This window comes from Pseudopodoces humilis, chromosome 2 (genome assembly GCF_049639895.1).
Source record: "Pseudopodoces humilis isolate 2021_Gansu_Grassland_sample_001 chromosome 2, ASM4963989v1, whole genome shotgun sequence".
Lineage (NCBI taxonomy): Eukaryota > Metazoa > Chordata > Aves > Passeriformes > Paridae > Pseudopodoces > Pseudopodoces humilis.
In genome coordinates this window covers 65,338,845-65,604,012 of record NC_142201.1, presented here as the reverse complement: position 1 = coordinate 65,604,012, position 265,168 = coordinate 65,338,845, and the positions used below count along the sequence as shown (strand labels likewise).

The 265,168-nt window shown below is 38.5% G+C and overlaps 1 protein-coding gene across 3 annotated transcripts; it reads right to left on the bottom strand.

Annotated features, from left to right (window-relative positions):
* Positions 1 to 30,961: 30,961 nt before the first annotated feature.
* DCLK1 (doublecortin like kinase 1) lies at positions 30,962 to 260,974 on the bottom strand. Of its 3 annotated transcripts, XM_005516310.3 has the most exons (18): positions 260,677 to 260,974; positions 257,317 to 257,705; positions 247,657 to 248,003; positions 143,716 to 143,815; positions 103,945 to 104,061; positions 92,292 to 92,386; positions 74,940 to 75,024; positions 73,459 to 73,567; positions 68,578 to 68,635; positions 67,664 to 67,783; positions 62,379 to 62,525; positions 57,264 to 57,397; positions 56,397 to 56,474; positions 55,665 to 55,761; positions 53,792 to 53,872; positions 46,764 to 46,877; positions 41,038 to 41,111; positions 30,962 to 32,377 (listed from the first exon to the last, which is right to left on the bottom strand). In XM_005516310.3, exons 2-18 carry the CDS (start codon positions 257,690 to 257,692, stop codon positions 32,320 to 32,322), a joined length of 2,190 nt encoding a protein of 729 aa, XP_005516367.1. In that variant the 5' UTR covers positions 257,693 to 257,705; positions 260,677 to 260,974; the 3' UTR covers positions 30,962 to 32,319. The 3 variants fall into 3 exon arrangements, with proteins under 3 accessions (XP_005516367.1, XP_087907068.1, XP_005516369.1); XM_088050942.1 differs by lacking the exon at positions 41,038 to 41,111; XM_005516312.3 differs by lacking the exons at positions 30,962 to 32,377; positions 41,038 to 41,111; positions 46,764 to 46,877; ... (7 more) ...; positions 73,459 to 73,567; positions 74,940 to 75,024 and adding an exon at positions 81,755 to 86,599.
* Between the last annotated feature and the right edge of the window lie 4,194 nt (positions 260,975 to 265,168).

Genomic DNA, 265,168 nt, shown 5'->3' with positions numbered 1-265,168 from the left:
CAACACAGTTTAATGACATCAGTTAACACATGAGGTACAATGGGCTTGCCCTACACTTTTCTTTCCTATTCAGCTATGTTGGAGGTAACTGCCAGATAATCTCACTGGAATTTCTTTCTAATGAACTAAAATCTTCAGTTGTGAAAAAAATTATAATAACAACAATCACAAGATTAATGCAGAGAGGGGTTGATCTGGCAAAAGAGAAATTTTCTGCTCACTGTAGCATAGCTCATAGACTAAGCTGAGACAGAGTCAGAATTGAAACATCAAACGCTTGAGATAAAGCTCTTGCACATCTGCATGTGAAGATGCAAAGCTAAAATAAAAAGATGCAAAGATCAAAAGCAAAGCAGAAATTCGTAGTGGAAAAAAGATTTTAAACAGGTCAGTCTACTCCCAGTGAAGTCAATGGCTAAGTATGAGACTATGACGGCAAGTGAAGATGCAACATGAATTTAAGTAGGAAAAATGATTCCATTCTGGGTGAAGAGCACAGGTTTTAATACCTGAAAAGGTGATAAAGCCATCTTACCTTGAATCCCTTTCTGTGAATAAGAACTGCAAAGCTGTGTCCTGCCCTTTACCCAGCTTTATAACAGGCAAGTGTTGGATGTCAAGACCTCTGACAGTGACTGTCATATCAACTAGTCATTTGCTGAATTTTCTCCTGGCAATCACATTGCAGATAACTCTCTATTTTGCCATCTAAACACTGGCTACTATGCTGAATTTCTCACTTCATTAATCTTAGCTTTCTCAGAAAAAAAGGTTTTTTAACTATCTTACAGACCAGATCTGCCTTTACTTTAGAATTCACTGTTTTGGGCAAAACTGGACTCTGAAATTCAATAATCAGTGAATGAGCTGGTGATGTTAGTTTAGAAGGTTTCCCTGTTACATCAGTCCAGCACCTGGGCAGAGAGTTCAGAGGGTTGGGTGGCAAGACACAGGCTGAGCATGAAAATCAAAGAGCCTAGGTTCAGGCCTAACTCCACTGAAAGCCACAAAAAAAAATGCATATGGCTCATTTATTTTGCTTTCCATATTAATAAAGCTGCAACTCATTATGTAAACCATATGCCGTCTCCTCAGTTGGATGCATTATGAAATCTTCTGAAGAGGGAAGCTTGATTTTTTTCTATTAAAAATGGGAACTATTTTCTTTTGCTAAAATCCCTTTTTCCCTCCTTTGCCAATTTGCATTTAGTCACAGTCTCCTCAAATCCACTCCTTACAACTGAGTCAAAAATGTGACTGAGGATTTCCAAAAGAGCAAGGGCAGAGGGAGGGGAGAATTGGCAGGAACAAGAAATTATTTTCTCCAGAATTTCATGATCATTTTTTAAGTGTTTCTTTTGATTTCTCTTCCTTACACCCATGTAAAGTCCCTGTGCAAGCAAGAACAGATGTTGCAACAAGCAGAGTTCACCCTTTGACCCCAAGATCTCATTGCTTCTTTTCTCTGGTGCATGTTTAAATTTAGAGTGAAAACCCTACAAAAATACACGGGGGTGGGGTGAGCTGTGAGGCAGGGGAAGGATCTAATTTTGGAAAGTCTTCCCTAGCAAACCCTCTCCAACTTCCACTTGTCTCACTTTATTTGTGAATGTCTCAGTCCCAGAAGCTGAAGACAGTTGAAATGCACTCAGATACCACACTGAGTGGCATTGCATCATGGTACCCAAGTGCATAAATTAGCTCTCCTTCTTCAAAATTATTTTCAGAAGATGTAACCAATTGTAAGTCCTACTGTGCATAACACATTCCAGCAGATGACATCCCCTTGTCCACATTAGCCCCATGTACAAACCCCTCTGTAGAGAGCTGTGTCTTGGAGATCTCCAGCTCTTTCCTCCACAAACACAAAAAGTTTTTACTCGCCAGCAATGGCAAAAATAAATGGAGACAAGCCCATATTTCAATACTCCCATTCTTGCCCTATTTTTTCATACTGTTCTTGTCATTCTTTTTGCACAGACTCTGCTCAAGACCCCCTGCTGCCTCCTGAGCATCCTTTATTTCTGCCCACTGTGGGACATGGCCACTGATTTGCTCCCAGCCAGCCTCTCCCAGCTCCCTGTCCTCAGCAGGGCCAGCTGGCCGGACGCAGGGCGGGCAGGGCAGGCACAAAGCCAGCTGCCAGATCAGTGACAAACAGCTGGCAAGGGCTGAGGAACTTGCTGGGAGCTGCTCCAGGCTGTGCTGTGCAGGGTTGCTGGCAGGGGCTGCAGCTGCCTCTGTGCTCTTGATTTGAAAACCAGGCCCTGCTCCAAGGAAAGCAGTGCTCCTGAGCAGCCTGCCTTTCCCACCACTGCTTGCTCACACCGCCAGGACACCCCAAGTGCTCCTACAGGAGCAGGATAGAGGCTTCCCGAATGCTGTGTCACCAACACACTGAAGAAAACTGGCCAGAAATCTCAGATGAGCTGCCTAAGAGCTCCGAGGACATCTCTGCAGCTGGTGCAGGGGCCTGTCAATATCTCCACTCTCATAGCTCCTTTCTTAACGCTGGCTTTTCTCTCTGTCTGCATTGCTTGTAGTCAAAACCATGGAGCCCTGTCCAGCTCAGAGAAAGAAGTGCTGCCATCCTCCCACAGGTCTCCTATCCCCATGCCCCATTTTGTGCTGCAGAGTAGTGCTGCCAGTGACATGAATGTTGAGTCCTAGCCCCACCAGAATTGGCTAATCCTCCCTAGAAAAACCCACTACAAGACCTGAAAGAAAATAAACAAGAGTCCCAATTATTGGCATTACATCTCAGCACAAAATTTTGAGTTTATCTGCCCTGGTTTTATTTGTTCAGAGGATGTTTCTCTGGGGAGATTACTTCTTAGCTAAATGCTCTGTCAAAATTTCTCTCAGCAGCCATAGTTTGTCACTCTGTTCCTTTCCTCTTTATGTTTCTTTCCTTATGTCTAAAGTGCTGTTCTTTCTCATATAGTCTTTGTAGATGTAAGATGGGTATCCATCTTAACCTTTCAAATACCTTATTTTCCAGCAACTAATATATGAGTTTCAGCTTTTTACATCTGTACAAAATAGTTTTCTGAGGCATTTAAACTCCTTAGAATACGAATTCTGTTTTTCTGTACATCCTTTGTAATAAAGGAAAAAATAGTCAACATCTAAAAGATGCAGAAAGGTACCCTGGAAACAGATATTCTATAAAATGATAGAGCACTTTTCAAGAACGGAGAAAAGACCAGAGATTCGAGCTGGCAGTTCTCCATTGTGTGACCACTTACTGTCACAGAATCCAGCAAGAGACAGCTTCTGCCATTTCCTTTCAATTTCTCTGTATAAATCTGCTCTCACATAAAGCTTGACCACAGGATAGTATATATTCACATTAAACTGATTTTTTTTTTTATTTTTTTTAGAAGAGACAGTTTTAACTTCCACATAAGAAATGTCCCTTCTGGAAATATCCCCACTCACTTCAGAAGGAGCTGCCTTTCACATCCCTAACAGATCCCTGTGTCATGTTAACTTCATGATGATAACCAGGCAAAAGAAAGTCCAGCCTAACATCTCCATTTGAACTTAATTAAAATGTCCAGATAAGGTAACCAGACACACTGAGATTAACCTAAAAATCTACAGGTTTCTGATACTATAGATCAAGTTAAAATTTTACAGTTTCTGAGAAATATTGACCACTTGCCACAGAACTTGTTCCCAAATTTACTTCACTAACCTTGAAATAGTTTACAGTTAACCAGTCTTCATTGCCATACAGGGAGCTAAGAGGCAGTTCATGACCTGTTGAGCTGCTGCTCCCCTAAAAGGTAGAGAGCAAGCACAGAAAGCATGAGCAGCCAGGCTTCTGCAGGGAAATAAAAATCCCGACTGAAAAGATTTCTCCTAGCAATATTTAAGGCCTCCCTCTTCCTGTAGATACAGCATATGTCTGGAGAGTAGTTGTGCATCTTTATAAGGAGATCACAATCACCCTTCTCAAACACTTTTAAGATCACAGAAGGACTTTGACCTGAGATAAGTGCAGAATTCAGTCCTGGTGAGATGTGGTTAGCACATCCTGGGTAATGCATCCAGACAAAACTTCCCAGTGTGGCAAACTGTGAAAAGATCACCCCAAGTTATGGGGCAGACGGCATCTGCAGCCGCTGAAAGAGTCTGCCCACTGGGGCAAACGGGGTGAAGAAGCAACTGCTCCTCTGTGACCACCCAAACCACCCCTTGAATATGCCTCTGAATTCCTTTGGATTCCTGAAACGTGGACTGTACATTAAACCACCTGATGGGAATCTGAGATAAGATGAAGGTGGTACTATTGTCCAAGTGTTCTCTCAGGCATAAGAAGAAGGAAATAAACTGGGCTGATAATAGATTAGAAGAATTCACAAGGAAAGCCAGCTCAGCTAAAAGCCAGCTGAGCTGAAATTAGCCCCATCTAGGCAAAAGTTAATTCCAGTGGGGGGAGATTGCTCACAATCCACCAACTCAAGAAACCTACCATCTCAAAAGAAGAGAAAGATTGAGCATGCAGACTAATTAGCACTGCAAACAAGGGGATAATTTAATCAACAGAATGAGAGAACTGTGTAGCCAATGAGCATTAATTCCTTTGTTTGCTAAAATATATAAATAGTGAAAAGCTTGAGCAGCCTTGGGATCCTCACCACTGAGAAGACCAGGCTGAAGAAGGACCAGTGGGACCCCACGGGATCCATGGGTGGTGAATATCTTCTGTCTAATCTCTCCTTCCCTCTCTCTCCCCCATTCATTCTCCCCCTATTTCATTCTCTCTCGCTCACATTTACTGTCAAAATCTATAGTGCTGACTTTGGCATATGGTCTCATTTGTACCTTAATTCAGGCAGAAGCATCTCTCAGTAAATCAGATCGTAAGAACTGTAAGCAAGTTGGACTAGTTAAAGTACTGAGCATCCTGCTGGTTGACTCAGCAAGCTGTCTCTACTGGACAGTCCCACTGGAGCAAGAGAAGTATGGCTCTATTTCCTCCTTTCCCAAACCTCACAGCTGTTGGGTCAAAGGATGCTTTAAATCCACAGAAAAAAAAAAACTGCAAGCAAAACTGCATAACAAAATCCAATCAGGTGCATTTTATTAATCTCTTGCAGAAGATGCTGACATCACAAAAATGCAGCTTTATAGGGGTTTTTCATTTTAAAATTATGCTAAAATAGAACAAAATAGATAAATCAGTCAGACCAACAACTGTAGAACTTCAAGAAGGACAGCAGGAAAACTTCTATGTATGGATATGACCCAAAATGATTTAGAAAGTCTCATTAAAAGGAACAGGATGCAGCATTTCAAATATTTCACCATCTCTAGCTTTGTGATAAAGGTTTCAGGAACTCACAAAATTAAGCTGTTCACATCGTTGGTTGCACATCATCTCTGAAACCACAAGGAAGTACCTATCATCACATTATTTTTTTCCTCTCAGTTTTGTGGTATGCTATTGGACTGCACACAGGAATGGAGACCAGAAACTCCCAATTCAGGATTTTCTGTAGGAGCATACACAGGTTACAAGCATTTCTGAGCAAACAGAGATCCCTACACCTAAAAGCCACAGGCAGCATCCTGCTGTGCTAGGTGGCAAACAAACAAGGACAGCTCTGAAAAGCTCACAAACTGAGGAACGTAAGAAACAGACCTTGCAAGCAGACAGCAGAGGGATTCTATCAAAGATTCAGACTGCTATTCCCAACAGGATACCAAATGGTCTCAAAGGAGTAACCAGTGAGAAACTTCTCAGTAAACCAACTGGTGAAGTGCTCTAGGAAAAAAATGGGAATGGGATGACAAGTGAAATAGAAAGGACTTGTGCCATTTTTGTCAGCTTGCATCAAAAGCAGTGAAGATTGTGGGACCGTTTAGAGGATGCCTAATAGAGTTCTAATGGAACCCAAAAAATCACCCTTTCTAACTTACATAAACTTGAATCAATATTTGCCCATACTGGCATTTTTACATTGTCATTTTCTGCCCTATCATCCATTATATTCTATCTAATTTCACTTTTTCATCCATTTTTTTGACCTCTATACTCTCTATAAACTGACTTAGGCAAGAAAGCTTTTCTGACAGGTTTCTCTTACTCTGAAATTTGCTTGCACCTGTAAAGCCAGGGGTTCTTTATATTTTCCCCCATTTGCTGGACTTTCATATTTGCATATATTAAATCCAAAAATGAAGATTATAGAAGTGTCTGCTGAGTTTGCATTTCTCTTTCTGAGCACATTCTCCATCTGTTGTGCCTCTTGCCTATGACATGTAAATTAGGAGCCCACCTCAGAAGAATGCAGACCTCATGGATTCTACTTTTTTCAATTTCAATTTCCCCCCCATTCTGTTATTGTCCCAGTAGCCACACCCCTTTCTCCTCTCAATTTATGCTCTTAAAATGGAAAAGAAACTCCCACAAATCATTAAAAGTCATGCACAGCAAAAGTACAGTTACACGAGGAGCAGTCCTTTTAGTGTCAGAGCTGAACATTTCGAGAAAACATCCACATTGACATAAGAGAGAAACACAATGTTTATCAACATGTTGCCACTGTTGTGATTCAGTGAAATTTTTTTCTGGGACTTTTCTCTCTTATGGCTTTCCTGCTTAAAGAGAACTTCTATGTGAACAGCTGCCAGAATCACCCATTGCCTTTCCAATTCTCATTTGCTGCATAGCACCACGTATTTCTCACCTAATGAGTTCCTCAAAAGAAGTTGCTAGAAGTTTCCTCTTCACAGATGGATTTTTCAGCCTTTCCTGACATTTTGCTTTTTTCTTACATGGAGCCTGTTATGAATTCACCAGCTACTGCTCTGTAAGGAGATATGTTATTTATATTTGATCTACTCCTCAACCATTACTTATTTGATTTTTACCTTCCCTTTGTTTCTCAGCCCACATATATGTATGCAAATATGTCTAGAGTATTTTCCATTTCTGTACAACTTTTAGTTCCCACAATTGCATGTCTTCTACAGATTCATTCAACTCCCTATTCACTACCGACATCTTGACACTAGAAAACAACCGTTCACTGAAAATTTTTTCCCATGACTTAATTTGGGAATCGGTTTTTCCCCATTTCCTTTGTCTGCCCTTAGGTTTAAGATCTGAAGGTTTCCCTCTGAAACAGCCACACTAGTCTAAGCTAACTGAATCAGCCTCCCTTACATCCTGCACCCTTGTGAACCTCCCAGTCCAGAAACCATAAGGAACCCGGTCCAAGCAGTAGATTCTGGAACAGAGCCTCCTCTGATGAGGCAAAAAAAATCAAATTAACTGTATCTAATGACTTTGAAGCCCCCAGTAGCAATCACAGTACGTGGAAAGACCTCATCATTATCTCTTCTATTTCACAGTTTATTTCTTTGAGACTCCTCAGATTAATACCATCTGCTCCTGGTAATTCACTGCATTTGTCTTTCTCAAGTTGCTTCATAACTTCCTCCTGAGAGACTGCAGTCTCTCTTAAGGCCAATGTCTCATTTCCCATAGGAAATGCCCTCTGAATAGCACCTTCCACGGAAAACACAGATGCAGGAAATTTGTTTGACTCCACTCTTAGTTCAGCCTCCTCTCCAGCTGAGTCCTTATGGCCTATCATGCACAGTCACTTGTGCAATTTTCTAAATATTTTCCTAATTTTAACCACTTTTCTTTATGTCCCCAAACAATTGTCTCCCTGAAAGAATTTCTCTTGATTAAGAGCTGAGTAAGCTGAGCCTTCTACATTCCTCACCTCAATTAACTCCTGCAATTACATGACGAGTCTTTTCCACAATCTCCAGAATGAATTATCAAATAATCAGTTTCTTATGCTCTCAGTAAACTACTCCAACCTGCTGTTCTGCAAAGGCCAATGAGGTGGAGCACTAATTATGCAGTGCTAGAGCTGCCAGTTTAGTAAGTATCTTACAAGAAATTACTCTGGCTAAAACAACAGTTTGGGTTTGAATGTTTTGTATGGGTGCTGCTTGTTCAAACAGAACCAATAGCATGAAATCTCGCTGATTCAAGAAATTATGGAGAGGCATGCAAATTTTGCTGTCAAGCCAACAAAGTAAACAAACTAAGACACGATGGGATTAAAAGACAGGATAAAAGTCTGAGATCAAAGAATCCTCATCAGAAACTCTTATGCACCAACAGTCACTTCTCATACAAAATGAGTTGTAACTATACTGAAATCAGACAGGTAGAAAAAGCAATCCCCAGAACAACCAGAGTTGTTGGTTTCCAAGGGGTTTACAGCATCAAATACAATTCCTTATAATACTGTTATAAACAATTTGGAAAATAGTAAATGCTACAGAGAACAGGTGTAGAGGACTTCCTGCAAGGATTTCCAATTAATAGGCAGCTGTATTCTGCACTTCTGCTTTACAGCACAGCAGATCCAACAGCAGCGAAACCTGTTCTCTAATTGTAGTGTGCCAAGTGGCTTAATCAGTTTGCAGTCTTTCCTTTTTAGGTAAATTAAAACATGATTAAGTAAACAATGTACAAAAGGTAAGAGAGTATCACATTAACAAAACAATTCAGGCCTAGGTAATGCCTAACTATCATCAAAATCTTATGTGTGGAAACAGTGTGGAAAGAATCAATCACAGAGTACTTTTTTAGGTTTGAAAAAAAGTAACTGCAAAGATAATATGTAAGGAATACACTCTTAAAGACACCACCTAATAGCTATAAGAGGCCTTTTGTACAGTTTCAGATATGATATACAGTACTTTCTACTACAGTAATTATAGAATTTAAACTCTTGATAGTTCTTGCAGAATCCCAGAAAATTCTCTAACAATGTAGTCAGTTGTGTGACTATCATCTTACCAAATATTCCTCGACTCACTGAGTTCCCACTAGTTTGCTCAAGTCAGGTGGGGCTCAGAAAGATTATAAGGAAGTTAAACTGCAGATTGTGTCAATGGTATGGCCATAAAAGCCACAAAAGACAGAAGAAATTTTCTGAGAACCAGTCATATTATGACTTACTGGTGACTTTTATTTTTGCCTACCATCATTTGAAAATTGGATCATGCTTTGAAGCATACATACATGTCTTCAAACTTTTACCAAAATTATTCTTTGCAGAATTTCATATTTTACCTGGAAAGCTTTTTACTCTTTTTTAAAAGATTTTAAAATTCTATTTTTGCAGGTTTTCCAGACATTTATCATCTTGCAGAATAGCTGCTGATTGTACAAATATAGGAAATAGTTTTCCATGTCTGTTGGGGTGTGCTGTCTTTCAAGTTCTTTGAAAACACTCTTATGTCTGTATTCTAATAATGGCTATAAAAATAGCGCAGGTTCACCTGTGTTTATCTGTAATTCTTAGCACATTTTTATCATTATTTTTTTCTCTTTCTTCTGCCTTAAGAGAGCAAGTCAGGGTGCAGATTAACCATTTGAATTTTCTAAATGCTTGACATGAATACATCCCTTCCTCATGAGATAACCTGAACAAAACACATTAGGAAATACTATTTCTGTTGTTAAATAACTACTGGTATATGTAGATGACTTTATCATAAACCCTGAACCCTCATCAGTGCTTGTGTAAAATATTGCTGAAACTGGGTTTTTTTAACTGGTTTTGTACATTGGTTAGAAGTCATAATTATTTTTCCATAATAGTTCCCAGGTGTCTTCGCTGAGTTAATTTAGGATACAGCAAGGTGTATGGCTAATTAAAACTTCATTTAGAACCAGGTACTCCTGAGAGCTGTGCATAAATGACTTTATGACATTTTTAAACATACAGAAAAATGATCTGTGGGATAGGCTCCATGTCTCTACTGCCTTATAGGCAATTACATTTTTAAAAAATAAATCCTCCTCTATCTTAGACTTTTGATTGTATAGAATGAGTAACAGAAAATAGAAATTTTTTTTCATGTTAAAAAAATAGTAAATGAAGAAGCTGTGACCCTCAATCTAACATTAATTGTTTTAAGTGTTGAGGCAAATTTTATAAGAGAAGGCCAGGGAAGAGATTATGCAATGGGGTTATCAAAAATCAGACTGGCCTTGGATACAGTTTCTTGGTTCTTGTTTATAGACTCAGCTTACAAACCCTGCAGGTAATAAAATATGTCTCTGGAAGAGAAAAGGAGTATAAAGTTATAAATAGAAATTCACTGTCAAATATTTCTTCAGCATCAGTGGAGACAAGGCACAGACGGAGAGGAGATTAAATCTACAGGAGACCTGGGGTATATTAATTAAGTGTCTGATATTGCAGAACACGTCTGGGGTGAACATAACCAATCTTGTCTTGGTGAATTGATTTTCTGATAGAGTCTTGAAGGCTAGTGGCCAGTATCCTCAATAAAAACCTTTACATCTACATTACTTAGTGAAATCAGGAAATAAGAATCACATTCTGGGCATTTATTAGATTTAGTTAAAATGCTAAATTCTTGCATGGCAAACAGCCACTTTCTCTAGAGTTACTGAACTTACTCCCTATCAGATCTAAAAGCAACTGTGAAAAACCTTTACATAAGCCTGCTGGGACTCCATCAAAGCCAAGTGTTTGAGCAAGAGAGAATTTTTCATCTGATCTCCAAGTTTCCTAAAACATCACTGTCTTCACTGATAGAAGCTAGAGGAGGCAAAACTTTTTTATAACTTATCAACATGGAAAACAGAGATGTGCTGGGCCCTGCAATACTGTGGTTTTCTCATGCCTTTAAAAAAATTCAAACATTGATAGAACTAAGCACAAGCTGTATTAAAATAATCTGAATAAGCTTGTCAAGTCAAGTAGTGAAAATAAAGAAAATTGAGGCAGCCTTCACTCAATCCCTCTTACTTTTCTCTTACTCTACAGTACCACCCTAACACAATAAATCATGCAGTCTGTGTTATAATGAAAGGACAGTCTTCTGAAAATTTGGGAACAATTTGGGAACAAACTCAAGTTTGCATGTACACGTGCACACATTGATCATTTCTCCTTTTGCAAATTATTTCCCAGTGCTTACCTAAAAACTATCCACTTACCTACCTAGTTGTTTTTTTTTCCTAGAAGCCTAGTGATTTCCTTCTCCTTTGCATGCAGGTAGGAACAAATATAATTTTTGACTTGGAGTGAAGTTTTCTTCTCACGCTTCCAGTATCTCTTTGTCTCTAAGCATATATATTAAATTAATGAGTAATGTAAAAATAACAGGTTTTATTGCCCCTAAAGAACACTGCATCAGCAAAGTGAGATAAAAAAAAAAAAAAACCAACTAGTAAGAGATTCGAGTTCAGATCTACTAAATATAAAACCTTTTCTTGACAAATATAACAGGGGGATGGGGCAGGAAAAGGCAAGTAAAAATTGTATGTGAGAAAAAGAAATAATGAGAAAATTGGTACGTTTTAAGGTGAAAACTCATCTCCTTCTGCCAAGACTTCTACTTACATACAGGATAGAATTTTCATTTTACTATTACCTCTGACTTTTTAAGAACTCAGTGATGAGGGTTTTTATTGTCTCGTGTAGCATCTACTGTGACAATGTCCTGCTTTGCTGTTGGTGCTCCTGTGCACGGCTTTATGGCAATAGCAAAACCTTCCCATATCAGATTTATTCCTGAGAATTTTTTAGCCAACATATATCATACTATATGATATATGGATATCATGGATATATGAATATATGAATTCTCCCCCTCAGCTCAATTTTACCTTCAAGTAGGTTCCACAGTCTTACTGGAGTATATATGTGTATCATCAGCAGAACAAACCATAAACTATATAATTTTTTATATAGTTTAATACATGCTGGGTAGAACTGTACATAGTGGTATATATCCACAGAAAGCCTCCTCTGAGAAGAAATTCCATTAGAACAAAGACAGCTGGCTTTCATAAAAATTCAGCTTTAAGCCAGAGTCCTAGCAAAACAATGTATAGTTGAGAGGAAGCCGCCAGAAAACTGGAGAAGCTGGAGCATGTGTCTCAGCACTGTTTATCCTCTGTGTCCATGTCCTTAAGTAGCCCAAGCGGTGGCTGGAAAAGATAAGGAGGTGACTGCTCAGTTGTTCCAAATATGAATTAATTTAAAATGTCATGGCACTTTAAAGGTATTAATCACACAAATTGTTCTCTTTTCCAATCCCCAAGCCTGGCTAGTTACAGCTCAGTGTAGGCCAGCTCCTGGCTAGTTGCTCAGTGTAGGCCAGATCATCTGTAGCCAGGATGAATTTCTAAAGCCTGTTTTCAAGATTTAACCAAAGAGTTTTTCCAATCTATTTGATTAAGAATATGTACATGATATGTACATGTATAAAATATACATTCTACAATACATGTGTGTACATGGGCATGTAGATGTGTGTATGAACGTACACACATAGTGTATAAATATATTACTTGCAAAGGAGCAGCAAGGGCAATGAATAGAAGAATTATACTTATTTACTTTTTAATTAATATGGACTTGAAATGTTGAGGGAATTTTTGAAACAGCACTGAAGTCAGCAGTATTTTATAGCTGTTAGTGAAAAACCTTATTGTGTTTTCCTTTCTCCATGGGTTGTGCCCCTTGTAGTGTTTTGTTTTCACATTTTAGAACTGAACAAACCAGAAAGTAAATTAAACTCAGCTAAAATCATTGTGGTTAATCTAGGTGTGAAGCATGACATGAAAAACAGAATTTTTCCCAGTTTCCACATGAGAAAATAATCAGCCATGGCTGAGTCACAAGAGCCAGCCCATGTCTACCAGAAACTGATGAAACTTTATTTTCTTTATGAAACTTGTCTAGGATTTTGGGGATCCTTTAGTTAGTTAGTTAGTTAGTCAGCTAGTTAGACAGTTAGTTAGTAAGTTTGTAAGGAATGAAGATTTTTAAAAAAATCCCTAAAATACTTACCTACATTTTTCTAAATCTCTTAGAATCTGGGAAGGACTATAAATCACAGACTTCTTTGTATTTGGAGATACAAGAGGAACCTGATCTGAAAAATTTCTTTAACAAAGAGACAAAGAGAAAAAAAGAAAATGAAAGAGAAAAAAAATAGACAAAGGAAGTTCTCATGAAGCAAATGTCTTTGGAAACCTCAATCTTATACTACAGTAGATGTATCTCAGTTATGAGGAGGTGCACACATGAAAATCTTAGAACTACATTTCGGTAACTGAAACAAGCAGCTTCATAACTCAGCTTTAACATTCAGATCAGCATGTGAGACAATCCTTCTCACCAAAACAATACATCAACTGAAATAAAAGGTCACTTGCTAATCTTATAGTTTTATGTGCAGAGGTCTCCTCTTTAAATTTAGATAATTTATAGCTTCTGTCCTCAATATGCAGTAAATATCATCAAAAATAAACATGAAAAAGATGACTATAAATTATGGTTTCTTTACTTTTCTGTAAATGATTTACAGTTATACTCTAAAAGTGCTGTTAACTTGTGTGACAACAGTACTTGGGATTTTTCCCTCTGTCAAGAAATCCTTTATATTTCTGTAGGGATACTGAGCTGGGTGGGAAGTCTGGGAAAATAGAAATTGCCACTGCATCAGGTCAGCACCCTGAAGCTTCATCTGGCACAAGAGGAACCAGTTCCAGAAGGTGAGACTCCTTGTTTTCCAGCGTGGAATGTGTTTTGCATACTGCAAGTGTCAGACAGAGAGAGACTTCCAAGACGACAGGGGGAGGTTTCCAAGAGACCAGTAGTCACTGGGCAGAGGTAGAGGTAGCAGCAATAGAGAAAGTCCCTGGGATGGCTGAAAATGAGGCATGAGGAAAGGATCCCAGGGCAAAAGGAAGAGTTACATACACATCATGGTTATTTCTGTTTGTCTGACTCTATCACTAGGAGTTTTATTACTTGGGAAGACAGTTAATTACCATGGCCCAGATGTGAACAAAACCTGTCTCTTCAGCATTCATGAACTTTTCAATCTCTCAGAAGCATTCACTAATAAAATGTCTTGCAAAGCATCTTTGGCTAACTGATCACTGGCCACTTGCCATTGTCATCAATTTGTGAGGCAAATAAAGCACTTTGAGATACTCACCCATCTGGCTTCTTCTGCAAAATGCCTGTACATGCATTAGTGGCGTGCATATTTTTGTATACAAAAATATGAAGGATGTGTTCCTCCCCCCCACACCTAAAATAACCTTTACATATGTTCATTAATTACTGCTTCTTGATGCCTTAGATCTTTACAATAGCAGTTTAGTATAAAATGCAGGATAAAGTATAAAATGAGGATAAAGGAAAGACAAAGAGATATAAGGCAGTGCCTTTAAGTTGTTACCTTCAATTATCCCTAAAATTTGTTATATGGCCGTATACAAGCAAGAGTTTTATCCTGGGAAGCTAAACAGTAAGCATCTGAAAAAGAATTTTCCATCTAGCAACTAAATAAACAGCCATCTCCACAAAAAGGCACTTTACCTAGAATGAGAGTCAAAAACTTCACTGTCCAAAGAGCTGTAGGTTTTGGGCCTCTGGAAATCCTAACCATAACCATAACCATGGAATTTTGGGCTTGAGGCTGAGGTACCCAGAAACATGGGAGGCTGAGGTTAGAAAGGTCAGGAGAGAGCAGTACTGGAACAGTGCATCGCTCAACTCAGCATCCCTTACCAGTCACAGGACACAAGCCTTGCAAAATGGGCCACCTATGGAGCTGGGAAGCTCAGCCACAGCTGCCATGAGGGTTAGGGTTCAGAGAGCCACAAAACCTATAACACCAAGAACCCTGGGGATGGGAAAGGCATGCCAAGAGGTGCACAGTTATGCACTAGCACTGTTAACCCCTTTGTAATCTGGGACACCCATGCTGCTGGGGACCTCAACCCTGAGCTAGCATTAGGGTTAGGGTTAGAGCTCACAAAGCTACAGAAGCTGCAGCTCCAAGAACATTTGGGCTGGAAAAGGCATGACATAGGGTGCATCACCGCTGCACCAACATCATTGCCACCACACTTTACCAAACTGGAAAACCAGAGTGGCTGGAGACCTCATCCTCAGCTGCCATTAGGGTTAGGCTTCAGGAAGCCACAAAGACTATTGCTCCAGGGACACTGGGGCTGGAAAAGGCACACCCAGAGGGGCATGGCACTGCACCTATAGCATTCATCCTAACCATTTTTACAATTTGGCTCAGCCTTGTGCCGAGTTTCCAGCTGCCATCAGTGTTAGCATTAGGTTTCAGAGGTCCACAAAGGGTAGAGCTCTGGGGACACAAGGGATGCCAACAGTGTGCCTTGGGGAGCACCAACACTGCTGTTGCAATGTTGCACTTCTGGATGCAGTAAGAAAGACACAGGAGAGACAGACAGTCTGTCTAGGGTGGGGGCTGACCCTGCCATAGGCCAAGGAGAGGGACGTCTGCACTTCCTTCAGCTCAGGCTAAGCAAAAACACAAACATGCATTTATTCATAATATTCAAAGCAGACAACACAGCCACAAATGTTTATGAAAGATGTAGGCGTAAAAAATAAAAGCAAAAATATGCTTGATCTGCTTATACTAAGGTAACATGAGAAAGTTTCCTCATTCCATTATTCAGTGGATTTGCTGTTTACTTCCTGAGGAGATGACAGTTTCTGCCTTCACCCATGCTTCCTTTTTGAACTGATAGCACAGCTTTTGTAGCCTTTAGGGTCCTTTGAAACCTCCAAAAGGATAAAGACCAGCTTCATCTTTCACTCCTGAATACTTTTATTTTTCTGTCTGAACTAGGAGACAGGCTGCTCACCCTTATGTGCAGAATAAGCCATAGAATCATAGAATGGTTTGTATTGGAAGGACCTAGAAGATTATCTAGTTTCAAACACCCTGGGAAGGGAACCTTACACTAGACCAGGTTGTTCAGGGCCCTATCCAACCTGACCCTGACACTGCCAGGGATGGAGCATCCACCATTTATCTGGGCAACCTGTTCCAATGTCTTGCCATTCTCACAGTAAATAATTTCTTTCTAGTATCTAATCTAAACCTTCCCACTCTAAAGTCATTGCCCCTTGTCCTGTCACTACATGACCTTGTCAAATGTCCCTCCTTGTCTTACTCCAGAAGGCTGATATAAAGCTGCTTCCCAACTGTAGCAGTGTGTTATGGCAACCGCCATCTACTACGCTTATTAGTAATTTCTGGGTTCAGTTCTACTCCGTTAGTAGCTATAGTACTAATTTTAATACAATTAATAATATTAAAATATTACTTGAATAGCTATTGCTAATATAAAAATTCAATTAAATTTATCTATGAATAAAGATACTCTTTCCTAAAGAGTGCTCCACTAGGAGTCACCTGCAGCTCATAATTGGTGAGCACAGGACTATGGCTAAATGAGGTCTAAATCCTGTGTCCTCTCCCTTTGGCAGCTTTGTGCTGGGACTCGGTGAGGAATGCATCTTTTATTGAACCCTGTGTTCTCCACCATTTTGTTCTCAGGAACCTGAGAACAGGTTGTTATGTGTGGTTGTAGCACACTGGCTGCAGATAATTCCTTACTAATACTTGTCTAGAGGAGACAGCAATCAATCAGTGAGACAGCAAAAACACATTTTGGGTGGCTGGTACTGAACCTCTGCAGAGAATGATGTGGCACATACTCACAGACCTGCTCGTGGATCTGCAAAAGGAAGATGAGAATGGCAAAATTAATCTCCATATTCTCTGCTTTGTAGGTCCTCATGGATATAGAAGAAACAAAAAATTGGTTTCATTGGTTGTCTGCTGCTTTTACTCAGAAAACTTTAACTATTATTATTATTAACTATTATTAATTAACTATTATTATTATTATTAACTATATATTATTATTTTTCCCTTTGTAACAAAGGCATATTTTGTTGACACACTCATTTAGTTGCAAGACTGAAGCCAGTGCTCTGACCTGTTGCACACCAGGAGATTACAAAACAGGGATTGGTGGTCCTTTTCTGTTAAAGAACATTAGTGAAGGACAGCGACCATTTGCCCAAATTGGGTTAAGATCCAAAATAACTTTTGTTTAATGGTTCAGATTAGGTTTGTAGACCACCTCCCACCTTACAAAAGGTAGGAAAAAAGGTGCACAAAGGTACAAGGCATACTAAGTAATGCAGCTCTGAACAGGGTCAAATGCTCCCATGTCTGTGTTATGTATCCATTGGATCATGCTTCCAAAATGGAGTGTTTCCTGGCAGCCAGAAGAATTCTTGTCTAATTAACCCATCAGCTGATCAAAAGGGTTATCAAAAACAAAAGAGAGAGTGAGAGGGAAAAGATGCATTAAGCAAACAAATAAACAAGAAAATATTTAAACTAAAAGTCATGGAATTAGCATTTGACTAATGGCAAGCTGAAGTGCTGACTACCTATTGGCAGGAAGGATTTCAAAGACTTGGATATTGTCAGTCTATCATCCTGGAGATAAAAAACTAGAGTCATTAATATTCAAGAATTTGCTTTTAAAGCTCTGGATCATTCACATCCCCCTACACAGTTTTTCCATATAAATCAACTGAAACCAGTGGAAAAGGATTGAATTACATAGCAGGTTATATAGATGATGAAGTGGGAAAAAGAATGGTGAGGATAACAAGAGTTTCTTAAACTTTTAGTTCTTGTACATGGATGGACAAGAAACATACTGCTTAAATTAGCAGAACAAACAAAGCAAAGAATGGATAGAAACCTCAAGTAGGAATGATTCAGCCTGTAAACCTGAGGGCTCAGCAGGAAAAATGGACAACAGAGAGAGAAACCAACCAACAAATTTAAGAAGGAAGAGCTTTAAACTTGATTACAGGGGTTAAAAATGTGACTCAAAAAGTTTTTTGGGCTAAAGATGGGCTGCCAAGAGAAAAAGATATAATTATCAAAGAATTTAACACAGTAAGGAAGGAGCATTGACAGGCTTGTAATATTTCTGTATGTGATGAATTCACCCTGATAAAGTCAGTGGCCCAGACCAGAAAGAGCTGTGATTCTTTACAGTCAAATTTCTCTTTAAAAAAACGGAATGGAATTCCTTTTACTCACTTCCAGTAAATTAAAGCACATCAAACAATCTTTTTTATACCTAAATGCTGCAATGTGTTTGCCCTCAGAGTGTTTGTGCCAGGCCCAGGTTTGCAAGGTCACCGCAGGTTACGGCATTGTCATCTGACACATGCACATCATTAATGGTCAGCACAATGAAACACTGCGTCTGTAAACAGCAGAAGAGCTTCCAGGTCCAGGTGCCAAAGAGCAATGCGAGCTACTGCTGCCACATGGCATGGAGACAAGCAGCAGGGTCAGCATTTCACAGTGTGTTGCCTGGCTTCCTTCCTCCGATTGACGAGCATTAGCCAAGGAGCTGCTCATATAGGCTTGCAAGGCAGTATCACTTGTATAGTCAGCCAGTGAAGAATTTTTATAAAAATTAAATTAATCTAAATGTGTCAGTACTCAGGGGTTCAGTTTTCTGGGTTTCCCCTCCCTGATCTTTTTCTTTTCTTTGTTAGGGCTGCATGGTAGCTCCTAAGGAAAGCTAGATGGAAAAGCAGTGTTTCTTTTGAAAAGAAAATTAAAATTATGAAACAAGGGAATGCTTTTGTCATAAAAATACTCACAGAACATATTGAAATATATGAGGAAATATTGAAGAAGTCTTTCAACAAGAGCTGCGTTCATGGTCAAAAAAATTCAGAACCGCATATTCTGTGCTGGAGAGATCAAAAATTACACAATTCAACCTAAGACGGGAAGTCTAGCAGCAGCAATTTTCACCTCTAATTTCAGTGCATCAAGATAGAAGAAAGGAAAGCATAAGGGCACTTCTTTCTTGCCGAAAAAGAGGAAGGATAATAGCAGTGCTTCACACTCAGGGGTGAAGAAGAAGTAGGAGAAAGATGAGGAAAATATGAGGGAGTTGTTGCTTTCTCTCAGTGCTTTATTCAGTTATGTTGTAGAATAGTGAGGTCAAGTCCTCCAGCTGCAAGTGGGAAAAGGCTCCTGAAGGTCCATTGTATACTGCCATTGTACTGCCTGCTGCACCATCCAGCCAACTCTCCACTCATCCCTTCAGCCACCACAGCCCTGAAAGGAAAGCCCTTGCAGAAAGGCAGCCAGGTACAACCACCAAGCTGCCCTTTTGGGCAGGAGCACTGCAGGCTCCCACCCACCTCTATTTGGAACAAGGGCCAACAGATAATTTAGGCTTCTCTCAGCTACTGAGTTGCTGATTTTCACCAGATTTCTATGTCCCTAACTATTTTTGAGAATTCTGCCTCTTCTCTCCAGATTGGTTGAAATCAGCCAACAGACTCAGAACTTGCGAAGGGAGGAGTGGGCGAGGATGACAGTAGGACATGAAGGGAGAAAAAGAGGTAAGAGTTAAACTAACAGTATTCTGACACTCAAAGTAGTGATTTATTTTCCACAGATACAGGCAGGTAGCGGTACATTGACAGCTCTGGGGCACAGGAGCCTCACTGGAGCGTAATTTAAGACACATGAAAGACAGCACACATGAGACTGAATCAAAGTCCTATGGGAGATTTTTCTTCCACATTTGGACTACAAGTAAGTAGCAAAGAGTTTAATACTTGATTTCTAGCTATCCTGTTCAATTTTACGACAAGCCTAAATCTCCATTACCTTCATACTCACTGGAGGGGTAAGCACACAGCCCTGGTGACCCAGGGAAACAGCTGCATGAGAGAACTTGCTGCCTTTTGTGGGTTCACATTGAAATGTATGGCCATTTTAGTGCAAATTCACATGGTTCTGTATCAGTTCACTCCCGCTTACCTTTTTCCTGCAATAGTTTCTAGAGAAATATTTTGAATTTGTCTGGTGTCTAGGAATTTCAGTGCTACATGGTTATTTGTGGTTTGGCTTTCTAAATATATCATTTATATTATTTATATCTATATATTTTTAATATTTTTAAAATATTTTTTATTTTTATTTTTATTTTTACATCCATCTCCATCTCACTCAAGCTCCAATGACCGACTGAGTTCCTCTCTCAGGATTTTATCACTGGCCTCAGGGTGGAACAAGCCACTTTTTGTCAGTCTGTGCTCACAGCCTGGTCACTAAACCTTTCCAAAGGCCTTGGAAAATTTCCACCTATAGCAACTATGATACCTTCTACCTTGAGGCCAAGGAGGAACCTACAAGTCCTCCTTCCAAGTATAGCTGCTACAAGGAGTACAGGTGGACACTTTAATGGCAACTAGTGCATATTTCACACAAATTAGACTACTGAACACATTAATACCCTCAGTCAGTGAGTTAGCTACTTAACAGAGCCTTTTGGGTTAAATGGGAAAGACTGCCGGGAATGAAGACCAAATTCTCCTGACAGAGGAAAAGGGAAGAATATGATACTTTCTCATTTGCTACAGACAAATTAAAAGAAAATACTGTAATTAATTACCAAAGGTGTTTTCTTAGTGACAATAAAAACATCATTCACAGTTCTTCTCAAAAAATGAATGCAGAAAATCACCAAAGTTTTATGTCACACAGAAGTGAGGGAAGGATTGTGTTTTTGTCACTGATGCATAGAAAATTATGGAATTTATGGAAAAAGAAAAAAAAAATAATCTGGGTTTTCTCCTCATTCTGTCAGTGGAAGGGATCACTACTGCAGGAATGTAATGGGACACCTCTAGTGCCACTTCAACCCATCACTTCAGTAAAGACTCCAATTGCTGTGCCACAGCAGTGGGACTGTGGTCTGTAGCACACTTTGTCTATGTTGAGGCTCTCAGCGCAGGGGGACAGCTTGCTGAGCTGCTGTGCTCTGCTTCCAGCTCTGTGGCTGCAAGGTCAGCAGGCAGAGAGGGCCTGTGGGGCTCCGCAGCCCTCAGTATTTACCTGTGCATTAAGAAAAGAGTTTGAAAGAATTTTTAGCAAAAGGGATCTAGGCCAAAATATCTCTCTCAATTGCAGTTTAGTTTAGCATTGCCTGCTCAAAAATGAGATACTTCATATTCTCAAGGAAAAACTAGAAATGACTAATTCATTATTTAATCAGGATTATGCAGTAAATTAAGAGGTAATTCTGAAGAAATAATGAAAACTCTCTAGTGGCATATTAATTATGACTTTCATCTATTATGAAAGGAGGATTATGGATGTGAGCAAGAATAAAAAGAGATGTATTTTCAGGGTCAGTGAATTTATCTTTTCAGGCATCTAACAGAAAAGAATGAATTGATTTCCCTCAATGCAAGTAACCTGAGAAGTCTTAGACCAGATATGTTGTTTTTTTAGTATATGGCAAAATTAAACTTGCTATATTTCAAACTTCACTATCTGCTCAAATATATGTAAATTCATGCTTTTGATCAAAAACATGCAACCTCTGATAACAGACAACAGTCCCAGTGCCAGAAGTTTAACTTTGTAACTCTAATGTCACTTAATAATGTCTTACTGGGGATTTTATTTCTCCTAGACCTGACATTAAAGGGTCACAATCTGGGCAGTGTCCTGAAACATTATGGTATGCATACACAGTAATTGCACGTACAATAGCAATACCAAGCTCCATGTTACATGAAGGGAAATAAAGAATGAATTACTGATTTCCATTCAGATGATTTCAATGCCATCTGTCTGCAGTTCAGAATGAGCAGCTGGACATAATCGAGAGCCCATCTTCCTTATCTACCTGTTGCCCAGAAAGGAGAACCATGATAAGACCTGGATAGCTCTTTGATGTTATGCTACTAACCTCCTCCCCTCCTTGCCCTGATTTCCAAAGTCCCATTTCCCTGAACATAACTGAAACAAGTAACGGGAGGCAAGCTGGAGTTTTGAACATGTTTCCTGTTCAGAAAAATGAAAGCACAAGCCCAACCCCAAATCCAACTGCCTTCCAGGGAAGACTTGGTTATGACTATGTACTGCTGATTTGCAAGCTGCCCACAGGGTTTCCATTTGCTTCCTGATGTCTGCTGCCCCATTTGCTGCCTGGCAGCTGCTCACAGCCAGTACACAGGCAACAAACCAGCACCAATAGCAGCACTCCTTAGTCCCTCTGCAGAAACATGTCTTTTAAGATCATCTTGGATTCAAGTATCTTTCAAAAACAGGATTTCACTGGCCTTCATTTAGCAAATGGTAAATGATATTTCAGGCAGAAGCTGCTGCTGACTGTGCAGGGCAGAGGAGCCTCATGACTGCTGTTGTTTTCTGGCAGAGACCAGCAGTGCAAATGCTGGTACACAGCAGGCCAGAGTTTAGATTTCTACCTACACCATAAGTGGAAAACATAGCCCAGCCAGTGCAGCTTTGGGGCAGAGCAAGAAGCTACAATCAGTGCAGCATTAAAGCTTAGGGTTTTCAGCAACTGCATTTTCCCATCTTGAAGGTTAGGTGGCAACAAATAAAAAAGCTGTAGGTCATCTACCACATGAGGACAAGTGACTGCAGGATAGAGTCTCTGCATGTTTTCCACTGTCCTGTAGAAAGCGTTGCAAAAACCTAAAGAAACCTAAATTTAAACCTAAAAACCTGTAATTTGAAGATAACACATAATGCCTCCTCTCCACATATTCCCCTTTTCACTGAGTGTATGCAATACTTAAACATGCTGTGCTCCAGCTTCTTCCAAGTCTTTCTTCTTTTGTAATTGTAACATTTCTTCACAGCACCCCACTCTTTCAGTTTATTCAAAACAAAAATTATTTAAAGTCCAAATACAAAGAACAGTGTAGAACTTAATCCCAAAAGACACAACACACACTTTTCAGCCCTTACCCCTTACTGTCATTCACTATTTAAGCCACCACTGCTCTCGAAAGCAGTCCCATCTTCCCACTGCAGCAGTCAGTTTCTTTATACCCCATTTCCTTGCATGGTGGTGCATGGAAACAATCAACAGAACCAGGTAATTAATGCAGGGCAAAGCTTTTTTATTCCCCTGGAGCAGTTTCCCTGCTCTGTTTTACACACAGATGTACAATATTTGGACCACACAAGAGAAGTAGGAGAGGAGAAAGAAACAAGTGGCCTGGAGAGGCTGGAGGTGTGTGGAAGGGAGCAGAGGAGAAAAGGGTTGACAGTGAAGGTTCACAAAAGATTATGGTGTTCACAAATCATTAGCCTTCATTTTGGGATGCCAAAATCTTGTGTTGACAGTAAGATGGAGGACAAACTCCTTGGGATGACAAAATCCAAAAGGGAAAGTACCACATATCTATAACCCTGTTGCCAATTAATAATCCCTGTGGAAAAAAATAAAATATTCTAGGCGGACAAACATCCAACAGACTCTCTAGTTCTGCAGCTATGTCCTGCATCAAGAATCATTCCATAAACTAGTGGTTAAATTGCAACTATTACCTTGTAAATGAAAGCAGGGTTAAATATATGCTTTTATCAACATAGATAAAATAGCACTTTTCCTGCCTTTCATCAAAAATAATCAGAGAGCCCTGGTGGGATCTCATATTACTTGTAATTTTTATACTCTAGCACACTTGCTGATAATGAAAGAAATACAAAATTAAAATTAAATCAGAGCAAATGAAAGAGTACACTATGCAATGCATTATCCTCTGATCCTTTATTGTATTTCTTAATTCACCTTCCAATTCCTAAAATCCGGCCATTTACAATGAAACTTCCAATCATTAGTGGGATTTAACAGGCTTCCACCGTAAAATAACATTCACATTTCTCATGAGAGTTGGTATGTATAGTGTTGAAGGGCACTAGATATAAAGCCTGTCTGTCCATAGCTGGACTGTACTTGATTTCTGCGCCTCTATCCAAACTCATCCCCTGTGCTGGGACACTAACACATGAAGTGAGAATTTTCTAAATAGTTACATACTTTTTTTATAATCATGTTCATCAAGGCTCACTGTGGTACAGAGGTTTATGTGGGAAAGCTAGGATGTGGCTAATTCTTAAAACTTGTGCACAGATTCTCAGGAATGCAGTTGGATCTAACACCTTGGTGCTTGCTTGTGATGACTGAGTCGAAATATATTGTAATGATTCTCTGCTCCAGAAACATGAAATCAGAAGCTGAGGGCAGAGCTGAAGTATTAAGTGTTTTTTCCATTTCTATTCTTTTATCACCTAATTAGAGCAAATATTTTGCATAAGAGTATGCAGCAACTTAAAAATTTAGCTCATAAATTAAGGTGATAATATCAGATGTAATTTCTGTTCACCTACATTTTAAAAATTTGTCTTTCCTCCTTATTTTTGCAGGAATGTGTAACATATAGAAGTTATTTAATTAGTACCTTGAAAATTACAGATTCCTTTATGCCAATCAAACATAGCAATTTCTGAGGTTTCAAAAACTATTAAATTTTTTCTAAATTTAAATAACTTCGAAACTTGTTTGAAGGCCACCACTTCCTTAGATGGCTTTTTAGCAGGCATGAGTGAAGTGCTATTTAATTTCACACTCCAGTAATCCTTTAACAATTTCCTTTCAGGCAGAATATAAAATCTTATTATTAATTCCTTAATAAAACAAAAAATAAGTTATAGTGGATATGTCTTTAACCTTGGACCAATGCAAGCAATTGTTTTTTTCCCCTCAGATAAGACACCAAAGATCAGCACACAGGGCAAGTGATAAACTGGCCTTTGAGATATACTCAAGAGTCCTCCTCCTCCTCCCTCTTTTTTTCACACCGACTCTCTGGAAATGCCTCTTCGGAACTGCTTGTTTTAGTATCATGCAGCCAATTTGATTCCTCCCACCCCTTAATTGCAATGACAAAAGTTGCCAAGATCTAACCTTACACACCTTAAATTCTATCTCCCTTTTATCATGAAGCAATGTCACAAAGATTACACCTTGTTAAGATTAATGATAAACACCAAATTATCAGAAGTTCATATCTCAAGGGCTTATTTGCATTTTCCTACATGCTTAAATTTTCTGAAGAAAAAAAAAATATCTATCACTTAGTTTTGCAAGATACAGCACCAGGAATTCCCTTGGACATTTTACACTTTACAAATAATCCTGTAATTCAACTTACCAATACCTCTCTTTCCAATTCTCAAACTCTCACCATATGATGGAACCCAGCTTCAATAGCTGTGGGCATTCTGTTTGAAAAGAAAACAAATTTATGGATGTTCTTATTCATATAAGACCTTGCTGGTCTTACTGGCAGGTTTGAAACATTTGCAGGCATCTAATGGAGATGGTCAAATAAAGCCATTACCTCTGAAGGGCAATGGTGGTAGTAGTGGAATAGTAATAGTAATAGCAGCAGTAACAGTTGTGGTAGTAATGTCAGCTCTTCCTGAGAGTAACTCTCAACAAGTAAACTAAGCTCCTTTTTCACCACTGCTTTTTTTTTTCAAGACACCTAAAATTATATGTGTATGAATAACTCATCACTAGCATGAAAATCTCTTAGACACATAGAAATAAAGCTGTCTTCTGGCTTTTTGAGTCCAGAGTCTTCCTATATCAGAAACATATATGGGGACGTATCAGAAACACCTCAAGAAGAAAGTTTTTCATGAACAGATCAAGTAGCACCTAACAATCATTTGGAGTTTCTCGGTTCCAATGGTTCTACTGGAAAAATTCTCAAAAATCTGACTGATCAGTTGGTCGGGATCCATCTTCCAAATGTCAGTCTACCCTTGTCATGGCTAATCACTACCTATGTGTTTCTCTGACTCTATCATTTGGTGCAGTTAGTTTCTCAACCTGATATTTACACATGGCTTGACAAAATGTGCAGCACTGTAGGCAGCTGTAGGCAGGTGCCAAGAAAACGGGTGCCAAGCTCTACCCAGTGTCCCCTCCCCACCCACTTAGGTAGGAAGAATACTTCTGGACATGACTGAGCACTGTGGTTTATCACCCAAGTTGATAAAGATTATCACCCAAGAGATCAAAGATTAGGAAGACATCTCCATTACAGGTGGATCAATCCATGAATTCTATATTTCATGGACACTTTGCCCCTTCCTCTGGCCCCTGTTGCAGAAAACTTCAGGCAACATGAAGCCTCAGTATAGCAACTCAATTCTTATTGAAGCCATTTGGCATGGACTATCCAACTATATATGCACATAAATATAAAATGCATAGACATCACTTTTTAAAAGCTGTCATTTCCCAAAAGGACCCAGTGAGGTAGAATTGCTAGTAAAAACAATTAATTTGCAGCCATTTTTGAAACACCTAATTTCCCCACTAGCCTGTGTGCAACACTACTTCAAACAGCTACACACGGTCTCATTTAGTGAATATACGAGGGAAAGGTCTGCATTATGTTTGCTAAAAGGGCTAGGATTTCAATTCCATCTGCCGCTGGGTGTGTTTGATTTGTGTATTAATTATGCCTGTTTGTAGCTGTAAATTTGCTCCAGATTAGTAGGTGATTGGTTCCACGCATGGATTCACTGCACTGCATGGCTCCCTTGCACTTTTATAGTTTTCAAATGGTTCCATACTTATGCTTTTTAAATTGCTTTTGATACCTATCTTACTCAGTGTGAGCTTTCAGCTCTGTCTTATTCAGACAATTTTTTTTTCCCCTTAAGAGAAAACATGTCCTTTTCATCCTTCTCTTCCTGGACCCCTTTCGCTGGTGCATTGCCAGCTTTGTCCATGGTGCTACTATAAAACACAAGACAAAACTGCTTCTTTTCCCTGTCATACAGGGAAATTCAGCACATTCACATTTAGCATTTTCTACATTAAATGACTTAAACTAATGGGTTTAGGAATTACATGAGCACTCAGCAGGGCGTATACATACCCGTTACTGTGCAAACTTTAAATGCTTGTCACGTCAAAATAAAACTCTCCCACATGTGGAACATTTTTGCTCTTGATCATTGAGTTTTCTTCCCAGTTTTCAAAATGCCCAAAAGTCCTTAGCTGTCGCCTTTGTAGTTAAGACCTGTGAGATATGCTTGAAAACATGACACATCTGAAATGAGCTGCATAAAAACTGCCTTTGTGTCCACAAATGTTTGTGTACACTTAGAAAATAAATGTTGAAGAGGTAAAGCTGATTTCTCTCATATTTTAGGAAAAGAACTGCTCTGAGCTGAAAAATCATATGCCAAGTTTCTGCCTGAAGCAAATTTTTACAATCAAACTAAAAACCTTTGAGACTAAGAGTTTATAATGGAAATACTAACACAGCCTTAACCATGGCAGCACTAGCAGGCACTGCAATAATATGAGGAAAGCTCTCCCTGCCCACAATCTAAACTAAATAAAAAAGATGCCATTTTCCAACATATACCCCAGGCTAGCAAATAACAATGATTTAATGTACTTGCCCTGTGGTAATATAGTACCACTGCAAACCTCTGAGCCAATTTTTTCTTTTCTTTTCTTTATTTTTTCTTTTCAAACATATATGCCCCATAGGGAAAGGATTGCAATTTAGCTCTTATTTGTGGATATATCGCTTTCATTTCAACAATTCTTGAAAGCCTTCCTGCTGTCACATGCTACTGTATGCAAGCACCCAACTGAATAAAGACCCACCAGGCTTTTTCAGGAGTTTATTCATAGGTTTGGCTTTGCTTATTGTAGTATGCACCACATTTAAATTAGATGAGGGCTACTGTAAAGCAATAACATTGTCAATGACTGGAATCTCACTTTCCCCTCTAACAGTCTGAAGCAAATTAATGTATTGGTTGTTCATTAACAAGTAAACAGTTTCTGCTACAATGTCAAGGAAAAAAGAATGTGTTCATTAATATGAACAATCTTCATCTACAAAGATGATTTACACAATGCATGTAATGAGATAGCTTTCCCCTAACTAGTACACTACCAAACTGAAAAGCTGATTCTTAGGACTTTCTTGAAATTACAATATTGTTTGTTTACCAATAAGAAAGACAGTCTCAGTCACCTATGCCACCATTGTAAGCTCTAGAATAAGTACTTAAAAAAAGAGAGATTTCTGGAATCACTTGTGGAATTAATAAAATTGGTAACTACAGACTTACACTGCATCAATGATACATATTATTCCTGTGATAACTTGAGCTAAAAATAAGATTAATTTGGTTATAGAAATTCCTTAAACAACAACACTTAAATTATCTCAAACTTGAATTTTTTCAAGAATTTTCTGAAAAAATCAGCAAACACTGGCTAAAAAAGCAAAGCAGTTTGGATACACCAATGTAATCAGCATGCCTAGTGCTTTTCTGTTAACCCTCTGAGTAGAACCATAGTATTCTGGATTTTTTGTACATTAATGCTATGAAAATTTTAACTTACAGAAAAACTAATTTATATGTCATGACTTAATAAATCATGTTTTAAATAGATTTGGGCTCCTCATCTCATGAGTGATTAATCCATCCTAGAATTTTAATTATCTGTTAGAGAAGCCAGTCTGTAGCACCTGTATGGGAAGCTTAGATTATTGCCCTATATTAGATGCTTAACTCTTAGACAGATACATCTAGATGAGACAATTCCCAGCTCACTACTTTATAGCTAATCCTGTGCTATCCAGTACTACATTTTCACATCAAAGTTTGCTTACTGCATGTAAGCTCACTAGAATATCGCACTTAGGTTAGAGTCCACATTATCCCTGCTTATATTTAATTGAGAGGAATTAAGCTGGAAGTGACCCTTTTCTACTTTCCTGCTAAGACAAAGATCAGGCTGTCAGACATCTCCAGAGACCAAACATTAATGACCTGAGTCACCCTTCGGAAGTGCTTGTCTCCATCTCCTCGGTGATAGATGGTGCCTACCACAACTGCCATCCATCTCTGCTAACTAAAGCAATTGTTGTTCACATTTAGCAGCAATACCAGCCAATGATTCAAAAGGGAAATGAAGAAAAAAGTCAGAAGAACTGGTCTGTATTACAGTAAAATGACCACGGTGTGCTATGTGCTCTCCCAGATCATCACATTAGAAATAGTCTATTATGTTTGATTTCTTTTTTTTCTGTTAGTGTTTCAATATTTATAGGGCCACAGATTCTGTCTTCACTTACCCCCAAGAACTCAGAGGTTACGTTAAAAAAAATTGGCAGTCACTGCCAAACAAGCCTAAACCATTGTAACTTCCATGAAACCATAAATATATATACATATATATGGATATATTAAAATATATATCTATGGATATATGGATATATTTTAAATCATCACCACAAACTCTTTTGAAACAGTTCAAATATTCAGATACCTTCCCTTGAAACCTAAAATAGGATATCAGCAATTTGAAACCCAGTCTCTCACAAACCTAAAAATAACTTAAAGAAATATTTTTATAGTTATGTTCATAAAACATGAACCAAAGATCAGAAACAAGATGCTGGGGATGAGTAGGATTTTCAGGATCTAGGATTATTTTTACATACATTTTAAGTAATACAAGATGGTCTAAGATGAAGGAGCCAGACATCTTATTTTAATGATAACCCTGTATTCCAAAGTAAAGAAAAGGTGATAGGAAAATCCCAGATGGGTTTTTGAATAATATTTCTCATGCATAAGGGTGAAACATATTTTTTCCTCCTGACTCCCTCTCTAATTAAGAAGAATGAACATTGGCCTTTGCTTTAAGACTGCCAAATTTTCACAAGAGTCAAGGAGCATGTGGTATCAATGGACACTTTTTTTATTACCACATGTATGTCTTGCATTTACATGGCTGAGCTGCATCTCTTCTAAAAGGAAGATAAAATGTGATAAAATGTGGGAAGGTCAGTGCTGGTCAAACTTGTGCCAGATTCTGACCTACTGTAAATTAGGGTAGGTAAGTGGCAAGGAAGGCTTTATCTTGACTGAGGTTTTGATCCTATGGAAAAATAATCCTTGTCCCATCCAAAAGTTACAGATGTACAACCATTAAGATGGCAGTGGTTGCTCGCTATCTACTGAGCATCTTCTCTCCACAACAAGTTGAGGGTTGGATGGTTATAGTCAAGGATCTGACACACAGATACAACCCTTTCCCAAAGCCTAAAATCCGAGAACTTTTACATGGCAGTTCCTTTGTCCCTTCACCTCCTGTCCCAATGGAGTTCTCTTGTTTGCTTCAGTTGCTTTAAAACATCGTTACTCAGGTTCCAGACAGAGTAACTGAGGCCATAAACAGGCCTTCTGCTCACAGACATACATACAGAGATCAGTCTCCCAATGGCTTTGATGACTTTCTAGTAAACTCATAATCTGAAGTTGGTGTCTGATGTAAGCTTCCACCAGCAGTTCCTTCTACAGTCAATGGAGTGAGACCAATAGGTTAATCAAAACATGAGTCCTGGCTAAAATGTGTGCCCATGTCAGGTAAGATGAATCAAACCTGGAATGCTCATCTCTCTGTATTACCCAGGAAGCCTGGAGAACCAATTTCTACTAAATACCTCACTTCTAGATTATCAATATTGGATGAATTAAAAAAAAAAATCTGTAAGAAATACTTATACCACTTGTGTGAAGATCCACAAGATTAAATTCCTGTGTTTAGTCTTCAGAGCTTTCAATATATAAATTTTCATGTCTGAGGCAATGAAAGATGTACTTTGTAGGATGAAGAAACAGAATTCCAATGTTTCTTGAACTATAGTTCAACTGATACTTCCACCTAGAAGTGCAAAAGAGCTTTACACTAGCCCCCACCAGCTGAAGGTATACATTGGCTGCCACAACTGCTCATACGGACAGTTCAATGAACAAACACCACTCAGAACGGGAACGATTCTGTGGGCAACTTGCCCTGTTCCTGAAAAATTTATTTACACTTCCCAGAAAGCTGAGACAATCTGCATGTCATTTTGGGTAGTATATTGATACTTCTGGCTGTGTAATAGGAAAGGAAAGGGAAGGAAGAAAGAAAGAGATAAAGGGCAAGGTTGGAGGAAGATAAAGAGTGAGAGAAAGAGAGAGAGAAAGAGAGAAAGAGGAAACCACATGTGACTTTTAAAAAACACTGTGAGAAAACTAGCTTTGAAGGAGAAAATTCCATTTTTATATGATCAATAAAAGAAACTATAAATTTCACAATGTTTTTTATTTTAGAACATGATTTTGAAAGTTTCTTCTTTCATTCAAGTGAAATTCTGAGCTTTTTTTTTTTTTTTAATCATCACATCTGAAGCAAAAGTCTACAGACTATATTATTTCTGTGGAAGCCAACTTTATGATAATGGTCAAATAAAAAGCTATAAAGTTGCCTTGAGGTTTTAACAAACCAGTAATATATATATACTCTGTGTAAATGCCCATTTTATTAAATATTACAAATAAAACTGGTGAATCATTTTTAGTTTCTCCATTCTAAAGACAAAACTTTTGCTAATTCAATTTAGGCTTTACATACATATTAAATGACTTGTATTTTCCCCCATTTAGAAGTAGTCTAGCTATTTAAAGGGTAATGCTCGTTAGTGTTAATCTTTTTAAATGGCTCTGCTGGAATAACCAGGTCATGCCAAGAGGATGCCTGTACATTCCTGAATGTGATGCAAAGGAACCAGGAATTTCTCAACTAGATCATTACATACTATTACATGACAGAAAGTGTCCTCAAGCAATTTCCCAAAACACGACATTATCATTAGCAGCAAACTATATGGAAGCAACCTTTTGTAGCCATCATCATGTTATCTTCTGTAAACCATGAGAATGCCCTAAATGAATTTCCCGTTTAACCCTGCATCATATCCTCCAATACCAGTCACTCTGTGTGGAAGTACGATGCAGGTTTGGAATGAGCTGCTGCAGAAGATACCATTAGTTTAATTTTATTTTCAGTTTTAAGCCTGTATTTATAATTCCTAAGCAGTAGTACATTTGATATATTTTTGGCCAGAAATAGGCAAGGAACTTCAGGATACTATAAAAGATATGTGCGTATAAAAGCAAAAAAGCCAGAATAAGACCCTAATATGGGTTGTCAAGATTCAAGGTGATCATTTACTCAGAGGGTTAACATGTGCTAAAATTACATACTGCAGTTCCTAGCTCCACTGATGAAAACATTCACTGCTTCTATCTTTAAATAAAAAAGCAAAATAGCCTTAACCCTTTGAGGATCTTATTAGCAGCAAGTCGCAATCTAAACAGAGAACAAGTATTTCAATCAATTAGGAAATTATTCTTACAAAGATTCTGTGAGCACCCTTTTGTGTTCCACCATCCCAGCGTTTACTGCTGGATAGATCAGCTGTATTCACTCCACACAGGCCTGAAGTAGTTTCAGGGTCTCAAAGGGTTAAAGCCAAGACTTTTGAGAAAAAGTGTTTTATTAAAAGGGTGAGTTAGGTGAGCGAACAGTCTCGGATGAACTTGGTGAATAGTCTTCCGATTCGGAGTTGAGTTCGGGTGGAGCCTGCTGAGCCTTATAACGTCCCCTCACATCCTGGTTGCGTCTTCGTCGGAAAACCTGCCTCTCCTTATCAAGAGCGGTGGTCTGGCAGGGGCATAAAATGAGAATAAATGAAATTAGGCTGTGTGTGAAATGCAAAGATAATGAAAACCATGAGGTTTTATGTGGCCTGCGAATACCAGGGATAATAAATGTACAGACCAAATTAAGCCTGCTCTGTCTCAGTCAGGTCTGAAAGGTTGAGCCCACAACATAGCTAAATGCTTTAAAAAGTGCATTTCCCAAACCTTAAGAGGTAGCGTGACATCATCAAGCAGATACAGTGCCATATATATGGATGCCATATGTTCTACTTCTGGATGTTATTAATTTCATCCTTTAACAGGATCAAATTTCAAGCCAAATACCAAGTGACCTTCCCCCCACCCTTCTCAAAGTATAAATCTGTTTCTACAGGCAAGGCAGAGATGTACACTTGTCTTTGATTTGACCTAATGAAGGCTGATACACACTCACCCATGTTCAAGTCAGTGCAATCAGCTAACAAAGATGGATTGTGATGAAGTTGTCAGACAAGAGAGAAAAACAAACACCGAAGGGAGCTAGCCCAGCTCCTTGAAACATCATGCCGCTCAATGGATGTTCTTAGGGAGAACGCTGAAGAGCTCTGACGGAAAGACCTGTTTAGCCTGACCACACTGTCTCTTCCTGTTAACCAAGGTCTAGTGAATTCAATATTCTGCTAATTGTATCCACGTCTAGATAAGGTGTGCAGGAATGTGAAAATGCAATATTTACCTGATGGGCATTATTTTTTGATCATTCTGCTATTTATTGAGAATGCGATTCTTATTAAGATGGCTGTAACTTCTAGCCACCTTCTTTCTTCTGCTTTTCTGGCATATTTATGAGGTGAAACTTCAACCCAAGTAAGGGTAGCCCTAGTTTGACTTTCAGTTTCAAGCACAGGCCTGGGTTTTGCTGTCTCCTTGATTATGGGATCTTAGACTGCAGTCCCTGAAATCATTGTAAAATTATAAATTCACAGGATGGCCTTGATTCAGCAAGAGCACTTTGACACATGGTTAGCTGCTTCTGAAGCAGGGCTGTCCCCTTAAATCCTATGCCACGACTGTTTTGAAAAAAGCAAAACAGGAAAAGGCAGGTGACTAGTAAGATGACATACAAAATGCAACCAAGTATCTAATCATGGCACTGGAAGCAAAGATAACTTTGAGAACTGAATAGGTTTCACTCAAAAGGCTTGTAAAATTTGTCCCTATAATGAAAAGGTCTATTTAAAGGAATGCAGCCAAAAGGTTATTCTGCTTCAAAGGCTTTACTGTGTTCTCTTAAGATATGCATGACTGATTTCTCTAGAAAATTTACCACTTACAGTGTGAGCCTCATAGGAGAGCAGAAATGTATTTATAGCCAACATAGTTTTGAGACTAAAATGAAAACTAAATCCATCATACTGGTGCAGAATAGCATTATAGCAATCCATGCTTTCAAATAATGCAACCAGCATTCAATAATGATGTAACAGAGACAGAAAGATGGACAGGAGTACAGAACTACTATAGCAAATGGATTTAGTTTGGCTATATTGCTGAACTATTATTTTTGTGTCCAGAAATATTTTTCTGTCTCCTATATAGTGCTACTTTAAAAGGGTAAAATGTTCCACTTTGATAAGTTCATCCCTATATTTTAAATGATAATTGCTACAAAATCCAACACTTTTCATCTGCCAATTTTTTTTTTTTTTTTTTTTTTTTTGTTTACTGCTATCTTTTGGTTAAGAGAGCTAATTAGTATTTTCTATGCCTTCTATCTTTCTTAGCCTTGAACCAATTCAGTTTTTGATTATTTTTAATGTGAAACAGAAGAATACCAAGATCTTTTACACACAGTGAATATACCGCTTACAGTATGTAATTTTGTGTGAAAATTGAAAAGAATGGCATATATTACCCCTCTATAAAATACAGATTTCCATTTAAAGGATATTTTTTTATGCTTACAGGAAATAAGCATTTATTTAAAGTTTAAACCACATCACATCATCCTGTCGTAATAGATACTCTCCCCTGAGAAACTTAAACATTTCTTGTTGAATAAATAAAAATCCTTGTATTAAATTCAGAATTTATTTTTAAAACCTACTACATGAGAATGGCAAATGTATATGTAAAATCTGAAGGTATTTAAATTTAGATAACTTACACATAAGGGAAAGTATAAGAAAATAGTTTTTTTAGGATATTGCTTTTTATAAACAACAAAGATAACTAGGTACCAGGACATCTTTTAAAAGATGTCTTTAAAAATAAACGAAAGATATTATCTTTCTATGATCGTTGGAAAAGCTTTAGAGACTCGTCTTTAAATCTGCTTAAATATACATAAAGTCACTTCCTCCCTCAATAATAAAAGATATTAAGCTAAAACTCCCTGACTGTCTCACCTAATCTAGCACCCTATGGTGCTCTAGTTCGTCAGGCCAAAACCATATATTGTTTTGTTTTTCTTTCCTAACCCTTCAGAAACTTCCTGAGATATTTTGTGACTGTTTTTCTTTACATTTTTATCCAGTGTTTGGCCTGGATTGATCTAATTGTTCTTAGTAAAGACATACTTTCAGAGTCCGGGGCATTATTGCGGTTTCTCTCCTGGGCTGAGAGACATCCAGCACATTTCTCACCCAAAAAGCTTATTGAATAAAAAGTTACAAAGTCACAGAGAGTCAAAGAGGTCAGTATTTATCTAGTGAAAGCGAAAATACACAGGTCATATTCTAATGTTTAGTGTTTACCACGTCAGAACTACGAAATGGGGCACTTCTGGCAACAGAGTGTTCAGTCCTTGCAGAACTTCCAAGAACAGGGTTATTTTCTCCAATTTTCCGATGACATTTGACACTTCCAGTGTGTAATACACTGCTGATGGTATTGTGGCTCTGCATTCTGCAAAAATGCTATTTTTCACTTAATGATGTCGTGGTTACTTTTTACTTGAAAAGAATTTCAAAATATGATAGTTCCATCCTTTGGAATGCAGAGAAGATGGTAAGATAGATACAAATGAGTATTGACTGCATGTGTTTTGTAAGTGTCATTTTCACCTCCTGTATTTTCTTGTGGACATGGACATACTCCAAAAATCAGCTTTTTCATTATTATTGATGTTTTTGTAACAAAGGCCTCTTATACACATTGCCTTGGTTTAACAGATGCACTCTTTCACCTGCTGTTCATCTGGGTGGTTCACCGGTGCATGAACCAGTCCATTATGGATTTCCAGGACATTTCTACTTCAAGCTACCCTTTCAATGAATAATAGGAGGATCTGAAGTGCACTTATGCTTCACAGGGCTGCAAATCCCATATTTTCATTATCACATTTTGACATTTTATTTTTCCCGGCTCTAGGTTAGAGACTGAAAACTTTGAGCACTATATGAGAGTAATGGCAACTAAAATGCAGGCACCATTCTTATTTAAGACATGCAGCTGCCCTCCTGCAATCCGTATGAGAAAATGTAGAGCTTCTTATCCAGCAGAAGATAAGTGGATTGCCTCTAATAATTTGGTGGTGATAGGTCTGAAGTACTTCATTAAGCACTAATGTATTTTGCATCAATATTTAGTAATCCTGACATCCAGTACCAAATGGTTACCAAGCCATTTTTGGAAATGCATTTAATTTGTATTACCAGAGCATTATTTTAAAATATAATTTTTTCTGTCATTGACATATTTCTCCAGGATTTTTTCTTAAAGAGTGTCTTCATTCTGATTTCTACCACTTGAAATTACAGGAATCCTGAGACATGCAATTTTATTTTTTATCTTGGAAAACACTTCACTATGTATTTATGAACAGATTTTCAAAAACTACAACTGCTTTGATATATGTGGTGGATTTGCAATGGGAAAAGCCTTATTTTAGCTGTGGGCTGATATTTTCTGTCAGGCCAGTAATTACTGGATTAAAGAAACTGAATTTTATGAAAGTTAGCAGTGACTGTTATTCTTTTCACTTGTCTTAATTTACTGCTGGCCACCAAGTATAGATATATATTAGTTTCATTAATAAGAGAACATTAATGTGCATTTTGCCTCTTAGTCCATACATTATTCATACCAGCTAGGAGACTAAACTGGGGATGCAGCTGTTCACGCATTAATCTAAGAAACCCTTCCCTTCCCTCGCTTTTATTCTGCAGGAGCATACTTGCAATTTGTTAGCAATTTTTGTGAAGCTTTGTTTAGCGTGTGGAATTAGATGAATATATGTATTGAAACACTGGTATTTTTCTCCAAGTACATCCTTTTATATCCACAGTTTTATACACACAGTCAAATGCTCTCACTCAGATAAGTTTATCTTATTTCTTTAAACTTCTGGCTAGTGACCTTTATACATGAAAAGATTTCCTTGCTCTAAAAATGACCATTAAACATTGCTTGTGGTACAAGCCAGGCAGCCCTTCAGTCTCATATTTTATTTAATTTATTTTCCATGGGTTTCTCAGGTTATATATATATATATATATATATATTTATATATACACAATATATATTCATATATATATATATATATAAGTGTGATTGATTAATGAATCAAGACACTTTTTTGAGAGTACTTCATACTTAGCAATGCACCTCAGTCCAGGAGCAAGACACTCATGGTATTTTTAGACCCTCAGGCACAAGGTATAACTAAGTCAAGTTACACGGTGATTTGGAGACGTGCAAATGACCACATCGAGTCATTTTTCGAGTGGATTTGAACCCAGACCTCCAAATACAAAAGCACAATGCTTTAGCACACCATGTAACTTCTGGCATGAAATTTAGCTAAAATGAAAGTAAAAAAGAAAGAAAACCAAATCAATGCTTTGTACTGTATTAGTAAGTGAACACAAAGACAAGTATTCTATATACATAACTGTTGAATTCATATTGCTGTATTTAAGTTTGTGTTTACTCTTTGACATCCCCCTTTTTAGAGACACGATTCCTCAGCTGGTTTCAATTACATGTGGAAGAGAGTTAGTGCCAAGTTGTTTGCATGAGTAAATTTTATTTATAGTTTGTAAATCAGTTGTGGTTTTTTTACTCAAAGACTGGGAGAAGAGATTGTAAATTATTTTAGGTATTTGCCTGTTATTTACCAGTATTCAGTTTACAGAAGGTTTTATGTTATTCAAAATGGCAATTTACAGATAGCAAGACTGAATCCCAGCTTCCTTGTCCCATCATCAAGATGTCTGGTTGTAACTTTTGACTTGAAAGTGTGTTGTATCCACTTGGGACAGGTGTAAGTAACTCAACAGATACAAAATAACGTGAACTAGGAACCAAACACAGAGGATGGAATTATGGGTTTTCAAATGAGCTATTTAGATATATTTTTAACTGTGATAGTGAGAACTGTATTTTAAAAATCTAGTATTTATGAATTTAATATTGACCAGATTGATAATTTTGTTAAGCATCTAGTATAACTCATCTCCTTTCTATTGTCATTATATAGATAGATCATTAATGACTTTTCCATACACTTCCTGGATAATATTTTACCCATTTTGCTTTTCTAGGTGTCTTGGACATATAGAAAATAACATATCCTAATATTCTATACTAATATAATACATATACTAATACACAGACTGATATTTTCTACTAATACTCTGTTGGATGCAACCACTCTGTGCTCCTTTGATACTCTGAATCAGCCCAATCTTCAGGGTTTTAACTGGAACCTACAAGACTTGTCCCCTACTGATGCTGCTTTGGCCTTTACCGCACCTCTGACTGCATGGCTGATATTCCAACAATATTTGGTGGATTGGCTTTAAAGCATGTATTAGTCTGGGGTGCAAATGATTTTACTGATTTCGTCCCTATGTTTTCCCTGATCCTCATATTCAAGGAACTGTGAAAGATTTTCCAGACATTATAGCTCATGCCAGCTACAACAACTCCTGCTGTATCTAAAAAAACATGTCACTTCTGCATGTATTATCTCACTGGAAGGGAATAAAAGAGGATGCAGAATACATTCAGAAAAAACAGGATTTTGAAGGACTTTGAAAACAGAAGTCTTTTAGGCAGAGAAAGGACAAGGTTTTCTGGCTGTTGAAGGAGGAAATTGTGCAATTTTAAAAGTATTTTAGAAGACTTCTAGAAACTACAGATAGAAACAAAAATAGGGACGCAGAAGAACCGAGTAGTTTAACACTAACAAAGGGAGCATTACATTTTCCTTGAGACATGGTTTCATTTTTCGCTGTACTTGTGAATTCAGAATAATTTTCATGTGCCTGTGATAAATTATTTGTTTTATAGACATGAATTGATGAACCTTTTCATATGTTTTGCATCTGCACTACTAAAAACTAAACACTTTCTACATCAAAATGGTTTTATTTAGACTAAAACTTTGGTCACCACAGCAGCTGCATGTTTCTGGGAGATGAGAGAGGCCCAAACACAGGGCAGTGCTCGGGCCACTGTACCCCCTTGCAGAGGATTTCCTAATTAAGCATCCACGCCTAGAAGCCCTGATCTCCCAATTTGCCTTTCCACACTAGGTGCACAGTTTAGAAAGCCTTAATTATAAACACTGTTGTTACTGCCCCCAGCTGGAAAACAGAGCAGTTTATGTGTGAATAAGAGAGATTATCGCCCATCTGCTCCAGCCCATTATTCAGGGTTGTGTCATTTTGTATGCTGATGGCAGCCATTACTAGTGCTTTAGTCAAATGACCTTTTTTTTTTTTATATAGCTTTATTTATTTACCAAGTTGCAGACTTAGAGCCTTCCCCCGACCTCTTCAAAATGCATATGGTTCGTTTCAAAACATGGGCAATGCAGTTAAACTGAGTCAAGGCCAATCTGAGATGTCCACTTGTCTCACAGGCTCCTGCTTCTGGTGATCTGCTCCCCCAGAAGCAGGGTTTTTAAAAGAGCCAAATATTGTGTATAGCAAATGGAAGGACTTTCTTTGCTTGCTATTTTTTTAAAATGTAAAATAAAAAATGTAAATCAGAAAAAGTGTGTAAACTGACCGTGGACAGCAATTAAACTCAAGGAAGATAAATAAAGCTCATGTGATCTTCCCCACCATTTTACAGAACAGGCATTAAATTTGCAACTCTTCGTTAAAGTTCTGCTTGACAGAAAATGCTGTCTTTCCTACTTCGGCAGAAAATTCCTCTAATACTATCAAACCCACAGTCATCTAAAGCTGGGCGCTCAGGTCCCATTCCCCCTTCTCCAAAACCAAGGAGCACGAAGGAGGATGCCAAGTGAAAGGACAGATCAGCAGGTTTTGCTCTGCCCTTGCAGGTCACAGTGGATTTGCAGCCACCACCACAAGTGCGATAGGGTGGAACTAGATGAATTAATTACAGGTACTGCTGCACACTCCAGCACCTGGAGTGAAAGTCTTTCTCAATTTTTGCTAGCCAGCGTTCTGCTCATGAATTGGATTGACTTTTCTACTTTTTGCCTGAAAAATAGGCTTAGTTTTGGGTTTGAGTTTGTTTTGTTTTTCTTTCCCCAGAACATCCATGTCAGAAACTACTTAGCCCTCAGTGTGCGCTCAGGGAACCGTTAGGTTTTATGGAAAGCGTGCTGTAGCCCGATCCATGCACTTGGTGAAATGATCCAGGGTGGGAGTGTTACTTTACTGGAAACACTCACAGTGACCATCTCTGCTGTTTTGCTAAGGTGGTTACTTTGCTGAGGTTTTACAAACCCCTCACAGACAAGTTTTTAAAGGCAGTGTTAGAAAACACAGATTTCACAGTAAGCTTACAAAAATTTCTCCAGCTATCAAAATGTAGGTCTTGTGAGTAATAAGGAAAAGGACAGCAAGTAACCACTTGATAGAAATTCCAGAGCCCTGGCTTTATTGAGGAGGCGTGTGGGCCTCTTGTGGGCTATCAGACCTGGAACCCTCCTTGCCCCCACTCCAGAATAAGCCCCTCCCTCCCAGAGCCCCATTTTATCATACAGGTTAAGGCAGCTAACGCAACCCTGGCACAGTTACACAATGAAGAAAAATATATCCAAGAGACTCATGCAATATTTAAAAAAAAAAAAAAAACAAATCAAAATAAATAGGTATCAGAAGGGTTTTAAAAAGAAAAGAGAAGGAATGCATTGTTAGAAACACAAGCTTACCAGCACATACAATGCATTGTATTTCAGTGAACTTGGGAGAGTTTCTATGCCCGCATTATGCAAATGCATTGTTCAATCTAAGGTAAGGATTGTGTTTAGTGGGTTTAAAATGACAGTATATAGCTCCACATCTTGCATGGAAAAAGAGGAAAATATATGCTGAGAGCCTGTTGCTGCTCCGTGTGTTTTGAAACAGGAGCACAGGGGAAGCAGATGCCTTAACAAGCAGAAGGGAGGGGGAGGGTGCGTACTTCAGCATATCTGTAGATTTTCTATATACACTGTCCTTTTAACTATAGGGGAGATTGATACTGAGCATGTGCGATGAAGAGAAAGCTGGCAATGTGGGTGTGAGGGATGGGTGAAGAAAGGGAATGAGGGGGTGTGGCATCTCAATCAAGATTAAAACGAAACTGATAAAGCAGCATATGGACCGGATAACAAATCAAAAAGCATGTTTATCCACTGAAGGAACTGGTTAATGGAGACTGCCAGCACGTTGCCATGGAAACACTGACTGTTGGCGCTGCACCATCTCATACCTTATCCAATACATTCCTGGTTGTTGGTAGTAGTCCAAAGACCCTGATCTCTTGATGGTAAACCCGTGGTCCAGCTGAGCAGAGAGAAATGGGGCAACTCAGTGGATCGACATTAGGCTAGAGAATTCAGACTCCAGAGCAAGCTGTTCCTTATTTAGTGCATATTTACTGTTTTCACTTTCACTCTTATCTAACATCCTAAAGCTACGTACCGCAGAAGAAAAAGGAAAAAAAAAAAAAAGGTAAAGAAATAAAAGAAAAAGATACTAATTCTAGATTTGGTCTTGCCAAATTAGAAGCCAATTTATTTGAACTAAAATGGAGTTTGCGAATAGGTTAGTTAATGCATAATGCATTCATTTAAAAGTCTGAAATATCTCGTTACCACCAAAGACAGCAGTGCCCTTTTAAGTTGCACATACCAGTAATAGAATGTTATCTTTTGCAATTAAACTGAGAAGTTTAATAATAATAATTAAAAATAAATTAAATGCAGTGCAACCATCACAAGGAGCAGGCTAGACAGACTACACAAGGCTTAAATTAGACTGCTTCATAATCATGGAATGTGTAAAGATGAAAAGAATCAGGTTTTGATACCCCATCAATCATGGTAATTCATTTCTAAAAATGCGTTAACCTTGGAGAGTAGGACTACTCAGAGCCATGAATAACATTGTTTATCATTTCAGCTTACACCTCATGCTCAAAAAGATAACAGTACAAAACTATTTGGTTTAAAATTGCACCAATTAAAGTCAAAATGGAAATGAACTTAACATTGTGTCCAGGAAATTGTGCTGATATTACTTAAGGAATACAGATCTTTCAAGTTTGGTTTATCATTAGCAAAATCATGTGCATAGGAACAAAGAAAATATGTTCTCTTCCCTAGCCGTTCTGTGCTGTACTAACAGACGGTGGAAACATAATTTAGCCAAATTACATAAAATGTTGGGGGAAAAAAGTCTTGATGGAGATACTCTGGCTGCTCTAAAACTATTGCAATGATTTTCAGATTTTTGCTCTGTGAAGGGAAAAGGCCATTTTGTCCTTCAGTAAGAGTGCGGCATCTATTTCCAATACTGATAGTTTCTAATTCTAAATTCAGAAAAGCAGTTCAATGCATTTCCAGGTACTAACCACTTCAAGGGGAGTTAGAAACTAACTGCAAATTTAACTTTTTCTTGATGACTCCCCTGAAAGTGTAGAATTTAATAATTTATTCTATTTTGTTTAAAGAATGCCTCTTTCATCTTATTTAGAATTATTTAAAGGATGTTTCCTGTTTAAAACCATGGGAACCTTGTACCTAGAGTTAAATTTGTGTTGGCTTAACTACGCTGGTCTGCTATTGCCATCTACTGGCTTCCTTGTATGCTGCACATAAAACACACAAAAGGGATGTTTTCCTAAAAAGCAGATCAAAAATATTCCCCTAAAATCGAATAGCCAAAAAATAATGCAGAGAAAATGGGGAGAATCGCTCCCTAACAAGACCTGAAACTATTTTGGTGGTGTGGAAATCCTGCCATGAGAAACCCAACTGTGGACAAGGACCCCAGGACAACACAGACAACAGATGTGAAGGGATAGCTGAGACACAGGTTCAGCTTTAAGACTTTAAGCAAAACTTACAGGCCAGGCTTGGCTTCTCCTCCACACCACCCAAGAAATCCATGGCTAAAAATTGCACTTGGTGTTGGTGATTTTATTTTAAAACCAGCAGAATGCAGGACAATGACCCACACGCTGCCTGCCCATTGCCAGGGTCCTCAGCCCAGGACCCTGTAAGCAGAAGAGAGCTGCACCAACTTTCTAAGCAGCTTTTCTCCTTTTCTGTTCTACTTGTTGTTTACTCTGCATCTCCAGCTGGAGTTTATTCCCATTGCCAAGACAGAGACCTCATACAACCTTAACAGCAGATTAGCATTAGTCTTTTTCTCTGTCTTAACAATGGCAAAAGTGCAAGCACCAAAGTGATGACATACAGGCTAAGATTTAACACTTCAGACAAGGACATATATTAAACGATGCTCGGTTCATACAAGGAATTACAGCACACCTTTGGATTGCAGAAGCATTCTCAAAAAGAGATTTGTGTTCATAACTGCAATAGCCACTGTTACTGAAGCCCAGAGGGTAAAGCCACAAGGGTGCTTTTTTTTTTTTTTTTTTTTTGTGGCCAAACCAAAATAAAAGGAATTGACATCCTTGAAGAACTGAAGAATGAAATCTACCCCTAAATTTTAAAAATTCTATTTAATACAAGTCTGGTTTTATGTTTTTACTGCAGTACCTTTTATAAACACCATCACAGAACTAAAAAATACTGCTCCTATTGAAAAGCTGTATGAGAAACATGATCCAGCAAATATTTTGGCACATGTTTAACAGCAATGTGGCCGTTCTGACACAGACGGAGGGGCACTAGCCCAAACCATCTCCCACAGAGACCGGTAGTCAACGCCTGTGACAAGAGTTTAAGAACAGGGCAAGTAAAGTGATATTTGTCCTATGCACTCTCTCATCAGCAAGCAGTGTTTTTTAGGAACTTGCTAATTCTCTTGCTGTTTTAAAAGCTAGCTCTCCAATTAAAATTTTGCTGGCAAAGCTATGTTGGTTCAGGGGAATTTTTTCCCAGCTGACATAGTTACTCTGGCAGAACTTCTAATGATGTATTATTGCATCAACAGAAAAGTCTCTTTGCTTGTATAGTTAATTTTGTTTGAGAAATCGTTCTACTACATCAGCAAAAGAACTGTTTTGCTAAGCATGCACATGTTCATTAGGGTAGTTTGTCCAAACTGACAAATCTTTTCAAATGTGGACAAACTTGAAGTCTGGACACATGCACGAGAAGTAGGATGTCTCTGCCTTGGACAGACGGAGACAACTTTTACAGAGATTACCACACCAATAAAGCAGACATAAATCTGAACCAAAGGAATCAATGCAATTTGGACATTGCTGAAGGAAGCAGTAGCCACAGAAGTTGTATGCAAAACACACATGGCTTCAAACTTCCTTTCAGTCAAGCTGACCAGAGACACATCTTTAGGAACTTAATTTTCATATTATAGTTTTAATTGGTGCATATGGTAAATACTCCTTGAGATCTTTGAGGTGTGTTACTTTTCACCACCAGAGAAAAAAAGGCATATAATATCATATCATACCAATGTGAGGACAAACTAAGAACTAAATACCACATATTAGCAAGCTCTGTACATAAACAGAGTTAAAATACTCAAAATAATGATAATATTTATCTTTCATACTATTAAGTAAGCTATAGAAATATAAGCACATATTAACACATTTTCACAAACACAGACACAGATGTGTTATATAATATATAGAAGGCAACTCTATATATTATATACACAAGCACTCTCTCAAAAAGTATGTAAACATACAGGCAGGCACAAATCCCCAGTATTTTAATAGCAAGTATAGTTAGTGCATGTCTTTAGTGCCAAATAGTATGTTACAGCATCTATATATATTTTGATTATTCTAAATCTAGAGAAGTCTTTGTTAATAGGATTTAATTTTATCTTATTAGAGATTTCACAGTTAAAGGGAGATTCCCAGACATAGAACCCTGGTGACATGCATGTCAAATGTATATTAAATAGACTTCCAAATGCAGAAACAACATTTAAAGATGTTGTTTTGCTTTTGGCTTTCTTTTACATATTAAACTATTTTTGTAGAAAACGAAACTAATTTTTTCATAAAACGGAAATTATCTAGCATTCTGAAACATTACTAAAACACTAAAGAGGTCTATACTTCCCCATTTCTTCCCATAATCAAACCGCTTTCTGAATTATGTAAAAGTATTCTAAACATTTCTACTTTATAGGCCAAGTTGCAGGATCAATTGTGTCAGGATATGAAGTTTGCCGACAGAGATGATCACTAAAAACAATCTGTTAAATTTCCAAACACTAAAAAATAAAGAGAAGCAATTAAGAATATAATTAATCATACACATTTTTTCCTGATGTTTTGCAGTGGACAGATTCACTACGGTGCCTTTTTGATTACTCAGGTGTTAAATTGCTGCAAACCCTTGGCAAAGCAACTGGGGAAAATAAAAAAAAGAGGAGGGCAGGGATATTAAAAACGTAAAGGAGGCAAGGGATGGATGAGGACAGAGGCATCATTTCTTGCTTTTAAGCTTTGAAGTCATTAGCATGGAGGATTTGAGCAGTAATTCCCATGGACAAGCGTGCTGGCAGTCCATTCAGTAGGAACACAATTTCAGCTAGTCTATTAAGAACATACCTGCAGTTCAGATGAGCAATGGGTATGTGATGTTTTAGTTGTGGGAGAGTTGCTGCAGTATTATTGCTTAAAAATGAAAATAAATAAATGCTGACTATGTTAGCTGATGACTGAGAAAATCTAGGAAAAGCATGAGGAACAACTTGCTTCCATGTTGAGGACATTCAGGGTAGGAAAGAGTAAAGAAAAAAATATGAGAGAGGCACAGCTTGAAATTTTAAGTACTTATACCAAGTAACTTTGAGACAGTATCCATTTTGCTGCACAAGCACTTCACACCTGTGAGCCAGACTGCATGTGCTGAGCTGAATTTATTTCATGCTGATTTAACTCAACACTGGAGGGGCTGAGCTGAGAAACATGAAAGTGGAAACAGTACAAGAAAGTGTACATGTGCAGTCACACCACCTGCAATTTATGGAAGCTGGGAATGAACACTGAGTAATCTGATATGGGAATGGTTACGTTTAACATGTCACATTTTTAGTGACTCTTTGGAGTGTTCACATTACTATGAGTAATAAAGGAAAGCTTACAAACACAAGCAGATGTATTAAAAATGTGAAGGATGTGCATGTTACTATTCAATGGCATTAGTATGAATAATCTCTTCATATGCTGACTATATCCTGTGTCCATCTATATGTCATACACATGTTCATCTGTGAGGAAAAAATACAATAGTATGTGATGTATGCTCCACTGAGGATGCCATTGAAACCACAGTAAAGCTTGGTCAAAATTTTGGCCAAGCTTTGCTTCAGACACTCCAACACATTCAAACCTAGAATGGCTCCACTGGAATTGCAACATGACAGAAGGCAGCAAGAAGTTCCATTTAGTCTTTACCCCAGTAAATACTTCTGCTGACAGGGAAGCAGGTTGTGTGTGGCACTAAAATAAAATGCTGCTGCCCAGCTAAATCTGGAGTGGCTAGACTCATGTTAACCATGAAGGCAGCAGTGAGGCAGCATTGCTTTCTTTCGTGTCTTCAAAGAGGAGAGGCTCAGGCTGCCATACATATTTGCAGTTAAATTTTTAAGCAATTTCCACTCTAAAGTGGTGCTGTCCTGCTACAGTCACTGTGTGGCCTAAATCCATACGATGAGTCTGCTGCCAAGTAAAATGTCATGATCCCACCGTTCAAATTGTAGAATTCACTTTGGAGTTAGGTCCACTGATCTTCTGGTGAAATGTGGAACTGTGTGCTGTGTGTACAGTTATATCTCCTAGGGCTGTTAAATAACAATGTGACTCACAAGGAGAATCAAAGGAGAAGCTGTGCAGGATACCAGTCTAACTATGCTTATATTAATTCAGTGCTACAATTATCTAAAGATTAACCCTCTCTGATTTCCTTTGGTGTCCTAAACACATAACTGTCTGGTGGGCACATAAATCTGTTTCATCTGTGTATTTCAGATGCTTACTGCTATGACAGAAACTCCAGCTGCTGTGCTGTTCGGCTTAGGGCCTGTGTTGAAATGCTTCTTTATCTTCCCAGCTACTGAGAGCTGATGTTCATTCTCTGGAAGGCCATCATCCTGCAGATAAATAAAGCAAAGTGAAACTTCAGAGAAGAAAGATGAAAAAAGGATTTGTGAGGTGATTTTGATTGGTCACATCAATATAGAAAAGTTTGCAAAATCCTTGTATTAAAATATGGGTCAATCATTGTCTCCATCAATAGATTTAAGGTACTTACAAGATGAACATAATATGGCACCAAGCAGTATCTCTCTTCTTCTTTACCCAATATTTTCTGCTCAAACTTTAAGCAATGCTCATTAATAATTGTTAAACGTTTCATTTTTCTTTCTACCATATCTTAATTACCACTACCCGGTTATTTTTCTGCCCATTAATATTTCAAAGCCTGAGGATTTCAGATGTGCTTAAGATTCTGTTTACTCATCACATAAATTTAATGATAATGACCTCAAAAGTAAAAAGTATCCAAGATATTACAAAAACAAGAGGCTGGGCTGGGACATTTTTCCTTTCAGCTGAGACATCCCACTTTGCAGAGCAAACCTGGATCCCTGCACCAAAGCAAGCTAGCATCCTCCATGCTGAGGAGAAACCGCAGCAGAACAAATGGAGCTTGTGGTTTTGCGCAAGTCCACAGGCTGAATTCAAGCCCAAAAAAGAGGAGGCTTTTTTAGAAATTGTAGAAAAGAGCTTTATGCCTGAAAAATGTGCAAAAAGCCACTTCTCAGAGAGACTTCCCCACTAGCAGAATAGGCAGGATTTCAGGCAACAAATATGCAGAATAGGTGGAATAGGAAACGAAATGTAGAAGAGGCAAAAATATACAGGGTATCAGGTCACTGGCCCCATGCCATAGTGATCACTAACTGGTGCTGCATGGTGTGTAAATAAATAAACAGCTGAGATAATTCTTAAACTCCACTTAGACAAAATCCTAGCAGAATAAAGTCAAATGAGACAAGATCAGAATAGTGAGAGATGACAGCCACTTTCTTATTTCAATTTTTCACACATTACGAGTGCCCTTAAAGAGTTTCAGAGCTGCTGCAGTAAATCACGAGTTCAGTGAGCATATGGGAATTTTAGGGAGGTTGGTAGGGTTTGTTATTTATTTAGCTTGGGGAGTTTGTGTTTAGAGATCCCTTACTCACCCCTTAACAAAATGTCTCAGCTGGCAAAATATGGTCAAGTGCACACAGCTGCAAAACACAAAACAAAACAATACAACCCAGTAGTTGATTATTGTCTAGCACTGGGGAGTCCTGGCACAGTGGTACATGACCCCTAAAAATGACCTGCTTCCCCTTGACCTTGCCTTTCCCAGCAGAAAGCTAGTCTGTAAAGTGAACTCCTCTTCACAGGAGGAGGGAAGAAAAATAAAATCATTCTCTTGGCTTTCTTGACATAAAAGTCTGCCAAGCATTCATGTCATCTTGTCAAAAGACTAAATTACAAAGAAGACAATAGTTACCAAGACTGTGGTCACATTTTGTTGGTGAAGCACCACACCCACAGTTCCAGTGGCAACACACCACAGATGCATAGTTTGGACTCCAGCTTTTAGATGAAATACTTTCCAGCTCAATTCAAGATGCAGCATAGGGATATATCAGAATTCCTCTATTGTTACTAAGTTTTTATTACTACTCTTGGTTCCACCTGATGTTTAGTAGTTCTCTTTTATTCAAACATGTTTTATAAATGAATCAATATATATTAAGCTGGCTCCTGGAATTCAGTGAACAATAAAATAGATAGCTATTGAGGGTGAGAGATGACAGCTGTTTAACTAAATACAAAACAAGCTGCTCTGCAGTTTCAAAAGGCAAGAAGTGAATAAAAACATCTATCAAATATCAAATTGATCAGAATCAGCAAGTTAAGTTACAGAACTGGAGAACAGTATAAACACTGCTGACAAGAATTTCATTGGGTTGCTGAAATTGGATGGATGTCAAACCCTGAAGAGGTTAACTGTTCCTTTCCCCTATTTTAAGTCTTTGCTTTTGCAAGTGGGTTAGGATCATAGAATTTCATCTCAATGTTAGCATTAATCACAAGATTTTTTTAAAAGGTGACCAGTGATTTTTGCTGCTCCATCTGGGAATTTTAAAGAGTTATGAGCTTCAGAAGATCTTGACTGCTAATAGTCTGAAAGAGGAGCTCTCCTGTGCACACCTCAGAAGCCGAGCAGCCAAAACAGTTTGAAAACTCTGTCCCAGGATTTGAGTTTTCACATGGACAATATAAACAGCTTGGAATGTTAACAAATTTTTGGTTTTTGTTTTGGGGTGTTTTGGTCTTGTTTTTTGTTGTTTTGGTTTGTTTTGGGGTTTTTTTTAATCATCTAAAAAATACTTTCCATGGTCTATTTGCAAGAATTCAAGATAAAAAACAATAAAAAAGAGGCACAAGGTCTTGGAGTAATTCCAGTAATTGATAAAAACTGGTTTCATATTTGCATTGTTCTCTGTGGCAGGAGACATTGCCACTCAAAGTAAAAGGAAGTGTTGTAAAGAAGTTCAGGATTCCCAGACTCCTACTGCCCTGAAGCACTTAGATCCATTTCACAAGATGGTCACAAGAGCTTTACTTTCCAGGTCTAAAAGCCTCAGATGAATAGATCATTATACAAGTAACAGCAGGAAATTAGAGTAAATAGACGTGCTGGAAAAGCTTTTGGATACTGTTTCCTTTAAGGATTCTAAGGAAAATTTTTGGTGCAGTGTCCTAGGGTGTAACCAAAAGTAGTGCAGCTGCAAAATAAGGAATGTCGTTTTTAATTCATTTTCTTACAGATGTTTAGCTTTTTGATACTTATTGCTTGGTTATTCATTTCTTTTGCACACAAATTTCCAAGGCAGACATAGTGAGGGAAAAATATAAAAGCTCCAGGTTCTCTAATTCTTTTTAGATGCCATCTTCCTCCTCCAGCAACAGCACACTTTTTATATTGATTATTTTACCAGAGAAGGATTTACAGAATGTGAGCCTTTCAGCATTCACTGTTCTGTGATGTATTAGGAAACACTTACTACTTATACAAAAAAGAATGATTTTGTTCTGTAACTTGTTTCAGGTCATCAATAATATTAAAGTTTAAAATGCCAGGCCTCTTTTATAATTCTTTGACTTTTCAGAAATCTTTTAACAGGTATAGACTTGGGGTCCTTGCTGTAGGGGAAGTATAAACTGATGGATTTGTTTCCAGGTCTAAGTGTATTGCATAGGAGAGATGACTCCAAATAAACAAAATTGAGGGGGGCAAAGAAGTGCTGCTGAACTGCATTTAGAATTCAAGATCTCCATCTGTGGCAGCGGCATGTAGCCAACATCTTTTCAGGTTTTGTTTTTTTGAATTGAAAACAGCTGGGATGTTGTTCACATTGAAACTGCTTTACTGGTCTGACTCTGACCACAACAAGTTTTGCAGTTTTCAAGAGGATTCCAGATATTTTTATAGCAAAAATTTAAACTGAAATGAGGGCTTGATCCTACTGAAACTGTCAAAGCACATTCCAGGAACCTCAGCGATTTACCAAGTAATCACATAGTAAGCAGCTATAAAGTAGAATGGTTATTTACAACCTACAAAATGGTTTTATACAGTGTAAGCAGTTACAACACTTCTATCAAAGGTTTGATCAAAGAGAGAAAATGTTTCTTAAAATTGTCAAAGAAAACACATGCCTGCTTTTCAAGCCAGCTATTCTATCTAGTGTTTTAGCTTCAGATTTAACACTCTGTGAATAGGTTCAAAACTGAAATAAGGGAAGTGTTGTGGTGAGCTCTATCCCAGCTGAAACTTGTAGAGAAAGTAAACTCCAGCATTTGACACCATGGAAAAGTATTTAACCAGGTTACCTGTGATAATGGAGTGTAGGTGAAAATTCCATGTGCCATTTCTTCCCAGAAAGACAGTATTCACATAATTGTTCAGGTAATTACAACACATAGAATACAGAGCCTTTTGTGAACAGGGATGAGTGCATTAATTCCCTGTCCTGAAGCTGGGAAAATGAGGTCCAGGGAGGCTGTAGGACAGACTTGAAGCTGATCCAGTGGATGATGGCAGAGGGATGTGTAGCTGGATCTGACACTGTACATTCTGCCTCTGTGCATCAATGAGCTGCTCCTCCTAGCTTCTCTACTGCTACTGCCCAGACACACTTCAGGGAAGTGCCCCTTCTCATGGAACCATTTAAGCACCTGTTTCAACTCAGCCATGTTCTTATTTATTCCAATGTGAGCTAGGATTGGCTAGTAGTGCCATCTAGTTAATTTGATACTCCGTATTAAGTGCTTCCATGTGCGATGCTTTGAAATGGGAGCAATGTTTGGAATGTGTGAAAGCACTTTCCTGAACTGGTCCTGATGCCTTAAGTTTTAGCCTTCATATTTTTCAGATTCTGTGCTGCCTAGGTGTGTAGCTCTGAGCCCCATATTAAGTGCTAGTGAGCTCTCTTCACAGGATAGGTAGAAAAAACAATCCTTTTCCAGTTTGATACCAAGGACAATTGTTACAAGCTTCAGGCCCAAAAAAGCATAAACGGAGAGAACAACAAGGAGGATGGAACTTCATAACCTGAAGCTATAATTGGACAATTAGCCCAAATATGCAAATAGACCAAAACTTACAAAACTGCGAAACCTCATCACCAGTCATCCATTTTTTTTGTGACCATTTTGGGTCCATCTTGCTTGTAGCCCTGGCCAGGCTCTTGTACTGCCCAAAGTATATCCTTTAAGGCCTTTTAATAAATACCTACTTTATTCCTTTAACTCTGTCTAGCCTTTATTCTAGGTCAGCCTTCTCAAGGCATCAGTCCCAGTGCTAGCCTTTTCCTCCCAGAAAAAATATATGGAGGACATAAGAGAATTCAAAAGCAGTTTTGATCTGCATTATGAACTATCCTTAGTGTAATGACGAAGATAAAATACTGATTTGTTTCAGTTGTTAAAATCAGCAGAAAAAAAGGAGTAACAGAATTGTCATAGCATATTTGTTTCTCTTACTTATAGATAGAACTGCTACAGGTTTTGATTGCAAAGAATTATTACCAGCATAAAACTACAAGTGCAGCAGAGCTAGACCAAAGATGAATTGATCACCACATGTTGTTTCTAACAGTGCATCACAGTCACTCTTTGAGAAGTATAACTAGAAGTATACTTGATAGAAGCAAGTAGATCTTGAACTTTCCCTGGTATACCCTCTAGTTCATGCCAACCAAGTACTTAAGAATTTTGTGAGTCAAGAGTTCTATCCAGACCACTATATTTAAAAAGCACCAATGGGATCATCCTCCAAAAATGTATTAAATTCTCATTTGCGTTCATTTATACCAGTTCTCTAGACACCTTCTGGCAAAGGGTTCTGCAAGTTAACTTATTGCACAGAAATTCAGGAATTTGCCAAGGCATTTGAGTAACCAGAGCTCAGGTTTTCTAGCAGAGCTCTGGAGTGTTAAAAGTCTTTAGCCCTCAGCCCTTCTCCCCTGCTATTCTCACCAGCAGGTACTGCTGAGGGCAGGGAAGCAGATACTCATGTCACTTGCACACCACCACCACCAGGTTACTGCCGAAGAGCTGCACCTCTCTTTTTTTATAGATCACACTAAAATAGCTTTCTAAAGCACATCATGGTGTAACAATTAAAAAAAAGAAAAGAAAAAGTATCTGGGGAAAGCATTAAGATTTCAAATATATTTTCAGAAAAAATGTAAGATTAGTGACCACTTCCTTAAGTGGTGTAAGCAAGAGACATTTCAGTAATCTCAGCCGCAGTATGCAGGCTGACACTGCGGTACACTTGGCCTCCCTGTGGCCTCTCATCAGTCACTTGCATCTCTTCCTCTTCAGCGCTCCAGAAATCTCCACACGTCTTCCTCCCACGGAGACTGAGAGACCCCTTGATCACCATAAGGCATTATAAACTGTGACAGAACACTATGTCCAAGGACAGCCCCTGGCACCATGGAAAATTAATATTTCAGCTGCTTGAATGTCATCTTCAAAATGAAAAGATTTTCATCAGATGTTGTCCTGGATCCTTGCACTCATCATACACCACAGAAGGGCTCTGCATGTTAATAGCATTCACAATTAAAAAAAAAAAAAAAAAAGTAGTTCGGGTAATAAGGGAGCCCTCCAAGTTTAAAGCATGTACTTGGTAAATACTTAGCTGATCACTACTAGTCTGACTATATGGAGGACACTTTCATTAAAAAAAAAATTAATATCTGAGGTGACTGAACATTTGAATTTTTAGAACAGTTTTTTAGTGAGAAAGGGATTTTGGATACAGCAGCTTAGGGACTGAAGATTATTCCAGGGAGGACTGCACACTCAAACTTGCAACAAACAAAATGAAGCATTATTTCTTCTTCCTTTATTTTTTTCACTGTTCATCCCAATTGTGTTTCTTTTCTCATTTGTTCCTTCTGATTGGAATATAGATTGTCCCATATTTTTATTTTTTGTCATCCAAATATTTTAAAACATGTTAAGTAATCTGGAATAATTTACAAATCTTAAATAGCATCAGAAGCTAAATATGATTCTAAATGTTTCTCTGTTCCATCCTGGATCAAGTAGGCTTAACAGTAGGGACTATATTTCAGTGACTCTTAATCATGACTCTGAGATTTTTGAGTCTACCTGATCTCAGGAGAACAAAATGCATCACTGAACCTGCAAGCTGAGTGTTAGAGATATACATTTATCTAATAGGGTTTATATGTGTTGAAAGTCCATTTCAGAGAAAATGTAGCTGAGCACACAAAAAATAATGAAAACTCCAAGGTACACAATACACTGAATCAACCTGTAACCCAGCTTATTTCCACTTAAATCTCTGGCATCTTTAGAATGTGCTGGCTCCCAAAAGGGCATAGCAAGGGCTTGAGAGAAAAAAGCCCAAAGGTGCCAAATTGCCAGAAGCATCTACAAATCTGAAAATACTTACATTAACCCATGGATGCTCAAGAACTTGCAAGGCTGAGAATCGTAGATCTACATCTACTTGAAGCATCATTGTGATAAGCTCCTGATAAATCAAATACAAGGTCAAATTTGAAGAACATTTTTAAAGAACAAATCAATATTTCATTCACTTAAGAACCCTTTAACTGATTTTGTAAGAGTTCTCAAAGAGAGAGTGAACTACCAACTGCAGAAATATACTAAGATTATTCAAAAAATAGAGAAACTATGAACTGAGAAACTCTCAGCTGAACTTTTAAGTCAATATCCGACAGTACCTTGAAAAGCTAGAAGACAGTTCTGAGTTACAGTTCTGAAGCCACTGTTTAAGAGAAAAGCACTTAATACATAATGTGAAAAACAGACAGTCCCATGAAATTAGGTTAGCTTCCCATTAAGAAAAAAGCCAATTCCTCTGTAGGAAAAGCCAGCAAATATGGTTTTACTTTAAACTCTTGTGTAAATGACATAGAAGATATTTTTAAAAACCTTCAACACTTAAAACCATTATTTTTCATCCTCTAATCTTCTCTGCAATTACCTAGATTATTTTATTCACAGTGTGGAGTTCATGGAAACAGAATGGCAATAAGACAGCAAATAAAGGTACATCACCAAAGACCAAAGCTAGTAATATTTAGTTACAAGAATAACTTAAATGGATAGGCTAAGGCTTCAAACCAGACATGGTAGGTAGAACTATTTGGCAGAAGTTTCACAGGAAAACCCACTGGCAAAGGACTTGCAGTGTTCCCACTAACGATGCTATGAAAAAATGCCTTCTACAACACAATAATTTGGTTTAGAGGACTTCCAGCTCTGTGACTGCATCTCATTCATTAACCTCATTAGTTAGCAGGCTGAAATGCTAGTCCTGACCACCCACCACATACCTGTAGAAGCAGGATGCAAATCTCCAAAGAATGGAGATTCAGACCTACTCTCATTACCTGAATCCACCTCAAAATTTCACTTTTTTTTTCCTTGTGATTAATCAAACACTGTCTCACTGAAGGAAACAGGAAGACAGTTTTTCATAGATTTGTCTTACAGACTAGAGAAACAAACTGATTGGAAGTAAGCACTTATCTATCTACAGAATGACCATATGATTATTTTTTTTTTACCTACACATATGTATTATGTCTCTGTCCACACATATTTATACATATGACTATAGTGAATGGCAGATCCCTAGAAAATCTTTGAGTTAAACTGTTGCTCTAGCGCATTGGTGAGAGTTTAAAAACCTGATATGCTCTGCAAGTATAATGAACTCTGTCAAGGTCTGTATCTGTAAATAATTATATCTGCCTTAGCACACCAAAGACTGCATGTCAAGAGCTGTGACCAGAACAGGTCTGTGTTTCATACCACTCTGCAACAATAAGGCAACAGGAAGCCCAGTTCTTTGACAGAAATAAACAACAGACATTACTTCTAAAATGATTAATAAGGGAAATCAGCCTCCCCATAATCTCATTAGATAATATTCAAAGGCTCCAGGTTGGCACCTGGTCCCCCTCATAAGTACATATAAGGCACAGTCCAAGGGAGCTTTTGAGCTAAGAAGTGAATTTAATTTTTTCTTGATCAGTAAGGGCTGCTGGTGTCTGTTGTGTAAGAAAACATATAGAGATATGATGTCTATTTCAGAATGGGGTCCATTTCAGAACCACCTCTAGTCTATGAGATGGAAACCAAACAAAACATAATTGGTGACCCAGAGGAATTTATAGGTGTAGCAGGAGATGTATGAGACATGTCAAATACAGCACTGTGAAAGGACAATATACATTAGGCGCTCCCACTGGAAGTAATATTGTAGAAGAAAATACCATCAACTGTAAACTCACCTTTGCAGAGTCAGAAACGTTGTCCCAATATGGAGATGGAAAATCCATCTGTCCCATCAAAATCTGATCAAAAAGCACTTCTTGGTCATCTCCACTTCTGTAGAGTAAAACCCAAAGAAAACCAACAACAAAACCCAAAGAGAAATTATTTTCAGATGTGGTTTCAGTAGACTTCTTAAAATGCTTTTAATTGCTCATGCCTTACATCCTTTTAGAAGCTGTTGATTGCTCCAAACATGCAGCCATGGGTGTTAATGGTGAGATCATAAAACACAGTGCATTTGGTACCCTCTTTCTTTCTGCTTGTCTTTAGGATTGCCCACAACTTTGCAATTGCTTTGAGGGGATAAAATATCTGGCATGTCCTTATTAACTCGCTTACATTTTAATTACCTTTTACCAACCACAAAATATGTTGCATTTTGTCCATAAAAGAAGATGGTAATTTCACAGTGTATTTAAAACTTCAGGCAAAGGCACGCAGAACCTGTAATGAAGGCTTTTGTTTTGCAATGCAATGAAGTTCAAACTATAGCAAACACGAGACAGAGATTTTACTATAAAATCACAGACATTTATGGGGCTGGTGTAGAACACTATGCAGAGGACAGAAAAAAACCCATCAAACCCTATGAGCAGAGAATTCTAGCAGTGGGAATCTCTGTGCTTAACATGAAAGGAGCACAGGGAGCAATTCACATAACAAGGATGGTTGAATAGGTCAGTCCATACCCACGGAATGGAGGAAAACCACAGAGCAGGATGTAAGTAATCACACCCGCTGCCCAGATGTCCACCTTCAAGCCATATCTAGAAGTGTGAGAGACATGGTTAGAGACATCTGATTCTTACAGACTACAGTGCAAGAACAGAGGAAACATGTTCAGAATCATTAATAATTTCTTATAGTTTCCCATCTGAGCTTTGTCTACCTACCAATCCTCATTCTGCTATCAAATATTTTTTACATTTGCATCTTAAAATCACTAGATCAGAATGTGTCAGTGCATAGAAGACATTGGGCTGTATTCTTTAGTTAGTTAACTAATTCAAGTTGAGTTAACTTGAGTTAGTGATGCCTGTCAACATGAAGTCTGAAAAGGTGACAGGCTGCTCAAGCCAGCAGGCATTTACCCTGTGGAACAAATCAGAAGAGGACAGTGTGTGATAATGAAATAGAATTAAGTGAATGGTAGTAAGCAGTCTCTAGAGAACAGAATTATTTCCACTGTATCTGCAAATGGCTAGTGAGTAACTCAGTGTTAAACTGAAAAGTTTGAGGCCAACAACTGGCAGAGGTTGACAAATATAACTCCAGTATAACTCCAATATAACTCCAATACAACTCCAATACAACTCCAATATAACAACTCCAATATAACTCCAATATAATTCAAAGCTGGCCTGCTCTGAAGCGCTTTGGGTAAGACAGTCTCCAGAGGTTCCTCCCATGTGAATTGTTCTATGAGCCATGATTCTGCATCATAGCCAACCAAAGGCAGCATAAAAATCTTAATTGGAAGAACTCCAGTCTGACACAATGGCAAGAATGTGCTCCACTGAGTGCACGTCACTGTATCCCCACTACAAATGACTTACCCAGTTTCAGCGATGATTTCTGGAGCTACATATGTTGGGGTCCCACAAACAGTATATAGAGGTCCATCCACAATTGTTGCTAGGCCAAAGTCTCCCAGCTTCAGGGACTTGCTTCCATCTTGGTGCTCATAAACCTAAATCAGGAGGAAAATTGAAGGCTTTACCACAAAACCATCAAGGCAACTACTATAATCACATGCTAACTGCCTGAAATGTTCCTTCTTATTTACAGGTTTCTTTCTACTCCTTACTTTAACATATTTCTCTGCATGCTTTGAAAATTCACAGACAATTTGGACAACTTCCCTCAAATAGAGTCAGGATGTCTAAGAAAGACTTATCTTGCTACCTGTCCAACAAAACATACCACTTGCTAGGTGCTAAATCCCAGAAGCAAATGCGTGGCCTTCCTTCCAACAGTGGCCTTCCTACGTCAACTCCCTACTGAATTCTCAGTGTAGGGGGGTTGAGTTTATTCATTTTACTTAAAGAGCTTAAAGGTTTGCAGAGGAACTTCAACTGCTTAGATAACACAAAAGTGACGGTACTGATAGCAGTTCCAGGCTCTTCTCTGTGTGCTGAAGCCACAAGGCACAAACGTGGCTGGAGCATTTCACCTAGACATACTGTCCTCTCCTTGGATGACTCTTACACAGCAATAAATGGACACTCAGTACCACTGGCATGATAGTGCCTCGATCAACAGGACATAAGCAGTTAGGGCTGCAAATAGGTATACATGAAAATCCTGTCTTAAAACCTGATCTTCACAGCAGCAATGTGACCTTTTACAGGGTTTTATGGGTGTAGAGGGAGATTAAGATGTAGTCACATGAAAAAAACAAAAAGCTAGAAACATCAGTGAAAAGTACATCATTTTAAAAGCTGGCTCATAGAATAAGAATGGCCCCAAACTTGCCAAGACTGAAAACTAATGTCCTAGGGTGACTTTATGATGCTGTAATTTACCTCCCAGCACCTGCTTGTGCCAGATATTGAGTTCTGCGCCTTTGAGATTAGATCAAATAAAAACGTTTAAAATAAAAAATACAAAAATGTATCTAAATTAAACACTAGACTGTAGTGTATGTATCTAAATTAGACATTATCTAAATTAGACATGTATCTAAATTAACAGTCTAGTGACTGTTAGTCTATCTTTAATCAAGGTGCTGGTTTGAGTTCTTGATTCCCATTTTGGAATGTTTTCTACAACAGCACCTTAAGAAATGGAAACAGTCTACAGGAAGCCTTCTTATAATATATATGCATCTCTTTGTTATTTTGCAAGCCAAATCAAAGCTCTATGGAGTCTGAATCACCACTAGTGATATTGTGTAAACAATTTTCAGCAAAACTGTGCAAAAATAGCAGGTATCATAATTCCTAGTTAAAACCTAAATAATCCTTTATATACATATCTTGACCAGCCACTCCTACATCCAAAATCACATTTATCTACAGCTATTTTAAGAAGAAAATCCTAGATTTTTTTTTCTCATATAAATACAATTAATTCTACATGGTAACCTTGGAGAAAAATAAATTCTTGAAGTCTTTCACCACAGTTTCCTACAGATAGTTATAGCTATATGTAGATATGCTATAGCTCCTAACTATTAGTTATATTATACAGCCCCCATCCTCCAGTTTGTTGTTTGTTAATGTTAGTCATGTCTAGAGAGAAAACCCCTCTCTGTCCTGAAACCTTTCTTACCAGGTGATACAGCCACAAGCAGACATTCAGAATACACAGAATTCTCCTCTCCTTATGTTACTTTCAATAATTCAACTGGATCTTTAAGAGGACCAGTAATTTATAATGGATTCACATTTCTCTTCTACTAAGCCAGAAAAAAAAGTTATGTTTATAGAAAAGCACTGAGAAAAAAAAAGCAATTATGGTTTTATTCAAAACACAGATTGTTAAATACATCTGGTTCCTGAAACTAAAGAAAGTGCTCTCTGAAGTGGTAGTAATAAATCTAATTTCAACAACAGTTTTAATTAAAGTCTAGAGACTAAGGCTTTAAATATTCACTTGCTGAAATATGTAAAGTGTGCACTCAGACATCAAGAGCTGAATCTGGCCTAATTTGTATTTCATATTCTGTTTCATGCAGTTATCTTTTAAATAGCCTTCTCTGAGCTGTGCTAACCTTGCAAACATTCCTAACTTCCTTCCTTCAATAGACCACACCTTGTGTGACTCATTCATACTGAAAATTAATTACAGAAGAGATTTGTTTGGCAACATTTAGCAATGCAGAAGGTTTGGTACAGTGTATTTTCTAGTGTTCTGCCTCATCTGTTTTGAGGAATTACTTTGCTTGGAAAACTACTTCAGTTGACTTGTAAAAATGAAGAAAGTAACTTTTCCTCACCCTGTTATAACTCCATATAAAAAAGAGCCCATTGTGAAGCTGTGGTATGTTACTTGCTAGTCAAGGAATGGGAAAGATAATTTAACGCTCATGTTGTTCAAAATAAATGCTATATATGTTCCTGCATTTAAATACTGAAAGGCAATTAAAGAAATGGGGATTAGTGCAAATTGCCCACTACGTAGTGCTTTCACTGTTTTAACTAAGCTATAAAACTGTGTAATTGTACTACACTAATTGAATGCAGCCACACATAATTGTACGCCACCATATGTATCCTATTAGTATAAAGACTGTCAGTATTTTCTAAGCTGCTCTTGTGATCAGTGCAGATGGCAACAGTCAGAGAAGTTGTTCTCTAGGGTTTATTATATGGCTATAAAGACATCCCATGACTTGACAAAATAAACGTTCTAAATAGCAAAAATTATGAAAAATGTTCCAATGAAAACATGGAAGACTCCCTAGAGAATAAAAGTAACCAAACAAAAGTGCTAAAATATCACAGGTATTCAGCACACCCTAAACTCTTAAACAGTTGACCATTAGGTGGACTTTACATACCTTGAGGATAATATGGAATATTTAAGCAGTTAAAAAATAATGGGTGCTGCACAAAGGTTCACACACACAAAGATTTATTAACAGGTTCTAGCTTGAATCCTGAAAATTACTTTTGGGAAGAAGGAAAAATTATAAGAGACAAAAGAGGAGGTGAAAGGAAGGGCTCTACCAGGGGCCAGTAAGAGATGAAATAAAGCAGCTCAAGGTGAACATTCTCTTTTCATCTCCCTTCTCCAGAGCAGCATGTTCCCCTTCACTCCCCATGTTTTCCTGTAGCAACTCTACAGCCTTGCTCATCCTCCCTGTTGTCTTTTTCCTGCTAATGAGGTTGTTTAGCCTCAGAACATGCTCCTCTAAACCTAGTGACAATCCATGAGTAGGAAAAGGGTGGAGGAGAAAGGACTGATTCTCACACTAGTGGCCAGGAGAGCCAGCTATAACACAAAAAGGGTTTGCACGTGCAACACCATGACAGTAGTGGAGGGAAACCCACAGTGCAAGAATAAGGGAAAAATACCACCATGACCACTTAAGTGAACAGTGAAAGAGCTGCAAGGAAAAGGGCAGGCTACAAAAAACAAGTAGAAGGTGTTTAGCAAAAGAAATGCCGAGACACATGTGGCATTTTTCAAGCGCTTTGTAAATAAAGTGTAAAGAATTTGTAAAGAATTAATGCAATTTGTGAATCATATGCTGGCTTTTGAGAATTAGGATGCTGCAAGAGGTTAAATGCTGCATCCTTACGGCGCAGTCTCAAAATCAATGCACAACTGTGGAAAAGTCACTCAGAACTAATTCAGCTACAATGTGAACAATCTGATCATTCCCAGCAGTGGGTAATTACCAGAAATGCTGAGCAGGAAAATTTAATCCCTGCCCTGCTGCCCACCTCTTTTCTCTCAGAATTTTAACTCTGACAAAAATAGAGTTTAGGCATTTACAGATAAGCCAAGACAACAGCAGAGCAAGGCTTGTCCCAGACCAAGACCCTCCTGCACACTCCAGGAGCGGCATTAATGAATCCTGGCATGGGATTGCTACAGCATCTGCATGCAGCCACTTATCAACATCAGCACCAGAAATTAAAATGGAGCAAAAGGGCCAAGAAGGTGTATCTGTCATTAGTGTCTAGTGAAACTTCCACCCAGTGTGTTTTCAACAGTTGCTGGAAAATGAGGGCAGGTTACCTCCTCACCCAGAACCTGCCACTAGAGGAACTTCAACAGTAAAAATTCCCCTGCCTGGAAGTTTAGTAATATCTGCAGGACTCAACTTTCCCATAAAATCTCTTCATAAAAAGCTTCAAGCAGGACTAAATGCATTAAGTCATGACTGAGAGCACACAGCTGAGAGAACTGATATTCTATGATTCTATGGACATTGTTTAACAGTTGCAGAATATATGGATGATTGGGACATCTTGATATTGAAACATGTCAGCAAATTTGTGAAAACTCAGAACAGTGAAATAATCAGGACAAGCTAATTTCTCAGGAGAAATAAAACTATGTGGAGGGTGCAGCTGCTGCATTCAAGTGTGCAGAATCCTCAGAAGAAATACTAATTGCCAGGGTATGTTTTTCACTGTCTTCAGTGGTTAAGGCTCATACAGATTTAGTAAGAAAAACAAAGATTTAGATGGTCTGTTTGTGAAATTAATAATAGTAAATAAATTATATAATAAAAATTTCAATAGGATTATTTAGGAGATGCAGTAGGGGGAGGACAATGAAGTCTATGGCTCTGCTCTGATGTGTGACATGATTACGACACAGCATTTATACATAACCTACTGGTAAAACTAAAGGTTTGCTCATTATTTAGGCAGTGACAGAAGTACAGAGTAATCTGCTGAGGACAGAACACTTATTTTTATGAGACGCTTGAAATTATCCTGCAGTTTGCTAGAAGTTTACTTCTAATGATCCCAGGAGTAACTCAGCTGCTGTGTCCCATGGAACAGTCGAGACATACCACCTTACATTACCATACTTCCTGTGACAGCTGTTATTCCTGGGAGAGGTTTACAATGCAAAGGTTAAAATTAAAAGATCAGTGACTTTAAAGACTGAAATAAACTTGGCAGGCATGTGGAAGGAGGAAGTGCAGACCTTTTCTCACACACTCCCAAGTTATCAGCAATACTGAAAGATGAATCTCCACTTACCAGTAGATTCTCCGGCTTGATATCCCTGTGGACAATGTTCAGGCTGTGAAGATATTTGATGGCACTGGCCAGATTGTAAAGCATCCCACTGGCATCCCGCTCTGTGTATTTGTTGGTGGAAGTAATAGCATCAAAAAGATCTCCTCCCTGGAGTAAAATTACCATGGGATATGAGCAACACTGCTTGTAAAATGACTGGAAAATTTAGGGAAGATCAAGGAACATTTTTAGAGAAGGAGGAGGAGGAGGGGAAAGGAGCAGCACAGTTTCCTTGCAGCTATAAATTATGGGTACTGTAATGACATCCCCCATAATGGCAGGTAAGCAGATCAATAACTCAGAATCATTTTTTTATGGTTGAGTTGGTCAGCTAAGAGGCTGGGGCTTCTCCTGCAAACCATTCCCACCTGCTGCTGTTTTTATAACATGCCCAGCACTTGCCAAACTGTGTGTCCAGAGCCTGCTACAAACTTCTGGCAAGATTACACACTTGCCTGTCACAATGCCATTTACCAACCCTTGCAACTCTTTATAATAATCACAAAGCTATTGACATCAAACTTTTTCCCAGTGCCTACCTGGACACCAGAAAGATGAAGGAACTCTGAGCAAAACTCAGAACTCAAAGTTACTTGTCCTCACTGCTATCATATTTTAAAAGTCTGTTTCCATCTCATAAAACATGGATTTTAAGAACCACTTTCTCTACACAAGATGTGAAGTTTTTGGTAGTGTGATGCCTCTTGCAGTTAATACAGAAGAACTTTACAGCATGTATGCCAGGCAATCATACTGGGAGACACAGGTGGCTGCTTGTGCCATTTCCAGCTCATCATGCTGCCTAATTCAGCTAAAAGCTGCTCTCGGTGAAAGAAAAACAAGAAAACAAGAGAAAGAAGGAAAGAAGAAAAGAAGGAAAAATAAGTGGAAGTCCTCAAAGTTGAAATGATCTTCACCAGCATCTGAGGCAGCCACAACTGTATTCCCAGACATGAACTGGCAAGTGGGGAGAAGGAACATGGAAGTGCTTGGACAAAGATGGAAAAGTAATTTTAAAGATGAGATTAAGAAGGGAACTTGACAGATTGGAGGAAAAAATAGTGATCTTTTGAGAGATTCTACTCAGAGTTATTGAGCCTTTGGCCAAAATCAAAGCAGCATCTCAAAGAAAACACAATCCAACAAGAAAAAAAAGAAAGAAAAAGAAAAGAAAAAGACATCAAAGAATAACTGGGATAACTGCAAAAACAATGCAAAAATTCAATGCAAAAAAAATTCTCTGCTGCAGTCAGTCAGAAAAAATCACAGAGGACTGTATCTAAAAGAAAAAGCAGGTATTTTCTGAAGGCAACAGAGGAGCCCAGCTTTGCCAGCTCTCACCGTTTTATCAGCAGCCTCAGGATAGTTTCTGGATTTTTTTAAGGCGCAACTCCAGCGTAAACACTTTTTCCACTTTCCAGAGAAAGGACGAGGGGGGAAATGAAAAAAAATACAAATTTCCAGGAATCATGGCTACAGAGAAAAGGGTAGGAAAAGAGAACCACCAAAGACTCAAACCTGATAACTTTACTTGTCATAAAAAGCCAAACAAACTATTAAAATTTTTGCATTGTTGAGGTGCAGCTGAAGTATGCCAGGGAAGGTTTATTCCCATTGTAGATGCAAAATCCCAGCCAGCTCTTTGGAAATTGCTTACAGGCAACCATTGTCAAATCTGGACCACATCAAACTTCTTGCCCTGGCTGGTGACTGTTCAAGACACATCAAGATACATAGTGTCAAGGAAAAGGAAGAACAAAAGGCCAAGCTAAACCAGATAGAGGATTAGAGAGAAAGAGGCCAAATATTTGGCAAAAGTACAATACCATGTACTTCATGGCATTATCTGATCCCTAAGTATTAGATATCAGCATGTGGCAAAGTATGTGAGATAAATAATCTATCTTCCCTAAGCTCCTTCCTGTGAAACCCCTGTACCAGCTGCTTTTTAACATGAGGCAGTGGATTAGACAGATCTTTGGACTTATCTAATACGCTCCAGATGCTCAGAAGAAGTGTCAATAACGTCAGCAAAGCATCTGCCTCCAAACAAAGAAAATAGTCCGAGCTGAGATATGAGGAGCAAGAATGAAAGAAGATGAGCCTTAAAAACAGAAGGAAAAATTTTGGCTTGAAGTCAAAAGAGCAAATGTTCACACACAGGAGAAACATAAACTCAGAAAAAGATAGAGGCAGCAGAGAAATTTAACAGACAATCAAGCCAATGTGAAGCAGAATAATTTTCTCCATTTAAGCACCTACTGTAGTTGGTAAAGTTTCTTACCAGGTATCCTGCTAAGAAAAAAGAGCATGTATTTAGTCTGTGGGATTCTCTGTGGTTAAAAGAGAGGTGATATCCTGGAAAGAGTTAACAGAGCTGACAGCTATATCAGGCAGAATTGTTTTCAGACTTTCCTCTCCCCAAAGAGCACTTTAACCTGCAAGGTTCTGCTAAGCCGATTCACACAGCAGGTCACTATCATTTATTCAGGCACCAGGGGTGAGTTCAGGATGACATTTCAGTCTTAAATCCCCTGTTCTGGAGTGAAACAGGACCAGCAACATCTGAATGCAGTTTTTATCATCTGTGCACATGAGGAAGTGTACTTGGAACTACAGTAACCAATTATTTATTTATTACCTTGTTATGTAAATGATATGATCTCTCTTTTTCTTCTGCAAAAGTGAAATCATATCCTGGAGCAGTGAAGGAAACTCAGCAATAAATCTTGCTTCTTAAATTGGCCAAACCCCTGTTATGTTTGAATAACAATTTTGTTTCGCTGTGTAAAAAGGCAATGTGCCAGAAACCAGGTCTTTTCTTCCTTTTACAAGCACCACTTGCAATGTGTTTATATTTGTATTTATGAAGTGCTTTTTCTTACACTTTACAAAGCAATGAATGGCCTATCTGCCATGAGGTGAGGGTGGGATTTGCAGCAGTCACTTATGTCAAACATGTTGCTGCCAATTAATGCAGGGTGGTATTAACTGAAACCGGGCTCTGCGCTATCAAGCCTTTTCTCTTTGCCTCTTTTTCCTGTCTGTGAGTTTGATTTAAAGTCAGGTCTTCAAAAGTCAGTCAATAACAGATGGTTAATCAATTCTTACAGTGCATGTTATGAAATGGTATCAGTCAGCAATTGCTGAATTAACAATTAATGTCTTTCCAGAAATCCTTCCCTAGTACTCAGAGAGTGCAACAAGGCTTTTCTTCCTGCTATATATTAAGGAATAAATGTTTGCTTCAGAGAAACAAAGTTGACTTTCCCAAATCAGGATATTTCTTCTACATTTCTTCTATTATTCTACATAAAGACTATTAAAACAGTGTTCTCTAGGATATGAGAAGTACAGTTTCCTACAGAGCCCTCCCATAATATAGCTAAAATAGTATGTGCATAATAATATCATAAAGAGTAAAGAAAAAAGAGCACAAGAAAGCAGATTTCTCCAGAAAGTGAATACAATGTGTGATTGGTGGTTTTTTATATACATCTTTTAGGCTAGTTATTTTCTGAGAGCTTTCACTCCCCTCCCTTCTCATTTAGCTGAGTGGGACTTCAATTAAAAATCCATTGGACACTACAGTTTACACATTTTTCAATCATGAATAGCACAGCAGGTTTCGCCCATAAAACCAGCTCTGTGCTTACATCTTGGCAGGTTAGACAAGGCACAGCTTTTAGTTCTTAGCACACCTCATGGGGCCAAGATGAAGGATTTGTCAATGCAGGCTATAGCTGTGGCTACATGTGATTACAGAGCTGTGCAAGGGGATTGAGGTACCTTTGAACAAGATCTCGCAGACACTGAGGAAAACTGACAGTTGCAAGGATCCCATAGTGGGCTCACTTAGAATAGAATGGAGCAGTAATTATGATTAAAATAGTGTTAGATGGCTAATGGTATCTGATCTCAAGCTGTGCTATTTCACATTGCATGCCTAAGAGTGAGAGAGGGCTGTAATTGTCAAGGGAATGGGGAAATTATTCTGGGACTGGTAACACAAAAGGATTCATGGCATGAAAGAGTGCCAGTATTTTTCTTTTGTCTTAGGATTTAACTTTTTAATCAGAGAAAATATGCCAGCTTCTTGCTACCATCATCTCCCAGTGTGCTTCCCCAGAGCTTGGATTTGGTGGACGATGGGGTTAGGGGAACCATAAGCTCCACAGCACTACTTAAGCCAAGTAGGAGGGATAAAAACCACGTAAAACCACGAGGAAAATGTTGACATCTCCTAAGATGTGGGGCATGGCCTGAGCTTCTCATCCATAAGAAGACTTTCCCAGACTGCCACGAGGACTGGGAAAATCTGTGGGCATCTGCCTGTGAGCCACACAGAGCCTTCCAGCTTTGGGCTGGGAACACGGTTTGTGCCACTGGTGCTGTCACAGAGCATGGGGGATAATGGAACAAACCAAAAAACCTTCTCATACTACTTGCTCTTGTGTTCCAGACCAGAGACTGAAAGGGAAATTGAGAAACACTTGGACCTGGGATTGCCCTATTTAACATCTCAGCGAGGTACCTACATTAAAAGCACCCTCTGACCTCCACCTAAAACCAGAGAAAAGCAGATTAACAAACCTGTTTGCCAAAAAGCACTTTCTCTCAGTCACTGTGAAGAAATAAATAGCGTCCAAAATATAAATTACTGCATTGGCAAATTTACTTCTTAGAATAGAACCATGCTTTAAATAGCAGACTTTTCTCTTTCACTTCCCCCTTCCTTCTGCTTAAATTTAGCTTGCTATCAAGGAGGCAAGTTTGACACTGTGTTACTGTAAATCAATAGAGAAAGAACACATCTAATATTGTTTAGATTTAACATAAATTAATACAAACTAATGAAACCCTTTCACCTTTTTGTATTTTGAAAGCTGGTATTTATGGCTATTTGGATTGGGTATATTTCCAATTCACCTCAAGGCAAATTATAACTTTTTAACGAGTCTTCTTTTGAGGAAGCAAACAAAACTGGTGGTTTACAATGTACTGTCAACAGAACACCTCCAAGTGTGGTTTACAGGAAGTTAGATAAATATGTAAAATATTTGAAAGCTAATAAAGAAAAAATCTGACAGTGGGTTAAACATCTTTCAATAGGATGCTAGACCACTTTCAGAGACCCCTTCCATTCCACACTATTCTGTGATCCCATGTTTTTTAGTAAGCCTAAATAGGAATGGAATTTTTCAATATGGTTGATACAATAAGCAGCTTGACTGCAAAACACTCACCTTTACAAGTTCCATGACAAGGTACAACTCAGTTGGCATGTCCATCTCCTCGATCAGAAGTACAATATTGGGATGCTTGACTCGTCTTAAAATAGATACCTCATTCTGGATCATGTGTTCCTGACACACAAAAAATCTTCAATGAATATGGGTTAGTGGGAAAAAAAGCCACAGTGGAAAAAGCAGAGAGAATTAGGAGCTGCATGGATAATCTGGGGTTTTTGAAAAAAATAACAGATGTTGCTTCCAGCAATAAAGGAACATATCTAGAAACATCAATGTGGTAACTGAAAGAAGAGACAGTGGAACACAGAAAAAGAAGCGGACGAAAAGATGTGTTTCTGATGCAGAGAAAAATGAAAGTTTTTTTAAATTTTCTCTGATGCAGAATCTTTAGATTTAACACATGATAGCATCCTGTCACAGAAGCTTTTTTTACCTGTTTTAAAAGCAAACAGTCACTTGGTGTAAAATTGACATAAATTTAATTAACCTATGCCTTACACACAGAGACCATGGTTATAATTATTTCTATAATTTTATATATAAGATATTATATAATTATTTATATAATAAATAATTATATATATATAATTTATATAATTATATTACTTTCTGCTTTCTATAACACCTGAAATTATGAAAATTAGAGAACATAATTACATGGGTAAAGAGAAAGGAGTCACGCACAACCAGCTAACCAACTGGAGAATCATCACACAGTACATGGCAGACTTTTCTCCTGAATCTCCAAGAGCCTCCAAAGGGTAGGCAAAGATTCCAACCAAAAAGATTCTAACACTTGTCAAGAAGGACACAAATACCAACAGCTTCTCAAAATGACCTCTCACAAAACATTTCTCAGAAAAAAAAAATGTTTCGGTCTCTTTTTTTTTTTTTTTTTTTGTACTTACTTTTCCTCTACATTTACTTTTCTTGATTATTTTCAGAGCATATTCTCTACCAGTTGATCTGAGGAAAGAGAAAAAAAAATTGTATGTTCAAGCACATTGAATATTTTTCTCAGTTGAGATTATATTTGTTATGAGTACAGTAAGTGTAGCAAAGAGTTCTAGTAAAATATTTGCTTTTTTCCAAGAAACAAAACTTAGATTTGACTAGTATTGTGAATCTGAGCCAAAGTTATTAAATACACATGCCTGAGAAAATGACATAAAATTTTTTTGTTTTAAAATTAAAGCATTTCAGTGTTTTCAAAACAAAAATAATTGCTTGACTTTTTCTTTTATTTTGTAATGAGAATTGTTATTACTTTTCCACTTGTATGTAAAAATACCATACAGTCTTCACAGGTTCAAATATTTTCAAAACAAAGGAATTTTGTTTTCTGTTCTAAAAAAATACAACCCATGGAAAATACTTACTTTTTACTTAAAATGAAAAGTCATTTGTTTGCGTATCTGCAGTCACAGCTGCTATGATAAAAAGGTCAGGCCTTGAAATAATTTTTTATGTATTCAGTAATTATAGGATATTTAGCAGAGTTAAATATGTTGGCTTTTAGGCAGAATGTGGAAGGTTCTGGAGACATTCAGAGAAATTAGTTCAGGATGAGAACACATTTCCTTTTAACTACTGTGTTGTTTTGAATCCTTATATTTCTCACTACTTCATATATGTAGTTGTCTATTATCTAGAATGCTAACATAGAAAAATTAGCATGTAGACAAGCTAACAGTATCAACTTCCATTTCTTAATTAAGTTACAAAACCAAAAGATAGCTGTGAGGATGAAAACAAGAAGCTCTGCTTACAAGCCCCAGTTTCACTACGAGATTAAATGGAAAACGGATAATTTAAGAAAAAGGTCTTACTGAAATATTTACATTTTGTAATACAAACCTAAACGTGTGACAAATCTCTATTACATTGACTTTAGGCATGTTTGGTTAAAAATTAAGAAAAAAAAAAATCTTTCAAGAATACAGGGTCATTTTTCCATTCTTCATTTCACAAAACACAGTAGTTAAACTGACCCATTAAACTGATAGAGAGTATGTTCAACAGAGACATTAATGTGTCTAAAAGTGTGCTCGGCCTGTCAAACAGGACATGTAAAGTGCGTAATACACTGAAAGCACTGTACCTGGAAAACAACTGGGAATTTTCATTGCCATATTAAAACATGGAGAACTCCTCTGGCAATGATGTACCACTAATTTTTAATTTAAGGAAAAATGGGTAATTCAGTAAAAAGCAAAAATACCACCAAAGTATTCATTCTGTTTATATTCCCAGGCAAAGAGCTCAAACTGTCTCTATTATGACATTAATTAAAAGAAATCACACAGGATAAAAAGGTTTATGAATTGGGGGGAAATTACAGCATATCTGTTCAAGATTTATGCAAATAGAAATTAAAATCTTCTCCTATCTGTACTCCCCCACACAGAGGTTTAATGCTACAGCACCCCAAAATGGGCTGCACTCCATGTGGGGTGACAGACCAAGCTCAGTGAGGGGACAGGAAGAGATTTGGACACTATTTTTGGGACTAGAAGGAGGAAGTTGAAAAAGAAATAGTAGAAATTAAGATATCTGGGGTTCAAACTCAGACAAAAATATAGCCTCTTTCAATAGCAGTCTCTCTCAAGCTGCTTGGTTGCCCTAGGAATGCTTCCTTTCTGTCATGAGAAAGGAAATTGATGGTTTTTGTTGGCCATGGGAGACTCCATGTACTCCAAGACACTGGGAAATCTGAGCTGGTGAGGAAATGTCAGAATTTGGAAGTATCTGAAAGTTAAAAATGAGCACATATAAAAACACCGCAGGACAAATTGTGCATACGATGGAGCATACATGTAACAAGCAGATGACAACTCTGACTGTTCTTTGTTTTGGTAAAAAGAAAATTAAAGCTAAGATAATGTAAATCCTTTCCCCTGAAAAGCTGCAGAACTGCGGGCTGTCAGCAACTCTGCAACTTACACACCACCAAAAAATGCATGGCCAGAAAGTCACCGTGAATCTCACCTCTCACCTATTGCTCACTCCAAACAATAAAAAGGCACCACAAAAAGAAGGCAACATCTTATGGCTGGACAAGAGTCTGGACCCACTGCACTACCACAGAGTTAGAGCTCTAGCTCATAGCAGAGCTTGGTGCCATGTTCCCTGCCTCTTTTAAACTTTTGCAAACTTCACAGAGATTTAGACTGCACTGGAGACAAAAATCTATTTTTGTTGTATTTGTGCATGCATGTATTAAATGCATTAAAGAGTGCGTGCCTGTGCATTCACGTCTGCTCAAAACAGGATTTAGTAAGTCCTCATGAAAATTTTGGAGATGTATTTTCTATTCAGACTGTTCATTGTCAGAGGAAAACACCTGTGAATGTATTGAAGTGCTCACAGACCTCTATTAACCAGTGCTCACAGACTGATCTCACAGCTGTGGAGAAGGAGTATCCATGTGACCATTGAATTTGTGTAGCAAGACCCATTCCTACTTGCTTAACACCTTATGGTGTTATTCCTTTGAAGTCTAATGCACACAGGAATTGTACTTCACAAGAAAATGGAAAAGTTCTCTGTCCCAAGTATCACCCCATTAATTCTGGCTCTACAAATGATGGACATATCAGACTTTGAAGCGAGGTGGTTAAAGAGGCTTTAAAGACTGAAAATAGTATTTTTGAAAGAGTTTCACACGTACTGGTTTAATTTACCCTCAAAGTCTTTAATTCCTCCTTCCACACTTCTGATGGCAAGAGTATACTGCTTTAGAAGCAGAAACTAACAGAAATAATTCCATTTTAATTTTCAAGATCTCCCAAAGTTGTAACTCTCTGATAGAAATGGGATCTGTGGAATGGTATAGTTCAGAGACCACAAGCCTATGTATCAGGGAATACCTGGGTAATCATGCTATTTGAGTACATTAGACACACCATGTTACTGGATACTTCTGGAAGTGGTGGGACAGACAAGAGGACAGGAAACAGTTTCATTCAAGCTCTCATGGGTATTGTAATCAGCATTATTTTTAGGTGTGATGGGACCTGTATTTAATTTTGTTCATGTATTTTCTCTCAGTTTGGGAAAGAATTGTGACATGCACACTAGCACATTTATACTGTCAGCACGAATTGCATTTTCAGCTGAGTTTATTAAAACCACAACTTTTCTTTATTTTAGCTTCTAATCTGAATTCTAATTAGAATATAGAATTCTAATTAAATCTGATTTTCCCACTGACTATTCACTTTATCTTAAGCTGCCTTTTTATCTTTTCTTAGTTATGTGTTTTCAGCCATTTCTTTCATCAGTCATGTCCTTCCATACAGTTTTACAGTGCTTTCTTTCTTTCATACTGTTTTGCTTTGCTTCCTTTAGGTTTCCATACAGTTTAGTGTTCAGATGCTGAGGCTTGATCTGAACAGCAATCGCCCTCTGGATGACCAGCTCCACCAAGAACTCGCTCTGGCAGAACACTAAAGGCCTCACCAGAGCTTTGGCCAAGTGCCACAAACACTGTCAGCTGATACAAAATCCACTCTTACCCTTTTCCCCAACAGCTGTCTTCATGATCTCCAAGTCGTACTTTCGGATGCAGAGGTGGACCTGTACTTTTCCAAGGAGACTAGTTTAAAACCAGCCAAGCTAATTTATCATTGTCTGTCAGGAGATTTAATCTCACTCTCCAGGGTTTATATCATATTCTTACAGGCTAAAGAGCAGTTTTTTCTGAGCCCAAAGGTGAGGTTATAGTCTTCTGCACGAGTCTCCTCTCCAGGATATGGTAATAGGGGATAGAAACCTTAACTGATGAAATTTCATTCTCAAGCCTTGACATCTCTATTGGTCTCTCTTTTGGACATCTCCAGCTCTGGCAGCTTTTTGCTTTGCCTGCACTGCTACGATCTAACATGAGCAATCCCACGGTCGTTTCACATACAGGTGAAATACATCCTGTCTTTTATATCCCAGTCTCCTCTTTTTAACAATACCACCAAAAGACAAACACTTGTTCTGGTTAGAGCATTTCTGCTTGCTTCCCTATTTTTTACACTCCTAAGGCTGGGTAGATCCAGTTCAAGCCTGAACAGATTTAGAAACAGACACATGAACTAGTCAACCTGGACATTTGCAGCAACACTGACATTTGAGGTGACTTGTGACTTCTCTAATCTGGAGTAAATGTCTAAAATCAATGACTGTTTTTATCTCTTAACAGTAAAGGTCACTGAAGAAGTTAGATTTTGGTGTCTGCACTGAGGCTCATAAAGTTGGAAGGCGCAAATCTAACGGCACAAATCAGGTAAGGAGGAGTTAGACGTGCATTAAATTAAAAATAAATATGGAGGAGACTACACCTCAGTGTCAGATGTAGATATGGCAGAAGAGATGGATCCAAAATTACCTCTTTGTGCTGACCATTGACACTACACCCCAAACACAGAACTTCCTGACATGCTTAGAGAGTGCTCCTACATGTGAAATGTTCCACCAGTCTAATGTGAAAGGAGAATTGCAAGAACATACTGCAAGGAAATATGTTATTCCAGTGCAACAAGAAAGATTTAACACAAAGAACTGGTAAAATCATGTGGAGTGCAGTAGAAAAAAACATATAAACCCCACAAAGACTTAAATTCATAGATTGCCCCTTGAACTCACTCTTTTTTTGTAATTTGGGAGGACGTTAGTTTTTCCATCTGGCATTGAGACACTACCTTATTACATTTCTGTATTCTACAAATAAAGATATGATCTGGAAAAAGCATGACATTAATGATTATTTTGTACAGTAATAAGAATATTATCCTCCTCACCTTTCTATACACTCCTTCACAATAGCAAAATTTCCGTCTCCTATAGTCCTTCCAACTTTATATCGCTCTGCTATCGATGCTGGAACCTGGAAACCTTCCTCCAACACTTCTGAAAGAATCATTAGTACATTTTTATTGTTAGTGAAGGAAACACAGATGTTGCACATAACATGCATTTTAAGTCCACGGTTTAGGAGCCTGGAAACCATTCCGTCAGTCTCTCACTTACTGTACAGTGAAACCATGCTGCTGACATTGTATATACTCAACAGGTTTCATGCAGATACAATAATGAAAAATAAGACTTCTGGGGGCTCAAACATACCACCATTTGAGTGTTATATAGTTGCCATTGCAATATGCCCCCAAGACAAAACCAAAATTGTATTTTTTTAATTACAAAAAGGCCTCTGTGATCTGCACAAGCGCAGACTAGCCTCCAAAAAGGGCTGGAACTCCTTGACACAGCATGATTAAATATATGTACCAAAGAAGTCCAACACTCAAGCACTTATTTTATTACATCCTGTAAACTGAGACATCCATAAAACTCCTCATGTGCTAAGTGCTAGTTCACCCCATCCCCCAATATTGAATATTTAGTTTTTAAACAAATGTTCTCAATAATACTACCTCACGTGCAACCTGGGTACCAGATGTTTAGGTAAAATTGCATTACACAGTGTCTAAGCGTACGAGAAGCTTGTAGTTTAATGTGTTTTAGTGCTCATTCCTGTACTATTATTTTTAAATGCATTTGAAATAGCGTTACAAATACCTAACATGCCTCTAAAAGCTGACTGTCAACTATAGCTGATACAAACTACTATATAAATATTGCAGTGTAAAAACAAAAAAAGCCTCTCAGAAACACGATTTGTGTTTACACTCTTTGAGACAGTGCATTTAACTGTGTATTTCTCTGTCCTTTGTTCCAGTGTAGTATTAAAAGTGAATGCTAGGAATGCTAGGACACAAGGAGGCTGGGGTTAGTCTGAGCTCACAGACAGCATGAAGAGTTATTCTCCAACAGGAGCACAGATACACACACACGTACGTGGTGGATGTGCATGTGGGCCCGTGGTTTTCGAGCAGACCCTGTCCCTTAGCCAACGTGCTCAAAGCCTTAGTGTGGAGTATGACTGTCCTGACTATTTCTGAGTAAAGACCCAGGACTGCAGTGTGTTCCTTAGTACTGTGGCAGATGAGACAAAAATACTGAAACAAGCCAGTCAGCACTGTGCTTGCAGAAATAAAACCTCAAGTATTCCACAGTAAAAATACCTCTGAAGAGTGATGTCCAGATCTACTCTGATCCAGAGTGAACCTAACTGGTTTGCTAAGGCTGAGGAACTTCCTCACGGAAAATTATCCAGCCTGCAACGCTCCCACCTTCTCTGGCAGGAAGAATGACTCATTTCCTACACAGCTGCTGTTATCACTACACTGACTGCTTTGAAATGTCAGCCTCCAAATGTTACCTTCTGCAGGGCCATCATTTTCATCCATAGAGCTGCAAACTTTGGTGGATGCTAATGAGGTAGAGGAGCCACTGTGTTGGGAGCTCTGGAAATGGAGACACAAATGAAAACAGATGATTTTTAAGAAGCACGAGTACCCACAGCACGTTCCTGCTGGACACATGTCCTGGAGAGGCTTCAGTGTTCCCTGTGTAAAGTATCTATTTACTTCGGTGGATGGAAACGCGGATGCTTGGGAAGAGTCCAAATTCTTCCAATGAAATTACACTTTTGGCAACCTCACGTTACTGGAGAGATCCTTGATCCATCAAGTGCAGCAATGTCCATGCAAGAATACTTTGATGTATGCTCCAGCAGTTCCTCCCTACTCCACACACATTTTGGCAGGGAAAACGAAAGAGCCGTATGCCCTCTGCAGGACAGAGTCCCTATTAACCCAGCAGACACTAGGGGAACCTAAGTCTGTAGCTGGCTGTCTTATGGGCAGAATTCCTCAATTTTGCAAACCTCCCCCTGTTGAATTCCTCCCTAGTTTTGTTCTAAAAGGGAGGAATCATTATGGTAATGTATGGACAAATAAAATGCCAGGGTGAATAATGGTTGGTTTCATAAGGGCATTTGACTGGGGGTTGCTCACTTGAGGCAGTGACTCTGTTCTTGTATTCTGTTTCAAGTACTTGTCCTGCACTTATCTGAGCTTGTCTGTACAGCTGGGGGGGAGGGACATGTCTCTGTGGTCTCCCAAAGGAAATTTGTAGCCAACCACCTTGGATGCTAGAAATACAGGAGGCGGGATCTCACCAGGAAAGCCTTCATAAACACTTATCAACGCCTATCAGTTACCTACAGACTTTAGGCACAGACTTTAGGAAAACTGCTTCATCATGCATCTAGGTGGATGAAGCTACACAGACATTTGAGATGGACTGGATTTCACCCAAAACTTCTATCCTGTGGTGCGTAACAATTACACAGACTCATCTTCAGGGTTCTCCTATCTTCAGAGGAAGCCAGAAGAAGCTACAAAATTAACGGTGGCCCTTCAAACTTAAAGCCGAACTGAACATTTCCTCAGGTCCTGCTATTACAACTTAAGTGAAAAATATTCAGAGGATTTGCAAAACAAAAGGTTTCTTGGGTTCACATCATTCACAGGCTGAAAGTGCATGTCTCACTTTCATGGATACATGAAAGTATTTAATTATCTTCTTCAGTCTATATATAACATAGACTGCAGGCTATACTTTATGTAACTAACACTATCACTTCCTTATCAGTGTTTGCAAGGTTTTTAGATGCCCACATGGTGCCAACTCACTTTACAAATTAAATACAACTACTTTGGAATTCTTTCTTTCACCTGACACTGCAGAGCACAGCTGATGACTGGAGCAAGAGGAACTAAAGTTGCAGCAGTTTGGATATTTGCTGAGTACCAAGCCATAGAAAAGACAGTCAGCAGACTTAAAATCTGGCCAGTATGCTGAGTTCATTTGAACAGAATAACTTTTAATTTCTCCCACAACAGACGAAGGTCAGGTGACTTAGACAAAGTCTGAATTTGGCCTATTTTTCACTAAATAATCCTGATAGCTTGCACATCCCATCTATCATGAGATTATTTTCTCTTGCTTCCTTTAATCAACCCCAGCTCCCTATTTTCATCCAGGCAAGTATTTCTTCTGAGCTTTGACCAGAATTGAAGAATGCATTAATCAGTTTTTGGACTGTTTTTCTTGCCTCTTGACAATAGAAGTCAGCACTGAGTGATTTTATGCAGTTTGCTAATATATTGCTGCCCTTGTTTCATGGTCAGGAAGTGTTTATTTATGTGCTATTCCTGTGCTAAACTCTGCGTGACATCCCAGTAAAAACTTACCTCTGGTGCATTTTTGAACAAATGAGCAGATGTGGATCAAGGTAACGGGGAAATGCTAGGAGTTCTCATGCCTGGAGAAGTCAGTCTCAAAGCCTATTTTTATACACATATAATGAGAGAATTGTTTCCTTTACAGTCCTGCTTGTAAACTAAGCAGAAAAACATGTTCTCTCTACTCATTCAGCTGTGTTTGTTTGTTTTCCTAGAACAGACATCCAATTTCTTACTTATTTTCCCACTCCATAGCATTTTCTGAAAGGAATTACAATTTAAATATGTTTAACATTTGTACTTCTATGATCAGGAATGAATCATTACAACATTTAAGGAGTAAATCACAAAGAGGTTAGTGCTAAATTTTGAACAGATTATTAAACAGCTACTTTTTTTTCATTCTTTGCACTTTAAATAGTGAGATTACACTCTTAAGTAGATGTTAGGTCAAGGCTGCTGACTGCACAGCACTGCAGCTTCTTTTAGCAGCCTGATGGTTTCTTTACAGTCTTGCAGTCATTGCTCTCATTTGTGAAAATGGGAGATGTGAAAATCGAGACTCAGTGGCCACATCTTTTCAGAATGGGTGCCTAGAGACACTCAAATTTCTATTTGAGGACTTAATTTTTCAAGGACCTTAAAACAAGGCTTAGCTGAAAAATGCAATTGCACAGTCCTTCCAAAATGAGGTATCTTCAAAGGGCCATTCAAAAAAAGCGTTTTAGCAAGTGCTTCAATTTAGATACAAATAATCTTAATGGTCTACACATGACTGAAATTAAATTGACTCCTAAATATGTTTTAGGCAAAACCTTTAAACATGTATTTAACCTAGGTTTAGTCTAATAGATTAAAAAAAAAAAGTGGCCCATAGAAAACTTAAAAAGAAAAAATTAACCTCATACTGATGCTTTAAGTGTCTCTACTTCTTTTCTTATTGGCACTATTAAAGATGGGAAGGTTCAAATGATATTTCTTAACAGAAGAACTGAAATAATACAAATTAGCAACATATACCATACCACTGGTGTGCAAACAAAGCACACAGCCCATTTGGTGACATCAGCCTGTGAAGCACTGGCACGGAGGCAGAGGCAGAACTTGCCAGTGACAAAGAAGCAGTAGCTAGGAAGATGTGCTAAAAATACACACCAAGACTTTTAAAACTTTAAATAATTATTGAAATATATATAAAAACATACTCTTCATTACCTTTGCTGAACCCCTCCTATTGAAACAACAGATTGAAAATAAATCAGGAACTGGACATTTGCTGTCTGCTGCCAGCCCCCCTTTCACAATTAAAGAGATGTTACTGGATAAACATGACACAAATATTTTCATCTTTATTCAGTCCTCTCAAACAACAGGCAGGCATTGATTCATTTTTCTTTACTTCAGCTAGAAAGAGATTTTATTTATTTAGACTTTAATTAGCTCGCTGTTCTCACGAGCTGAGAGCCCTGCGGGTCCAGCAATCCTTGTGGGTCTCAGCGTTCCTTCCAGTTGGCTTGCCAATCGTGAGGCAGTCTGTCGTGCACGCTGTTGCTCTCACAGATGTGGATCCCATCAGGGATCTTGCAGATGGGGAGGGGGAAAACAAACCCAAAGCAAGAGTATAATCTCTTCAACACACAGACTTTAATGCAATTAGCTGTTTTAATTTTAAGAGATGCTGAGATGCTTGGAATGTCATCGCTTTCACACAGATTTAAAGGGGTCCAGTTGCACAGGTTGCCAGCACATGGCCAGTTTTATGGCACACTTTCATAAAAGCAATGGCATAAAAACATCAGGTCTTTGGTGTAAGGATTTCAGATCCTATTCAGGTTTATGTAACAGATGGCCAGCACACCACACACCTCACTGATGTGAATGGAAACATTAGTGCTATAGAGTTTCAGCCATGTCTCACCTGGAGATTTATTTAGCAACTCTTTGGTAAATAGTTTGTATCTCAGTGGAAACTGTGCTAAATCCATGGAAAAAAAAAAAAAAAAAAAAAAAAAGGCAGCAAAATAAAAATTACTGTAATGTCTCTCTCCTGATACCCACCTTTGTCCTAAATTAATCTTAAAATCCCACTCCAACTAAACAGCAGGAATTATTCTTGTGGATTATAAGTATCAGCAATTATGAAAAGAGACTTAAGTATGACTAGGAAGTTTGTGAGTTCAATTCAGATTCCTGAATCTTAAATCCCAAACACTGCATTCAATTTTCTAAACTTCTCAAAACCTTTCTTAGCACATGTGGAGTCTACAATGTCTCTCAACAATAGATTCCTTTGTATTTTTCCAGTATGAAGGAAGCATCTGGATGAAATGTGAGTAAAAGGACACAGGTGTAACACTAAATTTGGATCTCATGCAGAATTCTACTCTTTTAGGAACTGGCTTAATGAAGTGAGGATTAAAAATAGTAAACAAAATGTAAGTTCAGGAAGGAGGTACAGGAGAAGGGAATTATTAATGTCTTTAAATTATGCCTCCTCAGATGTCCCTATTCCAAAGAACTCTACAGAATTAAAAAAAAACCAACCAAACAAACAAAAAGATAAGCATGCCAGTAATATGTGTAAGATGAAGTTCAACTCAGTAAGGAAAAATAGCTTTAAAACCAAAACTAAGCATTTAAGCCCCCACGCTCACCTCTTTTGGAGCCCATACTAGTGTTCGGCCTGGTCATAAAACAACCTTTGCAAGGTAGCTGTCAGACTTCCCAACAGGCTCAGTTCCTTTGCCTAAAGATGATCATGAATAATGGTAAAATAAAGACAACCATCTAGTTCAGGTATTAGCTTTGAAAGACTTGGAAGGAGATCAAAAAATTCCCCTAATATGTAACAGTGTTGAGCAAGAAATAAGTGGGTCAATGAATAGCAAAATGGTACATCACCAGAGAACAAAAGCAGAGGACAGCTGATTTAAAACAATGAAGTAATACATTTTGATGTAACTTTTAAGGAGATAAACTGATTTTTTTTATCATCCAACTTAGAGAGAAGCAAAGGGTTACACTGAAATTCCCTCTCTCAACTATATCCAGTGAAAAATAGTTCTTATTTTCTTTTGTTTAGCCTTATGTTATTTTGCCCAGCCAGCTGAGACAGGGAATAAAGCTTTCATGTAAACAGTACAGAGTTGGCAAAAAAACTGCTTTATGAAGAAACATGAAATCCACAATCTTCATGCTGAAAGAATGGAAACTAATGGAGTTCAATGTATAGAAAGAGAAATGGTGCAATTGTTTTCTTTTCCAGTTTGGATACTGCACTAAATGAGCACATCAGATTCAAATTTATTTATAAACTGTTTCATCTGGAAAGGAACAGTAAAAAATGTATGTGAACCTGCTTATAAACTTATTCACAATTCTATATCCTGCTCTGTTTTGTTAGACACTTGACTTAAGAGAGGCCCTACACAGGGAAGTGGTTTTGTTGTTGTTGTTCATTTATGCAATTCAGGATTTACACAGCTTGGAGAAGATGTAAGTTCAAATGACACAAGAAAACTTCCGGCATATTATCAGGGCCTTGTGTTGGTTTTCTTCTTTGAGGGATAGAGGGACAAATGGGAGACATTGCAAGGAAATGGAGATGACAGACTGAAGTTAAATTTGCAAGCTCGAAGCACTTTGTTTTATTAAGATCCCCTGACTAAGCTGCAGTATTGGATGCTTATACACTCATTTGATTTGTGTAACAAGACAATTCAGAAAGACCAAAGTAGTTTCCTACATGGTATTTAACAATAAATTCAAATCTAACCTCCACTAGCTCCTAACAGCTGCTTCCAAAGTTGAGCCATAATTCACTTTAGGCTCACTCAGCCTTTGGCATCACCCATTAGAGACTGATGATAGAAAAAACAAAGTATTAGATTCATGATATTGGAAGTTATTACTGTCATTTCTGTATCCTTGTTGTGGTTAACATAAAAAGTTACATGTGCAGTGATACAATGTGAAGGCTTCCTTTTACCTCTTCTAAAGTTACACACAGGTAAAATTTTCTACCCAACTGCAGAATAAAAATGGAAAGGCTACCAACTAAAAGAAGGTTCTTATTTCTTTCACCTAATTAAGGGCACTGCAAAATAATGGCTTGACTTTGAATTGTTTAGTTTTATTTTAAAAGTTCTCCCAGTATTTTCAACTGTTTCTTGGTAGAGAAAGAAACCTCAGTTATTTTGTTTATACTCTTCCCCATTTCTATCACATTGTTTTCTTTCCATGTGTGTATACCATTTTTAGGCAGACCTATTTACCAGCAACCAAAAGCATTTCAAAACTAGAACTTTCATCAGGCCCACAGTTCCTTCCAGGAAAGTACGAACATCAGCTGAAGCATCAGGCTGGCAGATGACATGTCAGAATGTGTAACATCTCTCTTCCCCCACCCCTGCCGAACAAGAAATAAAACTAGGCTATGGATATGTGGATATGCATTTTTAAAGAGTGGAAAGATGTATCAGAAAATTAGGCACTTATTTTAAGACATACCTGGTATGTTTCACAAGCATATTTTCCTAATACTTGTCTTAGGAGAAGTGCTGCTGGGGCTCAGATGTTGGTAGTGAGCTGGTACCTTGCTAATTCCCCACTTCATATTTCAAATCTATCCCGTCATGTGCACACAAAGTTACCCATAAGCAATTCAAGGCAGTTATATTTACTGTCTCCACAACACCCACTACAAACCAAATTTCTCCTTGAAGCATTTTTTTTGTATCTACACACTAAATCCCTGAGTTGATTACTGAAAAAAGACACCGAATGCATCTACTGCTTAAAGGAACCCATCAGGATGCATGAATCCCATATGCTTACACTAAGCTTAGATGGATGATGTTGATCCAAAATGAACAAGCGAAACCAACTGCAAGTATTTTGTTAAAGCCTGTTAATCATGTTTCCAAAATAAATTCTCTGAACAGTGTGTATTTTTAATATATATTTATTACATCACTTACAATAATCTACATTAATGTTAAAACTAGCAAAATAACATATTGCAACCAGGATGACATGGTCAAATATGAAACACAAGTACAATACAGTATGATGAAACAATGGCACAAAAATGAAGGTGATTTTCTTCAGCTGATTATAAGAAATAAAACATTCATAGGTGTTTATTTTGCAAGTTTTACATGTTTTGTTGATAAATCAACAGCTTTCTTTTTGGTTTCCTGCATCACATTAATACAAAAATGGTATACTTTTAAAAGCAAATATCCAAGCACTTTTAATTAAAAAAAATAATCGTATGCATAACTTTGTAAAGTCTTAAACTTATGTTGTAAATGTGCCAATATTTACAATATCATAGTGCAACTAAGAAAATGAAGAGGCCTTAGCACAAACATTGTTAGCTCCTCTTTCGCTAGAGTCCAAATTCCAAAACACTGTATTGCAGGGCAAACCACAACCTAATTACCCCATGTAACATCAGACAACAAGTACACGCTGAATACAGCACAGCTTTCTTCACACTTCACTGCTGAGGGTTAACTGAAGCCAACTGGAGGAAAATCACCATGCGCAATCACGGACACAAAACCGCGCAGGAGGCGTGTGCGCGCCGCGTGTGTGCGCTCAGCCCCGCGCCGGCGTGCGCGGACACAACACAGGTGTCACCTACAGACCCACTGCCTGCCGTGGGGAATCGGGGACAGCCTGGGGACAGCCGCCAGCTGGAGAGAGGCCAACTGAGCCGGCCAAAACTGCCATGGCAGCAAGCACAGCGCAGAGTAGCTCCTGATCTGCTCAGCAGACCCTGGTTTCTGGACGGAAGGGCTTTCCTGGGGGAGGTACACCCATTTCCAAAGAGGGTGACAACCACTTGCTTGTTTTGCTCTGCACATATAAGTATTGCTGTCTGTGCTTCGTAAAGTTACTTTTCATCACTCACAGTTACAAGCTCTTGTCACTAGCAGATGGAACTGAAAGTGAAGATTAAATAAAAATCGATCTTGTATTTGGTTGCGCACCATTAATTGGATACAAGAAAAAGCACAGACAACATTAATCTATGCATTCATCAAGTGACGAGGTAATTTAGCACCATAAAGATTTTCTGTCTGTTCATTTCTCTGTATTTTTGACAGAAACAGTAAACTTGATCAGACATTCTTTTCTATATTACTGTTAATTCATTTTACATTCAGAGTGCAGTTTTTGTAACTATATAAAGTTCACACTGCAGTGTGAATTATGAAACTTCAGAAGAAAACACTATTATTTATCTCAATTTTTACTCCACACAATCTCAATCCAGTTGTTTTTTTAGGGTGTTGAACATTATATATCCTTTCCTGTAATATACATTTATAGCCATGATATTAATACCTCGTAATTTTCATCTTTCAGCCAAATATGCCCTATGCAAATGAATTGAAGAGAAAAATAACTAAATATAATGTGCTGTCTCCGAATTATTTTACGAACTGGAAAGCAATTTTCACATTGCATAATGAATGTTAAAGATCTTACTGATTTCAGCAAAAGAACTTCTAATTTTGCACGATTTCATGTACTGCAGAACAGTACCATTTTCAAGAGGAGGCACAGGACTGAACATGTCAAAAGAATACCATTTCAAATATTCAAATTTCAATTTAGGATTAATGTTTTCTCTGTGTGTATGTATTTGTGCGTAAGGTTCTATCCTTCCCACCTTGGAGTCAATGGTGGGTTTGCCACTAACTTCTGGTCAGTTTGAACTTAGCCCTTGCTTGTAGATGTGATCTCTTAAAATTGTACAGAATTCCTTGGGGTAGCTGCTCAGCAAGTAATGGTTGGTGCAGCTCTACCGACTTTAACAGAGCTGTAGTGAATCCCACCAGACGAGCATCCTCCTGTTAAAACATTTTCCCCACTTATTTGTTTAAAGTCACAAATGTGACGTAACAGCGCATGGGTTCCAAAGCCATTAATCTATGTACGTGTGCATGTGCGTGTAAATATAACCATACACGTTCTGTGCTTCACATGTGAACAGCTTGTTACACAAACAAAGAAAATAGATTTAAATTCAAAACAAAACAAAGTTGCAGAAAGCACTAGGGAAATAATCACAAGTATTCATAAAGCTCAAAGGGAAGCAAAGCTTTCACAATCTATACAAGACTCTTTAGCTACATCATAATCACCTTGGAGTAGGCACAAATAATGCAGCATACAGAGAACTATCAGAGGTTCAAACACTATAAAGTTGCTTAAGCTATTCTATTATTTAACGCAGTTGATGAAATCTAGGAACAAACTAAAACCTGTGCTGTTCCGAGCAGAACTACAGCATCAAGGAACACAATTTCAGTTTCACCCATAAACTGAAACCTTCTGGTCTTGCTGAAAAGAAACATTTCATTTCTGCTCATGTATAATGGGAATTACATTCCACACAAAAAAGGATCTCAAAGTCTATAAACAGTGTACCTTTTCAATCTCTAAGGGACTTTCATTCCTAAAATGAAATATTAATGATACGTCTTGCCCCTGAATAGCCCCTTAATACAAGTCATGTGTTGAAATGATTAAATGTTATGGACTAGCATATTCCTTTTTTAAACCATCTTGATGGAGAACTCACTATGATAACATTTACTGATATAAGGTCCATTTTTCTTTTCCACAGCTAAGCAAAGCTGTGGGATTCAGGTTTGCTGGCAATCTGTGCTCCCTGTGCAGAACATTCTTAATAAACTGCCTAAAGAAGCAGTAGCCTATATGGGAGAAGGGAGGAAAAATAAAACTCCTGGAATTTATTTTCTTTACAGGAAAAAACAATTTTCAAAATGTCAGTAAGTATTTCACTCAATCTGGTTAAGTTGCCTGAATTTTTGGAAACTGATCCCAATGAACCTTTATAGGCATTTCTCAGGATCAAGTAATACATTTTGCAAAGACATTCCCTCATAACAGCTGAAAATGCAAGTAACTTCACAGCTGTGAACTTTTTCAGCAGAACAGGGCAGCCTATGCATTATGGTATGGGGTGAGGGATGGACTCTTCTTATGGTGGGGAACAGTTTTAGATTGAAGTCTGAAGCAGGAACGGCAAAACACGCATTTCAAAAGTGAAAGAACCTGACTGCTTCAGCAAACCTGCCAGTTCAGTGACTTTCTCTCCAGGTGATACTGGAACCAGGTATTGGAAACAGAGAAGGTAAGTTTTGTATTCTGCTGCCCTTTTATTTCTTTTTTTGCAAATATCCTCTGTAAAGAAAATTATGTTGATACAGTAAAGCCATAAGATCACATGCCAACAATTTCCATCTGCTGAGTTTTAAATTACGGACAAATCAGTCTAAAGGAATTATTTCACTACATTTAGAAGTTGGCATTTAGAAGTTACTTTTCTTCACTTAAGTAAATTTTCCTGATTTCAAAATATATTAAATCATCACTAAATAGCTCAAAAATATAACCTCTATAGTTTTTTGCTGAGAATCAGAAACACGCCGATTTCTAATTCTTAAATTATTAGTATTTGAGAAAATGAAAGAAAAGGTATAAGACTGCAAAAGTGTGTGATCACTACACTATGGATTTAAATACAACACAGAATGGGAAATATTGCTATTATGTAAATTAAGTAGACTAAGATTCTCACAACAAAGCAGCAGAAAACAAATGAAAATTAGTAGATATTTGTTAAGCAACTGGTTATAATGCACGACCTACTTTAACACTAAAGGAGTTTTGCATATTCATGCTGCACAAAAAGAGCACCTCTAGATACTGCAAAAACAGAAAAATTAGGTCAATAGGAGGATGATTTACAGTATCACCATTTCCATAGGCTTTCTTTTTAAAATGCACAAAATGTCTTCTTATAGGGAATAAAAAATTATTTTCCTGTTCTTAACATAAGTGAAAATAATCAACTACTTTCTCAGGCAAAATATATTTTTCCAAAAGATGTCATCATATGTACGTCAGATGACGCTGCTAGCTAGCAGGCCCTCGTATTTCCTCGGTCAGAAATCTGTCCCTATTTACTTGCAACACATGGATGAGCAGCATTAACAGCTCTTGCCAGGTAAAACATTCATGATGCCTGTGAACACCCTTCTGTTTACAGTCCTCAGATGGCAGTGCAGTGAAGAGAATTTGACCACTGCTTTGAAAGAATTACCTTTGTCCTGTGATCACACAGGATTTCTTCACTTTCTTTTCATTTGGATAAAACGACTAAACTTAAGAGTGTTCCAAATGTGCGTGTTGGGATCAGACAGCATGGTGCAAGCATATTTTAATATGGCAGGATTTTTCTTCTCTGCATTTTACCTATTCGTTGGTAAAAGCAAAGTACTCATTAACTGTTCATATCAAAATGAATAAAGATACATATGGTAAAAACAGAACATATAATCAGTACCTTAGATGATAAAAATAGCGCTATTCATAAATGTGCCCACTATGGATTTGTGCATTATATTCACCTTATCCAATCTTTGTGCCTTTAAGTACGCACAATGCTGTTCTGGATTTGATGGACATATTCAATGGCTCATTCATTACAAATTCTTGCATTAGAATGCAGTGATAAAGCCAAAAAATACCCCCACACACTAGAATTAATTTGGCCCCATGTTGTTAATATTAAATATGCAAAACTCTTTTGTGCGATTCACTAGTACTGTAAATTAGCAGCTATTTTCTTTAAAAATGTTAAACCTTCATCAAATCACAAACCATAAACATTGTTCCATTTTCTCTTTTACACTGAGTCTCCTACTGAATCCATATCATCCGAAGAGAGTGGGCGATACAGGTCCTGTAAGATGAAGTGCAGTATAGATTTGTTTATTCTGTTTGATTTGTTGCACTGCAACTGTTTTATATTCTTTTTGTTACTGTGGACCAGAAGATATTGTTTAACACAAAATATACATGTTCTACATACTCATATTTTTGTCTTAATGTCATCTTGTTATTTTTTAATCAAAAAAAATAGATGGTTAGTCAATAAAGCTGAAGTTTCAATGCACAACATATTCTCAGAGGCAATTATTTTTTTCTTTGAGTCTTCCCTATTAAACACTATTCAAACAATATTTGTCTGTTCTGGAGAGTCTCCTAACAGTTTGGAAACCCAGAAACATTAATTTCATCTCAAAGGGAATGTATTTCCCTTTTGGCTGTTCTGCAGTGGCAGAGTGGCAAAGTGCTTACCTTCTGTTAGGTAATAAAAACCTGCCACTCGCTGGTGATATAGCACTGATCTAGCAACACCTGACCCCTGGACTGCTGACACTGAATACTGCTGTTGCCTGTGTCGTGCTGACAATGGTATTCCTTTTCCACAGCTCCTCTGTGCCCATGTGTATGTATAAAAAGACAGCATGTTTTACACTTGTCCCCCCCATCACCGCCTCTTTCTGTCGGTAGCCAAGCAACCAGCTCATGACAGCAGAGGGAGAGTCTGAGTGAATCTGTACACTTCATTCTTTCAACACACTCTGATCCTCTGACGGATCAGACAATCCTCAAGTGCCAGAGGTGTTATGGGATGATACATTGCCCGATCCCACCTGCACAGCACAACCCTCGTCGAGACACACAATCGCACGGCATGGAAGTTCAAAAAGAGAAGTGGTAGAGGACAGGGCGCTTTTCACTTTTTACACTGAATTAACCATAACTGCTGGTTCAGAGGGGTTCTGACTGGGCAGGTGCCCAGAAAATCTCATAGCCATTCTCTGATATCTTTAAGGTGTTTTGGGGGTATCGTATCCACATAAAACATAAGAACAAACTGCAACAAAAAATCCCTGTTAAGACAAAGTACAAGAGAACATGAGAATGGGACAGCTGATGTAGCCAGCTTTTGGGTTGACCTTGAATGGATTTGTTTTGCTTTCTCTAATCACAGTAAGATAACCGAGACAGGAAATGAACAAATCTGAAAGCTATACTACAAAAAAGGACCAGCAAAAATGAATGCTTCACGAATTTCAAATTGTGATCTCAATAAAAAATGCAGGTTCATGTTTTACTTGTAGGCATCATGCAAAAGGGGTTTAAGTACCTTAAAGTTTATCATAATAAATGCTTATTCTGTATATATTCTGCCAGTGGGCACACAGTAGAAGACATTAGACTAGCAGAGTGAAAATCAGATCTTAAATACATTTCTATTATGTTGCAATCTAGACAAGAGAACAATCTTAAACAGACAAGACCATATTATTCTGAATAGTAATTAGTTAGTTAATTATTAAAATGTCTTTCGAGAATATACAATCTGGGAATTTCTAGTACATACTACAGGAAAAAAGAATCTTTTGATTTGCTAGAGAGGGTAACACCCCAAGATTTTGAATACTATCTCCCCGATGACTGCTCTTGCTTCTGAATATTAAAAAAATATGCATTTGGAGCTGACAAATAAGATATTTCTGAATTTTAATATTTAGAGAAGATTCTTGTGCTTTTTTTCATAACTCTGTGATTCCTTTAAAGCAAAATAATTCATCAGATTTCAGTGTCATTTCCATCTTTTTCACCTGCTTTTAAATACTTTAAAGTCTTAAAAAGTTTTCCTTTCTGACAGAATTTTCTTTGCCTATAATTAGCCAGAGAGCTGTGTTTCTTGGAATTGTGAGGAGAATCTATTTATTATTTTGCATAGATCTTATTATAAGAAGACAAAAATTGCTGAATGAATCAGACTTCTTGGCTACATGCAACTCAAAATAATCCTTATGTACATAGAATTCAGCCTGTCTAATCAGTCAAGAGGTACCTTAAACCTGACCTTTTTTTTCCCTGTAGGTTGCAACCTCTAGGAACATAAGAAAAGTATTTAATTTTTTTTCTAAATGCCACGTCACCTTTTCTGAGTCTGCATAGTTAACTGCACTCTGTTGCAGTAGGAACTACGTTTGCGGGCAACACAGTAACTCTACTTCAATCTGCTGCTTCAAACCTGAATTTCAAATGCATTAATCCTCTGGGGGAAAAAAACCCCAACACTTAATGACGTTCATAACAATTTAAAAACTAGAATCTTAATTTCCTATTTAAGAATACAGAAATAATTAAACTGCAAGGAAGAATAACTATAGCACACAGCCTCCTAGTTAAAATATTCAGAAGCTGAAAATTGGTTGACAGTTAGCTAAGAGAGCTGATAAATTGTTCCTAGTTCACTTTCAACTTCGTGAATTACACCCATGAAATTAATCTTTCAAATCTTTCTTCAAATATAGACTGAGTTTCGCACAAGATTATAAAAATATAACTTTCACTTACTTCTGAATTTCTGGAAACAACTCAGCCACATACATATGCAAATCAGAAAAGATAAATTTTATCTTTTTATATTCTGGCTTTTGAGGGAACAAAATTTTATCTACAGGTTTACAAGAGTACTGTTTTCCTGAGTATGTACCAGAGCAGCATTTTTGGCCTTATTTACATCAATGGAAAGCCTTCCTTCAAAGGTCAGAATTTATTTTTTAAAAAGATAAGTGATGAAATGTCAGTAAGTAAGATGATTAATCCCTATTTTAAGCTGCCTAATGTAATCCACAGGTCTTTACTACCCTGAGGAAGAAATCCCTCCCTTAGTGGAAGTACCTTGCTTTGGTGCCTCTGGATTCAAAAGCATGTCCTCCTCTCAGCTATACTTCCCAGGAAAAACACTGGCAGCCTGCCTAGAGCCCTTGGCACTGTGATGTCCCAAGCCTACAACTCCCTCATAGCACTGGATGCGATGCTGAAGACATGATCGAGTGGTTAAGCCAAGGTGAACCAGGCTAGGCTAGAGGAAATGTTCCTATCGCCTTCCAGAGCCAGTACCTACCCCTGGCATTCCATGTACCCGATGGCATGACAGAACAGGAACTCCTGTAACTCTAACTGCACAGAGAGAGGCACAAAACACCAAAAATTACAGAGCTGGTGTTCCCAGGACCCAGCACTTTAGTTCAGGTCTAAAGCAGTAGCTCCCCAGAAACTGCAGGTAAAGAGAGAAAGACAGAGCAGTCAGAAAACCAGCCACCACCTTCAACCCCAGACCATGGCTACAGCAGCCAACACTCTTCCTTCAGGGCAGGAACACCTCACATCTCAGCACTGGGGGCAAGATGGGAACTTAAATCCTTCTCTTCTCCCTTGTATGTCTATCACATGAGACCAGCACTTCAGCAACCTCCTAGGGAATAAACCTCATCTTGCAGCTGGCTTGTCAGCACTGTAGCTGAAGCCATTGAAGACAAAACAAAACGCTTTGGGTTTAAATTTGGTTCATGACAATATGGTACATAAAACAACCTCTCTAAGTAAAATTTAAATTAAAAGACACAAGAAACTGTATTAAAACTAAACAGAACACCATTTATACTGCTAACAAGGAAATGATGATTTTCAAGCATTGCTTAATGTTTTTTTTACTCACTGGAATCCACATTATAACCCTTAATGACACAATGATATGTTTTTAAACTAAACTTCCAGCTCATCCACTTCACAAGCTAAACATGAAAGCAGATGAAATAAATTCTCAGACTGAGTGTTAAGTTTCCATCCCTGAACTTCAGAGTTGATCTTGTAACCTAAATAATATTATTGCAATGCATTTTACATGACTGCAATCTATTTTTACATGAATATATTCCATGTTTCATCAGGTACAAAAAATAAATCTGTCTAAAATAAAGCCAGACAAGCATGAAAAGTCCCCTACTGAGGTCAAGGGGACTGAATACAAATACTGGAGAAGAGAATTTAACTCCCTAACAATGTTTTACCTCTCCTCTAGTACACTTCAATATTTATTTTCTCTACAGTTAGTAGTCTGATTTTGTTACTGCTACATAGCACTTTGCATCCATAATACTGCCACTCGGTGATCCTATCATACATAAAAAGAAGCCCATCTGCTCTCCTCTTCACATTTGAAAGTCAGAAATCTTGTGCCTAGAAACCCCTTGTGTCTAATGGTGCTGATCACATGGTTCCCACTCACCCATCCACAAACGTTAGCAGAAAAACATTTCTTCACTGTGGAGAGCGAAGCATCAGTGGTGAGAAAGAAAGTTTAGGAAAGTTACCAATGAAAAGAGACAGCCTTACAGCAAATGCAAATACAATGTAAACTGGTATCATCCATCTAAACAGACGCCCTCACATCACCAATGTATAATTCATTTGGAAGACTCTTTGTTCCCTCTCCAGTGACTTATTAATGATTCATTAATAAGCCTTGAGAGCAAGAACAAAGAGGTGGGGAAGACATTGCATTCAAGAAGATTTCAGCACCAGCTTACCCACTGGAACTTACATCTCTACTCTCTGTGTATTGGATGATGAAAACCATGACACTACCCTGAGGCTCCAAGCTGCTTCTCACTGGCTGTCCCTACACTGCAAGATCACAGCTGGCTCACACATCTGCTGTGTGCAGAAACCCACAGCTCTACCCCAGACTTGGACATGTAGGACTTGGACATGCACAATTCCTCAGCTCCCTGACATACATCAGCTGTGAAGAAGGGTCTGCAGGCTAGAAGGGAGTTGTGCCATGCCACAGCTATTCCTGATCTGGGTATCTGGGGAATCAGGTCTGCACCAGCTCCTGAAGTCAAGCACTGCCAATTTTGTACATAATCCCCTTACTTTGAGAGACACAAATTATGTCTTTGTTTAAAAACTGAAAAGGCAGAAAAAGCATACGTTCAAACTCTGTTTATAAACAAGTCTGAGATACAGAGTATTGCCTTAGGGATGCTTTCATTGAGAGCTGACCACAGTTTAGAAAATAACAGAAAATACATGGACATGTCTTATTTCTTTTAAACAGATAAAATTAATTAAATCAGCATGTGCAGCTTTTGGGTTGAACAAGTAATATTTTATCAGAGGGTTGCAGCAGTAACATAGGCATTAGCTTAGTTCTGGATGCTTAGGAATATTGTAGATTCCTCCATACAGGATAACTAGAGAGAACCTACAGCTGCTGTCAACTCTCATCCAGGAAAGTGACTGACAGGTCTCACTTTGCCTTGGTGCTGATAGTATCTTCACAGCACAAGGCTGTGATATCACAGCTAAATTCCACAGTGCATTCTTTCACCTTGCTTCAAAATCAAAGCCGTCTCTGTAGGTTGTGCAAAATGCCCACAGTGAGTTAGGAACAAAAGAGATTTCTTTGACATTTTCTTTCAGTTGTCAAACATTTCAAAAAAGAAAGTAAACAAATAAAAAGTTTTGTGAAAAAGGAGAGAAACCCCTGTTTTTTTCTCCCAAGGATAAACCAGCTGTAAGTATACTTAGCATTTTGACAGACACAGAACAGTTGAATTCCACTTCAGGGTGTTTTACAAACACAAGGATTGTAGCCAGGCTCTTCCACCCTATGGCTCTACACACACACAAGGGATCAGAAGGGAGAAGGCTATTGGATAATGGCTATGCTGGATTCTCACAGCCATGCTCAGAAATCAGTTTCCTTATTTCCTTACCCTCTGTTTCCGTAGGCTTCCTGGGCTGGTGGGAGATGGGCTTGGAGACTTCCCAGAGCGGGGAGTGGAAAGTTGGCTACCAGGGGTTCCATTCACTAAAAGGACAAGATATTGAGAAAAATAAATACAAGACATTATTAAAGGAAAAAGATAGTTAAATCAACATTTTTTTTCAGTGTTTGTTGAAGAGATTAATTTGCTTTTGCTTAATGTTTTAAACATTAAATAAGGTAATTCAAAAAATAATTATTTACTTAGATTTTCAGCTCATCAAGACGATTTTTATGTAGAGTGAAAGCAAATAATGAAAAAGCCTGAAAAGACTTTAGTCTATGGCAGAGAACATGATCATGTTTTCTTAAACTGTATTATTCCTTGTACTTGAAAGTAATGGGGAACAAGGTGCTTTGATAACCTTAAAACACACAATATATAAACCTTTTAATTCCATTTAACTGTGACTTGAAGTGCTGGCCACTAAAAATGAAACACAGTATTGCTTGCAAGAAAAAAAATCAGCTGCCTGCTTTTTCTCACTCAACCATTTGAAGAGATTTTTGCAATATTATCTGACCCAAACGTAACCTCAGACTTAACCCAGAAGGGCTTTCTGGAGACAAATGAATTGAATATAACTCCTCCAGTCTGACTTACAGGAAAGCATCACTTTCTCAAATAAGCAAGTTTCTTAACATATGTCAGTGCCTATTTTTATAGGAGCATCTTCCCATACACAGGACATTATCCAATAAATTAACAAAACAATGCCAGCAGAGGACAGAATTCTACTACAAAGTAATCACATGAGATGCTATCAATAATATTCACATTGAAGCACTGACAGAAACACTACAAAGCAAGTATCACATATACATGTAAATATTCTTAAACAAGCAACTGCTCTATCAGAGTCTACATTTGTAAGTGCTAGGATAAAAAGAACAGACAATCAGATTCCCAGATTCTGTATTTTAGGAGAATATTTACATACTAATGATATCAACAATTTGACTTACCTTCTATGAGTTCTAACATGGACAAAATCTGACTGTTTAACCTGGTAAGAGCAAGCAGCAAAATTCCTGCTCTGTACTAAGCCAAGCTGTAGCCAAACTGAGAAGCAATGGGATTAGTTAAGGATAGCTGGGGCTGCTCACAGAGTGAGCTGAATGCGATGCAGGATTCATAAGCAGAAGCCTTTTCTGCGTAAGGCTGACGTCTTCAGAGCAGCAGTGGGAGGTGCAGGTGCTGTCTTAGGGCTACATCAAAGGTGTCAATTAAGCATAATGCTGCTGCTTCACAACGCTGAGCCACCGCAACCCCCACTCGCTTTCCATGGAGCCCCGAAAGCCTGAGCAACTTTATATGCTGTGCACTGAATCATAATGAGGTGCCTTTGGGGGCTTTGTACCAAATGACTCATCCAAAAATCAAAATGACAATAACTCTTGTAAAACCTTGGCTGACTGGCAATCTAGCAAATGCTAATTCCTTTGGATAATACAGTAGGCATTTTTAAAAGATTCTTTTTACTTTTTACATAATATATTGTTCTTACTGGCTAATACTGGGCCCACACGATATAATGAAGAAATATGTATACCTACCACACCACACACATCGATAAAACACATTATACTGCCTGATTATACTGTGTTAATAGTGTTTAGGTGCTATGAGAGGTCCAATCTCAATATCACTTTGTGCAAGGCATTGTTTAGAGTAAAGGTCCAATATATTTGCATAACTATAGGAACAACAAGATGCTCTAATTTGATTTAAATAGAATAGACTTTTTATAGAAAAATGTTCCCCTCCTCCAGGCTTCAAAATATCTTTATACAGAGGACAATGATTTGCACAAATCAGCACTCACTCAAATACTGTACTAAGCGTAGGGGAGTGCACATGCATGCGTGTGTTCATACAGTATTCGGCAGAACAGCCGCAGATCTGTGCAACAGTGACTAAAATCAAATTTATTACCGATATCATTGAAATAATTTAGGAAAAGAGCAAGATGAGGACATTAAAAATGAGCTTTCTGGAGTCTCAAACTTGTAAATTTTTATCTTCTAAACAACTATGGCATAATTTGGAAACTAACATTAAACTCCTACTATTCACACAAAGTTAGTCCTTATGACTGCTGAGCAACAGGACTAGTGCTCTGCCTTCTCTTTAAAACAAGCAGATACTCTTAGGTCTTTTTATCATAAGCAAATTTAAGACAACAGATACATTTCAATACACCTTGTAGGACTAGGCACTGGTTTCTGGTCTGTATAGATTGACTCCTTCCCCATAACTTCCAACAATAGTGTTTTTTTTAGAGTTACTATTGCAATCACTCTGTCCTGAAAAACTTGAGGCTACCAAGTGGAACCAGACAAATAGATGCAATGATGTATTTAACTACTGACGTATTTCCATACTGATGGAAATGTTGATGAGTATCTATTTAGGATGAGAAAACAAAATATTATTATAAATCCTAAAAATTACTTACTTGTCATCACCCGAGTATCCAGAGTGTTTAAGCTAAGTTTGAATGCTCTCTTCAACTGCGCTTTTAAAAAGGAAAATTATGATAGTTGTGCTTATGTTGGCCACCTGTAACATGTGAAATCGAGAGCACAATTAATGAATTGAGGCCCTCAGCAGATTTAAGTGAAGTTTTCTCACCACCATATCCAAAATATAAAGGTGCCAGTACATAAAACATGTACCAGGATTTTTGAGAGCTTACAAGGACTCCCTCAAGAGAGCTGATTAGGAAACCAGAGATAGCAATTACCTCTGGAGATGAGATTCCTTTTACCAATCTTTACATACCTGTTGTATTGTCTTCTACATCTGAAGTAACTTTCTGGACTTTATTTTAACCAAGTTGCTGTCATAACACAAGTTGTATCATCCTGAAGCAATCATCTAAACCTGACCTGATGAACAATCTACTAGGATCATCCATTGCAGTGTAAACATCCAAAGCTACACAAGATGAATCCTTCTGGATGCTCTCCATATCTGGAGATATATATTCCTATTGTTATTACATTATTATTACTACTGATATTATTAATATAATCCTTAAGACAGACATCACAACAGGACAGAAATGGTAATTTCTCATATTTTCCCCAAACATTCCAGGGGCCCTCCTTTTTTACCTTTTCGTTTATGGATTCCTGTGCTTGTGAGTCATTATACTGAATTTGCAAATAGAGGTGATATTAGGTGCTGTGTAGCAGGAAGAGACTGCAGTGATTCTGGCCCCCTTTCTGAACTCCCTTTACAATCATTACACCACTCTTACATAAGCTGCTCATGACCAGGAAACATGGCAACAAACATGAGAATAAAAACTGTAAGATTTAATAGCAATACTACATTCCTGATCACTAAATTGCCCTAAAATCCACTTCTAGGCGGAATGCATTTTTGTTGGAAACTGCAGTTCTGTCCAGTATCTGCACTGCATTTCTCACTGACTGATACAGCACATGTTCCTAGAGGGAACCTTGATGTAGATAAAGACATATGAAATTGGTAAATCACTGTTGTGACTGATCTTTTTACTGAGTGAGGCAAGAGGTTTCTTGTCACTTTTATTCATAAAATGGCAGGGGTCACAAACTTCAGCTTAACACAAAGAGCCCTCCCATCATCTTATGAAAAAGATTTATTTATCTTCAAAATTCCACCAGTGAAATATGTGTTAAAAAGCTGCAACAATAACAAAATGATTGTGGCTGCTCAGAGCAGATGTATGGAACCCCTTAGCTGTGAACTCCTTTCCTTACTGTCCTCTCTTGCTGAGGATGTGCAACAGAGCACGGACCTGTCTTTGTACTTACTTTCCCAGCACCTGGCACACACATGAAGATGGAAAAACCCATAAAATAAAACACTAAAGCTGGATACCACATCTACTGAGATAAATGCAAAATAGGTTTTCATACAGTAATATGAATAATAAAGATGTTAATATTTATGAATAATATTATGATAATAAACTAGTGAAAATGCTTCAAGTATAAAATATTTTGATGGCATCCCAATAAATAAATTTTGATAGGGCATATTTTCATTAAGTAATAGAAACAAAAAGCAAGAAAAAATGAATTAAAGCATTAAGTGCCAGTCTGAGAAGCCAATACCACTGTAGTGTGTTAAAACCATAGTTTTCTATAGAGTTGCCTCTTGATGTGTAAGCATAATGTACATAATAATAATAATGTACATAAAACACACAGAGATGACTTGCTGTGTTTAAAAAAATGGTTCACCAAATGCAAAAGAGTGCGTGAAGAAGAAAGAGAAGATTAAGGGAAAGGAACAGCGCAGGCTTTTTTTTTTTTTTTTTCAGCCACAACTTATGAATAGGAAAGTTAAGCTAAAAAATTATTACACAAGTCACAACATGTGTAGATCATATTCAGCAACTGTTAGCAGAAAATGTGAGATTACTATTTGACCTTGCCTAAATTACTTCTGTAATTTTTCACCATCCTTTCCAAAACAACTTTCGTCTCAATAAGATTATATAGTTAGTTATATATCTTGCCTTTTTGTTTGTTCTGCTTTCATATTTTACTTTTGTACATCTTGTCACTTTTGTCTTAACACCTAAAGACAGAATGTGTAGAGAGCACCACATCAGGTAAGTGACCTCAGTATGACTCCTCAGTGAAGACAAGGCTTTAGAGGTTCTACCTTAGCATGCAACTGGTTGAGGAAAAAAACCCCAGATACCTATACTGCATTCATTTTAACTGGTGCTAAACTGTCCTTTTCATATTCAATCTTTTGTAGACTTTATGTCAAGAAGTTAAACAGATAAAAGTAGAACATCTTGCCACTGCAGACAAGGCCTGACAGACCCACACAGAACTTTCACCTGATGAACAGATCAATGGATTAGAAATGTCAGCAGAAAGGATCACCTACAGGTCAGGTGTACATTCCCTATCCCAGAAGCCACCCATACACGAGTCCTTGTAAGTCACTGGCACCTGTGGTAGCCACACAGTCTAACCCAAGCTGTGCAGAGCTCAGCAGGGACTGTAAACCCCACACAGGCTCGTACACCTCAACCCAAAGTCACCGACGTCTGCACTATCTAGCAGAGAAGTGCTGCAGACACACAGATATTGCAGACATATCTTGTATCTCAGAAGAAAGGAGACTGCCTGGAAAATGCATTTCCCTGGAATCCACCAGTGTTTGTTTTTCCTGTAGTCTCAGAAGGGAAGTGCCTCTTGGGGCTTTTTTTTAAACTCTGCACTTCAGCTGATATCTATGAAACCGTCTGCCAATTTCATGTAGTACGCAATCAAGAGAACATCTACACATACGTAACATTTAATGAAAATCTGTCTTTTGGATTGTTTTGCCTAACTAGAAAGACTAGGATTCTCAAATCAGTCTGAACAGAGTACAATTTCTGAGCACATTTCTTCATTTAGCATTTAACTTTTCATCTTTTAAGAGGGTTAAACCACTCAACATAACCAAAACTACATCTCTTACCAACTCTTGCTTTTGTTACAGGGTATGAAATTATGAAAATTGATTTTTCACTGATTACTATCAAAGACAAACACCATAGATAAAAAATTAAAAAGAAGCCAAGATCAAATAAAAAATCATCTGGAAATCCCTGGGTCCACAGGATGACTCCATCACTCCCATGGGTGTGTGCTCTTGGCTTTAGGAAAATTTTGCTTCAGCATATTTATTACAAAATCTGTCAAGAGTACCTGTAACAGTGTGAATAAAGATGCATGACCTCACCCAAGACAGTATGATAGTTGTGATTTTTACCTTTGGGATACAAAAGACCTTCTTGAGTCAGGTGGTTGAAGGAGAGCTGTTTCTGGGTAACAGACTAAGGATGAACTATCAGACTAAATGAAAACATATCCTATTGCTGAGGTGTTGAGGAACACTACTTTTTTTTTTATTTTATTTTTTAAACTAGCAGAGAAAAGCACAAGCATCTGACTTAAGGAAGACTTCCATATGATATTATTTCCACATCCACTTTTTTCTTTAGGAAACATTTACAGTTTTGATCAGTATTTAGTTTAACATGCAGTTTCACAATTTCTTTGCCCAGGCACAATTTAAAAAAGAACGCTCACATAGTCTTTTGTAATGTGACCTACTCTATCCATTCCTTATAATTTGTTCCCTTTGTCATTTGAAACAGGTACATATCAACCTAGGTATTCTTGAAGTAGTCACTAGTCACACTGAATAACCCAAACTCCTAAATAACTCTTTTTAAACCCAAATTTTAATACCTGCATTGATATTTATAAATAATATTTCAAGCATCTGATATATTCTGAGCGATAACTTGAGGGAAATAGGAGATTGCTCACAAGGGAGAAAAAGTGAGAAGGAAACAATTTTGAAGAAGGTGCTCAAACGGAGAATAAAAAAGGAGAGTAGCTACTTTTGTTGAGTGAAAGTCCTGCAAGTTAGAGTTGGAATTTCAGAAGGTAAACCAGAGTTCACCCAAATGCAGCATCTTGCCTTAATTTAATGGACCAAGGGTACAATAATTACAATCATCTCATGCTGCTCTTAATGTGATTAAAAATAAAGATGATGAAGACATAAGTGCTGTTGCTTTCTTTGAATCTATTACCACCTCACCCACAGTGAAGCTGCCACCCATGGTGTTAAATGGCAGCTGGACAGAAGCCACCAGCTACTGAATAGCCATCAGACACTCATAATTTTCAGCCACCAGCAATGGGTCGATACACAATGTCACCAAAATTAAATGTCTCTTTTATTATGCCCTTTTCCATATATTATTTGATGCCAACAAAAAAATCAAACATCAAAGTGGTTTACAGGCTTTAGGAAGACATCAGAAAAATTAAATAGAGGTAGGATTGTCCACTGCACTTGGAATCAGACTTCAACCTTCTGCCTACTCAGGAGGTAACACTATCTTTTCTCTGCTTCTCTTCTTTGCCTTGTTCCATGCTTCTCTTCTCTATTTACACTCAAAGCCTTTTGAAGCAGACAATACCTCAAATGGATTTGTAAAAAGCCAGAAAGCAATCCTCCTGCAGCGAGATTTCTGTCTGGTGGTACTGTTTTGAAACACTGTCAGATGTAAATAACAAACTGAAGAAAACATAATAATGGAGAAGTCAGCCCTTACACAGATCTTCCAAGCTTACTTGCACTCTTGGAAGAAAAAAAATATTCAGTGTTTTTATTTAAAAATAGGATGCATCTGTTCTCAGGAGCCAGGGAGGCTATCAGGAAAATATAAGTACATTAAACATATGCTCTGTTATGAAAAAAAAGTGAAGTGAAAAAACAAAGATGGAAAAAAGGTGAACACCACCTATGTAAAGGCATACATGCCTTTGAAATGTGCCAAGAAATGGTGTAAAGGCAGATGCAGTCCTTTTGCTCACTGTAGACTGTATAGCTCAAGAAACAGCAGGGAGTGTGTATTTCTCAAAGACTCATGCATTTTACTTTGCCCACAGCTAACCAGAGCACAGATGTGAACCTTTGCGGCCCTGAGCACTTCTGTAGCCTCTGGTTTCATTAAGGGTCTTTCCTTGCAGCCTGATTTCCTCTCACAGATTGCCCAGTTAGCCCTGTGCTAGCAGTGTGTCCTAGAGCCTGTGGGAAGGTGTTTTTCATCCTGTTGTTCCCATGGCCATGTATCTGCAAAGCCTGACAGTGCTGTTACGATACGTTCTGTATAGAACTTTCAGGCTTGCCAAGGGTGCTGCCTTAAGTGGCAATAGAGGGCAAAATGCACCTGCAAAGCATGCAAGTCATCAAAGAGCATTGGAATTGTTGTTAAGAGTCTCCTTTTCCCCCAGTAGCAGATGAGACAATGAGGGAAATGGTTCTCCAGTTCAGTGGCTGGTAGCTCCCCAGGGAGAGGGGACATTCAGAGACCTTTGCCTGCCCCTCACAGAGTCAGAGGTCACAACAAGGTGAGACTGAAATGGAAAGCAAGGGCCTTCAAGCACTCAGAATTTCCTCCAAAATAACTTAACATTACTGAGCTTATCTTAAAAGCACTGGTTTTGGTAAAATATTATTGCTCCAGACTTACAGATGCGAAAACAAGACAAAGATAAACAACAAATGACCAACCCCTCAAAATAACCCCTTTGATATCTGCAAGCAACTTCAGAAGCTATTGGGATGACTTTGGGAAAGTTTACCACCCCAAACCACCATTTGCTCAGAAAAAGGAACTCATGAGATTCATTCAATCTATAAACATTTAGTACAAGCCAAAGTTTGGCTTAGTTCATTGACCATTTGAAATTCTGTGTCAAAGAAGGGAAATAGCTGTTGAGGATGGCATTTAAATACTTTAACCAGAACAGACTGTCTAGGTGTTTTAGCCTCATTTGTACATCTATTTCTTAACAATGTGAAAATGGTCCATAACTTTGTCATCATTACCTCTAAAAATGATGAATCCAAATCAGCTATCCTGTTGAATACCTGCATTAAAGACTATACCATACTAGAGATGCAGACACAAGAGAATAGAAGTTAACTTAAGGATACATCTTCATTCTACAGTTTTATCAGTTTTAATACCCAATTTTGAGATTTGAACATTTTTTAACATTGTCTATGGAACTTTCCTTTTTTGACCCATGTAATTATCTACGTTTATTTTCTTGACATGAACATTAATTCAAGTCTGAAGCAGAAATATGATCCTTTTGTGCAGTTAGAATGTGCAGACTTCCCAAAGTGCAGCAAGAATCAAAAAAGAAACAAAAGGAATCAGATTATTTCTAATTAGCAAAAAACTCTTTTCCATTCACCTCCCTCAGATTTTTGTCAAGGGTAGACTATCAAGAATGCTTTCTGCTTCCCTTTATCCCTACTTCTTTTGACTTTGTTCTATGACAAAACACTTCAGAAAATGACACACTTTTAACTTTTTGTAATATGTATGTATTGTCTTTGACCAGAAAATTTACTCTTTTTCTTACTTTCAATGTTTTTTGCTAATGAAAGAAAGATCCCTAAAAGTAGTTTAAAGGTTAACTGAAAGCAGTTTAAAAACATACCAGAAAAATACATGTACATACAATTAGCAGTAACAGCATGACAACAAAAGCATAACTTCTAGCTATGCACAAGTCATTGAGGAGATTCTCTAGTCCTGAAATGTTTAATGTAGACATCATGGAAAAAATTATCTGCTCATATGTGTGCTAGATGGCAATTTCTCTAGTCTGCTTCTGTCACAGGTACGTAATTCCAAGAAACAAGCAGCATTTTTATGCTTGCTGGGTGGCAGAAAAATGACACCTGTACATATTGTTTGCATTTCATGGGAGAACTTTGGGTTTTGTCCAAAAACAAAGTAATACTGATCAAAGTACTCATGTATGTAAGGTTAGAAATAGGTTTACTGTAACATTCACACAATTTGACCTATTTGCAAAAAGCAAACACCAGAGATACAGACAGCCAAATCAGACCCATTCCCCTCACTAAAAAAATTAATTCTATAAAAAACATTTTCAATTGTTTATCCTTTTTAAGCTTAAAGAACTTTGAAGAGAATGGAACAGAACAGAACAGAATAGTTCAGTTGGAAGGGTCCTACAACAACCTTCTAATCCAGCTGCCTGACCAACCCAGAGCTGACCAAAACTTCAGTATGCTCAGCTGAGAAGTGGAGCAATAGAGTGGCTTTGGTGAGCACCTGGTATCCAACCAACCACATGGTATTTCTTGGTAAAGAAATTCTTCCTAGCTATAGAATCATTGAGTTGTTTAGACCAGAGAAGACCTTTAGGATCATCAAATCCCAACTGTTAATCCAGCACTGCCAAGTCTACCACCATCCCATCTCCCTCTGTGCCATGTCTACACATCTTTTAAATATCTCCATGGATGCCAACTCAACCACTTCCCTGGGCAGCCTGTTCCAATTCTTGATAAGCCTCTCAGAAAGAAATGCTTCCCAATGTCCAGTCTAAATCTTCCCCGGTGTGGCTTTGAGCCATTCCAACATGTCTTGTCACTGCACACCTCTGTTGTCCACCTCTGGCCACATTTGAGTACCTTCCCACCCTTCATAAACTGTGGTGCCCAGAACTGTACACAGTGCTCAAGGTGAGGCCACACCAACACTGAATACATCACATTGATCACCTCCTTCACCTGGCTGCTATTTGACACACCCTAGGATGCAATTTGCTCTCCTGGTTACCAGGGCACACAGCTAACTCATACTGAGCCTGCTGCCAACCAGCACTTCCAGATCCCTGTCTGCAGGGCTGCTCTCCAGCCACTCCTCTCCCAGTTTATGCTTGTGTCTGCCACTACTGCATCCCAGGTGCAGCATTAGACATCTGTTCCTCTTAAACTCCATCCCATTAATCATTGCCCAATGCTCCAATCTATCTAGATCCCTTTGCAAAGCATCTTGTTCCTTTAGAGAGTCTTCAGCACCTCCCAGTTTGTTATTATCCTCAAAATTGTTATTGGTACTTTCACCTTCTCTATCCAAATCATCAGTAAAAACATTGAACAAAATTGGCTCTAGACTTGAAGAAAATCTGCTGGTGACAAACTAACATGTGCCTATTTCCTATAAATGTATTTTCACATAAGAAATGTTTAAGATGGTTACATCTGTCATCAGCACAGCACCATCCAAAATGGCTTGCATTTTTAATATTTTCACTGCACTGTTTCATTTCTTGCTGTAAACTTAATGTTATGTTAATTGTTATTGTTGTGCAGTAAAAACATTCCCTTTTTTCCATTGGCTGTAAAATAATATCCTGATCTTTTGAAGTATGTAATATATTCTGCTCACACCTTTACAGAAGTGAGCTTCAAGAAGCGAAGATTTAGTCACCTGCACTTCCCCAACACCTTTAAGTAAAAACAGCACTATTTCTTTCAGGACCAAAACTAACATGGTTTTGAATATTCAACACAGAAAAATGTGTTGCTAGTCCCACAGAAATCCCATAGATTCTTCATTAGTCACAGCTTTTTGTTGTGTCTTCTCCAGCCTGTATAACTGGCTTGTTAGTCAATTCTGACATTTCTTCCTCAGCTATCTTTCCACCTCACATTCACATCTGTAATTGCATTCTTTCTCTGCCCTGCCCTTCTTTTCTCAATATCCTCATGATCTTGAATCAATCCTTTCCTCACTACTGCCTCTTCATTCCCTCAGAAACAAAATACAAAAAAGATTGTGAAATTAACCTTTCAGCAACACAGATCTTATGCTGCATAACTTGGGCTACTTTCTGGATTGTCTTCATTCAGTTCCTAGTACAAAGACTACAATACATTTTTACCTCAATGTTTAGGTATTGGAAGCAAAAACAAGCATGAAAAAGTAAAGTGAATTGAACCACTGTAGTACCAAAGTATGATTTATAAGATGTCGAAGCTTTAATTTGTATTTTATTTTGTGTTTGTATTTGTATTTGGAAGACACTTGATCTCAGATGTCACTGAGAAAACACATGAATTTTTAGTATCAACTATTTTAAGCATACAATGTTTTTCCACAGAAATGTGGAATTTTATGTGCATTGCCCACTCTATTGGAACAGAATGGTTGCTGTTGTTAAGAAAGATTGTTTGCTTGCTTTACCTGAGCTAGTAGAAGCAGGAGACTTGCTGCGTCGGGATGGGCCAGGGCTCTTGGTGGTGCTCCTACGTGAACTCGAAGCTATTTTGGTATAGGAAGTAGATTTCACCACCCGACATTCTAGAAGACAAAGAAACTGCATAAGTTAGCAATTAAGAAAGCCAGCAAAATTCTGTAACAGAAAGAGCACTGAGAAGTGAAAACATTTAGCCCACGCTTGTTTTCATTCACCTTGAGGAGTTTTATGAGAAAGTATAAAATCTGTATAAATGGCTGCATTAAAATCCAAGAACAGTATGTACCATATCCCAGACAAAGAACTGCTGCAGTAATCCAGACTTTTAAATACCATGGTTACTGCAGGTAGTTAGGACAGCTTAATTTAACAGTGCTGAGACTACTCATAAAATTTCTTTCCCTTTGAAGAGTTCAAGTAATGTAGCAATTTTTTGTAAACAATCCAGATGCAATGTAAGCATTTTTGTCAATCTAGGCAGTCTCCTCTAGAAAAACCAGAAGTCTTCTTTTCTGCATCAAAATGTTACAATTGTGCAAGATGACGCAAGTGTCTTCCACTGATGAAAGGTTTGAAGAAAATAAAGCAGGTTTGTTTCTCCTGCTTAATCCTCTGGTGAGCAATAGCCCACATTGTATAGCACACACAATTCATCATAGGTGAGCGAAACGGCACTACTCGCTCATAAGAGACATCAGTAAAATCAATGAAGAGGCGAAATTACCCTCCCACTTGAGAACACTACAAGATGTTCAGGTTAGAGTTTATGTACACCCACACAGATCTGTAGGCATCCTTGCATTATGCCTGCAGAATGGCTCTTGGCCTGGGGATGAAAGAACTTATTGTGCACAGCACTGATGTCCTGCACTCCTAATGGATACTAGATTAATCACCAGACATATTACACAGTTGGGGAAACAAAAGATCCACTTCTTAGTCAATATACAATTAAAACTCTGCAGCAATGTTTACACTGTCTTCACCTGACAATGTCAGTTCACTTCACTTGTTTAAAAATACATCAGTAAACATTTAGTTCCGTACTAGACCTGTTTCCCATTTTATTCCCATAGTCAAGGTTCCTCATCAGGGGTTAAGAGAAATAAAAAGAGCTTTTTCGTCCTAGTCAGAAAATACCATGTACAAGCCTGCACATTATTTAGTCTTCACAGATCAGTGGAGCCTGTAACATAGTTTAGACAGATTAGAGAAAAAAGAAATAAAATTGAGCATAACTAATTAACTTAAACATATACACCCGAGAATGATGCAATGAAATTTATTTCTCTTGGCTGCCCTAACTGTTTGTCTTTCATCAAGCTGTTCAAGTAAATAGAAGCAAGAATGATGCGTTATTGAGTGAAACATCCAGGACAGCTGAGAGTCGGGAGGACCAGAGAAATGCCTTGGTCTTCCCAAAGAAGCTTTTCTTCCCAAACTCTCCACATTCCTAATGCCCAATAGTAGCTAATTTCCTTCTGTTGACATTTTTTTGTGATTCATTGATGACTTCTCTTGTTTTATACTGAACAACCAGTGGAAATGGAGAAAAACATTTACTCTGTAAGGAAATTATCTACCAAAAACAGGAGGAATCAGATGAAAGCTTTCAATTAGATGCCATTGGGTAACTACAGCAGGAATTGGCATAAACAGCTGCTCCAGAAACTATATACAATGCAATTGTAAACAGGTTCTTTATCTTCCTGTAAACAAAGATGTAAATTTTTCACACACCTAGCAGCCTGTTAAAATTGTGATGTAATCCTAGTGTGGGCCTCATTCACGGGAAACAGTAAGGAAGGGGAACTGCACATTTCAATGGTCAACAAACAACAACACTAAAGCAGAATGATCCAACCAAGCTAAATCCATTAGAATATACAGTTTGCTTAGTTGAAGAACTTAAGGAGTCCATGAAGAAAGCAGCTACTTTATGCAATATGTAAAAAACTTTCCTATTTCCAGCATGCAAAGAAAACAACTATCTACACCCCTCTCCTTCATACTAAAGCTTAACTCTTATTTTATTCCAAGTATTAATACTCATTCAGATTCTCTCAATACCTTAAAAACACCCAGAGTCTTAAATATGTTATCACAGAGGCCTTACCACCATATCTAATTGGCCAGTGGTGGGTCTGTCCTGGCAATGCCAGCCGACATTGGCTCTGCCAGACATGGTGGAAGCTGCTGGCAGCTTCTCACAGAAGCCACCCCTGTAGCCCCACCCACCTCCAAAACATGGCCATGCAAATGCAGCTCTTCTGCAAGTCATCCTGAGGGGCTACATACAGACCCTGACTTGTGAGTAACCCCACACTCATGGCACATTGCCTGAGGAGGAGGTCACCTCTCACAGCTAAACAATCTCTTTACACAGAAGAAACACAAATGATATGTGATAACCCAAGAAATGTACAAGCATCACAGGCTCATAGGATAATCCAGTTTAGACATGAGAAATTCCTAGTCCAGTTTCCTGCTCAAAGCTTGAAGTAGCTTTACATTCATAGTCCTGGGTAACTTGGGGGACACTTCAACCCACTTGGGGCATACACACTGCAGGAGGATCTTGGAGAACATCAGTGACAACTTCCTATTCCAAGTGACAGAAAAAAACAGTAATAAGAGATGCTCTGCTCACACACACAAAAAAAGGAAGACTGGGACTGTGAAGGCAGCCTTGGCTGCAGTCATCATGATAGGAGAATTCAGTATTATGAAGGGATTGGAGGAGGGCACAATGCAAGATCACAGTTCTGGACTTCAGATAAGCAGACTTGGGACTCTTCATGTATCTGCTTGGAAGATTCCCATTGGGTAAGGCTCTGGAGAGAAGGGGGACCCAAAAAAGCTGAGTAATATTAAAGGAGCACCTCCAGTTCCACAACAGTCCATCTCAACAAGCAGGAAGATATTCAAAAATGCCAGGAGGTCTGGCCAGGATGAACATGTTGCTGCTGACCAAATTAAGACATAAAAAGGAAGCATAAAAAAGGTGGAAGCAGGGACAGGTAACCTGGGAGGTATATAGTCTAAGTCCAAGCATGCAGACATAGTTAGAAAAGCCAAAGTCCAGTTAGAATTGAATCTGATGAGAGATGTTAAAAGCAATAAAAAGGGCTTCTTTACATACAGAGGGGACAAAAGGAAGGCTACAGAAAATACACACCTGTGAAACAGGGCCCCAATGACATAGAAAAGGCTAAAGTATTGAATGGCATCTTTGCCTCAGTCTTTACCATCAAACCAAACCTTCAGGAATCCCAGGTCCCAGAAGCAGATACATAAAAGCCTGGAGAAAGGAAAACCTATCCTGGGTGGAAGAAGATCAGATTAGAGAACAAAACTGGCACATGTAGGTCCATGGGACCTGACAGGATGTACCCCGCAGGTGCCAATGGAGTTGGCTATTCAGGATGTCATTGTGAAGTCACTCAATAGTCTTTGAATGATAGTGATGACTGGGATGATTGGGATAGCCATTTGAAGACCCGGCAAATCTCACTCCTATCTTCAAGAATATGCAGGGAACTACAGAAAAGTCAGCCTCACATCAGTCCCTGGGATAGAGATAGATAAATGAATCATGAAAATAATTTCAAGGCACATTAGGGGCAAGAAATCATCATAGGTTCACCAACAGGAAGACAAGAAGCTTGACCAATTTGATATCTCTGAAATGAAATGGCCAGCTCGGCAGATGCAGGGATAGCAGTGGATATTGTCTACCATGACTTCAGTGAGGCTACCATGTCAGAGGTTTCTGTTTATATCCAGTCTAAAACTTTTGTTTCAATTTTTTATCTATCACCACTCATCCTCTTACCAAGCATCACTGTGAGAAGCCTGACTCCAACATGTTGATGGAGAGAAGAGATGCTGCCCCATTGACATTGGAGGCCAGTGGCAGGTACTGCTGAAGTAATTTCCTTCTTCATGCTGCAAAAGCCCAGCTCCATCAGCTTCTCCTCACACAGCAAGTGCTCCAGCTACCCTCCATCATGATGGTCCTCCTCTAAGTGCCTCCAATTTAATGATATCTCCCTTGAACTGGGAAGCTTTAAACTAGGCACAGTATTCCAGATGTGACCCCACATACGCTAAGCAGGGTTGGTTCCCTGTCTCTACGGAGTCCTATTTAGTCTATGTCACAGAAATATTCTCTTTTTTCCTATTTTTCTATTTGTATAAACCCTTTTTGAGCTCAATTAGTAACTTCTTATGCATAGTTTTCTTGTTCCTCTCAAAAATAATTCACAGATTGTGAAATTTTAAAAGGTCACAGTTCAAACAAGCATATATTCTCTTTAAGGTGAACTGGTCAAGTGTCATGTTTTCTATGGGTTTAAAAGTTTATTCTTGAATTATAGAGGTTATGGTATGGCCTGTGGAGAGCCATGTAGGAAAGCCTTCAGTGCTGCACACACCAGGCTCGAGCAACTCATGCTTTCAAAGACTAGGACAAGACTAGTCCCAGAGTCTAAAAGGATTTCTAGTCATGGGCAGAATGTAACCAGGCTGCTTGTTGTAAATAGGTCTCAGCTCCCAGGAACAGTTTATGTATGCAATTCTGTTGTCACATTTAGTTTGTAAAGTAAAATTTTACTGCAGGCAAAGATCCCACTCAGTAACCACACAACCACTGCTTGTTCCTCTAAGACATTACCATAATTTGCCTGTTGTTGTAGGAGAGCTCCATGTATATAGAGAACACAAACCAAAAATGCATGTTTTATTCAAACCGTGTTTTCTACACAGAACTTAAACTGGTGAGCAAATAAATACATACCTTCTCCTCATTAACAGTATTTGGATTACTACAGAACAGGTCCTTTGCAAGCCATGAAACAGAAGAGCACTTTTCCCCCAATTTTATTTTGATGCCAAAACTGGATCAGAAATAGATCTGAACTCCTGACATAAAAGAGCTATACTGCCTTTCTTACTCATGTGGGCATGGCATTCCTAGCCAAGAAGAAACACCAAGTGTTTCTATATTATGGTCAGTAAGGAAAGAAATGTTTCATGAAACCCCAGTCCTTCCTCTCACCATTGACTGACTGAGATTAAAGGAACAAAATGATGACACCCATGGTAATGCAAGACAAAAGAAAGTCAACTCTACGGTTTGAACTTTACAGACTTTATTGTTTTCCAACTGAAAATATTATATAAATAAGAATGCTTTTCCAGTGAAAACATCTTGCAATAAGATGTCCTATTGTACATTCTACATAAAAAGATAAAAAGTATGAGAAAAAAGTACAGACCAACAGCAGCAAGGCTAAAAATGTAACACTGCAAAGTATGGAATATTAGCATGGAGTTTTGAGGCCTTTACTGGACATTAACAATAGGGCTGAGGAAAAAAGAAAAAAATACCCCAAGGCTACCAACTGACATAATTAAGAATGTAGGGACATTTTAAGGAAAACAGAGTTACTGAGATTGTACAGTGGTGTCAATGAGTAGTAGGAACTGTCAGAACCAGGAGGGAAGTCCAACATACATACTTCTGAGCTCTTGACTCTTCCTGTTGCCAAATGGAAAAAAATGAGGTAAGCATGAGGTAAATAAAGGATGCTACCAACGCCTGCAGTCTCCATGTCATCAATGATGTTTCATTTCGAAAATGTTACATTAGCTTCTACGCTCATTAGATTTTACAATGGCAAAAAAGCAGCAGAGAGTAACTAATCTGCAATAAATGTGTCATAGAATGAAAAAGTTTAATGTGTTCTAGAGAAGACTGTGAAAAGTTATTTAAATTACCAGGATCAAAAAGGCTTACTTGTCAGCAACTCAGAAGTTGACTGTATGGCCTTCATGCATTCTTTCTGGGCAAAAACATCACTCTCTGCTGTGTTTTGCTTTTCTTTGAGGTCTGTGCGTAGGGAATAGATTTTATATTTTCAGTATTCCTGCCAATCTGTTTCTCTAAGATGAGAACATTTAACTTGGTTTCAGTAACAGCTGTATCCTGCAGATAAGCAAGGGGGGAGGATCAAGGATGTCTGTGGTTGTTGGTAAGCCACTTTACGGTAAGCCTCAGGCTGGTGCCTTTTACCACTGCTTAAAGACATTAGCCTCACTAGCAGTGTCCTCAGGCCAATCAGTGGCTCATTACCCCAAATGCAGTACCAGTTTTAGTTTTTAATGTTAAGGGTAATTTGTTCCATGCTGCTAATTCTTAATGCAGCTAATAAGATTTTACTTTTCAGCTGTATTCATGCCTTCAATTAATGCCAGTAATCTTCTGTTTGCAGAACTAAGTTTCACTCTCTTCAGCAAGAGAAATGGTAGCCTCCTGTCTAGTGTCACTGATACACACTGCAATTCACCCTACCCAAGTGATCAATCACTGGCAGCTATGACTTGCAATTACAACATGTCCAAAAGGGTAACTATCATGCAGCTTCCAAAAATGAAAGGGATATACAGTGTTTCACAGAGGTTTAAGTAATTTCAAAGCTTCTATCGTCATGGTTGTGCCTACTTCAATTTTTTTCTGCATGTCTTCCTGTTCAGTGTGCTCCTGAGCACATTGCAGATGTGGATGGACAGTGATGTATGCATAGAAAGCAAAATCCTAAAGTTTTATCCCATGCACTAAGCTCTATGTCACTGTAAATGCATGGGGTTTTGAGACATTGTATCTTCCGATTTGATTTCTTACCAGTAATTGGTCTTCCACACATGACAAAGATTAGGAGTTCTATTTTACTGTGTGCCAAATACTTGTGGAAGCAATTACCTAAATCTCTTTTTCTTTTTTTTTTTTTTTTTTTTTCTTGAAAAGAAATATACTTTGATTGGGGTATAAAATACAGAAACAGTTGGATTTTCTTTCATGTGAAAAATCATTCTCCAATTCTGAAACTGGGGTAAGTGTATACAATAAAATACAAACTATTAAAATCACCTATGCCTTATTATACACTAATAAAATAGAGAATATTGAAAGGTCTTAGGAAAACAAATCACCCAAGCTAAGAATGCTTTCAGATGTATGTACTATTCCAAAAACACCTTGTTAAGATAGAAATTAGGAATGCATTTGTGAATTCACATATTGTCACTAATATCTCATTCTGCTCTAATGTATAATCTTCAAATTCTGAATTCAAATGTTTCTGAATTCACCGAAGTCTAAATATTTACCAGAAGAGGTAAATAAGTTTTTCATATAAATCAAAATGTTGCTTCAAGTATTTATTACTTTTTCTTCAAACATGTTCCTGTCTTAAGGACCCTGTTGGGAGGATAGAACTCATCTAATACTAGAGAGCTAAAAATATTATGAACTATGAACTATCCACCCCACAGTCCTTCTACAGTCAATGGAACATGTTCATTTCTGTGACCTATCTTAGGAATCTGTAAGTTAGAAAAGATGAATCTTACTCATGAATTATCAGATACAAATTACAGATTTTGAGTTTTGTTGAAAGTACCCTAATTAGAAACAGTATCTTTGGACTGGCTGCAGGCTTTTTTACTTCATACAAACTTTAACACAAGATTTTGCTTTATTTTGTAACTTTACTGTGTATGTGTAGATTTTATCTCCCCACCTTCCTCAAGTCCTAACCTTTTTGTCATTTTCATTTTACACAAACCTCCACATTAATATTTTGTCTACAAAAACAACATTATGCTAAATCTTGCTTTACATCAGAAAATAAATCTGCTATCATGAAAGATTCCAGCCCACAGCAGTGGAAAAAAGGATCAAAAAACCATTTTTCTTCGCTGTAACTTTTCAGCTTTTCTGACAAGGCACAATATCTAATTATTTTCAAACTCTGCATTTGTAGTCAGACAAAACTAGAAGACTTCTTCAAAAACTGCTTGTCTAAGTGAATCTGCAATATTTCTGACTGAATTAATGTGAATGACTTTGCATGGGTAAAATATTAATTTCTGAAATTAAAACTGGACTATCAGAAACTATATTTAAGATACCTGAAGACCAAGTTGAAATAAGAATTTTGTCATTAGCTAAAACATACTCCAGCACATTTTCTTGACATTTCTTGCGTATCTTGCCACATACTCTGTTCCACTCCCAGAGATTTTACTTATCACTGTTTGCTCAATATTCTTTAGCCAAGATGTTCCAATGCTGATACAAATGTTCATTAGTTTGCCCTTCAGCACCCTTTACCTACACCTCTGCAGATTTACCATGATAGCTACAGTGAACAAAACATCACAAAACTACTTTTAATTGGAAATGTTTAAGATGGCACAACTGATTACAACTGCAACTATCTGTACTATTTTTATTTATGGCCTCAGCATTATTCTTCATGAAACAAAAATGTGGTAAGCCTTTGCTTATGGCTTTCCTTTTCTTTTTGTGACAAAAGCTTGTTTATTTGGCATATAGCATATCAACAGGTATCTCTCAAAAAAGCACTGGTGAAGCCACAGGAAAAATTCAGTACTGAAGTGACTTACTTTATCTGCACAGTTTGGGTGGCAGTTTTCTTGGCATTGTTTTATTCAATCCATTGGAGATTAAATGAGAGAATGGTATAAATTAATTGGTTCTTAACTATTCTGATTATCAAAATCAATGGCTTGCTTTCCTGTTCAGCACAATGAGGTAACATTTGTCCTATTATCCATTAAAAGTAATTTTGTTCTTTACTTTGAGAATAAGCAGATCTCCTATCCAATCCATACAATAAATATAAACATCATCCTAAGCACCAAGTACACAGGCATTCCATCATATATTTTTTCAATTACAGTCTAAGAGAAGTGTCAGTGTTGCAGACCAATAAATTCTGGAGTTCTGGTATTACTACTTGCAGTCTGAAGAGTATAACTTTTTTTCAATTGTTTACTATTTCAAATTATTCTTTTGGAAGTTTACAAGCTCAAGCTATTTCCACAGTTACAAATATAAACCCTCATTTGTGGAACATCGTCTTCACATGGGAAGTATCAGCTAAAGGCAGTACTGAGAAACATCCATTCAAAACAGCTAACTTTTAATGCATTTTAGCAAGGTCTCCTGAAGTTACAGATTTTTCTGTGTAACCGATTTGTGGTGAGCAACAAAATATGTATTTAAATTGCCCTACTTATTTCTGCTTTGATTTTTTTTCAACTAAATCTGCCTACTTATAATGCACTTATTAGTCTAACAACTTCATCGTGAAGTATTAAGTTTTAAAAGCCTTTTTTTTCTTCAAATAAATGAATTAAGCTGTATTGGGATAAAGATTATAGTCATAACAGTTAAACACAAATCAAATTCCCATGGTTTACACAGCTAATTAGTTAGATTAGCAAGGAGTCTTGCACAAAACAAGGGATATACAAATATAAAATATCTATAAAAAAACCATGAATATGAGAAGCCAATTGTTGTGGAGAATTTTGTTATTTAAATGATCATTAAAAGGACTAACAATCAGACAGACAACATAACTTTAACAACAGTGAGATTAGAAGAAAAGATACGCTAAGAAGAGAATAAATCAGTTTTTAGATAACATTTTCAAATTAGCAAGATGTGAAGAATATTTAGAGATATATCTAAGATGAACTCTGAGCTACCAGACACTATTTTATAAGAATTGTGAAGGACAAGTAAAGATCCAAGAGAAAAAGTCAAAACAAATGCCTATCTTTAAAAAAGGGACACAACAGAAAACTGGGAGCTGCAGAAAAGACACCCTTATTTGAGATTATAGAGAAAAGTTATCCAAAGGGAGAGTATAAAGAAGACAGAGTCAAGCTCCTTTCCTTTTGGTTGTGGCCAGACAAGAAGCAATGGGCACAAACGGAAACACATGATCAACATGTTCAAATTCCGTCTGAACAGCAGAAAACATCTTTCCACTTTGAAGGGACCAAGCACTGGCACGAGTTTCCCAGAGAGATGGTGGAGTCTCCAGCCTTGGGGATATTCAAAAGCCATTTAAACATGATCCTGGACACCCAGCACCAGATGACCTTTAGAGGTCCCTTACAAGCTCAGCCCTTCTTTGTTTCCATGACAATACAAAGCAATAAAGGAAATAAAATCTTTGAAGATTAAAAGGTATTTTAAATTATGTACAATAGTCAAAATGGTTTTGTCAAGAATAAACTGTGTCAACACAGTCTTCCTATAAAGGATAACAGGAGAGACAGTAGAGATTATAAGGCTTTCTGCTCAGAACTTTGAAACTCAAGCTGTAATTCAAAAAAATAACAACAGAAACTGATTTTAAGAAGGGCACTGGAAAAGCTAGCCAGGGTAGTTTACTGTCAAACTAGGACAATGAGCAGAGAAAGTCACCAGACTGCTTCTGATCCTGGTCAATATTTATTTGTCTTAATATGAAATTAATGCAATTATTTAAATACATTTTAAATCTGTAGATGACACTACCATAGGTAAAGCTACTGGCATTGTGGAATGGTATAAATCTGAAAGCTGCAAAGTCATCAGAAAAAACCATAAAATTCAACAAGTACAAGGTACTAGAACCATGAAAGAATAAACAACAGAATAAAAGTTGAAACCTTCACTACAACAGTCAGGTGCTTAAATGCAAAACAGCAGCTCTGCAAAGAGGGACATAAGTTTTGCAGTGGGTCACATGCTGAGTTTGAAGTAAACTACTGCAGCAAATGGAATCATCCCCCTGCTGAGGGTATCACCTCTGTGGAGGCCATCTGACTTAATCCCCAGGGCTACTGCAGTGTTAGCTAACACAACAAATCCATTTTTGTGTTTCCCATTTATAAACATGAGGATTTCACATTCAGAGGATTAAGAGACAACTAATGAATATTAAAATGTGAGGAAATATGACCAGTGAAGGAGAGCTAATATAAATGGGATCTTCCTTTTCAGAAAAGAAGTGATGAGAAAGCAGTAGCCTTCAATACTTAATAGACGGCCAAAATGAGAAAAACTAAATTCCTACTATTAGTTGTATTACAAATACAACAAAGCAGATTAATCTTAAATTTCCAAAAGGTAGATTAATTCAGACATGAGAAAACCTGTTTTCAACTGCAAGGATAAGGAAGTACTGGAACAGATCATGTGGAGGACTTGTTGAATTTCCCTAACTACAACTGCTCACACACAGGTTAGCCAAAAACCTATAAAGTCAATTTAGGTAGGGCAATCCTCCCCTGGGATCTCTCAGACCCCTTCCATGCTTCTTTTGATTAAGTCTTCCTAGTATGACTCATAAAAGGTATTCCAGAGTTTTTTTACTGTCAGCACTTCTGCCTGAATTTAGCTGAAGGATAAGGTAAAAGGAGGAGATGCACTCTAATGTAAAACTGAGTGAAAGTTAAAGAACATTTTAGCGGAGAAGAAGTGATTGCTTAATGAGTGAATTAAAATCATTATAATTTCTTGAGTGGGGAGACTACTGGGATACAAATCTTTTATTTGTCTTCAGAAGCCAGAATGATTAACTTTTGGAATTTTTCTCAGTAGGACATTAGCAGAACTGATATCTCCAAAAAACAGACCTTCTCCTTCACAGACAATTCAGAGCCCAGTTGGCTAAAATTGTCTCATACCATTAAGATATATGTACATTTCCTCCAAACGAACTAGATGACAAAACTTCATACTGAAAGAAGACATTTCTTACTAGCTTCATGGATTAGATGCTTTTGTACTTTCATTGGACAGATCTGAACTGATTTTGTAATGCAAAGGCTGATTAAAAGGCATGATGTCTCTATCTACATTTTCCACAACTCAATCTGCTCTCAAAATACATCCTTCATTCTTAAGCTCATACACAGGCATGTCTAGATGAAAAAACCTAGATGAAAACAGAAAAGCTCACACATTCCAAGAAAAGCTCAAGAAAAGCTGTCAAAAAAAAAATTAAAAAAAAAGTAAAGGAGAATAAAACCCAATCGATCAAAACCACATTAGCCTACATCATCTTCTGAAGCACTCTGGACTGTAACCATGTGAAGCAAGGATCAGAAGTTAATATGCAGCCAAGTGATAATCAACAAGCAGCGTGTAGGCAGGGGGCACAGGAGGAGTGCTAACTATGGCTTGAAAGACTATATTTATATGCATTCCTAAGGTTATGGTTGAAAACAATGCTTTACACCCTACCTAAAAAGTTTTTGTTTTTATGACATCATCTATGATAGTGTCTAGCATTTCAGTGTGTCGTTGTTTTTAGAACTCGTTGTTGTAACCTTATTTCACTACCAAGTTGCACCAACATAGCTGATATTAGACAAATCCAGTTTGAGTTGATCTTCTTCAATGAAATGAAAACCACTACTATGATTGATAAATTTTGCTAAAAAGCTGTATTCATTTTGTAGGGGTGCTTCATTTTTTTAATTCTTTGACCCATGTAATTTTTTGGTCTGCAAGGTGGTGACCAAGTTTCCACCATTAATTGGAAAAGAAATTAATTGGAAAGAAATTTACATGTGGAACCCTATCAATTTCCAATTTTTTAAACAAAGTTGACATCCTACTGAGTGTCTGAAGAGGGCTGTCCTGTGAATTGATAAAATACTGGGCTGCTTTTGAAGCTGTGCAGCAAGCATGAAAGATTAACAAATAATTAATTGAACAAATTCTGCCACGTTATTCTTTGTGAATCCCTCACAATTTTCTCAGATACATTTTTTTTTATTTAAAGTCTTACTTCTTTAAAACATTAATTTAAAATTTTGAGACTATTCCATATTTAAGAGTATCCCTCGTCTTGGAAAGGACGCAACATTTTGAAGCTGTTTCTGAACAGATAAGGAACAACTATCACTAAAGACCTTATGCTAACTTATCTATAAATATTCTCAAAAACCTTAATTTCCTTTAAGAAGTCATTCAAATGTACTCTTTTACAGTAAAAAAAAACAAAAACCCAAATACTGAAAATTCCTAACACAGTTGCACCCAACAGTTAACTTAAAAAACAGGTTTATTCACAGGACCTACTCACACCTTCTTCCTCTAGATATTCTAAGAGAGAATGTGACTTCTTATCCTCTACTTAAGCATACAGATAACAGTGTTGATCAAAGTCACAAAATACTTATATAGACAACAATGCCGATGATAAAATACAGTCCCTAGAATTCCTAACTTCCACTGTTCCAGTATCTGAAACACAAGAATCTCTTCAAGAACATCATAAATCCACTTCATACCCAAAATGTAGAAATACTGAAGGCAACATATCCTTGCCTTAACTTTCCAATTTGCTTCTAACCTCCCCATGGTTTTGTGTGTCAGTCCCAGCCTCCCATATGTCTGTTCCTCCCACAAAAAAGCCTCTACACTTTCTCTGACACTAATGTCTATGAATAGAAAGCTCTCTCTGAGGCAACCTGAACAAGGCAGCTTCCCTCTCTTGTATGATCCCCTGATGATTTTATAATTTAATATTGCAGTCGAGATGATGTAACACAATGCAGAACAAACAGATGGGCAAGAGATATAAAGCGTGGCAAGGCCTAAACTGGAAAACCTCACTGCCAGAAACATTGTTGGGCTCGCAGCTGCTGACATTGCTCCTGGGACGTGTGCACACTGAGGATTTGCTGGCAGCTGCCTTGCTGGCTGAGATCTGAGGCATGTGGTTCTACTTAGGTGCCACAAGCTGGGCTTTGTTTGCTTACTCCACATTAACATGTGCCTGCATGCAAACCTGTGGAGATAAAAGGTAATTCTGGATGACAAAACTCTGTTGTGTAGATTGGGCATGTTTTCCTGTGCTGAAAGAATGTGATGAACAAATGTTGTTTTGGTTTTTTTTTTTTTGATGAGGCACATTGACTGCAGCATGAAGACCTGGATGTATAAGCCTAGAATTAACTTGAGTAATGGCTTCAACCTAGCTTTGTGACAATGGAGCTCTGAAGGGTAAATTAGCATACCCTAACTTCTAGGCTCCTGCAACAGGCTACTCAACTATGTGAGAGGGTTTATTTAAATCTCACTTGGGCATCTCTAGTATTAACAAGAATTCTGCAAAGGTATGGAAAAAAAAATAATCAGCCCCTGGAAAATTTCTCTCCTAACTATTATTATTCCATGTGACACATTATTCATGTGACAGAAGGCACAGTTCATCAAACAGGTAAAAGCAGAGGGATAGAGACATTGCTTTGAGGGAAAGAAAATTAAAAATGAAGAAATATTGGGAAAAGGATACAAGTATTATAAGCCAGTGCAAATTCAGTGATAAAACACCAGAGAACACAGTAAATCAAACCCTCAAGTACTCTGACTGTTCAGTCTCAACTCATCACTCTGTAGACCGTGACTAGGCAATGGCATTTCCACTGCAGTTATGGACTAAAGCCAGGAGCAAGAAACACACTTGATGGACTGAGCTATGCTAATTAAGTGATCAACGGGAACAGCTGAAGAAGGGCAATAGGATTCCAGTTGCCTGAACTGTTTTGAATAAGCAGCATCTTTTAAAGTCACCAGACTCATAAGAAAATTGCCTTACTGTTCAAGGAGGAGCTCCTTCCCCTAATACTCACATCTGATGAAACCAAGTATCTGCTTTCTCAAAACGTATAAACTAAACTGTGTAGCTCTCACAGGTGAGAGGAATTCAGTGCAAACAGTAGTCTGAAATTAAGTACTGTAAATCTGAGATATTTACAGATAACAAACGTAATACATATGGATGCAGAAGTAATGTTTCAGATGGATCAAAAGCCATTATGGGGACAGAAGGCATTTTCAGACGAGAATGAATACTGAGTTCATACCTTATTTCCAGCAGAGTAGGATCTGTAGAAACTAGAATAGCTGGATTAACATCTGGGCTGCTTTGAAGCACAAACAAGTATTTTTATTTTCTTCATTATTTCTTCCATTCCTTCACCAAAATGAGTATTTTTATAGGGTAAATATGACTTTAAAAGCAGAAACAGGTAATAGAGGTACTCGGCATCTATTCCTAAAAACCTAACTCTTTATTCTAACGAGCTTGCAGATTGCATACTGATACATAACAAGATAACATAGTTGAACTATACAATAGTTATGTGCAAAACTGGCCCACTTTCAGTTACTCTTTAGATGTCAGAAGGCATGAAAGGAGTGGATTGATGAGGCAGGAGGATATCATGATCCATATATTTTTTATTGAGGCAAAAGATTTTTTTTCTGGCTATTGATGCAAGGATGATGGAAAAAATTACACAAATGCTCCCAAAACCAATCAGAGACTTTGAGGCAGAAGACATCGTCAGCCACAGTTCCTACTCACAGGCACCTCATCAATGATTTAATATGACAGAGGGGACTGCAGCTTCATTATCTGGCGATATTTTATTTATTCATATTTAATTAATGCACATCATAACAATTCAGAATTTGACTGCATTGCAGAAGATGAGGGAAGGAATGAAGCTGTTCTATTGCCTGTACTAACACATCTGCTTCACAGACCTACAGGGATTCACTCAGCCACAATATATAACACAAGTGAAAAAACACTTATATACTACAAATTACTTACAAATTCTCCATATTAAAACTGGGTGAAACAAACAAAGATATCTTCAAAATTCATGTAGTGGACATGAAGAAATCTATTTATCTTCATTATAGGCTGAAAGTGTTTGGGTGAAAGTCCCCAGTTTAGGTGAACCATGAGGAGAAAAAGAAATGATGGCAGAAGAAGAAGAAAAAAAGTAACATGACAAATTAGCAGAACCAAACCTCTCCCCCAGTGGGAGGGAGAGGTGAAGGCCAAAGGGTAGATTAATCTTGCTGTATCATATGGTCTTGATCTTAAAAATTTCTCTGCATGTTTAGCAAAAATCACACACACAATAGGGAGACTTTGAAAAGATCAGGAGCCAGAGCAGATTAAGATGAAATGAGGCCAGATCCAAAAAGCTGTCAACCTCCCACCCTTTCCTGCAGACTCCCATGTGGGCAGGAGATTGTTTCGTGGCTCCACAGTGCTGCTCTGTGCTGAGCTCGCTGATGAGTGCTCCTTCTCCCCATGCCTCTAACAGAGAAGGACTTTTGACTTCTCTTTTTGCAGCAGTACGAGCCACAGCTGCGGACACAGGTCTCAGTAACCCCTCTTACTTTGTGGCCCCCAAGTTAATGTGCAGAACCTGGCTGATCCAACCTCACCAAAAAAACTGGATCCATGCCTAGCCAAAATAGAAATAGTATTTTTAAAAAGCAAAAGAAGCGAGAAAATTCATTATTTCTGTTTTAAAACAGAAATTTAAAGAGAAAAGGGGCTCAAGCAGATGACCAAGTTATTGCAGCTTACCCAGTTGCTGAGTGTCAGCTGAGCCAGAGCCATTATCTGCATATATGCATAGCAAAAGTGACTTAATGCAACATGGCTTAGCTGAGCCTACAATAAAAGATTTAATTATGTGTACATGCACAATTTATACATCTGAGCTGATGTGTGATTACTTTTCAAGCTACTGAAATTGCTTGTATACGCAAACCTTAAAGTCAACCAAACAAACAATTTAGACTTTTAAAAAAGGAATTTAAAGGGTAACATAATCTACTTGTTTAATCACATGATGAAAAAAAATTAAGATGAACCCCTAAAAAGTATAAACACTCTTTTAACTATTTTAACTATTGTTCTGAAAACTCAAATGCATCAGTATGGAAAGCTGTTTTACTAATTTGCTTTCGGAACAGCTAGGTGCAAAAGCATATGTTCATTCACATAAATCTAACAGCAGTGTTTTCACTCTTTTTTAAGATAAAAGATAATTTGTTTCATGATTTACAGTCTCACTGACTTCCCATATTGAATCAGGCAGCTGAAACATTCCCTATCATCCTGCAAATTATTATTAATGTGGTAGCATACATACATACACTGCCTGACATGTTTTATTTGAATCCATGGCGGGTGAGGAGAACATAGCAATTTTATGGGAAAGGTTCATTCATCCACTAATGACAAACTTCTACAAACATCCACCCAGAATTTCCACACAAAGCATGCCAGACACACAGATACATATTTCCCAGTTTTACACTGGCACAACTATTCTCGATCTGCAATTTGAGAGAAACTGTGTGAATCAGATGCTGTGTTCCCCAGTCTTCATTATGAAGAGCAACTCAACAGATGCTTTTATAGCTGTTGTTGTACATGTCTACTTTCTCCTTATTCTTGTTATTTTTTTCTTCATTTCCTAATTAAATGACTTACATTTGTTTGCTCTTTGAATATTACCCTATAAATGTAATATTATATCCACCAATCAAATTATTACTCACTGAACTAGGCAGAACTCTTTCTTCTCACCTGTAAATTTTCCCTGCAACCATAACTTCATGCTGGTTTCCCCCTAATATTTAGATGTGCTCAAATGAAATGCATTTGCTTGTACCTAATGCAATGCGCATGTTTATGGAACCCAGTGGGCACTACTCCATTTTCAAAAGACATACCAAAAGAACAGCCATTTATGGAAGTTTTACTATTTCTGACTTCCTCTTCACCCCCCACCCCTTCCCAGAGTCCAACTAGAACATCTGGGTGCACTGGATTAAATAATGGATTCTGTTTGAAGAAAATTCACAGGAAACATTAAACTTCTCTTAAGACAGAAGAGGTTACTGCATCGGAGACAGGACAGGAGGAAGTCAAGGAATCAAATGGAGAACCGTGCTTCTTCAGGACAGAAATGTACATGTATCACTCAGGTGTGCAAAGTTCCACCACAGATACCAGAGTCCTGGTCAAGTACAGAGCAGCCAATTGTCACAGCAACATGGGGATCCTCAGCACTTCCTCTCCTTGAGTGAAAAGGGAAGGCCTTTGTTGATGGACTGCAGTTCAAAGGCAGCCGTAAAGAATTTTGTCTGATCTCTTAACTTTGTCTATGTCTGCACAATTCTTGATATGTTTATGTATCTCAAGAGGGTGTGTGCTACATTTTCCTTTGCTAATTTACACCATGGAGAGAATAAAGTAGCTGATAACACCTGCAGAAGTTATGCAAGAGATGTGCACTGTTTCTCCAGTTCAGCTTGGAAGAAAGCTTTTTACATCAATAGAACTCTATATCCACCCTAGGCTTAATACAATACACTGCCTTTCATTACTATGGCAAATGAGCAATTAATTTCATTGTAATCTGAAAGTTAGTTTAAATAATATGGAAAGTTCTACAGCATTAATTTTAGATATTATCATCAGTTTACAGGTTTGATTTTGACTTTTTTTTTTAAATTTTGCATAGATCCAGACCCCAAAGTTAACTGCAGATCTTCTATATCTGGACTCAATTGTGTCCAACAAAAGATTTCTACAGATGTAGCTATCTAAATATTTTATGGCTCTCCTAGCAATTTGAAATGGAAAATGAATCTCTATGGAAGCAATAGAATTTGAGGAAAGCAACGTGCTGCTGATCTCCACAAGATTAATTTTACATCTCAGGCATAAGCTATTTTTTCTCTATGTACGTGGGGGGTGGGAAAATATGTGGTGATTTTACTGTATTGGTACTATAGAAGTGCAGAACACCTACATAAAGCAGAAGACTTATATTTCACTTCTCTGGATTTATTCTACAATTTACTAAGCAGCAAAAAAATGGCAAGGGACACTGATCTGTTTTCCCCTTTTTCAGCTTACAGGGAAAAAATACTAAACCAATTGGTTTAAACTGTTACCAGATACAGGACCTGGATTCACACTAAGAGTCACCTCAGAACCGTCCAGCTGCATGACCTGAAGGTGAGCTGTGCTGCACACAGTAATGAGAACCCCAGCACTCATTCTAGGGAAGCTTGAACTTCTCTAAGCAGGGTAAATTTTTTCTGCAAATTTACCCAATCAAAAAGCTAGTAATTTGGCACCTTTGTTCATGTAAACCAGTATGGAAAACAGAGCTATGTCCTTCATCCTCAAATTTTGAAAAGCAATGCAGAGAGACTGCAGCAAAAGATTCTTTTAGCATATGCATCAGTAAAGAAAATTTATTCTCAAAGCATGCTATAAAAAAACCCAAGAAGCAACCCAGTTCTACTCATACTTTTCCATCTTTTTACAAAACTGTTACCCTAATTTCTTTCAAATTTCTGTAACTTTCTACCTGTGCATCACGTTGGGTACCCAAAAGGAACTGACTGGATTGGTTTAGAAAATAGCCTTCTTTTAATACCATATCTTATATCCTAGGTTTTATGATTTCCATAATTAAATGGCCTTGGTAGATCAGGAATTTTGCATATACAGTCTAAAGGGCTAAGTGTCTTAAAAGATAATACAACAAAAAGCGGAATTTTCACAGTTTATTTCCCTCTCCAAATATTTTTAGACTTTTTTTAAACAGCAGATGTTTAATATACACACTTCAGTGCACATTTTCAGCTTGAACATCTTGATTTAAATTGAGTTACTGTGAAGGAATTATGACAACATACAGTAAGCTGATGATGTTCCTCCTGGATTATATTTGACCATTCACAAACCTTCTAATAAGATTTCCTGGTTTTTTTCCATCTTTTCATAGATAAATTTTACATAAGACTGCAATGGTATTTTAGGGTTCTGTTTAATTATGTTGATTTGTTTTCTTACTTTTTTTTTTACTCTGAAGAGGAGATAAAAATAAAATTTTGAAATAAGTCTTATTTAAGGGGTAAGAGTGCCAAAATACCACCCTCTTCAAATATTGCAAACTTGTAATTAATCTTTCTTTTTTTTGACAGTGAGTTTGCTGTTACCACAAGCAGTACAAAAATCCTAAGCAGAAAATCCTAGTGGTCACTCCTAACATGTAAAGCCATAGAAGTCAAAGCATAAAAAAGAAAAAAAGACCCTATTTGATTTGAGTCACAAGAAATAAAAAAGAAAACATTGAAAGACTTTGCTATGATAGTTTCTCCCATTAACATAAATACATATCCCTGTAATTCCATTCTCACCTTTGCAACACAATAGATTTTGTCTGTAAAAAGGAGGAACACAGGACATTTTTGTTTCAAATATCAGTAAAATCTTAAAATTAAGTGGTCCAAGAAACAGCATTCATGAGAAAATCCCAGGACACAGAAGCTTTGACTCAGTAACAATTTTGAAGAACATATTTAACTCAGCCAGAAACAAAAATAATGTCTACCAGCATCTTATCACATTTTGAGGCTTATTCTGTCTCTCCCCTCTCTCCCCTAGGAATAGGTGGGGGTTTTGTTTGATTTTGTGATGATATGCAGAAGCAATGCAGGAGTAGGAAGAGCAACTTGGAGGGGAAAATACAGGAGCTAACCGTGATGAAGTTACTGTGGAAAGTGTGATCAACTGTGCAGAATCTGAAAAGGCTGAAAGAGAAGAATGAAAAGGACACTTTGTGATCCAGCCAGGAATGGACAATCAAGAACCCCTGACAAATCACACTTGAGGGGCTGGATATAATGCAAGCAACAGTAGGACTGCAGCTGGAGAACACACAGATGACAACAAATAGAGAATTTGAGAAGATTACATGAGGGGAAGCCCACCAGTGCCAGCTGTAAGAACAGTGGTGTCCTGGCAAAGGAACAGTCACAATATAAGACTAGTCCTCTTATTTCCAAGTCAAGAAAGCTGCAAGCATCCCATTTTATACTGTTCTTTGTCACTGTTATTCTTGTTATTACAGCATTTTTGGCTACTTTTTGTGCTGTTTTAAATCATCTGGATTGCCACAGATATTTGCTGAAGTTACCATTACCACATGGTGCTAGAAAATTGTCTCCTTTCACCATGGAGCTGATTTCTAATTTTCATTGCTCCAAACTTGTTATATTGCAACATGCACATTGGCATTATGAGAAGAAAGGGTACTAAAGACACAGTTTCAGCAGAAGGACAGATGTAACTTACTTTTTCAGTCCAAAGATGTCTATTGGCTGAAAACCAAATGCCAGTGTAGCATTCTATTTCAGGCCTCAGATTTAATAACGTAAGTTTCACATCTCTAACTTATCTTCTCATTTCTACATCTCTCAAAGGCTTTTAGCTCAATGTAACTTACTTTTAAAATGACCTTTTCTTGAACAGCTCAAATATCAAGCTAAAATTTTTTCCTCACTCTAAAAAGTCATAAAAGATAAAATATTTTAATAATACAAATATTTGTTTTCTTTGTTTTTACCAAAGCGAAATCATAATCCAAGGTTTTGCTAATGTATTAAAAATTTTTGAACATTTTCACAATTTTTGGCATAAAATATGCCCAGTAAATTCTATTGTGTTGCTTTGGGGGTTTTTTGCTTTGATGGTTTATGTGGTCAGACACCTCCAAGCACCTGGCTGTTATGAAGACTTTGGACCTCAGGCTAATGATTGCAGGAGAAGTCCTAGATGGTATCTTTGCATCATTCTCCAGACACCATACTTCACTGATAGCTCAATGTAAAATACACAATGATTTTGTTGCTCTGGTAATTAGCAGCACTATTTAAAATAATGTTTTTAAATAAAATAGCAATTTTAAAATTTTGTACTTCTGATGAAGTGCATGTCAAGAGATGTACAAAGAAACACCAAATTATTCTGTTCCCTGACTCATATTTATCACATCGCCACATTTAAAAGGTAAGATATTTGGTGCCGGCAACTTTTGTTTCTTCACAACTCACGTGTACAATGTTGCCTACAGCACATCATGAGCCCTCCTTTCTACTGCAAAACACATTATTGAGATTACATTAAGTGGAACATAACAGTTCACTTAGGCTGAACATTCAGCTCAATGTTACAGTTGAAGCTGCTTGATGCCTCCCATTATGAAATGTTGTTTATCAGTTCCTTATAAATCTTCATGAACATTTTAAATGTGGATGGAAATCTTCCATGTTTTCTGTCTGTCCTCAGACTGACTTACCCAACTTAAAAGTCCTCAACTGATTCGCAAAAGATTGAGATGGTGAGGGGGAAAGTGCATTTTTTGTCAGGTTAAAGAAACCAGAAGGAAGCAGAACCAGAACTTTCCCCAAACTGATTCCCTAAAATGTCTCACTGATAAAATTCAGTTTTCCTTTGATTTATACAGATATGCAGAAAAACAGAGGTATGGTCAAAATACAACCATTAGAAGAGTTTTCATGTGATTAAGAGCCTTCAAACGTTACAGAGATATTTTCTGAAGATGTTGCCTGCATCACGGAGGGTCCATCTCCTCTACAGCTTCTGCTCATTGGCTGCATGGTTGGGTGTGCCATGTTGTACTACCACCATTGAGCATCCCTCATTTGAACTATCAGGTGAGAGGCAGAACCTTCTTTCCAATTTCCCTTTCCTGATAATCTGGGACTATGGTTGTTCCAGTGTGGAAAAGAGACCTGGAGTTCACTGTTTTGTACTTTTGGTGCTCTCCTGTAAGGGACAGCAGAGGAAGGAGGAAATAGCCACACTGAAGCACTGGGGGAGCCGAATAATTAAGAAGTAAAACATAGTTTGAATTACCTGACATTTGTGAGTCCGATTTAGTTAATATTCGTACAGTACCATTGCATAGTGTTTTGGATTTGGAGAGGTTTCTCCTTTTTTTTAGTTGAAACATTTATTTTCATTTTTTTCATAGTCTTCTTTAAAAAGGATGTTTAGAAATAGTAATATTTTACCAAACACTAAACAGTAAAGAAAGAAATTACTTTTGATCTTTAAAAAGCAAAACAAACCCAAACTGCAAGAAACCTTCTGAAAAGGGAAATGAAAATCAACAGATCATTAAGGGAATAAAGTCCCCCAGCAATGGAATCTGTATACTGGTGATTAAAGTTTTGTTCCCATTTGTGTATGCACACATGTGTACGTCTATCCAGAGAGTATTTTTAATTCTTTCCTTATAGTGTTTCTAGTCCCATAAAATTTCTATTTCTGCCCTTCTCTATCACAGACCATGCATTACCACTCAGTTGCTTACAACATGAGGGTAAAGGAAAACATGTGAACTAATTTATTCCCTTGGAGAAACTTGGAAGGTAAGGAGGACAGGGTAAAATTATTAGCACAAAATTTCTTCAGAGTCAACCTCCAATCGCTTGTCATCAGCATTTCTAAACAATTCAAATTATCCCTGTCCTGTGATGAGATGAGCCACCAAAAATGGAGCACTTTCCTTGGGTGAGGGGTTACATTCTAAGAAGGCACAGCTTCAACACTGTGCATAAAGAACACCAGTAACTGCTGCACCACATTTGGTAATCTTTTGGCATCTTACAGCTTAAGTATCTAATGGCACAGACAATATATTAAGCTTTATAAACCAACATCTATTCAAATAGAATCCTTCTAACACCCAATTTAACTGGCTTCAGACAACTATGTTTCCATTTTGCTCCTGTTTATCTGTGAAGTTACAGTTTCTGGCTAACCTATGCACTGTTTCATACCCTAAGGATCAGATATTTAAGTCTGAGATTTTAATTAGTGCTCTCTGGCTTTGAAATACTCAGGAGATACATATTACTGTTTCATTTCATTACATTTTTCCTTTTTCATTACTGGGTTTGCAGATCACAGGCAGATTTAAAGAAAATGAGGCCAGCTTCAACTAGACTAGCAAGGATGGCAATCATATTCTGCCTAGTTAGGTACTTCTAATACACATAAAATGTGGCATCTAAGCTTTCCAAGCAGGAAGCACCACAGCAATGCTGCTTCTAATGATAAACACACAGCAAGTGTATGTTGCTGTAGGAAGAATGCATTGAACTGCTAAAAATCGTGATGCTGCTTCTAATGATAAACACACAGCAAGTGTATGTTGCTGTAGGAAGAATGCATTGAACTGCTAAAAATCGTGTTTTGGACTGAGAATCCCTTTTCCTCTCATTCTTCCTGTTCTCCTGGAAACAAGTGCTTACTACTGAAGTAAACTACTGTTTACTGAAGTTGTTCCCATTTATATGAGGTGCTAACCACTCCCACAAAAAATGTGTAATCTTTGTTGTGAAGAAACTGACAAAAATGAAGCATTAAGATGTCTAAACAGAGCCATACAGAAATATGTGTGTAAGGACTTTAAACTAAAAGAAGGTAGATTTAGACTAGATATAAGGAAGATGTTTTTTACAGTGAGACTGGTGAAACTCTGGAACAGGTTGCCCAGAGGGGTGGTAGATGCTCTGCTCCATCCCTGGAAACCATCAGGTTGGATGGGACTCTGAGCAACCTGATCTAGTTGAAGATGTCACTGGTCATTGGCTGGAGGGGGTTGGACTAGATGACCTTTGAAGGTTCTTTCCAACCTAAACTGTTCTATGATACTAAGATTCCAAAGTTTCATGTCAGCCACACATGAAAAAAGCAGATATCAAAAAGACAGTGTCTAATTTAAATATTCCTGTTTGCCTGAATTTGTACAGGGTGTGAGAAAAGGCATTTTAAAGTACCATTGTCATTGTGAGGTCAGTGTAGCATCATGAACTATTTCCCAAAGAGAATATAAAGTCATGAAAGCAGCTTTAAATAGTTTTGAGAAATATTCATGCAGATTATTTTAAAAGGAGGAGAAGGATACTTTCCCCTCATGTTAACTGTTTATTTTCTGTTGCCCATCCACCTAACTGCACCATCCGGATTACCAGAAGGAAGTTAAGTGATATCAATGAAGAAAGATGTGAGATGTAAGTTTTATGGGTGAGTCCAGGAAGTCTATTTCATATGTGTGTGGGAAACAGTAAAAGTTCTGGAAAATGTGGTGAAAATCAGCCACTAAAGTTTGGAATACTTGTGGAAGAACAGGCAACAGTAGGAACTGTTCAGATGAAAGGTGATTTCTCTTAAGGAACTTCTGGCCACTTAAAGGAGAATTATGTTCTAATCTCATTCAGCAAGCATCCATTATGATATCCATTAAGCTTAAAAGGTAAGAATGCTAAGAAATTTTCTCTGTTATCTGTTAAGAGCCAACATATGAGAGCCATGATCTAATTAATAATGGACATTCTTTCTCAAATGATGTCTACAGGTGACTTTTTCCCCCCCCAGAATTACCTTATAAGCAGAAAGCATTTTTCAGAAGCTTGGTCTCTTAGGAAAGTTCACAGCCTTCCTAGTGAAATATTCTCTTCTATTATTTCTTGAACAACTTCATCACAAAGTCATATTCATTGCTCCATTCAAATGAATAAAGAGTATATGAAGAGCTAACGTGAAAGCACAGATATGGATATTGCTGTACATCACAGAAAACTGTTGCCATTCATCTGAGAGTTAGGAGAAGACGTGCCCTGCTTATAACTTTCAATGATAAGACAAAAACACACCACAGGTATGTCAATATCCTGGGACAACAACAACATCCCTGTTTAATGGAGACTACTTACTTTAAAAAGGAAACCTCACATCCAACCACAGCAATATAATTTGAAAAAGTAATAGAAACAGAGTAGCTGGTAAGCATCCCCTGAAGAGTTTCCATTCCTGACAATATAAATGCCTCTCTTTTCTTGATAACAATCACAGAACTTTCTTATTCAGGTTTCTTGTTGCAACAAGACCTATCTATTTCCAGCATTCTGAAGGAACTCAGGATTCATTCTTAAGGAATGGTATGAAAGGGACTGCAGCAAAAACAGTCAACGTGAGTTTCTCTGTAGTCTTTCAGATCCTATGATTTTGTGTATTACATCTTGAGAGAAGTAGCCTGGTACAGTCTCAGACTAGAAGCGTTTGCCCTTATCTTTAAAAATAGCCACAGAAAATACTTATGAAGATCCCACTTGATCTTACAAAGATTCCTATTTTGCACTGTACCCATAAGCTCCAGTTACTTTTAAACCATTCAAAGAAGGCCTATTGTAGCTCTGTACTACAATTCCTGATATATACAATTGTATCTCCATCAGTAAATGTCTGCCACCTATAACAAGTTCCAAATACCCAATAAGCACTTGGATCAAATTCAGAGTCAGAAATAATGACATCTTAAAAATTACAAGAGGAAATACTCAACATCCTATCTTACTGAAGATGCACAAGCCAAGTTGTATTAGATTCAACACAATAAAAATCCAAGGAATGCACAATCTCAAAAAAAAATCTATGCATTAGGTTTACTTTTAAAGTAACACAGAAATACTCAGTACCAAGGAAACTCTTATGTGAGCTAGAAAATTTCATCAGCACTTCTGCAATGGGAGTTAACCCCTTTGACCTCAGGTAGAACCAAACCTTAGGGCTGAGATGGCTATGCTTAAGAGGGGACACAGGAAAAGGATTGAGGTGACAAAAAAAACATGTTCTCCACCAACCCTGGGGTCACTTGATGACTTGAAAACCTTTTAGCACATTCCTGGAGCCCAGACACAAAGTACTTGATAAGATTTTCAGCACCAGAGCTCATGAATAACATGGTCCACATATAGACTGCTGATTTATCAACTCATGAATCACTTTATGAAACTCTCAGCCCTGACATTAACTGACAAAGGCTTGGCTCCTTCCAAAGCTACTTCACTCTTCTGACCAGTTGTCAGACACAAGCACAATACAGTAAGAATTTTATATTTTAACAACACCACATGCTACCTCAGTGCCCAAAATGTTCTGAAAATTTACATGTACACTGCATTTTCCAACCTGATCCAGATTATGGAAACTCTAGGCATAAATGGGGAGATGAAGAGTAAAGTAGACACAGGGCAGAAAAGGAAGAACAGCACACTATTTGTACTGGGTTTGCACTCTTTTAATTTATTTTTTTTTTCAGTGCTTGGGCACAAATTTCTTCAAATTACCTACAAAAGGTTGTTGGACTATATGTACAATACCAACTTGTAAGGAAGTCCTTCTTTGCAATATTAATGTCCCAGTGAGTTTAAGAACAGTTAAACAGCTGCTGTAGTGATATTCTTCTTGCACAAGATGAGATTATTAGATGTGAAACATGGTCATTCTTAAGTAATTTACAAGTTATGCTTTTCTATACTTTTATTCTATTTTTTTTTCAATAAAAATTACTTTCAATTTGGTATAGGTTCACAAAGCACCGATAACAAAACTGTCTGACTCACAGAGAAATGAGAAATATATGGGTAGACCATAAAACTCCAGAAAAAATTCAGGAACTTAGGAGAAAAATATTTATTTCACATGGTTTTAAAAGTAAAAGTAACCATAAATTATCTTCTCACTCACATGCTCTCAATAAAAACAAACAGGCAATGCACTAACTGAAGATCACCATTTACTTAATGTATGTGAAATGCCTAAGTTCATTGACAATAAGAACTAAGATATCTCTAAACACAACACTGAAAGTCATGGTGTGATTAAGGAGCTATGCCTATGGCATTTTGGTTTATGGATGCAACTTAAGAAAGGGTGAAGTTTCCTGGCACCAGATTGTCATTTCCAAAGTTGAAGGTTCCTTCACTTTCAAAGTCGTTTCATGGATGCAAATCAGATTCCCAAGACTGTGGTCCACCTCAGTGACAAAGTGACACATGATATGGCCCTGCCAGTCAATGGGGCCAGCACAAGCAACAAGAAGACCCACAAAGATGCTTCATTCCGCTACCTGGCTATTAGGACACTTACTTAAACAGCTGACAATTAATGTTTAATTAATATTTAATTTAATTTTTGCTTGTAAGGAATGGTGCATACAGACACTGCAAACTATCCTAGGAAGCAAAGAGCTGAATGGAAGTGCTTTTTCTCCCTGATGCCTGTCCTTACCAAACTGTAGACACGTGAACCTTCTTGCTTCCTACCTCTTCAGTTTCATGTCTCTTGCATTCCTGCATGCAAAGTATCAGGACACCTGTTTTGGAGGTGGCAAATGTGGACCAGTGCCAGAAAGAATCAGATTATTTTCATCTAAATAGCCAGGAAGTCATTGGATCTGGTACCTCATATAGCTCTATCCATGTGTAGGGCTTTAAGCTATAATTACAGATTTGTCCATGACAAGAATATCAGGTATTTTGGAACCCTGTCAAAAATGTTGGCTGTTCTGTGCTACCTTGCTGTGCACCTACAGTAATTATTATGAAACTACTGTAATGTTTACTTTGCAATTCCTGCAGGTTTTCCTCTCGTCTTGTCCTTTATCAAACATCATCCATCCATGGAAAAGAGAGTATTATATCCCAGGGCAGTGGGGAAGGTGTGGGTGTTGCGGAGGTGGCTGTAGGCTCTTTTTACACCATGCCTCTGACTCCCCTACAAAAGGCTGTATCCAAATCTAGACCGATTCACCAACCACCAATCACACACTTCTCAAATAATGCAATTATCCCAAATTCTAATATGTGTAACTGGTATGAATTTGGTTTGGGTTGGCAGGAACATGTAAGTAGGTGTAGATTGCTTTTAAGAGGTAGAAAAAGGAGACGAAACTTTTAAAAAATTGATTAAAAAATAGAGAAGGAGTTACAAAAGCTGTATTTTTGTTCCATTTAAACATAAGCTGTTATGTAAGTGTCTGCTGCAGTAGGTCTGGTTTTAAAGAAAGTTAGAGGCACACACTGGCTCTCTTGCAGCACATAAAGTTATTTAGCATGCCTCAAGGAATTGAAAATATTACAGACTGATTTTTTTCTAGTTAGCGTCTCAAATCTGCCTGTAATAAGAGTATTAAAAGTTAGCAGGCAGAAATTTTTAAAGAACAAAATCATAAAATGATGTAGGAAGAAATTAAACCACCTGGTATTGTAATGGCTTTTTAAAATAACAACAATACTTGGGAGGCCCTCCAAAAACAAAAACAAACAAACAAACAAAAACCCAAAAACAAACAAACAAAAAAAAACAAAACAAAACACCACCCCCCCAAAAAAAACTCCAAAAACTTTATACTGTCAAATATTAGCAGGTTTGAATGTTTTTATCAAATTTTCACACACATAAGAAAAAAATATAGAGCAGCATTATCAGAGAAATATCAAAGCAACCAGAGCCTAAGGAGTCTACAAATGGATACAGGAAAAAAGGCAAAACTGGAGATTCAAACTTACTACAGTATGGATCTTCTCAACAGTTACTTTTTACAGACAAATCCCCATACACCAAACAATTAAAGACAGCACTCTTACTAAAGCAAAGCACTTTATTCATGCTGATGTTAAACCAATATTCACACCTGGACTCTCATGCCTCACATCTCAGCCATGAGATGTGCTGCAAGGTGGGCAACAAAACCCACCTGCCATCTACAGGCACACACAATTTTCAGACCACCCACAGTTTTGCTTCTTCAACCTCCATGACAGTACCAAGCAGATTAATCACAACATTGCTTTATCTATCAACAGAAAACTCAGAAATTAAGTCTCCCAAGTTAAAAAATGTCAAGGACTCCAGAGCTGCCTCTAATTTAAAAATCCCTAGGCAGCTTTTGCCTCTAATATTAATGGGTTCTCCTTGAATGCTATCTGGTTCTGGCAATTACATTTTACTATAATTATTTAGATAAAACTAAAGTAAACAGGCTGACTCATCCTGGCAATAGGCTAACAGTGGGATATCTGGAAAATGTGGCTTCACTAAGAACATCTGCTAATGCCACAACACTTACTGAGGTGTGTAAAGTCCCAGTGATGGGTTTTTTCTTCTGAGAAAGTTTAAATAATTGCAGATTGAAATTGCATGTTGGGTGGGAAATAGCCCATGAAACCATCTTTCATTCTGTGTACCACAGCATGTACTTCAGAGATTGGTCAGAGGAGTGTTTTGAAATTTACACATGGGTTTATTTATAGGCTGCTGTCCTCTCTGAAAACCCAAAGAGACTATTTTTATTCAATATGGAAAGTCAAATCAACAAAAAATGACAGACAGGCTTTACTAATATCAGGGGTTTTGCTTCACAGGAAGGTGCAGAGCACTAAATGCTGTTACTGTCTTAATAGCCTATACAAACTGGGGTTTTCCTGAACAGTGACAGGTCTTGTACGTGATACACTTTGCAACTGACTCAACTTCTGCATTCTTCTCTGGGACAGTTATTTGCATTTCTCCAAAGAGTCTGATTAGAAAGGGGCTTTTCTCCCATGATGTTCTTCATTTTTTGCTGAATATAGAGGCCAAAAACTTGATATAGTAGATCTGTCATTACTACAGTGTATCATGACCTCAGTTTGTGATGGTTTGTTGTGTTTTTGTGTTTTTTTTTAATCTTCACATCTGGCTAAAACCTAAACTCAGTATAATTTTTGCAAATGTGACTACATGACTATTTCCATTGCTAGGCTTTGGTATAGACATCTTTACTAAGCAATTCTTTTTAGGCTTTCCATTTTCTGCCAGTTGAACTTTGGACCCTTAGAATATATTTTGGACAGATGCAAATCTAAGACAGCTTTTGGCTTGCTTTTTGTTGAAATTCCAAACCTCCTCCAGCAATCAAGTCCCCAAATTCTTAAGTCTAATGAACTTCACTGACTAATTCTTTTGAATTTTCAAATTTCTCCCTCTTAATGTAATAAAACCTTTAATTATTGGACTGGTTTAGTTTTCTAGTCAACAGAAATTAAGTCAATACATGATTACAACACCTCATGCTATTTTTTTTTATTAAGACAGCTTGTTTTATAATACCACTATTATTAACAGCACTAAATCTAAATAGATAGATGTTCCCAGTTAGAACTAGTAGCCCTTTGTCTGTAATACACATCTAAGAAGTCTAATGCACCTCATAATATGCTAGAACTTCTCCTGCTGCTAAGAAATCTCACAGCTGTCTGCATGTAGTCTGAGCTATGATCCCAGAAGACTCCTACCAGAATCTCAGGAGAGAGGCCCTCCCCAAAGTGATTTTTAAAAAGATTTTATTTATGCAAGTTTGCCCTTATTATTAAATGCTTAAATGTTAATTTAAAAACACAATTTTTAAAGTCAATTTCAAGCATTTAATTGCTTGAGTCAAAGTTAGGCTCCCTGTTGTATATTTCCCATGGTTTCCCAACTTATATTTTTAAGCAGAAAAGAATACTGCCTATCTTACAGCCTTGCAGTATACAGCAAATGCTGTGCAAAAATAAATCTATTCCACCTTCTGAAGTCACTTATTCTGCAGACATCAGTATGTGCTTGCAAAACAGAAAGAGCATGCACAGTTTAAGACAGAAATAGTTTATATAAAGCTTCATCAAACTTGTTCTCTTCCAGGAGTTTTTATTTCCTGAACATGGTGTCCTCATCAGAAACTGCCTTACTCTAAGTTGTCTGCTTTTTTTTTCTAGACAATCTTAACAGTTCTAAGTAGCTGAGAAAAAAATCTCTTTTCTGTCCCAGAATAAGGGAAAAGACTAAGCAACTTAAATGTCTTTGTCTTTTAACTACTCTCCACTCCATTAGGAATAATTAGCAATTTTCTGCACACTTTCCTTGGACCAGATCCTTCATTTGAAAGAACGAAATCTCATGTTAGGCCCCTTCTTGCTTTAATAAATGTTAAGTCCCTAGAAGATTTTCTTTCAAAAGGAGAAAAAAAAAACAAACCAGGAATACAATTCCTCAAGAACAAAATTTTAAAAAGCTCTGACTGAAGAATAAAAGAAGCCAAATCAGAGCTCCATGACCTACCACCTACGGGTGTTCAATTCCATGGCAACATGAGACTTCCTAAAGATTACTCAGCCTTATATTACTTTATGCATATTATTAGCATCCAGTTCTCCTGCAGGGAGCTGTGCTCTGAAGAAAAGTTTACTCGAAGGTGAGTGCTCACAGAAGCAACCTGAGCTGTCAGGTAAGACTTCTGAGGCTTTCAGTGGGAAATTTCTGCAGGTTGCATTTTGAAATAACAGCACTGAACCACTCTTGCAGCACACATTGTGAGCCGCCAGTTTTGCAGCGCAGACCAACACAGCCATTATTCACAAGTCTTCTACTGGCCTTTATACCTGATATATTTGTGTCTGTATACAACCACCTCAATGAATATGTATGACTATACAAATATGAGTATCTGTCACTGGGGTACTCCACTTTCTGACTTTATCACTTTGAAATATTTTGCAGGATGTGTTTGATTCTCTCTCAGCTGCTGTGTGAACCTTATGTTTGATAAGACTTTAAAAGAAGGCTTTTAATGAGAATTAAGGATGAATACATTTTCCTCATATGCCTTCAGAATGTTTTTGCTTTCTACAAGCTAAATAACTCTGGATTTTGAATAATTATGCTTTTTCAAAATATTTTGCCATTGTAAAAGTATCTGGACAGTTCTGTCACTAAAAAACGTATGCACATACTTACTCAGGACATGACAAAACTCCAGGTATAGGGCCTGTATCTATCATGAAAATCAGAAAATTGCAGTGGTCAATTTAGCAAGTCAGTCCAGTTTTACTGATGGCGAGTCTAATCTCCAGACAAAATCTCTGGTGTAACCATGCAACCCAAAAAACAGCCAGGTGTTCAGGGCACATCCTAATACACCTTAGCAGTTGGCACAGTTTTCTCAGGCTCCCGGACTGAATGATGAAGCACTGATGCCACAAGAATTATTTATCTCAAAGCTGTGTCATACAAACTTGTAATGGGACTATGTTGTTCACCCAAAGGATCTCCTGCAACAGAACACTGTTTCAGAAATTGACCAGATTCTAATAGTTTCCAGAATTATAAAGTATCTGAAAACTGTGAAAAGTACAAATGTACTCACCAAGGTTACCAACACTGTACACTCCATTTTTACCTGACTAATTAACAAGACAAGAAAAGCACAAAGACAAACATATGGAAAAGGTAATTTCTAAACGTCTCTGATGTGAAACTTCTCTATGCTCTTCAACAGTCTACTCAACAAGCTTGGTGGAAGGGGTTATTATATACAGCCACTATCTTTTACTTCCATCATCACTAGAACTGGAAAAGTAAAACAAAGAATCTCTCCTAAAAAGAACTGAGAGTAAGCTGCTATTTTGGAAGCTACCATCTTCTGAGGATCAGATTGAACACACAAGCTCAAAACTGCACCTGTGATCTCAAATGGAATATTATACAAACTGGAATAGTATCAAAGACTGCAAAATCCATGGCACAAGAATAGATCTGAGACAGTCAGAGTAAAAGCTCGAGTTCTGGGATTTACCCTGTTGTGTGTATCAAATCTCTGTGTTTTTTCCCCAGAACTGAAAATTTGTTCAGAAAAGTCGTCATAAACTTTGGAATCGCACTTTCTGCATATGGATATACAACTGAGATGTTCACAGTTTGGGAAAATAGCTCAAAATATTCTGTAAGAAAAATGTTCTCATGGACAACTTGATTAATCTAACTATTCAAGAAGGTACAATAAAAAAATCAAAATGAAAGAGCAAAAATATCAAGCTATAGATAATCAATAAATATTCAGTCTACTCTTATTTACTATTTAATAACACTAACAATTATGATTAAATTCCCTTGCACATTAGATAATGGTATTGATATTTAATAACAATTTCTCTTTTCTATAAAATAAGCTGAAGTATTCCAATATAAATACAATCTATTACTATGTAAATATTATTGAGGAAATCCTTGATATTTTCAGGCATAAAGTTTTTAGCACTTTTATATCCAAAATCAGCTTTACTGCTGAAAAAGGTTGAAGGAATATGCACACCCAAACCTCATTATGCAAATGAAATGGGTATTTCTACCAGTTCTAGTTTATTGGATAGCATTTCATTCATGCTATTTTTAACAGACATCAGGGGAAGCAAATACTGCAGAAAACATATTGAAGAACATTTGGTTCAATGAGCAGAATGAATTAGCATTAAAAACTGCAGTTTTACTGTTTGGCCAGTTTCAATGGCTGTTTTGCAAGCTGTGACCACAATTTTTCCTGGCTATACATACAGGCAACTGCTGCACTGCAACATGGATGAAAAGTGGTAACTATGACATAAGTATAAATATACATGGATGCATGGTGTGGAGATGGGGAAAGGGACATGAACTTCAGTGTAAATCTGGACTGAAAAGCACATATGTCATCTTCTTGAAAGCTCTAACATCCCTTATTCATGTCAATAAATCTGCCAGCTAGGGGGAGAAGCAAAGATTTTATGATTTAAGTGGCCAAGCTTTCTCTGCTAGAGATGCTTAGGCAGAAAGGTGAGAAGCAATGTCTTTAATGAATACACCTGTGAGACACCACAAAACATTGAAAGCAAATTTGCAGACAACAGATAAAGAAGTGGGATTTGTAATCAAGACCATACCTATAACAAAGGCATAAATTAAAAGATAAATGCTGCATAGAATAAAACTGAACTTCTGTGAATGCATTTTTCATGTGAGCAGCTCATTTGACTCAGGCGTTACTACAGATTTTATTTAATGAACGCCACATGATATTATATTAACAGCCACCTGACAATCACACCAACAGCCTGTTCCGAGTACTTAACTGAAGATCAGCATCCTCCTTTTAAGATTTTAACACAACAGAAACAAGTGAGTCACTCACACGCTGCCACACGGCCAAGTAATTCCAGGCAGCCAGAGCCGAGCTGGGTGCACAGGCCTGGGGAGGGAGGCACAGCTGGACACAGGGGGTCTCAGTGAGGGGTTAGAGTTTTGGGGAAAGCTGCAGAATGTCCCACTACTGGATAAAAGAGAGACCCTCTTGTTAATGTATTTATTGTGAGGAAGGGAATGAGGACAAGTACTGATGTGCCAAATGGGAGGGAGCTGAGCGTACTGTGCAACTGCCTACAGCACTAAGAGAGGGTGGAGATGAAAATGGAGGTCCTGGAGTGGGAAGATAAAGGGGGCATTGGATGCAAAGCCATTGGAAAAAAACATCTTTCCTTCTTTCCTTTCTGAACCATTAGTCCAAGTGGTACATTCAGTCAGACCCTGGCCTCTCCTGCCCTAGTTTGTTTCTTCCTCGTACATAGAGTATCTGTTTCCAAGGCCCAGCAGTTGTTGACATTTGAAAATATCACACTGCAGTGGAACACTTTATATTTATGCCTCTGTTGAAAGCAAAGTTGTATCTCGAAGTCCCCAGAACCCACCATTACTTTCCAATTGCCAAAGCATGAGTTTTTGATGAGGGCAGAGTAAGTCAGCCAGCATGCTCTCCACTCCTAAGTCCAGCCAAAAGCTGCTTAACACATCAGTCTCTGTCCTATAAATCAGGGTAGATGAGGACTACAACTGATTTCCCCTTCCTGCCTCTTTTAAGAAGGGCAGATTAATGAAGGTTACAGAAACATGACAGCTATTACCAGGGATAAACACGATACCCCTGACCTTAACCGCAGTTACTGGATCAGATGCGTGTGCATGCCTCTGTGCACACACACACACATGTGTGCAGACACCACAGGACTCAGATTTTCCTGGCAAGCTGTCTGCTGCTGGCAAGATGAAGCAGTAACACTGCTGGCATGGAGATGCTGAGCCGAGCACTAACACAAGCCAGCAAAGTCAAAGTGAAATTAGGTTTCAAAGTTCCAATCTTAATTTTCCCCTAGAACAGAATCATTCTCCTCATTGTTTCCATAACAGTAATATGTGCTTTTGACAAGCAATCTGCAGTTGTTTTCACATCCAGACATTCTATATTGGTTACACTCTGCTTGGAGGCAGACACTGGCTTTGGCCAGCTGAGATTGCAGCTTTTGTACATGATGCGCCTCAGTATGTGATGAAGTCTTCCATATTCCCCTTGGGAAACTCTCAAGGTTCCAAAGCACTCAGAAAACATTAACAGAACATAAAAAATAGTATCATTTTTTAAAAATGAAGTCCGATGATACTGCCAGCCTCAAAACTCTCTTATTTTACAGTGCTGAGAAATAAATATCTGTATAAGTAAAGGAGATGTTCTGAATTAGGGCAAATCTCATGAGTTATTCGCATTGCAAAATCCTATGTAGGTGCCTAAATAACAGCTGATTGCAAATATTTTTGTGAGAATGGCCCTTAAACCTTAATCTTTGCCAACACAGAGCTAAGGGCTATTGAAAGGCATCCTCTGACCTCCTCTTTGGAAACTGAACAACCATCACTTAAAGAAAACCTGGGATTTCTGGGAGAGTTTCCAAAACTGCAAGCTAACAATGCCTGAAGCAGTCATTTCCATACTCTACAATGAGGAAATTTTCTTCTTACAGGCCGCTGTAATGTGTGCTTCATTAATGTAATTCTTTCGTGCTTACATATCCCATAAAAACTTTCTATGAAAATAGCAGCACCACTGATGCTTGACAAACAAGGAGTATTTACTTCTTAATTTTATGGTCACTCACATGCATCCTTATGTCCCATCTACAGCCCTCATGATGAAACCGTGTGTGGCTATCGTATCTATTGATCATGTCAGATATGGAGATGATTCCTAGGAATTATGATGGGGATGGTGCCTATTGTTTGCCTATTGCAATAAACAGTGTGTTTAGCATGAAAACCACCTGCACATCCAGACAGGGAAGAAACTGCAATGTACAGTGAGGACTGCTTGTTTTATTTCTCTTTGATGGATCCCTAATTAAGTGACTTTTCTTAGCTGATTGCCAAGGGGATATGCAATGCCTCTTCCCAAAAGATATAAAGCAGAGAAGGGAGAGGATATAAAGAAAGAACACAAACCCTCATTCAAGGGCAGGTTTGAGCCTGAAGTCAAAGCAAAGCTGACCTAATTGTCCAGCCTAAAGAAAAGAAAATTGATGAGCCCACAGATTTTTTCAAACCAAAAGGAATCATCTGTTTCCCATGGTCAAAGCAGATAAGAAATGCAGTAATGGATTTAATTTATAGCAAGGCAATCTGGGGAAGATAGCTGAAAAACAGCAAAAAGAGTTTACCACGGGCACAGAATGTCTTGGGAGGATACAGATTCTTCCTCATTACAGGCTTTATAGGGGCTTGTTAGACAAGTATACCAGAAGTCAGATGTAGAATGTTAATCCCACACTTAGATGGGGAGATTGATTCACTGACTTCTAGACTGGTTTTTCTAAATTTCTGATTCTATGGCTTTTAGAAAGTGCTATCCAAGGCAAGAGCAAGCCATGCACGCAGGAGAAACAAAGACAACTAGAAATAATGCAAACTGATGAGATTTTAGACTTTTCTTTTCTGATAGGGTGGAATTAATCTTATCCTAAAAGCTTTTTAAGCAACTTTAAAAACATGAAGTGTAGACAGGAGCAGCTACATCAGGCACTAGATGTCTTTAGATAAGCAAACCAGAATTTCTGGAGCATAAATTCATAGGAGCTGTTCGAAACATCCACTTCCAACTGAGCCAACCAAACATCTACCAGCTGCTTTGTCAATAAATCTGAGTTTTACTTACTGGGAAAGATACCTACCAGGAACGGCTCAGTCCCAGGGAGCTACCTACATGCAGTACCTAGTGTTAGCTACAATGAATCCCAGGACAGGTGACTGGCTTCCCAACCCCCAACTTTGCCTCTTGCTCACCTCTAGTATCAGGAGTTCTGAACCCAGACCACAAATCAATGGCATTCTTCCTCCTCCCTGAGAAGTAATTCCCAAGAGCCCAGAACCCTGATTATTTATGTATTTCTTCTCTCTATTCTTTCCCACCTTCAAATTTTGCTTTTCTTTATTTCTCCTGCTGCAACACCTTAACTGCTGTTCTCATCATCTGGCTGAACCTGGAGAATACTGGAGGGATATAGTAACAAACCAGCAGAGTTGTTGCTTCAAGATGCTTTTCAGGGAAGCAGAGACAGGCTTTACAAGCCCTGCACACTTGAGCAGCACTTCCTAATAATTGTAATGTTCTTTAATTATGAGGAATGCACAGACACACACTGTGATCACACAAACTTCATTTGCCAAGCAAAACAAGTAAAAAGCTCATTTTTTAAAACTTATTTTCTCTCCAACTCTTGCTCATGCTCAGAGAAGGCTGACTAGATGCATATCAGTTGGTACATCAGCTATTATTGGCAAGCAACCAAAACAAGTTCTCTGATACCAAATCTCCTGAAAAAGAGAGAGCAAAGTGGACATGCACTTCTCAAAGGAATTAGACATAGTCTGAAATCTGATTTTCTCCCCTTTCTTCACTCGCGCAGTAAAAAACAGTCAATGTTTACTGAATCTTTACCTGATAAAAAAGCAAACACTGCAACAAATAGCTAAAGTTGAGTTTTCAGCATAGATTTTAAGGATTTCTCTTTTAAGAACAGTAAAAAATGGTTTTAAGCACCAAAGCTTCATAGAAAGATATTGCTTACTCAAAGAGATGTTGATATGTCAGACAAAGACTAAGCAGACAGGTTATGTCTGTGCTTTGGCACTAAGTGAAAAAACAGCTACATACTTCCAAAAGGGACTTAGATAAATCTTCTGTCAGCATTTCTTGCATCTGTGCTGGAAAAACTGCCACAAGGTTCACTGTGAGGAGACACTGGGCTGCCACCAATGTCATCTTTCACATGAGAGAAACAAATGAATCCAAACTACACAGTCAGCTATCCAGGCCTCCTCTCCTTAAAGGCAAGGACCTCCATTCTGAGCACAAAGCCATCTGGAAAACTCCTTTGCTGGTCAAATGTCCCCCTCACCCAATTCCCATCCTAAACATGGCTAAACCTACTTTTTCACCATTAATACATTTTGCCTTAGAGTCAACTACAGCAATTTTGTTACTGCAAAGAGCAGATGCGGTGCTCTATTTTTATTTTTATTTCCACATTATAAGGAAACGCTCTAGAGGAACGCAGAAGGTGTTCTTGCTTCTGTCTGTGCCTGACACAAAAGGTCAGTCCTGTGCCTAGAAGACACCTCTTTTTTCAGAGTCATCCTTCAACTCACAGAGCCAAGTCTGCACAAGTTGCTGCCTTCTGCTCTTACACAAGCTAATGGAGCATTTGTCTGGATCTGGGTAAACCAAGAAGCCCTCCAGCTTCACAGGTTAGTCAGAAAAATACAATTACACTATCTTGAACAGCGAGAGTGTAATTGCATCAAAAACCATGATGAAGTGGTGAAGCTACACAGATACACACATAATGACTGTGAAGTGCTTGCTGCTCTAACAAAGTCTTCTCTGCCTGATTCTTCAGTGAAGTGTTCTGTCAGACCTTTGATAGTTTGAAAAAGGATGAGATACTTTGATTCCAATGGACTACAAAGATACCATGAGAAAGAGTGTAGGAGCAATAAAACTTCTGCTGTGTCTTGTTCTACACAGTAATAAATTCAATGTTGTTAGCAGCTTTGTTTGTTTGTTTAAATGCACAAACTCTATAGTTAGCTTTTTTCTTCTTTTTCCTTGCAACTGTGATTCCCAAGTCGGGAATATTCTTTGGAAGAATAAAAGTATCCAAAAACAAAACATGTATTTTCCTTAGAGGATTACATACATTGATTCCATTATTGTACTAATCAGTCTCTGAAAAACAGAGAGCTTCCTGAATTTTCTCAGATGACTTTGTCTGCATTTGCTGATTACATTTATCTTCTATATAGAATTATACCTATCTTTCTTTATCACACTACCTGTGAATCATTAACTAAATCTCAATGGTAGGTACTGGGAGCCTGAGAAATTGTGATAAAGAAACAGAATAAATTTAAAGCCACAACATGAAGGACTTTACAAAGAAAGGAATTCCACGAAACATGACTTTTCATACGACATGTGAAATTCAGGCTGAAATCAAGTTTTAAGCTGCAATAGGCAGAGAGCTCTATTGTTGCTTTCAATTCTCTTATTTTAAATTAAAATATTTCTTCTATTTCTGAAATCAATCCAGGTGATACTGCCTTGATTTAGTTAGCATGATATGGAAATCTGCCCTTTACTCTCATTCTAAACATTTAAAAAATACATCTTACCGCTTTCATCCAGCAAGAAATCATCCTGGTAACGGAACTTTTCTGGTCCACATGCAATAAAAATGTCATCATCGCCAAAAAAATCCTGAAGGCACATCACCTGCAAGCAAAAAGGAAAGGAAGGCATTGTATGAAATACCTCATCATCAGAATTGTAATAATAAATCCCTCTTTGTCTCCATCTGCATGAAAATTCTTCACTTTAATGGAATCAACAGGGCTTCATCTCCAGATAAATTTCAAAGCTGTGCTCTGACCATCTGTTATTAGTCAGAAACACTTCTATGGACACTGCAGGGAAAGATAAGTCAAAAAAACATAACTGTCAGATTTATTACATGATGCATCAATGGTATGAGGTAAACACCTTCTGCTTGTGCACAAGGTACCATTCAGTAGTTAGCAGGTAATTAATTTGCTTTTCAGTCACACCTCCATCACTTGGCGGCAATGAAACAAGGTTACATCTTTCTATGCAGAATGAAATGCAGTTATTTCAGTAAAATCTGTCTGACAGGGAATCAAACTCACATGGGTGAACTAAGCCTCCTTCACAAAGTCTTCCTCTATGCCAGAGTCAATGTGAAGTTCTCTTTAAAGGCACCAAGCTGAACAGTCAAGTCAGATGAGCTGGGAATAATAACTCTAGTACTGAGTAAAAGGATAATCTCTTTGTACTCCCATATCTGAACAGTCAGGATTACATTGGTGTGCTTTAATGTCCCTACAGGAGATTTCAGAGACTTTATTGCAACCCTTCAGTGTCTAAAGGGGGCTTGGAAAAAAGTTGGGGAAAGACTTTTTAGTAGAGCTTGTTGCAGTTGGATAAGGGGTAATGGTTTTAAGACAAAAGAGGGCAGATATAAGGAAGAAGTTTATTACAATAAGGATAGTGAAACACTGATACAGATTGCCCAGAGAGGTGGTAGATGCTCCATCCTTGGAAACATTTGAAGTCAAGTCAGATGCAACTCTGAGCAACCTGATTTATCTGGAGATATCCCTGCTCATGGCAGGGATGTTGGAACTAGGTGAGCTTTAAGTCCCTTCCAACCTAAATCATTCTATTCTATGATTTCCTTACAACAGCTTTTAGTTATTTTACAAGGCACTGCTTAACAATTCAATTTTTCCAATCATGTTAAACAAAGAATCTGTGACTTTTACCAAAAATTGACTTTGGACTTACTGATACAGCTTTGAAAAACCTTATAAACAAATTAGATGTCTATCTATCTATCAATCTTTAAAAAACAAAGATACTTAATAGAGTCTGTTCTCACTTCATATTTACAAGAAGATGCTAAAGGAGTAGGCTTGCTTGAATATTTTTATATCAAGTTTTATAATTAAATACTGCACTGATATTCAAACAGGTTAATTTCACAAATAGAGCTTCAAGACTACAGTCAGCAAAGCAACACATAAACAGCCTCTAGAAATTAACAACACAGTTGAGAACAGTCCAGCTCATCTAAACAAGCCTCCTCAGAAAAAGCATTTAAAGTCTACAAAAACACAAGTGAAAGAATTACCTAATGAGATTTTTGCCAGATTTTGGCATTAAAAGTACCCCCGTCAATCTGAAGTAACTGATGTCTAGGGGTTATAAAATTCATATCATCATTCCCAGAAACATGCCTGAAGGCTTTGACATCCACAACAGCTATGAGCCTCTATAGCAGAAATATCTTAAGGAAGAAAAACAGCAGTACATGTCGTGACTTGCTTGTAGACTACCATTTATAATTAAAACAACTTTAAAAGTAGAACATTAGCAAATTAAAAAAACAAACAAACCAGGAAACTGAGAGAACAACAACTAGAAAAAAATTAATACCAAAAAAAAGGACAAAGGTTCTTCCTAAATTATCTTTTCCTTAAGCAATGCATGTACTATTAAATTCAGATCCACCACAACCCGATTTCTATGACCACTGTCATCTTAACACTACACACTACCTGAACATCAACATCAAAAATGTAAATATTTGATAGAGCTTTTTATCCATATTACTACTCAGTTTATGTTCTATTAGTGTATCAGCCTCAGCAACCTTTAAATAAACTCATTTACTTCCCATCTTTCTTTTTTGTCCACAAGACATATCCTGCCTATCTTCCCACCCCATACTCCCACCAAACTTCAAACATCTCTTCCCTTCAGTCAAGTTCCTCTGAAATTGCCACCTCTCCCACTGCATGTACAAAACTACTAATTTGCGGAATAACATTAAAAATCCTGTGATTTCCTTTTTGCTTCCCAAGTTTGACACACTTCTGGGGAGTGGTAACTTTTACATTTGTCTTTATACCAAGCAGTGTATTAGAATCAAACCAGTAATAAGCAACTCTAGGTACAAAGTTGAGCTATTTCGACAACAAACATGAATACAAATTAAATTCATGTTTGAGACCAGAAAAATTATCTATTTAATAAAACTCAAAAATGCTTGTCTCTGCCCAGTTAAGAGGGTTTCTTTCAAGCCTAAACAAGACATTAAAATTCAGATAGCAACACCTACCCAGGCCCAACTACGCCAATTTTTAAAGCACCTCACATTCAATCAGTGCAATTTAAATGCAAATAAGAAAGAGAATAGGATTAACACAAAAAAAAATAATTTGTGCTTAGATATCTTTGGGTTTTATTAAACTTTACACTTATAATTTAAAGTGTTCTTATGCTCGCTCCTTTTCTCCTTGCCCTCAGTTTCATACTCTGTATATAAAATTACTGCTTTTCTTGCCACCTGAAATTTTAGTAATTTTGGAATTATAATTCCAGCTCTTAGAAAGGTTATAGCGAGATCACACTTTCCTTTAAAATCCTTCTTCTTCCAGAAGAACTTCTCTTAAGGTTTCCAGTACCTTTTTATATTACTCTTGGAAGCCCTGAAATGTCCTTCACTGTCTGCATTTTCCATCCTTTCTGTCTCAGCATCCCTGGCTCTCTCTGCAAGTTCACACTCCTCAGCAGTTAAATTAAAAGGCATCTGACAAATACACAGCACCCCCTTCCAGGCTTTTCTGGAGAGAAATCTGCAAACACTTTCTATTCACACCCAGTCATCAGCTAAGCAACAGGACCTGCTTTTTTATTATCCATTTTCACTTTTGGAGAACATGGCTCCTAAAAAGTTACAGTTTAGGAGATCAAGAATTTTTATCACCTAAGCTGGACCATACAAGTGCTTTAGAGGTCAGTGTGCTCTGCTGCAATGTGATCAGCTTTAAGATTAGTCAGTTTTTAAATCAGCAAATTACAAAAGCCTCCCTAGGAATTTTCTGTTGTTTCATGGCACAGAATCCATCTTCTTTTTCACTAATAAGGTTTTATTTCTCACAGGGGGAAAAACAAAGCCAATGGAGGAGCAGTCAAATGAATACCTTAAATAAAAAGAAAACAAAAAGTATTGTCTGCCACACACATGGTACTAAATACTCTGTGACTTTTTAAGAAAAATCTTTCTGGTAAAGAGATGTTATGGTGTCACTTTTTTACTTTGTTAGGCAATGAATAAAAAACATCAGCATTAGCAGAGGCAGGGAGTTCTTGCATTGGTGGTGAGAAAGACAACAAGCAGCAGAAAAGAAAATCACTCACTAGTACAGGCTTTGGTTAGGCAAGGCACATCAATAAAACTGGCTGACCTGGCCATAACCACAAAAAACAGAGGAGGCAGAAGAATTTGTCATGCCTAAAGTCCCCTGAGCAAGTTGTACACAGTGAAGCCTGGATTCCACACAAATCATCATTACTCTAGTAAACAACTCAAGACACCCACATGCCCTTCCAGTGGGAAACAGAGGTGTCTATCTAGAAAGACCCCCTGAATTACCCAAATGACCCTCTAGTCAAGCACCACAGCAGCTGTCCAGAACAGACCAGGGCTGACCTGGATGGGCCAGGCACTCGCTGCTGCCAGGGACGCACAAAGCAGATCAGAGAAGCTGCCCCAGAAGGAGATCAGGGAGCAAGAACAGCAAACTTGTCTTCCAGCCCAACCTCAGGACTGGCTGTGCACCATATACACTATATACTAGTTGAAAAATTATCTTCACTTTTCCTTCTCTCTTTAAACAGGCAAGCATTTGGAACCAATGAGAAATCTAACTACTAAGGGGACTTTTCCTTTGATTGGCCTGAAACATTTAAGTTCACCTATTTGGGGCTGGTGCCCTTGTTATGGAGATCCTCCCTCTCATATAAGACATCATAAAAAGATATCAGAAACTGTGCTTCACATTGTGGAGTGCAGATGGCCCAAGAAGTGCAGCTTGTAGAGCCAATACCTGGTTATATTCTCTCACCACAAATAAGAAAGGGCAGACAGAAATGGTTTGGAGGAGGTGCAGAGGGAGGGAGGGAGGGAAAGGAGAACACAGAGGAAAAAGAGGGAAAGGCAAGAGTAAGAGAGGGAGAGGAAGGAAAGGGAAGGAATCAAGGAGAGAGAGAGGGAGTGATTGGATCAATCCTTTCACTAAAGGCATGAAATGAAAGTTAGAGATGCAGTCCTCTTTTATAACTGCTGTATTCTGGCTGTATTCAGGGACCTTATAAACTCACATTTTAAAACACATCCACAAAAAGAACCCAGAATTAAATTCTTTATCAGTCACATCTAATTGAATATTATTTTCTATTCTTTTAAAGTTGACATCAAGTTAATACTGAAACACTGATATTTTTAAATAAAAAAAAAATAAATTCAGAAAACAAAATTTTCCACTGCATTCAGGAAAAGTTCATAGCACCAGCACATTACACCACCACCATTACTATCTCACTTCTTTATTACAATTTTCATAGTGCTCAGTTCTTGGACAGAAAAGAAGGAGAGGGTGTTCTGTGTGTTTGTCTTCTTTTAGTAACAACTTAATTTCACTTAAAACTGAAAGCTGTTTTGGATGAGCAATGAGAGAACCTCAAGCTGCCATATCCTCAGGCATCCATCAGCTGCTGGAGAGCTGGAAAGAAAAGTGAGGACAAAGAAATGAAGTGGTTAAACCAAAAAAGATGCAGAAGGCTCTAAGGAAAACTCAAGTGATCAGTGGGTATAGGGGTTTTATGAACATCAAAAGAGAAGTTAAGCACAGCAAAAGGAAAATATGAGGCTCTAAGGAAGAAGGAGACATGAACTGCCTGCCAGGAGCACACACAGAGGGTGGCAGAGAGCTAATTGAGGCTGGTGGGGAAGGAACTGTCCAAAGGAGGGGGCAGACAGAGTCAGTGGCAATTGCCTTCCAGACTTCACCCCATGATCAGCCAGATGGGAAGTTTAAAATCTGTTTTAAAGTAGCCTTTTTGAACCTTAAACAATCCCATGTTGAGTTTGATTACCATTTCCCTGATGGCAAAAAAGACACTAAAAAATGTTTCATCCTTGGAAAAACCTCAGTGTTTAAATGACTCATGATTTTAGGACTCTGACTCATTAATTTTGTGTCAAGTTTTATGAGTTTTATTACAGAGCTTGTTTTCATTTTCCTGCCACTTTTGGCTCACTCAGACTCAATGTTTAATTCTTAGGCAGGTCTCTTCAGTTATTCATGTCAAAGGAGCTGACTGTACCTCTCTACTACTATTTTTCTTTTTTCATTTTGCCTCTGGTTGATTTTTCAAATTAAAAAAAAAATAAAATCCCCCTCTTAAGATTCAATTTGATCTTTACTGGTATTTTCCCTTCATTTTTCTCCTCAGCCAAACTACATTTTCCACTAACCCCTACATCTGCAGTATTTATTTTTATCCCTTTCCCCACTCTTCATCCCTTTCCCCACTCTTTATCTATTGCTTCATGGAGGAATATCATGGATACTGAATTTATCTCACTGCCATCTACCCTGGCAGTCAGTAACAAGTCTCATGACAGCTATGAATATTCCTGAGAGCTTATAAATAATAGAATCACAAAATGGTTTGAGTTCCAAAGGACCTTGAAGTTCCTCTAGTCCAGCCTCTGAGCTGGGACATCTTCCACTGGACCAGGTTGCTTAGAGCCCTGCCACTGGTCTTTAACATCTCCAGGGGTGGGGCATCCACAACTTCTCTTGGCAACCTATGCCAGTGCCTCAACACCCTCACAGTAAAGAAATTTATCCTAATTTCTAATCTAAACCTCTTTATCTAGTATCTAATCTAAATCTCTTTTAGTTTAAAAAATATTTTAAACCATTTAAAGCCCTGTGTCCTAGTGCAACAGGCCTTGCTACAAAGTTTGTCCCCAGACTTCTTGCAGGCACCCTTTATGCTCTCAAAGGCTGCTAAAAGGCTTCCCCAGGGCTTTCCCTTCTCCATGCTCAACAGCCCCCACTCTCTCGGCCTTTCTTCATACGGTAAGTGCTCCAGCCCTCCGATCATTTTTGTGGCACTCCCCTGCAGTCTCAGGAGAGAGGAGTAGAGGGGGAAAATAATTTCCTAATCCTAGCAGAAATGCTGTAGTAACAGAAGAGACCTCCTGTATTACTCCATTTATCTCCCAGACTCCCATATTAGCTTTCCCAATGCTTTGTTCAGGTTTGTACCATACTGCTTATTGTGTAGGGCTTCCCTTAGAAGACAGACCTGTAAAACAATCAACTGTTACTCGCACAAGAAGGATTTCATGGCTTCAGGAAAATCAGAAATTAACCATTCCATACTGCTTTTTAGGTAATTTCTGTGAAATGAGAAATCCAAACATATTGATAAGGCCTTTGGGGAAGGGGAAGGAAAAATACTTGTTCTTTCTAAATGCATTTGATAGCAAGTCTTTTTTTTTTTTTCTTCCCATTCCTCAAGGAACCTCAGGCCCTCCCTTCTTTCTGAAGGAAAGGACTTATACCTCAGCTGGAATTCACAGACCATCACATTTGAATATTTCCTTCAAGGTTAAGGCAAGTCTGTTTCCCTTCCTTTTGGCTCAGGCTCTGAGGCTTTTATTCACACCCTTTCACATTTATCTGTCGTTACACACATGCCATTTCTTGAGATCCGATCACCTACAAAAAATATAATTTATCATCAGTGTATTTGTACTTCCTCTCTCAGCTTCTGATCCAAGTTCTCTCCTCAGGTGGTGGCTTAGCTGAAGCCATTGGGAAGTATCTGCTCCACATTTCCAAAGTTAAACAGCACCAAATTCATTCTTTGCTGTTGGAGTAAAATCTCCATGGTGACAACCGCATTGTCAAGCTGTGAGCGCTTTTCAGTGAAGAAGAACATTTTATCATGAGATTCTCATTACAAGAGTGCCCTCTGTAAATGGAGAGGAGATGGTACCTTGGAGGTTTCTGTAAATGAAGAGATGTTACCGCAGGGGTTCGAGCTGCCTGGAACTGTTCTTTGCCAATTGGACTGTGTGGCCGCATTGCAGATTAAAGCCTCTGATCGTGTGTGTGTGTCCCCCCAAATCAGATGAACAGAACACACCAACACAGTAAAAAACATGTGAATTCTCATCCTCAAAAGCAGCAGAAATAGCTTGTTCTCCTGCTGCCTGACAGGAGCAGAGGGAAAGCAAGCCAACATCCCCGTGCCCTGTGGAGTCCTGCTACACCTGCCTCACACACATTCTCCCCTCAGCTGCATGCTGGTTGCTGCTGGCTCAGGACTCACTGCTCTTCATTTTGCTTTCTCTGCCACCAGTACAGAGGTTTCTCTCCCTTTTCGACTGCTGAAGATGTGGTATCAGTCTGCTTCTACAATGTGTGTATTAATCAACATCCATGCTGTGATGTATGCAGCTCTGCCTCTATGATCTTTATCAGACTTGGCAAAAAAAAACTGATGGAAAAATCACCTACTTTTTTCAGTTAAAATATGTACTCAGTAAAACATGTCTTTCTTGGTCATTAAATTATTTCATAAGGACAAGAAAATCTTTCCACACTACGCTTTATACGCTTATCCTAATACACTGTTTTACTTTTCTGGGTTGCACTAAATGATGGCACACCTGAAAAAACAGTCAAATTAAATTAGGTTTTTCAAATGTCTCATCACATTCCTGTAGTAGAAAGTTTGCAGCTCTAATGCACAGTTAACTACTATACTTTGGCTCAAAACATTATGTGAAATCTAAATAATTTCTCTGTTAGACTCAAACTATTTTAGTAAACAATCTTCTTTGTTAGAGAAATTGAGGAAAGCAACAGACACCTCATGGGCTTATGGCAGGCATAAGAAGCACCAAGAAGCACTAGTATTCAGATTCATGAAAGGCTTCTCTACAGGAACCACCAGCATGGCCACTTGAGACTCCTCCTGTTAAAAACTGCTTCATGGCAGACAGGACAAGAGCCAGGAGAACGTGGTTCTTGCACTGGAGGAGACTGAATCCTGCTAGTCACCATAAAATCCCACAGCAACTGCACAACAGATCAGCATGCTTGTGATGGACAATTCAAACACCAAATTTTCAGAACAAGGTTTGTACAGGAACAGAGAAGAAAAAAAAAATCTCACACATTTAAAATAAATTCATGTTAAACAGAGGATGTTTTTTCAGGACAATCAAACACTGATAGGATAGCTGATTTAACAGCAGCAGATGTAATTAATCGGCCAATGGAAAAATAGTTCTCTTGATAGCAGAGTTCAACTAGATCTGGATTATTTTTTTTTCTTCTGCCACATTCATGTATTTTCCTTTACCAGTTGCAATACAACAGTACCGTTTAGTGGTCAGACACGCCAAGTGCAGATTCCAGCAGCCCACCTGGCTTTTTGTCCAAACAGGTGGCAACTATTTGCAAACACTGTATTCACATAACCCTAAGAAACAGGAAATCAATATTACCCTAATTTCTGATCACTGAGCAAAATAAAACCTCCTTGGCTTCAGGTGCTTGAATAAGACCTCCTTAGAGGTATTAAAATAGTTTTGCAGACTGAATTCAGAATGTGTATTTACAAAGGAAACAACTTACCCAGCTTGAGAAGCTGGGTTTTGCGGAAAAAGCTACCATGCCCTTGTGAGGTTTGTTTTGATTTTTTGTATGACTGAACTCTAATCTTAAACACTCAGAAACAGAAAAACTAAGCACAGAATATGTTGCCCATGATTTAAGGAGCAAGGAATCCTAGTATGGCTAATATCCTCTTTGTCAAGATGGTGTTTACTTTTACTTCTTCATCATTCAAATAATTGTACTCCTGCAACTGGACTAGCACAAAAGCTGCTGCTTTCAGAGCAGTCTAACTATCTTAAGCACTGGCCAGTGTGCTCTTCAAAAAAGCAGTGACACTTGCAAGATCATTGGCTGAAGGAGGACTTTGTGTGAATTTCTTTCTTATAAAAGAAAACCCCACAATTTGAAGACCACGTAGTAGAAAACCCAAACTGCTCTTCAATCACCAGCCATGTTACAAGTGAAAATATTTTTACCTCAGCTGGAATAACACTACTTTCTAGAATACCACTGAAGATATATTAAAAAATTAAAATCCACAGCTTTGTTCTGTTTGCTGTGAACAGCAGAGCACTGGACTACTTTCTCATGTCTGTGTTCAAAGTTTTTCAAATATGCAAGAACAACCAATTATGAATTTTCATTGTTCACATTTCATGACATATTTTCACTGATGATCCTTCTAATTGCTTAGAACAACTAAACGAGGAGGCAGAGACCAGCTAGGTGAAATAAATTCATTCAAAAGAAAAATGCAGTCGAGTGTCAATTTCTGAAAATTATAATTACAGGTTTGGAGATAAGAAGAAAATATCTTTCTAAAGTACAGACAAAAATATTTTTCATGGCAAGCTTCTAGTGCTAGGTGAAATGAATAATTTTGTTTAGTCATGTTGACAGTAAATGCATAATATTGGCCCATTACCTGAGACAGGAATTAGGGGATCTGCTACTTCTGAAGTAGTTTTATTGCATTTTATCCATAAACCTCAAAAATAAGGTGCACACAATCAATGTTTCTCAAAAACCGCTTTTTCAAAATACCTGCACATCAGTAAAGCCTTCTGATTGCAACTTCTCCCTGAAATCAGTACCATTTTCCAACAAAAAGCACTCTCACCATTTTACCTGAAAGTGTACAACACTGTTATTCCCATTTTCAAGTAAAAGATCTATCAAACTCATGTTATAAGGCAAGTATGAATCCTTGAATTAACTGTTAGAACAGAAACATTTGATTAATTTTTAACCTCCACCCACTATGTATTTTTCTAGGGGTCTGCTTATTTTTGTGAAGTTCTACTCAGCAGGAGATTGTAAACTGGGTCCTGCTCTGCTTGGCAGCCAGATGCTGCTCTCTACCTTCCCAGATGGGAATTGTGGGAGCAAGCTACAATAATTTTTCGAGACACTGGGAGATCACACAGCCTTCCCTTGGAGACTGCAGAAAACACAGCCTCTCTGGGAATTGGTCCAAATAAAATTTACTGACTGTCTGGATCCAAGCCCAGATGGAAAGCTTTGATTGGTAATTTTGCTTTAGGCACTGCAATCCCTCTATAACAGAAATTATGTTTTATATATATATATACATATCACTGAATGATGAATGAAAAGCTCAAGTTATAGTCCACACGCCATTATGAAAGCATCCAATTTAGAGACTACCATGACATTAGGTGGCACTCCAGAAGCAGTTCCTTGAAAGACCTCTCTAAACAAGATTTCCTTTTGTCTTTCAATTCAGAGCAACCTGCCTCAGTGCAGCTTTGTCGAATGTGGGAACATTTCTGGCTTTCTTGCTCTTGTGAGTGTGCCTTACCAGAAGAATTTTGAAGCATGAAATTTGTAAGAGTCAATATCTGAACCAAGCCCATCACACTTTCTGCCTACAGCAGAGAACCAGATTTCAACCACCAATTACAAGTAGCAGATGGACTGTGCAAAAAATATATAGCTACCTAAAATGCATTTAGAGATGGGAGTGTTATTTCCCCTTCCTTGAGAGCATTTTAATTCCAAAATCCCAGCGCATCACCTTAATATCCATGAAACAATGTTCTCATGTTAGCTTACTGGCTAATGGTGGACTCTGGTGATAATGCCATAAACTCCATTTCTTTCAGGCACAATCATTAATAAAATGCATGCAGGACTCCATTATAAACTGTCTGGAATGTAACTGAGATGTGTAATGGCTTTTGGCTGCACACACATGCTAACTTAAGGCTCAGCATGCAACACTGAAAAAAAAGCGACATGGTTGAATTCTGAAAAAAAAAGGAGGAAAAGGGAAAACAGATGTCAAGGTTTCAACAAGTCACTGCACACTGCAACTGGAACGAGTACAAAAACAACACAAGTATGCTGATAATGTAGCATTTCATGTAATGATAAGGGCAATAAAATAGCACAAAATGCAAAAGTTAAAACAGTTAAACACCTTCCTCAAATTCCAGAGGGTTGGTTGGGCTGAACAATAATAATAATCCTTTCAATAACCAGATTAAATGATCCAACCATTAAAGCCCTTTATGCTCAAGAAAAGTGAAAATTGAGAGATTCCCTTCCTTCTAAGTGCAGAATATGGACAATAAATCTAAAATCCAATCCAAACAGACATTCACACACACACACACTATCTCATTACCATCACTCTTGAAACTATTTGGCAATAGTTTCCATTATTACAACAGATGTTAACAAGATGGATAGAGAGCATGTTAAATAAACATCAATATTAATATGTAAGTGTCTATGCAGCAAAGCCACTGTTCAAATTATTTATTTCCCCAAGAGCATTTCTTGGGAAATTAATCAGGGAGTTTTTCTTGCTAGCAACTATTAAAAATTCAAGGTATTTCCATTGACAAAGACTGTATCATTCAGAAAAAAAAAACTCTAAGCAATGTAAACAATGGTCTACATGTGTAATCTGGACTCTGGTGGAGTGGTTCCTGCAATTGCCATTCTCCCTGAGCTCCCTGGCTTCTTAGGACAGAGCAGCACAGGTAGGAAATGTGCAGAGATAGAATCCAACCTACAGAAATTTACAACATGAAAGAGTTCAAAAGCTTGAGGATGAAGAAAGAGCAGATACAGGCAATAATCACAAAAACCTGGAATTGTAAGTCCAGCTCTGTGAAGAGACACCTTGGTCAGAAGTGTCTCCACATCACAGGCAGACTGGTTACAACTGTTGAGATTCCTCAAGCATGCTGAACATGGAGACTGCTTTCTCATGTAAGAGTTTCTTATTGGAACACAGCCTGTTGCTTGTGAGTCTTTCAGTACAGCAAGTCCTGGGACATTACTAAATCTAGCAAGCAAAAAATAAGCAGAGTTTATAAATCCATGAATATGACATGAACCATCAGGATCAGAGCTGACAAAAAAGAAAGCAAGCAAAAACTTCAGGCCAGCACTTGGAAAAAGGATTTTTAAAGTGCTGATACATACAGAGTCACAACTGACTTCTGAAAGATCTGAGAATTAAAAAGAAATCCACTAAGAGGTACCTACACAAAGAGATGTAATCAGTGTAAGTTTCAGATAAATCCCTGCCAGCGAAACATATAACAAATTTGTCCTACAATGAGAGCTGAAGAGGAGCTTTCTCAAGCACATCTGAAAGTTCCAGCATTTTGGCATAGAAAAGAACTCCTTCAAAACCCTATCTATTTTGCTAGAAAAAAAAATAATACTTAAGCTATGAACTGTGAAAGGAAGTACTTTTATGAAGAATCAATATCCAGAGCTGTTAATTTTAAGATTAACATTATTACAATATACTGGTACTATATCTTCGAAACTACTTGTTGCCTAAGAAAACATAAATGAATTTTTTTTTTGCTGCCATATAACCCTTCAACATTCATCACTAAACTGACTGCTGTGTATTTACAGATTGCACAAGCCAAATGTGTTGCATTCATGCTTAATTTCATCTGTGCACCCTTAGGTTGACTTATTTTAAGCTGTAACACAGTTTAGAGGAAACATGTGGAGATGCAGTAAGTACCAAAGGAATTTGTTTTGATTATTTTTGACATAGTAAGATATATCGAACTGACACCCTGATGCAGATGCACATCTCTGCTGGCAGTGCAGCATCACTCACATGCAAAAGCCATACCAAAAATACCTGCCATATGTGTTTGGAAATTTTATGCTGTTTAACAAACATGTGAAGAGTTGACTCAAACCCTAAATGAAATCAAAAAGATGAAGCAATCAATGCTCAGGCAGTGCAGCCCCAAATAACTTCTTGACCTGGAGGTCCAGAAGCCCAGAAAATTATTAATCTGTTAGGCTGTCTCTTAAAAAAAAATGTAATATTTTGAATTGTATTCCCTGTGTTCTGATTCTACTACCTGTTATGAACTCAAAGTTAACAGCCTTCAGCTACAAATCCTTTACTTCTGAGATCCTACATCTCGTAGGGAATGATGTGATAAAGCAACATGAAAGAAGTCACATTACAAAATGTAGGAGAATTTAGCATATTTGCAATTCAGAAGGCTGCTAGGCACAGATAAGTTCAAAAGAAAAGTACAATAACAGAAAATAGCACCATGTTGGATAGCGAAATTTGCACCAAAAGCAATTTCACCTGTGATAACACCTTGCTGTGTCTCTGAATTTCCTTTTCACTTACTGATGCTTTTCTGTAGTACAAAGGGCCAGATCCCCAGGACAGCCAATCTCCAGACAGCACTCAACTTCATTTTTTGCACCCAGAACAACCCAGAAAATGAAGTTCTATCTATATACTTGTCTCTACACGTCCCATGTGTATCAATATAAACAGATCTAAAGATCACAGGATCAATTTGTAGCTGCCAACGTAATGAACCAGAAAATGTCTGGCTATAAGGGAAGAAAAAAAAAAATATGAAGGTTTGTCTCAACAGGTTATCTCTTCTAATTTCAGGTATATCTGTGAAATGTCATAGCCTGAATCTCTCTCCTGTGCTTGCATATGAGTTTGGTGGTAGTGGTTTGGGGAGGTTTTCAGTTTTTTAACTGAAATTGAGTTAACTGAGGAACTGAAAGAAGTAGGTTGCCAGCTCAGAAGCGAAGCAGAGGAAAAGGTAAGTATATTAACCACCTGAGAGCAAAGATAGAGCTGTGGATATGCTAATTGTTAAAGCTGTGTCATTTGTGCAACACTAAAAAAAATAATTACCAAGTCAGGCAAAAGCAGAAAGAAGGAACTGGATACGCAGCCCACACAGTCACAGATGGTGACACACTCTGATGGGGATGGAAGCAATTATAAGCCAGTCTTAGTCCTGGGACTATTCAAGGAGTCCTTGAATGATATTCACAGACATTAGGCACGTGACAGGGGATAAGCACTCTCATATTAATGGCAAGGCTCCAATTACTCCAACTGGTTTCATTAGTTTGGAAGTGTTGTTAACTCCTTTCAGCAAGTGCAGGTAGTGCTTAAAAATAAAAATAAAAAAAAATACGAGAGGATTTTCTTTCTTAAAAGGTAGTTCAGTAACAACTTGATATTGAAATCCAAATTTTAAGTCTTTTTATTGCTTAAAGGAAAACCTGAAAAGGGGGAATGTGAACACAGGAAAATCACTTTCACAACCATGCTTGCAGAGTGCTGCCACGAGCAAAACTTCAAGGGCTCTCAGCGTAGGTACCCTTCCCAATGCAAGTCAGGCAACCACATATATGAGAAACATTTGGTTTATGTTAGCTACATAACTACAATTTTCTAGCAAATTTATAACAGGCAACAGATTCACTTAGCCAAAAATATCTCAGACATACACTCTTACTTGAGTTTTCCCAACCATTTACAACAAAGGCAGCTCTACAATCCCCCAAGATACTTCCTTCCACCCCTTTGCATTTTTTATACAGGTACTTCCTTCACCTTTTGTTCAAGCCTTTAGTATCATCCTTCTTTGCAGAAGTCAAAAGGCCGTGGTCATGCTTTCTCTTCTTATAAGAAAAATGAAGCTGAAAGCACACAAAATGCCTACTGCCTACTTCAGAGCAGTAACCTTGTACAGAAATAACCCCCATGGACCCAGAATAAGCTCTCAGTAGGAGATTTTAGCACCGCCGGTGATGGATCTGTATACGGCCAGAATTAGGATCCAGAAAGGTGCATTACAGGTCTTTTTACTTGGCAATGTATCATTTGTGCATATTCCTTTTAAATGAAGACATAATAAACAATATTTCTTTTTACCCGCCATTACACACAAAGGGACTGTGTCCACAAAAGTTAAATTCATGAATATTCTCTTTCTGAATGGAAAGAGACTTCAGGAAAGGCAGTTCAGAGGAAGAGCACACCTTTAAGTGTTTTGAACAGTTTTCAAGAGGTGTCTTGAAAACACTCACCGCTGACAGATGTAATAGCTTACAGTGTCAATAAAAGCCTCTAGCTAACCTTTGCAAATACATTTACTCAGCATCCCTAATTGTCTTACGACATCCTAAACCCGTGAATCAGCTTGGAAGAGTGACAAAACAGAGACACAACACCGGAAAAGGGCACTAATAGAGATTCATAAGACACAGCCAAAGATCCTCCAGAGTACATTAGAACTTGTTCCTGCAAACAGAAACTTGATCAAGTAATGTATTAATTCCTTTAAAGTGACCCAGAAGTTAATGGAAGAATATTTATGCGGGGAAAAGCCGCCCACACTTGAATGGCACAATGACTCAGCCAACTTAATGGCCCAGGAGAACAATAAGATTCAAGTTACTATCTGGGGTAGCTTCTTAAATATTTCCTGTGCAAAGATTACTGTCTACCTTGCTGAATTCATCAGTGGCCAGCCACTTCAAGATGAATTCATCACACTAATGGCAGGCAGCAGCCGTGCCCTGACTCTGAACCAGCCATGAATAGTCAGAGAAATTAATACTGCCTCCAAGTGAGGCTAAACGCTTCCTGGTCCGTCTGCAGCGGCTCCAGAGGTCTTCCTTCAATTTTAACTACCCAGAGCAGACCCCGAACTCTGGGCAACGTGTGCCGGACTTGCCGGGATCGCCGCGTCTCTGCGTTAGTTTAGGCGGCGCCAGAAGCCGGAGTTGTGCCCCTGGAGCGCTGATTTGAAGGCAGACCTGCTGCCGGCAGACGAAGGGAGAGCAGCTCGGTGCCGCTCGGAGGCAGGAGCGGAGCTCGCACACACGGGGGAGCTGCGGCCCCACGCCTGCCCCGGCTCCGCTCCCGCCGCGCCGGCACCGCGCTGCGCCGGGCTCCGGGATCCGCGCTCCGAGCTCCGGGTTCCGAGCTCCGAGCTCCGGGTTCCGAGCTCCGAGCTCCGGGTTCCGAGCTCCGAGCTCCGGGTTCCGAGCTCCGAGCTCCGAGCTCCGGGATCCGCGCTCCGGGATCCGAGCTCCGGGTTCCGAGCTCCGGCAGGGACTGGCGGGGTCACGCTCGGCATCCTCACGTCCAGACAAGCCTTACGGGGCAAGGCAGCGAATAAACGGAGAGACAAAGGGGAAATAAGGATCATAAGCGAACTCTTCCACATCCACTGTGAAGCTGTCATTGCTGAACTTCAAAACTGGTGACTGGTGACTTCTAGTTTTTTAAGAGTGAGAAATCCAAGAGAAGGCTTTTCTCCCTTTCTGACGCTTCAGGTGCACAAACTTAGCTTTTCTTAAAGCTACACTTGCCTATGGGCAATCACCCAAGCTTTTTTCTTTTTTTTTTTCCTCACTCATAGCATGAATTTATTCTTCACACTTTCTCACACTTTTTCTGAACATCAGGAGAAAGATTTTAATGTGAGAGTGACTGAGCACTTGCACAGGGAGGTGTTAGAGTCTCCAGCCTCTGACACTAAAAAGCCATCTGGACACTAAAAAGCCCAGGGCAGCCTGCTCTGAGTGACCCTGCCTGAGCAGGGGAGTTGGTCCTGATGGCCTCCAGCAGTCTCTTCCAGCCTCAACAATTCTGTGATTCCGTGATTTTTATTTTTTCCCTTTAGTTCACTTTCTCCTGTCATCACCCTCCCACTCTTACTCTTTCCCCATTAATATCTGCTGCCTCAATTGCCTTACTCCCACCTTGTTGTCTCACTTCTTACTCTTAATCTATTTTTTTGCTCTCAGATAGTGGAAGAATATTCCGCCCTTGTGAAGTAACTGGGGAGGGTACATGTTTGACAACTGGAGCAACAACCATGTCCTACTGAACCACCTTTCTTCTCCATAAGTGACATGGGACAAGAGGCACTACAGGAGAACATCATCACCATGGCCAGAGGACATCAGTTCAAGTGTACACACGATCAGACACACTTTGTGTAATAAGTAAATTGCACCATTTTTGTCAAAATAAGTATGCTTCCCTCTGCCACAAGGGCTGCTTGCATGCTGGAATTAAATGTATGCCTCATTTTTGGGACAGCCAACAGTACATATACATATATGTATACATATATACATATATATTACATATACATTGTAACTATATTGGAAAATCAAGTTGAATTTTTTTCCTTAAAATCCTGATTTTTAAAACTAATTTTAAAGGGTGATAAAGAAATCTTACACAGGTTTAGAAGCCAAAACCATAACAGATATCTAAGAACATGCTTCAAAATAGCTCATTCCTTTAAAAAGAAAACAAAACCAAAACAACCTCAGTTTAAGTCCCTTTCATAAACAAAACTGGAACAGAAGTAAATAACAGATTATGTGTCCACCAGAAACAAGTCTCAGCCCCACCAATCCCTCTTAGTTTTGTCCTGTGAACAAATTTATCAGCAACTTTACCTGGGAATCAAATTACAATGTCTTGACTACTTGTCCCACAGGCCAAACTCCTCCTGACCATGCTCCTGAGGAAAAGGGGCAACTACTTTGTCTAGCTGTGGAAACTTCAGCCAAACTCTGGAGGGAAGAAAAGGCTGGTTTTCTTTCTGCATCACCTCCCCCATGAGGGCATGTGGCACTCTGGGGGAGAGCATCATCAGCTCAGGAAAACTCTTCCCTGATTCAAAAGCTGAAACACACTATAAACAAAAGTTAGAAAAAAAGCTTTTCATGTTCATCCTGTTGCCTCACAAGCTCTGAGCTTACCTCCTGGCACACAATGAAAGCTCTTTTAAGAGTACAAAAAAAAAATACTGAGTCCACTGCTTGCATCCATAAAACTAAAACTTCAAGCCTGTTATGAAATGAAGTGTTAAACAGCGTTTCAGGATTGCACTATTGTGACTACTTAAATAAGAAAAGAGTAATCTGTCTGAGAGAAGAAAGATTTGAGGAATGATACCTACTATACCTTTGGGCTTTCTCTGCAAGTCCCCTACTTCTCACTAAGAGATTTAACCCAGGCTCTGTTTTAAGGAATTTTGATGTGCCTCACAGAAAATTCTTCTGCCAAGCAGCTCTAGCTGTTAAATTCAGTTAAGTTTATAGCTGTCACGCTACATGCAGGGGCCATATGTTGCAGTACTTTGAATACAGGGAGACATGAAACTCTGTAGCTCTGGAATATCCCAAGAGCACAGGGACCACAACAGGTGACAATGGGAGAGATTTCCCAGGATATTTATGCTTTTTGTTCCTCATTCTACTGATGTTTTTCAGCATTTCAAAACACAGCAAAATCCATATCCTTCAAAGATTTATGTATTCTTAAAAAAAAAAATCCAATTTCAAGAATAATGCCACAGTCTTGCATAATCTTATCTTTTGTTCACTAAGTCTGCTTCCCAGTAAAAGCCCTGCATTCCAACAATTGCTTACTTTCTTGTTACAGTCTTAGCTGCAGTGTCTTGATAAATAGATGTTTCCATGGAGATGACAAATGAATATCATCCATGTTGCAATGAGATTCTGATTTCATCTTGAACCATTAGCTTTCAAACCACAGCTTATTCATTATTCATTTGCAGTAAGGAAATGGCTGAAACCTAGCGCATTACAGCAGATTAAAATCTGTGCATGCAGTCTAGAAGAAAGTGCATTTGTCACCATATAAAATGAACACAACTCCCTGGGATCCCAGAAGCTGTTCTAAAAGTCTAGAAAGATTTTCCCCTCAATTAATAGGATGCCTACATAAACTATGGAAATCGAGACACATTTTAACTATTAATGCAGGCAGGGGATTTTCAGGAGGAAAAAAATCCAGCAGATGATACTCACCTGTTTTTCCAACTGTTAGAATTACACTAAATGCTTTTCAGAAACAGGCTCAACAACATAAATCATCAAAACTCATTAGCTTAGTAGGACATGTAAATGTGTGCACCTTTTGACTGTTCTTGTGTATGAAACCAGTATCTGGATTCCATTCAGAAAATGACTTTCTTTTATGACTGCCTGACATATGACTGGAGTCTTTGGCAGCTCTGAGGAAGGAGCTTAAGATGGAGAAGAAGAAAACATTTTCAGTTTCTTCATAACTAAAAACTTGCACAGTGGCTACAGTTATTTTTAAAAAGGACCTTAAAGTTCATGAAAGCTTTCCACTCAGCAGGAATATCTACTTTTTTCTGCTCAATTTAAGAAAAATATTTGTTCTTCTATATTTAATAAATTAAAGGCAGCACAGTTATAAGATGGCCAATTAAAATAATATACAATATCAATGCAGTCCACTGAAACATTTTTTCAGTCCTACGTCCTGGGCTAGAAGGAAGAAAAAAGTCAGTGCGCTGTTATTGCTACAAGTGGCACACAGTGAAAGAAATTCTGTCTTCTGCACTTCTGCATATAAGGGCTTCAAATTTATGGTAATTTGAAGAATAAATTAAATTAAATACTCTTTCTTAAATGCTGGCCTAAGCCTGGCCTACTTGGAAGGAATCTGATCAATGCTTGAAAGACACAGCAGACACATGAGCTGCAGTGTCACCTAATATTTACTGGCTGCTGTTGTCATTTCTTGTAACAGCACTCAAATTCGCTGTATTTGAGGTAGGCAGGAAATTTTTTGGCTGATATAGACCTGTCTATATGTATATGACCTGAAAGACATTTTACCTGGAGGAAAGTTATCGTGCATCTGATCCAGGGGAAAAAACAGGACATACAAAAGTGGGACATCCTTCACACTTGCCCTGGTTAACAACATCCATGCTCCTGCTGTTGGAGCACTGGAGTTGTCCTGGGAAAAGCATGTCAATTAGAGTAAGTTATAACCAATTATGTGTCTCTTCATTTGAATTATTGTCCATTAAGAACTGACCTGAGTTTACAGAACACATTTCATTCCCATAATAGGCTGAATACCAGCATGACAAGAGGTCAAAGGGTCAAAAATAAGAAATGATGAACCAGGATTAATTTGACACGTAGGAAGGGGACAGTGAGCAGCAGCTCATTTTTTCCCCACTAACATGACATGCCACTTTCATACCACTGCTATCTCACCTAGTTCCTCAGATTAGTGTGAAGCTGGAGCGTCACACGCTCCACTGCACAAGCAGCCATCTCCACAATGTCTCTTCATATCTCACAGATGAGGCTTTATCCAAGCATAGCATAGGGATGAGATGAAGCAAGCAATAAAGGCCAAACCTCATTCACATCAAGAAATATGTGGACAGTCTAGACAAAGCACAGAGCTCTTCCTGTGCAGGTTGTCTCATGTGGAAATGAGATGGCCTTTTCTGCAGAAATGAACTTGCCAGGGTCATTTTTGTTGCTGCAGAGTGGGGAAAGAGTTAACCACTACCCAGCCTTTGCAAACCTTTGAGGTTTTTGAGGATTTAATCCATCACATTTAATTTAGACAGTTTTTCTACTCTGAACTCAAAGTAGAAGTTTCAATTGAATTTGTCCATTATTGTAATTCACAGTAGTTTATGCCTGGAGCTGCCTAAGGTTTGAAGTGAGACGTTTGGGACACAGGCTGTCAGAAAATGGATTTGTTTCTCAGAGCTAACTCTTCTTATTTGGCAGGAAATGCCCTCTCTTCATCATGCTCTCCATTTGCTTCTGAGCACAGATTCATAATAACCATGACAGCATGTTTTCACTCACAAGCACAAATTGTAACTCACAGAGGAAATAAAAGCAACAGGCAGATAGACAAAGCCATGGAAACCTTTCAGCACAGCACAGTGAGGATCCCAGCACCAAGCTGGATGACCAACAGAGCGAAACACACACTCATTTCCTTTGAGAAGGAAAACAAGAAACCCCAGGATGAAACAAGGTGCTTCAGATACAACATCTTGCATTATTTTGGTTTTTTTTCAACTTCCTAAGATAAAACACACAAAAGACCTAAACTTTTGGTGATATTTACTGGAGCCAAAATGACCACTGTGAACTCACTGTAGAGTACACTGGATCTTCTGTTAGGACAGTTTGAAGTTAAGTGTAATGCTAGCAAACACTTTTTTAACCTATAACTTCTCTCTGCTTGCTCTCTCATACATTTCTATAAACTTGTCACTGTCTGTATCACCTGCTACAGCCTTAACCTTCTCCAATTGGATATGGAGACATAACTCCACAGATAGACAGCACAAGACACTCTGAATCCATTAAGAATTGAGCATACATGGTCCTTCAGCACAAAAGTCACTGCAGCCACCTACTTCACCTGCTGCAGAAGGAACCTTTGCTGTCCAACAGCTTCCTCTGCTGTTATTTTCAATTAGGTGCTGTCACGCTCAATACACTTGACCTTTTGAAATCTGCAGCTTTCAATTCATTTAACAAACATAATCCTGTATTTACTACTGTTTAAAATACTATAGAGCATGAAAAAAATCTGGAAATTTAGCCAGCGTCCATGGGAAAACAAGAACACGCATTTATATAACTGATCATTTCTAAGGTGACAGTGAAGTTTGAAAATGACATCCCTAGAAGTCCAGAATGGGAAATTGAGATGCATGAAGGGCTAATTAGCAGCCATAACAGACTAATTAATGTACTAAGTCCCAGGAGGGAACAAAGGTTCATACCCTTGTAGCATTTGGGCTATATAGATTTAACTCCTAGGCCTAGGAATAAACTCCTGTAGGTTCAGCTCCAAGCTCAGTTTCAGCTGGACATTCCAGAAGCCACTACGTGATTTGTCTGGTTTAATCAATGTGTTATAGTACAGATACACTTTTTGTACATTTACAAAGTGTTTTGAGTTTGGACAGTGTTGAGTAAAAAGCATAATACAGGCAAGGAAGTTAATTTTCCTTGAGCACTGAAGGAGAACCTAAATCTTTTACTTTAAATCTAGAAGAATATATGAAATGTTTATCAATGAAAATTATTTGGCCTTGTTCAATGGCATGATATTAAAGCAATAACACATACTCTTCAGAAGAAGTTGGCATTAACATTATCCCTTTTCCTACTAGGAAATAACTGAAGTCAACAGAACAGCTTTTGCTGTGAAGTTGTGTAATACTGTGATCCCAGGGCAAAAAAAATCAGCATTTCAAGCACAGAAACATTGATTTATTTGAGTTGAAGTCACATTACATGGGGAGAAATTAGTTTATTCCCCTACTACAGCCAAGCACAGTTAACTGACAGCAGAAAATCTACACAACATGGCCCCACAGGGACGGTAGGACACCCCAGAGCATCTGTGTGACACCATAGGAAAGTCATCCTGCCACTACCTGAAGCCAAACTCAGTGTGTAGCACCATCAAAACTATGGGCCATTGCTACCAGTGTCTACTTGGCGGAAAAAGACTCAACTGTGTCTTCTCCCCCACTTACAGAAACAAAGGAAACATTGCAAAAGTAGGAACTGCTCATCTGCAAACTGTAGAATATCTTCCCCAGTATTCCATCTAGTGCACCTTATCTACTTTCCTTCTTTCCTTTTCCACATTCCTTTTACCTTTTTTCCACACACCTTTTGCTTGGTGAATGTGGATTGCATCCACATTCACCAGGTAAAAGAAGGGCCAAGCACGCAGCTTTTGACCATTGCGTTTTGTTAGCTTTGAAATCAGCCTTCATGGCTTAAAGGCTTGCTGGGCGTTTTCAGAATGTACATATAATCTTCACAGTTTTCAACCTGCTGGATGATGAACTGTAACCACAATGGACAAAACACCACTACAGTACCACTGGAAGGCAGAATCACTTGTGTTTTTAATTACTACTCTCTCCTGAAAGAGATCTTATTTTGGTCTCATTAAACCTGATTTTCCTAGTTTCTTCTCTGCTGAAAGGAGAATTTATGCAATGTGTAGAGCTGGCTGCACTAGGTATATACAGCATTTTGGATCATCCTCTTTAACGATCACGTTGAATTCTTAAACCATTTGCCATCATTTCGCATCAATGTCAGTCCAGAAAACAGCAGGGAACTCTTCAGCAGCAGCTAGTCAGCCATTTCTCTGTTACCAAGCAAGATATAACCCAAACAACTCAAGTGCTTTATAAGGAAGATTTAGCCCTTCACTATTTTGGAGCAGGGACTACACCAAGGTCAAAGAAAAGCCTTATTTCACTCCCTAGCAAAACTCCAATTTGCTCAGATTTTACGGGGTATGTGCATCCTGTAGAAGTGTATTTGAATATAATAATATATTTTTCTAATGTTCTGCCTCCATATGGCAATTTCCAGCCCCAGAAAGTGCAAAGCAATATTGGGGAAGATGTACCCCTCCCAGCTCTATGACTCAAGGGATGGAAAATCCGTTTCTCCATGTGCAATTGCTGCTTCAGCCACCAGATGCTACTGCGGCATTAGAATGGGAGCCGGGGCTTGCGGCTCCTCAGAGTCCACTGCTGCGGAATGGACACCACACAGCCTTTAATTACACAATCATACACTACCTCATTCCCTGGGCTGCTGTCCTTTTGAAGAGGATAATGAAGAAAGCTCAGTTATCTGCAGAACCCTTCTTCATTTGCTGAGACAGCTGGCAGGTATGTAGTGACCAAAAGGAGACAGCGGGGGAAGAGGAGGCTGTCGTGACTGAACACAACAAAGCAGAGCTGTTAAAGAGACTGGTGAAAAGGGCTGCATAGTTGGGAGCCTGGGTATGGACACACCATTCTGGCTATCCAGAATCAGAGGATGTTTAAGACACTGCATTTCATCTCTCCATGCCTCTGTACCATCTGTAAAATGGAGATAATGCCTGCTAATATCTCTGAAATGACTTTATAAGTATTAAAGAGTGGTTCTAACACATTAGTGCATTTACACATGAACTATTAATAGCATGTACAAAACTCAAAAAAGAAACTGTATCCAACATGTTTTAAGGATCTTTGACAGCAATATATATTTAAAATGCAGCAGCACAACTTCAGCTCCAATCTCCTTCTAGCTTCATTGAATGAAAAATTCAGAAGCCAAGGTTAAGGAGAGGTGTTCCTGTAGGATGCCTGTAAGAAAGCCAGCACACCACGGACACTGCTCTGGCTGTCTGGAATAAAGAGAAAGATGGCCATGGTATCTTATGGATGGCCAGATCACAAGAATGAAGACCAAGAACAAGAAAGGGTGAGGAAACTTAGGGTGAAGAGTTCAAACAAGTATCAAAACCAAACAGAAACCCTAGATTTAACATTTAACACTTCAGCCACTTGCAGTAATTTTCCCCTTCATATTGCAGCCCCAGTGAATGCCTGATAATCTTTGCATTATCTCCCTCCCTATTTCAACCAATCAAAACATGACTGTTTCAACCAGAGGGCTGGAATCATGCAGAGATGTGGGAATTAAAAGCTCCACATCTCTTCCTCCCTCTACAGCCAGATCTGTGTTCTGTACAGCAGCACAGCAGGAGCACAGTAACTGTCTGTGAGGCTGATCTCTGCCACCACAGGGTGAAAGGAAGGAGAGGCACAGAAGTACAATTAGTACCTTAACTTATTCAAAACAAAGTCATCTTATCACCAAATTGAAGGTAATCACACCACAAGAGAGAGCAATTACATTTTTTTCCTGTTTTTTTTTTTTTTAAATCTTTGGATTGCAATGTCCTGACAAGCAATCAGGCTCAAACTTTTAAACTCAACATGAAGAATATACAGCCACTCTCTGTGATCTCATTTCCTTTAGATAGCACTTGTCCTTCGTCAAAAATAAGTCTTTATCCTTCCCTGCTGATTCTCAGCTCCTTTCTAGAATCACAGTCAACCCAACAAGACCAAAGCAGAGCTTCTGTCCTACTGCCCACTGCCTTCTAGCAACTGTCCTGCCCTGTCAGAGTTTCAGCCTTGCCCGAGTCATTTCAATGTGTGGCACAGAGATGCCTTTCCTCTCACCTCTTCTTTTTTACCTTCTGTCAGAGAAAACAGAAACCTGTGAAACAGGCCAGTTTTCATCCTGAATCAGAGCATTCAGACACGTCCATAAAGGGAAGTGGCTAAAATGGCATCACTAAGCTAAGCAAGCATCAGGGATTGCCTCTGTCTTTACAACTGCCTGGAGCACAGTCCTAGGGTGCAGAACTGGAATGGGGTAAAAGACAGGAGCAAGAAGGTCAGAGTGAGGTAGAAAGTGATCAAGGGATTAAGATCACTTTTCAACAGCACAGAGGATGCAAAGGCCAAAATCTTTCTGCATGAGGAATCCAAGGTTTGGTAGCTTTTTCCAGTGACTACTCACCCGGATCTTATTGCCAAGAGTGGCTTGTGGGCTTGTGGTTGACTAAAGAAGGAAAGGGTTTATAATTTCATTTTGAATGTTACTAAAGTTTCATGAGATTTTTTTTCATGCAATGGGAGAGGTATACTTTCTTAAGTAAATTTTGCAGACTGTTTTTCTGATATAAGCCACAGTGACTTTACAGAGACAAAGGCAAGGGAAAGGTGAAGGTGTGTTCACCTGTGTTTGGGAGACAACAGCAACTGCATCTTAAGGTTTCCTATATAATTACCACAACTACATACATCACATGTTGAGTTTTGATTATTGATTAATCTACTAATTGATTATTCTACTCATGAAAAGTTACTAGAATTTATTAATAATAATAGAATAATAATAGAATTTATTTTTCTACAACTCACAATTTACTGAAAACTTACAGGTAGCATGTAAAGAGTTCCTTGTTTTGCCCAAGTAAAGCCCTGAACCACCCTAGGAATCTTCAGTGGCTTCAAAACTTGAACACTTTGCTCTATGGAAAAAGTCTATTACACAGTTCCGGTCTTGGCTGTTCCAGCATATCAGAAACCAGACAGAGTAATTTCCAAGCATCTTCTGTCAACCCAGCTCTCTAAGTGAAAGCCACTTATCCCTCTCTGGGGTCTTGATCTTGTGTCAGTGTCTCCATTTTCCTTGTATTGCTGGATTACAAAGCAATCCTCCTGACCTACCCTTCCAGATGTGGTTACCTCTGGGCTGAGTGGGGCAGCTGGAGGCTTCAGGAGAGAAGTACAAATGCTGCAGTTTCCTCTGCCTTGTGAGAACAGGCTGCTGTTCTCAGACTGTGCAGTTGCCTCAGAAGATCTTCAGGCCTGGAGGAATCTAGAGTGCTGCTCATCTCCTATAGAAGGGGTACATATTCAGAAAATAGTGCCTCTAGCTTCATTACCAAATTCAGAGAGCTTCTTGAATAGAGTGATTTGAGAACTATTATAAAATTCCAACACTTTGCAATGAGAAGGATATGAGAAGCAACAGTCCTGTTCCTTGTAAAGACTTTGTTACTCTCAAAAGGTAGCAAAAGTGGTGAGAAAAGAGATCATTTCACTATGTTAAAATTGGACAGAATTTAAGCACCTGACACAAAATCTTGCAATTCCCAGCAGAGTTTAGCAGGAGTATTTTAAGCCTGTTTCAAGCAATGCCAGAAGAAATTTCACTTCTTTCTTTGAGCCTCTACCATCACATTCATAGCAATCACATTTTAACCATGGAAAACCTTTGAGAAGTAGTACTCAGCAGGCCTAAAAACAGCATTGCTGATTGCAATGGAACTTGACTGCCATTTTCTATTCACAGACCCTTTCAGTTCGTGCAGTGCATGGTGTTATGCACGGCAATTTTACAGTTATAATGAGGTTTAAAATAACTGAGAGACAATCTAGAAAAAAAAAAAGAGCATATACACTAGGTATTTCTTATGCATTTTCTTGTCAATATAAGTAAGGCCTCCCAGATACATTGGTGGAGAAGCGTGACTTTTCTTTGTACAATTTAGCACAAGATTTGGATCCTAACTGATTCACTCTGAACTTAGAGCCATTGAAATTCCTGAATGATATCTATTTTGCTTCAAAAGCATTTTCTTACTTCTTTAACTTTGCCAAGTATGATAGCACAATAAGGTGAGGAGGGATTTCTAGGACCCAGCAGCACACAGCATCACAGCTGTCTGCCATGGAAAGCAGGGACGTGCCCCTCCCATGGAAGCGAGTGACTGCCTGGGAAGGCAAAGTAGCCCCTAACAAGTCTGTGCTGCTGCAGAGACACTGCTTCCAATGGTACCTTGTGAATTAAAACTACTGTGGAAATCTCTACTGTGTGCTCTTGTGACAAGCACAGAGCAATACTGAGGCTTTCACATGCATGTCAAAATAGTATTTTGCAAAAGGTCCTCTTTATAAGAAACAAGAGCAAAATGGAATAATTTTGTCAACTTTAATTTTTATGCAACAGTAAAACTGTGGATGACGGTAGAGGAAGTTGGATTTGGATAGGATTTGCTGATCATGCACGGGGTTTTTTTCCCTCTATGACCACAAAACTGCTAATAAGGGAGGATATGGAAGACAAAGCCAGAGGAGTTCTCCTACATATCAGCATGTACATGGGAAATTATAAATTCAAAACATTTAAACTTTCTGACTTTAGTTTACCAAACGATTTATGAAAGACTTATGTATCTGAAATACTTAGGGAATACCTGTGGATTTTCAGCAGCTGCCAGTGAGCCACCATTCCAGCAGAATACACATTGCTTTGCTGTAAGAGGGTATGCTTAAATGACTTAAATGTTGGTAATTCTCTGCCCTTCCAAAGTTCCTAAAAGGTGCTGAGTTGGTGCCTGTGAAGGACAAACATGTCGTGTTACAGTTCACCTGGAAAGAGCCACAGAGCAGCACTGAGGATTGTCCCATGGCACAGGTGCTGGGCAGCAGAAGCACATCTTGTGCCCTCCCAGCTCCCAAAGGACTCCTCTTTCCTTCTTCACCTTCACAGGCCTGTGGAGCTCGTCTAATAGTTCTCGAATAGTTGACTTGCGAAACAGTGACACAGAATTCCCACTTTCCACGGCAACAATCTCATCCAAGCATTTCAAGGAAAAGTCATACAGGTATTACAGGCCTGACTGCTTTCATATATGAGCTGCCTATTTTATGCACTGGCAAAAGGAGATTTCTGTGTATCTGTGAAACTTTAGGAAGTCTGCTTGTGAGGGCTTCAATCTTCTATACCTTAAGAGAAGTTTAGTCAATTTTCTTTGCACGCTTCTTTGTCTATGCTCTTTTCCAATGCAACAAACCTTTCCAAGCAGAGGAAAACTCCAATTTCAGTTTTATTAAGTAATCTAAATGCATCCCTAATTCTAGCTTCTGATCAACCCTACTGAAAATATGTATTTAAATGCTACTTCCAGAAAGAAAGACAAAAAATATTAGTATCAAGAAACATAATTGCAGGTAACAAAGCATTATTGAAAAGCATTTTCATTCTGCTTTTCATTTTTTCCATCTTTCTTCTGCAAGAGCAGTTAAAATGCCAAAAAGTGCCATTCTAATTCAGGGCCTCTCCAGTTACATTTGACATTTTAGAGCAGCTCAACCTCATTTGCCCCTTTGCCTGTCTGCCTCACCAGCCACCCAAACATTTATACTCCAGAGAGCAGAACAGAATCAGACTTTTTCTCAATTGTTATTTTCTCCTTCTTCCCTTCCACTAGAACGAACAATACCCTTTTCCATCACTGCACAGTGACTGAGCTTTTATTTTTCCACACTTCGAGACAGGAAATGTATGCCTGACTTTTTGTTTAAATCAACAACTGCATTTCACTGCTTCTGTTTTTAAAATCTTCTTTGCAATCATGTTAAAAAAAAAAAAAAACAAAAACGAAGTGAAATTACTTATGGAATGCTCAATTTGTCTTTTGTTGTCCAGAACCTGTGACTTGGATGATTGAGATAATATGGGCTAAAAGCCATCCTTCGTTTCATGGTTAAACAAAAGCAATTTCAAGCATTCTTTATCAAATCACACAAATGGAAAGAAGATGACTAAATAGTAACTGTAAAAGGAAAAAAAAATCAAACAGCGAAGAAATAAGATGAAGGAAAATTCCCACTTCCAATAACTCAGGATACTGAATATTCAGCAAATTAAGAGCAAAAGCAGTAGTATGGATTCTCTATGAATAAGGATAGCAAATTTGTTAATAGAGAGGCAGAAAAGGTTTGTCTATCCTCCATTTCAGAAGTGGCAGAGAAGCTACTGCATTAAGTCATGACAGAGTGTGTTCCAGTCCCTGGAAAACTGAAGAAAGTATCAGGACGTAGCTACTACCAAAAAAAATCACCAAAACCAAAGCAAAATCAACAAACAAACAAACAAACAAACCACCCTAAAAAAACCCTACACTTTTTAAATCAGAAGAGCTGGATAAGTATCATCTAAAAATCTATATGAAACTGAGAAATAGTCTATCTTGTTGAAATATTTATTTCTAGCTGCTATAGAATCTTATAAAGCCTGGAAGGTTACCAATCAAGAATGTCATCTCAGGTAAGACTGACAGATAAATTCAGTTAGCTTGACACTTCTGGTAAGTGTAAAACACTGAATTAGAAGATTGGTATGAGTGTTGGCCGATTCAATTCTGCATAAAAAAAAATCTATTTTGTCAAATAAACCTGGTTTTACTTTCTGATGAAATAATTTTGTTGATTAAGGTAACCACATAGCTGCACCTGACAAACTTAGATTAATACCTGAGTTGTTATAGCATGGTGTTCTGATTAAAAAAATCAGCAGTATTCAGCATCACTAAGGCACATAATAACTGGATTAACATGGCAGATAACAGCTCCCAAACAGTAGCTGCAAATGAGAAATCACCTTGAAAACACAGCATTTCCAGCAGGGATCCAAAGGGACTGGCAGCTGGGCTCAGTGTTTAATAGCAATGTTTTTTTAGTCAGTGACCCCAAAATAGTCATTGCTCTTCAAATTTTTTGATAGACAAGGATAGGCATAATAAGTAAGAAGCACCTTACAAATAATGTTCTATAGATTTCTAATGATTCTGGACCCTCAGATGACATCTAAACAAGTAAACCAAATGTTTCACTAAAGCAGGAATGTGCTAGATAGCTCAGACCAAAGGGAGACTTCAAACAATTTAATGCTATGAACAACAGAGTTCCAGGGACAGGAGGTGCTGTAGAGTCCAAGAAAGAAAAAGAACAAAGTAAAATATATAAAACATGACATATGGGATAAAATTAGGCAAACCAGTGTTGTTTAGTCTGGATGGGAAAAGAATGACTTGGTCATAAACAGAAAGGACTACTGCATGGGAAAAAGATGCTGCTAGGACAGGAAAAAAAATAATGATAAGCAAGGAAGATTTAGGTTATACTTTAGGAAAAACTTTTTGGCTGCAAGAACAGTAAAATACTGGAAAATGTTCCCCAGAGAAGTTGCAGAATCTCTAGGAGGCTGAAGTTTTGGGCAAACCTCTGCCAAGGTCTGGCCCTGGAAAAGGGAGTCTGTCTCAATAGGCCACTGACCCCTTTGAAGCCTTTTCAAGCATTTTTCTCCCACAATGCTATAGCATGCACATGAAAAATGAATACAATTCCCCACTTCTGGGAGAACAAATATCCTTCTCCCTCTAATCCTGCCAGAACTTAATGTATTTATGACAGATCTTTAAACCGGCACAGATAAGAAAGTTTGCAGTCGAGGAACCCAAAAGCCTAAATAGAAACTTTGAGTTCTGCTCAAGTATCCTCTTGTCTTGATTAAATGTAAAGACGTAAGCAGTTTTATGAGTCATTAGATCTCTAGACACTCCAAATTTATTATACAGAGAAATGCCTACTTCCAAATCAGTCTGTTCTGAAGTTTTTGATAAAGATTGCACTCTTTGTAGCAAAGACAATCTTGTTTTCCCCGGTGTCAAAAATAATTTGGTTTTACATTTATATTTTCTTGCCAACACAAACTTTTTGGATATAAAGAGGATGAGATGCAGCAAGTTCTATCTTTTTTAAGCAAGGTATTTTTTTCTAGTAAAACATAGATTTAGAATAACAAGATTTAAAAAAATATTTATTACACCTCTTAAAAGAACTGTTATAAACTCAATATAATTGGCGTACTCTGCAAAGTCAGAGTCTGTTTCCACATTTGGTGTCCCTTCTCTCAGTACATCAAATATCCCTGCATAGTTCCTTTTTACTGTTTATCTTTAAAAGAAAAGGAAAGAGCAGAGCCAAGGGTTTGATCATTCTGCCATAGAGTGCATAAACAACAGCAGCATCCCCTCAGCCAGCATGCAGGAATTAGTCTTTTTCCCTCACAATACCCAACCTCAATTAAAAAAAATGTATTTCCACTGTGACGTGATACTAATGAGAGAAATAATCTCTCTGAGAGACTGATTATCATCACTGAAGAATAACTCTTAACCTGTTTGATGCTGCTAACTCTGAAACTGATAACTAGTCCAGATGCTGAGAGAAAGTAGCTTTATATTCAAATGAAACTTTTGATCTTGTCTTTAAATAGAAAATGGACTTTTAACACACACATACACTTTCTTATACATACAGTGATACCTTTTAGGGCTTTTCAAGTTTCTTCAGATTAAGCAACAGTCATCACATATGATCTTTATATGGTCATAACATTTTAATTTAAAGCTGAGATGGAAACTAAGAAGGAACTGAAAAACATGATAAATTGTGCAGGCTCAGAGTGAAAGTTACCTGTCTGCTTGTCACATAGGTTTAACTCATGCATTAGCAGTGCATTTAGCAGAGTTTACAATCTAGCGACATTTTTAAGGGTTTACATTTTTTAATGAGAAGTGACGTTTCATTTGGCAATTAAGTGTAAAAACTTGTTTCTGTTTGAGATCTATCACCTCTTGCTCATGTGATGAAAAACAGCAAACTGTAATTCCCTATTTAACATTCCCACGTTATTTATGGCTGTAAGGACCTCAACTCCATTTCCTTTTTGTTGGCTTTCCTCTCCGTGTTAAAAAGTCTTAGTCTCAAAGTAAGTTTCAGGGTTTTTATCCATGTTCTCTTTTCTTCTCTGTACATTAGACAGAAACAGGGCTGGGCAGGATGCTCACCCAACCTGAGGAGTGTGCATGGCACTCCAGTGCCGTGGGCGTCAGCAGCGTCTGCTCTTTTGGCTCCTGACTACTTTCACCATCCCATTTGTGTGCTTGACCACTGCTGAGTATTGAAGCTGAGGCTTTCAAAATACAATCCATTTCAGTTTCAAGAGTTTTTTACTTTAAAAGAAGCAGTTGATTTAGAAATCATCACATGCCTTGCTAGGAGTCTGCAGACTAGAAGTTATATTTGTGTTTCTTTCTGGCCAGTTATTTAATATAATGAAATACATGTGTGCATCTCTGCAGATCTAAGATAGCCTTTCCCGACAGAAAGCACAATGACAACCCAGAACAGACCCCTCTTCCCAGACATTTACAAGCATAATGAAGTCCTAGCACAGAACCCTCTGAGACTTCATTATGAATCTGATCTTACTCCTGCCATCTGTTTCTCAGTTTCTCATTCATTACAGGCCAAGCAGGCATTTTCTTTCCATGATGCTCCCTTACTTATCCAACTAATTATTACTCCAACCTTCTGAATCTAACTCAGATGGCAGTTTCTTGACTTGCATATAGTGCTTCACAAAAATTAACCTTAAAAGAAATTTGAACTTGGAAAGGGTAAGAAACCTTATGGGCAATTCATCCTGCATATTTCATTTACAAGAAAAGTCATAAACAAAATACAATAACCAAAGCCTGTTTGTTTCTGAGCTGTAATTTCCAAATAACTTCAGGTTTTTTAAATATACAATATGGAACCAAACTTCTCAAAACTCAAATAATTGATTGCAGTTCTGTTTGTTTGTTTGTGTCCTAGTTTAAATTCATGCTTACCTCTATTTATGGATCAACGTGTTATTCACTTGTGCTAACATGGGGCTTCTGCCAAGGATAAATATGATCTTTCTTTGTATTCAAGTCTGCTAAACCTTAACATATTTTTATTCTCCAGACTTATCTGCAGTCCTCTTGGGCATCTTTAATCACATGCCTGTGATTAAATCTGAGCCAAGTAAAAGCAAAAAGGTCAAAAAAAGACCACAAAAAAGTGCAGAGGATTGCAGGGAAGTGTGAGATAGGAATCAGTTCTGCAAGCCTTACTTGTATTGTAGAAGACCCGACAGCCCTGTTTATACTCCACTTCTTTATCTCATCAGTCTGTGTTCCGGTTCAGTCTATAAATGGTTTGTGAAAAGAATAAACTGCATATTGTCCAAAATCTAGCACACTACAGTTAATACTGCTTGACCCACATACAGCACAGTTCAGCTGAAAATTTTATAAACAGATCATTCCTTCAAAATGCTTTCCTTAGGGCTCTCTGCTTCCTCTTGACATCTGCAGAAGCTATATCCATGTACCTTAACATCCTCCCACACATGCCGACAGAAAGGAGGCCATTGATCCATATGCCATTACCCTGAGTAACAGGTATTGCAATTTAAAGCACCTCAGTTCAAGTTGATCTGTGTTCAAAAGTCAGAGGCTGGCTACCAAAATAGTTTATTTTCAGCTTTAAGCAGCATAATTCACAATGCTAAAATCATATATGTGGACAACAAAAAGATACACTCTTTTCTGTTTACCAAAAATTTCCTGTTGTCACTGCCACCAAAGTATTCCAACAGCCCCACAAATTTCTCCTGAGGGTTAAAGAATTTGGATTGAGTGGGAAGGAGATTTCAAATCTTTCTTTCTGCAGGAGAAACCTTAGGAACTTCCTTAAGGAATGGATGCTAAAAGGCTATCGTGACTTCACTTCATATGAAACCCAGACTGGATCCTGACTTAAGCAGGAGTTAATAAGTTGAACAGTCTGACATGTTCACTTGATAGGGAGTGATGAAAGGCCAGCTGTCAGATTTAATTTGTTTGAAGATAAGCTGATTTATTGCTTACAAGTAATATGCTTGGCACAGGGCACCCATCTCAGTAATGGTATATTTCAAACACTAGCAAAACAGAAACAAAAACAGAAACATTCAATTCTGGTGGAGTACATTCACTGTTCAGAAAAATAAATGCAATTTTCAAAATGACATTTCACATTGTCATTTTTCTGCATTTCCCATGTGAAAAGAGAAAAAAAAGAAAAATAAAAAAAAGAAGGAAAACTTTTTTCCTAATAATTGAATAGCCAGAAACAGGCCTGCCAAAGAACTTGGAGTGTTACATTACTTTTTAACTAATCCTGAACAAGGAGCTTTAAATGGGAAAAAGATTAAACAAATTGTCCTTACAGGATAACCAATGAAGAGAGAATCAAAAGCAGCAGTAGTCAACAGCTGAAGGATGTCAAGGTACAGAGCAGCTGAGTGACATGATAAGAGGCAGAAGATTGATGTGGGATACCAAGGTGAATCCAGACAATCAGAAAGGATGGATATAGTTACAATGAAATTGGACAAAGTCAAATGTACTGCTCTCTTTCTGAGGAAAAATAGTAACCAAGGTAGAGGTTAAACAGAGGAAGTTTGCAAGCTGTTTAATAGAAAAGAAAGAGAGAGGAGGCAGGGGCAGGGGTGGTCTAATGGAGAAGACAGGAGCAGCAAAATGGAGGTGAGCAGCTATCACTGCCTTCCTGCTCCTAGGCCAGGTGGTTTTGAGATGGAGACGCCTCCATAAGGAGCACTGCCAAAGTCAGGAGTTGAGACACAGCACAGGACAAACACTAACCTCATGTGAACAGAAGGCTTTGGTGTTAGTATCTAAAGTGGGCATCCCAGAAAGACCAAAAGAGTCTTTAAAATAAAATCAGACTTCCTGGCTTCTCTTGCATTTGCAGCTACTGGTCTATTTTCTGCCCTTCTCCACATTCAAAGGCAGGAAACAAGCCTGTGTTCAGTCTTGGAATTCCCATCTCCATGCCTACTCCAATTTTGATCATGCCTCTCAATGTCCACTGGAATTACTCCTGCCAAATTCTCTCTTCCTTGTCCTCACCAGTCACATCACTGTATAAAGTGTAGTAGTAGTGTGTAAAGGGCTGTAGAAGAGATAAAATGAATTTGTATTTTACCAATACCTTTTTTTTTTAACAGACAGAAAAGCTTAAAAGTAGATCAGTTATTCATTAAAAGGAAAGGACTCAGTATGGTAGTATTTATTTTGGAAGAGTTATTTAAACAGTTCCAGGTATACAGATCAGGAAACAATGCAATGGCATTTTATCTTACTCTTGGGTATGTATACAAATGAAAATGAAGGCAGCAAGTGTTCTTATAAAGCATGGCTGTAAAGAAATTGAACAAGCCCCAGCAAGAGAAAAAGCATCTGCAGCCGACAGGAAGCTTATGTTCCACATTTATCCAAACTTTTGTAGAGATTTTTCAGGGAACAGGACTTGAATTGTTCTCATTTTGCTTGGAAAGAAAAGGCTACAGTCTTGATATGAAGAGGAAGCTCATGAGCCATTCAGAATAGTAGCAGCACGAAAGAAACATCTATTGTTTTTTTAAACAGGAAAAGTGGAAAAGAGTTTTATTAGGCGTCCTAAACATCACCATCAGCACAAGGCAGTAATTTTTTTTTCAGTTTTGAGGCAGGGTAATGTAGTGCCAGCTGATCTCACTGCAGCAGTGTCCTCTATTGGCCACCCCTTGCTGAAAAACCTGTCCTGCTAAAAAACCTATTCAGCGTTTGCCCCTCAGGCTGAACTGTGTCTGTCAGGGGAAGCCATCACCCTCACTATACAGTCCCTTTGCAGAGAGGCTCAGGAAAGCACTCTGATGAACCTTAAAACAGCTACAGTTCGGAAAGCTGCACATTGCCTAAAGAAATATAGGTTTTTATCAATTCTTTTTGCTCTCATTACAGGAGCTGATACAAAAGTGGAAAATTAAAAGTTGGAACTGATACTGAAGTTCTACCAAATATATTCTAAAGAATTATTAATTATCTCTGTGACAGAGCCTGCACATCCAGGAGGACCACTCCTTCCCATCTGAAGTAACACAACCTGCTGGAATGTCTTCAACCACCTCTAAAATATACCATGGAAATTTTATGGGGGGGAAAAAAAAAAAAAGAAAACTCTAAAAGGACAGTATTTTAATGCAGGCAAATGTTTCTTCTGTATATCCTATCAGTGTTTTTCTTTACTTAAGTAGTATCAAATGACTACATTTTCCTATCAATGCTCATACAGGGGAAACACTCCAAGGATATAAACTCACTGGTACAGCTTTTCCTGCCTTAAGCAATAGGGCTTTTCCTTCATCCTGTACTGGGATTCCTGTGTTAACTAGGTAATACTCCATATGATACTGCTGGGTTTGTCTCTATTTCCTGCCAATTTCTGTGACCCTCATTTAGGATCCATGTCCTCCATACCCTACCCCCAATTATTTCCTTACATAACTCAGTCTTTAAGAGCACTTGACATCCCCAAGGCAAAAAAACCCCATGAACATGTGCTTTTAGAAATACAGGCATTCCTAAACAGAGAGAGAAGATTCTACAGATTCTCCTGATTTTTTTACTCCTATGGCCATTTTAAGTGTCTCTAATTTAATATCCTTTATGACTGTAACAGACCTATGACATCTTTCAAGATGGAACATTTTGAGTATGTCAGCAAAATATCTTTGTCTTTTGAATCTTGTTAATGGGAACTTTTTTCCTACATTCTTTTACTACAGTTGTAATTCCAGTTGGAATTGCTGCCATTACACAAATTATTCCAATGCACTAACAGGCCACCTTTTCTTATTTAACTTTTAAATTGCTACTTACTATTTTTTTGGTGTATCATTCTTTCAAATTGCCAGTTTATTTCAATTAAGTTTTTCAAAATGCAGCACATTACCAGTAAATAAAAAAACTCCAACACATAACTTTCATTTATCTCCAATTTTTTTAAGTTCTGTATTTAAGAATAAAATTCAAATGAAGCCAGTAAGATCAATTTTTTTAAAAAACCTGAAAATATAAAGACCTTTCTCCTACCAGTAACATTACTCTTTGAGCCACCAAAAGCAATGTGACACCCTGCAAGATGCCACAGAGTACACAGTATGCCAAAATCAGATCAACCCTTCTGAAGTGCACAGATGGAGCAAGTGGCCACCACACTTTGCACAGGCAACATACAGTGAAATACCTCTTTGCTTGGAAGGTAGTTTATTCTCTCCCAAATGCACACTAATATATTTGACACTTGTGTTCCGGCTAACAGACCTAGGAAGGTATGAAATGGAATATTTATGAGTAGAGGGGTGGCTCACACGCATTTTGCAACCCATGAGAACTTGGAGAAAAACAGTGGCAATGCTGAACTCTGATCCTAAATTTCTGTATGGTTACCAAAAAGTCCCTCTGCTGAAATGTGGTGTATGATCCCAAGGAAATACATATGAAAAAGTAGATTTAGTTTTGTTTTTAAAATTTTCAGAAATAAATTTATATTTTTCATCATCCCACTGACTTCTACAAGTTACTAAAATCTTTGTGCTAGAATTGAATGGAAAAATTGTTCCCTTCAATTAGAGTATTGACCTTGTATTTCAAAAGCATTCAGCTGCTGTCGCTTGGAATACAAGACAATTGGCATATCAGCATGATCCTGGATAATAAAAAGGACTAGCTGAAATTAAGCCAAGCTCCATGTGGTGGGTTGACCCTGGCTGGATGTCAGGTGCCCACCAAACTGCTCCATCACTCTCCTCCTCAGCTGGGCAGAGAAAGAAAATATAAGGAGATAAGTGGACAGAGATATCACTCATCAGTTATTGTCACAGGCAAAACAGGCTTGAATTGGAGAAAATAGTTTCATTTATAACCAAGTAAATCAGAGTAGGATAATGAGAAAAAAAAATCATTAAACTCCACTCCCTTCTTCCCAGGCTTCCCCTTTCTCTACCTCCTCCTCCCCTGGCAGCACAGAGGGATGGGGGATGGGTGTTCTGGTCAGTTCATCACACGTTGTCTGCCTCACCTTCCTCCTCAGGGGGAAGGCTCCTTACACTCTTCCTCTGCTCCAGCATGGGGTCCCTCCCACAGGAAACAGTCCTCCATGAACTTCTCCAGTGTGGGTCCTTCTCTCAGGCTGCAATTCTTCACAAACTGCTCCAGTGCAGGTCCCTTCCATGGGCTGCATTCCCTCAGGCACACACTGCTCCAGTGCCCACACTGCCCCCACGGGGTCAGCGGTCCTGCCAGGACCCTGCTCCAGTGCAAGCTTCCCACGGACCTCCTTCAGGTATCCATCTGCTCTGGCACGGGGTCTTCCACTGCTGTGGGAGGATCTCTGCTCTGGACCTCTATGGGCTGCAGGGGAATCTCTGTTCTGGCACCTGGAGCACCTCCTTCCCCTCCTTCTTCTTACTTTGATGCTTCTCTCACGTGTTCTCACTCCTCTCTCTGGATGAAGTTGTTGTGTACCCTTTCCCCCGGCTCCCCAGCTCCATTTTCTTTACTCTGTTATCCAGAGGCACAACTTTGCTGATGGGCTTTGGCCAGGGGCAGGTCCATCTCGGACCCCACTGGCATCGGCTTTGTAGGACATGGAGGAAGCTTCTGGCACCATTTTACAAAATCCACTCCTGTATCCCCCTACTACCAAATACACAGAAACCCAATACACCTCAACATCATATAATTAACCCACTGCTGTGCATCAAGTAATTGTGTATTTGCCACAACGTGCACAGCAAAGCATTTAAATTGGGTTGGCACACATTTCAAGACCTTTCCCCAATAATGCAGACAAGCAATTATTCTAGTTGCTTTCCTGCTTCTTAGATGTTAAACCACAATTAACTACCTTACAGATAAAAAGTGGAGGTCACAAATAGTTCTACCTGTAGGCAGAAACCGAGACTGAAGAGATGAGTACAAAGTTGCAAAGAGAAGTAAAATTAACCAGATGAAGAACAGTGTTTATATAACTGAAACACACTATCCTGCAGCAGCATTTAGTTTTGTTGCAGGGGAAGGCATCTTTATTAAGCAAAACAAGTCCAGGTAACTCAGACCAACCCAGTAAAATCAGATGAAGAAAACAACACTTTGACTAACATTTAGATTTATACATTCCATGTATTTGACTGTGACAGGTGAGTTTATCTCAGCTTTGGACAAGAGAAAAGCCTATGGATGCTGGCCTTGATGACAGCTCTAGTGACCTGAGACTATGCCAGGTGTCAGCTGTCATGGTGACACCCCAGTGTCTGTTTTACTCTGGATTTTTGCATATTAGGGAAAGCTGAAGAGAATTTTTTCATTTCAGATGACAGCTGATAGCAACTAACAGCTAACCCCTTTTAATTGTGATTTTACTTGGTTTCAGAAAGAAGAAAAATTAAAATTTTCCAAAGTTTAGGTTTGTAGACCTCATTAAAGTGATGGAAAACAGCCACTTTAATACACAGCAGGAACAAAATCCTGTAAAACTGATACTTTGAACAATGACCATGACATTTGCACAACCTTAAATATAAATTGCAGATGTTTTATTTTAGCAGAAACAGTAAAATCAACTTTCTGCAATTCAAACTATGAAGAAAATCCTTGTGATACCCAACACATTCCAGAACAGAACCTATTTAACTAACTGGAAAAAAACAAAACAAAACAAAAACAGGAGTTTTAGACAAGAATTACAATTCACAGTAGATTTTTATTTTATTATAACTTTGTTTCAGCCAATGGCTTTTGCTATGGAAAGTTTTCCATGGACAACATTGCTGTTACTGACCCAGTCATGAACTAATTTGTTCTGTCTCACTCTGGACAGCCCTGGAAAAAGCACTTGGGGTTGAACTTCAGTGAAGAGTAAAGGTGAGCACTATAAAAAGCAGTCCTAAATAATCTACCTCCATCATGCTTTACAAAAAAGGGAATCTGGTCAGAGAACAGAATTCCTAAATCTGACTTGAGAACAATTTACATCCATTTCACATTATAAGTTCATGGCAAAAAAAAAAAAACAAAAAAACAAAACAAAATAAAACAAAAAGAACAAATCACAACTACAAGAAAAGGCAAAAACCCCCTAAACTTTGCACTGCACTGAACCAGAAATACCCATGCAACCACTATTTCTATATTATGACAGTATTTTAAATTCTGATAGAAATATATAGGGCAGTCCCCAGTCTGTAAAGATTACCTTTTATATACACAATATTTCACCTAGGAAACAGAAAGACAGATGAACTTATTTATTGAGGAAGTATGTGCCATGAAGTTTCCCATATTTTGCCCAGTTCAGTGCTTTACCTAAAGCACTATTTTCTGAAAGCAGAAACTTTTTATTGGAAATGTCTCTTGATCTTGTAAAGCATGAGAAAAACTGAAAACAAAACAAGGCCAGGACTCATAGTGCTATTTTCATTAAAGGCAGGAAGCTGTTTTCACCTTGCCATGGACTGACTTCTCATCAATGCTCCAGAGAACATGCAAAAACACTGCTTGAGGCAGTAAAGTGAAGTCATCAATAGCTTAGTAAAAGTACATTCTGTGTTCCTAAAATGAACATCAAGATGTGTCAAAGAACAAGAGGTGAAACCACCTAAGCTTTCACCATCTCAGAATCTACTCAAGCCCTTCCAAAGACTGAGGAACATTAATAATAAGCCTTGTCTCATAAAGAAGGCAGCTAATGCAAACATGCTATTTTGATACATAACTCTTTGAATGCCTAAAAAAATTGTTATAAACAATTTTTATTTGGCTAACAGCATGAAGAAGGCTTGGCTAATCCCTTCCTGCAAACTTATTCTACATTCAAAAATACTGCAAAAGCACTAGGACCTGGAAAAAGATGTTGAGGATGAAATTTTGTTGAAAAAAAAAAAAAGCTAAAATAGGGGAAGATAAAGAAAACAAAGGCAGATTTGAGTCAGAAATGGTTATTTTTTTTTTTAATCCATGCAGAGGCCAATAATTTTCTTTTGCAAGGCTTTGTTTTTCACTGCCTATTGCAATTTTTACTGCAGCTTCAAATGTGATGGTAGTGAAATAGTGCTGTAGTGAAAATAATCTATTTTCTCAACATAGCTATTGGTACAGAATCTTCTCCTAGTGACCTCAATTCATATAATCTAAGAATCTTTAAAATCTTGGAACCAATCATACTCCAGGCTTAGCTTAAAGTTAATCTTGGCCCGGTCTGAACTTCTGACTTTGAAATCCAGACTAAACTGTTTTAGACTTCATTAGTCCAATGTCCAATTCCTTAAGAACTTGCCACCTCGGAGACAAATCCTCTGCACAGAGAAAGATCACAGAGGTGAAGGTCTTTGGCTTGGATTACTGTGCTATCTCAAAGAGAAATCCACATTAAAGGCCTTCTTCCAAGTCCCTTATTCCCCTGTTACCTGCTCACTTCCACTTAAAGCTTGTCAGCAGCTCTGCACAGAATCCTTCCTGTTCTGCATCTCCCTCAAGTTTTCTTCTTTCTTTGATCTTTCATTACATGTGTCTCGTCCTGCAAATGTTACTCAAATAACCCCCTCAGACAATGGTTTCCAGCAATTTGGGGAAGTTTGAAGGCAAGATTCCTTTTAGAATGAACTATCCTGAGTTCCACGCCCTATTTGTATTTCTAATTAATGCTGCAGCACTGAAATTTGTGTTTAAAGTATCATTGTAAACAGCCCATGTTTCTTTCAAATGCTACAAAACTTGCTGTATGCAACTCTCTAATGCATTTGATATATTTTTATAGTGTTCCAAAAATACTAATTACCAATACAACATTCCCTCCTCCACATCTTTGCCTCCTGCAATAAGCCTGAATAGCTGAAACATCCATTTTAAATGGAACTTCCACTAGTAATTACTCTCTAATAGCACCTTTCAAAATCAATTAATAATGCTTAGTTCCCAGAAAGAAGTCTTAAAAAAAAAAATCCTAAAAACTCTACTGGTCAGCTGTAGCTTATGGATTTTTGAAAGATAGTGTTGTTTCTGTTGTCCTCAAATCATATTTTTTTCTAGGGCAGTCAACAGTGACCAATAGTACAACAGGGTAACACAAGTGACAAGGTCAAAATAAAAAGGTATATTAGCAGACCCCACATCTTTCATACATTTGAACAACTAATAGTCTACCAGGACTTTTCTACTTCCACTGTACACAGAGACTTTGGATTAATTTGGAGACATCAAAGCCCTAAAACACATTATTGTCTTAACATGGATACACAGGAACATCTTGTGCAGAAATTACTGCAACTCACTGAGTAACTTGGGGTGCTCATCATACTCATCACTTTTACAGCTGCAACTGCAGCAGGTCTAAAGTATAAAAGACAATCTTATATGCCAGAAGTAACACCTAGGAAAAAATCTAATCCAAAACAAAGACAAAAATGTTTCAGGTTCTTGGGATCTTTTTAAAACAGAAAACAAAACACGGTGAATTTAGATATAAAAGATACTGAAGTAATGACTACTGTGTAACTTAGGTAACATCACTAACCCCACATCCTCACCCTTGGGGCTGAGATACGCTTGGTGGCTGTTTTTTAAACTACTCCATGAAATATGAGGCATGTAAGACTTTCACAAAAATGTGACCCTCCTTGGCATCTTCTCTAAGCACTATATACATAAATGACTTATGTTTTTTTTGCCAAGGAAAGGTTCTGAATATCAGCTGGAAAAGCAGGCAGAAAGTTGCAGCAGAGATAATATCAAGTCCTGCTTACTGTAGCTTACAAGAATATTAAGAAGTGCAAATAATTAACAGAGTCCTGCTTCAAAGCATTTTTAATTCTAACTATTCTGTAGAAATATTGCCTTCATTTCTACTCAGTCCAAAATACTGCCACTTGTGTTGTTGAAAAACAGCTATATGTCCAACTTGGGTACCATTTCCAGTCCCACACACCTCCAAAAGTCCTGTCAAGGAAACTTTCTGTGTTTGGTCTAAACCTAGAACAACAGTCCCTTCAAACCCTACAGGTCTTCAAAGAAAACTTCAAAGCAACTTGTTCTGGCTATGAAAGTTTGAGGGAAAACTGCCTCATACTCTTTGAAAAACTAAACTATGCAGATATCTAGATGCACATCCCACCCCCCCCGCACAAAGCCACAGTCTGGTTTTCAAAAAAACAGCACTGAACCCCAGCAACATATTAATAAATCAAAGATAGCAGGTACTTGGCATATAAATCTGGAGGAATACTCACTTTGAACCTTTGTCCCATACGGCTTCCTTTAAAAAACTGCCCAACAATCATCTTTCCAAGACTGCAAAAATCTAAACCTTGCAATCTGACACAGTTTCTAAGATTTAGGAGCAGACATACCCAGAAAGAAATACCACTATTATGTGTGTATGGAAAATATTTTCAGCAAAATCTTGAACTATCAATGACCTTACCAGCCTATCAACAGCGGGAGGCTCATCAAAACAATGCAAAGGTGATGTAGGAATAGCCCAACCTCTGATAGATGCAGGTGGAAGAGCTGGATCATATTATTACAACGCAATATCAACATGCAAATAAGTTAATAAAAAGTTAATAAGTTAATAAATTAATAAACTTAAAAATTTTAAGATTAATAAACTTAATAAGTTAATACATAAGTATAATGAGGAAATAAAGCCAAAAAAACCCCAAAACTTGAATAATAAACCAGGAAATCCTTGCTTTGTAATCAAAAGTTATAATTTTGTTTCTGAGTGGATCTGTTCAACTGATTCTAACTAAAATTCATCCACTGGGTGGTTCAGACTTTTTTTTAAGCTTCCACAACAAAAGTTTTAAGATGTAGCCTGAAAGATAAATAATCAATTCTTCATAACTGCAGTGAAAACAAGTCACCATATGGTTCCCTTACTTCACAGGCAAGGGTAGTTTAAAGAGTATCAGAAGTCCTCAATAGCAGCTTGCAATTACAATAAAGTCCCTTGATCTACATTTCATGACTAACCATTCTTGAAGATTGTCCCTCAACATCAACAATTTTCAGCTTCAGTACTATAATTTTGTTCCTTTGATCCAGAGAAGAGCACAGGGAGAAGCTGTTGTAATGTTTGGTGATATTTGGGTTTCCTAGTAGATGTGGTAAAATGGGCAAGCAAAAATGTGTACAATAGACTAGGAAAAAGAAAAGTTTTTGTTTTCAGAGAAGGCTTCAGCAAAGAGAAGCAGAGGCTCTATAACTTGAATAACTCTTCAAATAGGAGAAAGAGCATAATCCTGCCACTGAAACTGTCCTGGGACAGAAGTTATTGAAGAAGCTGGTCTGGTATGGATGTTGATATACTGCACAGTATGACCAGACAGGGTTAGCCACAACGTTTACATTCCAAAACAGAACGGTAGCATGGTTTGAATTCAGTTTATAAAATCCTAGTTGTTAATTTTGACTTGTATTGGATTAGTTAAAGCTCAAGCCTAAAGCTGCTTTAAATTTCCCGAACAGCTCCCCTTCACCTGACAGAAAACTGCTGCTGACTGTTGCCCTGTAACCACCAACTATAACCAAACGTCAGGGCACAGCACAGCCACAGGTGCTCACAGTGCCCAGATCACAGGAGGGCTGGGTTAAGCCCCGAGCTTTAACATCCAAAAGAATACAAAGAATGTATTTTCAGTCAGCAGACATGGCAGGCACAATTCTGAGTACATCAGCTGTGGACGACTGCTGAAGCGGTGCCTTCAGCAAAAGCACACTCCAGGAGAAGCATCAAGTGATTGCATTTCTCTCTCCATACCTCTGCCACACAAGTCTAATGGTGAGGGTCCTACTCCTCTGCCTTCCCAACAGCTCCAAATCTGGCTTTGCTGAGCCACTTCCTTAGCACCACTTACTTAATTCTTCACAGAACACATTTTGCTGTGTATTTTACTTTCAGGAAAACTTGTTGTATCAGTGTGCAATCCCTAAACAAAGGGGCCCAGTCATCTGAATCGATTCAGTAAAGCACTAAAAATAGGGATGCAAAACAGATAACAAAATGCTCACCTGGTCGTATTAGTTTTGCAAGCCAACAACTTTCCAACAGAATGATTCTTTTTTCATCATCGAGGGATTCTCATTAAGTAACCAAAATCCAATTCTGTCATGCATGCAAAAACTAATTCCTACTGTAAAAAGTGGATTTTAACTCAGTGTTTTGTGCTGTTGTGTAAAACATGCTGAAAAAAACCTCAAATTTTTCTCATTGGGAAATAAAGATTTGGTTTAATTAAAACATTTTGTGAGAACATAGGCATTTCATCAATATTTTAAACAAAAACAGTGGCAATGTTTTTGAAGCGCTCCATCCACAAATGAGATTGGTATTTTGTCCCAGTTAAGCACAAAGCTCAGACACATCGGAATCTCCCGCAGAATGAAAATTCCCTGTGAACACTTAGAGGCTTGAAGCTTGAGCCTGCAAGCAGATGTCATGATTCATTTCAAAGTCTATATTTATTTATACCAGAAAAATTCTCCACAAATATGAACTGAAAAAATCTTGGAAAAAATCACCACAAAGATAATAATTTATTGTAAACTCTCCACTTCTTCAACAGTAACTTTATATACCTTGAAATTAAAAATGTCCACTACCCATTTGCAGCAAAACTAAAATTTCTTTAAAGAAAATCCACAAAAGCAAGTATATTTTTCAAAGTATTGACTCTTCAGTTTCATATATATGTAAACAGGATTATTCAGTGAAACTATGGAACCACTCTGAACCACCTGACTACAGAAGCTGAAGGGATGAACAGGGGCAAGAACTTACACAGCCATGCAATCTTCACAACAAAGCATGTGAAGAATCTCATGATAATGAAATGCTCTTGAAGTTTGTAAACTTTCTAAACATTTCAAGTATCAGTGTCTAACTTTAGGAAGTCTTTTGTCTACCTTCCTATACAAGTTTTTACTTGAATCTATCAGAGAATTCGGCACCAGTAGCATTAGAACAGAGGTGAGGCATGAAGTTCTTTTACCCTTCTCCATTTTGAGACTCCACGTGCTCTTAATATTCTGAGCACTACTTCTCCAGTTATGCAGCTTTTTGGGATTTATTTTGAGACTTAATCATAATCTATTGTACAATTCTTCCAAGATTAAGAATTAGGTTTTAATTTACCCTTCATTCAGCAAGGAACACATTTATATTTCCTAACATTCCAGAACCTTGTGAAATACACTGTGTATTCCACTAGCAAACATTTGTGTAACAAACCGATACAGGAAGATTTTAAAAATACCTTTCCATATACACACATGACAGAAGCAAAGATAACAGAGTCTAATCATTCTGATCACCAGTTTTGTTTATCCATATCTCCACTTAATTGGGAAATGTTTTACTTAAGGACTTTTAAGTAAAAGTTTAAGTAAAAGTAAGTTTTTACTTTTCCCTTTCTCAAATACATATTTGGTACAATGCAACACACATATCAGAAACATCCCTGAGATTCTGTTCTCCTGACTACTGCTCACAATGCTCAGGAATTGAATAGTCTTCAGCTGTTCATCCCTTTTGGCTTGAGCAGAGGGATGGATAAGAACAGCAAGCTGTCAACCAATATCCAGAGCTGGGGAGCAGCAAATAGCTTAGTGGGAGAAAGATCTGGAGGCTTTCCCTCCTGTCCTGTGCTCAGTGTGCTGCTGACCAGTAGGAATTCCTATCTAGCTGACAAACACCCATTCAAGCCAAATTACTGCAAGCTGGAGCTGGATAAATTCAGACTGAAATGTGCACCATACTTCTCAACAAAAGAAAATATTCATCTACTTGTAGCAACTACCATGGATTATGGTTGGTTCTTCTGTAGCTGGAAACTTTCTAAATATCAGTTTCTGTGCTACAGTGGATGCTATTCAAATATAGCTGCAATACTGGGAGCAAAATGAGAACATTAAACCCCTTTGTTCTGCTTTACATAGCAGATTGGGGATAGGTGACCACAACAGATCGTTCTGGTCTTTTCATCTCTGCACCCATGGAAAACTTCCCCTCATTTTTTAACAGATAATCATTGTGCTCTGTTACAGAGAAAGTCCTCCTATTGGTTCAAAAGACACCGCAAACAGTACTTATTTTGTACTTCACTGCAGTTTTGTATAAAGCCATTACAGTAACTGCTCAACAGCTCTGCTAACAGCTTTAGGACCCTTATTTGTTTTATTCTATTCCCTCAAGAAAGCAGCCCTAGTTAGTTCAGAACACGACCTACTTAACAGAAATATAGGTCCAGCAAAAGCACCATCAGCAAGTATTGCACCTTTCACAGTGCTATGTGCTGTGCTCACAATGTGCTGCTCCATTATCCAATCTTCTCTTTCCAACAGAAAAACAATACCAGGACAAAAAACCCTGCCACAACAGCACCTTAACAACAGTGGCCATGGTCTCTTCATTATTCATTTTCCAGCCTCTGAGTGAACAGATCTAATCAGAAGGACATTGTTTCCATCAGTAAATACCTTGTCTCATTTTGATACTCATCCTGATCATCACCCTTTGGTCAATCTCTGCATTAACCTGACACCCTGCCAGCTCACAGCAAATCCTGGATTCTCTGCAGGTCTTGGAAAGGAAAGAAGTTAGTGCTTTATGTTTTACCACTACATTAAGGATATTGTTGGGAAATATCTTCCCGTAGCTTTAAGCACATCTGTATGCTGACACGAGCAGTTGCCTTGGAAACTACTGCTCAAAATGTAATAAGGACAGAAGATGTGTCAGCCAACAGCTTCAAAATTGTTCTCATCATCAAACTACACCACTCGTCAATCTCTGCAATATTACAGGAACTGCCGCTAAGTAATTCTATCAATTTGTCTTTGCAAAGCAAGGAAGTTCCTTCCAGTAAGGTAGCTTGTGTATTTAGAGGGTTTCAGGGTGTGGCTTTTTGGGTAGAGGGGGTTAGATGTAGAAGAGAAATAGCTCACTGCTGGTTACAGCTAATCATTCAGCACTCTGATATCTGAGAGGAAGAGAAGGAAGACAGGAAAACCATGCAGTAATGGCTTTCACTCTCCCCATTCAGGCAAGATTAAGCAATCTTCGCTTAAGCATTTCAGTGTTGCTGACTGCAGTTCAAGATGTACACACTTAAGTAACCGAATGACAGCTGCTGAAGGAAACAACTTCTGGATTTGTGCATACAGAATAAAATAAAATTAAAAGGACTACTTGTCACAATCATGGTTTTGCTCCTTCAGCTATAGAAACTAAAATATTCACTAATAAAAAATTAGAGTTCAGATGATTGTTCAAAACATAACATAATGGCACACAAGCGATATTTATAATAACATTGTGGTTTATTTCAGCATGGGGACAATGTCAAGCATACAGGAACTGAGCACAAAATTAGCTAATGAAAAGTCATTCCTCTGACTGATGTAAAAATCCTTGTAATATTATATATTTTTAATTATCTGCAATACATCAAACATGTCCTAAGTTTTGACTAAGGGATGCAGAATCCCATGTTAGCATGCAAGAGAAGAATTTTCAAATGCTTTCAAGGTCATCTTTGCTAAAAGACATCTTTTTCATGAAAATAAAAGAAGACATTGCCTGCTTAAAAATGTCTGTGTAAGGAGATTTTGCATTAAATTCACGAGCATAGTCACTTGTGCCCTTCTTTCAAATGTATCCCACGGACCCACAGGCAGGGCAAGGAGAATAACAGAGACACAAATTTGACCTCAGGAGAAATTAACCCAAACACCATGATACCAGCCATAGCAGGTAGATGCCATGAGTGCTCACAGGAAGATGTATCCATGTTCTTTTGCTTACTGCTGCTGGGGATTTTTTGTGTAAATGTATACTTTAGATGTCATGCTTCTAATAAAAACTGTCTTACCAATGTGCTTCTCAAACACAATTTCTTCTGCCTTCGTGTCTAAGTACCACGTTGCACCCCCACAGTTTTGGGGGAATCTAGGACAAGCCTAACTGTAAGGCTTGCTTAGTTTTTATGAGTCACTGATTAACAGTTTGAAACAGCAACTTCCTTCCAAATCAACATTGTTTATTCTCACCCAAATCACTCAAACAGCAGAGGAAAAAAGGTTAAGTACATAATGCTTGGAGCTTGCTTCCAGCTCATCGCCTTTCTTAGGGCTTAGATGACCCTGGATATCCCAGACAACCAGCAGAGCCCCTTGCCCTAATCCACAGCACTGCTCTTTGAAAGCAGCTCTCATTCCTCTGTTTTTACTACATGCTCTATCTTGGAAATGTTCTCTTGAAATTATTTATATCAGTTAATTCACTAATTATTTCCTACTATGTTCCAAACAATCCTCTTATCTCCCTATTATCAGTCAAAATAATATGTGTAATTGTCACAATTATTAATTCTCCAGCACATTTTTTCTCTTTTGTTTTTAGTACTTTCAGATGCCTAAAGCCAATCTGTGACAAGAATCTGATCTGTGATGAAGATCCAGAATGATGAGTTAAGTGTGTGCCTATAAGATGGTTGGATCATGATAACTGATTCAGTATGAGCTTCCTTCTATCTTTCCTGGCCTCCAGCATAACTGCAAACTTTACCTCAAGGGATGCAGCAGCATCAGCACAAATTTACCTTCAGACCTTTCAGCTCAGAGCTCTCCATGCAATTATTCATACTGAGCTGACAAGCTGTAAGAAGTGATTTCCTTGTACCCTTATATTAGCCTCCAAATGGTCTTTTGTCACAACCAAGGCAGCAGCAAGAGATATCTTTTGGGGAAGCCACAATCTTCCATCTTGACTGCATGTACAGTATGGGTGAAACCTTTTCAGAAAGATGCCAGTGTCAGGGAGGTTGCCGTAAGTTGGCATCCTAGCAGGTAACTGCATTGCTTCACGCAGGTGATACAGATAAATTATCCAAGCAGTTTGATAAAGAAGCTGTACAATCTCCAAGATTGCCCTCTACAAACAAAAGGAGACACTAAAACCAGGTGATAGTCTGCAGGCTCTGTGAGCTCTGGAAGTTCTTGCTGATTGATGTCAAATACTAATGCATGAGCTTGGTTTTATCATAATTAGGAAATTTCTCACTGTAGCACAAAGAAGGCCAAGAAGGCACTGGCAAACTGCACAGAGTCTTTGAGCCTTTGCACCAGTTTTTCAGCTTGTTGTAATGTTGAGAGAAAACTCATCTCTTTGTCTCAGAAACAATAGCAAGACTGAGGTTTCTGGATGAAGCTGAAGTGTGTGACTTAAAAAGTGACTTAGGAATATACAGTGAGCATTGCATTTGTACCTCTGCCTACAGAGATGGCTTGTTCTTGCCCTCCCCAGCTCTCCTACCACCCCTAAACAAAACAAAAAGCTTGCCACCAAAAAGGATGGAAATAACACTCACACTACTCACTGTTAGAGGACCAATATTGCATTTTAAGCATTCAATTCCTATAGAGCTTCCACAAAAACACAGGCACAGATTTTAAGGTTTGCTTAATATTTTCTCTACTTATATGGCCCTAGAGGATAGGGTGGGGCAGAGTATTTTGGGGGTTGGCAGGGAGGGGGTCAGGTTATTCCTGAAGAATGAAAAAATTAGAACTTAAAAAAACTACCCTGTGATTTTAAAAACAAATATATTACACAAGTCAAGAAAGGTTTCAGCTTGTTGTCTGAAGACAGACCATAGTTCAGGGAGGACAGCAGAGTTGAAAGGGGAATTCATTGCATCAGTGGTACCAGATTATTTTAAAGGAACAGAGTTGCCCTGTGGAAATATCTACTTTTATCTAAACAATTAGCTTAGACACTGAATTTCAGACAGTTAGTGCTAGATTAAATGAATCACCCCTTCCTTTAGTCTTTTCTAACTGCCTTTGCCTTCTGGAAATAAAGGAAATAAGTCCCTGACTGTAATTCACGTAGAGCTGATACTGTTGTACACTGTCCAGCATCTCGAGTTTCTCATTTATTAACCCCTGTGAATCTCTATCCTATAGGGAAACAGTAGGATACCGATATAGTTGGTTTTCATAAAGCAATAATCCAAAAGCATAAAATCCCAGAAACTGGGTTTTTTCATGTGTTCATAGAATATTAACTTACAGGTGTTCTCCTGCAATGCCAAACATCACAAAGAAAGGGGAAAAAAACCCCATACTAGAGACTTCAAATGGAAGTACCTCTTTCAAAGACTGTCAATCAGTGAAGCAGACCTTTTCAAATGAGGCACAGTAGGTAGCTGAGACAAACAAAACTTTAATCCATCTTGCTCTTTTCCATAGAAAAACATGTAATTTCAGTAAACACACAGAAAAATTATACACCTACATCCAAACCTGGCTATCTAATAAATTCTTTGCTGAATTTTTTACTATTCAATCAGTATACAAATACATATCTACCAGTAAATAGAGATTAAAAGTCATACATCAATTTTGAAATTCTGTAGCTCTAGCTTCTCTTCCTTCTAGATTTTGATAAAAGTATCTTAAAATGTCTTACCACTCTCCTTATAGCCCCATCTAAATTTTGCATCTTAAAAAAAATAAATCACATATAGAAGGCGACAGCTCTTAGTTTAGGAGGAAACAATGCCATTGAGCAAGTATCTATAGGTTCTACTTCTTTCTTTTTTCCACAACGAAACCTTTTCTTACTTTTGCACTAAATGTCGCAGTGAATTTGCATTCTTGTCTAAGCACAGGCCCACTAAAGCACAGTACTGAAAATGTCATCCAATTTCTCAGTGAAAAGCCAATGATGTTTTAAAATAATAATGGCTCTTCACAGCCTGCGTGGCAAACTGACTAATGGATCTGAGCTTTGGAAAAAGAAATGCTTCCAATGACACAGAAAGGAAGGTTACAGGACTGGGGATGCCTTTTAAAATACAGTCACTTGGTGAGAAAGTCAAGACAGGGAAAATAGCTTGTCAGACTGCTTTAGTTTAGAAGTAGAAATACAGGGGGAATCTCGTAAGGCTCACATATATTTGCACAGGCAAGAGCAAGGGAGTTTATCTGGGGAGATGGCAGATAATGCAACTTACATTTAAGCATGCATACAATGTACTGATTATAACAAATAGTATGCAAGTTGTGATATGGTTGGTCCTCTAGTTAGAATAACAACTGTGTGGTGAATATTTCAGCTTTGCAACACTCCTGACAACGGAAAAAAAAAAAAGATTCTAAGCTGGCACTAGACATTCTGTATGCAAAATTACCAGCCTCAAAAATTACAATAACAGTACCTAAGTTTTATCAAGTACTTCATAGAATCATACACTCTTTAAAATTGGAAACGACATCTAAGATCAAGTCCAACCATCAAGCTAGCAGCACCAACACCACTATTTACTTTAGTGCTCAAAGTTATGGGCAGGTACAAAGCAGAAAGATCCAGAAGAAAAGCTATAATAAAATTTGACATTACACCAAAAGTCTTATTTGATGCCACACCAGAGCAGGGTCAGCCGGAGCATGCAGCAGGATTACACCTGGAAATGTTGCACATCCTTGCTCAAGGCTCAGCCAGCTGACAATCAGCAGTGAGCCCCATCCTGTTCCTGCTAAGCTTTTTAAATGACCTGTTATTTCAAGAATTGCTGTTTCCACAGCACGGTCTTGGATGGAAGTGTGTCTTTTTACAGTATGACTGCAGAATATCCCAGCACTAGGTTTCCAGGAAACACCTTCAGCATTCACGCAAATGCTCAAAGTGTCATGGTCTCTTATGGCTGCTGCCATTTCAGGTGGTTCTAGTCCCTCAGTGATGCAAGAAGCTTCAGATCAGATACACAATTCAAGTTCTTGCCAGTGAAAGCCTCTGAGTAACTGATCAACCACCTTCACCACTTCTGACTCTACGGCAGAAAATCAAAGTTGAGAAGTAGGCATAGCTCTTTCCTCCTCCAGAGGGAAGAGGAGCTTCTAGCTTACAGAAGGTGGGAAAGGAAAATATTTAGCAGAAGTACTGAGCAGCAGTGAGCTTAGACTGTGTAAGCTGAACCATGGCTGGAAAGATGCCCAATGGAGATGGATCTGGCCAACAGCCACTGAACGTGAGCCAGCAGTGCCCAGGTGGCCAAGGAGGCCAATGGCATCCTGGCCTGTGTCAGAAGTAGTGTGGCCAGCAGGAGCAGGGCAGGGATTGCCATAAAGTACATAAGCATTTCAAGGAAAACTTTTAGAAATACCATATTTACAGTTTTCTCAAGACCTGTGCTGGGCTTCCAATATCTCAGAACCAGCCAAGCTTGACTTCACTGCATTTTTAGAAAGCTCTTAGCAGGCAGATAAAAATTATGAATAGAGAAGTAACCTCAGGTGTACTCAAGAAAAGCAAAACCTTGGACTAGCCTAATGAGGCACTTATATTCTAGAGTGGAAAGACTGTATGTTGTCTGTACAGTATTACAACAGATCTCTCAGTAACAGGGTCTGAAATTACTAAATGCACTCAATGGAACACCTGAGCAATTAACAGAAAACAAGAAGAACTGGGAGAAGGGAAGGCTGTAGCTTAAGTACCACCTCTGGCAATCTTAAATGTTTCATCCCAAGCATTTATCCACAAGCCAAAGCCTTTCCATAAGGGAAAAGAAATGTTTTGCTTTACTCTGGAACATGCTCTAACCATCAGGTCAAACTGTCCTGAACTGCATCCCTTAACTCCATAATGAAGCTGTTTCACTTTGCAGAGTACACCACAGACCATTATTAGTTTAGAAAGCCAACTAACATTAAGTACCACAATTTTCTAGTCCAGATATTAGCATACTCAAGAGCACAGAAAACCTAAATATCAATTCCTACAACCATGCCATTCTTTTATTGCTAGCTTATATCTTGGGGCATCCTGGTCTTACAGAAAAAGGCAAATCACCTATTCTGGGTGACAACTAGGTTGAAGAACTGAAGATCAAGTGCTCTTTTTTTTTTTTTTTTTTAAAGTTGCCCCTTGATCTTCGCAAGTGTCTGATTTTCACACTTGCAACTGATGATTCATCTATAAAACCACAAAGAGAAAAGCAGCAGCATCACAGTTTGCATTATGTAATTACAAAGTATGTTTACCCCAGAAGTCCCCCTGTCCTTGGAGTTATCCACCTCTGATTCACCACACAGCTCATGCCTGCCACAGCTTGCTCGTATGGACCCCATGGGACAACTTCATCTCTTCCTTTTTCTGTAACTCTATTGAACAATCCTTGAAATTAGCTTTCAGTTAAAAACTCTTATGTTCTAATAAAGGGTTGGTAACAAATCACTGGAAAGTGCTCAGCCCTCTCTATCAAGTCTGCAACATTAGGCATCCATGAATTACACAGTAAATTCAGTTTTGCTTTATGCTAGGCAAGGTAAGGTGCTGATAAAAGACAGATAGAAGATCATTGACTCATACCAGAGTACTACTTAAAATGCTGAATTAAAAAAAAAAAAAAGGGGGAAGATCTAAGACATCTCAAAGACTGGTATCTTTTAGATACAAATAAGGATGGAAAAGGCAGCTATTTTAAAAACTGCTGGCAAAGAGGAAATCCTGTTACTAGCTCACTTCCTGGCAGAAACCTGAAAACGATGAATGAAGAGAAAGCAAATAATTCTCTCTGGTCTTACTAATGGCAAGGTAATACAAATTACTACAAGACTAGTACATTTTTCTGAGGTATGACAATAACTTTTTACCCCAAAGTTTAATGCAAGCTAATCACTGATACTTCAGGTACAGACACATATGTGATCCAGGAATGTAACAGTACTCCCCCATACACATCTATTCACATCCTATTCCTCCCCCTCTCCTATTTTGCATTGCAGTCTCCAGCAGAAACTAGCTCTTCACTGTTCTAAGACCCATAGTGAAGAACAAGACTTCTCAGCATAAGCTACCTTACTTAATTCAACAGGTAAATTAAATACACACAGTTGCTGATACTATATGCATTTCTTACAAACAGAATTATTCTGCATGCATTTCCTTTCTTTCAGTTTCAGCTTCCTGATCCCACAAATAACGCAGCCTTAGTGAGAGCACACAGTAATGGATAATGCCCTTTGACCAGAGATATCAACTGTAAGAGAGCCACAACTGTAAAAATGCTTCACCTGTATCCAAATGTGAAATTAATGGCAAACACAAGTGATGGTCTAGAATGTCCTATCAAAAATGCCAACCTGACATGACAGTACTAAATGTTAAACTGAGATGGGAAGTTCACACTAACTGCCATCAATGGACAGGAGCTTACAACTCTCCTGCCTTGGGCAGAAAGATCTTTCACTAGGTCAGGTTGCTCAAATCCCCATCCAACCTGGCCTTGAACACCTTCTGTGTGACTCCAAAGACAGCTGTGAGCAGTCTGAAACACAGTGCCTCAAATCTGACCGGTGAAGGATCTTGCACCTTCAAACAACACACATAGGCACAAAACAAACATTACATAATACACTTGGAAGGTCAGAATAAAGAGAATCAGAATTGTAAGCTGAAAAAAGACTGTAGTTCTCTCCCTTCCTAAAACTAGCAGGCACTGGGAAGCAAAAGCACAACAGTATATTGTTATTAATTTTCAGGGTTTTTTTTTCCTGTAATGAGGCAAAAGAGGACAGAATATGGAGCAAACACTCCTCCAAAACATGTAGGTCCTATGTCCAATTTTTATCTCATTCCTGAATTAGTATATATTAGTATATATATATTAGTATCTCATTCTGGGACTTAAAATTATATGAAAGCTTTTGTATTAAAAAAAAAGGACATCTGATTAGACCTAACAAATCCTTTGCTTCTAAGTGTTTTCTGCTCAAAATAAAAATCTATTTCAAACACTGTATATTTTTGTTTTGGCTCATTAACCCGAGCTGGGCAAGCTGTAAATAGAAAGCTCTGTTTTCATTGATTTGTTTTTTAAATTAAAACAATGGATTCAGCAAAAGAGGCAGAATGTTTATCATTAGAAATTAATCACTCCAGCAACTACCTAAAAGACAAATGTTGCTGAAAAATAGTCTTATGATAACACATTGTGAATAGTCTGAATTTTATTCACAGGCTTACTTTTAATCCTAAAGGCCAGATGCTGCCTGTTAGAAAAATGTACTTCAGCCAAAACTCTCATCATCTCATATATGCTATAATGACAGCAGAATTTCTACCAGATTATGCCCTTTTATTTTCACATCTCTGTGTGTGCAGATCTGGGTGTGGGAAGGACTTGCAGATTCACAGTTTGGAAAAACCAAACATGGTTAAAACCTATTTAATTTTGAGATTAGGTGAAGCTTTTGCTTGCCTATACAAAACCTACTAATTTCCAAGGCAAAACTGATAACTCTCAGTGAAGTTGTTTCAGAGAAAAGAGAATAAACATATTTGTATGTTATTGTTAATCAACTGTACGTCAAGCTAATCAGGTTTTCCTAGGAAGCCAGTATCTGAAAGCTACCCTCAATACTGTTATATTGTTGCCCTGAGAATTAAACCTTCTGATCTTGTTTTCATAGTTTCTAGTCACTTTCCCAGAAAGTAACTATAAACATAGATGTTTATACATTCCATTAAAGAAATGTCTTTTGATGGACATTTCTCATGACCAGTGTGGTTGGGAAGGTGGAAACCTGACTATCCAATCCCTGGTCGTTGTTGAGAATCTATAAATACTGGAACCACAAAATAAATCACTCTCCTTTTCCTATCACACATTGAGCTGTGTCTGTGTGAATCATTTCGTGTCCAACAGTGACATTATATTATCAGGGCAGAACTCACCCTTCCTGCCTAAAATGCTCAAGACAAATTTATTAAATGGGTGCAGCAATGCGAGTTCTATGAATCCTGCAAAGATGTATCATCCACAAGTGGGTTTCCTCTGAGTCAGTAGATAAAAGTTTGTCAAAAAATTACATAAATGTAGCAAGTAAAAACTTTTACATATCACGAAGTAGTTGTACTACAATATAATGTGAACTTTTTATCGATAGAATGACACCTCTACCACCATGTTTATTTTTCAGGACTGTACTGCTCATTGCAGTTTACAACTTCCTTGTGAAGGGAAGAGGAGGGGCAGACACTGATCTCTTCTCTGTGGTGACCTGTGGGAATGGCCTGAAGTTATGTCAGGGGATTCTTCACTAAAGGATGGCTGGGCACTGGAACAGGATCCCCAGGGAAGTGGGTGGTCACAGTACCATCTGACAAGAGTTCAAGAAGTGTTTGTGCTCTCAGGCACATGGTGTGACTCTTGGGGATGATCCTGTGATGATGGGTCAGGAGCTGGACTCAATGATCCTTGTGGGTCCCTTCCTACTCAGTTTATTCTATGATTCTGTGATTCTATGTATAGCACTGCACTTAACACATATAAAGGCCAGAGAAAATATATTACAGTCTCCTAATGAACATTTTCAGAACTGACATAGATATTGAAGAAACCAAAGACTGAATTGTGTTTGACCATTTCTTACTTTGAATATGAAGCCAAAGAGTCTTCAAGTCAAGCCTTCTCAATATTAAATCTTTTCTGAGGGGTAATTCAACATAGGCAATGAGTGGCAACTTTACTGACCACTTTAGAATCACAAAGTCATTTAGGCTGGAAAAGACCTTTGAGATCATCAAGGCAAACTGCTAACTCAGTACTATCAAATCCACCACTAAACTCTGTCCTCTGTACATCTACATTACTTTTAAATACTTGCAAGGTTGGTTATTGAAACACTATCCTGGGCAGCCTGTTTTTCCATGAAAAAAACTTCTCCCAATGTCTAATCAAAACTTTCCCTGATACAACCTGAAGCCAGTTCCTCCTGTTCTGTCCCTTAGGAAAAGAGACCAACCCCCACACAGCTACACCCTCTTTTCAGGTAGCTGCAGTGAGTGATAAGGCCCTACCAGAGCCTCTTCTTCTCCAGGCTAAACACCCCCAGCTGCTCCGCATCTGACTTGTGCTCCAGACCCTTCCCCAGCTCTGTTGCCTTCTCTGTAAGAACTCCAACATCTCCTGTAGTGATGGGCCCAAAACTGAACACAGGACTTGAGGTGTGGCCTCACCAGTGCTGAGTACAGGAGGACAATCCCTGCCCTGCTCCTGCTGATCACATTAGTGCTGACACAGGCCAGGATGCCATTGGCCTTCTTGGCCACCTGGGCACAGTCTGGATTATGTTTAGCTGCTGTCAACCAGCACTTTTTCCACTGGGCAGCTTTCCAAGCACACTTCCTTCCTCCAGCCTGTAGCGCTGCTTGGGGTTGTTGTGGTCCAGCTGCAGGATCTGGCACCCTGGCTTTTGTTAAACCTCTTCCAACTGACCTCAGCCCATCAATCCAGCCTATCCAGATGCCCCTGCCACCTCTCCCTGCCCTTCAACAGATCAATGCTTTTGCCCACTTTGATGTCATTTGCAAATGTCCTGGGGGTCAGGATTAGTACTGAGCCCCAGGGACACCACTAGTGACCAGCCACCAGCTGGCTGTAACTCCATTCTCCACCACCCTCTAGGCCCAGCCATCCAGCCAGTTTTTTTACCTAGTAAAGAATGTCTAAGCCATGTCTAAGCCTGTCTAAGCCATGGCTACCAGTTTCTACAGGAAACTGTTGTGGGAAAAGTGTCAAAGGCTTTACTAAAGTCTAGGAAGACAATATTCACTAAGTAAGGTCATTTTGTCACAGATCATGTTGGTCAAGCAACACCTCTTTTTCATAAACCCATGGTGGTTAGGCCTGATCCCCTGGTTGTAACATTCGAGCATCTCAGTGTTCATGGGACTGATGCTTAAAATGTAGGGCTTAGCAAGAAACACTGAGAACATGAGACAGAAAAAACCCTGAATTTATCATAACCAAGTCATGCAGAATGACTTCTCAGAAGCCAGCAAGTTTGGAATGCCAACACACATGGAAATGAGACAGAATGGGACCCTTTCTGTTCATGATATTTAAGGGGAAAATTAGGTGGGTTTAATAGATTAATGTCTTTTCTTTGAGACGCAGTGAGGAAGATGGATAGGATTTATAGACAACCAGACATGAAAACTCATTTCACCCCTGTGACAGACTATTTAAAACTAAATGTTTTGGCCAAAAGGCAGATGTGGAGACAAGCAGCTAAAACGCTTCATCCTTGTCTCTGAAGTCAGGGCAGTCACTCTCACATCCAAAATATTCACTATATTACAGAAAACATATCATGTTAATATATCCTGAAGGTATCAAAAGCAGGACAAAAAATGTTTATATAGTGAATGTTTTCATAGTTTCTTCCTTCTGAGTTACTTTGAATATAAGAAGGCAGGATCGATATATATTTATTTTTAATAATATTTGCAGCAAAATAGTATCTCCAGCAGAAAAAATACGGTTTTCAAAATATCCTGATTCATGATGAATACAATAGGTTGTAGATCCTAAATCCTTAGTCTTTTGAAGGCTGGCTTTGGCCTTTGGACTCTCACTTTTAATGAAGTCACATTCAGGCAACTGGACCCTCCTAATAGTACCTGAACTCAGAGAACCAACATAACTGGAGGCAAACATAAGTTTAATGTCAGTGTTGGTTGCAATAAGACAACTTCCATCAGAAATGTCCATCTTCTACTGTTTCATCCAGTCACATTTGCTTTGCTTTTATGCAATTTTACTTCCTGTATCAGAAATATTAGAATAATTCTGCATAACCACTGAAGCAAACACATTCAAAGCAATCAGGAAATCTGAATATGTAACACACTGCTCTAGAGAATCAAAGGAGCCCTGTCAACTCAGATTGTCCTGAAAAAAGAGTTCATTATCAGCCGTAGGAGTAAACACAAAGAACAAGTACTCAGTGCAATGTTACCTAATGAAAACAGAAAGCTCCCCTCAACAATTGCAAAACTGTAGTGTGCTTTTACTGGAGTTTAGATGATAAGCACAGAAAGCATGAATTAGGTCAGAAGTCTTTCAGAGCAAATGAAGATATTCTGGGTGGCTTAGGTTTTGTTTCTGTAAAGGCACAAGCAATCAAAGTAGGTCTTTCTGCAGAAGGAAAAACAAATCATGAACAACTGCTGGGAGGATGTATTACTGTGCTTGGTAAGAAAGCCTGACACTCATACTCCTATCACTCAAACAGGAGTTACTGATCCAAAATGCCCTACTTTTGACATTCAGTGGGCCTGGCTCCTCCCAGAACCACCTTCAGCCTATTTTATAAGGGAACAGGAGACTCTGGCAGAACCTTGGCCACCACTTAGCCTTGAAGAGTTGTGAAACAAACATTCAGGAGGTGGTTTTGGTCTGAGATGCTTCACAGAGTAAGCACTTGCAAACTCCTCAGAACCACCAGAGTAGTCAGAAGGTTCCCAAGAAAAACAAACAGCACCTTTGAAGCCCCAGGAGACAATCACCAGGGCTTTTTTCCATAGAGAAAGGTGAACTTGCATAAACCCCTCCCCAAGAACCACCAATGCTCCCCAGCCTGCATGGATTCTCCTAAGAGAGGATTAATATAAAATCCTGCAAGTTCTTTTATCTTACTTAACCTCTTTTTCACCTCCAGACCACAGAAATCTTGCTGCAGGTATCTGTTGTGTTGTTTCCAAAGCAATACAGAGAATTTATTCTGCTGAGGTTCTCCATTCTCTTAAAACCGTAAATCATGGCATATGCCAAATAATCAGGGCCAGAAGGAATAGTAATCACAGGCTGGGTACATTGTGCTCTCCTCAGCACAACTAGAAAGTCCATTTGAAAAATTTAACTGAAACACTCCAGTTGAAAGGAGGAGAAAACACTCACGACTTACAGGCTGTTCCCAAGAGAAATGTATCCATGTCTGAGCTATCGAAAATAAGCTCCTACATAGAAACAAACTCAGTTTGTAAATGTTTTTATATCAGCCAAAGAAAGAACTTTGAAATAAGATCAAACAAACACTTAAGTAACTTGGCTTGTTTGATTAGTTTGGTAGATATTTTGCAATGTCACCACTCTATGACAAACGCCAGCCCTTTAGAGCGTGACATGGTACCCTGGGAACTGCAACTGCATTATACTGTCAAGAGAGCTGTCCCAGTTAAAGTCCACAAATCCTCAACATAAAGCATTTGTACAATTGCACTGCTGCACTACAAATAACTTGAGTGTGCTACCAAGTACAGTGAACAGTACACCCATTGATTTGGATAACCTGGATGTGTGTCAGGGTAACTAACATCTTTTTGCTGAATTTCAGGAAACAAACATTTTTTTCCTTTGAAAACTATTTCTCAAAAACAACAAACAAAAGAAATGGGACATTAGATATTTGGATGCTTTCATCTGATATGCAGATTTAAAAATGTAAACGGATGGTGTTTGACTCCTAGGCTGACCTTAGGCAATGCAAATTTAATTTCTTCATTGTAATCCCACTACAGGAATATATGCTATTCCTTCTACAAGCAAGTCACCTTTTGTCAATACAGGTCTCCTTTTGCTTTTAATTGTGATTATCAGAAATTTTTATATGCCTTGAGAGTCTAATGGGAGTTTCAGCAATAGTATTTCCATTTCTTGCCAATACATTTTCCAGAAGAAAAATACACAAACACAGAAAGAACCAGAAAATATTATGAAACAAGTTTATCACCACATTTATAAAGGACTAAAAACAACAAATTAGAGATGATCTGGTTGGCAGTTCCTCATGTGAACTTGTTTTGAAGGTAGATTCTTTGCTAACCTCTCTCTCCTGACCCCAGTACTTTAGGAAGTGAGGGGTTACATTCATGGACCAGTTCTATACCTACCTAGAAATCACAGGAATGCAGGAGAAAAGTACCCACTTTGATCCTGTTTAGGTTCCCCACAGTAAGAGACTGTGCACTAACAAACACTGAACTCAGCAAGGAGCCCTGATGACCCTTGATTTTTCCTGTTCATTTGAAATGAAACAGTTTCCTTTAGCAGATACCAGATTAGACTGCAAACTCATCTGCCAAGAATCTCAATGTATTTTTGCAGTTTCAGTATTCGGGTTTTTTTATCTCTGCACACTGTGCTTCCTTTATGACTGAGCTTGTAGCAACCCAGTAGAGATTATTAACTCAGGTTGCCCACTGGGCTTGGGCATGATGGATCTGCACCTCCTGGTGGAAGGCTTGCTTGTCTGCTGAACATGTTCCTTGGAAAAGTAAGGCATACAGAGCTGGGATCTGAGCAACTGAGCAGGAGAGTTTCAACAGAGAAAACAGGTATTCTGTGGTGAGTCTCTAACAGTGATGCAGCACAGCCATTACTGGTGTCAGTCAGCCATGGCACAAACTACACTCCACACAGAATTTGCACCTCTTGCAAATGTCTCAACAATTGTGTTGCTGGATTTTCCTCCCTCCCCTGCAGAACTATAAAAGTATAGTCTTCATCCATATGGCAAGCAGCGTATTTTCTGGGGTTTGGGAACTAAATTTGTGAGAAAAGTTATTTCCTACAGGTTTCTTTCCCATCTTCCTTTTTCACACTTGGAAAGTTGAGAGTTGAGTGCTTGAGTTCAGCACTTGGAAAGCCCCTAACTAGAATGCATAAGTATGGAAACCATTTTCTTTGGAGAGAGAATCAAGTTTTTTAAGTATTTGATAAGAAACAGAGCTGCAATCAATATCAACTGCACTTCACAGATCTCACTCTTTAATGCAAATAGGAACTAGTTTGCAACTGAGTGGACATTAAAGAAATAAAATTTTGTGTCAGTCCAAACTACAGGAGGACAAGAAGAGATGCAGTCATAACTTCTTGGTGCTAACACACACAAGCACGATACAAACTTTCAAAAGAGGCAATTGCTTCCTGGATTATCTTTGGAACAAGCCAGAAGAACTGCAGGGAACAAATGCCATAATATTTTAGCCTGAGCACACAACTGATACACAGCTCCAGTGCTGAAAGGCATCAACCAAGGCCAATCATGAAAAAAATTCTCATGGATCTACAAAAGTAGTCAGAATTTATCAGGCACACAGAAAATACACAGATATTTTACATTAAAATCAACATTACTATGAGCTTTCTCTAACTTCTGTATACTTTTGTGCAGCTAGTATTTGCAAACCTTTCTGATCACAGCACTATAAGCTTGTCTGGAAAAGGTTGACACTGTCCAGGAACTCATGAGACCAGACCATTCATTGTAGAGCTTGTACAGGTAAACTTTTGTTATGTTTCTCATCTCTGAGCTGGAGACAATGATGGACTCCACCTAAATATCTACCACATATAAGAAAAATACAGAACACAGAGTTGTTATAAATTTTTTACTGGGAAAACACAAGTAAGAAGAAAAAGTCTGAAGCAAGTTCTAAATTGCAAATACTCCGTTTTGCATGTCTGTCTGAAAATTTTTCTGGGACCAAAACTGAACTTAGCCATCACTTTCTTTATAAACACTGCAGGAAAGTCAAATATTACAGTTTTGCATCTGATACAACAGCGAGCATCACTAAGTTGTTCTACAGTAGTTGGTAAGGAGATATTTGCTACTGCTTCACAGTGAAGCTACTAGGTAAATATTAGGTAACACATATGACACCTTTTATTGCCTCTTCATAAATGCCAGGCAATTGGAACAGTCAAATCTCACCTTTAGTACTCTAATCCCACAAAGCTGGTTTCATAAATTCCTCATTAAAGGATGCACTGATGCAGTTCTGGTGCATGTCGTAATAAATATGCTGCCTTGTTTAATTCTGGTATCTTACAGGAAAAGCCAGATCATTGAATAATCAGATTTAGCTATCAGCACAGCAGGAGATCTATGTTTTAAACCCATTTAAGGACTGCAGATACCATATGCCAGCTGACAAAATCAAGCAACATAATTGACTCAAACACTATCCTCTTCTGTTGGGCTGTTGTTTATTGCAAGACAATCTATGAAGCTGCCCTACAAAAACAGCCACAGCTCCTTTTGTCAGAGTCCACTCAGCTGACAGGCTCGTTAAAATGCCTTTGTACACAATCTGTATGAATAAGTGATGTTTAGTATTTAACCATTAGACAGTTTAAACATGTTTGTGGAGAGATAAGTTATGGGAGAGTGTGAATGAGAGGAAACTGTTTAATATACAACAATTTCTAGTTCTTTTTGCCAAGAGAGACTTTGTGTGAATTTCTCCATTGCATGCTCACTCCACACCCATTGCTAAAATAGGGGTTCCAGTCTTCTGATTGCTGCCTCTTGTTCCCTGCGCCAAAAGCAGTTTACTGGGAAGAAAGAAATGCAGAGGCTGCTGCAAGAAGTGATTAGAATCTGTGCTGCTACAGCTAGAGAAAACAGCCTCGACTTGGCTTAAAGCTAGCTCAGTATGCCCAGGGAACTGCAGCCACACTCCTGACTGCATTGCAGACATACCAAGAGCTTTCATCCATACAAGCCCCCTGGAAGCTTACAGAGAAACACTGCAGAGGACGCATGCACAGCTGTGATTGCCACCACTAGTGAGCTCTTCCATCTGCAGATTTCAGTTTGACAAGCAGAAATCTTCAAGTTACTCAACAAAGGTTTCACAGGAAAGGTATTCCCTCAGCTACTCCAACCCTCCTGACAAGAAATTACAGCCTCTCACTACACAGCTCCTGTTTGAACCTGGCTGGCATAAGAAGGGATAAAGAGGAAACAGATTTGCTTTTTGCAGTTTTGTGAGGTTTTTTGGTATGTTTGGGGGTTTTTGTTTGCTTGGGTTTTTTAGCTGGTTGGTTGGGTTTTGTTTTTTTTTTAAATATGGCCATCCAGTATTGCTGTGTACTACAGAGATGCTGTTTTGAATTTTTGTACAGACTAATGTGTTTCATGGTAATCTGAAAATCCAATACTCTTTGCATTTCTATAGGTAATTTAATATTTCTGGGGGACTGAATGGCATAGTTCAAGTACAAATAATTCATTTTACAAGACAGCAGAAAACTCTCTCTTCTATAGCAAGTCAGACTGAAACAGAGTTCAAAATACGTAGTTCAAGAAAGCCACATTCCAAAAATGTATGGCCCCCACCCTTCCACAAACACTGTGCCTCTGACAAATGCTATCCATTTCTATATATAAAATACAGACCAGGACTTCTTTCCAATTACACTGGAGTTACACCAGCTGAATAAGACTTTGCTCATCTGTGAGTTCATATATACCACTCTAATCATCTTTTTATTAGCATTGCATATAAATAAATCAATTTCCTTATACCACAGTAATGAAACATTATTTATGGCATGAATGCAAAGAAGAAAAAGCTGCCATTCTAAATTCACCTTCTGCAAGTGGTGAACATTCTGGTTTTAATATGGCTACTGAGATAGTTTAACCGATACATATCACCAGCTATCACGGAAAACTATGAAAAGCAATAAATTACAAGTAATTCCATCTCCTTGACTATATTAAGGCAACAGTTCTTTAAGTATCTTCTCATATCAAAGTATACTGGGAATGTGAGCAATTGAATATTAAACTACTCAAACTCATTTCACTGCCTTGCAGTAAGCTGACAGAAGTGATCCACAGTGCAGCCTACACAAGTACAACCATGACTTAAAAAAAGCCCCAAACCTTAAAAACACTGGACTGCACTAAACTGAACGCTGGCTTTCAGTCTGCACTGAATTGCAGATATGTTTAGGATGAACACACTCTCTTTGCTGGGTGTATGAGAAAAAAAAAACCCACTCAAATGCATAATTTAAAAGTCTGCCTGTGTTCACACATGGAGGCTGAATACACTTATGGCCTTTCTCAATTTCTAAGTACTGGATTTTACAATCTCAGTAGGGGCATTTTCTGAAAAAGGACTTCCCTCAGCCCCTCCTCCCCCACCTTTTTAATGCAGTTTCTGAATATTACATTAAAAGGACAAATAAAACCCATGATTATATTTAAGATTTACTAAAACTGACAGCAAACAGTAGCCTAGGCACTACTGTCATATGAACAAGAAGTGCAGACACAGACTGTCACAGCCATGGGCCATGTCATGGGAGTTTTCTAGAACTTTGCTCATTCTTGGTGCTCTTGCATTTAGCTTATCTCCAACCTGTCAAACATCTTTTCTGGAGCCTGAAGCCATATGCAGGGCACATTTCATTTCATTCCACACACAGTATTTTCTGAGACCAAGCAGTACTGCAAATACTGCACTTTGCTTACAAAGCCAGTAGCAATGTTTTCCAACAAGATGTCGTTCCCAGTTAGTGATCAGCTGAAATCAACTACAACCTCAAAATTATTTTATTCAAACCTGCTTAACCAGCAACCAATTCCCATGTGATATTATTTTTCTCAACTTCACCCATAGCTTTTTACAGTATTAAAAGAAAAAAAATAAATCAATTTTAAATCTCTTCCCTAACATAGCTTTTCTCTTTGATTAAATTTGCAGGACAGATCTTAATTAAAACTTCTTCCAGTTTCACAGCATTAACATGAATTTGTAGCAAAACCAGAAAATTCTCTGCAGCTAGGAAACAAACTAGCCTAACCATACAGAATCCAGTTTAGTGTATCTACTTTGTACAAAGCTTCAACTAGTTAGTATTTTTACACCCTATTCACAGGAGTGCTACGAAAGTGTCAAAATCTCTCCTACAGTCAAGATATATCAAATCTATTTCTCCCATACCTAGGAGGCATGTTGCTCTGTCACAGGAGGAAGACAAACTGATTCAAAGTGACTTGTCTTTGCCAAGTCTATATTGATTGTTGGGTACCCACCCTCACTTTCTTCCAAATGCTTGTCAATTGCTTTTTTCAGTATTTTTCCAGGAATTAATCTGCCTGGCCTGTGGTTCTATACTTTCAACCCCTGATCCCTTTAGAAATAGGCACTAAATCGGTCTTTCTTTGGTTTTTCAGGATTTCATTTATCTTCTGTTCACTCTCAAATAAGGTCCCTAATAGCATCAGCCCATTTTAGTCATTTGCCTAAACTTTCTATCCGCTGTAAGAGTATTTAGGCAAGGACCCCAAGCTTTAGCCTCTGTGGATGTTTGCTAGGCTGTGCTCTGCATCTTAGCCCTTGTGCCTTGTCTGCTCACAGCTAATCCTGCTCAGTAAAATAAAAATGGTGCTTACAACCTCTACAGCAACATCTGTTGTTAACTTTCTCGTCTTTCTGCTTAACAGACAAGGTCTCTCTTTAGTGATTTCCCTTGCTACTAATATATTTACAGAATGCTTTCTTGCTGCAGCTTTGCCAGCTCTTTCTTGTTTTGTACCAAGTCCTTCTGATAATGTCGCTACACACGAGCACCACTCTTTTCTAAGCCATGTTCAAAAGCTGACCTAGTACCCCTTTTTTGCATGGCCCCTTCAGTTTCTGACTAATGAATAGCTTGCAATTAGGCAGTAGCAATTATGGCTATCTATTCTTCCCAAAGAAACAGCTTGTACTTGTGCCCTTACAGCATGTCTTTAAGAAACCACTACATCTTCTGTCCTCAGACATTGACAAATTCTTTGATTTTGTTAAGTATGTTTTCGAGGCCATTGCTAAATAGCTACTTTCATCCAATTCACCACCCTCCTCCATCCCTTACTTTCTTTTAGTCAGAAGCAAATACAGGAGACATTCAATGTGAGTTGCTTTCAGTTTTGCCCATCAAAAGAAGTGCTGTAATTTTGCTAGTCTTTGCATGTTAAAATACTATTTTCTGGAAGGTGCCAGAACAGCTGAAGTCCCCCTGAATACTTGGGAACACACATAAATAAGAAACAGTCTACTTGAAGAATCTAAAGAGAACTAGAATCACTTCTTTTTTCTTCATTGTACCTTTAAATGCTTTTCAACATTGCCTAGTGGATTAAGTAAAGACATCTTCAATACAGAAAGAATTAATCCTCTCAGTTGTCCTTGTTTTTCCTTTAGTAAAGTATTTATTCAACAATTGTTTCATAAAAATTACTGCACTTACTTGACTTGAGTGGCTGATCGGTGATTCTCCTCCTCTGCTCTCATGAGATCTCACCTGGAGTACTGTGTTGCTCTACTGGGAACGGTGAGAAGAACGACACAGACTCTCTTGTGAGCTAAACAGGAGAGCTCCTAAGGTTTATTACCTCAGATCTTCTTTTATACACCGATACGTGAAAGTCCAGAAAGGTAAAATCCATATTGGTTAGTAAACTAACATCACCATCATTGGTCAGTGGGGTACACCACCCCTCGACCTTCTCTTGCGAGAGAACAAGAAACTGACCAACAGCACCTGCAAGGCGGTCGTCTATCTCTGAGGATTGTTTTAATTCTTCTTTATGATTTCCCAGGCCACTTTCCCAGGCTAGTCTGAGAAAATTATGCGGCCTGCTGTTCCACAGGCACTGTGCTCACTGCTTCTGCTCATATTTAGCATCCATAGTACTGCATCCAGATGTGGGGTTCCCAGAACAGGAAAGACTTAGACCCCTTCGAGCAGGTCCAGAGAAGGGCCATCAAGATTATCAGAGGGAAGGGACACCTCTCCTGTGAAGACAGGCTAAGAGAGCTGAAGTTGTTCAGCCTGGAGAAGAGAAGGCTCCAGAGAAACCTCATTGTGGCTTTTCTTTACTTAAAGGGGGGAAATAATAAAGAGGGAGAGAGACGTTTTATCAGGGCCTGCGATGATCAGAAAACAGCAAACAGCTTTAAAATGAAAGCAGGTAAAGTTTAGCTTGGTCACAAGGAGGACAGTTTCATACAATGAGGGTGGTGAGGCACTGGAACAGGTTGCCCAGAGAAGATAAGGATGCCCCACCCCTGCAAGTGTTCAAGGTCAGGTTGGATGGGGCCCTGAGCAATCTGGTCTAGTACATGTCCTGCCCATGGAAGGGAAGTTGCACTAGATGATCATTAAAGGTCCCTTTCAAACCCAAAAGAAATCTATGATTATGTTAAATAAAGCACAGCTTTGATTTACAAGTATATTAATTTCCTCTTATTTCAAATATATCAACAAAGCAACATACTCATGTGTCCTGGGGTGACATGGTCTTGATTCCAGGCTAAAACAGGAAGGCATTTGGTCTTACTACCACCTAATAAGAATAGCAACACTTAATGTAATATGATGAAAGCAGAGTATCATATTGGGAGACTTCAGCTCACTTCCTTTCAATATAGATCACAAACACTCTATCATATCAGGATGTGACTTTTTTTTGCATTAAATCAGTGGCTGTTTCATGAAGCAGCTGATTAGGAAGCCTACAAAAGAAAATGCAATCCTTGATTTAGTCCTAAATATAGAGTGGCTCTTCAGCTACAAGATTTTGAAAACTCATCCATGCAATAGCTTCCCAGTTGGAGCAATGGAGATGAAAAATAAACCTACAGTTCCATCCAGCTTCAGAGACTGCAAACATGAGAAGTAAGGAAGCTTGTTAAGAGAATATGAAAGGGCCAGATAAAGAATTTAAATCTTTGCAATCACTGTGGAGATTATGAACAGAGATCAGCAGAAAAAACAGGCAGGTATATATTTCCTATTAAGTAAAACCTAAGAAAGGAAGAAAGGAAACCAGACTGGTTAGAACAGCAGTGTGGGAGTGAGATTACCTTCAAAAAAGCTGAAGTCAAATCCAAATAGAAAAACTCAGCTCGACAGATCATAAAATACGGCAAATTAATGTAAAAGCACACCAAGGCAGGCAAAACAAACATAAGATATGATGAACAACTGGCAGGCACTAATGACAAATCTTTTTTCAAGCATATCAGGAACAGGAAACCTGCCAGAAACTCCAGGAGGCAACTCATCATCAGAGTAGTAAGGGAAGACTCAGAAAATAAAGGCATTACAGAAAATACATCAGGCAGATCCACTGCAGTGATGATGACAGTAGAAGACACTGGGGAGCCTCTGTAAAGAACCTTAACAGAAATATGAACACTGGTATGAATTGAGGATAAATGCTAATGTTTGAGCATGGAACACCAGGGAAAAATACCAACAGAAGCGGGAATATAATAATATATTAATGGCATTTGTGGATGGTATCTAGATGAGCAAGTAAACAAACTCCAGTGCATCTACATGTAGTGCTTGAGGATACTGAAATCTGGAAAAAAGAAGTCTAAAACAAGAGACTGAAACTAATTTTAAATGATGCAGGGGTGAGAACAGATGAAGGGATTACCCATACGCATGCCAAACTAAGGATCCACAAGTTGAGAAGTGAACTCAGCGGCTCAATTCTGTTCTCCACAACACTGCTAGGAATCCTGGACCGACAACTTGGATACACACCTCTTGGTGCCCGAATGCTGAACTGTATGGACACAAGTATCTTGGTGATTGTAAGTACACAGGTGTGAGAATGTGGAATGAAACCCATTTTGTATTAAAATAAAACCACTTTTTCCATCTATAAAATCTTACTGACTTTTGTCACATGCTCTGATATTGCAACAATATTTCTCAGGATTCCCCTACCAGGACCCTTCTTTCTAGGGGTCTCCGTGGATGTGTTTGAAATTGCAATGACTATGGGCAAAACCAGCAGGAACCAACAAAACAAATGCCAACAGCTCACCAGGACCAGATGGCACTCAACCCAGGCATCCTAGAGACACTCAAGCATGAAATCGGTGAATTACTAACACAACGGTGTGTTACCTCTCAATTAAAACTTGGTACTAGAGGACTCTGCAGTGGAGAAGGTGACAGACTTTTAAGAGACTGTGGGCAAGACATTAAGCCTGAGATTTGCGTTGTATCTACTAATAAAAACCTGCAAGGAAGAATGGGATTAGGAGCTATCTGGAAAAATATAATTTTGACGGGGCAAGTCAGCATGATTTTTGAAATGGAACATCCTGACTTACATGGCTAAGTTGGAGTTCTAGATATAAGCCGGTGCAGAAGCCTAATCTAGTTCTTCTACTTCAGCAGACTTCCAAGAAAGAATTTCAAGATCTCAAGGTAATAAATATAAAAGACAAACTACAGAAATTTTCTGGGTTTGGCTGGGATAGGGTTCATTTTCTCCACAGCATCTAGTATGGGGCTATGTTTTGGATTTGTGCTGGGAATAGTGTTGATAATGCAGGAATGTTTCAACTATTGCTGAGCAGTGCTTACAGAGAGGCAAGGCCTTTATTGCCTCTCACCCCTCCAGCGAGCAGGCTGAGGGTGCACAGGAAGTTGGAAGGGGACACAGCCAGGACAGGTGACCCCAAGTGGCTAAAGGGACATCCCCTGCCATATGGTGTCATGCTCCACAAAAAAAGCTGGGGGAAGGTTGGCAGCAGGCTGCTTCCCAGGGACTAGCTGGGCATCAGTTTGGTGGTGAAAAACTGATTTTATTTGCATAATTTGTCTTTCTTGGGGTTTATTTTTCTTTTTATTATAATTCATTGCCATTACTACATTTTAATTATTAAACTGTTCCTGTCTCAACCCACAAGACTTTTACCCTTCCAATTCTCTTCCCCTATCCTACTGGGAGCCAAGAGGAAGGAGAGTGAGAGTTGCTCTGTGGTGCTTAGCTGCCAATTGGGCTTAAACTGGGACAAGGAAACAAAGATTTTATGAAAAATGAGTGAATAGACTATAAAATGGCAGGTAACATTCAGGGCAGTTAAATCAAGCATACAGGAAAAAACGGTACTAACTTCACAAAGACAACTGTGAGCTTGAGTAAACAATTACTAGTTAGGAGTTAGGAGCAAGATCTTGATAGACAGATGCATGGAAGTATCAGTCCCCTGCTCAGCAGGCAGTTAAAACAGGAAATAAAGTGTCAGGAGTCATTAGGAAAGAAATTTCAACAAACACCTAACAGAATTTCAGAAGGACGAAGAAGGGCACTTTACTCTCCAGAATAAATGAGCCCTGGTGGATGCTCAGAACTGCTTGAAGGAAAGCTTTCAGAAAGTTCCTCCAGAAAGGCTGGGTTAACAGAGCACCTTCTCTTACACTCATCATGCCAAAATGGAGCATAATCTAGCTTTTACCAGATTTTCATTTCTTACCTTTCTCTCTTTCACTACCACTGAAACTTCTGAAACTATCAGCAAGACAGCTTCAGAGAAGCATCTGCATTAGCATCATTCCCCCAGTCTTCCTCAGAACAGACACATTTCATAAGGATTGCTGTATTGATCGGTCTGGATGCATTTTCCTATCACAAGATAAACAGTGAAAATAATTACATCAACATGTCCTGTGCAATTGACAATTGTTTTTTACTGCAGGTTAACAAATGTAATTAGATGTCCATAGGCTAGAAAAACTACCAGAAAATCTAATTCTTTTGTTGTCAATTAATCTTTTGAGACCCATAGTCAGAATGAATAAAAACTGAAACCATCCTGCTAGTTTTGATTTTCCCATTGAAAAATAATTTTTTTACAGCTCTTTTAATAATAAAAAAAAGCAGAAGACATCCCTTGTCTGCACTCTCTTCAGTTTTGAGTGGTCTAATCAAAAGTATGTCAAAAAAGGTTCTCTACACATAACAAAAAGAGTAAATCAGATTACTTCTGATTAAGTGCCTTCATCAAATCTAAAAGTTCCCTTGAACTTCCTATTTGATTGTCAAATCAATGTTTTCAAGATTCAAATAGCTACAATAGCCACAAAGGTGGCCCCAAACTTCCTAAGGGGAAAAAAAAAAAAAAAAGAAAAACAAATAAGATCTTCATTGGTCAATCAAAATGAGTATATAGGCAAAATGCTTTGAACCAGATTTCCCAGGTTTTTTTTAAAGCATAATATCATGCAACTTAGAAGAAAAAAAAAAAAAAAGGCATTACAGATTCTCATATAAAGCTGCAAGAGTTCTGAAGCCACATTTTCAAGACAGACAATGACTACAAGAAAATTAAGGATAGAAAAATTGGAGTTGCCATTACTGCAACTAAACCTCTCTGAATATCCCTTTTTTTTTTTTTTTTTAAATTCCTGGGCAAGCAGCATCCTTGGTTTGCACTTCTTACCCTGTAACTGTGTCACCTCTGCTGGTGTGGGTGTGCTGACACGGTTGTTATATAACTCTCTCATTCCAAAGTGGAAAACCACAAAACCCAAACCACAAAACAAAACCCACAAAACAGGAAACCAGCAGTTCTCAGATAGGCTGTGCTCCTCTTAAGAGCTCTATTGCGACATTGTTCCTGGCATGGATCCCCAAGCAGCAGATTCCCAGCCCCTTTCTCCTTCTTTTGCTTCTAGCAGTGTCCAGTGCCAGACATGTCCCCCAGCACTGCAGTGATGTTCTGCCCTGGCTGTGGTCCCCTGTGACACAAACATTTGCATGGACTCTGGTAACCTTAAGCTCCACTCCAGAAAGGAACAATCCTCTCCTGCAGGTCCAGTAAATCTCACCTTATAAAAGATCACAAGTCATGCTTTAAAAATGCCTATGTTTTTTCACTATTACAGTTTGGACAGTCTTAAAATGAGGAGGATACAAACATCTGAAGTGAGGCAATCAATCTCACCTGAAGGCACAAACTCATGGCCATGCAAGGCTCCTTCCCTTCCTATTCAGGGTCAGACCACCTTAGCTCCTGATTACATTCTCCTTAGGTCTCCAACATATGTAAGTTCTCACCCTACAGATCCTGAGATCTGAATTTAAATTCTTAATGAACTCTTTGATTAATATGTAAATACATAACTTCATAAAAATTCCAGGTCATTAGCCACCACAAATAATCAAGTCCCAAAGAGAAGCATAAATGCAGAACCACACCTAGAATTTGCTATTTTTGAGTCAATGGTATCTAGCCATCATCCCATTCTTTGGAGTACTTTAAAAATTATCAAATCAAAGTACAAATTTGACACGACAAAGGACTTTGCCAGGGAGTTAAAAAAGAAGAGGGATTCAAACAATGAGAATTTTCTTTTTTTGCAATAGAAAAGGCTAAGTCCAGTAAAAAGAGGGGAAAACTACCTCCAAACAAAATAGAAATACTCCTTTCTTGGGTGAATGTGGGTGCTTCCAACCAGCTGGATCCTTTCAAGCATCAGGAGGAAAGTAATCCTATTCTAAAGAAAGGGGCAGAGTCGTATCGTCTCCTCCTTATAAAGATTTAGTAACCCAGCAGGTACAGATGTTTTCCCAGAACTGTTCTCATAATTGAGTAAAATCCAGAACTATCCAGTTCCCACCTTTTGCTCCTTCTCACTTCTTTCTTGTCTCAATCATACAGAGCTGTAACTTCTCAACTCCCTCTCATTCACTAGTATCAGTCTTTGAGAAAGTGAAACAATGGAGGAGTTAAGAGAAACTACTCCTGAACTTCATTTTTTCACCATTAACTGATCCTGTCCTCTCATCTGTCAAAACCATAAACACCATTTTCCACTGCAGCACTTGCTTTGTAGATAAGCATTTTCTTCTCTAATTCAGAGGATCCTTTTTCTCCACCCTCTGATACAATAAACAATACCACCCATTGCCACTTTAGTTTTCCCCTTTCCGATCTAAAAGACATCTACATTCAAAACAGAATTGTGAATTCTATTCCAAAAGTCAGAAAGAACAGCAGCACTTTTGTTAATTCCTGGTCTGAACAGTCCTTTCCCTGCTGCCCAGGACTGCAGGAGCTAGCCTCATACAGCTAGGTGTGAGGCTGTACCAAAAGCATGTCAACTAAATGCCAAAGTTAGTCAGTACTGCACCCTCAATGCCTTTGTTTTTACAGCTGTAAAAAGAACTCTTCTTTCAACCTCAACATAGATACATTTTTTACATTTTTGCAGATACCATAGGTACTGCTGAGGTTTAATAGTACAAACAGGTGATATTACAGAACAGACACAATATTATATCCTGAACAATTTGCTAAGGGCTTTGCCTCAGTGCTCCAGAAATACAGTAAGTTTAAAATCACTCTGCATTAGTAGGAATGGTTTGTCTTATTTAAGAATTAGCAGATTAGCATGGGATCTAGTTTCAGCACTTCCCCCCACCCTTTATGTTTCAATATCACATATACAGACAGCAAGGAGCAGAAATCCCTATGGCTTGCTAGCTCAGGTAACTCTCCACAAAGGCAGAGTGGATATAATACTGGAGCTCTGTATTAAAAACACTCTTGACCCAGAAGGGCAGCTGCTAATGGGACAAGCAGATGCACCAGCCTTCTGGCAGCTGGTATAGAGGGAGAGAAGAAACCCTAAGAGCTGGTCTGCCACAGCTGTGCCAATGCCCTTTACTCCATGAGTTCCTGCTCCAAAGGAAAAGAGGGTTTTCCTTAACAGCAGAACAACACATAGCATTCACAAAGCAGTAGTTCACAAAAACTGCCTGAAAATTTACTCTACTCTGATTCACATCTAAGTAACTGAGTCTCATTAATTCATTTCTCTACCTAAACAATATTATTACCTGAAGTCAAATGGGAATCATCTTTGTCTAGGAAACATCATAGCCTAGCACCACTTTTTGGGCCCTAATACAGTATCTTTTCTGACCTGCTTAAAAAAAACTGTTGAAAAGTGAGTTTACTGGAAAATGGAGGAAATAGTTTCTATCTTACAGGAACTCTTTCTGACCATCATATATGGCACTTGCAGACCTATGCAGTCATCTCTATTGTAACTTTTCACTGGCTGATGAGACCCCTAGATGTGCTCCAGCCACTCCATCCTCTGGTTCTGTGTTTACTGGTCCTGCTAACTTGAATTTCAATTACATCAAGATACGCACAATGCATTTTTCAGTCTCCTATGTAAACAACAGAGAGATTATTTTTATCCAGCCTTAAAACCCCAACGTGCTGCAGGAACAGAGGTGGTCAAGTGGGATAAAAAGTAAATAATGAGAGTAAACATTCATATGAAGCCCTGACACTGTATGCCTTTAGTTACTTGTGACTTGAAGCACACCCCTGATCCTGCCATTGACCAGCTTTGCCACCCAAGGCAGGCACTTGTTTTCCTGTCTAAGCAGAAAGAACTATTCTAATGGGTTACAAACTCCCAGAACTTCAAGCAGTACTAAATGCAATCAAAGCTAAGGACTTTCCTCAAGGCATTTCTGTGAAGTCATAGAAGACATATGCTCCTTGTTTATCTCTTAAACACAGCTTTATCTAGAGACAAGGTCATGACTATGCCAATCTTCATGTTACTTGCCTGCCACCAGAACACCATCCAAGATTATTTGCTACTCCAGAACAATGTTTTACCTAGTACATCATCTCCATTTCAGAAGCTGAAAAGGTCACTCAGCAAAGAGAAGTTGCTGAATAGCCTTTATTTGGCTTGGTCCTATAAGCAGTATCTCTAAATTTAAGTCTTTTCCCCTGAGGCACACAGTGGCAAAGATATAAATAAGCTGAGAATTTTTTGAAGTCTGATGAAAGGAAACCAAGAAGCTTCTATATAAAAGGCAAACCTCACATGACTTCACCATACACTGAGCATTACCAGTCACATGGAAACTCCCTCTTCAGAAGCTGCAGTTGAAGGGAATGGAGCTGGAGGCACATCTCCTTCCCAGCAGGCAGTCTGCTTATTCCCCATACAGAGGTGAGCTGTTACATACCACCATGATTGCATAGTGGTATTTAGGGTATGTAATGCTCCATCAGGACTAAGGGATCAATTAACATCCTATTCTGACCAGAACCCTGTTCTCCCCCCTGCCTTTTCCACCCTTTGTTTCCCCTTTTTATATAGAACAACAGTATTAGCTCTCTTCTATAAATGGAAATGTTGTTCTCCAAAACTTGGCATGGAATGATATATCTGGAGTAAAACTCCCCATGCCATGTAGCAGTCTCACACTACCTTGATGTGGGGAGCCTCATTAACTACAGCTCTGACATGAAGAGATTTCTTCATTGGAAAAAACTTCAGTGCTCGTTTCCATAAGAAGTTCTTCTAATTCCACAATCTGGAGCACAGACTCACCATTTGGATAGGAATCTACAGCCAAGTTCATGACTTTAGAAATTCTTGTGAAAAGACTCCAAAATCTGAGCAAGTGAAGATGACTCAACTATATGCAGCAGATATCTGCTAGGATGTGGTTTCACAAACTGCAGCCAGCACACATTAGTGCTGCTCTCATGTGGCTAGTCACATACTAGCCTTCCACCTCTGGCCAGCTGTAGCACTTGCTCCCCATCCCCCATTTTGTACTGGGATTACTGGTGTTAGGATTCCACTCAGCTATCTCCAAGTCCTGGTGCAGTCACAGAAGAGGCAAAGGGAAACACAACTGCATCTTTCGGCAGCACTGCTAACAGAACCCCAGCCAAACAGGAAGCTGCTTTCTAGGATGGTGCTCTGTGTTGACAGCAAAGCTCTGGAGATTTGATCTGGATGAAACATGTTAATTATACCACATGAATTTGAGCTGGTAATAAAAAAAACTCCCATCTCTCTATGACACTAAACATTATCATCTTAAAAATTAGTCTGAGTTTCAAAACCAGGCAAATGTCTACTACATTTGTAATGACCACCACACCTGCTCAGATAGATAAAAATAAGAGAATACCTAATTAAAGATAAACACAAAAGAATGTCCTCAAGGGCCACAAGAATAGCATGAAGGGAGAGATGCAACAACCATGTTAGGCTCCGTATTTAAAAATCTAAATAACAAATAACTACTCCAAGAGACTTCTTTTGAACAGTTTGGACAGTGCTATGCCAGGAGGTTATATTAAAACAGAAAAGTCTGGTTTACATATATTTGATTTTAATAACAAATACCAGAAACTCATTTATATACAAGTCAAATCTGCACTGAATATGAGCCTTGCAGGCTCATCAGTTTATCCAGCTCTTTAGAGAAATAATCCTTACATTCTTGTTCCCCAACTCCTCTCTCCCCCAAACCACTTTGCCAGGAAAGAAGCTTTGTCTGCAAAGACTGATGGGAGAGTGAAAGAGGACTTCAACCTTTAATGTGTCTCCCGTTATTGGGCTGCCTTCCTCCATCTGTGAACAACACCCCATTTTCCATGAACTTTCTTTCGTAACCACCAACCATACTTGCAGGATCATTTCTTATTATCCTTGATTTCCCATATTAAAAAATTTTCTCCAGCAAAACTCTCTAAAAATGGTCCAATGATGTGTTGATTTGTTAAGTGATCACACTTAGGGATGGATTATCAATCTTAATGTACAGTGAAAACATTACAAAATTATTCATTTCCTAAGACAACATAAAACTTCCAAGTTATATGCTAAGGTAAGGCTGTTTATGTAATAGAGAGCACGCAGTGCCCATTCATGTTTGATTTGAGGCTCTGGAGAATGGCTGGGAAAGTACACAGCACAGCAGAGAAGCTGAAATGTAGGACAGAAGACTTCAGATTATTCCAGGAATTGCTTGGTAGAAACCAATGGAAGCCACCATGAAGTCAAGCATCTACCATAGGTCCATTCATATTTAGCAGCTTCTGCTGCTCAGCCCTATGGGTTGTTTTTCTCTAAATCTCTTATTTCTATTTACTACATTGCTGCTAAGATTAGCAATCATTTGCTATGGTGACAATGTTAAGCAGAAGGTTAGAGAGTCCCTGGCCCTATTACAAAAACAGTGTGATGCACACTCATTCAGAATGTTTGAACCAGAGCTAGGAACGGAAATGAAACTCCAAGGACAGTCCACTTCCCTACTGGCTTTCCTTACTTCTTTCTCAGAAGGGAAGTTCATTATATGGCTCACTGGAACAACTATTTGACAATCTCTTTTGAGACTTGCAGGTCCTGTACCTTTCCCAGATTCCCTGTGAAGTTTTCACCCTGAAAAAACCCTATCACATAGCTCTCAAACTGTGTCTGGTTCTACTTTTATGTACTTCCTACCTAACATGACCTGTCCTAGCATGGGCTGAGAAACCTGAGCATTAGAGCTGAGTTTGAAAGAACAATCCAGCAAAATTTGTGATCCTTTTGGCAAAGACAAACAGTTTAAAAGGTATTTAGGCAGCTAATGATGCTGTTAAGCACCTAATAAGGCTTTCTGATTAATACCAGCTGCAGGCAGCTAAGTACACATAAACATCTTTTAAAATCTTGCCAAGAGTGCAGAGGTATTTCTGAAAAGTAGATACAGGAGTCCCACAATTTCCACACTGCCTTGCAGCAGAGAAGCCTAACCATTAGTTTACAGGCCACTGACTAGAAGATGTGATGTCTCCTGCATAAGCCACCAAATCTGTTCCCAAACACTACGTCGCCTGATTAGCGTTTGCTTCTGGTACATCCTAAAGTTATGACTTAAAAGAACCTCTGTAATCTCCAATATTTTTTTCTGACTGGACACTAAATCTCTTGCTCTAGAGCAAAATTTTAGACAAGCCCCAGGAACAGGGGATAAACTTTAGAATGAGGTCAAAAGCTCATAATTTTTGGAGATGAGGGATAAAGAAGCCTCGTAAAATTGCAAATTGCTGTATGAAGTGAAATTGCATCAAGGAGAGAATGTACCAGCAGAAGCAGAGAGAACACACCATGCTTATTACACATGTTTTAAACTCTATTGCGGGCTTGCATGTTCTCACAATTGCTTCAAGGCACTGTAGTATTACATACGGTTTTCATTTTTATACTGCACATGCACAATATGCTTTGCTTTTCATACCAAAACCCTAGCTTGCACTTGGGGGAATCTAACTCCTTCCCAATGCAAAATTTTAATTAGGACTCATGCAATATTTGGTAATTTCCCCAAACCTCCTGCTTCTGGTCTCAGGCAATTATGTAGTACTTGTTCAATTTAGATTTCAGCATACAGTGTGCAGTACCAGGGAACTATTAGCTATTCCCAGCTGAAAGTCTGGAATAACATCTGCTGGGGTAAAAAAAGGCAGGAGGTGAAGTGGATGACAGGGAAAGGAAGTGAAAGTTCCAAATTTTATTTTATTTTTTTTAAATAAGCATAGCATTTTGCAAGTTGATTGTGATAATTTGGACATTCATTTTCAAGTGCCTGAGATAAAAGAGATTGATATCACTGCTAGTCTGAATGCTGAGAAAGCAGCCATGTTAAAATAAACAACTTTTTGTCCTGGAGTTGTACATGAGGACCAATGCAACAAAAGACATGCATACATTAATATATAGCACAGACACTTCAATATTCAAATATTCAATACAAATACTTTTTTTTCCTGACAATAAACCCAAAACCAAGATCAAAAGCTTGTCTAAAATATCACACAAGACTCAGAAGACCTAAGTACAGGAGACCACCACTGTTCTGCAGTATGGCCAAGACCAGCATGATGTGGAAAGTTGTCAGTTTTCAGCTAGATCCTGTAGTTCTCCATGTACCAGGCAAATAATGATTCACAGCAGAAGAATTCTCAAAATGTTGTACAACAATCACAGGAAAGCAACCAAGAGAAGCATTATGATTTGATGCATAGATCAAAGGCAAATCAAGGCCAAGTTATCGTAAACAACTGATTGATTTAATGTAGAAACATGACTAACGTTCAGTACACAAAGTAACAGATTAAAATATTTCCCCCTTTCTAGTATCAGCAACCAAGAACTAATTAGGAGAAATCCAACTCAAATTCTGAAGGTATACACATAACCCAGGTAATTCAACTCACAAAACAAGGATCCTTCTCAGGATGACTACGCCAAACACCAGCACCAATTGCAGACACCTTGTCCAGCTGGCTGTAAACATCCTGCTATTCACAATCCTTCAACACTGGGCTTCTTGGCCTGGGCCAACATTGGGCTTCCAAAGCTATCATTTACTGATGGTGAACAGAATCTGAAACTCATCCTTCCCAAAAACTGCCTGCAGCTGGCTGCAGCTCTTTCAGCTGTGCTCTTTAAGATGCAGAAGCAGACACACCTAAGAAGGCTGCCCAGCATAGCCACTGGGAGTAGCTTGTTGCTTAAACTTCAGCAAAATGAGCCAGTATACCAATCTAACTTCCTCTTCAAATTTAAAAGCTTGATTTAAAAAATCCATCAACTTCAAAAACAAGGGGCAATGAGAAAACGGAGTGTTATGTCTGAAAAACTCATTTCTTGAAAGACCTCCCCTTGAAAACAACTGTGGATAATAAATACAGCTTCACTTTCACATCACAGGATGGGCTCTTGCCACTGCTGTGAAAAATTAGCCAAGCCTGTGCATGTTCAAAAGAAAACAAGTTTCTCTGAAGTCTGGTCATTACTGAAACCCTTCTCTGTTCCCTTTCAAAGAGGACACAAAAACTGTCAATATCATCTGTTGATCCCTCAACCAAAGCAGCAGGTTTGTGGGCAATCTAGAAGCTCCAGATTGAGTGATTAAACAGTGGTATGATCCCTACCCTAGAGCTTTTCCCTATATAAACAGTTTAACAAACCCTGGAAGCTGAACCAAACCAGACTTAACATCTCTAAGCCAGCTTTGAACCCTAGGAAGCATATTCTCCTTCTGTATGTTTTAATTCTCATTATTATTAGATGTAGCTTTTGTGATTAAGGTCTCAAAATGAATATTAAAAAAAAAAGGAAGTTACGAAGGCAAAAGTTGCACAAGTTTATGTTACAGAAATAAATGTCTTTCCTCCTGCTCCTTAGATTATATGGCATCCCAATTTGCTATGGATTGTCTCTGTTAATCAGAATAAGAGGTCCAGCTTAATGCAACCAAATAGTAGTTACTATTTAAAATAGTTAAAAATGGCAAGACCAGCACTTACCTATATGCATTCATTGAAAACGCTTGGTTTAAGGAGTTAATAAAAGGTCCTTTTTTTTGTAGAATACTAAAGAAGTTCACCACACCTTTGCAGAGCCTTAAACAACAAAGTAGCACACAGAACAGAGCAGACAAAGAACAAATATTCTAAAATATAAATCTAAGGATGACTCATGAGATTTTCATCAACTCATGCAGAAATGCAGGCAAAAGAGTTTTCCCAAAATCTAAACATCTGAGGAGCCAGGCTGTGACTAAAGAAAGGATGAGTCTCTTTTCAGGCTAAAACAGGTAGTTTTTGGAACCATTTATTTTGCATTATATTGTAAACACAATATCATATCCCTAATTTCTTCTAGCACAAGGTTTGATTGGACTAATCATTCAAGGCTAAAAAGGGTCAGCAATCTGTTAAGTGTATAGACTCTGCCATATCACACAGCTGATGTCAATGTCATTAAATCAACAGCAATATTGTATGAGAGTAACTTTCTTTTAATGAGACATTATTTCAATCTCTAGACAGCAAGTACTGACAAAGTACTAAATTAAATTCCAGTCACCTGCTGGTTTTTATTGGTATTTCAGAAGAACCTCAAATTTGTGATAACATTCTTCTGAATTACCCTCACAGGGAAATCTAACCAAAGAGATTTCTAAGAAGTTATTTACTGGATCAGACGAACGCCTTTCTTAAGGCAATATTAGTATGCCTACAGAATTTCCTCACAGCTCAGCTCCAACACATGGCACAGACTGTAGCTAAGCTTTAGTTTTCTGGATTTTAAAATGTGCTGTGAAATAGTCATGGTTAAATTCAGCATCACTTTTTCTCTCCAGATACTTTGGAGGCAGTGTAAAAAGAGACTGGTTCTTACCTCAGACTGGAATGACCGTAAGCTCCATTAGGTAGCACAAACACCTTAAAACCATCATTCAGTTCCTTCCTACGAGACTGAATTATTAGAAAACTGGACTATTGAACAGAGGCACTCTCCAGCTCTAGATCAAAACAAGAATACATTGATGGTACCTAAAGCTGGGAGGAGCTGCCAGGATAGGGCTGGCTGACACACCTTTGGTGCCAAGAGCTGCAGAGCCACAGCCAGGCCAGGAAGTACAACGAGAGCACACTGAACAGCAGCAAGTTACAAAGTAACCCCACCTCATGTGCACCAACCTTTTTTCCCATTCAAGCCCTCTTCTGGAATACATTATTTCTGGCCATTACAGAGCTAGCAAAAATAAGGGCTTCTTTAGAAATTAGAAATTGATATTCATGTGTGTATTCAGTAGTTTGTTCAATTTTAGCAGGGTAGGCAATAAGGAGAGATGGAATATAGGACATGCGTGTGGATTTGTTGTATCAAATCAGGATTTTAAAGACTGTTATGTAAGAGATATAAAAAAAATTGACAGTTCATCCAGGTTCTGTGCAATCTGCATGATTGATCTTGTTTACATAAAGACCTAATAATAATTCAAAAAGTAGCACTGAATTGTATTGCAATGTCATTTGCTCTCTTGTAAATGGTATTTATAACAAGCATCCTTATTTAATAAATATTTAAACAGTGATCACTGACTCTCCAATCAACCTGTCTGTCTGGAGATTACAACATCAGAGCATCTCCTTAAGCCTACAGCTCAAGTGCTGCCCTGCATCTGGTTCAAAAGGACAAGTTTAGGTCAAATACTTAATCCTGTTGCCTGGATTTGATCAGCCCATGCTATACCTTTTACATTAAGTATGTTTTAGCATCTAATTGATTTATATAAATTTTAGGTAAATCATGCCTCAAGTGACTTGTAAAGCTATTTGGGCAACTGCAAATTATTGTAAGTACATTATGCATAAAAAGAATTTAATGTTCCCCACTTAATAATACCCAAATGGTTTTTAAAGAACATTGAAGGGCTTGTATCGTGAAATTAAGTATCTGAAAGAGAGAGCAAGCACAAAGAACATGCTGCTATTTATGGCATTCATTAAAAGATAGGCAACTTCCTCCTTTATATTCCAGTGCATTCTTCTTCTTCATTCAAAGCCTTCAGATTACAGCAAACTAGGAGCATGAGGTGGTTGAGGACTCTCTTTTGCCCTAATAAATATCACCATCACACCCACTGCTTTATTCCTAACTCGCAAAATGTGGTTGGTTTGTTTAAGGTGCAAAACACACCTGTAATCTGATATCTAGCTTTTCAAACAGATTATTAATTTAAGTCAAGTTATTGCTCACTCTGATTTCCAGTAGTTTTATCTGTCCTCACTGCTCTGTAACTTACCTGACAAACATCCTCACTATGAAACAACAGATTTTTATTTTTTTTATTACAACAGCGCAGGGAAGTTTTGAGCACTTCTACACTTATATTAGAAACTAAAAAAAAAAATTAAATCAGTAATAATGGTGATAACAGAAGTCAGAGATAAAAATGTGCTCCATTTAGTAATCCATCAAGCTGAAAGGACCATGCAGAGGCACCAACTTGGCTTCAGAGACTTAACTACAGTTTTTCAAAGCCAAAGCATTTCTAAACTAAGCTAAATCAAGTCCAGAAGAACTCTTGAGAGTCAGCCTGCAGGCATGCCAATTCACAAAAGGAGGGCTAGTATTGTGTGGTAAAAGAACTTTTTAAAGTGTCCAAAAACTAGAAAGTAATTATGGTGCTTTTTGGCAGCACTTACCTTGGGAGGCTGTATTTTGCTCAGTACTTGGGAAAGCAAAGTGGCTACAGGTAATGTTGCTTTTAGCCTAAGCCATAGAACCAGAGATGCTATCAAATTTCTAACTGCTCAGCTTTTCCTTGTACTTTTTCAGCCGCCTTGAAATTCCAGATTCCCCCTGACATTTTAGCTAAAAAGGAAAACAACTGTTCTTGGCCTCTTTTCTTAAACCCTTGTGGACAGACAGTGCTATGCAACAGCTTTTCTCCTTCACCAGAATATCTACATTTCTGCATATAACAAACTACTTTGTATTGTACTACTCAACTCCCTCTCCTTGCAGCTATTCCAAGAACTGATTGACTCAAACCCCAGTGAAGAGTAGCACTCATGTAACACTGTACAGTAATGGCCCTTCTTTAGGGAAACAATGAGAGAAGGCAGACTAAATCTGAGTAGATTCTGTAGATTCTATACTAAAATCAAAAGGCCCTAGTGCTGTATTTACACCAGTTTCCAAGGAAGTGTTCAATTCTCTCACTCTTTCACAGAACAGGTTTCATTAGTATGTTTGATATACAATACTTTATCCTGATTACCACTTACAAAACTAAAAGGCAAATAAATATTCTCTTTTGAAAGTGTTTGTATTATTTTTTAACAAATTCAAATGAATTCTTTAGTTACTTTGAGACCATGCACTCAGAAATTTACAGCCACAGAACTGAGGGCTGGAAGGCAGTCTCAAAAATAATATTTTACAGTAATGCAGAATCATGACTCACAATATGATCCCTCTGCCTGCATTCATTTTAGAGAACTGATGACAGGTGTCAGTTTGTGCTTCTTAAAAGAAAGATCAGATGGGAATCCAGATTGTAGTCCTACCACAGGTCAAACAAGGAAAAAACTTTTAGAGCTCCAGAGGACCCAGGGAGCTACGTGTCCAAGAGTTATTCTAATAGTGCTCACTTTTAGTCCCGTCTTCGATGGGATATGTAGAAGGAGAACATTTAATTGCTGACTACAAGCCACAGAATTGGGACTTATTGCAAAAACAATTAATTTTTTTAAGCAGAAAATCAGATGATTTCCCATATGGCCAGTTAAACTGTTCTCAAAACACACATTTTCCATTGCTTTCTGTCTACGTAACTATCACATCTCTCCACAGGAATTCTGTAGCTGTGTGTAACAGGAGGTTTGTGATGGCTTAGTTACAATAAAGAAGCCAACACCTCAATTACACTTTTAAAAAAATAAAGTTCTAACAGTCAATATGGAGGCCACAGTCCATGGAATATCAAGCTTTCGCTTCCACTGCCTATTAGTGCCAAGAATGAAATCACTCCATAGCAGTGTCCCTGCCCTTTGTGCAGCAGAAACTGTTTCTTGGCAACCAATGCAGACAACTGAGTTGCCACGGAAACTGGAGAGACTAATTTATAAAAACTCTGAAACAAAGCAACTGTAAAGGCAACCCTAAATAGGGTGGGTATATACTGTATTGCTTCCTACAGCGTTCTCACCATTAAAAGGATCAGAAATGAAAATACTAAATTATTAGCTGTAACTTTCATTATTTCTGTAAAACTGGACTTACAAAGAGCTAACATTTCATTTCATAGCATCAGTAGCCCATTTCTCCCTTTGGTTCAAGCTGGCAAATACACCTGAAGATTTCTACTGCAGTTGAAGAGGAATGCCTTCCCTGCCGACCAGTGTCTTCTCTTTTAGGGAAGAGGAAGGCTGATGGAAAATGGCACAGAACAACTGTTGAGGTGTACGCCCAGAATATCTGCAAGCTGGATAAAACAAGTGTTAACAGCGTGAAAAGGCAGAACAACAGTGTACATCATAGCTCACCGGAACTAAGAAATATATGTTCAAGTTTCTTATTAATTTATAAATATTTATTAGTAGAAAATATTTTCTCTTCTTTAGCAATTAGAGACACGCCAGAGATCACAGTCACATTTTGAGTATGTGCACATGTGGAGAGCACACTTAAGGTGTACATTTTCAGTAGTGAACAAGGTGGGGAAAACCCGACCACAAGCTGCACTTCCCAGGAAAGGAAACCAGTATGACAGCAAGTTCTCTCTCCAAAGAGCAAACTAGCTCATTCAGCTGCCTAGCCAGGCAACTTAACTCCCCAGAATGATATATTTCAGAGAAAGAGATGAAGAGAGCCTGCATACATTTGCTCAGAGACAGTGATTCACTGATGGCAGGTGCCCATCAATGGGCACAGGATGGATTCTACTCCTGCCACATTAACCTCAGCTCTCTCCAATTCACCCTGACATCTCCACAGAGCTCAGGTTAGGTAGCAACTATTCATTGATCATCTGACTACTGCAAAACACTATACCAGTGACAGGAGTCCTGGCTGTCTCACCTCCTCAAGGGAAAAGTCCAATTGCAGCATTGAGGGCATCAACCCAAGTCTATTTTTACTCAGCCATGAAATTCCTCAAAGTGATTGGAACTGCTGGAAAATCTCTATTGCTCTTTCAAGTTTGACTTAAGCAGACTCACAGGTACAAAACATAATAAGTGAGGACTGAAATAAATAGTCCATAGACTCTTTCCATGGGAAACTACACCAGAACCTTAGCAGTTTAAAAGAAAATGCATCCTCCTAATGCTTTCTGTAGATCAAAAGTCAGTCACACAACTGCAGTCATGCTCAGCTATTCAATGAACTGTGAAAGCCAGTGTTATCAGTGGTGATTATCACCAAGACTGTCAGGTGTGTAAAACCCAGTGGAGCTAAAAGAAAGCAGCTGCTCTGGAGGAATGCTGCACATCAATCAGTCATCATAAATTATAAATGAAAAAAAAAAAAATCCATCCCAATGGCATAAGTCCCTGAGTTGCCTTAGTTTAATACCTTACCTATTATGTCAACCAAGAAATTCTGCACAGATTCCATTTATTTTCACAGAACAGTGAAGTAATTTTTGAGATATAAAGTCTTGGAAGATGTTTCTCTAGCATATGATATGACACATCAACAGCCTATTTCCCAACACAGATAGGCTTACCCTAAGAACCTGAAAAACACTACTACATACAGCTCCTCCAGAGGGTTAGAAGTAAGTAGAGGATAAAATTTAATTTTTACAGCTTGAAGGGTTAGCATACCAAACATTGCCTGTGAAGTTCTCTCTACTACGGTGGTCTAACAGAGCTACCATAACTTTTGAGTTATCCTTAGAGAAACCCAGAAATATCAAACAAGACACAAAGAATTTGAGTTCTTTTAACCAGACACTGAACAGACCAAATTCTCTTGATAGAAGTTTGAGACAGCTGGATGAGTTTATCACACGTCTCAGAAGTGACTTTATACTTCGACTGCTTGTTTATTCTGATGCCTTAGAAGAGTCAGAGGCATTGTCACCTCAGCAAAGAGCCAAAGAAGGTGGGTAGCACACATTCTTTGCTCTTTATAACCTGTGTCCTAAAGTGTAATAATAGCCTGTGGGCTGTTAACTTTTGTCACTGAAATACAGCATTGCACATTCTCTGCTCCTTGAAGATGTATGTAAAGATACACTCTCTATTACAGTCCTAATTTTCTTCTACTGAAGCCACAGCCTGGTAAGTCATCTTAAATTTCCCATCATTTCATGAAGCCAGTCAATAAAATTTCTCCTAGATATCTGACATTATACTTAGAAGACATTTTCCGAAGAGTGAGTGAAAAATCCATTCTTTACCACCTACATAAATTCAGTTTATCCAGCGAAGAGGTTCCATCTCAAATTTTTCATCAAGTTATTAACTTGTTGGAAGAAGGCAGCTGTTGTGATAAATGCAGTTTACTGCTTATTTTGACAACTTCTCCATTCTCAATTCAAAGACATCCTTTAAGGATTAAGGATCCTTTCTTATGCTAAAACATTTTGGCCAACATCCAGGTGAACGTTACCCCAGGTGGCCCAGAAGGCCAGTGGCATCCTGGTCTGTGTCAGCAACTGTGCAGCCAGCAGGACCATAGCAGTGGTGAGGCAACATTTCAAATCCTGTGTCCAGTTTTCAGCCCCTCACTACAAGAAGCACACTGAGGTGCTGGAGCAGGTCTGGAGGGCAGTGGAGCTGGGGAAAGGTCTGGAGCATAAACCTTATGAGGAGCAGCTGAGGTAGTTGAGAATGTTTAGCTTAGAGAAAAGGAGGCTCAAGGGAGACCTTATTGCTCTCTACAACTGCCAGAAAAAATGTTGTAGCCACACGGTGGTCGGTCTCTTTCTCCCAGGTAACAAGGGATAGGATTAGAGGAAATCACTTCAAGTTGCATCAGGGGAGGTTTTAATTGGATATTAAGAAAAACTTCTCCACAGAAAAGGTTGTCAAGCACTGGAATAGGCTGACCAGGGAAGTGGTAGAATCACCACCCCTAAATTATCATCAATTTAAGAAAGAGTCAGGGACGTTGGTTAAGTGGTGGACCTGGCAGTGTTGTGTAATTGTTGAATTCAGTGATCTTAAAAGGCTTTTCCAACCCAAATGATTCTAGAAGTAGTAACAAACATTTGCCCAGTCTCTCTGAAAATGAGGACTTTCAGATTTTCATATGAGAGCAACACACTGCTATATCTCTGAAGATCAGCAGCAATGATAAAATAGTGAGTGTGTTGGTGACATTTTTTTCCACAGCCCGAAAAGATTTTAACAAATATTTTAAGTAAGTGGCAGATTGTTTGCTTTTATAAGTGACAGAGCAAGATCAGAGAAGAACCAACCCAAATTTCCCAATAACTTTTTTCTCTCCAAAGGCAGCTGCACATGCTATGCCATATATGAAACTATTCCCTTGTAAAGCCATCTGTCACAGTTAGAGGACTAGTCCAGATGGGCTTTGCTCAGTACTAGTTCCCATATGAACCAAAGTTCACAAATCTGAGGGAAATCTGAGCCATCATAACAAGATGTAGGGAAAAGATGGAGGGTAAAAATCCACATAAAACAAGTAACTGGGATAGCACAGGGATTTTTTTCACAGACAACACTGACTGGAAGAAACAAACAAAAAAAAAGAGTTCTGTCCCCCTATTTGTTCTCAAGAGAATGGATGTGCATGTTGGACTGTGGGTGTATGTGTACACAAGCACACAAGAGAGCTCCAACCTGCCCTTCCCACATAGGCACATTACTGAGTAGCAGAGGCTGATGCAGGCATCTCTAAAAAAATGAAACCTGAACTATGCAAGGCCTGTAAATTTTTTTTTTTAAACATCCTTTTGGTGTAGATCAATTGTATCCTTGTTCTGGAAATAACTTCATATTTACTGGGGAAAGGAAAGAAAAACCCCAAGCTAACCTTATCTTTGCTTCCCTGCCCCTTCCCTATCGGATAACATCTTCCCTATAGGAAGGGAGAAAACTAGGCAGAGAACAGTTTGCTCCACTGTTTTGCAGTGTTGGCAAGTAGCTGAAGGTCTTGCTTCTCTATATGACAATTTAGAAGCAAGTGAGTGATGTCAGAAGGAAGTTTCACAAAACATTTTATGAATGACAGTAATACCAAAAAAGCCTGGTTAATTTAGTTGAGTATTCTGTTCCGGGATGTGTCACAACACCTGACACTTGTTAGCATTAGCCAGTTGACTCAGAATGGAATTATTCACAGCACTTACATCTTTCATGAGAAAGAAAGGCTGATAACATGAAGCCTACAGAATATGTTAAAGTCATGCAGAACATAGCTGCCTAAAGGAAAAAAGAACTCAAATTATGGCTCCACTAACAAGACAAAACAAAACTGGGCTACCAAGCCTTTTGTCTGCTAAATTTTTTATTTGGAAAACCCTTACTTAGCTACAGCTTCACCGAAGTCACTTGTGATGTGTCATAGATACTTGGATATATCACAGCTTATGTTGATGGCAAGTGACTCTCTAAATTACTTGTTATGTTTTTGGAAACAAAGGAGCATCTACCCTTCTAGGGTCTAGAGTCCTTCCTCTCTTCCTTCTATGGGATGCACTACTTGGGATTTGCCAGGAGACAGCTGCTTCTCCCCCTGCAGGGACTACCAATAACTTTTTTACTCCTGGGGCACCTGTGAGTTTCATAGAATTGTAAATTCATTCCTTTTACTGACCTAAATTTAACAAAAATTCCTGTGTAAAAGGCAAGTCATCTTTTCATGTCTCTTCAGTAGCCCTGTACTGCTTTCTAGAATCTTTCCTCTCCTTACTGTTCCTCTTACTGTGCTGCATTTTAGCTTCACTCTTGCAGTCTCCTAGCATCATCCAGGACAACTTCATGGTGTCCTCTCGATTCATCTATTATCTCCCCCCACAGAGGGCAATTATCTAGTCACATTCTCAACTTCATGTCCACTATTTAGTAATCAGCATACCTTTCTCTACATCTCTTTTTCTAGGTGATTGGTATATCAATTGGTATATCAATCTCTCTTTTTCTAGGTGATTGGTATATCAATAATAAATACTAATTTAGAAATGAATTATGTACACCTTGATAAAGGCAAAATGTCTTGGTCTTATTTTTCATAAGCGTCCCATTTATCTGTTATCCATCATTTTCTGCCTAACACTGATTAGGACTGCAAAGGTGGAGAAGTGGAATCTTTGTTCTTTCTAATGCAGCACACACCCACTGCACCTTGAGAAACTGTTCCAGTTCTACTTGACAAGCTGAAAATTACTTGATACCTTTCCTTGGAGGTTTTTTTGGTACGAAGTTAAAAGGCTTATTTCCAGGTAGTATTCTAAAATAATACAGAATAAAGCTAAGGAAAATCAGTACACATTTTTAGTGAGGCTTTGTTCCCAAAGAACAGAAACACTTACTGTACAGACAGACTACCTTTGATTTGGGATATAAAACCTTCCCACACACTCTACCTAGGTTAATCTAGGGGGAAAAATTTGGAGCTGTAAAGCTGCCTGTCACTTCAGAATTTCAGAAGTCATGACAGACTGCTTTAAAAAAAATAAAATCATTTTTTTTAAAAAGGGTAAACATGAGGACTACATAATAATCATAATGTTTGTGCTTTGATGCTGCAGCAGAAGATGCCACAGTTTGAAACTGAAGCCAAGGGAGGAACTGTGAGCAGTGGTGAAGAGCCTCAAGTATCAGTCATTTCTTTTAGAGCACTTGCCTCTAATTTCAGTGATCCTTCTGATTATTTGCCTGTAAGTGAAGCAGGCAAAGTTAAAGCTTTCCTCTTCCTACAAAGGTACAAAGTGATTCTGATTATTTGCCTGTAAGTGAAGCAGGCAAAGTTAAAGCTTTCCTCTTCCTACAAAGGTACAAAGTGACATTCAGTTGTTCCTCTCCTCCTCCTCCTGTAACATTTAAGAGAACAGTTCCTACTGAATGCTGTGAAAAATGACTGGCATTCAGTTGGACTCGGCACAAGAGAAACCAGAGCTTGATTTTCTTTTCTAGGACAGCCCTCCTCCATCTGCAGATGGAAAGGTTAGTTTTTTTACAGGGATGCCGCATTTAAAAGCTACTCCTCCTACAGTGTCATTGAAGACTTGCCAGAGAAAGGAAAGTCTCATCCTTTCACTCTCATCACCTCCCCCCACAAACAACCAAAGGATGAAGCACAGCAGGCTCTATACCAGGCCACCTCATTTAAATAATGCTGCTTAAATGGGATTTAAATCAAGCTGCAATATAATTTTGGTTTTTTTGAAAGCATTTTTTAGCAAGATGGCATTCCAATGACTACCATTCATCTGTAACGATGCCTATAAATCCTAACCAATTTGCACTTTTGGTCCCACATTGAAAATTCAGTAAATGTTTTAAAACTGCTTTTAGCTTCATAGCATTATTTCTTGCTACTGTCTTCGTGAAATTGTCTGATTAATAAGAAATTCAACTTAATCGCTTTTTATCAAGAACAAAAGTTCTTGAGTAAATGTATTCATTCTGACAAATACTTTACCTCAAAATATCACACATTGACTACTGGAATGCCTATACATGATTATAAAAGATTTTATTTCATTTCAGTCTTCTGTTATAGAAATAGAGCCCCAGGGATACTTTACTTAGTTACTTGGCATGTCCAGAATACAGATATCAAATGTTCATCTCAAGATTATTTGCTGCTAAGTTCAACCAAAAAAAAAAAATATATATATAAATCAAGAGTTAATGTTCCTGGTCCCTAGACAGTTAGAATAGCCCTGTTCTTCCTAGTTCATCCTGAAGATATTATGTCTCTCTTAACCTTTGCTCATGGTACTGATGGCCAATCAATGTTAATACCATTAACACTTATGTACTACTTACATAAGGCACAGAATTTTTAGTTTGTCTATCCCTGATGAAAAAAAACAGATGTGAACAACTGCATTCACAAGGATGCTAATCAACTGCAAAAGCACTAAACACTTCTTCATGCATGTTCTCCCACCACATCATAGCAATGCAATGTTCAACACTTTTTGTGTTTAAAATCGTCTCGTCGTGCTTACTGCTCTCTCATCTGGTTTCTCTTCCTCTAGTTCTGACAGGCCACTTGATTATTCTTTCCTACATTAACTGCTTCATACTAGCTTTATTAAATTTTACATTGATTGCTGTTCATGTTCCTAATTCATCAAGATCACACTCTATTTAAACAGATTACTCCAGAGTATTCACAGTGCTCCTCAATCTGCCCCAGAACAGATGTGTTCTGGTTTAGAAACTGAAGCATCCAAATACCATTTCCTTTTCTCTAAGACCTACAGGCAGCCTTCTTTTTCCACAAATGTACAGAATAGCGAAGGTTCTGGAGCTCAGGAAGTATTTTTATGTAGCAAGAATAAAAGCAGTACAAAAGCATATGGGCTACTCAGATAACAGGAGGCAATAAACCCTGCTAGCACCATCAAACCCACACAGGAGCTCTGACCCTATACATGCTTATGTAGCTATAGTAAAAAGTGGATGGGAAAAAAAACCAACCTACTCTGTACCAGAGTCAACAAGGCCATATATGGACTTTTCTCATGATTGTGAATTTCTATATTTTTAACTTTTTTATTCTTAATTAGTGAGACAGAATTATAGCATGCATGAGTTAATTCTCGTGTGAACACAGGGTTTCTCATTATCAGTGCACAGTGTGCCAGGGCCATTCCCACAACACACTCACCTCCCTCTCAAAGTTATTTCCTCACCAAGGAGCACGCAAGCATGCCACTTAAATACTCCATAAACTGCATTAGCTTTAACTCAGATTTTGTGTGGGCGTAAAGGCAAACACAGATTTCATACATGGGAAACAGCAGAAGGTTAAAGAAATCTTAGTTATAAGCATACAAGTTATACTAACAGAACAAAAGAGCTAGTCTATAGAACTGAGATGTGCTCAGGAAACCATTTCACACACAGAAACTCCACAGAAAGCACCATTTTCCAGAATTTGCTTGATTTTAAAGAAACAGGAGATGTGACTAGAAATCAAAAAAGGACATAATACTGAAAGACACGAGAAGTTAAAAAAATCAAAGAAAATTGAGGAGACTCCCAAAAAACCTTCAGAAACAGACAAATGATTCAGAGGTGAATAAGAAATCAAGAAAGGGAACATGAGACAGCAGGATATTTCAAGGACAAGTAGAATAAAGGAAGAGCTAAGGTTTAGTTTCTGGATGCATGGTGTATAGCAACAGCTGCAGTTTGCAATTCAAATTAATGTAAAACAGACATACAACCTGTCTGCAAGGGAAGGCAGGTGAAGGTATTTTAAACAGCAAACACAATTCTATTTAAAAAGTCAGCATATCCATTTTAGGCAATGTCTGTCTTCCTTTTAATCAAAGCCATTCCACCCTGGCTATTCCACAAGATGCCTCCAGTTATCCCCTATTGCCTGGCAGCTTTGAAAAAACATTGCTTATACCAAACCAAAAAGATAACTAAAAGCAGTTCAAACTAAGATTTCATTCTCTATTCACTTGATGAGTAAATGTCTCCTACAATTTTAAGCTATTAAAGCTCAGAGGAGTTTTATTTAAAAGAAGTTTCTGAGATTCAACATTTAATAGAAAACCAAATCCACTAGAACAACTGGTTTGGGAGACGCAATCAGCCTTAACTACTTAACATGAGTTTTATTTTCAGTATCATCCAGCTGAATTCAAAACCCTATATAAAGCTGTGCTGCTTCCAATGGGAGCATACTACAGTCTTCTGCCTTGCTTTCTCTAGTTACACTCACTTATCTCTGATAATTTCAGATCCATTTGTGCTCGTTTTTATCTATGTGTAAAGTACTATATCCTGTCCTCAAGTCCCCAAAGACTTCTTTGCTCTTCAGTCTATGACTTCAAGGATTCAGTCCTATGGAAGAATCCTTCATTCCCTCCCCAGCAGCTTAGCCAAGCAAAATCACCTGCTTGTAGCAGGTTCTCTGACCTATTTCAGAAGCTTCTTGGAGTAAAACATAAGAGAAAGTACTTATTAAAATTTAAGAAAAATGTGATACACACCTTGTATACCATTAACCAGAGACATCAGGAAAACAGTCTCAAAAGAGTTTGATTCATATATAAAAATCTAAGCCATTCTCAGAGCACTATTGCCTCCATCCAGTACAATGGAAATATTTTCACCTACTGGTAATTGTATTAGTTTCTAAATCTGATTGAGTCTGGACAGTCTGGCCCCATGTACTGGCACACTGTACTGGGACATAGATTCAGAAGAGATTAAGTCAATACTTCCTCCAGGATTGAACAAATTAGTTTCAAGCTTAAAGAGAAATGGAGGGGGAAAGAGGCAGAACACGTGGTACATCACTGATTTAATATTACATAACACTGTTGACCCTCTCAGTTTTACTTCCAAAATTCACATCTAAGAAACTGAATTGCATCTCTAACACAGGAAAGAATCTTTCTAGAGGTAGAGACCTGAATTCATCTTGAATAACTCAATGAGCACCTGAAAAGTATGTCATTGCCCTAGACTTGCTTTCTACAGAAGAATCACAAGAGACAATTCCAGAATAACTAGGTTGAATATTCAAAAATGTTTCTGTTTCTTGCCACTCATTACAAGCAACAGCAAAGTGTATGGCTTAAGAAGCTTCAAAGTATTGAACACAAAATGTTTCACAATTTAATGAGGTCTCAGAAAAGACTCCGGTTTCATAAAAACTTAATTAGAAAAACAAAGTACAAAACTGGGCTGTCACTACCATTTCCTGCACTGGCAGTAACTTTTTAGTTATTTTGCCAGTATCAATTGCCTTTTGGAGGGTATGTAAGACTTTGGCTCCTATAAATGCAAGGATTATTTTTCAGAGAAGAACACAGCTAATGACAGAACATTTATGTAGTTTGTCCTCTCAGTATTCATCATTCACATAAGCATTTTCTTCTACACAACAGCTTGGCAAAGGTGTTGAACAGGAAACTAAGTGGAAAGAAACAAGTAATCAGGGGCATACTTGCACTAAATCTCAGGTAGCTGCTCAACCTTGAGCTTGATTAAGTTATTATCCTTTAGTTCACTAACTCAACTTTTTTCAAAAGAGGCACTGCCAAGATTTTCCAAGTGGTGGTGTAAGCATTCAAGGCCCAACACCCAAAGACATAATTATACAAAAATACTTACATTAAAATGAAAATGTTTGATTTTCCATAAGCTACAAGGCAGAATTAGGAATTTTTCCTATGAATAGTATAATTTAATTTCCCAGGAAGGAAATATTACAAAAAATTGTGAGAAGAAAATGTTGGGTTTTTTCCTTAGATAATGCTTAATATTCTCCTAAATGGCTAGAAATCCTTAGTCCTCTTGTAACAACTAATTTTAGAAGGAACAGAAACAAACAAGCAAATACAACATCCATTATGCTTTTTAAAGGATTACTACATCATACCACTTAAGAGAAAGGAAGCACACCCTTTGCCAACAAATAAAAGCATTACTAGCAGTAAGAGCTTCAGAGAGTACAAATAAAAGCATCCCAGTGAACACAACAGCTTGACAATACACCATAAAAATCTTCAAACCATCAATCTCATTTGCTTCAGACAAAATCAAAAGACAGGGAGAGCAGAACAGAGAAAGTTTAGGATGGCTACTGTTTGAAAGCATCACAAAAAAGTTAAAGGTTTCAGATGTTCACAAATAACTTATATGGTCCCAAGGATTGTGTTTTAACTGAGCAGTGGAAACTCTTCTCCATGACCACTAGTAATCTCATGCCTGTCTCCACAAAACAGCTGTACAGCATCATCAGAGAAACCTGAAAGCACTTTTCCAAACTCTCTTCCATGAAGCAATTAGGCAAAAAACCCCCACAAACTCTCCACAAGAAGGATCATACAGTTGAGGATATTTCCATTTGCTTTTCTTTTCCTTCCCCAATAGTCAGTAAAACACAAATCAGAACAAATTTTACTGGATAATAAGCTGTTCTTGGTTACATTGCATATTTAAACAACAAAGTCCAGATGCAGAGGAAAAGGAACCTTATTCTAGAAATGGATAGCGCTGAATGAACACACCTTTTCCTTTCCACTGAGAAACACTTCCTCACTCAATACAAAACTCCACCTTGAAGAGTTAGAAATTACTTTTCCTTAAGAAAGGCTTCTGACAGTACATAAGCTCTCTAATGAGTATCTGGATATCTTTAAAGACACTAAGATCAACTTATGTGATATTTAACACATTCTGAAGCAGGTGTGCAAGTTTTCAGTCTCCTTTAAGTAACAACAGCTCTTGCTTTGCACAGCACACAAGCCTCTCCAAAGGATGCAGAAGATGGCGTCTTCTCGATTTTCAAAGTCAGTCTACAGCTCCTGTGGGATGCCAGTTGGCAACCATGGAAACTCCTATTGTGAGAAGCTTTTGGAGACAGAGCAACACAGTTGTCAGTCCCAGCTTAATAAGAACCGACCCTAGACAAATGAATGAACACACTGCTATCAGTCGGGAATGGGCTTCTGTTCACTCCTTCACAGAGAATTTTATCTGAGCAACAATTAAAATTGTTAGTCAATGTCATAGCACGACAATGAAACAGCCTATCCAGAAGCACAAGAGTTCAAGGGCCTCACCTCTAACACTAGGATAATACCAATTACCAGCAAAATTTTCTACCCTAGCACGAATTATTTTAAACCAGTTTTTTATCTTTTTCTCAAAGTACAGTCTCATTTGTAGCAGAAATCCACTTTTCTCAACAGCAATCGTAAGAATATCCCAAGACCCCCAGAGCCACAACTTGCTGAAATGAGCAATTTTCATTCATTGATATTTTTTGTATGTTTTTCAGACTATCAAGAAGAGGTCTTTTCCTCAGTATTGAGAAAAAAAAAAAACAAATCATCTTTTTAATCCTTCCCCAAAATCAGTTTCAAAACATCAAAGCCAGAAATTATACATCTTCCAGAGGGGAAAAAAAATATTTTGATTAAACATACTGCAGTCAAGAAGGGGAAAAAGTGAGGTGCATTACAAGCTGGAGAGGTGCTCTTTGGGTTTTTTTTAATGTCTCTCACAGCTACATAACATAACATAACAATATTACATAACATAACAATAATGCTGTCTGTCAGCATTGCCCAGACAGGGCCTAAAATTCATGTCTAAAATAAGCAGCACAGGTATTTTCTGACAGGTATGGCCTTCTGGCCTTCACCTTAGAAGCCCTTTAGGAAAGATCAGCTCATGCAATGTAGGTACAGTGGGTTCCAGGACCCCAGATAATACTCCAGTATTAAAGTACCACCTCAAGCACCATTGCTTCCCTGCTAAAATGCTTATGTGAGCTGCACAAGTCATTTTACTTAACATTTTTTCTCACAGTTAGTCAGGATCTGCACAGCTACACCTCACAGAGAATTCACCATGGTTCCCTGGTCAATCAACATCACCCATGTGCCTGAGGCTGGCAGGGGGCTCCAAAGCCTTCAGCAAAAGGGAGAAGGCAAAGTTACTGTGCTGAGATACAGAAGATAAGATGCACTCAACATTTTTCCTGTTTTTCAAAAATGTGGACAGTAGGTGCTATTTTGAGTGGATTGTAGCTACAACTTCAAAAATAAAAAGAGCATGCACAACCTTAAAATTAATGCAACCCTTAAAATTAATTGCACCTTCTATATTAAGAGTGGAACTGATTACAAATGCTGATGTAAATCAAAATTACAGGCACACAAAAAACAAGTCATTTGCTGCACATAGATTTTATTTTGGTTAACATTCATTTGGTCTAGATTGTTGCACAATATACCCTACTCAAACACTGAGGTGAGAATGTTATTCTGTGAATGATACCTACCTTAATTTATGTAGGTGTTTCTGTACCATGGACATTCCAAGGTCTAGAGAAAGACATTTGAGATATTTAATATATCCTACAAAACAGCACCTTCGACGAAGAATTTACTGTACAATACACATATTATTAGCAAATGATTTTCACTTGTTAAGAACAAAACCATAAAAAAATATGTTTGTTTTAGGTGTAGGTGCAAACAGTTGCTTTTGCTTCCTTAAGAGAATATTTTTTTAGAACAGTAGTACTCCTTTCTAAAAACTACAGTATCACATGTCTTCAGAAAGACAAGTCCACAGGAGAGGGAGTTTTTTTGCATCACAACATAGCCAGTTTATAGTGGGTTTCCACTAAAAAAACGAAAGCATATTACACTCAATGAAAAAGCCTGAAGCTTTCCAGCACTGTGATGTTCTCTTTCCTTGCAGCCACCATTCTTTAATAGCTATCTTAATGGCTTAAACAAGGTCCTTGAGGGACATCCTATGCCTCACACTGTACCTTCTGTAAGGTATATGTTTTTAAGTAACTGTGGCTGTATTTCATCCCAGTAAAGGTAATTTAATTTGTGATAAAATATATATCAGGAAAGAAAGAAAAAACAATAGATAGTGACTTTTATTCTGGTATCTCTGGCACTGACCATTTATCTGTCTGGAGTCAAATCAGCAGCCTAATGCATAAACTGAAAAAAAAAATTGTATGACTGCATCTTGTTAAGCTAAGCAAACTACCTGTTCAAATAAGTAGATCTTATTATAAACTAGATGTTTGTTCTGCCAAAAGCAAACAGAGGATGTACAAGGTAGCAAAGCACTGTTGTCCAACCTCTAGTCTTTGTCAAAACATGCAAACTGTAAATACCGTGCACAAATATACACAACATAATAGCTAAAATAGCCATAAAAAACAGCATTGTTTCACAGAATTGCTGTTAAATGTGACCTTAATTTCATTTTCTCCCATTTTAGTCATTGGTGTTATTCTAGAAGTGCACCAAGCAAACAGAAACCAGAAAATAGCCTGCAACAAAGCAACTGGGCTCTATCTCCACATGCAGCTTGTGTCCTCAATGTCTGCACTGTGTCCACACGCTGCCTTTTAGAAGGCCATTTTTTAATGCACATCAAACTAAAAATGCCACCTTCTGTTAAGAAAAGGTAAGAAATCAAACTGGAACAGTGCAGCTACAGTAAAGCAAGACACATTTCAGTCATGAGAAAGTGTTTCTTCTCTGCACATGTGATAATATTAAGGGTCGATGCTGACAATATCTCTTCCTGAACTTAAACATCAGGTTAGCCTAAAAAATGGAGTAGCACTCATAGTAAGAGTATGCCCTCATTATCTGTATTCCTACAGGCAGCCATTATACTTACTCATTCTATTTTTATTTTCCTTACATAGCAAAGTTGGCAAGGAAAACGCCTCAAGATCTCCCCCTGGAAAGCTTTTGAATTTGGCCTGTGCTCATAAGACTGTTAAACACTTCTGAGAGTCCCACCATCTTCAAATGCATCGCTGTAGTACAGGGGAGTAATTCTATCTCTATCTTTTTCTCTGGAGTACAAAGACCTTTTCTACCCCAGTAGAAATTAAGTATATCTACAATAGTACGCACAAACTATTTCGGACATGGTGTGAAACCTATCCAGCTCTGAGGAGTCATTAATAATTAAACTGCAAAAGTATGCTAAATGCAGGCCATTGATGTACCTTATGACCAGACTGTAGCTGTAAATTGTGCCCTTTTCTAACAAATGAAATGATATGCTAAGGCTCCTGAGACCTAGAAATCAAAATACAGATTCTGATGGGCTATAAGGAAATGCAAATAAGCCACTAGTTATCCTGTTTGTAGTAAGGAGAAATACTGGGTTTTTGTTTAATAAAACTAAAGTAATGCACAAAATCCTAAGTCAAAACCCACCCAATACTGGAAAAAATCAAGTTTTAGTCCCTGAACTGCCAATGACCCAATGAAACAGACTGGTTAAATTTGCTGGAGTTTGCTTTATTGGAGTATTGTTTTCTTGTGCTTTTTTGTGAGTTTAGTACGCTTTCTTTCTGTTGTTTTGGTTTCCCTCCAACCCCTTCCTTCTGCTATTCCAGCATTAAAAAGTTGAAATAGCTAATACAACACACCTACTTAATTAAGTCCTGGAGTTTTAAGAAATATTCACAAAGCATCATGCCCACCTAAATTACTAAATTTTCCAAAACCAGGAAGGAATTTTTGGGATGGGGAATCAAAGGAGAAGGATGATGGATGTCAAAGGAGAGCCTTCTTCCTAGCAATTAAACTTTCCTCAGGTCCTGATTGTCTAAGTACTACCTCTTTCATCAAGAAAAGCTCTTTACATTGTCATCAAATTTTATAGGCCATCATTTAAATTCCTCTTAACTGGACAAAACATTTATTAAGATCTTTTAGAGATACAGGTAAAAACATCCCAAATATCAAGGCTAGTGGAGGACAAGTATTTAAGAGTATTATTTTTCCATGTCTAGTGTCAGTATGGGACAACCACCTAGCTTGGATGCCCAATTAAGTCTCTGACTCCTGCTACTTTCTTTTTATTAGCTTGAGGCATTTAATGATAATATAGATAATATCCAACAACAATATACATACCACACTGTCCACCTGCACTAACAATACAGGGGACTCATTATTGCTATGGAAGGGCAATTCCAGTGTTCACCTCATAAAATAACTTAGAAGAGAGGACAGTACAGAATGGCCTGTCTCCAAATTATATTCCCAAAGAATGATCCCAGGACAGCCTAATTCTCTTAGCCTTACAGTAAATTACTTTTCTTGACTCAGAGCTTTAAGATTTTATTGCTTTTTAAGTTAGCAATGAAAGATTTAATCACGGATTTGATAGATTTAGCCCCTCAACACAGGCTTTCCAGAACCTTCAGAGCTCCAGAAGGAGTCACAGTAGAAGCTCCCAACTACAAATAGTACTGGAAAAATTTTGGATTTACCATGGATTTCCTTCCAGTAATAATTCACAGATTGAATTTAGGAATAAAAAAAATCTATCACTGTGTCCCCAGCGCCATCTGGGAGATCAGGCTTTTGGCAAAGAAAAATGGAGCAGCAATTGCTCAGCAGCACAGGAAATCAATGACTTCCCCACTCAGGGCTGAGCAACAGGCTGCTCCTGCTGAGCACGGAGTCATTCACTTCCCTTCCTGCCAGGAAAGCTGCTCTGTACGTGGAGACAGCCAAGTCCCTGGTACACCTGCAGGGCACACACCCCCCTTCCTCTAAACCCTGGCCTTACCAGGAGGGTTAAACAGAGTTACACAATTCCATGCATATATCCAAAAGGGGAAGGAATGTGGTGATGGCAGTCTCTTGGGAGAGCTTCTGGACACCAGGGCTTCAGGCTACAAGGCAGTTAACAAAATCACTTATTAAAGCTCAAGCCGAAGCTCATGAGTTGACAAAGGATTCAACAGAACTATGCCAACGTAAGGGCCAAAAAATTCTGGACATCCCTTTTGCCCCAGTGGTAGAATAATACCAGGTAATTGCAGGAATTAGAGTTCCAAAACAGGTGTAAAGGGTTTTTTTTGTTTGTCCTAAGCACAATTGCTAAAGGGGAGCTTTAAATAAAAAAAGATAAAAGCAAGTACTTTATCCAGGAGACAACATTGGCATCCTTCCAGGCTGCACTTCTTCAGAGCTAAACCACAAGTTTATTTACATATAAAATACAAAGCATATGCATTCCATTTTTACTGAGAGGGTTTGCAGGAACCTGAATAATCATTCAAGATCTTCTGTCAATGTGATAACAGAGACTGCCACTGACCTCTGCAGCTTTAAAATCTCAACTCCTTCCTCCAATGTACTAGTCTTAGTGCTCCTTGGAGCATGAGACAAGGTAAGGAAGAACAGGAGATGAGAGGTTCCCCTGACACATGCTTCACCTTTGCCACAGACAAAAAGAATTTCACATCCACATTTTCCTCCAGGTCAAAGTTCCCAATAAAGTCACAGTAAGGAAATTATCATAGGCATGTACACAGCCTCCAAGAACTGTACTACTGTGTGTAACTGGTGTCAGAGGTTACTGACACAAAACAGCAGATGGAAGGGACTTCTGGTCAAGCCAGACTTGGCCCTGATTTGAACCAGTGTTCTGAATAAGCAGCTTGTCCTTTACTCAGCCCTCTCTGAGATCAGAGTACTGCTGTAGCTGTTTCTGGAGCTACGCCTGCACATCAGCCCCAGTAACTGCAGGTATGTTAGGACATCACCAGATCTTGCTCAGCCTTTATTTACCTGTATCAGGCAGGATTTGGCAGCATCTCACAATATCAACGCTGTTTGCTGCTTATCTGTGAATCATTGAACCAAGAATCTGTAAAAACACAGCTATATTACAGCAGAAATATCATGGTCTCTAGCAGCTTCTAGCTTCTCAGGGACAATTCTTCAGTTTAATAAGTTACATCTGTAAATGCAAATATCTGCCTTATTTCTCTAGAGTCACCATTGCTCTAAATCAATTCAGGTCATGCTGAAATTAGCCTTGCCCTTCAGCAGGTTAAGAGCTTCTCTCGTTTTGCTATAATTAATACATGTCCATAGAAAAATTACAAATAAAGTGAAAGACAAAAAAAAAAGTGGGATTATTCTGTCATTTTTTTTCGTGTCCCTCTATCCCCAAGTTCAATAAGAAGCCTCTCAAAAATCTCACTCTGCTGCAATTTAATAAGTCAGCAAAAAAGAGACACTGCTTGAAGGTATTTCACAGAAGAAATAACATGTAACCTACAAGAGACTCCTCACTAAATGTGAGCACCACATTTCATCCTACCTGTATTCCTGCAATAGGGAAAAAAGATCATTCATTTTCTAAGCCTGCACCTTCTTCATTGTCCATCTTAGGTGCAATAAGATTCATCATTCAGTCACTCTGGAGAGCAGTAGGTCTGCATTTATCATGGTGAAACGCATCCTCACTTTTGTTCTTACAGTTTACGGAAAGCCAAGTACAATGACTCATAAAACTGCTGCAAGAAAAAGCTGAAACAAGTTAACAGAATGAGCTTCTCTTAAGTGACATCCTTCATCCTACGTTTCCGGCATGCAGAGCCAAAACCACATCACACTTTCAACCGAACAGATTTAGAGCTATTATTTATCATAAGTGGCTAGACCATCACCAAGGCCAAGCAATGCTTCGTGGTGTTCCTGAGCTGCTCACAGATTTTAAGTACACTACAAGCAGTAGGTCCACATTCTAGGGAAAATGGGACTCTCTTTTACTCATGAGCTACTCTTTTCCTTTTGGAAAACTGTATTTTCTTCATGCTGAGAATGGTCATCATGAAAATTCTTACCTGTTTTCCATCTAGTGTGTACAAGCGTTTCACCACCCCTGAATCCAGCTTGATGGCATCGGTTATATCAGTAAGAACCTGTTCAAACGAATGCGCTGTCTTCTTGTTGAGCAGAATCCGGACTGCTTTCCGTGGCTTCACTCCGCTCCTGATGATAGTGACCAGTTTAGGCCGAATGAAATCCTTATTCTCTTTTGTATCGGGAGTACCTCCTTTAGCAGTGGCAAGAGATGGCACCGAACGAGAAGTAGAAGTTGTCTTAACATTCACTGACCAGTTTGGGTTTACATTCTTTGTGTACTCCAGTTTCTTGAAGGGCTCTATGGAACCACATACATAACTTTCCCCTGTGGAAACAAAAGCAAAAGTCTGGCAAGTCAGATTGGAGAGGGAAGGAAAAAGAGAAATGCAGGAAAATACAAAATCAAATCCTTCTCAAATTATTAAATATTATTCTTATCATTCTTGATCTACAGTGCATAAATATTGATCTCTTCCCTTCTCAGATGCTACTGACTACAAAATGAGTGACCTTTTAAAGATCACTCTTCAGCTAACTGTTCAAGAAATGCTGTTACAAAAATCCTTGAAAGCAGCAGTTTTCTTATCAGAAAACACTCTCTGCAATGGGGATCACTGCTGTCAGTAAACACAGTATAAATAGTGTTTGTATTTCACCGGCTGCCCAGCCCCAGCACATTATCACAGTACTCTCCCAGCGTTCCTGCTTAAGTGGCCCACTCCTAAAAAAACAACAGGCCACAAATACTTCAGAGGAGATACTGTGAAACATTAGGAAAAAAAATAACTTTTTTATAAAAAGGTGGATGAAAGTGTCATGGAAATGTGTTAACATTTGATATTTTTCAAAGCTGCAGGCATCATAAGCCCAGGATAGGTATAGACAATAAACCTCCCTGTATTATTTACTGACTAAATACATAATATGCGGGGAAAGGAAGACAAAGAGTAGCAATTACAGACTTCTCATCACAACAAATTTACCATACTTAAAAGAAAAATAGTGGTTATTAGTTCCTTTTTCTGTCAGAGCATTATCTAAGTAAAATATTTTTGCAAATACCACACCCACACAACTTCTGGGGAACAGGAAATCAGCCAGAAAACCCAGTACCCTGTAGATTAGCACCTGAAACCAGTCCAGCTGAAGGCTGCCGTGTAAGGGGCACCTGCTTGGGTGCTCCCAAACTCTCCCTTGCGCTTGACTCTGTGGCTGTGCTGGATGGGTTGGATCAGCTCAGTGATCTGACTGAACATACCAAAAACATTATTTTGCTATATCAAGCTGATCCAATTCATCCTCTGTCTGGAGAAAAAAAGCCAAACAAGCCAAACAAAAACCGAGAAAACTCAAAGAACCCAATACTAGATCTAGCAAGACCACACCTTCTGGCAGCCTGCAGTTAAATCACAAATAATGCAAGATCCAATACCACAGAGACATCTGAGATGTTTTAGTTCTTCTGGGTTCAAGAGTTCACTGTTTGCTAACAGCACAGAGGTCTTCATGTCAGAAATTTAGCCCAGGGTAACAAAACCAGAACAAAACTCAGTGATGCACCTCCTATGTCTAAAAAAACATGTAAGAACCAAAGATACTCCTAATGATCCCTACCCCTAAGGAAAGGGGACTCACAGTTCATCATTAAAAGAAATGTAAGTATTAAAAAATTACTTCTGGACAGAAATGTTAAGGTTTCAAGGCACCAAACCCAATTCCACAGATATATACTACAGCACACAAGGAATGCAGGCAAGATACACAGAGTGACCACATTTAGAAAAGGAGGCAGGGAACACTGGGACTTGAGGCTTGGATAAAGGTAGGCTCCTCCTTTTAGCCACTGCTTATATACAAGATAGATAGATATGTATATGAAAATATCAGAGTAGAAAGGCTCAGCTACAGTAATGAGTGGTCAAACAGTGCAGGCTCTCCTTTATCCATGTCCCTGTCCAATTGTTCTAGTGCTAGCTACTCAGTTACTGCCAGGTCAGAACGCACCCACAGAACCACATCCACAAAATTAGAAAGTTTTAAGGGAAAAAAAAAGAAATCCAACTGTGAGTAAGACTACTCTCAGTAAAATAAATATCTGCTCTATAAAATAATTTGCAGAAGTCTCTTTTCTAAATTTTTAAGCAAAATTTATTCTTGTCTACACTTGTGTTTGCAGTAAGATGTACAATCCACCAGCAACCTCTTTTTTTTTTTTTTTTTTGAAGGGGATATAAATCTGAATTTTCAAGTTCAGACCTATTAGGGAAATTGTTCACCTCAGCTGCACAAAATATCATTTATTTAAAATCAAATCCTCAAATTAAAACTCACTTCTCAAAGGGTAGGCTCATAAATAAATGTCGATACACAGTGTACTCAGAAGATTTACATTTCATTTATTAAGAACTCTTTTGGTTCCCCTCCTTGAAAGGACAGCGTTCCACACGATTTTTAATATCAGCTACATTTAAAGGTCAGATGGATTCCTCGTAGCATTTAACTGCACATCAGCTCTTCATTACAAAACTAAGTTTGTAAGAACAATCATTAAAAAAGGACCAATAGAACCACTGAAGCTTTGGGATTGTTTGAACACAAGAATTTTTGCCCTTTCCTCATTTCCAGTGGTACCATAATTACATCAATAAAATATTTACACCAAGATAATTTCCTCCCTTCAAGAGGCTCACTATTTAGCTACAGAACACCTGGGAGGTAGAGCATCCAAGGCCTTCTACGGTGAAATATCTTTAGTAAGAACTATTTTATATAGGTTAATAGAAATACAGATATTTCTTCCATAATGTTGTTGTTTACAACTATTTTAAACATTAGCCAGAGATGCAATTTTCATGCATGCTGGTCCTAATGGTCAGGCGTGTAAGAATAAAGAATCTTTAGCACCTCTGGTGATTGTATGCAGAGTAAATCTCAAAGAAAGGGACAAAAGGTCTTCACCTAGATTTTCATTCTCTTCTTTTCCACCAGTACTGTCAGGAGAGAAGACTGTAAAGAAGTTTCACAAGGGGCATGGCTCAGAAGTCCAATAAATCTATTGCCTGCTTTAGCTATTGCTTCCTCATGATCAGATTTGAGTAATTGGCAGCTGGAAGAAGAAAGTAACAATCTCCAGACACTAGATTCCTAACAGAACAAGTATTGAGGAGGATTCTTTGAAGAAACTGGATTAAGCAAAGGGCACAGACAACATAGCCCATTTAAAAGTGTCAATTTGATTGCAGCTCCCCAGGAGAGGGGAGCAAGTGTTTCACAGTGCAGTCAGCTGTCACTAATGGAATTTTGACTCTTGATTACAGTATCAATAGCCATTAGGAAAAGAAAAGAGGAGCACCCAGCTGCTTTGGGAGATCTGGCATTGAGGGGAAAAAAAAGTGATTACTACACCTTAGAAAGTATTCCTTTCCTGGGAGCCTCTTTACAGCAACAGTGCAAATGAAACACCACTGGAACCTTTCAAAAAAAAGATGTACAGCACCGCTTGGTAAGTTTCAAATCACTAATCCTACTATTTAATTTTTATAAATGCTCAACACTTCAGGAAATACCGTGTGGAACAATAAAATTAATCTTAGCATTGAGAAATTAATCAGAAAGCTAGTCATGTAGAAGGGCAGATCTCAAAACAACATTTACGTTAAAAAAAAAACCAAAGAAAAAAACAACTACCCACAATTACACATCTGTCAAAATTCAATGCAGCTAAGCTATCAGAGACATAGAACACTGGAGGATAGCTCTTATAGGTCATGACACAATTTCAAGACATGCATCACTTACTAAATATTTTTTAAAATGGTATCTGTGTGTACAAAGTGGTTGCTAAGGAGACATTGAATCAATGCACATAAGTACTAGAGCTTTCCTGATGTGTCTCCCTCTCTTCCACATTGGTACTAGCAGTTAGTTTGCTTTCTTCAGCTTCCTGATATTCTTCCTATAAGAGCGACCAAGGCATCATCTCTTAAAAGCCATTTTTTGTGTTGCTTTTATATGTTTAAGGTGACTTGGCCTAAAGCAGCTTCATGAGGAAGCCAGTTGATCTTAGGTGGAAACCCTGGCAAAGGAAGAGAGAACCTGTTTGAATCACACAATCAGAGAGGGAACATCAACCCCTCTTTGCAGAGGTCAGGACTTGCCAATTTATGGAAAATAGTGTTGATTCCTTGGAGTACAGTATGTAGTAGGAACATAAAAATAGTTTATTAATTAGCAGTGATTTAATTTCCCCAACAGATAGGGCAAGAAATATGTTTAGAGGATGGGGAAGAGACTAGCACTCCCAGCACTCCATACCCAGGCATACCTGCCTTCTCTCATTTCTGCCCTTTGGTTTTATACATACAAAAGGCAGAATCTCAATCTCTCAGGAGAAAGGACAAAGAATTCTGACTGTGCCTTACCACACAGAGCAGATTGCAAAAGGACGATGACCTGAATGAAATAAATTACTGATACCTGATAGTTCCCAAATGCGTTAGTTAATAGAACAGTAACCTACTTTAACTACATTGCTCCTGCCTTGTCTTTCTGCAGGCTCTGAAAAAATGCAGTGGTGCAAAAGAGATGGAGCATCTACAGGAAATAAATCTGACCTACACACATTCACCTAGCAATCAGATGCACCAGGAACTTTAAATCAGATCTCCTCTGACCTTTGAAAGGACTTATTTCACAAACTTTCCTTCTTCTTAGTTCAGACCAAAAAGTTATTTTTTTTTTCCCTCATCAAAAGCCAAATAAAAATACTTCCTCTTCCTCTGCCCCCTCAAATTTCTTGTTACAAGTAAGACATACACTGTACACCCTTAAAAAAAAACACCACCAAAAATAATGTAAAGCACCTAGAATAAGAAACCACATGGACTTCCAAGAAGCTGTTAAGCAAAACACAAAAATAATCAAGCAGCTAAGGGATGAACAAAATAATCAAATAAACATTGCCAGTACAACCCTCTACTATTTTATGCAACAGGATCATTCAGCTGTTTGTTTATTAAACAATATAAGAACTGCAGCCATCTCTGCCACAGGATTCAGTCCAAGTTTCCCTAAATTTGATAGCCCTGGATCAAGTCCATGATAAATATCCAGTGTAAATTTAATCCTACAAACAAATGTCCACATAGATTCAGCTCTACAAACATTTAAACAGATACTTTACTATTATTATTTTGATAACACATTACACATGCATATGAATCTTTCCAGCCCATCAATTCCCAGCTGCTGAGGTAGGCATGATCCAGAAGAAAGAAGCCATTAGCTCTAGAGAGCATCAGAGACCATGTCAATCAATTCCTAAAGTCTGACCTGGCTGGGCTTCTCACCAGCAACACCCAAGTGGTTGGCAGAGTCAAGAAGGCAGCAGGAATACTGGGAAGGAGAGGGAGAAGCTGAGGTATGAGAAATGAGGTGATAATAGGAGTAGCAAGACCCATATATACAAGAAGTTAGGAACACTTGCAGCCCATCACTTCAGCAAGGAGACATTGCCTTTTGAACCCTCCTCTGGCAGGCAGCTTCTCTGAGCACAAACTGCCTGCCTCCATCACGAGAGCCTCCCCACAGTCCTCATGTGACCCAGCATCTCCTCTGCCCTGCAGCAAGGTTCACATCTCCCAAGAGTTATTAGCTGGTTACAGCTATTACTGGATTTTAAAGCTGGTTTATCTGCATCCTTTCAAACTGCTCCTTCAACAAGGTTTGCAGTTCTGAGGTAATTTTCTTTTTCAGATTATTCCTTAAAACTGTTTTTGCCATTATGCCTACACAAAACATGCACACACAGATAGAAGTCTTTAGAATCATTTGGCAGTGCACCCAATATTGACATGTGACAAAATTGTTTCCCAGTATGCTCTCAGCCTTGTGGTCTGGGGTTTTTGGTTTGTCTTTGACTGCCAGCTCTCAGCTGCAGGTTTCAGCTTTGTGGTAGGTGTTGCAGAAACCTAAAACAATCAATTCTGATTGACACCCAAGACTCTGAGGTAATATTATAATAAAAAAAAATGAGAAAGGGATGCAGTTCTGGCTATGGATTGATTCTGTGGTCTTTGTTCCACACAGCAGGGCCCCAGCATAAAACCTGTAAATATTCTTTGTTTCAGAGTTATCTTGCAATGTTCATTGGTTATTTTGCGCGTAAGACCTCTCCATCTTCATCTTTAAGGACGATACGGTTTTGGAGAAGCAAAGTCCTTTCCTTATACTTCCTTTATAGCTAAAAAATTTAGCCTTCAAGAGCAACTTCATCTTTATTATTTCTACATGCTCTGATTGCATGTCATGCCTAGGGAATAAAGTCATGTCACATTCAGAATCCATTCTTTAAACATAAGAGGGTCCTAACATCAGGGCTGACAAAAAGAAGGAACCTGAATCCATTGCATTATTTCCTTCATGTAGGGTGACAGAAGTTACAGACTATGTGAAACTTTTTACAAGAGTACCTACCCCCTGTTTTCAAATTCCAACAAATCTCACATGCCTAAGTCTTAAGAAAAACAAAAAACAACCAAACAAAAATACAAGGGGGGGAAAAAATGAAAACAAAAAACCAAAAACAATCAAATCACAGAACCCACAAAACCCTCATGCCCAGGGAAGTCATTACTTTCAAATAAAGAAAAAACATGACCATACATCTCAAAATAATCTACAGCACCAGCATACAGCCATGCCAGCTCTGAACTGTTTGCATAATGAAACTAAATATAACTGAAGCAAAACAGCTCTTTTACAATCTCTTTCCTTTGGGACTATCTTTCATGCAGTTTTGTGTATTTAGCTCTGGGATGACACTGGCTGCTGTCTCATTTCCCCCAAGAGCCTCTCTGTCTTTATGTATCTCATGAGAAGGTAAGAGTACAGGAACTTCCTCACAGGCATAAAGGCAAAAAAACAACTCTAAAAATCAAGGGTTTATACATTTGCTTTCCATTGCAATCACCAAATCAATGCACCCCCAATCATGTAAATTCATAACACCCTCAATATATTAATTAGTGAATTCACACAGGAAGGGAATAGCCTCACCATGAAGAAAGCAATGCTTCCTATTTCAGTAGTTGGAGCACAAATGTCATTTGGCAAGAGGCAAAAATCAAGTGATTTTCCAGCTATTTAAACACAAAGCACAGCTTCAAGCTAATTAATGCTGTACCAGGCAAGCCAAACTCTAATAAATTTGTATAGTAAAGAGTGCAAGGGGCTTATGCAAAAACCATCACTGAGCTAATAATATATGAACCCGTGCTCCACTGTGAAGTTCTGCAAGTGAAACAACCTACCCTGCCATTTTATACAAATAAACAGAAGCCCCTTTTCAGATAGAATGAGGATGTAGCTCTCTTCTTCCACACAAAGACTGACTTCTGTAAATCCCACACACTTAATGGGACAAGAAAACAAGACTGTCCTCTTTGAACTATACCAGTAAGGGAAGATGTATTCACTGAAAGGGTAAGGAATAAAGTCCCACAGGACAAAAAGAAATCCCAATTGCCTTCTTTAAAATAACCCTAGGCTCTCTCACTATCATTCATTTTGACTGACTGATTAATAACTGGCATTATTCTTCACTAGGGCGCCAAAATAAACCAACCTTACAGGTTGCTGGATTTATTTCTGAATTCAGTTCTTTTTCAAAACTGGTTCTGACTGGCTGCAAAAGGACTGTGCCTTAACATCAATGAAGCTTGCTTCTTGTTGAGCATACCAATCAAATAAGCAAATGCACAAAGATTGCTTTTAAAACAGATGTTGATTAATATTGGTCTGTCCCCCCAGAAATTGATTTTCTCTAGCAATTAAATACTGTCCTGACAAATGTAGTTTTAACTGTGCCTTGAAATTGATAACATTGCTCCTAAGACTAGTTTCCTTTCCACTTCACTACAACTCTGGTCCTAACCTCCAAACCTGTTACTTAGACAGACAGTCCCACCCCTTCAATTTTCTTCCAGGAGCATCTTCATGTTGTCTCCTAGTTTCCTTTTAACACAAGGAAGATTATCAAGAATATCAGGCTCTCAATACTGAAAAAGCTTTCCTATGCTGTGACAAAAAGGAGACAACCCAATGGTGGCTGAACACCTGCTATGCAAAGCTGTGGTCCTCCTTCAGGAGCCACATTTGGCATTACCCTTTTATTCTTCTCTCTCCATATAAGCCGCCTTCTGATCCTCTCATTTCCTCCTGATACTGCAAGTTCTCTCACCTGGTGCTAAGAATGAAAATCACATATAAATTACAATCTCTGTTACAACTCTAAATTGGCTGTCTGGTGGCTATCTATCCATTCTTTTTTGGTTTGTCCATGGCACACTGGGGCCAGAGGTAAGATGGAAACAAAAATGAATGAATTGTTCCACCTTTATTTTCTTGGAACACAAGCACCTGCATTTAAACCTCACCGGTAAGAAATTCTCATTTATGGCCATGTGATAGTCAATGTCTTCATACTCTGCACATTCTGATGTTTTACACTAAAAATCCACTGCAGTGCAGAAGCACTTCATGTTGGAAAAGCTACTTTACCTATCCGTAAAACTTGTGAAATGTATTATTAATTTTTAAGTGTAATATTCAAATTGATTAATGCTGACAGTTTCTTTTGGCGGTAGAACGACCACTGAAGGAGTGATAAATTTGTTCTCAATGGGCAAATTAATGACTGGCATGTCTGACATTTGAAAGTTACCATGAATTGTCAGTTCTGACCAAATCACTGGTGATGGCTTATACTGCAGGTACATGAGCCTCTTTTACAGACTACGTAAGATCTCTACAACTACCTGAAGGAGGTTGTAGCAAGGTGGGTGTTGGTCCTCTCTCACAAGTAACAAGCAATAAGACAAGAGGAATAGCCTCAAGTAGTGCCAGAGCAGGATCAGATTGGGTGTTAGGAAAAATTTCTTCATGGAAAGGGCTGTCAAGCATTGGAACAGGCCATCCCTGTAGGTTTTTAAGATGTGCAGACGTGACACTTAGGGATATGATTTAGTGGTGGCCTTGGCAGTTGTGCGTTAATGGTTGTACTCAATGATGTAAGAGATCTTTTTCAACCTTACCAATTCTATGACTGGGGAAAAGGGATAGGCTACAGAGGAAAAAATGTTTACAATCTACCCCAGCTGAATCACAGCTGCAACATTTATGCCACCCAATGAAGTTAGTATTTTACTTAAGGCATATTTACCTGTAGAGAAAAGATAGAGCTCTTCATTAGGCTGCACAGACTTAAAAAACCAAAAACATCTGAACTGAATTTCACACAGGTTTCATTAGCACCACAGACCTTTTGAAGTTTAACAGACTAAACTCTCATTGGTACTTTACCCTGCATCTTTACGAAAAGAAGGATAGATGCAATCTTCAGAATCTAGGAGTTCAACACTATGTTGAAAGGAAAAGGTTAGACATGTTCAACAAATAGGAAATAAGTAGCAAGGCAAAAACATTTCAAGATTATTATATTGATATTCACAATTCTATTCAGTCCATTGAAAATCCTTCCTTTATCAGTAAGAATACCACTACCTCTTTTTGAAAGACTTAACAGATTAGACAAAGGCTGACTCAAACTTAGCCTTACACCTCCAGATCTTACTGCTCACCTTCTACTAGCTGGTCCAAGGAGGAAATCTTCTTGGAGCCATCAATTGTATAGATTGTTCTCACTCCCTGGGGCAGGTTCACATTGTCGGACAGAGTTCGGGTCAGGTCAGCCAGGAGAGCTTCAAAGGATCTAAACCGGTCAGGGGAAATGGCATATACAATCCCTTTGAAATACCGGTCTCCATTACGATAGAAACGAACTTTCTTGGCTTTCTTCTCAGAACTCAGGGTCTGTAGAGTACGGGTTCGGTAAAAGCTGCAGTGGGCACTGTGAGTAGGGCTGGGTAAACCATTTACCCGGGACCCTCTACCATATCGCTGCGCTTTATCACGCTCATCAAAATGCTCCAGCTCCATATCTCTCCCAAGGGACATCTTGAAGTTCAACCTAAGGAATGCACAAAGGAGAGAAAAAGCATAAGAAACTAAGAAGTTTTAAGGGAGGACAGTTTAAGACTTCCTGTTCTATACGTTGTTCTTACAGAGGACTACTTTCTAGGTCGAGAAAAATGTTTGAATAAAACCACACTCCATTCACATGGTCATTTTACACATAAGCCTCTTGCCATGCCGTAAGAACTACAGTAAGTTAGACGTGTAACAACATCACTCACGAGCCCAAATGCTAACAATATGCAAACACTGAGAAGTGTTTGTTCCAATTCAGTATGTTGGAAAATGAGGTGACGAAGCTGACCTACTGGAAAAAAGGAACAAATGCATCTGCTTTCTACTTTTTCTCATGTTATATTCAGGTGCTATTTGAGTCTCATCTACCTTCTAAACTGTTTGCTGCCACCAAACTCTTGGTTCCAATCGTGATCTCAAGAGGTGTTGTTTCAGAAGGACAGCCAGTTGCCAACAACTAAGCAATTAAGGAATTTTCAGAGGAACGGATCTGGCATGTTGGCAATGAGAATCAGAACTATCACTCATAGTGGGTCAATCCCAATGTTAGAATCTACCTGCATATTCCAACCATTGGTTTCCTCACAGCCTAAGCTTTGTAATAAATTACTTCAGTTGTCCTTGTGCAAATGCTTTACACAGTCTGAACCAACAGAAGGGCTCAAAGGACATGAAATTCTAAAAAAATATGTTAGAGGGAGACAGTGTTTTTCAATGAGCAAGCTACTTCAGTGCTCTATGTCTTGCAAGATGTATTACTAATATCCTAAGCCTAATACTCAAATTGATTAAGGCAAACAGCTTCTTTTGCCTTCACCAAAGGACTGATAAAATCAGTGTAATTGAGCAAATCAGCAGTTGGTGTCTCCCATGTTAGAAACACCCATCAGCCCTGACCAAAACAATACCAGTTGTTCAATACAGTTTACATAAATTGAAGTTCACATGTCCTGAAATAAAATCAAGGAGGCAAATACTTCTGTTCCATTTTGACAACCAACCCAAGACTAAATAGTACAAAGTGCACATTACTCTTCACAAATAGAAGACACAAAAATACCAAAAAAATAAAATTATCAAAAAGCATTAGCTTCAAAACATATTCATTTTCATTTAGGAGCCACCTAGATTTGCAGTTGTCTGCAGAATAGTAGAGCACTGTAAGTTTATTTATAGCACAGATACATAGACCTAATTTAGAAGTGGCCTCTCTCATTGATTTCCAATAAAAAGACAAAAACCAGCAAGCACTAGCTTTGTTTCAACCACTCATATTGATGTGACCATTAAGAAAAAAAGATGTATTCAAACCAGCTGTAGAACAGTGGGAGGAAATAGAGAAAAACTTACAGATGCTCTTTGGCTTGCAGAAGTTTGTATTAAACCAGTGATTATATAGCTGGACCCTGATGCTGCAAAGCTGTAGGTGATGTGCTCAGCAACTTCTCAGGGCAGTCCATGTGCTGGACTAGCACAAGCACCTAAGGCAAATGTGGGGCCCCAGTGGAAATTATTTACCCTACTTTGGTTACAGCTCACAACTGATGACATTGTTACATTGACACAGGATCACATGCTTATGTATAAATGCAGGATTTATACTTGTAAATCCTTTAAAAGTACCTACACCTAGTACAGTGTGTGTGTGTGTGTGTTTTCTTATATATATAAGAAAAAGACTAATCTCTGCTTTTCCCATGCACACTACATCCCACTTCAGTGAAATGAACAAGAACATTTGCTGTGGCATTTCACTGATGCTTCTTTATAGGTTAAATGCAAAATATAGCTTAGTGGCCATATTTTAGGATTGAGAACACACCACCACTGCTTCCACGTTTAAAAAAATTTGTCATTTATTTTAACTCACATCCAGTCACAGTGGGAACCTGTTATTGAGATTTAACTATCCCAGCATGCACAATTCAGAAACTGTATCTCTGTAGAAATTCCTGTGCCAAGAAAAATGGATTTTTCTTAGGTCTGCTGTTTCCTTTACTCAAACTATCTCAAATATACACCAAAATTCCATCCCCCCCCCCCAAAAAAAAAATATAAAAATAAAAAGTTTAGAAGAAGATATACTCTTTCAGCTTTATTAATTTTAGATGAGGGGAGGAAAAAGTGCCAGTCACTGTCCTTTCTTTCACACCTTTATGCTTTTATCAATAATGCCTGTAATTCCCAACTACGTCCTTAAAACCGAAATAGAGCTCCCCTTTAGCTCTACAGTTCTGGTATGTATGGAAAAGCGTGCTTAAACCACAAGGTCAGAGCAGACAAAGAAATCCTAAACAATTTGATCTGATATTTCCGTTTGTATGCATAAATACATAGTCTTATACAGGCAGATACGGAAAAACGAACAGACACGCCCCTGAAAAACCACCATGCCAACACTTCACACCCTAACATCTGTTAAAGAATCATTTATAATCCAGGTGTGGGTGATTTCCATGGAAAAAAAACACACATGCTGATAAAAAACCCGCACCACGCCGCGATGTGTCTGGAACCCAGCGCAGATCATACGGCGACGAAGCAGCAGGATGACCACGAGTCACCTGCGGAGGGCGGCGGGTTTGGTGGGGGAACACGGATACATGCGGCAGCGGGCTCACGAAAAGATGGGTTTCATTCTTCTGGGGTGGGGGAACCGCGTGTGAGACATCCCCATTCCTCTGGAGGCGGCACCAGGCTCCTCAGCCCCCCGCGACCCGCAGGGTGCCCGAGCCGGGGCCGCCCGGGGCAGCGCCGCGCCCGCTCCCCGGGGCCGCCAGGGTCTCCCGCAGCCCGGCCCTCGCTCCGCACCCGCGGAGCCGCCGCCCCACACAATGGGCACAGGTGCATCGCTCCGCTCCGCCGACCGCGCCCCGGCGGCCCCGCACGCCGCAGCCCCCGGCAGGACAGGGCAGGGCAGGCACGGCCCCGGCCCCGGCCCCGGCGCTTACCTGTTATCCGCAGCCTGGCGGGCACCTCCTCACTCAGATTGCCGGCCGGGCGCGGAGGGAAGGCGGCGGCTCGGAATGGGAAGCGGCCAAAGAGCGGCGGCTCCCGCCCTCCCCCCGCGACCACCCGGCTGCAGGCGCAGTAGTTGCCGCAGAAAGCGGCTCCGCTGCCTTTGTTACGCCTCCCCTGGCTGTAGCGCGCTGCTGGGGAGCCCGGGCTGCAGCTGCTTCGCCTTTCTTCTGCTGCTGCCGGTTGCAGTGATTTGCATTAGCCCGGCCCTCATTGAAATGCGGCTCTTCACACCAGCCTCTCCCAGGCGCTCTCCAGAGGGCGGCGCCGCCGCCGCTGTCTCCCCCTCTCTCCCCTCCCGTTGCGGGCTCGCTCTCCCATCGGCGCTGCGGGAATGCCGGAGCCGCTCCGGGCACGGCGCCCTGCCCGCGCCGGGTGCCAGCCCGGCCCCGCCGGGACCATCGGGCACCATCCCCGCGGGATCACCCCGGGGAGCATCCCGGCCGCACCGCGGGTCGCTGCCCGCCCGGCGCCTCCCTCCGCCCGGACAGCCCCGGGCCGTGAGACGTGCCCGATCCGGAGCTGCCGTACCCGGGGCAGAGCCGCGCCTGGCGACGGGGGCATCTGGCCCGAGTCCGAAAAGCGCCTTGGGAAGCAATTTTAGCAAATGTGAATGTTGGCGTTTCCATGAGGTTCGCCTGGGCGCGAACTACTGAAATCCTACCGAGTCCCCAAAGCCCCATGACACGGTTTGGGTGCTGAAGATGGGATCGATGTGGAATTTCGGTATTACAAGAAGTGGAGCCATTATTCACACCACTCAGTTACAGCTGATCTTGGACGTGACTAACTTCCGTAGATGCTACGGGTTTTAGGCTGAAATTTCTCAGAACATGTATGGCCAAATGTATCTCGGGTGTAATCAACACCTAAGCCCATCAGGTCTTGGAGCATGTCAGCTAAGTCAACCTCTGCCCAAAAATTCAGCCATACTTGATGCTTTCTCCTCACATGCTTGTTATTCTTCCCTTTAATAGAAACATTTTGGGGCTGAGATTCTTCTTGAGGTGAAGGTTTGTTCTCCTTTGTGCAACAAAGACTTCAGCCCTCTTCTGCTTGTCAGGTAAACAGCCTATGGTCCAGGGGGACATGGAAGGGAAGAAAACAGTCTGTCCCTTCTGTTGGAGCTGCTCCACTTTGAAAGAATTAAAAATGCATTAGATCAGAGAGAGGGAATTAGTCTGTAATATCGTGGTTATGGCTCTCATTTGGGAAGGACAAAAGATGGCTTTGTGTGTCTGTATTATGGACAATTTATGTGTTTTGTATCCATAAATCCAGAGACAATCAGTGGAGTAGGGACTGAAGCCCAGAACGCCCTGCTCCCGTTGAATAGAAGCTCCCGTTGAATCTGTCTGAAGGCAAACCAAGCCTTCCATCTACAAAGAATGTAAGAAGCTCAAAAGAAGGGGATGGAGCGCTCCCTTTCTTTTCCCCTAGAGAAGTCCACGTGTAGGCTCTTGGGAGACAGGAAATTCCCTAAAGGAGAAAAATGAATTGCCCTGTGTTCATCACCCTGGAGGAGTTTTTTAATCACTGAAGAACAGATTAGACAGAAATCTTCTGGCTACACATTTTTCCTTAGTTTTTGAAAGAGAAATGAACACCTAAAACCTTCAGAAAAACCTCTCCCCAAAGGAGTAATAGTATTAAAATACCCAAACATCAAAAAGAGTCAGAACTCAATGTACAATTGTGTCCTCAGCACACTGTTATCACCTAGCTTAGTTTTTGTGGATCTTGTTCCAAGACACTTAACTTTTCCCCTATGAACAATGAGGTGCAGAGTCACTTTACTATAAAGGCTGATGTTTCTCAGGTGCAAGTTCCTAAAAAATGAGCATGTCCACATTGAGTACTTCACCAGCTTTTTAGTCTGCTGCATTTGAAAATGTCTTGGTCTGTGATCAGACAAAACAGGTACCAGTGATATTGGTAATTTTGGTATACTCGGGGGAAGAATGGAAACTAATATTAAAAGAATTCTGGTAGTCTTACAACAAAACTTTATTCTTTAAGAATAAACTTCTTTTGTAGGTCAACAATCAAATAAAATATTCATGACAGTCTTAAATGATAAGAAAAAACAGGCAATCACAAAGATTAGAGATGGAAAATACCATTATGGTCCTGAAAAAGGAGGGTTCTTTAACATTCTTCAGTGCTATTTTGTTCGGTTCATTTTAAATGACTCATTTAAATGCCTTGCGGCTTCTGCTTCCCAAAGGAAACATCCCTTTGAAGTTGAATTCTTCCAGTGATAATGATTTTTTTTTTTTCCTGATGATCAGGTTAATGGAAGTTTCTTACGTTTCAACTCGTTACTTTATAGTGCCCTGCATTCACGTGCATAATTTATTTCTCCCATTGGTGTTTACATCTCTCTGACATGTATTATTTACATCTAGCCTAAGTGTTCAAAATATTTCACAGATGTTCAAGACCTTCACTCTGACTATATTAAAAAAAAGGTCAAAAGAAAAGAATACAGTATGAATCAAGGCAAAAGTATAAACCCAGTAGGAAAGTATCTTTTAAAATGTGTTGTTTTGTTCATTTGAAGTTTTGTGTCTAACATGAAGACACAACACAGTAGTGTAGTCTGTTTGTCAAGCATTCTTACCATGCTTTTATTTTTAAAGCACTTTAAAATACATTTTACCTTTTTTCTTTTGTTTGTTCTCCACATGAATTAAAACAATGCAATTCCAAACAGACACGAAGCCTGAATAAAGCATTTCAACAGTTATAGAATCATCCTATTAACAAAGCATATTGTTTTCCTAATAGAAAATTATCTTTCTTTGTTGGGCTGACTTTGAAATATTGTGTATTTCTAAGACCCCTGTAAATGCATCTTTATAAAGCACAGTACGGTCTTTTCACTTTGGATAAAATAAGTAACTTTGATTTCTCATGTCTGTTAATGTTGATCAAGTTTTCAGATCTAAGAGTCTTCCAACAACTTCAGCTTTTCTGAAGCACCTTTGCCAAAGTAGAATTGGATACATACAATTATGTCACCACCCAACGCTCCTGTATCTGAAGGCTGCACCAAATGCCTTGGAACATTGTTCTGGGAGCTTCTCTTTAGTTGGCTAACCACTGTGACCCCTAAATCCTTTTCAGAGTCACCGCTTTCCAGGACACAGTCTCCAGCCTTCTAAACGTGACCTACATTCTTTGTTCCTGCTGAATGACCTTGCATTCAGCTGTCTCAAAAAGCACGTTCAAATGATCCTGGCTCACTAAAGGATGTCAATTTCCCCACAGAAAAACTGGTTTTTCCTTGCATTATTTAGTGCATTATGCATTTCATGTCATCTGAAAATTTTACCATTAATGTTGTTAACTATCTCTTCAGATCACTCAAAAATTCATGCAGTAGCGGAGGACAGCATTTTCTGAAGCACGGGGCTCAATCCCCCACGGCAGCGGTGTCAAAGGTGTGTTTACAGCTCACTCCACTTCTTGTCAGAGAGGCACTTGGCTCTCAGGCTGCCCTGGCAGGCCGAGGGAACTGGTGCTAGCACAGCCACATATGCCCAGCTCAGCAAACAGCCTGTGCCAGCTCCCAGCAGGGATGTGAGCAACTGGAGCGGCACCAGCCAGCTGGGCACTGCCGAGCCCTGCGCCGGCCTGGGCTGGGCTGGCAGTCCTGGCACCAGCCGCACGCCGCGAAAAACCCACTCAGGAGAAACAGCAGAACTCTACCAATTCCTCGGGAATTACCCGAGGGATGGCGGTTGGCTGTTTGTACTTACACTTGTAGATCCGCCATTTAGCCGTTTTGCAATTAATTATTATGTGCTGCACTGATTTTGTACAGTGCTAGCCACTTAATTAGGTTGATATACTGCTGTATGTCTGTCGCTTTACAGGAGCGTATGTTAGTGCAGTCATCTTTATCAATCATACCCAACAATTGCACCCAGAGAGCTGCACAATTTGACGTGCTCGTTATCACTAATTACACAATCATTTTTGGTATTGATTACATCATGCATCAGGACCCATTGGTTTTACCTGATAGCTACTCCAGCATAGATAGAATTATAAACTCAAGGTTGTATTTTTTATGTTGTCCAAACGTAACTCTGGCTTTATCCATGTTTTTATTGCATCCTTAACATTCTAGAATTTTTTAAATAGCAACATTAATTGTTCAGGCAGACCAGTAATAATTTCTTTTTAAATTACTCATGCTCTAAAAATTATTTCCATATTATTTTAGGCAAAAACATAGGACATTCATGACTGGGATAGGACCATATTATGAAGAAATATTAGTTGGATATTTATGTCCTGATATTTGTTGATACAATTGTTATTCTTGAGAATAACAATTCTCAATTGTTATCAAAAATTTTGCCTGTTTCCTTCTGATGACAGCCCTATGATTTTGCTAGGATTCATTTTTTTCAA

Excerpts from the sequence above, each read along its gene's own strand:
- DCLK1 (XM_088050942.1), bottom strand. The coding sequence starts at position 257,692 with ATGTCCCTTGGGAGAGATATGGAGCTGGAGCATTTTGATGAGCGTGAT. Across the intron at positions 73,568-74,939 it reads AAATGATGGCCCTGCAGAAG|AAGTGTTGGAGGAAGGTTTC; the intron begins GTAACATTTGGA and ends TGATTCTTTCAG. Across the intron at positions 67,784-68,577 it reads AAAGTAAATGTAGAGGAAAA|GAACACATGATCCAGAATGA; the intron begins GTAAGTACAAAA and ends TTTGTGTGTCAG.